Raw genomic sequence first — 248,572 nt, 5'->3', positions numbered from 1 at the left:
TGCAAATGTGTGGAGCACACATCTACACTTAAGAAGGTATAGTCTGAGATTCTGTATTGAACAGGTTCCCCTAGGTGACCCCTAGCAATGGAAACCTGTTGTTCTGGGAGTTACAATTCGAAAAAACCAGTATAAATAGTGTCAGTTTTTTGGGGGATCTTTTTTTTTTTTTTGAGACAGAATTTCATTGTGTGGCCCTGACTTCCTGGAACTCACTCTGTAGACCAGGCTGGCCTCAAACTCACAGATGTCACATGCCTTTGGCCGCCCCCCCCCCCCCCAGTGCTGATGCTGCAATTACAGGTATGTGCCACATCATCCAGCTAATATTATCCATTTTAATCTAAGGGAAAATACCTGAAGTTGGTTGTGAGTCCAGAAGTCAGTAGTCACTGGATGTTGCCAAGTGCACCCTTATTTACTTAGTTTTTAAAAAACAGAATCCCTTCTGTAGCTAGCTCAGGTTAACCTTAAGTACTTCCTCTCTAGGTAGACCTGACAGAGATCAGTGAGACCCTGAGCTTGTGGTGATTGATTCTTCTGCCCCTGCCTCCTGGGAGCTACAATTAGAGCTGTCCTCTATCATGCCCCGCCATGTACCTTTCATTGGATCACAAGGTAACTGTTAGACCCATTTTATGAACAAGGACATTTGCCTTGTTGGCTAGGAAGTGGAATATTCGCCATTTAAAACAGGTTGATGGTTTTACTTTTCACCACAGGCATCTTGGGATCACAGTTTAACTGAAATGTTACTAGAGACACAGCAGTAACTGGGACTATGAAGCATGTCACCCGACAGGCACACTGGTGGGTTGGGTTTTACTAATCATCTCTTCACATTTTCATCTATTCTGAAACTGAGAGAAAGAGGAGGCAGGGCTCTGGTTTGTTGTATTATATTAGAAAGGGCTCATTAGCCAGGCAGTGGTGGTGCACACCTTTAATCCCAGCACTCAGGAGGCAGAGGCAGACAGATCTCTGAGTTAGAGGTCAGCCTATCTACAGAGCTAGTTCCAGAACAGTCTCCAAAGCAATACAGAGAAACCCTGTCTCAAAAAAACAAAACAAACAAACAAAGCGGGGGCTCATTAATTTCTATGGAAACCACATGCAGAGGCCAGAGAGGCAGGGCATCAGAACTGGAGTGACAAATGGTTCTGAGTTGCCATGTGAGTGCTGGGGCTTGAACCCAGGTTCTCTGCAAGAGTACCCAGTATTCTTAAATCACTGAGGCACTTCTCCAGCCCAACTTTTTTGAGATAGGGTTAATAAAGCCCAGGTTATCTTTGAACCCCTTATGTAGCCATGGATATCCTTGAACTCCTAATTCTTTTTCTACCTCCTGAGTCCTGGGATTACAGGAGTATACTACAGTGCCCAGCTCTCTTTGCAGAGTGGAACCTTCCTTCAATCCCTTGTATTTGCTCAAAACCTTCAAGGAACTCAATACCAGACTCCCAGTTAACACAGATTATGAGAAATGCATGCTTTTAAAATTCTGTTTATTTAGTTAGCGTATGTACACATAAAAGAGAAATCACCCTCAGAGCCCACCCAGCAGAAAACATGCACAAACCCAAGGTATATGTGGAAGGGAGGGGCCCCAGCCCCAAGTTAGCAGTGGGATGGTGCAATCCTGTGAATCTCAAGCCCATCATGAGCAGGCTGGACTGAAGTGTCAAACAGGCTGGAACCCCTGCTGCTGGCCCTAAAACAAGCGAGCACCATAGCCAAAGGTCTGTTTGATGCCCTCAAAGTAGTACCGCTGCCAGCCTTGCCGCGTCCGCTCTTCCTCAGGAGCAGGGATGCCACGGCCTTCCATGCACACCTCCGTCTCTCCGTTCTTGTCAATGAAGGTCAAGGTGATGGCTGCAAAGTGCCCTATGGGAAGGGGGTTTTCAGGTCCAGAGTTCCCGGACAGGTTAAACCAGGAAATAGCAGTGTTTGGGGATGATGTCAGCATCATTACTCACCCTCTGGCCATGACTTAAACCTCCACTTCATAGCAATGTGTTTCTCAGGGACCTGCAATGATGAAGGAGCACAGTCTAGTGAGGCACCACAGTGCACCCAACCCCAGCTAGGCAAGCCACCTGCCTCGGTATGACTGTGATACATGCAAGAAAATGCAAATTACAGTACTGTTTTGAGAAGTATCATGGAGGTCCTTACCCGTAAAGATCGAGAAACACCACTTATCTAACTAATGAGGATGACAACCTGGAGAGAGGCAGGAATTACTCACCAGATCAGTAAATTCTCCTGTGACGTTGCCATCGACCATGTGAAACTTCCCTCCTTTGTCTGCTTCTAAGGCCGCAGGAGCATGGGTAAAGGCCTGAACCAGCTGCAGAGAAGCAGGAATTGGGAGACGCATGGCTCTCAATAGGCCGTGGGTACCCGCCAGCTCAACTCCTCCCTGGAGATTTCAATCTGCCCCTGAAGATGTTTTGTCTTCCTCTTTCTGATCCTCTACAGACTAGGCTGGGGCCTCAGGAAGATTCTGAATCCATGATATTATTACTTCAGGTACATACTTTTTCTTTCTTTGTCTTCCTTCCTCCCAGTGCCAGAGATTCAACTTGGGGCCTTGTACACAAGTACTGTGTATCACGGAGCTCCTCTCCTACTCCTCCCCTCCCCACTCTTCTAACAAGAACGCACTGGGTCCTGTTGACATGGCCCCAACTGGTACACTTAGGAAAAAATGTGCGTGTGAAAATGCCCTCAGCCCACCCCTGCTGGTGTCAAGAGGCCTTACAATTCCCCAAATCAGCAGACTCCTGCATGCTGAGGGCCCCAGGAGAGGGGTGGTGGTGGTGTGTGTGTGTGTGTGTGCGTGTGGTGATGGCAAGCTCACTTACCTCCTGGGTGGTAAACACTCTATAGAGCTCCTCTGGGGACGTCAGGAAGGTCTCTCTAAGGGAGATTTTACAAGTGGGGATTTTGACACCAACAGGTTTGGCCTGGCTTTTTGAAGGAGCAGACTTCGCCTAAGAAAGGGGTGAAAGGGTCCCTTTAGAGTTGGTGAAATCTCAATCAACACAGCTGCAGACACTCTCTTTGAAGCCTGCACCTCCAGTGCTAATTACTCAAAGAGGTTAAAGGGAATTTGTGTATGCACATGCTTTACTCATGGGAGAACTCATCCAGAAGCTTCCTTACCGGAGACTTCCATTCTAGGACCTTAAAAAAAAGTGTGCATGGGTGTGACTGTATGTCACATGTGCTACCTACAGAGATCACTAGATTCCCTGGGAGCTGCTGAGCCTGATTCCCTGAACTGCTGAGCCATCTCTCCAGTCCCTAGGAAGTACAAGTCCTTTTGTAACAGACCAAGGATGAGTCAATGTTAGGCACTTCAGAGCTCAGTGTAAATCTCAATCAAGAACCATCCTGAAATAACTGGATCGGGGAGCTGAGCTCAGCAGCAGGAGGGATACTCCACACACAAGGTCCCGGGATTCACTTCCAGTGTAAGAAAAGAACGGAAGGAAAAGAAAGAAAAAAGGGAAATGAGGGGAAAGGAGAAAAAGCAAGCAAGTAAGCTGGATGCAGCTTTCTGGCGTGCTCTTCTCTGTGTTTGTTGACAAAAGGCTGCAGGGCTCTAAACCAAGAGCAGAGTCGGAACTACCGGGATTTAGCTCTAGATAAAACATGCACTTGCTCCACAAGCAGAATGAGATGAATCAGTTTCCTGATGGATAAAGTTAGCAACTTAATCCTGGATGAGATCCATAACAAAGAATGAACTGCCAACTCCCCAGCTAGAAATGATGCTAAGAGCAGCTGACTGGTCCTAAGTGCAAGCAAAAGTCACACTCTGATGTCCCCGACGGCTTCTCCCTGCCGTAGGGGTCCACCATCAACCAATAAAGAACAGGTTAGGGGATCGGAGAGATGGCTCAGTGGTTAAGAACACTTGCTCCCATTGCAAAGGTCTTAGCTTCCATTCTTAGCATGTACACTAGGTGGCTCACAACTGCCTGCAGCTCCAGTTTAAAAAGATTTGACACCCCTTTCTGGCCTTCAAGGGCACTTGAACATATAGATAAAAATACAGAAATAAAAAATAAATCTGTAAGAATGAAACTGTACCAGGTTAGACACTGATAGAAAACTACAATCTACAGTTCCTAAAAAAGCTGTTCTGGCTTTGGGGTCAGGGACACAGAAGAGCTGATGTGGCACATGGAGGCGGCCACTCATCCCCCTCTGCAGATGGCTTACCCCATCACCTGCAGATACCACTTACCTTGCACACCTCAGCTTTTAGAGCTGGCTGACCCACTGGGTCTACAGACTCTCCATTCATTGTGGGCAAGATCATGCCCTGAGTGAACTCTGGAAAGACAAAATCCATATGAATTTCTTAGTAGCCGACCCAGGACACGAGATAAACGCAGTGTCATAACCAGAATTACAGAAAAGCCTGTCTTCTCTCATCTCTATCTTCAGTTTATGCCCAACAGGTTATCTAAGTGTAGAGAAAACAGCAGCATTATCTTAGAAAACTTAAACCCCTGATGAAAATGGAAACATTACAATGTCTTTAGTCCCTATACAAGAGACTCACTAGTCACAACTCCAGAGTCTTGGAAATTACTGAAAAGGATCAACTTCAAGGCTGATCATGATATAAATTCCAACACCAAGATTGGAAGGATGTGGTAAAGGCGGAACCCCCCAATAAATAACCTTTGGCTCTAATCAAGTCAACTGAAGGAGGACCAGTAACAGTCCAGGATTACTCTCCAACAGAACTGTCTGATGGAATGTGTGAGTTTCAAATGTAATTTAAAATGTCCAGTAGCCATATTAACATCTCACTTGGGTTAGTCGCTTTTCTTTCTTTCTCTCATCCTTCTTTCTTTTCTTTTCATTTTTCAAGACAGGGTTTCTCTGTGTAGTCCTGGCTGGCCTTGAACTCACTGAGATCCACCTACCTCCGCCTCCCAAGTGCTGGTTTAAAGACGTGCCCTACCAATGCCCGGCAGGTTAGGCACATCTCAAGAGCTTAACAGTCAGTGCTATTAGTCAACACAGTTCAAGATTCTCCTCTACCTCACAGCTTTCAGAACAACATCACCTCCCCACCATCATTACCCATCTGCCTGGGGAGGGCAGTCCAGGCCCTCAGTCAGGGCCTGGCGGTGGAAGACAGCCTCCTCGGCACAGAGCTCTAAAGGGATACCTGTCTTGAGGGTGCTGATGTAAATCCCCACTGCTTCTCTTAGAAGTTTCACCCCTTCGTCCTTCATTAAGGCCACGAGATTTGTGTCAGGCTCATCTTTGGCAAGGCTCACACTAATCTGAGTGAGAGATCAAAAGTAGGCGATAAATGATTTAAGGGACACCATCATGAAAGCGGGGGCTGAGCAATCAAATGTCTGACATTTCTGAAGAAAAGGTGTAGAGCTGCCACCTTTGTACAGTCCCCAAATATTCCTTCTCAACTCCTCTCTGCCAGGGCAGAGATGGCTAACCTTAGCCCATTTCCCTAGCTAAAGCAAAGATATGGAATATGCATAAGTTGCTCTGGAAGTTTCCAAAGGCATCACATAGCTAGAAGCTCATCTGTAGACTGGGCTTGGCCTGAACTATTAACGGCAAGGGATGGACTGCCTTTCTCATCTGAGACTACAGACAGGGAAGACTCAGACAAGGAGTTGGGAAACAAACCTCCACTTCATCCACACTGTTTTCATCAGACAAATTGGGGATTTCCACATGTCCTTTGTATTGCACTCCTGACTTAGAGGTACCTGTCCAAAAAAAAAAAAGAAAAAGAAATGCAATTCCATTAGCCTCCTCTGCAGGGAAGTTCTTATCAGAACACCATCCACTTAGGCTTCTTTTAACCCTTATTCTAAGCTACCCCTCTATTTTCAGAGAATGCCACATTCCAGAAGAAATCAACAGTACCCCAATGCCTTTTCTCACCCCATTATTGGAGAGATAGGTTTGTTTTTACAGCAAGGCATTAGGAGCTACACATATTGGGCAGCAGGTCAGTTCTCCCAGAGCCTGTCCGGGTAGCCATTAACATCAGTTCTATTAGAATACCCGTTCTAGACGTAAGTATTTATCCCATGTGACCGATACGATAGGGAATAACTTGATTATGAAGTGGACACAGAAAAATAGACCCAGGTGAAGAGATGCAAAGAAATAAACAAAAGCTCGTCTCTCAAAACACCTGTCAGGTAATGTACCATTGGCGTGATGATCCTGCATCAGAAGACCTCTCTTCTATGATCTCACAAGAGCCCTCAAGCTGCAATCCCTGATACCCACAAACACAAGGAATTTCAATCATAACAGTATGCATGTATATCATACTCATCATATGCATAAAATTCTGCTATCAATTCTTAGTTTCTATATTTTTTTTAATTGTGTGTCTGTGCGAATGTATCTGTGCACATGTATGCAAGTGCCCTCAGAGGCCATAGGCACCAGATCGCTTTGAGTGGGAATTATAGGTGGCCGTGCATTGCAGGTCATGGGTGCTGGGAACCGAACCCCAGTCTCTCCACACCAATTTATTATTATTATTATTATTTATTATTATTTTATTTATTTATTTATTTAAAAATGTCCCTTTCCCTCTAGGACTCACACCCCCTTTTTACCTCAGCTTCCCAGCTGCATGGATCACCACATCTGCTAGATATTGTATTGCTTTTTCTTTTTTCGAGACAGGGTTTCTGTGTAGCCCTGATTCTCTCTATAGACCAGACTGGCCTCAAACTCTGAGATCCACCTACCTCTGCATCCTAAGTGCTGGAATTAAAGGTGTGTGCACCACCACTGCCCATCAAGTTCTGTATTTCTAATTCTATCCTTTCTATAAACTTCATGGCTTCTTACTGAATGACTGCTGCATAGTGAACTAACTTTTAGGAACACAAATCAACTATGACAAAACTGACTAGCTCTCTGGGCCTCAGTTTCTCAGTATGCTCTATAAAAAGGAGACTGGACAAGTTATAGTCCTTCCAGGCCTTGATATTTTAGATATACTTTGAAAAAAAAAAAAAAAATCACAGACAGATCTATTTACTCATCCTCTTTACTATTCACTGGGAAAATATTCCACACAGCCTCAACTTTTTTCTAAGGGTATTATAGAAAGGAGATTAAATTAGAAGATGGTAAAACAGTCCCAAGTAATATTTACTTATGAGCTACAAGAGTACAGTGGCCTAACATGTTAAGATTCACACTGGAGTTGGAGTGATTGAAGCTAAAAGAAAAACAATAAGCCCACTCCCTCTTTAAATCATTCATAAGACAAACATTAACTAGCCCAGGGATCTGTCACTTTATGAATCCTAACACACACTTCACCCGTGGGAGCCAATGAAACCCAGAGAGGAAATAAATGCATTTGGTGTCACAGAGTAGCACCCAATAGTGCCTTCCTCCAAAGCAGCACTGTCTCCTCCCTTTAAGAGTTTGTCACTGCTCAAAGCCACCTCTCCAGCAAGTGTAGGAAATGGAGCTAACCTCAACTCTGACGGCCTGACTGATCCTTACCTGTCCAGTTTAGTTTGATGGTCCACTCATAAAAGAAGATCAGTTTGCCTTTCCGGTTGTTAATGGATGCTTCTCCATCAAGCTTGTTCACTTCCGTCACCTCACACTTTCCCTCCTCATTTTCTACTCGAACTGCCAGGAACAGAGTTTTCAGCTTTTCTGTGGACCAATTTGAGGCATCCCTTTCTGTCCTGCAAGACAGAAGGGAAGCTAAGGGCTAGCAGTCAAGGGGACAGCACAAATCACCAAGCAAGGAAATGCAAAACTAAGGGAAGTTTTGCAGAAAAGAACAATAACGACAATAAATCCTCTAAATTCTACCCTAGCATGTCCACAAACAGGCCATTTGGGGAAGCCAATGGGTGAGTGAGTTGTCGGCAAAGGCAGGTGCTATACAAACTAGGGTTAAGTTGTTCTTTCCAGTCTTAGTAGGATGACCCTTGATTATTAACACGGCGCCCCCACCTGGCCAAGAGGCAAGCTGTGACCGTACTGCTGAAGCCAGGATTTCAAAAGACAGCAAGCAACTTGCTAAGAGCCCCAGTAAAACAAAACAAAAACCAATAATGCTAACCTCATTAGCAGCGTTCTAGCCCATCTTATTCAGCTGCTTTCAATACCCCAAACATTCTATGCCCTCTAGACAGTCGGCAAGAGTCGGCAAGAAAAATCAGGTCAGTACTGTGTTAAGGAGTCGGGGTGAGAAAAATGAGAGCGGAAAACAATTCTTTGCCCTTCTATTAAAGCGTTGCAAGCAAATGAAGCCGCAATTAAGTAAAACAAAAATCAGTTTAAGTGAAGTTCAGTTGCGCTCCAAACAACACTACATTCTACGCGATTTCATCAAGATAAGAAAGCTTCTGAGAAGGGATAGGCTGTAAAATCACGACTGCTCGGCAACCTGAAGTTACAACAGAACTTAACAGTTCCGGGTGAGAGGCTGCATCGCGTTCAGCATCCCGCAGCTCCAAACGCCCTGCAGATCACGTTCCAAAGCTTCTCCCGCTGGACTGAGGTAGCAGTCCCCTATGACTTTTACTCTCACTGTAACCCACAAAATAGTAACTACCGCGGCTGGGGTGCGAGACCTCACCAGCAGTCTCCCAACACAATCGGCAGGGGTTTGGAGCTCAAGGACGCCTGCGGCCGGCCACGTGTAGGAAGTATCTCCGGGCTCAGCCTGGATGCAGCAACTAGGGCGTTCTGTTCTATTCGCTCTGAAATCCCTCCTTTGGGACTCAGCAGTCTATGTCGAACCCCTCGCCCCAACCCCGCGATGGTGGCGGGGGATGGAGAGGACCCCTGCTACAGGAAGGACCCACGCCTAACCCCAGGGCAGGGCTCTTTGGGCCCCAGATCTGTACACGCCAAGGTTCCAGGCAACCCCAAACCCTAGTCTGGTAACAGTGCTCCTGCGGCCTGTCTTGCTGGCACTTACCAGTGCCAGTTGTTGACGTTGGTGGCGTCCGCCCGCTCCTCCACGATCCAGCGTGGGTCTCCCTCACCCCACTTGGCCATCAGCTCACTTATCGCACCGCTACCAGCTCCCAAGCAGCCGCAGCCACAGCCTCAGGACCGCTCGGTCCCAGCCGCCCGGCAGCGCCTGGAAACTACTAGAAGCGGCAGCAGCACCTCCTGGCTTGCTTTTCCCTCCACCCCCACCCCCTCCCCGCCTTAACTTCCGGCTCCTCCTCGCTCCTACCGGGTACTTCCGTTCCGGCTCGCCGAAGCGTAGGTTTTGTAACTTCTGGAGTTCCTTCAAACTCTCTGTTTATCTTAAAACTTCTCTGAAGTGTAAGCACTCAAACTACCAACCCTCACCGGTAGGGACACAAAATATTCGTCTCATTGTTTCCTTGGGACCTAAAACGACTCTGCTGAGCCTGATGGGAGTTGTAGTCTTGTTCAACGAACCTTCCGATAACTGCGGAAGGTCACGCTGAAAGTAAAGGAAATGAGCTAGCGCGATGCGCAAGTGTTTTTGGGAATAGTAGTCCAGCAGCCCCGCGGCCCACCGAGAGAACGTAAGAATGACGGAGACCAAAGAACTACAACTTCCAGGATGCTTTGCGGCTATTCCTTTCACCTTCTTCAGCCCCTCTCGCGACTGTCCCCTTCGGCCCCTTCTCTATGTCGTACAGCCTGTTTAGAAAGGCTGGTCCGGTGCCTGAGCCTGACGCCGTCCTGAGAGGGAGGGCTCGGTGTGGAAGAGGTGAGGGTGTCCCTAGCCCTTTCTGGGCTGAGTGTCTAGTCGAACCCACCCTTTCCGCATCCTTATTCTTTCCCTGTCTTCTCGGAGGCATCCCTACACTCTCACTCCCGGTCGGGACTATTCTTGGGAGTCAGCATGCTCGGAGCTGGGGCTTCCAGTGAGCCTCAGCAGCTAGTTGAGAATGCAGCGTCTGGTTCTGAATGAGCATGTCCCCTCCAGGCTCTGTCATTTGCCATGGGTGCGTGGCTTCCTGGATGTTCCTCTTGTAGCCTAGTTTCTCAGGTCACCGTTCCTAAAGATCGCCTTAAAAACCTAGGCTAACTTCTAGTAGTTGCTTTATACAGTGCCCCGAGGCAAGTAGCGCCTTGGTTGTGGGGTTGCTTTTGTATTTTTTAACGGGTCTTGTTTTCTCTCTGTCATGTTCCAGTTCACCTCTCTGGTCTGTCGCCCTACCCCTGTGGGCTCTCAGGAATAGGTGACGATAAGATCAAACCTCGGAAGCATTTTAAATCAAGTTGTGTAGTACCCCTTTTAGTCACTCTGAACATTGGACAGGATTGCTTTATGCCTTCTTAGAGTTAATAACTTGTTATCATTTTACTTGCTAAATAAATCACAGTCTCTTTTGCTGCTGGAAGTACAGATTGATACAAGGTATCCATTGCAGTAGTCTGGTTAATGGTTCTCCACGTTCTCTCGTGTAATATTTTGTTTTGTTAGACACATTCTGTGCTTCTTTTTAGGTACCAACTGTAAAGATCTGCTGTAGTTTTCCCAAAAAGGGCAAGGAGGGTGGGGTGGGTAGAAGGGTCATGAAGAGCAATGTAGAAATAGTCTAGGGGCTAGAAAAACCTGGATTCTAGTTTGTTGTTTTCCTGGTCAGTGGGAATCTCCCAGGCCTACCCTTTAGGATTGCTCTGAGGACAAATGAATGACATTTATGAAATTGCATACTTGCTAGAGACATGTGTATGTTCTATGGGCACCTTCAATGTTTGTGGCGTGGCTTAGAATTTCTTTAATTTTTAGGATTGTTTCTTAAATATTTTGTCAGTTTTTGTTTGAGGCTGGGAATTTAGCTTAGTGGTGGAGTGCTTGACTAAAATATGTGAGGTCCAAAGTTCAATTCCCACCACTGCAAATAAATAAATAAAATTACATATCTCTAGTTTTAGCTGGGCATTCATGATGCACACCTTTAATCCCAGCACTAACGAAGCAGAAACAGGGAGATCTCCGAGTTCAAAGCCAGCCTGGTCTACATAGGGAGCAAGTTCTAGAATAGTCAGGGCTTCACAGAGAAACCCTGTCTTGAAAAACAAAAGCCAAACACCAAGAAAAAACAAATTCCCTAGTTTTATCTAAGGTACTATTTAAGATTAAATAATAAAAGCTAAGGATGAACACATTAGCTTTCTGTCAGACAGTAAGCAATTTGCATGCATTTTCTAGTTAAGTCTTTTTTTTTTTTTTTTTTTTTTTTTTTTGAGACAGGGTTTCTCTGTGTACCAGCTTTGGCTGTACTGGAACTTGCTCTTGTAGACCAACAGGCTTTGAGCACTCAGAAATCCACCTACCTCTCTATCCAGAGTGCTGAGATTAAAGGCCTACTACACCCCACTGCCTGGCTAGTTTAGTCATTCTTATAATACAGGCTACCTGCTATAACCATTTTACATGAGATAAGACATGTCGGTAAGGTATTAACTACCTAAAAGATTGTAAGGTTAAATGTTTATTTCTGCTTGGCATTTTGTTAGGTTTTCTGAATACTATTTATTCTTTCCTATAAGGCAGTAAGGCAAGATAATATTTCTCCAAGGCTTAGAAATAGAGCCATTTACCTTTTGACTCAGAGACCCTGTAGCTGATCAGGTGCTGTGGAAGTTTTGGTATTTATTTAGTTACTGGGTGAAGCCACAGTTTTCATTTTTATCCAGTTTAGTTCAAAAAACTTGTTTTTGCAGAACAATATCTAATTTTAGAGAAGTTATGAGAAGAATTTGGGATTTCTTGGCTAATCTTATATATTTTCTTTCCTTGGTTATGATCCCAAAAATTCATCCCACAGTTGACCAAAATAATCATGAATTGATGATGTAGGCAAGATAATTCTGTTTCTTTTAGTTGTTTTCCCTTTATTTATGGCAGGAACTTAACATACAGGAAGAGAAGGACATTTATTGGCTGTGACCAACTGTAGTATTCCCAGAGCTTAGAAGAGTTTCTCAGAGATAGCACTTGGTAAATATGTTAATAAATGAACTCACTTGTCCCATATGGATTAATCTTTGGCTGATCTTTGTATGTTCCGAAAAATGACGGTAACTCCTTAGAGCGTTTGCCTCTCTTACAGCTTCATCCCCTTTGCTTGGGTACCCTAGCTCTAACATGATCCTTCAGGAGGAAGATTATGTCCTCTACTTTTTATAGTTCTCATAACACTGGGAATATTTGAACACAATAGGGGTTCTAGGAATTAATGTTATTGTCTAATTGGAGTATGTAACATGATCTGACCAGTCGGACTCTACCAGATTCTTTCCTACTTCCCCTTATTTCTGGGAGCAGTTAGTAGTGTAACACTTTCTGAAGAGATCCCTGCCTGTCTTCCTTTCCCTCCAGATGAACCGGACAAAGGGTGATGAGGAGGAATATTGGAACAGCTCCAAGTTCAAGGCTTTCACGTTTGATGATGAAGATGATGAGCTTTCACAGGTAGGTATCCACAAGTGCCAAGAGTCATACCTTATTCCTGATGCCTCTCTAAAATTTCTCCTCATCTCTAGGAGGCTCATAATGCCAGGTAGCTCTTCAGTGTGTTAGTCAGCTTTCTACTCTTCCATGAAAACCCAAGATAATCAACTGATCCAGAGAAAAAGCCTTATTTGGTTCAGTTTTCAAGGCTTTAGGTTATGGTTGGTTAGCTTTATGCTTTGGACCTGGGATAGGCAGCTCATCATGGTGCAATCACATGGAAGAACAAAACTGCTTACGTCATGGCCAGAGAGCAAAGAGAATTAGGATAGCATGGGGTCCCACAGTCCCCTTTGGGAACAGCCTTGCAATGGCCCAAGGGTCTCCTCCTGAGCTCCACCTCTCAGGTTCTGTCTCCTCCTCATAGGGCTCTGAAGACCAAACTACATAGGCCTTTTGGAGACCTTCAAAATCCAAGCTATATAGTGGCCTATGAGATGGCTCAGCCAGTAAAGATGCTTGCCACAAGCCTGCTGGCCTGAGTTCAGTCTCCAGAACCGACTCCTTAAAGTTGCCTTGCTTTTTCTGTTGCTATGACAAAAATAATGGCCAAAAGGAACTTGGGGAGAAAATGGCTTATTTCAGTGTACAACTCATCACGGAGGGAAGTCAGGGCAGGAACCTGGAGACAGAAACTGAGGCAGAGGACTGCTTGCTTATCCTGCTTTCCTGAAGCACCCAGGACCTCCAGCCCAGGGGTGCCACTGGCCACAGGCGAGTCTGGTGGTGGGGGCATCTTCTCAATCGAGGTTCCCTCTTCCCAAGTGCCTCTGACTTGTGTCAAGTTGACATAAAACTAGCCAGCGCCACCTGTTCTTCTTGTGCAGTGGAATGGCACACCTGTACACACACATGATACACACGTGTGCACTTACACTAAAATTAGAAACAGATAAAACAACGGCAACCTTCATGGAGAGAGGACCTTAAAAAGAGCCGGAAAGATTATAGAAGTTAACTTTATCCTTCTTACCCACATATCTTTTATTCATGTGATATAAGTTGTTATTGCTATCCTTTTTTTCTTCCTTTGAACATGTAGCCAAGGCTGGCTTCAAACTTAGTAGACAGTTGATGAAGACCTTGAACTGCTGATTGCTGATCTTCCTGCCTTTGTCTCCTTTTTCACTTTTTTTTTTTTTTTTTTTTTTTTTTTTTTTTTGAGACAGGGTTTTTCTGTGAGATATCTCTGGCTGTCCTGGAACTCTGTAGACCAGGCTGGCCTCAACCTCACAGAGAGATTCACTTGTCTCTGCCTCCCGAGTGCTGGCTCCTTTTTCATTGTTAAAGACTTTTTATTATATGTATTTATGTGTGAGGGTACACATGAGCCACTGTTTGTGTGCTGAGGCCAGAGTACTGCTTATAGGATCCGGTTCTCTCAGATCATCAGGCTGATGGCAAAGCCTTTACCTGCAGAGCTATCTTATAGGTTCCTGTTTTTTTTTTTTTTTTTTTTTTTTTTCAGTTTTTCTTGATTTATCTTTCTTTCACAGTCTTACCATATAACCCTAGCTGACCTCAAACTCACAGAAAGCTGCCAGCCTTTGTCTCTTGAGTGCTGGGATTAAAGATGTGCTGCTAAATCCACCATGCCTAGGATTTTTTTTTTTAACCAATTTTTTTTTTCTTTTATTACAGCTGCCTCCATCTCATGCATACTGGTGTTACAGTCATGTACCACCACACCCAGTTTACATTATTGTTTCTGAGATGAAATCTTGTGTGGTACTTAGACTGATCTCAAATTCTTGGTCTCAAGCCATCTTCCTGCTTTTGTCTTCCTGGAAGTTGGAACTACAGGCACATACCATTGTACCTTGATAACTTGTTTTTGAAAAATGACCTGTTTAGGAATAGTCATTTTTGGAGAAGTGAATGATATTCATCCAGACTTGCAAACAAATCATAGTTAGAATATCATTAGAATTCAAAAGTGACATTGAATATTCCACTGACTGCAATGGTGTTGTCTACAGTGCAGATTGATTTCTGGGTGGGATTTAGACTACAAATAGTTATTGTCAATCACTGAGTCCCAGTTGCTCAGCCTTCTTGGTTATCAGTGAGAGAGGAGGGCTGTGATGACTGCCAGACCACTGCTTTATGTCACTCTACAGTTAAAGGAATCCAAACGGGCAGTGAATAGCCTTCGAGACTTCGTGGATGATGACGATGACGACGACCTGGAGCGAGTCAGCTGGACTGGAGAACCTGTGGGAAGTAAGCTGTGAGGGCTTCTTATCAATAATGACGGCTGTACCTGTCTCTGTCCTGGGTGCTGGTCAGAAATAGCTCTGCTGTTCTCCAGTAATACAACCTGGAAGTTAGCAGCGGGCAGAGCCATGTGGAGAAACACAGCAGTGATGCTTATGTGGCTTTCTGGATCTGTTGCTCTGGAGCGAATGCTTGAATGGCTACTTCAGTATCGAGGGTGCTTGTTAACGTTGCAGATTCCTAGGCCATATGTGGTCATATTTGGGAGCTGTTTATTTAAATAAATGAGCTCTTAAGTCATAACATGTTGGCAGAACTACAGCCCAACACGTTTTAATTATATAATACCACTTAAGTTTCTTCATAGACTCTTTGGGTAGTAAAGCGTGATTTAAAAAACAAAGAAAGGAATTGGCCAGGCATAGTGGTGCATGCCTTAAATCTCAGCACTTGGGAGGTAGAGGTAATTGGATCTCCTTGAGTTTGAGGGTAGCCTGGTCTACAAAGCAAGTTCCAAGACAGCCAGGGCTACCTGTCTCAACAACAACAACAACAAAAAAAAAGTGAACTAGAAAACAAAAAAAAAAAAAAATCCAACACACACCCAATCTGTTAAATTAGTTACTTTAGTAACTGCTCAAGAGGTGCAGAACATCTTCCCATGTATCTGAAGGCTGTTTGGGGCTCCTTTCATTTATTCATCCCTTTGTCAATTTCTGTAATGATCAACCTAATTGACTGTATCTTTTGCCAGGGGACAGGGCCTGTTTTATTGAATGCTGGGTGTCAAGGATGGATCGGTTGAGGCTTTCTTAGTTCTTACCATTCTGCAGGTATCTCATGGTCCATCAAAGAGACTGCTGGGAGTAGCGGCTCAACGTCTGAAGGGCGTGAGCAGCTAAAGGGCCGGAACAGTTTCTACACACAGCTACCCAAACCTACTTCTACTTACTCCCTGAGCAGCTTCTTTAAAGGTAAAGAGTCCCGGGTAAGGGTTAGGGACGTCCTCTGCTTTCATCTGGAAAAATGCTTAGGCTGACGTTTTCATTGACTGGAATTCTCATTTGAGCAGGCAGCTTAGGACTAGGAAAGGGAGGGATGAGACATTCCCAGGCATTAGCCTGGATTTGTAGAACTTGAATGAAATGATCAGCCCTGTGTCAGATACTGAAGAAATTTACCTAGACAGTAGTCCTCCTCAGCTTTTATGCCATCCTCTAGTGAGCCTCTGTGTGTCCCTGATGGGAATGTGCAATTGTACAGCCCCTGTGAAAGTTAGTGTTGCAGTTTCTAAGACAGTTGAACACAGGATTAGCATGTGAACCAGTATTACTTTTAGGAAATCAACAAAAGAACTGAATGCATGCATTTGAGCAGATGTTTGTATGCTAATATTTGAGGAAGCATTATTCACAATAACCAAAAAGATCTAAACATTGTTTATGTCCATTTTGGGCTAGAAGGATAAGCAAAACATGGACTACAGATACATAGACTGTTACTTAAATGGGAATGAAAGATACATGTTATAATAGGGATGGACCTTAGGGAATTATATAGGGTGCAATAAATCACAAAAGAACAAATGCTGTATCACCCCATTCATGTTGATAGACAGTTCATAGAGACAGAAGGTAGAATGGCAGGTTCCTCAGGGCTGGGGTGGAGGGAGTGGAAAGTTAGTGCTTACAGGCTGAGTCTCAGGGATGCTGAAAGTTCTGGAGCTGGATGGTTCTAGTCATTGTAGGACAGCATGAATGTACTTCATGTTAATGAATTCTGCACTTAAAGATGATGGAGTGGTAAATTTTGTGCTTGCTTTGGCAACACATATACTAAAATTGGAATGCTACAGAGAAGATTAGCATGGCCCCTGCGCAAGGATGACGTGCAAATTCGTGAAGTGTTCCATATTTTTACATTTTATAAAACAAACAAATAAACAAGAAGTGGTAAATTTTATGTTATGTATGTTTTATTATACTTAAAATATTTCTCTCTGACCCTTGTTTTACTAGGACTTCATATTTCTGAAGTTGAATAACAGATTTGATTTAATTTATTTTGTTTTGTTTTTTTTCTGTGTGTTTTGCCTGCATGTATGTCTATAAACCATTTGCATGCCTGATGCCCACAGAGGCCAGAAGAAGGTATTGCCTCCCTTCAAACTGGAGTTACAATCCTGTCAGTGCTGGGAATCAGATCCTGGCCCTCTGGAAGGGCAGCCAGTGCTCTTAACTCTAAGCCATCTCTCCATCCCTGAATAAAAGCTTTTTTATCTTTTTTGTTTTTTATTTTTATGTGTATTGGTGTTTTGCTGCGGGTGTCAGGGTCCCTGGAACTGGAATTAGAGACAGTTGTGAGCTGCCATGTGGTTGCTGGGAACTGAACCCAGGTCCTCTGGAAGAGCAGTCAGTGCTCTTAACCACTGAGCCATCTCTCCATCCCTGAATAAAAGCTTTTTAAAGCCTGTTTCTCCATATTGTATAGTAAGGCTCTATGTGCCCCATGTCTTCATGGGCACCAAGTTTGGGTGGTCTGATTTGAACTGTTGACATCTTTCTGCTGTGTCTTTTCCCTCAGGCAGAACTAGACCTGGGAGTTTCCAATCTCTTTCTGATGGTAAGCATTGATCCCTTTTCTTGATTGCTCTGGGAGATGTTGCTGATGTAGGGTACAGCCTGGAGAGTTATGGGGACAGGTGGTAATTGGATGAGTACATTAACTTTCCTCTGAATCTAGAGAAGGTGCTAAGTGAGAGATGGAAGTCACATAGGCTCCATTGCTGGGGGTGGATGGCTGCTAGGGCTGCAGTTCTGCCTTTGGCCATGGAGGTACCCAGGAGACAAAAGGTTGTGTTGTTCTTGTCTGTCTTTTTGTTAAAAAGAGGTTTCATTGGGTAGATAGCACAGTGTGTAGAGAAACTTACATATAGGCTGGTGTCTTAATCACTGTTCTGTTGCTGTGAAGAGACACCGTGATGAAGGTAACGATTGTAAGAGGAAAGCATTTAATTGCAGCTTGCTTACAGTTTTGGAGGTTTAGTCCATTATCATCGTGGCAGGAAACATGACAGCATGCATGACACTGGTCAATATCTGAGAACTATATCCTGATGGGCTTTGAAACCTCAGAGCCTGACCCTAGTGACACACTTCCTCCAACAAGGCTGAACTTGTTATATTTTTGGTTGTGAGCCTAGCCTTTAACAGCTGAGCCATCTCTCCAGCCCAAGGCTATATACATCTTAATCCTTCTATTCCTTTCAAATAATTCCACTTTCTGTTGACTAAGCAGTCAAATATATGAACCTTTGGGGGTCATTCTTATTCAAACCACCATGGCTGGATGACCTGAGTTTGATCTCTGATCTCACACCTGCATGTGTGCTTACATGGACGGACAGACAGACAGACAGACACATAGACACAGACACACACAGACACACACACACACACACACACACACCATGTGGGAAGGAAGCAGGAAAGAAAAGAATCATAAGAAACAGGCTGCAGAGCTTGGTGGTTAAATCTGGCAAAACTCTGTGAGTTCAAGGCCAGCCTGGTCTACAGAGTGAGGTCCAGGGAGGGGAAAAAAAAAAAAAAAACAAAAAACCTAAACTGGTTCCTTTTCAGCTCTGTCAGACACACCTGCCAAAAGTTATGCTCCAGAGCTGGGGAGGCCTAAAGGAGAGTACAGGGTAAGTTACATAATTCTCTTCCTTTTTCCCTCTATTACTTACTTAGCTTTAAAATTACATTTGTGTGTGTGTGTGTGTGTGTGTGTGTGTGTGTGTGTGTGTGTGTGTGTGTTGGCCACATGACGGGTACAGGTGCAGCTCTCAGAGGACAACTTAAGGGGAGTCCGTTCTCCCCCTGGGTCATTAGGTTTGGCATTAAGTGCCTCCATGGCACTAGCCTTCATTTTGTTTTCCTGAAATCCGGTCTCCCTCTGTAGACCAGACTAGAGCCTGGCACTCACCAGTGAGTCCACGCTGGTCTGGAACTTATGGTAATTTTCCTGCCTTAGATAGTAGTTGTGAGCAATCATGTCTAGCTTTATGTTAGTATGACACTTACACTGCATAAAGTACCTTGCTCAGTTTCCCCAACTCTGAGCAGCTGTTACAGTCATGTGTCACTGAATGACAGGGATACATTCTGTGAAATGTGTTGCTGGGTCGTCTCATCTTTGTGCAAATTCATGGTGTGTTCACACAAACCTAGATGCTATAGCCTGTATTCTGTACCTATTACTTTAAGATATGAACTTAGTTGTGCGGTACTGTACCCATGGGATATAATGACTAACGTTTGTGTATGTAAATGTTGAAAAGGTATAATACAAATACTAGGTAAGGGGCTGGAGAGATGGCTCAGTGGGTATGAGTGCTTGCTGCATAAGCATGAGGACCTGTATTTGGATCCTTGGTGTCACATGGAAAGCCAGGCATGATGTGTGTTTCTGTAATCTCAGTGCTGCAGGAGAAAGACAGGAAGATTGCTGGGCTCTGCTGGCTGTCAGCATAGCTTGTCGTATCCATACCTGAGATAGGGAATGTGGATTGAGACCTAAGATAGAGCCGGGAGGGCATCCAGTGATTACTGGGCTCCACCTAATTCTCAAGATATCCAATAACCACACTTTAAATCAATCCTCTTATTATCTGATCTTGAGGATTAAGGCATCTAGTAACCACATCAAGTATTCTATTATCTAGGTAAGACATCCAATGATCACATCTTAGGCCAAACATCCTTCAGTAACCACACCTTATACCTTTAGGTCTTAGGCTTTTAACCTTGAAAGAGCAAGGATAGATTTGAACTCCCTTACCTTAAGTCAGTATGGAACAGAACCACTTCTATGGGCCCTGACACATAGCTGAAAAATAGCAACTTCCAAGTTCAGTGGAGAGTTGATAGAGCAGGACATCCTTCTTAAGCCTCCACATATGTGTGTGGGGGCTCATGCACATACACATGACTATATCACACACACACATACACACACACACACACACACACACACACACACCTAGACAGTAGGAAACTTTCAGCTCCATCTTAATCTATTGGACTGCCATTGTATATGCATTGGCCAAAATATTGCACAGCACATGAATGTATTTCAGCTCCACTTACAGGTGAGAAAACTAGTCTTACAACAGTAGTTCTTTGTTGGGTTCTCTTAGCTAGGAAAGGATAGAACTTGGACTCAAAATCTGAATTTTTCTGACACAGTTCTAGCATGCTTCCTTGTCCTTTCTGCTGCCTTTGAGAGTTTGACTTGAAACTGTGTCATTGCCATTGTAGTCTGGGATGGTGGAGGTCAGATTCTCACAAAGCATACTAAACAAACAAACAGATTGATCCAAAGGGAAGAAAGTATATTCTAAAATCAAAAGGGGGCAGTGTGTCAATTATCTCTCCATCTCTTAGCTCCTGACACTAATGGGTGCCAGATGAGGCTGGTTGCATGTAGAATCTGGAACCCTGAACCAGTAGACAGAAGGTCCTGGGCTGTGTTGTTGGTCTGTCCCTCTTTGGTCCCCTCTTACTGCTTATGTCACTCTTGTTCTAGTTCCTGTGGGAACTCAAAACAGGCCCATTCTAGTTTTGGTTTTTTTTTTCCAGTTTTTTTTTTTTTTTTTTTTATTGATTAATTCTTTCCCACAGAATATTTCTCCCATAGATCAAAGATTGAATTTGATCTGGTACGCTAGTAATTCTGATCCCTTACTGTGTGATTCATGTGTTGCTAATATTCTAGGATTATAGCAATGACTGGAGCCCCAGTGATACAGTGCGACGCCTCCGCCGGGGCAAGGTAAGGCTACCGAGCAGACAACTCTTAGAGGATTCTTTGTGAGTAGTGTGTTCCCACAGGAAGGATTTCTTTTTTGTTTTGTTTTGTTTTGTTTTGTTTTGAAGGGTTTCTCTGTAACCGCCCTAACTGTCCTGGAACTCGCTCTGTAGACCAGGCGGGTCTCAACTCAAAGACATCTCCTGCCTCTGCCTCCAGATTAAAGGCATGTGCACCACTGCCCAGCTACAGGAAGGATTTCTTGACTTCCTCTCCAGTTGCCATTTCTAAACTGGAGTAGTTTTTGGGAGCTAAGCAAATCCACTAAGGGTAGAAGCCAGCTGCAATGCCTTTGACTCTGGGGTTTGGAGTCGTTTTGCCAGCCTGGAGGGAAAACAGTGATGGATGAGCTACCCATGTGTGGTAGAGCGCACCCGTAATCCTAGCACCTAGGAGGCTGGGGCAGGAAAACGGCAAGTGAAAAGCCACCCTGAGATGCATGGCAAGTGTGAGGCCAGCCTGGATGCTTTTACCCCACAAGAAAGAGCCTTACATCGTGAGTTAAGTTTTGTACATGGTGTGGGATAAGTGTTGAGATTATTTTTCTTTTCCTTTTTAATACAGATCCCAATCTTTCTTAGCACTGTTGAAAAGACTTTTTCTCATTGAAATTTGGGATTATATTTTTTGAAAATTGGTTGACTATTTAGTGATAGTCTTTCTTGGGTGAAATTCCAGGAAAGACAAAACTACAGGACTGAGAGCAGAAGAGTGTTTTGGTGGGCTAAGAACAGGAGGGCATTAATGTCAGCTTGGACAGAGGGTCTGTTTAAGGGTGATAGAAATGTGTTCTGTGTTGCTGTTGTAGTGGCTAGTAGCATGTAGACACTTTCAATGCTGAGCTATACACTTGCATAGGGTGAGCTTTATTGTATGAAAATTACACATGAAGAAAAAGCAAGTGATTATCTGTTGGCTTGAAGGCATCAGTGTGTTATACGGCAACACATGGAACTAGGTAGGGTATAGTGGGACCTGCCGGCTCACAGAGCACAGAGACCAGCGTGTGAATGTAGAGGTTCTCTCTGGATACTTCCTTTCCTTGCTATGCAGTGACAAGGGAATGTGGGCAGCGGTCTTCCTTACGTACTCTTTATATGTGTTCTTACTCTGCAGGTCTGCTCACTGGAACGATTCCGCTCCTTGCAGGACAAGCTGCAACTCCTAGAGGAGGCAGTAAGCATGCATGATGGAAATGTCATCACTGCAGTAAGTGTGATGGTTGCTCTCAGTTGTTCAGTAGCTCCTGAAAATTCAGTCAAAACTGGCTTAACAGTGGGTTGTATATCAGAAGCCTGGCTTTCTCTCTGAGGTATCGGGTTCTCAGAAAGCTGTGCTCCTGGTTCATGCATTCTATGTGGAATTGTTAATTGTTACTAAAAAACAGAAGGCTGCCTGCTCTATACTATGCAAAGTATCATGGCAGCAGAACTGTGAGAGTAGTTTCTCAGCAGACAGTAGTGTTTTCTCAGCCAGGGTGGGTACTGTGAGCTTGGCCATTTGGACACCTAGGACACAACTCCATTCCGTCTTTTCCTCCTGTCCCACAGACACGGTGTCCTCTGCCTGCAGTGATTTGTTGGTGGACTTTTTCTGTCCCACTGGTCATCTCTGTCCTGCCAAGCGGCTCCCAAATGACCATCAGAGACTTATTAATTAAAAATGCTTGGCTGATAGCTTAGGCTTGTTACTAACTAGCTCTTACATCTAAAATTAACCCTTCTTTCTTACCTACAATCTACCATGTGGCAGTACCTTTTTTTCAACACAGCATGTTCATCTCCTGCTTCTTTTGCATCTGGCTGGCAACCCCTGTGACTCCTCCCTTCTTCCCAGCATCCTCTCAGTTTGGCTCTCCCACCTTAGCTTCTTCCTGCCTAGCTATTGGCCAGTCAGCTCTTTATTAACAAATGACAGCAAAACATCTTCACAAGTTGCTGGCCTCGTTCCTGGGCCTGAGGTAATCAGGGAAGCCTTTGGATGTGAAAGAATTTACAGTATTTGCCTCTTTCCCTCTAGGTTCTGATCTTCCTGAAGAGAACCCTGAGCAAAGGTGAGCATGGTTTGAAGGAAGTCTCTGTTCAGCAACACCTGTTGCTTTTACATCAGAACTCACCAGGATCAAGTCTGGTTCAGAGACAGCTGGGGTGGCCTGTAACATATATCTCTGAGGGCAGCCTTTAGGGTGGGGGCTGTATTAGCCACATCTCTCTTTGTTGGGAACACATGGGTGTGTGTTTGAGGATGTGAGAAGTATCTGCTATTAGTATTATTGAGAACTCAAAGGCTGACTGAGTGGCTGTGTGCTAAGAGCAGTGGTTCTTAACCTGTGGGTCATATATCAGATATCCTGTATATCAGGAATTTACATTATGATTCATGACAGTAGCAAAATTATGGTTATGAAGTAGCAATGAAATGATTTTATGGTTGGGGTCACAACATAAGGAACTGTATTAAAGGGTTGCGGCATTAGGAACATTCTAGAGCATAGAGGCAGTTGATGATGATGGGTTGAGAAGAAACCATTAGCTTTTTCTGGGCTTTCAGGAGATGCTTCAGATGTGAAGAAGCCAGTCTCAGACTTGAGTGCTATGTAGCTTTACTTTTTTCTCCACTTAACTTCTTACTATGTGCAGAGATCCTTTTCCGAGAGTTGGAGGTACGCCAGGTCGCCCTGAGACATTTCATTCATTTCCTTAAAGAAACAGGGGGCCAGAAGCTGCTTTTAGACCTCTTCAGGTAAGATCTGGGCTTCTGGTCTATGAAATTTATTAGGTGCATTTTCAGAGCACTCGGGGATAGGGAGTGCTGCAAGGAAATTGAAGACACTGTCCTTTTCCAGAAATAGCTAGAAAACAAGCTCTTGACATGTGTTGGGATAGTTACACCACCATACAGTCTGGCAGCATGGCAGGGTGTTAGGGATCAGGGCCCATGTATACCTGGACTGCGTGCGTGCTGTTATGTGTTGTCCTGGTATCTTGAGCAAGTCAGTAGACTTCTTGAGAGTGGGCTTTTCCCCTTGTAAAGTGGAGATGGTGGTGTCTCCCACATTGGTTAACGAAGATTGAAGTGAATCAGTGTTTTCTAAGCGTTTTCTTCTTAAACATTGGATTAAAGGGCCCTCCTCTTGTTCAAGTGATGCCGGTGGGGAGTGAAGAAGGAGCTTGTTTTTCTGTCAGGATCCCCCATGGAAGTCTCATAGGAGCATTAGGATGTGGGTTGCATTGTAAGCTAGGGGAGAGGTGGGCTGTCTGCTTGGTGGCCTTTTCCCGTCTTTTTCCTTTCCTCATTCCACTCAGTGGGATGCGTTCTTGCTCTTGGATTAAACTGTATGCATGTTTTATCCTTTCCTCGGTGTCAGTGAAGGTGTTAGTACCTCATTTACCCTGTGGCCAGAACAATGATGAGCTGTCCCAGAGACTGACATGGGAAAGCACCTTACCTGCTTAGTCAGAAGGAATCTGCCAGAGAAGACAATGTACTCACAGAGGCAGGCTGTTTGCTCTCTGTGGTCTTCCTTTCCAGTCAGGAAGGTCTTGTCAAGCATCACTCCTGTGCCAGGACAATGTTATTAATTATGGTCTGTTCAGAATAAGGAGGAAACAGAGACCAACTAACTACATTATACTCTACATGAATGAAATAAAGAGTTGTGTAGAATGCCTGTTTCCAAGATTGTTTTGACAGAAAACTGTTTTAATTTTGAGTAAAGAAACAAGCACATGGGTGTCCATGGGCTAGGGCAGTGTGTTTAAGCTCTTAGTGCCCTGCTCTGCCTGTTTCATTTAGTTAGAACACAGGGAAAAGTAGATCCATAAGTCACCAAGTGTTTTGAAGGTGGAAAGCTTCAAGAAACTGGAAGAAATATAAGAGTCGGGCTTACCTCATCATGTAGAGATGATGAGTGGAACTGTTTCTTCTAGAGCTTGTCACAAGTGCCACACCTCAGTAGATTAAACTGTCCTGCTTCCTTCTGCTTTCCCCAGGTTCCTAGATAGAACAGAAGAGCTGGCGGTAAGTGTGGCGTGTGTTTCTGTTGGGAGTCTGTTTACCAGGCATCTAAGCTAAAACCCAGCCTAGCCGCCAAGCTCTCCTGCCAATTGAGTTGTTCCCTTTTCCTTGTTGCTTAGATGTAGAAGACAGGTATCCAGGAAATGACACAGCCCACCGTATTCCCCAGCACACACTCGGTCTTCTATAGTCCAGGAGAACTCTCTGAGGGTAAAGGATTGGGGTTTCTTGAGCACAGAAAGTCTACTTCCAAGCTGGGGAGATGGCTCAGTGGTTAAAGTGCTTGCTATGCAAACAGGAGACCCTTAGTTTGGATCCCCAGGGCCCATGTAAAAGTTGGGTGGAGCGGCTATGCGTCTGTAAGCCCAATACTGAGGAGGATCCCAGAGGCTTGCTGGCCTAGGCTTCAGGTGCGATGAGAGACCCTGGCTCAGGACTGAAGAGACAGCTCAGAAGTTAAGAGTGTGTATTGCTCTTGCAGAGGACTGGAATTCTTTCCCAGCACCTGTGTCAGGCAGCTCATAACCACCTGTAACTCCAGCTTCAGGGGAGCTGCTGTCTTCTGCTCCTTAGGCACCTGCACTCAAGCACGCGCGCGCGCGCGCGCGCACACACACACACACACACACACACACACACACACACACTCACACTCACTCACTTAGTACTATCCTTCTCTCCTCTCTCCTTCTTTTTCCCTCCGTGTGTGTGTGTGTGTGTGTGTGTGTGTGTGATTCACACATACATACATACAGACATACATGTATACCCCTCTCTTTGTGCTCATATGTGTTCTTAGATAAGTGCTGTACCTGTGAGTGCTAGCTCAGCTCCCTCTCTTCTAAGCAGACATGATAGCTTAAAATTCTCTTTTTTTTTTTTTTTTTTTTTTTTTATTGTAGCTAACCCATTATCGAGAGCATTTAAGCATTCAGGACCCTGAAAAACGAAAAGAATTTCTTAAGACTTGCATTGGGTAAGTATGGCGAGAAGCAGTTTTATGTAGACGTAGTCAGGAGAAGACAAGAGGGTGGAGTGGGTGGTTCGGAAGGGAAAGGCTAACAGTGAATCGTCCCCCTCAGTGGCTCCCAAGTACTTGTCTGCAGCCAAGATTTCACTCATCAGAGCTGACCTTTCCTAAATCTGCAGGTACAGGATTTGGAAGACTGTCTTTTGTTCTGGAACTTTGTTTCTCACACATCCCCTTCTTTTAGAAATAAAATTGGTGGTAATTTTATTAATGACCTAATGTAATAAAATTAAAAGTGACAACTTTTTGTGGACCTTGTATGTTTTTCATGTCACGGGTCTTGAAGCCCCAAAGTCTTAGGACTGCTGCTCTAGCACAAGCTTTCACCTAAAACACAACCCTTATAAAGAACAAACGAAGCCCCAGATGTCCCTGTTCTTCTGATGGGTGCTCACTGTTCTGGGAAGTGGCTTATTTTATTGCCACTCTGCCTCTGCTATAGGAAAGGCTTTCTTAGGTTAAACTGAAATGTGCTTTTCGGTATCTTTCTATACAGTCTCCCAGAAACCCCTGCTTCTCGAGAGTCAGGGTTCACAGTCATTTCAGCCATTCCTCAAGAAAGGATTTCCAGGGTCACATTTAGAATGTGCTTGTCACCTGGGTGGTGGTGGCACATGGGATTAAACAGCACCCAGGTGGCAGAGGCAGGTGGATCTGAGTTCGAGGCCAGCCTGGTGTACATAGAGAGTTCTAGGACAGCAGGGGCTATACAGAAAAACCATGTCTCAAAAAAAAAAAAAAAAAAAAAAAAAAAATTGGTTTGTTTATGAAATCCCTAATTTATTGTTACCAGATAGTTAGCTGTGGCTCACACCTACCGGGGACAGTAATTGATTTCAAAATCCTTCTGTAGTGATTAGAGCGGCAGGCAGCACTGTCTAAAGCAGTGATTCTCAACCTGTGGGTCACAACCCCCTTGAGGGTTACATATCAGATATGTACATTATAATTTATAACAATAGCAAAATTGCAATTATGAAGTAGCAATGAAATAATTTTATGATTGGGCATTGCCACAACATGAGGGATTGTATTAAAGAGTCACAGCGTTAGGAAGGGTGAGGACCTCTGTTTTAAAGGATAGATTTCTGAACTGAGGGTTAAACGATGTCTTCCACTGTCATGTACCCCAGCCTGGCTTTGAACTTTCTTTTTTTTTTTTTTAAAAAAAAAAAAAAGATTTATTTATTGTGTTTACAATGCTCTGCTTCAACACCAGAAGAGGGCACCAGACCCGATTACAGATGGCTGTGAGCCACCATGTAGTTGCTGGGAATTGAACTCAGGACCTTTGGAAGAGTAACCAGTGCTCTTAACCTCTGAGCCATCTCTCCAGCCCCCTGGCTTTGAACTTTCTATGTAATCAAGAGTGACCTTGAACTCCTGAACCTCCTAGCTCCACCTCACAAGTGCTGGAATTATATATCTGTGCCACCATGTCTGCTAAAGACATAGTTTTGAAGATGGAATCCTTGACATTTCAGTAGATTGGTATAATCTTGGGATATTTGCCAACCTACCACCATGCTATATAATTAAATTTGCTTTTTAATACTCTAAAAATAACATATTGAATAGAGTTCAGCAAGGCAAGTCATAGAGCTTTGTGGGCAGTTGATGATGGGCAGTGTCTGGGTCACTCACCAAATACCTAACTTCCCAGACAAAGCTGATTCTTACTCAGTCCACAGCAACGTCACATAAACTGTATTTTGTGAATTTTCAGGACATCCCTTTTGAGTTTCAAAGTCATAGTCTCTTTTGATATAGCGTATCATGTAGCCCAGGTAGGCCTTTATAATTCCAATTCTCATGTCCATAGCTTGGGAAAGCTCAGATAACAGGTAAATAAATACCACCTCACCTAGTCTGTGCAGTGCTGGGGATTGAACCTGGGGCTTCATGCACGTAGGCCTTGAACCATTCGAGCTACATCCCCAGCTCCAGTTGGCAAACTTCACAGGCAACATCCAGACAGGTCTACTCTGTCTCCTGCTTTTCTGTCTCAGGATGCAGTAAAGGTGCATTGAGATCATCTGTTAAAAACCTCAAGCCTCAGAAGAGTTTAGTGGTCATTTGGTGGTGTTGGGTTTGTTTTCCTTTTCACATAGAAAACAGTACTAACCTTGTTGCCCTTTACCAGTTTGCCATTTTCAGCAGAAGATTCTACGCATATACAAGACCATTACACACTCCTGGAACGCCAGATCATCATTGAGGTTGGACCCCTTGTCTGTGCTTTCTGCACCCAGCATGTAGATCACTCCGTTGCTCTGTACATGTCATTTCTGGCACAGCCTTTTCTTTCCTCTTGAGTTTTCCTTGATTGTCCTTAGGCATTCTTTTTCCTCTTCCCTGCTGCTACCCTAGAAGTATTTCCTTTTCCCTCTTCATTCCAGATTACTCATGTCTTCTCTACTGCTGAAGTTCCTCTCCTCCGTCCTTCCCTCCCTCCCCCCCCTCCCTTCCTTCCTTTCTTACTTTATGTCATTTTTGATTTTGATACAGGATCTCGTAGAGCCCAGCCTGACCTAGAACTTACTATGTAATAAGGCCACAAACACTTGAGCTTCCTGATTCCCCCTCCCAAATGCTGAGATCACAGTCATTGAATACCAAACTGGGTGTTGAAATCTTTTTTTTGTTTTGTTTTGTTTTTTGTTTTTTCAAGACAGGGTTTCTCTGTATTGCTTTAGAGGTTGTCCTGGAACTAGCTCTGTAGACCAGGCTGGACTTGAACTCAGATCCCTTTGCCTCCCAAGTGCTAGGGTTAAAGGCTTGTGCCACCAATGCATGGCTCTTTTTCTTTTTCTTTCTTTCTTTTTTTTTCTGGTTGAACTCTCTTAATTAAACTTAAAATCTATGACCGATTTATGGATTTTAGTCCTCCCTGGGATATCCTAAGCAATTTCTATGTTTTTCTTTTTTGCTTCATTCCTGTGGTGGGAAACACAACTACTGTAGTAGTGTAGATTTTTTTCACTGTCTTTCTCCACGGACATTGTTCCTTTTGTCACTTGGCTCACTCCATCACAGGCAAACGATCGACATCTAGAGTCTGCAGGGCAGACTGAGATCTTCCGAAAGCATCCCCGTAAAGCTTCCATTCTGAACATGCCACTGGTGACGACGCTCTTCTATGCCTGCTTCTATCACTACACAGAGTCCGAGGTATCGCTCAAATCCACTGTTGTGAGGCATTGTCAGTGGGCTTGTGTAGTTTCCAGAAATCACCCAGAGGGCTTGTATGGCTGTATGTGGCTGGCACACTGGCAGAGCACCAGGGGTGTCTGGTACTGGGGGTTCCCTTTGTGGTAGCATAGAGGGTAGTGTCATGGCTATGGACGTCTTTCTTTCTTCCTTCCTTCCTTTCTTTCTTTCTTTCTTCCTTCCTTCCTTTCTTCCTTCCTTCCTTTCTTTCTTTCTTCCTTCCTCTTATTTTTTTTTTTTTAATGTGGATGGGTGGTTTGTTTGCCTGCATGCATGTCTGGGTACCAGTGCATGCCTGGTGCCCACGTTGGCCAAACAGGATATCTGACCCCCTGGGAATGGATTACAGATGGTTGTGAGATGCCATGTGGATGCTGGGAATTGAAGCCAGGTCCTCTGCAGGAACAGCTGGTGTAGAACAAGTTCTAACTGGTCTTATCAGATATTAGAAGGTGAAAGCTGAAAGATCGGAGAAGCAGAGCAGCAGCCACTAGAGTTCTTACCTCTACAAAATCTCCAGACCAAAGAGAGGCTAAGCTCCTGTCTCCTCCTGCCTTATATTTCTCTATCCACCCAGCCATATCACTTCCGATCTGGCTGTCGAGGCCTCCAGACTTCTATGGTTAACTGATAGCTAGCTCCGCCCTCTGACCTTCAGACAAACTTTATTTGTTAGAGTACAAACAAGCTGGTGCTCTTGACCACTGAGCAAGTGTGGACTTTACTTAACCCTCACAAGTATGCTTCTGTCTTCCTTGGATTAGCAGAAAATGGACAGAACACCGTGCTCACCAGTCTCTTCCCAATGTGGTTTCCATTACACCTGATGGAGACTTTCTCACAAACCAATCTCAGTGTATGAATGGTTTACAGTAAGACACAGAGAGTCTGTATAATAGAAAAGAAAATGGGGCATTGGTGATGTCATTGAAGTTTCTTCTCCACTTTCATCCTAGGGAACCTTCAGCAGTCCCATCAACCTGAAGAAGACATTCAAGGTAGCATTGCATTGGCTCCTTTGTAAAATAGTGTCAGAGTATTGCATGGGATGTATGCTGCCTGGTAACCCTGTACATGTGCAGGGTTAATGGTAGAAAGTTAGGAGTTTGAGGGAAGTAACAGAAAACTTTAATGTTACTATGTATAGCAGTGTGGGGCTTGGAATATAGGGGATTTTTGATGACACGTGAAATTCTTTGACTTTAAGGGATAGGATCAATACCAGCCAATATAGACATTTTTTCTAAAATTTTAAAGATTTAATGGATACATTTCTATTTCTTCTTACTTTTTCCTGGTTTCTACTCTTCAGATCCCAGATAAGCAGTATGTGCTGACAGCCTTGGCTGCTCGTGCCAAGCTTCGAGCCTGGAATGATGTCGATGCCCTCTTCACCACAAAGGTGGGTGTCCTGACACTTGTGCTTCTGAGGCCTTTGGAGCGAGAAGGCCTCTCAAGTTCCCGGTGCCAAACAACCTTCTTCCAGCCTTCTGTCTAAAATTTTAAATATAAAGAAAATCTGAAAGAAGAGTCTAGTAGCCACTGTCTCTAGCTACTAATTTATTAACGTATTTAGCGTTTGCTTTTTTTAAATACACTTTTTCCAGAACCATTTAAAAGTAAACTGTTCGTATAACATTTTTTCTTTAATATTCAAGCATTTGTCTCGTAAGTATCACGTCTCAAGAAATTTAATATTAATACAATTATCATAAATATCTGCCATGTATACATCACTTTTAAATTAGTTTATTGTTTTTAGGTTTTTTTTTTTTTTTTTTTAAGTCTTATGTGTGTGGATGTACCATGTGGACAGTGTTACTGATGGTTGTGAACCACAGTGTAGGTGCTGGGAATAGAACCCAAGGCCTCTACAAGATCATTAAGTACTCTGAATCTCTGAGCCATCTCTCCAGCCCCTGTTTTTAGGTTTTGTACTTCTGGGTTGTTAAAATCCAATGACTGTATTCAGTCCTTGGATATGGCTGTAGTCTCTCTCTCTCTTTCTCTCTCTCTCCTCTCTCTCTGTGTGTGTAGTTTTTCTTTTCAGGATTGGTTTGGGAGATCTTTTGTGCTTCTAAACAAATTGGTTTAATATTTAAATATATTTTTTTTATTCTAGTCTTGAGAATTTTCTAGTTTTTCTTCTTATTTATTAATTAGTTTTGTTAATTACTAAAGTAAGACATGCTAATAGAAAAACCCAACACTATACAAAAGTATATAATGAGTCAAGAAGCCTGGGACTGTCCTCAGTGGTATGAAGCCTGGACTCATTTCCCTGCATAAACAAGAAGAGGTTTGTTTTTCATTGTCTAGCTGCTCCTACCTCACTGGGGAAAGTACCGTGGTCAGTACTGCCCAGACCTTACTGTAGTTTACAAATGAACGATTCCTCGTGCATGTGAAGCTGGAAAAGTAGAATTTTTCTGACTCATGGTGTGTATATTATTCACCACTCATTCCATTTAGGAGCGTTCCACCCGCTGCTTTCCTTGACTTTTCTGAACAATCCGTCTCTTGCTGTTTCTCCCCCCTCACTCCGTCTTTCTGTTGTGCTTTTCTCTCTCACTGTTTCTCCATCCTTCATCCCATCTGTCTACATGCTTTTCTGATCCGACCCTGAACCGCAATCAAGACGAGGCCAGTGTGTTGATGATGTCAGGCCCACCTACTGCTGCCCTTTCTTTCAGAACTGGTTGGGTTACACCAAGAAGAGAGCACCCATTGGCTTCCATCGAGTCGTGGAAATTTTGCACAAGAACAGTGCCCCTGTCCAGGTAATGGCTCTGAGGAAGAGTTAGTGATGCGGACCTGAGCTGTTCTCATTTTCTTAATGGCTGTGCTGGGCCTTGAGATAGAAAAGGGCAGGGAGGAACATTGCTTTACAGTACCCTCAGTTCTTCTTTGAGGAGCAGCTACTGTGTTTAGCCATACGGAGAGCTACACACTGTCCCGATGATTCAGAAGGGCTGCTTGTAAGGCAAGCATGCCAAGAGCATTGGGCATGACCAACTCTAGAGCACTGTGGTCTGTGTACCTGGCTGCAGGGTAAGGAGGACTGCTCTTCACTTTTCTTCTGAGGTAGCCGGATCGTGCTGCCTAGCATCACCGTATTTCCCGCTGCAAGCCGTAGTTTATAGTGGCACTCACAGTCACTGGGCATTGAATTCTTCCTCCTTTAGAACTTATTTTTTTTTCTGCCTAGGGAGCCCTGTGTTTTCATCATTAAGTGAGCACTTTCTCCTACAGATATTGCAGGACTACGTCAATCTGGTGGAAGATGTGGACACAAAGCTGAGCTTAGCCACTAAGCTCAAGTGCCATGATGTTGTCATTGATGTGAGTCCCCAAGAAGAGAACCCCGAGTTAGGTCTAGGTGGAGAGTCAGGGATACATTTGCCCCAGATCCCTAAATGCTTCCAGCAGTATTGACTAGGCAATTGAATAGGCAAAACGGTCTGGCAAGAATTAGTTTGGAGACTAACACTCTTGTGTTGTTTTCACAGTCTTCCAACTGAATTCTGTCAGCTTTCAGGTCGAATTTGGACACATTGGCACTGAATGAAGCTGTATGAGCTCTGTGGCCTTCTCTCCAGCATGGGGGTTCTGTAGGCGCTTTACACACACCATCTTGCTGTAATCTGTTGTCCCTTCCCTGAGCCCAGGGAAAGAGTGAGCCCCTCATAGAGAAGGCTGGGTGGGGACTTGCTTGTGTTTCGGTGTACAGACCTGCCGAGACCTGAAGGACCGTCAGCAGTTGCTTGCGTACAGGAGCAAAGTTGATAAAGGATCTGTGGAGGAAGAGAAGATCGATGCCATTCTCAACAGCTCAGTAAGCATCTCCACCTCCCTCCAGTGAGCCTAGGAGACAGTTCCCAAAATAGCGTCAAGTGTGTTCCTAAGACCTAGGCGGGTCCATTTAGCCGAGCCATGTGGATACAAAACTGGCCTGTGGCCTGAAGTAGCTAAAGCCCTGTTTTGCACAGCAGAAGTCACTCTTGAGACATGAAAGGATAGGAGAGGAACCTGAAGACCTCTGTGTAAAGCTTAGCTGTGATGCTGTGAGTGCCAAAAGGAATGAAATAGAATTAGTTACTTGGGAAGTCCAGCTGGTTATCTCTCACAGTATGAAATACTGAGCTTTTCATATTAGCAATTTTGACATTTATGCTTGGTCATTAGTGAATCTCTGCTCTAAGGAGGGCTGAGCCAGATTAATGCTCTAAACCGAAGTCTGTAAAATACACAACAGGTATTTAATCTATCTCTGAATAAATGAACTCCCACATACTAAAAGGAAAAATCTTCTTGGGTCTAGGAAGATCATTTCATTAGTAAAGTGTTTGCCGTGCATACACAGGGATCTGAGTACAGTCCTCAGCACCCACATAGAGGCTAGGCATGATGGGGCATGTGCTTGTAATCCCAGCACTAGGGGAGCACAGCCAGGAGGGTCCCTGGGGCTCACTGGTCGGCCAGCTAGCCTAACCTAATTGACAAGTTGCAGGCTAGTGAGAGATCCTGTCTCAAAAAACAAGATGGATAGCATCTGAGGAATGATACCCAAGCTTGACCTCTGACTTTAACACACATGTGCATAAGAGAGTTAAAAACAGTCTTTGTTGGTACATGTCTACAATCCTGACCCTTGGGAGGCTAAGGCAGGGAAATCAGGAATCTGATGTCAGCCTTGGATCTACACCTAAGTTCCAGGCTAGACTGGGATACATAGAGATACCCTGTCCCAAACAACAAAACTCAACAGCCCCCAATTCAATCCTTGTTTTCATTCCCTCTCTTTCATTGTAGTGGTGTGAAAACTGATCATGCCTTTGTTGTTTGCTTTTGAACAGCAAATTCGATGGAAGAACTAAGTACCATTTGCTGCCCTGAAACCTGCCTCACTTCTTCCTCTTCTGCTTATGAAAATAGAGAGCTCTCTTCTTGGGAGAGTCACAGCATTCAACCACGCAAGCCTGTCATTCACAGGCAGTGCCTGCTGCTTTGGTGACAGAAACCAGCATCTGAGCACATAATCTTCAGGCTGATCTGTCCCAGGGACATTATCCGAAGGCCAGTATCCAAGGCTTTGCCTCATGGTAAAGTTGCTCTGCACTCGGGGCTGAGGAAAGATAGAGCCCATCCAGGGTAAGATGTCGTGGTCAGAGAAGTGACTGCCCCAGAAGGACATGGACTAAGCTACAGGTGTCACAGGGTGGTCGTGACATTCCTTCAGCCATTATGACCCAGGACCTGGTGTTGCACAGTGGCATTTCTGCTCCAAAGGGCCGCAGGAAGGGATACCAGGATTGCTCAGGACTTGCTGGGAACCAGACTCAGATCCTCACACGGGGTCACACATCTTACAACAGATGCTTCCTAGACATTGTGTATCTTCAGCCAGTATCCACCTGCTGTCCCCGTCAACTTTTTGTTCATAGCTTAGGATCCTGCTGTCACCTGCACACTGTCTGGGTGGTGCACCATCTGCCTCACCTTGTCCCTGTTCCCTCCTTCGGTCTCAGATACAGTCCTATGTGGAATCCAGATTCGCCAGTGCAGGGGCACTCTTGTTTTAGGCAAAAATCATTTCACCAGAAGCAGCCACAAGTATCACCTAGGCTAATGTGGCAGCACTTCCCTCAGATACCTCGAAAGAGGTTTTGTTCCTCACTTAGCCTGCTGGGGACCTCAGCAGTGTTGGATTCTGCCCTGTGCCTCCCTGACCTGGATTTCCCTGACATGCCCACACTCTAATAAAACTTGCAGCCTTGGTGCTTCTCTTCCCCATCTGGTGGCTTAGTGCGTGGTGTGACTTGCCTGCATCTGTGACTGTCAGCACATCTCATAGTGTGACAGGAGTCTGTAGTTAATAGCACTAGTCCAAGAGACAGAAGGCATGACTCCTGTCAGCTCTGCTGCTGACAAACCGGGGCCAGGGAGTCCCTTGTTGTGGGGGCTCATCTTCATCTGTAGAAAACAGCGTCGTAGTCTGTGACCGTGGCATCCTACACTGGTGACAAGTGCACCGGTGAAGTGGTAGGAAAATAGGTAACGCACACAGCACACAGCTTGCTGTGGTCTAAAGACAGTGTGCTTCTTAGCCAGAGGCAGTTTGGGCCTGCAGGAAACATTTCGTGATGTCTGGAGGCTCTTTTTATTGCCATACTTAGGGGTATGTTGATAAATATCCTGTTATGGGCAGAAAAGCCTCCCACAGCAAAGAATTACCCTGCTTAAAACATTAGTAACAGCCATGTTAATTGCATCTGCTTTGGGGCTGGAGAGATGGCTCAGTGGGTAAGTGCTGCCATGAGGTCTGAAGAGCTACATTTGATCTTTAGGTCCCACATGGTTTGTGAGAACTGACTCCGATAAGTTGTCTTTTGACCTTCACATGTTTGCACTCACACACATTCATGCAGACAAATGTTAAATAAAAAGATCTGCTTAAAGACTCAGATCCCATCTTCTGCATTTTGCAGTCATCTACAATTCCAAGTAGTCTCATACTTTGTTACTTTCCTGAGAATCTTTTTTTAATCTCGAAGAAGTGGGTTTGATTTGTTAGTATATTAGACATCAGTAGAGAAGCAGAACCACTAGATAAAGATATATCTATCCAACCTCACCACATACTTCATTACAGGGATTTGGCCCAGGTTAGGATGATGGCTAACAGTCTGTATAAAGTGGTTACTTTTGTGTCTGGTGATAAGAGTTTGAATTTCATAGGGAAAGCAGTGAGGGAGGGAAGACGGCTATAAAGTGAGGGACAGGAGGGCTAAGCTAGAACCAAGAGTTACTGTCCTAGCTGTGATGAAACACCGTGATCAGAGTAACTGGGGGAGGAGAACGTTTATTTGGCTCACACTTTCATATCACTGTTCCTCACGGAAATCAGGACAGGAACTCAAGCAGGGCAGGAACCTGGAGTCAGGAGCTGATGCAGAGGCCATGGAGGGTGCGGCTGCCTTCTGGCTTGCTCAGCGGCTTTCCTGTAGTAGGCAGGATCACCAGCTCTCCCTGGTTAATCACTAATTAAGGAAATGCCTTCAGGCTTGCCTGCAGCATGATTTTAGGGAGGCTTTTCTCTATTGAGGTTCCCTCCTTTAAGATAACTCTGGCTTGTGTCAAGTTGATGTGAAACAAGCCAGCACAGTTCCAGAGTAGGATGCGAGCCGGATATGTGCTCCAAACTTGGTAGAGTAAGAGCCTGCAGGAGCAGGTGGTTTTTGTCCCAGTTGAAGATGACCTGGCCCAGGAGTGAGCAGCTAAATGAGGATCCAGGAGCAGGTGGAGCAGTTTCGGGTCTACCTGCTGAACTACACCAAGCCTGCCAGCCAGAGAAGTAATGATATGTCCTTGCAAGCTGGAACAGGAACTGGTTGCATCTCATTTCCACATTCGAGATTCTTCACGAAAACATTCCTTGTGGTTCTCTCTATCCAGAAACACAAAAGGAATGGATTCTGGGAGCATTTCAGTTTAGCCAAGTTGCTATGTCATGAAGCTGTAACCCTGTTTTGGAGAACGTACAAATAAATGCCTAGAATTCATGTCTGCAGGGTGCTGTATTGGTCATGCAGATCTGCCAGGTTCTGAGTTCCTCTTTCCTTTGGGACAGGAAGCATCAATTGCAAGAGTAGGATGTAACATCTACTATTTTTGTAAGAGGGATTGGAGAAGCCAAGCATAAAAAGCGACAAATGATACAATTATTTTTTATGAATTACCTGAAATATGTAAATCATGTTGGAAGCAGATTGGTGGTAACTCCAGGAGGATGGAAGTAGGAAGGAATTGGGAGTAATTACTTATGCAAGTAAGATTTCTTTTTGTGGGGTATAGAAATGTGTTTGAAATAGAGGTAATCACACAACACTCTGAATATAATGCTAAATTGTCCATTTCAGGATGAGTAATTTTATATTACCTGAAATTCACCTGCATTTTGTTTTTAATCAAATGAGGTTTTAATCTCTGACTTCAGCCTCAATGGGTGAAAGATTGGTTATTGAATGCAAAAAGACAGGGTAGTGCTAAGGCTAGAATAGCAGCATGGTTGCTTGCCCAGCAGACATGGGGCTCTGGGTTCAGTCCTAAGCAGCTCTCATTTCCTTTACAGAGTACTATGGTACATCCCTGGAGTCTCAGCTTCACAGTACACTGAATCAGGGATCATACTTAATGAGTCACTGACTCAGAAAGGGACTGGGGGTATTGTCCAGCTTGCACAGGTCCTAGTTCAATGCCAGGTACTGGGGGAAAATCATTAACTATCTGTTTTTTTGCTGGTTTGGGTGTGTGTGTGTGTGTGTGTGTGTAAGAGAGAGAGAGAGAGAGAGAGAGAGAGAGAGAGAGAGAGAGAGAGAGAGAGAGAGAAACACAATTTCTTTCCACCTTCAAGTAGGTTTTGGGAATTGAACCCAGATCACCAGCCTTGAGCATGGTAAGCACATTTACCCACTTAAATCTCACGGATTCTGTCATTCACTTTTTAAAGCAGTGCTAAAATCTATATGATTCTCTAATCGGTAAGAAAAAAATAGAGCCAGGCATTGCACACCTTTAAGCCCAGCACTTGGGAAGCAGAGGGAGGTGGGTCTCTGTGAGTTCAAGGCCAGTCTGGTCTACAGAGAGAATTCTAGGACAGACTCCAGAGCTACACAGAGAAACCCTGTCTCAGAAGGAGGGGGGTAGGGGGTGGGGATTGGAAATCCAGAATCTTCTGTTAGGAAAATTAAGTTCCACCTTGGCCTGGGACAACATTCCTACAAATAGTGAAAGGAACTGTGTCCTCACATTCAGGCCAGGAAAGTTTGTAGATGTCATCCTCCTTTAAGAGCAGAAGATAGAATGAACTGGTTGCTAAGGAGTCATAAAGATGATTCTCTTGGGTGGCTCTCTTCACCCAGACCAGCAGTCCTGAGGGGTAGAAGGCATCTCTGTTGGTTGGTGAGAGATGTATGTAGATGGATTTGGGTATGTGTAGGTTTATTTTCTAAGACTGAAGTGTCCATGCTCTAGCTAAGGAATCAGTGATACCCAGTTTGGGCTCTTTTCTGCCCCACAGGGAACACAGAGTTTACTCAAGGTAGAGTTTTTTTTTGTTTTTGTTTTTTTTTTTTTTTTTTTGTTTTTGTTTTTTGTTTGTTTTTTGAAATCAGGTTCTGTATGATCAGCAATGATTTCCAAAGCCCATGGAATTGAAGGGGAAAGCTCCCAGCTAAGAACACCTCTAAAAGCTATGCTGTGGTAACACTGAAAAATGCACCTGCAGCCAATATGGATAAATATTACTGTGAATTCCTTCTCAGGTTTCATGAATCCAGGATTCATGACCCTTAGTTATTATGAAGCCTCAATGGTCCCACTCAAATAGAGATAGGACCTCCAAGTTCAGAATCTGAAAGGACAGTGGTGCTGAAGCCTATTGCCATGAGGAATCATGACCTAGCTACACGTACCATCATAATTGAGCCCTGTGCCTGAACCCGTTCTCTGGAGTGGGGAGTTATGTTGATTGGTATCTGTCACTGCAGGAGATGGTGGTTTGAAAATGAATATACTAGATGACCTTGAGTCCCTCAAGTTTGAGGAAGGGGTTCCAGAGGAAGAGCGTTACTGGCTGTATTTGCAGGGACGTTATCGGGGACTGATGATCAAAGGCTGTGCCCATGCCGTCTTCTTTTGCAAACTCTTCAGTACTTTGAGGTAAGCTAGTTGAAAAAGAAAGACAAGCATCAGGGCTGGGAACCCAAGGGACTTGCACTTTTTATATTGAAGGCTAAATTTGGCAAGGAAATTGTTTTTCTAACCTTCAATCCACATTCCATCACTTCTGGTCTGGAATAACTAGCAGAATTCATTCAAAGATGTTTGGTGTTTACATAGTAAAGCTTGGATCCGTTGTGATTTCTAGTCAGAGGGTGGCTGATTTATCCCATTCATTTAGTCACGAATGTACTCACCCATACTACCAGCTTGCCTTCCACAGCACTAATGACCCGTCATTCCTTGTCTGTTGCTTCAAATAGAGGCAGTTCTTTCTTCTGAGACAGGAGCAATGGAAGGAAATCAGGAAAAATGCTACATGAACTAGTAAGGAAATTGACAAAGAGGAACCATTAACCAACCAGGTTCTTGAAAACAGTAACTGAAATGAAAGAGTGCAGCAGAGGGATTCAGCATTGGGAATGACCAAGAAGATGGAGTCAGTGAGCTCAAAGATAGGTTATTTGAAAGAATTGTAAGAATAAAAAGAAAAAAGGAAAGTGAAGAGAAACATTATAGTCAAATTGTCAAGTATAAATAATATTGAAATGGGGGGGAGTCAACTCATGCACAGTGTACCTTCCATCATGTTGAAGCAAACACTGATATATCAGATAAGATTTTAAATCAAAAACTCGCAAGGAACTAAGAATGGAATTGTTATGATGATAAAAGATCATCTTCCGTGAAGATGTGTGCCCTAACATCAGAACATCCAGTTATGTGAAGCAAATACTCCTATACTAAAAGATATTCAGGATGAGATATTTCAGCACCTCATTTACAGCCATTGGTGTAGCATCCAGACAGAAGATCAAAGAGGAAACAGCAGACAGAGGCATGCAGGGGACTGATGGGGACAGCACAGACAAAGCAGAACACTACACTCCGAAGCAGGAGCTTTTCATGTAATTTTTCTGTGTTCTACTTTGTTTTGCTTTGTGACAGGGTCTCACCCCACAGCCAGCTTTGAATCTTCCTGCTCTCGATTTCTGAGAGCTGAGATTTCAGAAAACACTCCTCTGTATACCTGGGAACACCTCAGGGATAGGTTGATTACATAGGATCATAAAATAAGCCTTAACACTGGATTATTAGAGTTATTCTTAAAAATATACTAGAATGCAGGCTGGACATGGTAACACACTTTTAATGCCAGCACCCAAGATGCAGAGGCATGCAGATCTCTTGAGTTTGAGGCCAGCCTGGTCTACAGGGCTACACAGAGAAACCTTGTCTCAAAAAAGCAACCCTATCTACAAAAAAGGGAAAAAAAGAAAGAGATGTCAGGTCATCTTAGTTCATTTTCTGTTCAGACCATATAAATTCCTGGAAAGAGGAATAATGTGAGCTACAGGCCAATCACTGAAAGCAAATCCCACAGTAACCCAGTCCTATGCAATGCCTTTACCCCATTTGCAAGAGCAGAGGCTTCATGGATCAGTTCTGTCTCCCAGCATCATCACAGAGACAGATGAGTTTCAGTGAGTTTGGGAGAGGACACATAGTACATCTCTAGGAACCAGAGAAATGTAAGCCCCGAGTTAGCAAACTGAAGGAAGTTAAACATAGAAAAATGAAATGTAGGATAGATCAGCTTTCGAGGGAAAAGCTGCACTAAAAAACTGGGTTTTTAAAAACATCAACAAAACTGACAGATCCTTATATAAACGAAGGAAAAAGGAATCAATAAACAATCAGATATAAAAGAGGAGCTGTGACAGCTGATGACACAGGAAAGGATTGTCAAGAAACTGGGTAACATCCAAGCAACGGGACATCTTAGAACCTGTGAAGACTAATCATGATGCCAAAAAATATGAAGACCTTTAATCACTAAGGAGATTGAATTGGAAATCAAAACCTCCTAACCAAGACAGTCTCAGGACTAGATAGTTTTAAACTTGGGGAATTAAGGATCTTGGACCAAGGAGGTGATTTAGCAGGTAAAATGGTGCTGGGCAAAGTGGAGAATATGCATTCAGATTCCCATCACCCAGGTAAATGTGAAATGCTAGCTATTCCTGGCAGCCTGCCCATTATCTCAGCTTTCAAGAGGCAAACACAGTGCAGTGTTTTGAATAAAAATACCCCCCCCAGAGGTCCATAGGGGGTGGCACTATTAGGTGGCCTTGTGGGAGTAGGTGTGGCTTTGTTGGAGAAAGTGCAGTCACTAGGGGGCGGGCTTTGAGAGTCTCAGATGCTCAAGCCAGGCCCAGTGTGGCAGTCTCTTCCTGATGTCTGCCAGTCTAGATGTAGAACTCTCAGCTACCTCTCCAGCACTGTGTCTGCCTACTTCCCGCCGTGTGGTAATGAATTAAACCTCCAAACTGTAAGCCAGCCCCAATTACATGTCTTCATTTTTAAGTGTTGCTATGGTTAGCTGGGCCGTGGTCTAATGCAAGGATGTTTCAACATGCAAAACTCAGTCAGTGTAATTGACATAAGGAAGGTTGACTGAAGAAAGGTTTCTTTGACCTAGGTCTTTGTTCTCGATGAAATAATTTATAGATGTAGACAGAAGACTAGCAAGCAAAGATTCATTTGGAAGAGGAAATACTTAAGAAAGTGAAAGGGTGAGCAACCTCATTTGTGAGGACCACACTTCAAGTCATTGGTGTGCTGTCCTTTATGGTCTCAAATGCTGATGAGAGGAGAATATGGGATGTTTAGTAGGAATAAATTGACTTGTTTCACCTTTTGGAGTGGGGGGCGTGGTTGAGACAGGGTTTCTCTGTGTAACCACCCTGGCTGTCCTGGAACTCACTCGTTAGATCAGGCTGGCCTCCAAGTCACAGAGATCCATTTGTCTCTGCTTCCCCAGTGAGATTAAAGTTGCCCCACATTTTATGATATTTAATCATGTAATTTTTCCCTGGGCGTACTACTGTCTCCCAGCTTGTCCTTTCCATTACCTACAACACATAAGTTATGCCTAATCTTGGTTGTCAGCCTGACTGTATCTGGAAGTAGCTGGAATCCTAGTTGCTGGGCACTCCTGTGAGGGATTATCTTAATCCATGATTTGAAGCAGGAAGACCGCCTTACATCTGGGCCACACCTGGTGGCAGTGCCAGAAAAGGGCCGGGAAGAAGGAAACTTGCTTTTTGTTTGCTTGTCCTTACTCACACTCCAAAGTTTGCCCTTGTGCTGTGGTCATATAAATCCAACTCCTTCAGGATTCCAGTGTAGACTGAAGACCAGTGGCTCTGCAGGAATCCTTCTCCAGTGCCAGATTTGGACTGTGGGGATATCTAGCCTCATGGGACTTAACAGATATTACATTTTCTGCCTTTCTATTGTGAGACAGCCATTGTTGGAGTACCAAGACCACATTCTGTAGGCTCGTCTAATAAAACACACACACACACACACACACACACACACACACACACACACGCACGCACGCACGCACGCACGCACACACACACATGCATGTTGGCCCGGTTACTTGTTTCTTATCGGCTAGCTCTGCCTTAATTATTAACCCATTTCTGCTGATCTATGTATTTCTCTTACCTGGGAGCCAGCGGCATACTGCTTTCTTCAGACTCTCCATCTTGACTCCTCCTTCCTACTTCCTATTTCCTCCTTGTCTCCTAGTCCCTCCTATCTTCCTTTCCTATTGGCCAACAGTGCTTTATTATTAACCAGTATGAGAAACATATACAGAATGACATCTCCCATCACATGCACACGCACTATCAGTTCTGTTCCTTTAGAGAGAGCCCTGATACAATACATATTAGTGATTTGAGGCCACAGTACTTACACAATGTGTCCAATTTCCTTTAAATTTGCCCTTATTTGTTGAGTACCAACAGCAAGTGGAAGATTGTACCAGTCCCCAGGGGAACTACACATGCTAGGGGCTTTGTTGTTAGCAGTGATTTTAAAAATCTAGGAGAAGTTGAGCAGTGATGGTGTATGCCTTTATTCCCAGCACTTTGGAGGCAGAGGCAAGCAGGTCTCTGAGTTCAAGGCCAGCCTTGTCTACAGATTGAGATGCAAAATAGTCAGAGCTGCCACAGAGAAACCCTTTCTCAAAACAAAGCAAAAGACAAAGCAAAAAATCCGAGAGAACACCAGGGAGGTGAAGTCTCTTTCTTTCTATTTAGATGGCAAGGACTGTTGAGGAGACTCTGGCCAGCTCCATTGTGGTGGGCATAGCTCTGGCAAGCCTTGCCCATCTCTCCCATCCCCTCTGCCTTGCTAAAAACCATTAGCTCATATTCCTGAAGCTAGCCACCAAGGTCTGTTCCCTCATTTGTTCTCTTCCTCCTCCTGAGGCTGACTACAAAGTATCAGCTATTGTAGTATTGAATCCAAAAATCACAAGTCACCTTTGGCTCACCTAATTAACATTCCCAATTAAAATTAAGCATCCCATCCTGACATGCGCATTCCCACTTTGCCTTTATAAATTGGTATTTGCTTGTGAGCCTCATCTGTCTCCTCTCTATGCAGAGGCAGCCCTTTGTCCCTCTGGGACAAATATCCCTGCCCGTTTCCTTTGTCCCTTTCCCCTTCTCCCCCATCCTCTGTCTCCTGTCTTTGTCTTTTAGTCCCTGTTCTCTGTCCCTCTGGGACAAATAAATCTCCTTTGTGCTGAGAACTTGCCTTTGGGGGGTGCTGAGCTGATACTTTTCCTTTCAAGAGTGGTTCGCCTTTGCAAAAACCCTTTGCAAAACCACATTTACCAAAGAAAGATCAAAGTCACATGATTTCAGTCAGTGCAGAAAAGTAGTTGACGAAAGTCAACAAACACATAAAAAAACTTCATGGGGTAACTCCATATTAAAATGCCACAAAAACCTCCTGTCAGTGGTGGCGCACACCTTTAATCCCAGCATTCTGGAGGCAGAGGCAGAAGGATCTCTGTAAATTCAAGGCTAGCCTGGTCTACAGAATGAGTTCCAGGACAGCCAAGGCTACACCTGTCTCAAAAAAAAAAAAAAAAAAAAAAAAAAAAAAACATAAACAAACAAACAAACAAAAGAAACCAGCTGCATTTGTGTACACCAACAATAAACAAGCTGAAAAAGACTTTAACAACAGTGCAGGCCATCTTGGGGTGGATCTCAGTAGTAAAGGCATGAGTCAATAGACATGAGGCTACAAAAACACGGGCAATGGAAGTAAAAATAGACAAATAGGACTGTTTCAAACTTAAAGGCATCAATATATCAAAGAAACAGAGAAAAAACATCTGCAAAGGAGCTGACAGCCAGAAAGGGAGAAAATGTTTGAAAAGCATGTATCTGATGAGGTGTAAATATCCGTCATATGCCTGGGGAGGTAGCTCAGTTGGTAGAGTGCTTGCCCAGCATGCAGAATGCATAGGTTTAATCTCTAGCATTGCATACACCAGATGTGTCATCCCGGTCTCAGGAGAATCAGATGTTCAAGTTCATCTTCAGCTACATACAAGTTCAAGGCCAGCCTAGACTACTTGAGACCCTTCCTTTAAAAAGTAAAAATTGTGGGATATTTGATTGCCCAGTGACACTCCGAGACTGTTAATAAACTTAACCTTGAAGTGGGCAGAGCCAGTGGCTAGAGAAGTGAGAAATTTGGAGAGAGGAGATGAAAAGGAAGGAAAGGGTGAGTCTAAAGCTCAGAGCTTCTTTTGGTTTGGGGATCTAGCAGGTTCTATGATCTAGCAGGTTTTCATCCCTTCATCTAACTTCGTGGTCTTTGTTAGTAAATAGAACGATAGAGACTTAGTTTAAACCCACATATTCTGGCCGCAGGCAATGGCCTGAGTGGCCATCAGGTCACTGACTGAGGGACTGTGGGGCCACAGACAGTAGTTAAAATATCAATAGATTCATGTGCAGCCACTAAGCCGACAGAAAAACATCAAAAATTCCCACTTGGGAGACAGAGGCAGGTGGATCTCTGTGAGTTTGAGGCCAGCCTGGTGTATAGAGCAATTTCCAGGACAGTCAAGGGTACACACAGGAACCATGTCTTGAAAAAATAAATTAAATAAACAAAATAAAAGTCTAGTATAAAGACCTCCTGCAACTCAGCAATAAACTCAACAACCTGATTTTTAACCTAAGATCTCTTCAAAGAATGTATAGAAATCCAACAGATAAACAAAAAGATGCTTAGGAAAATGTAAATCACAACTATAATACAATATTCCTTCATACCTGTTAGAACAACCATATTGAAACAACCATAAATGAACGCATTTTGGTGAGGATGTAGAGGAATTGGACCATTTGTCCAATGTTGGTAAGGGTATAAGACATGTAGTTACCTTGAAAGTAAAACATAAAATTGCATAATATCAAGCAACCCCATTTCTGAGTATACACCCTAAGAAGTCACAGAGATATTCATTTGCCCATGTTCATCACAGCCTCATTTCAGGTATCCATAATGTGGAATCAATTTAAACGTCCACTGATGATGAATGGGTGTGATGGTTAATGTTGTCAACTCAAACAGGACCAAGAATCATCTAGAGTATCTAGATCAGGTCAACTTTGGTGGAAAGACTCAACTGAGTAGCAGTATTTCCATGGACTGGGTCCTAGATTGAATAAAAAGGAGGCAGTGAACTTAGTTCCAGCATTCATCACTGATTACTTACCGTAGATACAATGTGACCTTCTCTGCAAACAAACTCCTGCCACCATAAGTTCTTCACTATGATGAACTTTACCCCCAGCTATGAGAAGAAAATAAGCCCTTGTGGTTTGAATGAGAAGAGTCCCCATAAGCTCCTATGTTTGATATGTGGGTCTCCAGGCGATGGAACTGTTTGAGAAGGATAAGGAGGTGTGGCCTTGTTGGAGGAAACGTGTCAGCCCGGAGTGGGCTCTGAGGTTTCAAAAGACTCAAGCTAGTCCTAGTTAGCTCTCTGCCTCTTACCTGTGGATCAGCATGTAAGCTCTCAGATACTGATCCAGTGTCTGCTCTTCTACTGTTCCCATGTTCCTCACCATGATGGCCATGTATTCAGACTCTCTGGAACCATGAGCCCCAAACTAAATCCTTTCTTTTATATAAGTTGCCTTGGTCATGGCATTTTACCATAGCAATAGAAAAATAGCTAGGACAACTCTTTAAGACACTTTTGTTAGTCATCATAGTAACAAGACAATATAATGAAGTATATAATGGATAAACAAACTATGTTCTATATGTCAAGAGTGGAGGCTCACACCTGTCATCTCTGCACTCAGAAAGCAGAAGCAGGGAAATCAGGGATTTAAGTCTAGCCTGGGCTACATGAGACTCTTTCCAAAACAAAACAAATCACATATATACATATGGTGAAATATTACTGTTCAGCCTCAAGAAGGAAATTTTATAAGCTATGAATTAGATGAGGCTTGAAGACATGATCCTAAGTGCAACATAATAATGCTTCAGGATTCTGCTTCCATGGTATATAGTTAAAGGTTTGGGTTTTTTTTTTTTTCTGGCCAGAGAACAAACAACAAGTAAAATGGTAATTTCCAGATGTGGGGACAGGAAGTGAGCTGTTCAGGAATATAAAGTTTCTGTTTTGCAAGGATGCAAAGGGTCTAGATTTTGGTTGCATAGCAACATGCTTAGATTCAAACATTCTGTGTGCTTAAGATGGTGATGATACATTCTCTTTGACAGCTGTCTGCCCAGAAAATAGACCATAAAGTTAAAAGAATTGGTTCACAGTGTGCTACACATCACCATACAATGTATAAAACTCATAGTGATATTCAAAGTTAATAAAATATGACCTCATGTTCATGGACCCAGGAAAATAAAACAAATAATATTTTGGTTAATAATTATATTCATCCAGTTTCCATCCCTTGGAAAAGTGGTGTGTTTTTGTTTTGTTTTGTTTTGTTTTGTTTTTTCAGGATGAAGGTTTTATTCCCCAGTAAGGCTGTAAAAATGGCCTCCAATTGAAATGTCTTGCTTCTGAAGAATTATGTTAGGCTTCCATGTTATCAACCTTGGAGACTCCCGGGGAAAACGACAGCTTGTACATGTGTCTGTGTGTGTTTATTCATTCTCCAGAGAACTATTACATCAGTGTCGTCGAAAAATACAGCCTCGGGCTGTATCATTTGACGCCGCTGCTGCTGAGGATGAGAAGTTAAAGGTGGGCATCATTGGATGTGGCCACCTTGGGAAGCAGCTGGCTAACGTACTGCTGAGACTTGTGCCCATCCCTGCTGAGAACCTGCAGATCTCCACTCGGAGGCCAGAGTCCCTGGGTGAGGAGCAGTGAGTGATAGACAGTGGTGTGGGGCTGGTAGCATTCACAAATCTGTTTTGAAAGGTCCCTTTAAGGCAGGGCTCTCTGCCTGCTGGCCCTAAACTTTGAACTTTTGATTAAGATCACTTTTCTCCACTTATTTGTATCTCTCTCTCCTCCCAGTGCCATTGGTGCAAATTATCTTTCTGGGCATGAAATACAGGGGAGTTTTCCATATAGTATTCTACTGGGATAGTAGAGCATGGAATAAAGTCAACAAATATTTGTATTTGGCCTTATATTTAAAAAATGACATCTGAGTATAAAAATATGATTCCAGTGTTGATCACTGTGATAGAAATAAGAACAGCGATTGTTTCTGAGGAAATGGACTATAAAAAAGGACCTGTAAGAACTTTCTGGGGAGAAGGAAATGTTTTATATTAGAGCAGCAGTTCTCAACCTGTGGGTCATGACCCTCTAGGCTAACATACTGCTGAGACCTTTCACAGGGGTCACCTAAGACCATTGGAAAACATTTATTTACATTATGATCCATAACTGTAGAAAAATGATAGGTATGAAGTAGCAACAAAAATAATTTCATGGTTGGGGGGGTCACCTCAACATGAGGGACTATTAAATGGTTGCAGAATCAGGAAGGTTGAGAACCACTGGTCTAGAGGGAAATATGGGCTATATAGATTTATGCACTTATCAAAACTGTTCAAACTGTATACTTCAGAATTCTGCATGGTACTATATGTAAATTACATGGCAATAAAATGCAAGTTAACAGTGCAAAGTAGTACGAACATTGTAGGAAAATTACTTTTGAAGGAAGAACAATCACCCATGTTTCTCCCTTCTCTTTGTTTGTTTCCAAGTTGGGTTTCTCTGTGTAATCATGGCTGTCCTGGAACTAGCTCTGTAGACCAGGTTGGCCTTGAACTCACAGAGACCTATCTGCCTCTGCCTCCAGAGTGCTGGAATTAAAGATGTGTGCCACCATGCCTGGCCTCTCCTCTTCCTTTCTAAGTAGTATTATTTCATTGCATGAGTATTACAGCTTTTCTCTTTATTTGTTAATGTAATTTCCCTCCCAATTTTTGGCCTCTGCAAATAAAACCTCTATAAATGCTTGTACACTTCTACTTTGTGGAGATCTACTTTCATTTTTTTCTTGAGCAAATGCTTGGAAGCAAAATGGCTGACTTGTTAAGAAACATCTAATACTTTGTTTTGTTAGACATTTAGTACTTTTGTTTCCCAATTTAACTTAAAGTTCAAGTTTGAATTTTTAGCAGTGTTGCATAAGAACATCCATTTCATTATACCATTTTCTTTTAAAAAAAAAAAAACTTATTTAATTTTATGTATGGGTGCTCTATTTGCAAGTAACATACATGCCAGAAGAGGGAATCCGAGCCTATTATAGGTGGTTGTAGCCTCCATGTTGTTGTTAGGAGTTGGACTCAGGACCCCTGGAAGAGCAGCCAGTGCTCTTAACCCCTGAGTTGTCTCTCCCGCGTTATACCATTTTCAGTGCTGGAAACCATCCTCTATAAAAATTATTTATTTTTATTTTATGCACATGGTGGTTTTGCCTGGGTGTAAATCTTATCTGTGTACCACACACATACATTTCCATTGGAAGCCCAGACCCCCAGAACTGAAGTTGTAGATGGTCGTGAGCTGTCATATGGTGGCTGGGAACTGAACCCAGTTCCTCTGGATGAGCAGCCAGTGCTCTTAAGCCCTGAGCCAGCTCTCTGGCCTGGAACGAATTTTGAATATCATCATTTTAATATGTCTTTCCAATTTTCCCCAATTTTTGAAACCAGACTGGCCTCAAACAGAGATCTGCCTGCCTCTGCTTCCCCAGTGCTGGGATTAAAGGTGTGTGCCACCACTGCCCAGCCCAGCATTACTTTTAACAGTTTTTGGTCATTGGGTTGAGTACTTACCTCTCCCAACATCTTTTGCTTTTTTTTTTTTTTTTTCAGTATCACTTAAAAAGCATACCAGATGGAAGTATACATTTTAAATTCTTACTTTCAGAAATCCATGTTACAGTAAGGTTAATCAAATAATTAAGTACCTGTGTATTTAATGCAAACGTATGAGTTATTATATATGCAGACACTTTCCCTCTACATTTATGAATCTTTGTATCGTCTTACAAAAACCTTTATACCTTCCACAACTTCTCCCAGTTTCTGTTAATTCTCTCACACTTCTACTTTTACCCACAAACTCAAGCTCATGAACTATCTCAGTGAGTCACATAACATCCTCAGTTTGCTCATCTGTAATATGGGAACCATCTTCATTGATCTCAGGTTCCTTGTGAGAGCCGCTTTAAAGAATACACAGAAATGGCCCAGTGGCGGTGATGCACGCCTTTAATCCCAGCACTCCGAGGCAGACACTTCGAGGCAGAGGCAGGCGGATCTCTGTGAGTTCGAGGCCAACCTGGTCTACAAAGCGAGTTACGGGACAAGCTCCAAAGCTACACAGAGAAACCCTGTCTCGAAAAACAAAAAGAATATGCAGAAAGTGCTTTATACATTATCTGGCAAGTGCTAATTCTACAGGAAATAGAAGCAGAATGCCTCTTAGAGATGCTTTTCCTAGCTTAAGTTAAAAAAAGAAAGAAAGAAAGAAAAGAAGAAAGAAAGAAAACACACCTAGCGATTGTTCTTAAATCAATCCTAAAAGGGATCACGGCACAACTGCAAGCTCAGCCACAGTGCATCAGCTTCGCACATGAGGGGGGGAAGGCTGCTTTGCGTAGCTCACAGAGGCATCCAGGAACAGCTTCTGGTTTCTGTGGTAACGCGACTTCGGCTGCTTACTGAGACACAGTTCCCACCATCCTCTCCCCGCAGCTGATGTTCAGGTCAAATATTTCTGCATTGTGCTTTCTCTCCCTTCCTTTCTCCCTCCCAGTTGAGCTCCAGAAACTAGGAGTTCGGTGCTTCTACGACAATGCTACTTTGGCGGGCTGGGCCAAAGTGTTGTTTCTCTGCTGCTTGCCAGCTCAGCTGCCTAATATCTGCTTAGAAATCCAAACCAAACTTGAGAAGACCTGCACCGTGTACAGCTTTGTGTCCGCCATCCCGCTACCCAGGTATCTTGTCAGCGTGAGAACAGAAGGGCATGGTCGCTGTTGTCTCCTCCGGTTCAGGGCCCGCCACCACTGTAGCCCTACCTCCTGGAGTTAATCATCCATCCTCAGCAAGGAGGCAGTAGCTGCACAAAGACCACCATCTTCCCCCTCCGCCCCATTTTTATACAAACAGCACTTAGAAATTGGGATGTTTTTCCTGTTTAAAACGTTAATAGCTGGAATGTAAAAAAATAATTTTGAAAAGTTACGAAAAAGAAGTTAATGGCAGGCATATTGTTCCCCAAGTACTTGCTTCCCACTCTGTGTTAATGAGGAAACAGCGGACAACATGAAAAACTACTAAAAAATACATTAGGCATTATTTTTGTACTCCTGCATTGAGCCAAGAGCTAGGCACTTGATAACATTCAGTATTAGGTGGATAGTTGAACAATGCAATCAATCAGTGCCCTCAGTGTTCACCCCCAGGCTTACATCATGTTACCTGAGCAGCGCTGTGTGTGTGTGTGTGTGTGTGGGGGGGGTTGTTCCGCTCTGATGGCAATGCAGTAGACTGGGTAGTCATTTACTCCAGTCTGGCACTATACTCCCTGTCTTTGTGGCTTCCAGGTTGAAACTTCTACTGAACCACACCAATATCTTGCGGCCCCAATATCAGTTTTCTGAGGATTTTGACAACATTTGGGGAGAGAATAAGGACATCACAACTGCTCTCCAAGACCCAGTGGTTCTTCAGGGTACCTGCCCCTACAGTAGTGTCGGTAAATGCTCAACTGTGTAACTAACTATTTCTGACATTCTTTTAACAATTACCTTACATGACTGGTGTGTGTGTGTGTGTGTGTGTGTGTGTGTGTGTGTGTGCTGGAGAAAGCACCAAGTAGATACATTCTTAGTTATTTGAGTTTGGTATGTGTCTTAGGGTTTCTATTGCTGTGAAGAGACACCGTGACCATGACAACTCGTGTAAAGAAAAAACATTTAATTGGGGTGGCAGATCTTACATTTTCAGAGGTTCAGTCCATTATCATCATGGTGGGACACGGTGCAGGCAGGCACCGTGGTGCTGGAGAGGGGGCTGAGAGCCCAACATCTTGACCCACAGGCAGCAGGAAGTGGTCTGTGTCAACGGGCATACCTCAAGCATAAGAAACCCCAAAGCCTGTCCCCACGGTGACACATTTCCTCCAGGAAGGCCACATCTCCTAATAGTGTGGCTCTCTGTGAGCTTATAGGGGCCAGTTACATTCAAACTACCATAGTATGAAAAGAGCTTGGTAGGCAAAAGCAGCCTTTCTTAAGCAGAGCTGAGAAGCCTAATTTTTGAACCCTTAAGTCTAGACTAGAAATAACCAGGGAAAATAGCTTATGTGAACAAAGAATGAACTGGGCTTGGTGGTACATGCCCATAATCCCAGCCTGGGAGAGCTGGGGACTGGAGAATCAGGGTGTCAAGATTCATTGAGGACTGCTAAAGCTACATGTGAACCTGTCTCGAACAAAAACAAAACCCAAGACAGCAAAAAAAAAAAAAAAAAAAAAAAAAAAAAAAAAAAAAGGGGGGGGTCCTCTAGTCCTGCAGTATTTCCCAGTTCCTGCTTTGGGCAGGGACCATTGTGGAGAGTCTTCTGCCATCAGAAGTGTCTGACTTAGTTCTGTTTTCTCCCCTTTGCTGTGATAAACACATAATGTGTTGTAAAGCCCAAATGGGGCTGATAGCCAGGGAAGGCAGTGTGTTCATCTCCTGGCCATAATGCCAACCAATTTAGAGGAAAGGTAGTAGCCTTGCAGTCCCTCTCTGGGTTTCTTCTGGGTTCCTTGTCACTTACCTTTTGCAGATGCTCATGATTAATTTTCTTCACATCTAGGGGGAGTAATCCTCAATATCAAATGGCTGGAGGGGGTGTTTTATGCAGCCATCAATGTCTGCACATCGAAGAACGTGTTTCACTCACAAGTGCTGCGGATCCTGAACAAACTCTTTCTCTCTGTGCACTTGGAGAGCTGTGAGAAAGACAAAGAATCTTGTCCCAAGTTTCAGCTATCAGACATCATGAACAGAAACTACGTCAGGAACTTGTTTCAAAACAGGTAAGATGGCAAACATCTGGCCATGGGAATCTGTCCCACAGGTTTTTTTGTTTGTTTGTTTGTTTGTTTGTTTGTTTTGTTATTGTTTTGTTTTTTGTCTTAACAGATGCTTTTTAAAAACATTTCTTGGGCTGGGTAGTGGTGGTGCACACCTTTAATCCTAGTACTCTGGAGACAGAGGCAGGTGAATCTCGGTGAGTTTGAGGCCAGGCTGATCTACAGAGTGAGTTCCAGGACAGCCAGAGCTGTTACACAGAGAAACCCTGTCTCGAGAAACAAAACAAAACACCCAACCAACCAACCAAACAACCAAACACATTTTTGGGGGGTAGAGGCTTGGAGAGACCAGAGGGAAACCAGTAGGAGTCAGTTTTCCCCTTCTGCCATGTGGGTGCTGGTATTGAACTCAGATTCTCAGGCTTGGCAGAGAACACCTTTGCAGCAAGCACCTTTACCAGTGAAGCCATTTCTTCTGCTTCACACAAGCTTTTCTTTCTTTCATCCTTTCATGTTCCTCTCCTCATCTCAATAGGCTTTTTTGTTTTTCTGTTTGTGAGAGTCCCCAGGCTGGCTTTGAACCTGTGATCCTTGCCCTTTAATCTTCCAGGTTCCAGGATTCCAAACATGCCCCACCACATGGCCTGACCCTGCCCTCCCTGCCGTTTAAATCCCATTTTATTTCATAGATAGTCATCTCTAATAGACTGTCTTGTCATTTTATCTAGGCATCAACAGATACTTGTCTTTGTATTGTAATAGGTATGCATATCCACTACTACAGTGTTAGACACATGGAGGCAATACCACTCTTGCTTTCTATATCCAGCTAGAACTCTGTGGATGCTGGTGTTGCCTGCTTCACTTAGAAACAGCAGCCACACAGGAAGGCTTTTAGACATGCTGTGCAAGTTACAAGTTGCCATGTCTTCCTGTGATAGAGTGTAATCCCTTCCTCTGCCTCAAATTTTGCCCAATGGGCTACTAGAACTTCCACACACTTACTTTGAATCCTTGGACAAGTGTTTATGCTGGATAAACATATTGATGACTAATTTAGTTAGAGGACACTTACCTACATTATTGCTTAGTAAAACATCGACACCAATACCATATTCGAGTATCATTTCTCTGTAGCGTGGTGACTACAAAGTGACCCTTTCTGGTCTTTGTTAATCCAATATGTCAAGCTTGCTGCTGTCATTTCTAGTGATTTCCCATGTTCCTAGACTCACTGAACTCTTTGAGCTCCTTTTCTTCTTCGATGACTGGATGTGCTTTTTCTTTTTCAAACAGTAGTTCTTGGCTTTTGTGAGCCCCGGTGTTCCTCTCCTCTGGTAGCTTTCCTGCTGTCCTCCCTCAGATCTGAGAGTTCTGAGGGGTCAACACCGGGCACCTCTTTTCTTTCATCTACACTTGTTCCTGGGTGATCCTTTCCAGTTCTGGAATACAACTTGCCATTTTTGCTCTGGCAGCATAAAACTCTCCATCGGGGCTATGCCTAGGCGACCACGTATTCATCATCTCTTCCGAAACCCAATGTGTGTAAGCATCCCTGCTTCTGTGGGGTTCTTACTGCTGCCTCACCAAGTGCTGGAACCCCATGACCCCAGACACAATCGTTGATCCCAGTTTCTCTTCTCCATCCCAGATTCTGGTCATCAATAGATGATACTCTCAGTTTGGAAATTTCCCTCACGTCTGTGTCATTTCCTGAACCTTTTTTAGTTTTTTTTTTTTTTTTTTTTTTTTTTTTTTTATTTTAGTGGCCTATATCTTATAATAACTTCCTGAGTAAAGGGTATATTGGAAGTAATTTTGGAGATCTGTTATGTTTGAAAATGTTTGCGCTCTTACCTACAGCTTTAGCGAGAACATGATTAAGTAGCAGATTCTAGACTGAAAACATTTTCCTGGAGTGTGTGTGAGCTCTGTTCCACTGTCCTTAACTTTTAGAGTTGCTGTTGGGAGCTATAGGGCTTTCTAACTCATATTGTTAGATTTTTGCTTTTTGGAGTCAATGTCTCATCTAGGCCAGGCTGCTCTTGGGGCTACTACTGATCCTTTGGCCAAATCCCAATAGCTGGGTCATTTTACCCTTTACATATTTTTTGTTTTATCACAGTGTCTCACTGTGTATCCTTGCCTGTCCTGAAACTTGCTACCTAAATCAGACTGGCCTTGAACTCACAGCAATTTACCAGCCTTTGCCTCCTGAGTGCTAGGATTAAAGGCATGTGCCAGCCTGCCTGGCTAGGGGTTGTCATTCTTGAGTGGCAAGCACTTAATTGATGGAACAATTTCCCCCGCAGGCTCCACCCCTCACCAACACAGTTAATTTTTAAACATATATTGTGAAATATAACACATGTACAGAAGGAAGTTCATATTCTGTTTGTAAATATACAACTTATGAATTATTCTGATGCAAATGACCCGCCCGGCCCGTCACCCCACCCTGGGGAAGCAACGTGTTCAGCTGGACTTTGCCGCCTGAGTCCTCCAGGCTTCTTTGATTATGACTCTGCAGTTCCTACTGGCTCCCTTCTTTCCTGTTACTCTTTTTTCTTTCCTTTCTAGACCCCTTAGATGGGCCTTTCGGTTTCATGCTTCCTATTCTTGACATCCTTGACTGCCCACCCACACGTCTGCTTTCTTTCAATGCCTGTTTTTGCTAGCATACTTTAGTAGCACATTTTCCTGTCTACTGAATTTTGAATTTGAAAGCTTTGAAAATGTCTGAGTGTCCCTTTTGATGCCGCCCCCTACTGTTATTTCCTTACACAATGATCTTATTCTTTTGAGACCATAAAATGTTGCGCTGTTTTTCTCCTCTAATTGGTTTATTTCTTCCAAATTGCTTTAAAAAATATTTTAAAGTTGATTTTCACACATATGTTTGTTTTGCCTGTATGTATATCTATGCACTGCGTGTGCGTGTTTATGGCAGCTTCAGGCTTAATGAACAAAACTTGAGAATAACCATGAGACAGACAGATCTCTGTGAGTTTTTGAGGCTAGCCTGGTCTACAGAGTGAGTGCCAGGACAGCCAGGGCTACATAGAAAAACCCTGTCTGGAAAAACAAAAATAACAAATAAACGAACAGTCTGGTAAGGACTTTTGCCCATATAATTGGTTTATTCATCTTCCTGTTTAGTCTTCAGAATCAGTTCTGTATTTTACATAATAGTCTGCTTAGTTTTCGAGACAGAGATCACAGAGATTCACCTGCCTCTGCCACCAGAGGCTGGGATCAAAGGCATGCGCCACCACTGCCAGGCAGATCATCGAATGTGTCCTTTTCAGACAGTTTCCAATCTGTGATCTGAATTTTCATTCTTTTGACAGTGTTTGTCACAAGACAGACTTTGTCTTTGTTTTCTTTTTTGTTTTTGTTTGTTTGTTTAATTTTTTTTTAATTGAGACAGAATGTCAAGTCTGTGGCCCTATCTGGTCCAGAACTCAGGAGGTTCAGGCTGACCTTGAACCTAAAACCTTTCATCTCTACCTCCCTATGCTAGGGTTACAGGCATGTACCACCATACCAGATCTGTAACAGAGCTCACTCTTTCTCTCATGGATCATGCCTTTCATGTCTGGATGGGTAATCTTGACTGTCAGCCTGATTGGTTGGATTACATCGCTCTTAGGACGGTAGTGTACTCTTTCAAGTGTGACTGTGAAGGTGTTTCCATGGAGGGTAAATAAACCTCATAAAATGGACCAAAATGCTGACATATAGGAAGAAGATTTGAGTTTTGTATATTGACCTTATAACCAACAACCTTGTACTATATATTTACAACTAATCCAAGTCAATTCTAGATAACCCCATACCTCTTCACAGATAGTATGTTTTAGAATATCAGAATAATTTGAATTCCTCCTCATGTGTGCTTACATCATTGGCATAATTTGAATCATACAAACGTGATATATATGCATAAATACTTGAGTATTTTTTTTATAATGTTCTCATGATCCCAGCCTCCATCTCTGAGCACTATGGCTACAGGAATATGCCAACACACCAAGTTTGTGTGGTGCTGTGGATTAAAACCAGGGCTCTGCCATGCTGGGCAAACATTCCAGCAAGGGAGCTACATCCCCATCACTTTGAACACACTGCTGTCTGTTTGGTCTCTGCAGATGAAGGAGAATGACTTCTTCGCCTATTTTTCTTTAACACTCTTCCCTCCTTTATGTGGGTCCTAGGGTCTAATGTTTGTTTTCCTCCTTTCTGAAGAACTGATATACTGTAAGACTTATATACTGACAACAATCCCTTCAACTTTGGTTTGATAAAGCTTTTATTTCTTCACTTTGGAAGGATAATTCTACAAAACACACATTTCTGGGGGAGGGAGGGATGACTCAAAGGTTAAGAGCACTTGCTGTTCTTGCAAGGACTTGAGTGTGGTCCCTAGCACCCACAGGTAACTCCGTCATCTGGACCAGGAAATCTGATGCCTCCTCTGACCTCTTTTGGCACAAGGAACAGGTATGGTGCACATGCATACATGCAAGCAAAACAAATCTAAAAAAAAGATTCACAGCTCTGGGTTGATGGTTTGAATATTTCATTCCATTGCCTTCCAGTTTGCATGGCTTCTGAGAAATCAGTTCTTACCACTATAAGACCCTTCTATAATGAAGTAATTGTCCTCTGGCTTTTCTTAGGATTTTGGCTTTCTCTTGTAATTTTCTATAATTTGAGACTATGTTGGGGTATAATTTTGTCATTTTATTGTTGGCATTGGTGTTCTTAGCTTGCCTGGACCTATGGCTTGCTATATGACATTAATTTAGGAAAATTTTCAGTCATTATTATTTCAAGTATTCTGTTCCTTTCTCCCCTCCCCTTCTAGTATTATCTGTCTGCCTGATGTATACATACATACATACATACATACATATTGTGTATGTGTGTTTCATAGTTCTTGCATATGCTAACCCATATAGCTCAGTCATGGATATTTGCTTTCTATCTTTTTTTTTTAAAATTATTTGTTTATTTGCACTTTTTCTGGCTGGAAATTTCTATAGTGATATAGTCAAGTTCGGAAGTCTTCCTTTAGTGTGGTGTTTCACACCCAAGTTATATGTATTAAACAAATGGAAAGAAAGTAATGCTATCTTTGTCTCCCGGCAGGCCTTTCCCCTGGTTTGATCTGACTACTGTGCAACTCAAGGAGACGCCCTTCAGCCAGCATCTCTCAAAAACTCCCATCCTCCAGGAACACCTTACTCTTCTATACCGTAAATCATTTGGCATCTTGCTAGTCAACGAAGAACCACCACAGGCTGCCACAGGTTCTCCACCCCAAGGGATTGGAACTGACAGAAAGCCATGCACTGTGCCTGAGAACTGTACTAATGAATGACCTGAGCACAGAGTAAAATAAGAGGTTCGCATACATCAATATACTCGGGTGTATCTCACTTTTTTTTATTTATTTTATATAACCAAGTCCATTTAAATGAAAACAAACATTTAAATGAAAACAAACACCGGTTGTGGTGGCACACACCGGTAGGATTTGCTAAAGGAGGCAGAGGAGGAGGATCATGAGTTCAAGGCCAGCCTGGGGTGTATCTCACTTTTTGACACAACCTAGTACATTGCTCCTCCCCCAGAAAGCCTTTTTAACACAAATTATTTCTCTTCTAAATGCTAAATCCAAGTGATTTTGTCATAATCAGATAATCAGACAATCAAACAGGAAACCTTCTTTTCCTGTGGTAATATAAAGCTAGAAAATGATAAAGCTTGGTTCTCCTACTTTTTTGGGGTAGAGAAATAAGTGTTGGGTGAGCAATCTTAGTAGGAGTATGATTAATTCTTGCTTGTTTTAGTTATATTTGACTATTCTAGGATGGCTATTTAAAGCTATTCCCATTTGAACCACTTAAATCCACAAAGCCATAAAGACATTCCTGCTAAAGATGCAGCTCAGCTGGTGGGTTGTTAGCCTAGGATGTACAGAACTGTGTGTTCAGTCATAAGCACCCCATGAATTTGGTGAGGTGGCACCTGCTTGCAATCCCAGCTCTTAGGAAGTGGAGGCAGGAGGATCAGACATTGAAGGTTGTCCTTGGCTACATAGTGAATTTGAGGTCAGCTGTGATATAGGAGAACATGTCTCCTTCAACTGCCCCCCCCAGCCCCAAACCACCAACCAGCACCAGTACCACCACCACTAACAATAAAAAACAAACAAAAAAAGCCAGGTGGTGGTGGTGCATGCCTTTAATCCCTGAACTCAAGAGGCAGAGGTGAGTTCAAGGCCAGCATGGCTCCAAAATAGTGAGTTCCAGGACAGCTAGGGCTCTTGCACAGAGAAACAATGTCTCAGAAAGCCCTAAACAATAAAAAAAAAAAAAAAAAAAAAAAAAACCCAAACATAAAGTGATGTGGAGTGATGGCACATATCTATAATCCTAGTACCAGGAGTCTGCAGCAGGAAGTTGGCCAGTCTTGGGCCATGGGCAAGACCCTGCCTTAAAACAAACAAAAAAGCACACTCAAATCTGGCACTTATATTAAATCCTTGAAAATGTTTTGTAAAATATTGATCTTACTCCTATGGTGTACACTTGCTTCATGCTTTACAATTTGTTTTTGTCAATTACAATAGAGCTGAAAACAAAACCAGTGGCCTCACCAAGGTGAGAAATGTTCTCAGCTTTGCTACTGGGTAGAACCATGCTTCGCGAATGCTCGGGAACTTTTGCGCAAAACCACACACAATACATGGAAATCACCATGGTCTTATAGTGACCATTTACATTTTGTTATTTTGCATAGTCATGCACTAAGTAAATTCGATGGTTCCAGAATGCTTTGTTTTAATTTGCTTATTTACTTATTTATTTAGGATGGTTTCTGATAAAACTTCCTCCTCCAATTTTGGGGAAAAGTTGTTTTGTTTGTTCCATTCAGGTATGTAGTTAGACAAGGTCCACCATTGCCCACAGTGCTCTATCAGCACCACAGTGGGCTTTAGGATTAATCAGGGAGTGAGACCAAGACACTGAGGAGAGGCCTCAGTGGATAAAGTGCTTGCTACCCAGAAAAACATGGCCAGAGTTTGGGTCCTCAGAACCCCAGTCAAACTGAGAGGGGAGGTGGAGATAGCAAATCCCTCATGGGGCAAGCTGGCTGCCCAGACTAGCCAAGTCAATGAGCTCTGCGAGTCCCTGCCTCTGTAATGTGACAGTGATGACACCATGGCACCAACTTCTGATCTCCAAATGCACCCACACGTGTGTCCCCCACTAACAGGCATGAACACGCACACGCACATGAAGAATGAATACACAAAGAACATACACATAAAACACACACACACACATACATGTATAGAACACACACACAACATGGTAGTTTGCAATCCTTTTTAATTCCAGTTTCAGAGAATCCGATGCCCTCTTCTGGACTCACTGGGAGTCCAGTGCCTATGCAGAGCACAGGCACACACAGGCCAATTTAGTAACTCAGGATTTGGAGCCTTGGGGCCGTCGTCTGAAGTGTGAGCAATGAGTTAGGTGGTGTTCCCCTTTCTGTAGGACGTGTTTCTCAATCTATGGGTTATGACTCCTGGAGGGGAGGGGTCAGATGACCCTTTCATAGGGGTTGCCTATGAGCATCAGTGAACACACATCTCTACATTAAAATTCATAACTAGCAAGGTTACAGTTCTGAAGCGGCAATGAAAATAATTTTATGGTTGGGATCACCACAACATGTGGAACTGTATTAAAGGGTTGCAGCATTAGGAAGGGTGAGGACCGCTGGCCTGGGGGCTTGGTGCCAATTAACTTCTTTTCATCAAGAACTTTCCTTCTACTTAATTAAAAAAATAATTATTACTCTATTTGGATTCAGATACTTCACCTGTATGTAAAAGACTGTGTCTGCCTATTTGAAAGTGGGGTCTCTGTCTTTGCAAGCCCTTTATTGGACCATCTGCACTGTGCTGCCCGCTTCATGCTCGCCCAAGAATAAAATAGCTCTTCTTTAGTGAACTAATGAAGTGTAATTAGGATTACTTGCAAAAGCATGGGCGAGGGGCTCATTAGTGGCTATACTCCTAAAGGAACTGCCCCTCCTTCCCCAATATATATTAACGCCTGTGGACCCTCGTGGAGGGGTGGGGTTGTCAGAGCAGCACCCCCCAACAATCATATAGGCTTATGAGTCCTCAGAGAGTGGTAGGCCTCCTGAGCTCTTCCCATGCCTGCACGATGGAATGCTTGCTGGCAGACATCTGCTCCTTTAAAGATGAATTTCAGCTTTCATGGCCAGGCTCTGTGTAACACGTTACTACGTTGCCATAGCTTTGTCTTGCTGTCCTCAATCTGCCATCTAGACACATTTCTGATATTCTGTCACCATGTGGAGGCTAGCTGACACTTTCCAATTCAGGCTTCCTGTGTTTGTAGTTATTATAAGCACTGCACATACCTGTGATGGCTTCTGGCGCAAGGACTCCCTCCATTGGTTTTGTTTCTTGGTTAAGTGTAGAAATGCTGTCTTTTTCCCTTCAGTCATGTGGTTTCTTTCCTTCCAAGACGTAGGTATGTCTTAAACAAACTTCCATGTGGTAGCATTTTGGTTCCCATTGTTTTTCTTCTCTCTCTCTCTCTCTCTCTCTCTCTCTCTCTCTCTCTCTCTCTCTCTTTCTCTCTCTCTCATGAGCATTGGTGTCTTGCCATGGATGTGTGTTGGGTCCCCTGGAACTGGAATTACAGTTGTGAGCTGCCATGTTGGTGCTGGGAATTGAACCAGGGTCTTCTGAACTGCTGAACCATCTCTCCAGCCCCCTATTGTTTCTCATTTACTGATCAAATGCTTGTGCATCTTTCGACTGTATCTGCTTCTTGTTACTCTTATTTTTTATCTTTATTATGGAAATTCCCTTCGACTATGTTTAAAGCATTGGTCACTTTCTGTTTTGTGATTTTCTAAGCCTAAATTATTTTCTTTTAAACAAACCTTAGAAGATGAATGGCACACGTCTTCCCAGAACCATGAGCTTTCCTGGAAGATACTTTCAAAACTGGGTTCTTTTCCAGACAGACACTGCATGGTGCATGGGCATCTTTCTCCTCACTTGTCAACTACTACTTGTCAAATAAGGAGGCATTAAAAAAAAAAAGAAAGAAAGATGTGTGGCCAGGTGCTGGTTTTGGCCCACATCATTAATCCCAGCACTCAGAAGGCAGAGGCCAGCCTGGTCTACAGAGAGAGTTCCAGGACAGTTACAGCTATTACACAGACAAACCCTGTCTCTAAAAACAAAACCTTGTATATGTGTGTTGTGTGCTAGCATATGCCACATGTATGCAGGTACCTGTGGAGGCCAGAAGAGCATCAGATCCCTTGGAGATGGAATTGTTCTGAGTGAGCCGTCTCTCCAGATCCAGAAGGTACTTTTTTTTTTTTAACATGAATTTTTAAAAATATATGTGATTTGCCTGTATGTGCACATGTTTCTGGTGCCAAAGGCAGACAGAAGAGGGGTCAGGTTCACTGGAGCTGGAGTTGGAGGTGGTTGTGAGCCACCGTGTGGGTGCTGGGACCTGAACCAGGGCCCTCTGAGGAGCAGCTACTAACCATCTCTACAGCTCTGGAAGGTACTTGCTCTAGAGTGCTCTTTGGGGTTTTTTTGGAGAATTTTTGGAGAATTTCTGACAGGTTTATTATGTTTAACATTTCCTCATGCATTTGCGAAAACAGATGCCCTGAATGAATGCATCTTTTCTCTCAAATATTTTTTTTTTAAATTAGTGTGTGTGAGTGTGCCTGTGTCTGATATGTATGTAGGTGCAACATACACATAGATGTCAGTGCTAACTTTGGGGACTTGGCTCTCCTGCTGTGGGATCTAGGGATTTGACTGGGGTCTTTAGGCTTACACAGCGGGAGCTTTTGCCCACTAACCCTTACTGACAAGCTTTTATGTGCCTTCTCTATCACATCTCTATTCATTGCTGGTTCTTCGGTCGTTTCTTACAGATGTGAAAGTGGAGGATTAATTCTCCTAGTCAAGGCTCAGTTGCCTTTTCTGTCAGAGTGTATGATTTAAACCTTTTGGATTTTTCCTGTCTATTCTAAACCTGGCTCGGCTAATTTGAGTGTTTGCACATCCTAGATTCTTTCCACCCAGTCTGGAAAGGACTCTCTCCAAGCAAGGCTGCAATGAAGATGTTTCTCAGGCTCTTCTGCCGTCTGCCCATTTACTTGTCATCAACTCCAGTGTAAGCAAATGGGAGACGGCAGAGGAACTCAGAACCCTGTGGTCATTCTATTCTTCTTTCCCACTCTGAATATGCAGGGCTTCCCCAGCCCTGGCTCTGTTCTCCCTTCCTGAAGCTGCTTGTGTTCACTGTCATCAAGTCATCCGTTCTTTCGTTCTTTCGCTCGCGTCACTAGTTACCTGGCTCATGTTTGAGGCTCCCTTGCTTCTCCTTCGGGTCAGATGGTAAACTGATATTTGGGGACTGTTTTAAGCTCCATTTTAAATAAAAAAAGTCTAGGTAGGCAGTGGTGGTGCACTCCTTTGATCCCAGCACTCAGGAGACAGAAGCAGGTGGATCTCTGAGTTCGAGGTCAGCCTGGTCTACAGAGTGAGTTCCAGGACAGCCAGGGCTACACAGAGAAACCCTGTCTGAATTAAATAAATAAATAAATAAATAAGCAAATAAATAAATACATATCCTGTTTACTGTGTAAGCATGCTCGCCTGGATGAGTCTGTGAGCACATTTTTCAGATGCTCATGGACACCAGAAATTGGCCTTGAGTCCCCGGGCAGTGGAGTTCCGGGTGGCTGTAAGCAGGTGCCAGCAACTACACCAGGGTCCTTCCACAGGCACAGTCAGCACTCTGATGGCTGGGCCGGCTCTCCAGCCCCTCTATGTTAATTTTTATTCTCAGAATTACTGTAATCAGACTAAGACATATCACAGTTTCTATCTTAGAATCAGGATTACAGTCATTGCCATCAGCTGCTCAACATACAGGAGTGTGGGTGACCCCAAGCCAGCATCACTGCAGAGCTCCACCCCGATTATAAGCAGCATCACAGAATCCCTGCAAGAGATTTCCAAAACCATTTTATTGATGTGGCTTCCTGAGACCTGTTATATCTCAGGCTGGCCTCAAGATTCACGATCCCCCTGTCTTCAGGCCATGTTCAAGGATTGGAGATATGCACTATGCCTTGCTGAGACTTTTTCCAATCACAATTTCCCTAATAAATCATAGTACCAGGTATCAACACAAATTCTGAAAATTCTGTTGGAAGATAACTATTGCTGGCCTTAACAGAGACAAGATGCTGTGAGTCAGGAAGACTTAAGACTGGAGCCAGCACTCCTAACTTCCACCCTTCTTGAAAAGGAGAAAACGGAAAATGACCGTGCCTCTTGCCCCAACTAATTTCCTTTGATCTTTTGAGCGAGTGAGAGCTTGTGCAGCACACCTCACTCTTTCTCGAAGCAGATGTCCTGCAGCAATGGCTTGTTTTCTTCCTGGCTGCCGTCTAGCAGTGAGGACTCATGCACTCCCATGGCGTCTATCTCCAGACCATACTCCTCCAATCCTGCTTCTTTAACAAATTCAGACAAGGTCAGGGAGGCAGACTTGACTCCACTGTGACCCTTCTGCTCTAAGAACAAACCGATATTGTCCCTGTAGGGAAGGCTGATGCTGCGGTTGAACAGTGGTTCTTCAATTCCTAGAAGTTCTCGAGTATGATGAGATATTGTCTGAAATGAAAGGGTAATATTTTTAGTGAGACTAACTTGAAAATACAAGGAAATCAAACCTGTATTCTGTGTTTCCATGTCTCTTGAATGCTAATTTCTTAAATTATTTCAGTGACAGAATGGAGTGATGAAAAACATAGGCTTACTAAACTGGCCCAATAAAACGTCCCCCTCCCCAGCCCCTTGTCCCAAGACTTGTCCTATACTCGATCTGTAGACCAGGCTGCTCTCAAACTCAGAGATCCACCTGCTTCAGCCTCCCAAGTGCTGGGATTAAAGTTGTGTCCCACCATGCCCAATTAAAACTAAGTTCTTAAGTGCTGAATCCTCTGAGTGCTGTGGCTGCATGTGTGAGTCATGCCCAGCTTTCCATTTATGCAGTGTTTTGGAAAAGACAAAATTAACAGGGACAAATAGATGATTGCCAAGAGTCAGAATCTAAGGATGGCTGTCAGAGACAGGGACTCAAAAGAAGTTTGAATTTAAGGGAACTGTTTTATGTGGTTCTCTAGGTGTTTAACATTCACAGACTTACACACAACAAAGAGTGACTACTTTACTGTCTGACTCTTTGAAAAGTCCAGTGTTGGGTGAATAGGATGGAATATAGATGAGGACAGTTACAAACTTAAGGTATAATAAATGGGTAGGAAGGAAAGAGGCTAACGTAAGTTACTATATATATATATATATATATATATACATACATACATATCTTTATAAGAAGAGAGAATCAGATCCGGCTATAGATCATTGTGAGCCATCATGTGCTGCTGTGAATTGAACTCAGGACTGAAGGCATGGGTGTAAAGATTTCAGTAGACCCAAGATAAATGATAAATGGGTATTTATTGGGGACCACTTACACAGTTAAATGCAAAGAACCAAGGGAACACTTCTCTGCGCTTCCTAATAGATCAGCTGACCCAAGAGAAAAGACTGTGAAAAAAAAGAAGCCACACCTCCTCAAGTTTCCCTCTTTCTGCTTCTGTCCACCTGAAGCCATGCCCAAAGGGGTGTGGCCACCATAATAGGTTCACCAGCAAGACTGCTACACAGGACCTCTGGAAAAGTAGCCTGTGCTCTTAACTACTGAGCCATCTCTCCAGCCCAATACTGTTAAGTCTTAAAGACAAAAACAAGTGAACACAAACATTGTACTTTATATGGTAAAAATTGTCTCAAAGTGACACATGCTTGAACTGGCTTTTTGGAGCCTATTACCTATTGAGGGATACCTTTCTCAGCTTTGATACAGCAGGGAGGGGCTTGGTTCTGTCTGATCTTGATATGTCAGACTTTGTTGACTCCCCATGGGAGGCTTTACTCTTTCTGAGGAGTGGGATGGGGTGTGTTAGATGGGGAAAGGAGGGGAGTAGGAGGAGGGGAGGATGAACTATGGTTGGCATGTGAAATGTAAAAGAACTTTTAAATAAAAAAACCCAAAACCAAAAACAGTGACACATGCTTATATATGGAAAGAGCCAAGTTTCTCCCTATCATAAAAAGTTATAAAATAAGTAACAGGGTTTGGAACTATGAAGACTGGAAAGGCTAGAACAAACCTATGCTGTAAAGAGTCAGAGGGGCCAGTATGTGTGTATATTATCTCAAACAAAGGTAGATATCAATCAAAATAGACATTTGTGTAATGGGTCTGAGACTACTTGGGAGATGACCCTTCAGTAGCAACATGTAGAACCAGCCAGTGCCCACACTAAATATTCTCTGATAAAAACAACCAGGGCTTTGTGGAGACATGGTTAATTCTAGAGCTGCAAGAAGGAAAACACAAAACGAGCCTGAAGCTTCCTGTAGTTCCAGAAAGAGGAGACACTTAATGGGAAGGAGAGAACATGTCAAAAGGAGACAAGACTCAATCTAAACATGTACCCAATTATCAAAGATGGGAGTTTTTGAGTAACAAAGCAAATAACGATAGTACTGGGTTGTAATCCAAACAATAATTGACCATGAATCCAAACTGATGTAGATGATGAAATGGATTTTTTAAGTGAGGGAAAAAGAACTTTCCCTTGGAAGAATCCAACCAAACACAGAAGGAATGAAGGAAAAAAAAATCATTATAAAGTAACATGGTAGTAACTACAGGCAGCATCTCATGATAAATACAAAACCCAGTGGACAAAGTTCTAAGGAGGAGCAGGACATTTACACAGCTTCAAATCAAAATATCTTACCGGGTGGTGGTGGGAACGCCTTTATTCCTAGTACTTGGGAGGCAGAGGCAGGTGGATCTCTGTGAGTTTGAGGCCAGCCTGGTCTACAAAGTGAGTTTCAGGACAGCCAGGGATGTTACACAGAGAAAACTTTTCTCAAAAAACAAAAACCAAATTTTTGCCAACATATTTGTCATGGTTGTAGTTTTACTATGAGTCTATACATTTTCAATATTCCTCTAGGAGGTGGAGCTTAATTTTCTTCCCCAGGAATGCAAGCTAGACTTAGTACTTCATTTCTCAAGAAGGAAAACCACAACTCTAAACCACCGAGCCATCTCTCCAGCCCTTAGTACTTCGTTTCTAAAAGCAGAGTATACAAGGGAACAGTGGAGAAAGCCTGGCTGACACCACCTTCAAGTGGTGTTTTCATGTTTCTAATAACAAATCCCTGACACCATGTCCCCAAATCTGATAAAGACTCATGGCCGATGTGATAGCCCCTTCCCACCCACAACTGTAGTCACATGTGTGAGAGAGAGAGAGAGAGAGAGAGAGAGTGGAGTAACTAAAATAGAAGGGAATTTGCAAAGTGCCTGATCACTAACCTTCAAAAGCTTCAAGGTTATGAAAAATAGATCAGAAAAATATCCCATACTGGATGCAACTACAGTACATCACAATGGCCAAGATTAGATCTTAAAAGAGAATTATCAGTGTAAGCAACTTCAGAATCTCAATAAGATCAGCTATTTAATAAACACACATTATAATTGCATGGGATGTTGGCATTAGAAGCTGGTTTAAGTGTATGTGGGGCTGGAGAGATGTGTCAGCAGTTACAGAATCAGAGCTGGGTTCCCAGTGGCCACACCAGAGGCTCATGGCAGCCTGTAACTTTAGCTCCAACAGGACCTGAAGCCTCTGGCCTCTAAGGGTTCTACACTCATGTGCACACATAAGGATTGTAAATAAAACAAAATCCTTTTAAGGATGAGTAGAAGAAAGGGTTGGAGAGAAGAGTCGGTGGCCTTGCTCAGCACCCATGTTGGGTGGCTCACAGTACCTGTAATTCCAGCTCCAGGGGATCTGATGCTTTCTTCTGACCTTCACAGGCATGCGCATGCACACGCACGAGTGCGTGTGCACACACACACAATTATTAAACTCTTGTGAAATCAAGTGTGTAGATTAAAAATTCTTTTAAGTGAAAATGAAAAACTGTCTTTGCTTAGTGGCAATTACTGATATGAAGCTGTGAGTCTGTGCTACTTAGTTTGCAGTAAGGCAAATGTACCAAAACTGCTGAGACAGTATGAAGTTTATAAGGGAGGCTGTGTTTTGATTGATTGATTGATTGATTGATTGATTGATTGTAATGACACAGGGTCTCACCATAAGAGTCAGTTTAACTTTAAACTCTATGTATCCCAGGCTAGCCTTCATCTCATCAACATCCTGCCTTAGACTCCCTAGTGCTGGAATTTCAAGCATAAACCACCACGTTTGATTACAGCCATTCACAGTTCCTGGTTCAAGGCTATACTTCAGAATAATTAATAAGTCACTCTAAATAAGCAATTCACTTACATTATTCCCCAAATAATTGTCACCCAATTCTAATATTTTGAGATCCTTTGTCTTATTGTTCATTCAGCACTGGAGACCGAATCCAGGACTTCACAGACATTCTATATTGTGTACCTTCCTTTTAATTTTGTTTTGAGACAAAAAAAAAAAAAATAAAGTCACCCAGGCTTCCTTTGAGCGTGTGATGCCCCTGCTGCGGCCTTCTGAGTAGCTGAGCAGTACCACCACATCTTTCTTGGGGAATTGTTTTCCAAGAGAGAGGACAGAAGCAAGTGCACCATTCTTTCGTCTAACCTATCCTCAGAATAAACAAGACTGATGTAAGTGCCCTTCTGGGGGAAACTGTGGATGGATTAGCTGCTGTAATCACAGCAGAGAATTAAAAGTGCTTCATATTGGGGCTGGAAATGTAGGTTGCAGTAGGGTGATTGTTTGGCATGCTCAAGTCCTTGAGTTCAGAGTCCCAGCACTGCAAAACCAAATCAAGCAAGCAAGAAACAAATAGGTCTGTCTGTTAATGAGGAGGTTGGCTATAGCTGACCGTTCTTACCAGCTATGGTAGGTAAGGCTTAGAATCCTAGCACTCGTGAAAGTAAGGCAGAAAGATTACCATGAGCTACAGACTAGCCTGGGCTACACAGTGACTCCTAAGCCAGCCCAGACATTGTCTCAGAAAAGAAAAACCCTTCAAAAATTAAAAAAAAAATAATGTATGGTTTCTAGGAAATTAATGTATGTCTTAGTCTAAGGTTATTCCCACAAGTCAAGTAAACCTTATGCAACTACTGAATGACTTGAGTTTTATGTTAAGCTAGTGACCTCAAGGAGAAGCCACATTTTCCTGATGACTTATACAAACATGCCAAAGTTTGCTTATTAAAACTTTTTGAGGGGCTGAAGAGATGGCTCAGTGGTTAAGAGCACTGGCTGCCCTTCCAAAGGACCTGAGTTCAATTTCTAGCACCAACATGGCAGCTCACAACTGTCTGTAACTCCAGTTCCAGGAGACCCTATATGCACAGATATACATGCATGTAAAACACCAACACATCTACAAACCAAACCAAAACAAAAAATTCTTGCCCGGTGGTGGTGGGGCACACCTTTTGATCCCAGCACTTGGGAGGAGAGACAGGCAGATCTCTGTGAGTTTGAGACCAGCCTGGTCTACAAGAGCTAGTTCCAGGTCAGTCTTCAAAGCCACAAAGAAGCCCTGTCTCAAAAAACAAACAAATAAACAAACAACAAAAACTTTTCTTGAGATCTAAGGATGTCGGTAGGCTCATCATTTACAGTAGAGTATTTCATTAGATTTTTAAAACCTCTTCTTTCTTGCACAGCAGAAAAACCAACCATGATCAGGATTTTGACTACAGCCCATGGATATTATTCCTTTGGAATTAGAATGTCAAGTGAGCAAGGTGACTTTGGTGGACTCTTAAAAATGTTTTCTTATGATGAAGAGCTGAAAGTCTTGGTACTTAAATGTTTCAGGGATACTAGTAAAGACTCAGGAGTCAGATGCTGGGGAGAAAGCCTGCTAGCTCAGAGGGCAGCTCCTCCCTTGCTCCTCCCTCGATGTCTGGAAAGAGGGCTTTCTCCTACACGGCCTCAAAGAGAATTCAAGCTGAATGTCCCTCTCTTCCACTTCCCGGGCGTCTCTCTGTCTTTTTGATTCCCTCTTCCTCTCTATGTTTTTTTTTTTTTTTCCTGTCAACTGGTTGCTTTTTTAAAAGTCCTGTTTATATTATGATTGACTTTATTTAATCCTGATTACATTATTCAAGCAGAGAGCTCTTAGATTAAGGGTGTGTGCCAGGGCTGAGCCACACCACAACTAGAAACAGATTGTTCCAGTAAATTATGCAATCTGAGGGTTCACAGCATGATCAAATACCCTGCAACAGAATTCAGTATACTTTAAGTAGATGTTGGAGTCATAAAGGCAAATGGTATCATTCTTTTAACATAAAAAGAATAGAGTTTGACCTTGCAGCCCTTGGAGGCCATGTGAAAGCATGGTTGGAAATGCCATATGGTAAGAGGGCTTGTCTATGCTATGTACTTGGAAGTTTGTGGCAATTAGAATAGTGGTTAAGAGCACTGGATGTTCTTCCAGAGGCCCTGAGTTCAAATCCCAGCACCCACATGGTGGCTCACAACCATCTGTGATGAGATCTGGTATCCTCTTTTGGTCTGCAGGGATACATGTAAGCGGAACACTGTATACATAACAAATAAAAGTCTTTACAAAAAGGATATTCATTTATCAAGGCTGAACATGAGCCCCAGAAAGCATTTACATTCTTATCTTAAGCCTATGTGAACAGCCTTTTGCAAGCTGCTCCATCTTTGTGGGACTCAACTTTCTCTTCTGAGGATTAGGTAGATCCATATAGCGTTTACCACATAGTAAGTCCTCAGCAAAGCATGCCAATTAGTTGAACAAATGAGTTGAATATTCAGTCAGGACTCCGAGCTTTAATTGTTTAAAGACTCTCTAATTGTCAGTAGAAAGACTGACAATTATTTCTTTTCTGAGTCATATGGTTTACAGAATAATATGGTTCTAAGACTTGATAAAGAGCTGCAGGGAACATATTCCAGATTCTTTCATTTTAACTAATTAAATAATTTGGAGAACTGTCTTAGTCACTGTTCTATTCTTGTGAAGAGACACCATGATCACAGTAACTTTTCTTTTTCTTTTTCTTTAAGACAGGGTTTCTCTGTGTAGCTTGGGAGCCTGTCCTGGACCCAGATCTGTAGACCAGGCTGGCCTTTAACTCACAGAGATCTGCCTGCCTCTGCCTTCGGAGTGCTGGGGTTAAAGGCATGCTCCACCACTGTATGGTGACCACAGCAACTCTTACAAAATAAAACATTCAGCCTGGCAGTGGTTGGACACATCTTTAGTCCCAGCACTTGGGAAGCAGAGACAGGCAGATCTCTGAGTTTGAGGTCTATAAAGTGAGTTACAGGACAAGCCAGGGCTACACAGATAAACCCTGTTTCAAAAAACAAAAACAAAGCAAAACGAAAAGAAAGCATTTAATTGGGGGCTTGCATACAGTTAAGAGGTTTAGTCTATTATGGCCATGGTGGGAAGCATGGCAGCTTTCAGAAAGAGGTAGCTTTGGAGAGGCTGCTGAGAGTTCTATACCCAGATCTATAGGCATCAGGCAGAGGAGAGACACTACACTGGGCTTGGCTTGAGTTTTGAAATTTCAAAGCCCATTTCCAGTGACATACTTCCTCTTACAATACCACACCACCTAATCCTTCTCAAATAGTGCAACTTCCTGATGATTAAGCATTCAAATAAATAAGCCATATAATAGTGGAGAATAGGAATCTATCTTTTAAAAAATTGAATCTGAGCTGTGATGGGAGATATCATTCTGTAAATATGTTTCTCTTATTGGTTAATGAATAAAGCACTGTTGGCCAATAGGAAAGGAAGATAGGAGGGACTAGGAGACAAGGAGGAAAGAGGAGGTAGTAGGGAGGAGTCAGCATGGAGAGACTGGAGAGAGCAGAACGCAAACCCTCTCTCCAGTAAGATGAGACCACGTGGAAATACTTAGATTAATAGAAATGGGTTAATAATTAAGACAGAGCTAGCCTGTAAGAAACTAGTAACTGGCCAACAGCATTTATATTAAATACAGTGTCTCTGTGTGTTATTTGGGGCTGGCATGGTGGTGGGACCAGATCGGCGGGGAAAACCTTACTAGTAACAGAGCTGGGTGGTGGTGGCTCACACCTTTAATCCCAGCACTTGGATGACTGAGGCAGATGGACCTCTGAAGTTCGAGGACAGGCTGAGCTACAGAGCAAGTTCCAGGACAGCCAGGGCTACACAGAGAAATTCTGTCTCGAAAAACAAAAAACAAAACAAAACACACACACACACACACACACACACACACAAAAAAAAAAAAAAAAAAAAAAAAAAAAAAAGAAAGAAAGCAAAAAAAGAAAAGAAAAAAGAAAAGAAAGAAAAAGAACAAACAAAAAAATTAGAAACATATGAAACCCAAGAAATTACTCTATTCCAAACAGTCTTCATTTCAAAAGACCCTTTAAAAAAGACCAAACCTAATTCTGAAGACCATGTTTAGAAGCTACTGCAGAAGAACATGTATAGGCTTCTGATACCAAACAGACCCTGTCGTGTTTGGGGGAAGTGCTACAAGAAAGGTTACAAAGGAGTTATGTATGCTGTGCTTTGTGAAGCTATGAAACACTACAAAAGGAAGGAATGCTTAAGCCAAGAAGAGTGGGCATGGACTAGTCAGTGCTTGATAGATGAGGGCTATGTAACTTGTCTGAAAGCCAGGCTGCAGAGTAGGTAAAGTACAGATGATGCTCCGTAAGTACCAAATGGGTATCAAAGACTTGAGATGTTATGGAGAGCTCTGGAAGAGAGATTACTATAGGACAGCAAGGTCAAGGACAGCTTCTTAGGAGACTAGGAGGAACTGGTTCTAAGGGACAATCACGTTCATGTCCATAACACAAGGGAACTGAGCAAAGACACAGAAGGGGACATGCACTAGCAGGCAGGAGGCTGTGAGTGGGACCTGGCAGTCAGGAGAAGACTCATGCCGCAAGTAACAACAGCCTGGAGAGATGGGAGCTGGAGCAAACTTACGAAGGACTTGGAACCCTAAACCAAGAGTTGGGACTATTTCGCACCAAGAGAGGACTTCTTAACAGTGTGTAATTTGTGGGAAACCAAGCACCTAAAAACCTAGAGCCCCTTGAGTCCAGCAGGCTCCCCAAGAAAGGCTAAAAGTGGGAAGGCAGGAAGCCATTGCGGTGTTCTAGGTACAGGCAGTGAAAGTCTGGGGAGCAGCAATGGAGAAAACCAGACAGTGTCAGTGACACGGGAGGAAGTGACAGTTCTTACCTTTGTCAAAACAGAGGGAGGAAGCAACCACTGTAAGTCTGAGGGATGAGAGTATGATGACACCGTGGACCAAAACAGGGTAACAAGGATGGTTCGGGACAGCTACCCTAACGCACAGCTCACCTTCATGTCTTCAAAATCGGTTATCCCCATCTGAGGCAGGTTGCAGCAGTTTACATAGATGAGTTTTTGACCACTGATGAAGTTTTCAGTAAAACACTCCTGTCGGTACAAGAACAGCACTGACATGTGCGTTACTGCAATGGGGAGAAAAGAGGAGCAAAACCCTCTTATTTATTTCTTAAATAATGAAAGTGTGGGGTTAAATTTAACGCCTTGGCTTCCACCTGCTTTTGCATGCTGTGACTAATTTTTCTTCCTGTGACTTTTTTTTTGGGGGGGGTGAGGGGACAAAACTAAGGAAAGGGGTCACTCTTTAGCTCAGGCTGAACTGGAATTCAGTGTGTAACTCAGTCTGGCCTCCAACCCATGGTGATCCGCCTGTCTCCTGTCTCCTTAGTGCCAGGGTTAAGGACTTGAGCCACCATGCTCAGACTCAAGGGCATTTTTAAGTACAAACGGTTTCCGATCTTGTGCTTTGTGGCAACCTAATGCCATAGTTGGCATCAATAAATTAAGAAGAGCATACTGTTTTTGATAAAGGCAATTTAGGTTGACAGATTAACATGCATTAGTACTCAAGTGCTCATGATACATGTGACATATTTGGGCAGACAGGTAAGGTTAATGGTACAAATCCAGGCTAAGAGAGTTGCCACTGAGACATCTTGACAAAAGTGCAGGAAGGCCTGATTTTGCCTAAATGTATTAAAAATATAGATTTCTACAAAAAGAGGACTTCACACACCTTTTTACCTTTATGCAAGGAATGAAGAGAATGATAATTGTGATGAATAGGAAAATCAAATATAACATTTTCTTCTAAAATACAATACATATGTGTGTATGTATATATATATGTACACATATATATCAGTTATAGGCTAAACATGTATGTTTAATATGTGCTAATGTATTGAGTTCAGTCTTCACCACCACACACACAAGATAGAAAAACACACATTTACTTCCCCCACAGCCCAGGAAGTCTCTATTTCAAATGAAAAAGAGGCAAGAGAGCATGTCAGTAGAGAGGAGAAAATGGGGTTGGAGGCTGTGACTTCAAAGAAACATTGTTTTCATATACCTTGTATTGAGGGAAGCCTAGCTCGCCAATCCACTCTGCAACCTTTTCTGGGCTCCACTGAAGGTGTTCAAATCGTGGTCTAACACTTTTGATGATCTTGGATTCTTTATGCTCCATCTTCTCCAACCCCTGGGGTAAAAGTACGACTTTCTTTTCACTAACTGAATCTCTCAATTCCATCCCAGACTCTGAACTAGGAAAGATTGTAAATTCTTCACAGATATCGACTTGATTCTCTTTGAGGAGTTCCTGAGATTCATCATCTGTAGCAGTCGACTCAACACTTTCTCTGGGAGACCCTACCATAAACTCATTTTTAGTCTTGCTAGTTTCTTTTTCTGGCATCTTTTTGTGGTATCCAGGGAATACCATCTCATCATTGTCCACAGGATACTTAAACTTGCTTGGTTCTGGCCTGTGTTCCTTGGGAAGTTCTGTAGCTGTCTCGCTTGGTGTGGGTTCATCTGATAGCTCCAGCTCCGAGGTTGGGTCTGGCTGTGACTTCTCTTGAACTTCTGGTTTGGTTATGTGTGGTGGCATTTGACCTGTTTCTTCATTAGATTTTTTTAGTTTCTTCTTAGGCCATTCTGCTTCAGCCTGTCCTTGGAGCACTGCACCCTTTTCCTTTCCGGGCTCCACTAGCATTCCCTTTGATTTAGACTTCTCACTTGATTTTCTCGGCTTTTCTTTTTGACCTGTTGGTTTCCTGTCCTCTGATGGTTCTGGAACTTTCTCCTCAACTGGTTTTTCTTGTGTCTTCCCTTGAACATCTGGTTTTATCTCTTTTTGTAGTCCCAGAGAAGCCTCTCCCAGTTTCTCTGGGATCTTTTCCTTAACAGAGCTTTTTTGTGTTTCCTTTGACACCTTTTCTGATAGCTCTAGACTTGCTTTTTCCGTTTGTTTTCTTGATTCTTCCTCAGAAAGCTCCAGTTTGAGTTCTTCCAGTGGCGCTGGAACTTTCTTTTCAATCGGCTGTCTTGGTTTCTTGTCTGGGGATTCTGGCATAGCCTGCTGAGGTTGCTCAGTGGGCTTTACTCGAACCCCTTCTGGAGGCTTAGTAGCTGCTTCCTCAGTAGATTTTCTTAGCATCTGGCCTGGAAACTCTGGCTTAGTCACCTTAGATGGCTCTTTGGTTGACTCTCCTTGTGTCTTCTCTGTAATTTCTAACTCGGTCATGTTTGATGGGGCTGGATTTTCCTCTTCAACCGATTTTTGTGGCTTGCCACTTAGAAAATCTGGTGTGTTTTGCTCTGGACCGGTTTCTGTATCTCCCTCCTGCTCTGGAACCTTCTTTTCTGGTAGCTCTGTTATTGTCTTAATTCGCGTTGCCTCTGGAGCCTTGCTTTCTGTTGATAGCTGTGTGTTTGTGTCTGGAGGTGTTTCTGTAAGAACATCTACTGAAATGTCTGGTAGTTGTAGGTCTGGCTCATGTTTTTCATCCCCCGTAACCTCCAAATCCTCTCCCCCTGCTGCGGCAGATGTCTCTAACGTCAACGCGTGCGTTATCTCTGCTTCAGCTTGACTGGGTAGGTTCTTGTGGGTCTCCCTGGGAATTCCTTTGGGCGTCCTGGCTGGCTCTAGCAGTATGTTTTCTGCACTCCCTGGCTTCCCCTCTTCAAAGACATCTTCCTTAGCCTTTAGTTCCTCTGGCTCTTGGTTAATCTTTGGTTGCTGCTCAGGGGTTACCTCTGCCACGGTGTCTGATTTAGCATTACGCAATTCTTGAGACCTAAGAGAATCAGTTGTGTTAGGCTCCAGCTTCTCATTTTCATCTGGGTCAGAATCATAATCTTCTGGGACTTCAGCCATTACGCAGTCAGTTGTCGCGCCCAAGGCCTCCTAGCAACCTCAACTTCCGACAGCGTCTCTATGGATACCACGATTTCCGGCGATGTCTTGCTGACTCTTCCCGAGATTTTGGTCGAGCCTTGCAAGTGCCGACCGTAAAATCAGGCGATCAAAAGCACATAGTAACCCCCCTTCCCTCCCCGCCCCCGCGCGCGTCCACGTCGCCAGCTTCCACTGGCCAGAGCTCCGGCAGCTCCCCCCACGCTGTCTCGCCGCTCCTTCCGGCCCTGGGCTCTGCTCGGCTCCGCTCGGCTCTCGGCTGCCGCGCTCGCTTCTCCTTCGGCTGTTTCCGGAGCCGCAAGCAGCTAGCTGCGGAGGAGCTCCCCGCGCGGGCTGCAGATGTCCGACCGGCAGGCGGCTGAGGGGCCGGCCTTCTGGAGCCCCGCGGCTCTTCGAGGGTCGGCGGGCGGCGTCGGGGACCGACAGGGAGTGGAGGGGAATCAGGCGGCCGTCTCAGGTACGCAGAGACCGGGGTGCTGGTGGTGGGTGCCGCTCGGCTCGCGGCCGCGTAACTCGGACGACCCGTATCCCTACCACCACCGGGACCACGGCTGTGCTCGAGGTCATTTTCTACTCCGTTTCGAAACGTCCTGGTTCCCGCCCCGCTTCCTTTCTCAGATCAGACGGGTTGGCAGTCCCGCTCCTTCCGCCGCACCTCTTTGGTGTCAGTCGGGGTCCATGTCCCACCTCAGCTGGCCCCGGGCTACCCGCGCGATCCCGCCTCTGTCCCCCAGGCTCGCTCGCCTCTTGGCGCGCTCCTGCCGGCGTCTTCCTGGGCGTCCGCCTTCCTCTGTACGAGCCCCGCGTTGTCCTAGCCTCTGCCCGTAGGCCCCCGCGCCCAGCCGCGGTCCCCTGCATCCTTCAGAGTGGCAGCGATGGAGAGCAGACAGAATTGGGAGGCTTTGAGGTCTTGAAGGAGCATCGTAGTCGGAGCAAAGGCAGGAACCAGAGGCTGCAGTAGAAATTTTTGGAGATCTCTCTCCTCTGACACCCAGCCTCCTGTTGGGCCAGTGTCTGAATTTCAGGCCACACAAGTTCCTTCGTGTGAATTTACTCAAGTGTCCAAAAACATTAGGGACAGTCTACCAAGCTGTCACCTTTCAGCTTTGTGATCATCGCAGGGGCGTGCAACTAAAAGGATACTCTAGAGGGGAAGAGCTCGGGCTACACTAAGTAACAAGTACCTGGTTTTCCAGATCTGAAAGTATACATCATCATACTGTACTAGTGACTGAGGCACCGCTGTGGATCCTAGGTGCTTGGTTGGAGTGTGGGTTCTCAATCTTAGTGACCTTGGACAAGTGGCTTAACTTTAAACATGTCTGAGTTTTCCTCTTTTGTAAGATGTGGTCACTGAAAGTACCTGTGTCTCACAGCACTGCTGCGAGGATTGTGTGAGCCACTGTGACTAAAGTACTTGATTGATACGAAGCCCAAGATGCCCTCTGTACAAAGCAGCTGTCTAGGATGAGATTAAAATATGGTTTTGCTCAGCTAAATTACCAGAGCTGCTGCAGAGGCATTCCTGAACGTACCTTTCAACCTAGTGGCTTTTCTACAGGTATCCTAAGTATCTCCCATTGCATGGTGCTGCTACTAGCCCACATTGGTTTTTGTTTGTTTGTTTTGATATTATGGTAATATATTTGATATTTTGGTAATAGAAATTCTAATAGGGGTAGGCTGTAGCTCAGTGGTGGAGTCGATATGTGAGGTCTGGGTTAGACCCTAGCATCACCAAAAAAGAAAAGGGAAAAAAATTCTAAGCATACTTTCTGAAAGATTATAAAGGTTAAGCAAATAAGCCCTTATAGAGGTATGAGATACATATATCATAAACACCTGTCCCCTGTATATACCAATATTTGTAAGTTCAACCAGGATCAATTTGATATCCCAGGAGACATCTGGCAATATCTGGGAACAATTTGGTTTTCAGAACTGGAGGCAATGGTCACAATGACAACGGTACATAGTACATGCTGCTAAAATGTCCTACAGTGCACAGACTAGCCCTTGCCATGAATGTCTGCTTTGGATGTCAGAAATGCTGCCTTTGAGAGAAACTCCGGCCTGGACTCAAGCCGTGGCTGCAAAGCTCAGTGAGAATGCTGCTTGGACCAGAGTTTTATAGACTTGGGAGTAATAGAAAATTAGCTGAATTAGCAGTAGAGATTCTAAGAAAGGATGAAAGGGAAAGATGTTTTTTTATCATCTCTTAGAAAACAGCAGGGAAAATGAACAGCTATTCATTTGTTATTGAATTGAGGGTTTGAGTATTTCAGTGTACCGTATTCTTCAGGAGTTTGTCAGCATCCAGACTAACTAACAAGAACTTGTTTTTTAACATGTAGCTTTTGTATTCATTGCTGAAGTTATGGTAAAAGGAAGGGTTTATGTTTGTGTAAGCGAAAGTCTCTAGTGGTTGTGGTGTTCTTAGTGTCTTAGGGACTGTGATTGTTTTTAATAGTTTTTTTTTTTTTTTTTTTTTTTTTTTTTAATATGGGGCACCTGGGTTCTTCAGTCCCCGGAGGAGAGAGAAATCATTTCTTATATCATGAAACTCTCTAAGGAATACATATTTCATCACATAAAGGCAGGTCTTTTTTTTTTTTTTTTTTTTTTTCTTAAGTCTACAGAGCTCTGGGGGAAAATCAAGGGCAGTGTTTATTATGTTCTCAGCAGGAACTTAGCTTGATGTATATATTATGATCAAGCATTTGATGTTGAGGACTGGAAATAGGTGTGCTTGTTTACAGTTCTAATGTAGGTCTAAGAGCAGCACAGTATGTTCCTGTGCCATGATGGAAGTGGTCAGTATCTGTGATTGTTTCATGTTAAGTTTATTAGGATTTGAAATTTGGTAACTCCCTGTTGGATGGTACAGAGTGGTGGAAGTTAATGCTAAAAAGACTTTTCATGTTTAATTTTTAAGTTTTAAGTTCTTATCCTGATATCAACATGCTAGTAATTTGTTTGACTGTGGCTTTTAAAATGTGGTTTTTAATGTTGATAGCTGGTTATCATGTCATACTTGAGTTCATACAGCATAATACACAAATATTGTGTTTTTAGAATGTTGGTAGTTGGCCATCATGTCTTATATTAGTTCATGCAGCATAATACATGTGTGTATTCTGAAAGATGGTTGAGGAGCCACTCAGTCCCACTCTTAAATGCTGAAGAGAAATTGGACTTTATGGTCGCTGATTTGATTGAAACATAACTGAGTTACTGTGCTTTCCTTTAAGCCTCTCAAGTGTAACCACATCACCTACTTTTGGATCCCCTGCTCTGGAAAAAAAGAAAGCTTAGATAATTATTTCTGTAGCTGTTTAGTGAAGGGGAAGTCTTAATGAGTTCTAAAGAAACCTTGACCTAATACTCACATACTTTGGGGAAAACCTGCTTTCTGGCTTTCTTGTAAAGAAAACACCAAAACACCATAACAGTAAGCTCAAATGTGTAGCTTGATCAGAATGTCTGAGCCACACTCAGTAACCCGAGAAGAAAATCATATTTTGAAAATAGTCAAGAGCCATATGTGGTGGCTCACACCTTTAATCTTAGTGTTCAGGAGGCAGAGGCAGGTGGATCTCTTGTGATTCAAGACCAGCCTGGTCTACAGAGTGAGTTCCAGGACAGCCAAGGCTACACAGAGAAACCTTGTCTTGAAAAACAAAACAAAACAAAACAAAGAAATAAAAAATTGGTCAAATGTAAATTATTTGAAGAAGGCTTCTGTTTTGTGCCTTGCTTTGCTCTCAAGGTCATTAATTATACATTATTACTCTGGAGTTTCCAGTTCTTCTCATCCATGTATTGTTTCCAAGATTTTGGCCAGTTAGGAACCATGGCAATAATCTTGTCACATTGAAGAATACCTTATTTCATTATTATCTGATTACTATTTACATTTTTTATTTCAGTCTTAATGTTATACATGATATTTCTAGTCTGATAGATTAAATTTTTATGACCATACAAAGATAAATATGTATTCATTAGAAGAAAATACTGCTTTCCCTACTGTCATCTAATTTGTAAAACCTGTACTGTTTTCTCTAGAAATACTTGGAGAATTAGCTTATATTTGACTGGCCAATTGAAGTCTGCATTATTGAAAAATGGGCTTTTCCTTCTTCATAGTGGTTTAAAGTTGAGAAACCTAAAGGGATATGTTTATATTTGTTTTTTCCTGTTTCTCTCTCAAACAGCATTCCATCTTCCCACACTATACTTCTGGAAATAAACTTATGTTTTTCTTTGCTCTTTTTACTTCCTGCCTATCTGAATCCAGTTGGAAGTTGTTTTACCAGCAGTTCTTGCATTTTAAACTTAAAAAATGAAATAAAAATATCTTCTCATTTTTTCCCCTGTGTACATCAAGCTACTTGAAAAAAAGATGCTATGAGCAGTGATTCTTAATATATGAAATTTGCACAGCTTGACTGATAAAGAGAAATGGAAATGAGTCACTGTGTTGGTACAGGTGCACAGAGCACATCTATGCCTCACTCTACAGCACTGGTTCTCAACCGTCCTCATGCTGCAACTTTAATACAGTTCCTCATGTTCATGTTATTTTGTTGCTATTTCATAGCTATAATTTTGCTACTGTTAGGGATCGTAATGTAAATATCTGAGACACAGGACATCTGGTATGCAATCTTTATGAAGGGGTCATTCATCCCCGAAGGGGTCATGACCCACAGGTTAAGAACCATTGCTCTGCTCATGTCCATCAGAATTAGAACATATTTTTTATTGGCCCATTTCTTTGCACAGTCTGTTCTATAGGTTTATTCCTGTTTAAGAATGTAGACACAGCTGGATGGTGGTGGCAGCCTGCACACCTTTAGTCTCAGCACTTGGGAGGCAGAGGCAGGATTTCAGTGAGTTGGAGGCCACTCTGGTTTACAAATTAAGTTCCAGGATAGCCAAGACTGTCCCACAGAGAATCCCTGTTTCAAAAAATAAAACAACAACAACAACAACAAATGTAGACACAGGTTATTATAGCATCCTTTGGAGTGATAAAAGATGAAAAAAAAAGATGTTTATCTATAGAGAACTTGTAAATTAAAGACTTGATTTTTACTCAAATGGAATATTTGCTATAGAGAAGAATGAGAAGGATTTTTGTGTATAGCTGTGGAAGGTATCTGAGATGTGACTGGAAAAAATGAAATGTGCAGTAGTGTGTCTAATGTCCTGGTTCGTGTAGGAAATGTGAAATTCTCGTGAAGGATATATGTGTGTTATATCCTTCACTGTACTCACACAAATATTCACATTACCTTTATGTGCATAGAGTCTCTCTGTTAAGACTACAGAAAACCCAATATTATCACTCTCTGGAGATGGTATAACACACAAAAAATAAAAAGACCCAGGAACTGATATTGGGGTTCAAGCTTCAAGTTGAATATCAGAAAGGCAAAGCAGCAGATCACTAGCTTCTTACCTCTACCTCAGTCTAAGTGGGCTGATCCTCACAAACTCTCACCAAGCCTCAGGCTGGAACCTCTCCTCAGTGTGGCTGGAGAACAAATGCCTGCCTGAGACCTTGCTTCTGTCTTATATACATCCCTAATGTTGGGATTAAAGGAATCTTTTAGACGGTTTCACTCTTGTATAGACATGGGTGGGCTTGGACTCACAGAGATCCATCTATCTCTTAATCCTGAGGCCTAGAGTTAAAGTTGTGGATCACCACCTCCTAGCTTCTGGCTGCTGGGATTAAAGGTGTGTGCCTGGCTTCTAAGGCTTGTGGCTGACTTTGCTTTCTGAATCCTCAGGCAAGATTTAATAAATCATAAATAATATGTTACTACAAGATAGGACTAACAAAGAAGGGGGCTTCCACGGTATACTTTTACCACCTTTGAATTTTGATTAACAAAATATCTCACCTATTCAGGAAAAAAAACCATATACAAACGTGCTTGAAAGTTCTTCTTTTCTAAAACTGGAGGCTTTTTGCATATCAAGGACAAATCTTTTTTAAAAATTCAGATTTTTTTATGAAATAGCGATTATCAGTAGCTTTAAGTATTAACTTTATTAATATTAACAATGTTATTTATAGCTTACATTTTATTGTTTAAAACCAATTAATTACTAATTAAAATATATTGGGATTTTTTTTGTTTGTTTGGTTTTGGTTTTTTTCAAGATAGGGTCTCACTATGTAGCTTTGACTGTTCTAGAACTCACTGGACTTGAGCTCCACCTGCCTCTGCCTCCTGAGTGCTCAGATTAAAGGCATTTGCCATTATGCCCAGCTAGGATATTTTTAATATAATTTTTTTATTTAATAATTTTTTCTTATTTTACATATCGATCCCAATTCCCTCTCCACCCCTATCCCATCCCCCCATCCACTCCCCAGGTAGTGGATCCCATGAGGGATCATCAAAATCTGTCAAGTCATTTGGGATAGGGTCTAGGCCCTCCCTGGATTTTTTTTTCTGGAATTTTTTTTAAAAATGAAATGACCAGTTACCTTTCTTAATGTACCATTGCTAACAAAATCATTCCACTAGTAATTATTTTGATAGTACACTTAATGATTTAATTAATTTAATTTTGAGATAGAGTCTCACTATGTAGCCCTGGCTGGTGTGGAACTTGCTACATAGACCAGGCTGACCTCAAATTCACTGCCTCTGCCTCCCAAGTGCTGGGAGTAAAGGTGTGTGCCACCACTGCCTGGCTTGTTTTTATTTTTAATTATGTGTAGGTGTGAATTTGTACATTTGTCTGCCTGCCGAGGTGAAGAGTGTGTGAGGTGCCCTAGAAGTGGAGTTATAGGCAGTTTTGAACCCCTCACCCCAACGTGGGAACCCAGGTCTTCTGTGAGAGCAGTATGTTCTCTTAACTGTTGAACTGTCTCTCTTTAGCAGCTTATACTTTCATAATTTTTATTTATTAATTTTTAAATGGGTCTTGTGAGTGCCTGCATGTATGTCTGTGCACACATGTGGGCACCAGCCAGGGCTGGAGTCACAGATGGTGAGGTAGTGTGGGCCCTTAGAAGGACGGTGAGTGCTCTTGACTGGTAGGCCATCTCTCCAGCTCCATGTGTTCTTTATTAATGACTTTTATTAATTTGAGAGTACTTTACTCATATTTGCTCTGTACTCTTCATCATCGCTCTTCTCTCTCTCTCTTGCTGCTCTCTTTCTCCCTCCAAAATAATTCTGTTCATGCGTGAGTATGTGTGCATGTACAGATATGGATTCCATATAGAGAAAGTGTGATATTCTGTCTTTCTCACCCCTCACTACTCTCTGTACCCTCCCCCTCCCTGTAGACTACTTCCTCTTCTCCCATAGTTCCTCTTTCATGTCATATGGATTTGTGTACCCATGCACATACGAGCACCATATGCATACAAAACAACAGCCGAAACCTGCCAGGTGCATGGCTGGGATGTCTGTGGGTTGAGTTTGTACACCTTTGTCTTTCCTGCAGTGTTTGTGGTGTTGGGCCTGTACTACAGTGTCTGATGTCTGTGATGGCTGACTTCACTTGAGCCTCACTTTCTTGGGGCCTGGGAACCTCTGCTGGTTACTTTTGGCTTCAGTAGCTTGTGGGACAGGCAGGTTCTGTCACCCTCCTGAGAATCCCGCTCGATGTGCCCTCCAGTGGCTACTGTTCCAGGCAGGATTTCCTCCCATGTGTGTTAGTTAGCACACACAGTATGGAGATCTTTATAAGAGGACTAGTCTCTCTACTTCCTAAACCCACTAAGCTTTATCACCATGTTGGAGGGATGTGGCTGTCAGTTTCTCATAGTCCACCGGAGCCCTAGAATTCGTATCTCTATAGCAGCGAACCTCATAGCAAATGTTTGGCATCAGAGTTTGACATCCCCTACCCCCAAACGCAGGCTCAAGGTTGTCCAACTCTGATGTCTTTTTCAGGTGATGAGGGTAGCCCCTAGCCACTGCCTTTAGACTGCCCCCCTCCCTTATGTAACTGTGCAGTTGGTCGGAGCCTCCCGCAGCTTGTTGGTTTTATCTTGTGAGCATCTGGCCCTCGCTGCTGCTCTCCAGGACTGCCTCCCTCGGTTGTCTCTTAGTCTCTTCCTGACTGGTTATTGTTCCCAGTACCCTCAGGGTGGCTGAGGGTTAAATAATAGGTTTCCTCTCTGATCACACCCAGCCATAGCACACTGAGGCACAGTAAGGGACAAAAAGGAAGTCCTTTCTACTTACTGCTGACCCATCCCAGCAGAGGAGGCACGGGGTCTCCCAAGCCCACAGCTGGGTTGGAAGCGTGTGAGAGCTGTCAGCTGCTTCTGTGGGCGGGACTGCCTGCCTTTACCAGGGCTGCCTTGCTTATCTTTTGGATGAGGCTCTGCTTCCCTTTCCCAACTTCTGGCTGTGTGCACCTTCTTCCGTTTCGCTGTTTTTCTGCACTCTTCAGTGCTTCTGTCATTCTCTCTGTGGACTAGAAGTTGCCTCCATGTTATGTGGTAAAGAAAAGAAAACATAACAAAACCCAAAGCACATCCTCCCCAAGTCTAAGGCCCTCCCTCTAGGCTCCACCTCTTAGAAGTCCATTCATTTTCCAGTGTCTTCACCCTGGAGCACAAGTTCCTTATGCATGAACCTTTACACAGACATAAACCATATTCAGACCACAGAGTGACTGGCTCGGACACCTAAACAAAGCCTTACATAGATTGTATGTATTATTGAGAGAAAATAAAGGGTGTCTAAATAAATAAAGGCCTTGGCTATCTAGTGAGTTTGAGGCCAGCCTGGCTAGATGAGTCAGTCTCTCTTGCTCTCTCATGTATCAAAACGTAAATGGAAGCACGTGCCATGTTTGTAGAGTGGAAAGCTAAGGTGATAAAGATATCATTTATTTCCAGGTTGATTCGGTATAGAATGCAATGTCCGGAGTAGTCCGGGGGGAGTTTTGGTGTTCCCTTTGGGGGATGGGGGGATTCTAGAGTGTACATATAAATGAAAGGCTGAAAGGCGCTAAAATGTGTTAAGCATAGAAAGGTTTGTTTTGCAGAACAGCTGGGTCCTAAACAATAAGAAAAAGCTTATCTTATTATGTTCCACTTTTTTCCACTTCACAGATAATAGCATCTTTTACGAATCAAAATCTTGATCATCCTATGCTGAGCAAATATGTCCATAAAGTATGTTTTTCTAATAGTGTGTTCCCCTTGTGGTTATATTCTGATAATTCTCACAATATTTCAAGCATTCATTGTTATATATGTTGGTGGTGATGTGTGATCGTTGGTCATTGATGTTAATATGGAACTTGTTTTGGGGGCACCACAGATGGCTCTCATTTAATTTGGCAGCCTTATTAACAGAGGTCTAAATGAGATCAGGAGTGGTTGGTGTCTGCAAGTGGCTTAGCAAGCAGCAACAGTTATCATTTTTTTCTAGAACAATAAGGACGCTCAGAATGAGGACAAGACACTGGATGCTTTTAAGTTTCAATCCAGAACACAGTCAAATGCTATGTAGGGGTTTTTGTCAGGTTTCTTGTGTCAAGCACCAGAGACTAATTCTAATTGCCTTAAGCAGAAAGAGGATTTATTAGAGGGATAAGGAGGGTTCACTGGATCCATATAAAGCGAGAGTGAGACTCCAGAGGCCAAACAACAGCAGTGTGAGTTCTCTAGCTGCTGTTAGAATTCTGCTCATATGCCAATCCTATTTCAGGTCCCAGACAGGGACATTAGATTATGTGCTTGTCCCATTGTAACACAAATAATAAAAACCCAGAGGCAGATATTGGGGTTCAAGCTGAAAGATCAGAGAAGCAAAGTAGCCAAGCCCTAGAGATTTCTCACCTCTACCAATGCTCAGACCAAAGGGGCAATTGTGTCCTGTGATTGCATCTCCAAACTGCTCTGCTCTCCACCAAGTCTCAGACTACAGTCCTAAACTGCTGCCTCTCCTCAATGTGACCAGACTAATTAATTGCCTAAGACTGATATATACCTTATATACCTCTCTCCGCCCAGCCATATCACTACTGATCCTATCTCTGTAGTGCTGGAATTAAAGGCGTGTGATCGCAAGTGCTCAGGTCACCTTTGTATGAGCTGTTTCTCTTTTTGACTGAATCAATTTTGTGTAGCTCACTGTGGTCTTGAACTAACAGAGACCCATGCCTCTGTCTCCTGAGTCCTGGGATTAAAGGTGTGGCCACCACTGCCTGGCTCTATGGCTGTGGCTAGCTTTGCGTTCTGAACCCTCAGGCAAGCTTTATTAAATCATAAATAATATATCACCATATCCTCTGACTTTCTAGGACTGGGAATTGAAGGACTTTCATTTCATTCTCTACTGTGTATGAAACAGCAGGGAGATGGCTGGGTATTTAAAAGTCAGCAGGTTGCCAAATGACTACTGCATCTGCAGTCCTGAGGGACCTGCAGATACAATTTATATTACCACTGAGGGCTGTTCAGGGTCAGAAGTAGACAAACCTACCAGTTATTCTACAAGGGAAGACAGTGGACTTCAGATCTATACCATTAAACTGGATATACATTCTTAGCAAAGCTCTAGGGTATGTCACAGGTAGGTGACAGCATTGTATACCGAAACTAAATTTGGCCACAAAATTGTACCCAAATATACAAATTTGGCTACTCTTTAGGAATTCAGAAAGAATTGAGTTAAATTATTGAAATATTTTTTTTCAAGTTTTCTTGAGGAATGGGTAGATAGTTGGGGGTTGAACCAGGGCCTGATATATGCTAGGCAAATGCTCTGCCAGAGTTTTATCCCCAATCCTGTGTCTCAGTTACCTGTTTGTACATTTGCTATGGCTCTCAGCCACACTAAACTGCAGTGATAGTGACTGTGTGTGTACCTGCCTGCGTGCGTGTGTGTGTGTGTGTGTGTGTGTGTGTGTACAAATTTTCACTTACTCAGTTTCCTTTGCCTGCAGTGACCTTTCCATCTGATGTGGCTGGGTCCTACGTACTCATTAAGACGTGTAGTTATCATCTCTTTCAGGAAGCCTTTGCTACCTGCCCACTTTGTAACGTGCTTCTGCGATAGTTCAGCTAATAATTCTATCAAATGGTATCATGTATTTACCGATTTACAGTCACCTGCTTTCTGGTTTACTTTCTCCAGTAGACTGAGTCTTTGAAAATACACATTTAGCTCTTGTGTTCATAGCGTGGAAACACAGTACCTGGCATGTAGCCTGTAAAGGTCTGTTGAGCTGAGGTTGTTAACTCAGAGTTGGTTTTGTTTTTTTCCTCTTCTTTTTAAAATTTGATATTTTGTGACTCCTGTGTCACACAAACTGGCAGAGTGGTATCTGAAGGACAGACTCCGAGCTGTGTTCTAAGTGGGTAAAAGATCAGGGCTAGGGAGATCACTTAGTAAAGAGCTTGCTGAGTTCAGATCCCATGTAAAAAGCCAAGCGTGGCAACATGCAGCTGGAATCCCAGTGCTGAGGAAACAGAGGTAGGAGAATCCCCAGGGTTGCTGGCCAGCCAGTCAAACCAGTTAGTACACTCTAATGAGATCCTAGCTCAAAAAGTAAGGTAGAAGCCAGAGAGATGGCTCAGTGGGTAAAATCACACATTGCATACACCTCATGTCTGAATCCCCAGAACTCATGTAAAAAGCTGGGTGTGCTGGTACACATCTGATATCCCAGCACTTCTCTGGTGGTAGAGATGGCGGAATTGCTCAGGTGCCAGCTAACCCAGAGTACACAGTCCAGCAGCAAGAAATAGCAAGAGAGATCATGCCTTAAAACAAGGTAGAGGGCAAGAACTAACTCCCAAAAGATTTCCTCTGACTTCTGTGGCATACATGTCTGTACTCAGACATCACACACATATACATATACACAGAGATGTACACATAAAGTAAAAAAAAAAAAAAAAAAAAACCTGTGTGTGTGTGTGAATAGAGGGCTGAGTGTGGTGGACATCTTTAATCACAGTACTCTGCAGGCAGAGGCAGGCAGACCTCTGTGAATTCAAGACCACTCTGGTCTACACAGCAAGCTCCAGGCCAACCAGTAGTGCTTAGTGAGACCCTATCTCTAAATAAATACATACATACATACATAAAAAGGCAGAGTAATCGACACTTAAGGTTGGCTTCTGTCCTCCACACATACGTACACATGTACCTACACACATCCATTTGCACACATTTGTACACCTTCACACATAATGCACCTATACACAAAAGGGTCATTACTGAGTGAAAATGTAGGCTAATGGTGAACATGGTACGAGCTCATATTTTTTTCATTCCCCCTTTTTTAAAATTAATTTATTTTTTACATTACAATCCCAGTTCCCCCTCCCTCCTCCCCTCCCCCTCCCCTCCCCCTCCCACCTGATGAGCTCATTTTTTAAAGAAAAAAAGGGAAATTATTTTATGTGCGTTTGGGTTTTTGTTTGTTTGTGTCTTAGGGTTTCTGTTGCTGTGAAGAGACACCATGACCACACCACATCAATTCTTATAAAGGAAAACATTTAATTGGGGTGGCTTACAGTTTCAGAGGTTTAGTCTGTTATCATCATGGCAGGACATGGAGGTGTGCAGGCAGACGAGCTGCTGGAGAAGGAGCTGAGGGTCCCACATCTTGAACCACAAACAATAGTAAGTAAACTGAATTAGGTGTAGCTTGAGCATAGGAGACCTCAAAGCCTGCCCTCATAGTGATACACTTCTTCCAACAAGGCCACACCTAATTCAACAAGGCCAAATTTCCTAATAGTGCTGCTCCCTATGAACTTATAGGAGCCAGTTACATTCAGACTACCACAGTGTTTTGTTTGCTTGTTTGTTTTTTGTTTTTTGAGACAGGGTTTCTCCGTGTATCCCTGGCTGTCCTGTAACTCACTTATAGACCAGTCTGACCTCTATCCACCTGCTTCTGCCTCTTGAGTGCTGGAATTAAAGGTATGTACCACCACCACTCTGCTAAGGGTTTGTTTTGATGGTAAATTATCTACAGATTTTAAGTTAAAACAGTAGTGTGTTGTCATGATCTGCCTAGCAGATTGGTATAGATTATGTTCATGCATGGGGCCATTCTCATTCAAATCACTATGGGGAGGAAGTTACGGTGGCAGGGGCTTGAGGGGCCAGCCAAGTGGTCAAGCTGCATCCAGAGTCAGGAAATAGGATGATGAGTGCTCAGCTAGCATCCTCTTTTTTATGCAGTCTGTGACTCAAGCCCAGGGGATGGTGCTGCCAGTATTTAGAGTAGGTCTTCTCACTCCAGTTAACACAGGATAGTCTTTCCCAGGCAAGCCCAGATAACCTAACCTATGTAATTCCTCATTGGCATGCACAAAATCTTGTGTCCCAAGTGGTTCTAGCTCACTTCTATCTGATCTAAATATGTCAACTTATAAAGTTGGCATTAACTATCACAGATATCAAGTAGGGTATGATGGTAAACCTAGGCAGTCCCAGCAATTCAGGTCAAATGAATACTTGAGCCCAGAAGTTCGAGACTAGCCTGGGCAACATAGTGAGAACCTGCCTCAGAGAAAGGAAAATTGGGGACACTTGTCACATGTTGAATTTTGTCAGTTTCCTCAGTGGCCCACAAATTTCACTCTTGATGTTGAATTGTGGAAAAACAGGCTATCACTTATTGCTGCTATAAAATCAAGATAATGGGCAGTCCCTGCCAAATATGTGACATACACACATCATAACACAATTTGTAATGCTAATAGAATGAAAAGCTAGAAAAAACACTGATGCCCATCATTAGGGATGACAGTATGGCATGCATGCCTATAGCCAACCATTTCATGCGTGTCTATTTGGCTGATTTTTAGTTTTGTAGGTGTTGTAATCCAGGCACAGCTGGCCCCGCCCATTGGGCACCTGGCAGAGTGCCCACCCCTGCAGGTATTGGCAGGCAGTACCTTGGCTCTGTATGCAGGGGCAAAGAGGGTCTTTTTGAGACAGGCTCTTGCTGTTGTGACCCAAGCTGTTGTTGAATTTACAATAGTTCTCAGCTCCCAAATTTGGGATTACAGGAGTGCATCACCATGTCCAGCTTGAACCTATTTTGTCTGATACAAGTATAGTTAGATATCTGTGTTCTTTCAATTACCATTTCTCACCCTTTTACCTTCAGCCTATGTAGTCCATACATCTGAGGTGCAGCTCTTATAAACAGCATGATGTGTATGTCTTCATGTATATCTTATTCAGTTTTTGCTGCTGTAATACGACTGAAAAATTTATACTCTTTTTTTTCCTCATTCAAAATTTAATCTAGTTCAAGTTTATGAGGCAATGAATGGACCAGTGAGCTGTATCCTTTACACACGCACACGCACACATGCACACACGCATGCACGCGCGCGCCTCCCCACCTGCCCCTGCCCCTGCCCCTGCATGCTAGGGCTGAATCTGGGGCCTCATTCATGCTCAGCAAACATTCTGCTTTCCTGGTCCTGAGATTAGATACTTTATAGCAAACAAAGCTCTATTCCTTGTAGTTCTAGAGGCTGGGAAATCCAAGGTCACATCCAGCAAGGGCCTTCTTGCTAAAGGGCAAAAGAACAGACGGTACCTCAGTTGGGGAAGGGGACCGAATTCATTCTTCGATGGCAGTATACTCCTGTGTGGATGCAGTTCTCCCACCCCTGAGCATCCCATGGAGAAGAACTGGCGCTCCTTAGAGCGCGCTCCTTAGAGTAGTGGCCGGCTCTGGGTCTGAGCAGGGCATTGATGCCATGAGCCCAGAACTTAAGTGGTAAGCACAATCTCTGGGTCCTACTGAAGGGGACACAGGACCCAACTCTAAGGAGCTATCAGGACAAGGGTAGGAAATGTGAAACAGAAATACGTTAAAATATGTTCCTTAACCATACTTAATAATCATTGTTCACCTATGTTTCTAATTGTTTTGCCAATTGGAATAGAAGTAACCCTTGTCCTGCTTTTGATTTTTGCCCTTTCTCTCTCCCTTTGGTTATTTTTACCTTTGTTTCTGAGACAGGGTCTCTCTGTGTAGCCCAGGCTGGCCTTCAGTTCAGCAACCTTAGCCTACTGGATATGTCAGCACACCTAGCTCTGCCTTCTTTTTACGAGGCTCCTAAGGTAGCTATGTATGCATGGGGGGGGGGAGAGAAATCTTTTTCTGGTAGAAGAATTCCCATTGCATACACATACAAAGTGTTGAATTGGAAAAAGCATTTTCTGCTTCTAATGGAATTGGACACTTTCAGACACTGGTCATGAATACTTGCCAAAGCCACTTGATAAAAGATACATCCATTTAAAACAATGATATATTCCCCTCCCCCCCCCTTTTTTTTGTTCCTTTTGGTTTTGCGAAACAGGGTTTCTCTGTGTAACAGCTCTGGCTGTCCTGGAACTTGGCTTAGTAGATCAGGCTGTCCTTGAACTCACAAGAGATCTGCCTGAGTCTGAGTGCTATATCCTTTTATTTTTTTTTAAAATCAACTGCAAAACAAGTTTATGAACAATGTTCATTAACATTTGATGCATGCCTTTTAGATACATAATGGATATATATATATATATATATATATATATATACACACATATATATATATATATGTGGAGAGAGAAAGAATTGCTTATTTGTGTGAACACATTTCTGAAATGATATGCATCAAATAGTTAACAGTAGTTGTCTTGGTTTCGTAGACTTATGCTTAATTTGTGTTGCTTAGTGGTTATTTTGCTTATCTGTATGTTTCAGCTTTTCTAAAGTATATTACAAAGTTTTAAAGAAAAACTGTATAAAGGTGCATGGATTTTTTAGTCTTTATTTATTCTATAGTAAACAAAGAGTTAAGAGTGCAATTTTAAAAAGTTAATTTAGAATAATAATATGGATGTGTAAAGTCTGGATTTAAGTTTAAAATTCTATTATTTTCCAAAAGTCTGTCTCAAAAATAGAGAATAGGAGAGAGTAGGCTTAGAAAAAGTTTGTATTTAGAAGTCGGGGAAACCTGATTGATGTATTTAGACCAACAGGGTAAATTTGCAGTTAAAGAAAATGTAGTGTCTGGATAGTGTTATTCTCAGAAGTGTGCCTTTCGTGTCCTCCACAAAGATTGGGAGACACGGGGGGGGGGGTTTAAGCTCCTTCCCCCCCCATTTTTGATAATATTTGTCTATTTAAATTTGAAATAAGCTCTACATGTCAATCCCAGTTCCCTCACCCTCCCCTCCTCCTCTGTCTCCTTCCCAATCCCCCATCACCAGGGAGGGTGAGGGGTCTTTCATGGGGAGTCTTCAAAGTCTGTCATTTGGATCAGGGCCTAGGCCCTCCCCAATGTGTTTAGGCTGAGAGAGCATCCCTCTATGTGGAATGGGCTCCCAAAGTCCATTCGAATACTAGGGATAAATACTGATCCACTACCAGAGACCCCATAGACTGGGGTCCGTGAGCTTCCCTTTATTCAGATCAGCTGTTTCTGTGGGATTCTCCAGCCTGGTCCTGACCCCTTTGCTCATCACTCCTCCCTCTCTGTAACTGGATTCCAGGAGTCAGACTAAGTGTTTAGGTGTGGGTGTCTGCTTCTGCTTCTATCAGCTACTGGATGAAGGCTCTAGGATGGCATATAAGGTAGTCATCAATCTTATTATAGGGGAAGGGGATTTAAGGTAGTCTCTCCACTGTTGCATAGATTGTTAATTGGGGTCATACTTGTAGATCTCTGGGCATCTCCCTAGTGCCAGATTTCTCTAAATCTATAATGGCTCCTTCTATTATGGTGTCTCTTTTCTTGCTCTCCTCTATTCTTCCCCTGACTCAGTCTTCCTGCTCCCTTAAGTCCTCCTCTCTTCTCCTCTTCTCCCCTTCTCTTTCTCCTAACTCCCTCTCTCCTCCCCCCATGCTCCCAATTTGCTAGGGAGATCTTGTCCCTTTCCCCTTCTCCGGGGAACCATGTATGTCTCTCTTAGGGTCTTCCTTGTTTTTTAGCTTTTCTGGCAGTGTGGATTGTAGGCTGGTAATCCTTTGCTCTATGTCTAAAATCCATATATTAGTGAGTATATACTGTGTTTGCCTTTTTGTGACTGGGTTACCTCACTCAGGATGGTTTCTTCTAGTTCAATCCGTTTGCCTGCTAATTTCAAGATTCCATTGTTGTTTTTGTTCCCCCCCCCCACAACTGAGTAGTACTCCATTGTGTAAATGTACCACATTTTCTCCATCCATTCTTCAGTTGAGGGGCATTTAGGTTGCTTCCAGGTTCTGGCTATTACAAATAATAGCTCCTTCCTTTGAGTGAAACAGTGGGAAACCAGACCCACATGGTCAGAGGCCACCTGAGGTAGAGGTGGTAGCTGGGGGAAGGACTGAGGGACAGTGGAGATACTGTGACAAAAGCAGGACTCATTAGGAAGCAGCCTCTAAGTCACCCCAGGGGAGAACTGCCTAAGCATGCTATGTCTCAGTGGAGGGGCCTCTGCACAGCGCTGCAAATGGGAGCAGCAGGAGAGGTCTTACATCATCAGTCCCTTTCTTGGGAGGAAGGCTGGGTGACACAAGCCCTACAGTCTTTCCACAGATGAGATTGCCAGTCAGCATGAAAAACAACAGGTCTGCAGGACATGGTTAGTGTTTCCTCTCAAATAACACTCTTTCCATGATTTTCCAGAGAAAGAAGATCTGGAAAACACCAAGGCCAGCTCTCCACTGGCTTCCGCCTCTGATCCAGAGCCCCAGCCCTCACCCTACAGGTAGGGACAAACAACTGCTTTGGATAAATGCCTCTGGTTCCAGTTTTGTCTCCTGGGAATAAAGGAACCAGTGAGCAAAATAGGCAGTGACTTTAAGGGGGTAAAACAAATTGCAGTTTTTATGTGATTTTTTTTTTTCAGATTAAACCATGATAATTGCCTTTGGGTTGTCCTGCTTTTTTCTATATTATCTACTTTTTTATGTGTATGTGTGAGTGCCTTCATGTGTGTATGTGTAACATGTGCATGTTCAGTGGCCATAGGGGTTGGAAGAGGGACTCACATCCCCTGGAGCTAGAGTTGTAGGTAGTTGTGAGCTACCTGACCTGGGTACTGGTGCCCAGACTGAGTTCCTACGAAAGAATTACAAATGCTCTTAACGGCTGGACCATCTCTTCAGCCCCTAGGCTGTCATTCTGAATTTTCTTCTCTATTTCATAACTATCACTGATGTACCTGTGTGTGTGTATGTATGTATGTATGTATGTATGTATGTATATGCATGTATAGCAGAAAGGAAGGATTATACTGAGTCTTAGTGTGAAAGGAAGGCATGAATCACTAATAGAACACATAAGTCTGCCTTCAATATCATACTCTAGTTACACAGTTACTATACTGCACTGTCTGGTAGAACCTGTGGTCTCCATGCCTCATGCAAAACATGGCTGGGAATAAAAAAGGTTTTTGTTTTTTTTAACATCTCATACTTGTTGAGCTGTATTCAGTTCTTTCTTCTTTTGCATATGAAATAATTTATAATGTAGTTGGTAATATAATAAATAACCATGCTTTATTTGACTGTTTCTCAATGATAGACAAAATGTTTTATTAAATAGTTCTGTTTGCTAAATACTGTGGTGTAAAGTGTATCCTGATAACCCTAATGAAATAAGTACCCTTCCCTGCTGGTAAAAGTGAAATAGAGCCGGGGCGGTGGTGGTGGCCTTTAATCCCAGCACTCGGGAGGGAGAGGCAGGAGGATCTCTGTGAATTCGAGGCCAGCCTGGTCTACAGAGCTAATTCCAGGACAGGCTCCAAAGCTACAGAGAAACCCTGTCTCAAAAAAACAAAAAAGAAACAAAAATCCCCCAAAACAACAAAAAGTGAAATAGTAAAGTCTATGCAGGTCCCCATGGCTGTAGCTTGTTATCATAACTGATAATAGAGGGGTTGAGTTCTGCGTGTAGGCTATGTTATATATAGAAGTCTTCCTTAAGGTTTTCCCCTTTTATGTATATGAATGTTTGCCTGCATGTATGTCTGTGCACAATAAGCATGCCTGATGCCCACAAAGGCAAGAAGGGGGACTGGAGCCCCTGGGACTGGAGTTACAGACAGGTGTGAACCACCATGTGAGTTCTGGGGCTCAAGCCTGGGTCTTCTGTGAGAGCAGCCAGTGCTCTTAACCTCTGAGCCACCGCAAGGTTTTCATGACAATAATTCATGCTCTTGACGTTCCCTAAGGTGAGGGACTTTTCATCTTTCTGTCGCCGTCTCTGTCTTTAAAGGATGGATCTATATAGCACAGAACTTTCTTAGACAAAATGATTTAATTTCAAAGTTGTGTTTATGAATTTAGTGAGTAAAGACTCTCCAGTGCACATGATCCCAGAAGCCTAGCATTAGCTTTGTGTCTGTTGGAAACTGAACAACACAGCTTTCCACTAGAAAGTGAGGCTGGCTGGCTGTTTGGCCTGGTTTTCCCATCCTTCAGACTAGTGTCCCTGCTCTGGGGCAGTGTGAGCCAGAATTCTTAATTGACTTACAAGGTTTTTTTGTTTGTTTATTTTGACATGGCCTACCACTGGCATCAACTGATTGGCCACTTCTCTTTCCAAAAATACCTTTTGCTAATTCTGTAGAGCATGATATGCTGATATGGATAATTAAATTCATGTGGTTATTACAAGCCTCATTTAAAATATTTTCTCATTGGTATAGAAAGATGACTCAGTGGTTCAGAGCACTTGCTTGCTCTATAATCAAGAGGACCACAGTTTAGATCCCAGTACTCATGTAACAGCCCGGGCATTTCTGCAAATACCTGTAACACTGGCTTCCTGCCTAGTTGAAGTGTGAGTCCCAGCTTCAGGGAGAGACTCCGCTTCAAAGGAATAGAGAGTGTGATGGGGGAGGCCATCTGACACTCTCTGGCCTTTGCACACACACACAAGTATGTCCATCTGCAAAGCACATGCATGTGTTCTTACATAGACACATATAAGTAAACGCAGACATACATAAAACAAAAGTTTAAAATATTTTACATGCAAAACTGTATCTGTTCCAAGTAGCATACACAAGGCAGAGAAGAGGCTTGCTGATTTTAGATGTCACATATAGTAACATTGGGTTAGTAATTCTGATGACCTCTGATAGTCTCAGCTTTCCCAATATTACAAGTGATAGTGTGATCTAAATGACTGTTGTTTTCAAATAGGAACTAGTATGTCTTTTAATAGTTCAACAAGTAACATGGCATAGTATTTATTCATCTAATAGACATTGTTGAACATCTGTTATACCTGGGATACTTCTAGGTACCAAAAATGCTGAAGAATAACACAGTAGTCCAGGGTACTGTTGTAACGGGTCTTATACCCTGGTGATGATGGCAGGCAGGAAACAAGTGTATAACATGTTTCATAAGTGGCCTTCATCTGTGAAAACTCTTATTATTATTAATACAGGCAGAGGCTACAGTGAGCACAAAGCTCTCAAACAGGAGTGGCGCTTGAGGTTAAGTGGAAATCCAGGAGATAAGGTCAGAGTTTTCCATATTCAGGGTTGGTTTAAGGTGCCAGGCACACTGAGGGAGTAAGACCCAGTTCCCAGCATACAGCTTGCCTCCTACCTAGTGAAGGGACAGCAAGAAACCAAAGGGGACTGAAGTTTCTGGCTTTGTAACCATGTACACTGGATGATTTCTGCAAACCTGATGGCAATGGACTCATTGCCATTCTCAGAGGTGGTCTGGCATGACTTAGGTATTCTAAAAGATGGTTATCTCTATTTGAAGAAGAGATAATCTATAAATTAAAAATGAATTTTCTTATTTTATGCTGCCAAGGAAAACAATAGTACAGATAACCTAAAAGCAGGGGCTTTCAGATGTTTATGCTTTCAATAATTAGTGAAGCCCCCAAAGAATTTTTTGTTCACTACATTAGAGCTGAGTGTGGTGGCTCACACCTGCTACCCCAGCATTCAGGAGGCTGAGGCAGTAGGAACGCTACAGGTTTAAGGTCAGTGTGGGCTACAGCATAAAACATTGTCCTAAAAGACTCCATTTTTTTAAAATTTTTTTTTAAAATTGATTTTTATTTAAATTAAAAACAATCTTAGTATACATACCAATCCCAGTTTTCTCTCCCTCCTGTCCTTCTAGCCCCCCCATCCCATCCCCCATCTACTCCTCAGGGAGGGTGAGGCATCCCATGGGGGATCATCAAAGTCTGTCACATCATTGGGGCAGGACCTAGGCCTTCCCCCTTGTATCTAAGCTGAGAGAGTATTAACACAAAGTATCCAAAGTTTTAAAATCATAAATCATATTAAAACTTAAGGCTTAAAATTATAATGTAGTTATTTTACTCATTTGAAAACAACAATCAACTTACTGCATATTACTATAAATAATGTCTTTAATGGAAAAACAATAAACTTCTAAAGCAAAGATAACACAGTAAGAGAATAAATCCCTTTAATGTCTGGTTTAATAAAAGACAACTAAATTTCTACCTCTGCTTCTTGATTCACTCTACAATATTGTCACATGTCATTGAGCCTCTGGGAAATTCCACTGCCTACTTCAGAAAATGCAGAAAAGAAAATGTTAATTTAGTAGTAGTCTGAAAAGATTTTACAGTGTCGGACACCCCTGAAGTGTCCTAAGTCCTACAGGGGTCCCCAGACCGTATGCTTATAACTCCTGCTTTAAAAATAAAACTCACATGGGGTGTTTGTGGCGCACACCTTTAATCCCAGCACTCTGGAGGCAGAGGCAGGTGGATCTCTGTGAGTTTGAGGCCAGCCTGCTCTACAGAGCTAGTTCCAGGACAGGCTCCAAGCAATACAGAGAAACCCTTGTCTTGAAAATCCAAATAATAATAATAAAACTCACATCACCTTTTATTGGCAGTAGATTCTCAGAAGGTCTGGAAGATTGTGCTTCTGCCCTGGCTCTTTGCTCATTTTCTAGTCTCTCTGAAGCCAGGGGATGTGGGAGGCAGTGTAACTCATCCCCTGTTCCATGAACTTTTCCTAGGGAGACATGAGCAAACTCAGCTACTCACCCCAGGTAGGACACCAAGGACACACTCAGTTCTATCCAAGTGTAGCTTGGTGAGCCATCTAGTTAAATTGGAACATGGAGCATGGGCAATTTATGGATGGCTGCATCACTGGAGAAAAAGTCTCACCCTTTCCCAGCGCTGTTAATTACCTGTATATCCTTGTGATTAATCAGCAGACACTTTCTGTTCAGTGGCCAGTCTCTGGCTTAGGCAACCTTATCAATGTGTGACTTGTGTAGAACCAGCTGGGGGTCCAAACCGTTTATTGAAATTCTGGTTGGAACAAATAGTGAGAGAGAATAAAGTGAAAGAGAGCAGCCAGGCTGCAGAGATGGCTCAGTGGTTAAACGTGCTTGTGTACAGTCATGGAGACTGGAGTTTGGTTCCCAGTACTGTTGTAACAAGACAGGCGTCCTGCAGTTGCTTTAATTTCTGCTTCCCTACCTCACTGTGCGTCTTCTGTTCATTTCACAGTGTCTACATCTATCACAGCATCAGACTGTAGACCACAGACATGCACATTTTAGATTTGTCAATTAAATAAGTAAAACATAGCAACAAAGAAGACCAGACCCTGAGTCCATCTGATGGCTGAGCTGTGTTTCCTGTGGCTCATGAGCCTGGGGTCTGGCTTTGTCTGTTGCTGGGCTGTGAGCTTTGTTTGTTCCTGTGCCCTTACTGTGAGCCAGTCAGCTCTGGGCAGTGGTCAGCTGAAGTGACATGGACCTAAATACAGAAATCAGGGGGAGTGGGGTGTCTTTTGAATATTGTTTTATTTCAGTTACTCTGGAATGATTCTGCTTCTTCAGACTCCTTGAACTGACACACACACACACACACATATATATATATATATATATATATATATATATATATATATATATATATATATTTATTTATTTTTTTTTTCCGAGAGGCCACAGATGGTATCTCCAGTGAGTAAGGATACCACGGAAGATCTACAGAAAGCAGCTGGTGCATCAGAGGGCCAGGCTCCCGGCGAGCAGGAGTTGCTGCCAGCACGCCAGGCTCAGGTGCACAGTGAGGTAGGGGAGTATTCAGGCTCTCTTAGGAAAACAGGAGCTTCTGGTACCCAACTTAGGCACATCGCGGATGGGTTGGAAATAGCAGTGCTGCATTGGTAGCTCTCAGAATTCTCTGTCACTCCAAGCAGGCATGTCATCTATAAAGTTCACATTTGAGAACTGCATTATTGAGTTACAGAGATTTTTTTTTTTTTTATTGAAACCTCAATGTTTTAAGTTACTTTGGGCTTCATGCATTCCAGGGGACATGAGTTAGACACCCCTGTGAGGCATCTCAGTTTGAATTGTTTGGAGAATTAATCATCCGTCTCTCTCACACAGCCTGTCATTGTGTTAGCATGCAAAAAATGAGGTGCTCAAATGGGTGTTCCATGTTCTCTAAACTTTTGATGAGAGCAGCCTGAGTCGTTGACTGTTCTAGCTGGACTGTTCTTATGAAGGTGTATTCTGCATTTATGTAAAGAGCCTATAGGAGTGGTGTTAGTATCCAGTAATATTCCTTTGACACAGAGGCAGGGCAGGTTGGGATGGTTTGTGTTACTATTTTCATTGGTGATGATGTAATAATTAGAATCGGTGTCAATAAAGACAGTAAGCATTTTACCTGTTGCATAATGCTTGGTCGTTTATACAAATTTTTATCTACAAACTTCATTTGCTGTTGCTCACACTCAAGTGAGATAAATACCACTCTGTCCCCATTTAGCAGCTGTGGAAACTAAGGCTAAAAGCTTTACTAAGACTGTGCCGCTAAATAAGTTGCAAATTAAATCCACAACGTAAAAGGAAGGATATCCTGTAAACATGATAACCAAGGTCTGGTTTGATTTTCTTAGCTGTGTGGATAAGAATGGGAGGGCTTGGCCTCGAAACAGGTCTTGTAAGAACACAGCCTGGGAGGGTTACAGACTTGATTTACTTGTACAAGTACAATTCCAACCTCTTAACTGGCCTGCTGACTCATTAATGTGAGTCAGCAAGTAGGGACAGATTCCTTGTTGAGTTGCCTACCAGCTGGGGAAGAGGCAGGCAATGAAGGTATAAGGACTGTTGGTTAGCACATTAACTTTTGGTATGAGGGAAGAGCGGGGTACCCTTGCATTTGGAAAGAGGCTGATCAGAATTGAGTCCTATAACCAGAATTCTGTTGTGCAGATGGCCAAGTACCAAGCTCCACAACGGCCGGGAGACATGGTTATGATCCAGTCTGAGCACACTGGAGCTATAGATGTCCTGTCAGCGGATTTGGAATCTGCAGATCTTCTCGGGGACCACAGGAAAGGTGAGACCTTTGCAAACATAGAAGAGAGCTTGTTCATTTCCAGTAGATGCTTGAAGGACAGCTGAAGTAGATGCTGAAGACAGACGGAAGGACAGACAAAGTTGTGAAAGGAAGTGACGAAGCCGTTAGAAAGAATTGTGTATGTTAACTTTCCTAGCAAAGCACCAGGCCCAGGAGCGTTTCCCCGCTTCTCAGTAGTAAGCTATCTGTCCTTTCAGTCTCTCCGCCTCTGATGGCTCCTCCATGCATCTGGACCTTTGCCAAAGTGAAGGAATTCAAAAGCAAGCTGGGCAAAGAGAAGAACAGCCGCCTGGTGGTGAAGCGGGGTGAAGTAGTCACTATCCGGGTCCCCACCCATCCTGAGGGAAAGCGCGTCTGCTGGGAATTCGCAACGGATGACTATGATATTGGTTTTGGAGTTTATTTTGACTGGACCCCAGTGACCAGCACTGATATAACCGTGCAGGTCAGTGATTCTAGCGAGGATGAGGATGATGAAGAGGAAGAGGAGGAGGAGCTAGAAGGTAAATTTAATTTTAATTCCATTTACTCAAACTAATTGCTAGTGGCTGCTTTGTGGATTGTAGCATTTCTCCTCCCCATCAGAAACCCAGCATTGCAAGCTGATGGGGTTGCTACTGATGCTCTGATGGGAAGCACCCCCTCCCTTCCCTCCTTCTTTCTCCCTTTTAACAAGTACAGTTATTTCCCCGTGCTCCGTGTGTGTATGGGCAGCAGCATTTTTCAGGTCATGTTGGAACCTGAGATTATGTTTTTGCTCTCTTTGTGTTGGAATATTTATTCTTGATTTGGAGCCACCCTCAGTGGGTATAATAAGCTACAGGTACCCAGCCTCTCTTTCTTCCATACTGCCATTGCTGGCAGAATATAAATTCTTTGCTTCATGTTATAAGTAGTGTTCTCTGTTCCATTCTTTCTAAAAATTTTTGGTTTTGTTTTTTCTTTTGGTTTTTCGAGACAGGGTTTCTCTGTGGTTTTAGAGGCTGTCCTGGAACTAGCTCTTGTAGACCAGGCTGGTCTCGAACTCACAGAGATCCACCTGCCTCTGCCTCCCAAATGCTGGGATTAAAGGTGTGCACCACCAATGCCTGGATTTAAATTTTTTATTATCATATTTTATGTGCATGTTTTGCCTGCTTGTATGTCTGTGAACCATGTATGTGCCTCAGGCCCGTAAAGGCCAGAAGAGGGTAGTCGGATTTCCTGGAACTGGAGTTACAGATGTTTGTGAACCAAGATGTGGGTGCTGGGAATCAAACCTGGATCCTCTGGGAGAGCAGCCAGTGCTCTTAACCACTGAGCCATTGCTCCAACCCCTCCCTGCTCTGCTCTTATTATCTGTTGTTTCTACTTATGATGGGACACATAGAGAAGAATCTAGTTCTAAGCATGTAATATCCCATGGCTTTATGTATGACACAAATCATTCTTTTCACTTGCTTTTTCATGTCAACCAGGAAATCTATGTGTATTTAGGGAAGTGGGGGGACCGTTTATCTTATTTGCTATTGCTCAGGATGCCAAGGGGAAGCTTTAGAGTCACCCCGTACAGTGTGTTTATCTATGTTTTCTATTTTTGTTAGTTGTTCCTTTCATGTACTGTAAAGATTTCCAGGTTTTGCTCTCTAAGTATTTTTCCCCTTTGGAAACCAGGTACGTCTAAGGTTATCAAGTCGGATCATGGCTTCTCAGAGGAAGCACTGCTGCTTACTGACTCTTCCATTCTGGGCTGCTGATGCCGATTTCATTCTCCTGTCATGTTGATGCCCAGGAGGATGCATGGACTTTTCGTAGTGCCTCAGGGAGGACAATAGAATCCCCATTTGAGGAGCACACTCTCACATTCAGGCAGGATGTATTCAGGCTACAAAATCCTATCTAAACTCTGCCCTTTCCCTCCTGCAGAACCTGTCCCTGTGGGGGATGTGGAGAGAGGCTCCAGAAGTTCTCTACGGGGTCGCTATGGGGAGGTCATGCCTGTGTACCGGAGGGACAGCCACCGAGATGTGCAAGCTGGCAGCCATGACTACCCTGGGGAGGGCATCTACTTGCTCAAGTTCGACAACTCGTACTCCCTGCTCCGCAACAAGACTCTGTACTTCCACATCTACTACACTAGCTGAAGGATGCTAGGCTGGGGCAGGCCGTGTTTGCTGGCTAAAGCGGGCTGCCAGCTGGTGCCTCTTGTCTGTGAGCAAGGGCCTAAAGTTCTGTGTGAGGCCCCTAAGCCTCGTGCCCTGCCTGGCATGCCTGACTATTGACCCCATGTAGCTTTTCCCCTTTCTTGGCTTCTGCAGGTGGTGGTGTAGTGCTCCTGTCCTGTGGTCCCTGACTCACACTCTTGTTGTTTCAGACTCCAGCAAAAACCCTCTCAGAAGGCCGCTATGAGGCAAAAGCCTAAAATGAAGTAGAGGATGTCTTTTATTGATTCATGCTGGTAGAGCTTGTCATTCGGGTTGCCGCTCACTCTTCTCCCGAGCCTGTAATGCTGATGCTCTTAGCAGCGCCTACCCTCTTCCATTTCCAGGTGCCAGAAGAGGGAAAAGCACATTGTCTGTGAAAGAGCCCAATACTTTGGATGGAGAATGCTCCATCCAGCCTCTCAGCACTGCCATATTCCTGCCTGCTGGGTATTCTGTCTCTAGCTCAGGCTGGGAGCCCTCACTGCCTTGGATGGATATTATTATCCCTGATGAGTAGACCTTCCTCCTTTCTCTGTATCAAGTCTCTGTTTCTGCCATGTAGCAAGAACTTCCAAGCAATGGCAAGCTGTGATCAGTGTCCTAAGATCTACTGGGACAAAAGTGGCCTCCATTACTTCCTGTCTCCAGAGCTGTCTCCCTTACTAAGGGTGCTGGGAGTTGATGAAGAAAGGGTAGAGGTAGCCACTGAATTATCTCAGAAGCTGCCCATTTGGAAGTCAGTACCATTCGTCATCCCCAGGTGCGCCTCCTACCCCCTTTTAGGCCAGGGGTATTACATAGAACATTTGCTTTGGAACCAAATACAGTGAAACCCAGTCAGCTGTGCAGTGATTCTGGGTTCGTGTTTTTTACATTGAGGATGTAAACGTTGGGCGTTCCCAGTCCTTGGGGAAAGTAATCATGGAATGTTGATGTTGCTGCTGACTGTGTGTGCTTCTTACCTGACCAAAGCCTGAGGGACAGCCCCTCACACTCTGTTCACCCTGAGGCTCTGGAGCCACACTATGTAGCTGTGTTGCAGTGGGTGGTCACAGAGCACTGGGTGCTCGGGCTTCAGGTGGAGAGGGCAGAGGATGAGGCATGGACCTCTGCAGTCATCTGCGCCTCTTCGTTTCTTACTCCGTGTTGTCTGTCATTCTTCTGAATTTGGAATAATTAGGTTTATTTATTGCTTTATTTATGTTTTTTTTTTTAAAGCACATTTTGGTTTGCCTTTGAAGAAGCTCCCATCTGTTTCCCTATGAAGCTTTCTGTCTCCTCTGAGCCATTCAGGCCACCTCTTTTATGGTGTTAAAGATGGTTTTAGGGCTTGGAAAATGATTGTGTGTGTCCTTCCTGCATGCCAGCCCTGTGATGCCTTGGGAAGAGTCTGCCCTTTCAGAGAAGGCTAGTCCATGTGTAGGTCCATCTCAGAACTCCCAGAGAGGAAGGGGTGTGATGGATGCCCCTGCCTTGGAGATTGACTTAAGGAACTGACTCGTGAGTCAGTGATAGCCGAGTATCTGATGTCAAAGTCCTTTTCCTCCTCTGACACATTTCTTTATTGTGTGGTTGCCTTGCACCAAGCCCTCTATCTCACAGAAGTGATCACTCCAAGAGCAGGGTCTTGCCAGTAGGTCTGTGGTCAGGAACAAAGGGAATGCATCCTGCACCTTGGTAACCCTGAAAGCTTAAGTGCAGGAATATGGACTACCATAGCCTCTCGGCCGGCCACCAATCAGCACCACACCTCCATTATTTCAACATTGCAGTTGTGTTTTCTAGGCGAATATGTTGGCAAAATCCACATACAAGAACTTAGTAATGCATTTGGGTAGTGAAACAAACTTGCTGATCATCATGGCATCAGACAGATGAGTTGAAGTAGAATCATGCTTTCCTTGGTTGAGTTTAATCATTGTAGAAAAACTATTGATTATCTTCAAGTCAGCGGCAGTCCCACTTACTTTCCCTGTTTTCCTGTTACCAGCACTCAGAACGGCACTGTCAGGCCCCAGTAGCAAGGCCACAGGGCTCCCCACAGTATTTAGGCTTTGCTCTGTCTTGCCCTTTTCAAATCTTGAGGTCATGGCAGCTTATTTTCTTGGCGTTCCAGTTCTCTTGTACCAGGGCAGTCTGTGGGCTTCTCAACCCTCTAATGTGCTTGTCACTGGCTGATCATTCTGCAACAGTTACTTCTTACTGGGTTTTCCTCAGGGGGGTTTCTTTGTCTCATGGACATAAAATAGCTAAAAGAAGACATGTCCACTGTATGATGGATTCACTATTTACACTAAATTTTTGCAGTGAGAACTTGAGGGACAAAGTATTGTTTCCTGAACACACAGGTAATTACGGAGAACACATACCTCACAGGCTCTAAGAAGTGCCACTTCCTTGGTCACTCCCTGTTCATGTTGCAACAACCAAACAATGAGATAAATTGTCTGCTTTTATCCTCACCCTGCTTTCTAAAGCACAAATAAAACTATTGGGTGAAAGAAAGGATTTTGTAAGAGGGCAGGTTGAGATTCTTTACACAAAAGTGGCTGGGTTCTTAAAGTCCTTCAGTGTGTCTAATTTTGCTACTTTGTTAAGAGACAAGACTTTTAATATGCTATTTCTCCCATCATCTTATTTAAAAAAAATTTCCGCAAACAAAAAAGCATACACTTAAATCCCACATGTATTCTTAAATTACAAACTGCCAGTTTTTAAACAGAGTGTACTGTCTAGTTCCCTTGACACAGGCTGCCTAAGAGGTCTTCACAGAGGTTGGCCTCCATCTTTCAGACAGCTAGCTAAAGTCCCTTACTTCTGACTGAACCTCAGTGGCTTTCTTCTCTAAGTGTCAGTGTGAAGGTGACTATGTAGCTGCATCAAAAGCCTCCCCTCTCATCTGTCGCTTGCTGACACACCCTCAGGACGCTCACATGCAAATGCACTCTTCAGATGACACATGGAAATAGGTGGCAGCTTGAAAGTAGACTCTTCCTAGTTATTTTCCTTGTGGATGGATTCATGCACTTTAAAAATATTTTATTTGGTATCTAGGAAAAATAGACCTTTAAAGACGTGTATATTGTCCCATTATATGAATACAAACAAGTTAATCTGTAACTGTTTTATATTCATGGGATTAGGTATTATTGTGGAGTTTATAATATATACATTTTGATTTTGATGAGTCTTACTCAGTTCCTTCTTTGAAAGAACTGGGCAAAATCCAAATGCTAAAGCTTGTGATTGTATTCTTCTGTTTAAGGAGCATTCTGCCAGAGGTGTTCCTTCAACATCAGAGTCTGTGCTTCTGAGATGTGGGATTGAATGACCCTATTATTTATGTAGAAGATTATTTTAGTAGACAGAGGCACAAATTAAAGAGCTTTGTGCTGCTTCAGAACTGCCTTTAAATGGACAGCAAATGGTGAAAAACAGGATAGAACAGAGGAGGGGGGAGTGAACACAATATCGGGTATGTCCCAGAATTCATTTAGTGCTTTGGTGGCCCTTTGCTCATTGGAACTGTTTTGTAAGCCAGAAGCCTTACTGGTTCTCCTTGTGCTCAGTGGAGAATCCTCCAGCCCACTTTGCCATCCATCAACAGGGTCATCTAGCTGCAGTCTCCTCTGCTAACTGTAACTATGACCTGAGGATTGGTTTCCTGTCTCCATCCTTTGAGGCTTAAGAGAGACAGGATGAGAGAAGGCCAAGAGTCTATTGCACTTGTGGCGCTGAAGCCACAGTCGTGGATGTGTCCCCAGAGGCATAATTCAGATGCACTTTGTCCACCACCACAAAGTCTACAGCCATGTGAGCAAGCAGGCCTCCTGCGGGCTGACAGCATCACCACCTCGAACCACACTTCTCTATTAGGGCTTCTATTTGGAGCATCCACATTGACCTCTGTCCCTACTTTTTCCATGAGCAGAAGTGTAGAATGCCTACACTTTGGGAAAAGGGCAGTATGGGTCCCCTCAGAGTCTTACTGTTTGAAAAGGTAAGCTTTCGTCTGAGGAAGGAAATTGGTGTCCCTGCTGTTGTGTGGGTCCTTGGTTAAGAGATGTATTCTGTAAAAAGCAAGTCACGGTAGCCACTGTGTGCATGTGCTCAGGGAGCTATCACAGTCCTTTGGGGAATAGAAAATGAGCATCAGAACAGTCCTAAGCTGGGTATCTGGTTTCCACTCTTTGTTCTTGGTGGTATTTGGGTGTTGGGGGGGCACTCATGCAAGAACGTCTTGGATCTGACGCTGGTCACTGACAGCCTTTTGCTTTGTATATAACTTGTATAGTACCTGTGGGAATTCCCAGAGAACATCCAGTTATCTAGGGTGAACTGTGATCCAAAATCATAAGCATCACTGTCCCCTCTAGACGCACCATTGCCTTCCTGGATCAAGAGGGTCAACCAGAGCCTCTGTTTGAACCATGGTCTCAACGCTAAGGAAATACAATCAATGCTAACAAGCCTGATAGGGTATTGATAATTTGGCTCACTTACAAATAGTCATTCCTCATGAACAAAGTATAGACAGGACACTGGCTGTGGAATCGTAGGGCTGGTCCCTGGTTTGAACCCATGATCCGATTGTTAGCATTTGGAACACAGGCATGGCTCTCCATTCTAAGCTACAATAAAAATGGTGCCCCAGAGACCTAGAAATACACACCGCTTTATGCAAGTTCAGTTTCTTGTCATTTTAATCGAGTAGCTTTTTGACTTATGTGGGGGTAAAATTGTGTATGTGAAATGGCTCATGGAAACAGAGTATATTTTCTGAAGTTCTGACAGAGGATTATGAAGGGTTCTGAAGTTTGGAGTTGCAATGGTGTATTATAGTATTACAGAAGAACCCTTAATTCACTGTCAGTTAAGGGGGTCCTCCTAAACTCACCATCACTCAGGGTTGAAATGCCTAGTCTGTAATGTCTCCTTGCTGTTGTCATTGTTCATTCTTAGGTTCAGGCCAGGACTCATCTAGGAAACATTATCTTAATTCCTTCTCTCATATCCTAAGCAGTTCATTTTATTAAGACGTTTTATGTTACAAGTACATCTTGTGTCCGGTTCTGAGATTATTGTCCCATAAGTGAATTAGGTTTCATTTAATTAGTCTGGGTTATTTCCATTTAGCCATGTTAAAGAACAATCCAGTCTGGAAAAAGCAATCCCATGATGAATGACTTTGGTATATCCATGTTCCTTTAATAATGGGAAGTGTTCTGAAACTCACGGAAGAAATGCTTGATGCTTTGTAATGAAGAAGCATTTGCAAATGCTCTGTAAGAGAGTGATCGCCTCTGGAGAGCAGAGTGGATAAGTGTAATGGGAATCCAGGAGGTGCTTGGAGATTTCCTAACCATGATCCATTTGCTTATGTGTCCAAAGGGCCACTTTGGAGCCATCATCCAGATCCATCAGTGGTTTAAAGGTGATTGTGTTTTCTTTCCTTGCTGCTGCGTATCATATGCTGCTGCCGTGGTCACCAAAGGCCTGGGAGGGAAACTATATCACAGTCTTGCTAGTCTTATTTTCTTCAAAAAAAAAAAAAAGAAAGAAAGAAAGAAAGAAAATCCAAACTAATCAGCTATTATAGTCAACTTGTTTTACGTGTTACCCTGTCACGAGAAATGCTGTCATCATGTGTGATTTCTACATTAAGAACTCTGTACCAATTGTGACTTAGTTCTTCATTCTACTGAGTGGTTTTTCTTTTGTCAGTCTGTATATTTTCACCTCATGGCACTGAATGTGTTGCTGTGATAAATGGGTGGATCCTGAGCCAAGGTTAAACAGCTGAGTTCTGGTGTTTTTATATTATGTGACAGTTCTGTGAAATGCTTTTTTGCATTTTTTGTCTTCTTTTCCAAGATTTGAAACCTGTCATAAATAAACTTTTTCACTGTGCACCTAACATTTTGAGTTCTCTCTTAATAAGCCTGACTGATAATCATCTGAAACTTCATCTTTTCTCTTCAGCTTAAGAAAACCCCTTGTGAGTTCATCCATAATCTACTAAGATTATAAATTTTTTTTAAAAATTGAGACTAAGATGAATGAATGATGTAAATTATTGTCAGGGGGGGTGATGGAAAGATGGTTCAGGCATCAAGAGTACTTGCTGCTCTTGTAGAGGATCATGTTCAGTTCCCAGGACCCCATGGTGGTTCACCACCATCTATAACTCCAGTTCCAGAAGACATATTCTTTTTGGCCTCCAGTGGTATTGTATACACACAGTACCCAGACATACATGTAACAAAAACACCCATGCACACAAAATAATAATAAAATTTGCGATCTTTGGGCTGGGAGAGACATGCAAGTGATTGAGCACTAGTTGGTCTTGTGGATCACCTGGGTTCAGTTTCTGGCACAGCATGCTATTCCTGCCCGGAAGGATCCATGTCTTCCTCTGACCTCTTAAAGCACCGGGCATGCACATGGTGCACATGCATATGTGCAGACAAAACACTCATACATATGAATTTTTCAAAATGTTAAAATTCATTCATGGCAGAGCATCACGAAATGGGAGCTAGGTTTGGGGAAATTAGGTTTATAGCTTCAAGTTTAAAATTATTTTAACTTTTAAAATAGTTCACACCTGTCATATGGCAGCTCACGAATTGCAGCTTTTGGCATCTTAAGAGTATTACGAATCAGAATGGTGCCTGATCTTGGAACCAAGAGCTAGGTGAGTGTTATATTGGAATATAATGATTATCTTATAAGTGTGTATCCACCTGTTTACTCAGTACATTTACCTCTTCCTATAATGGCTATATAAATTTTTGGGGGGGAATTTTGTATTTTTTTTCATGTTCCATGTCCAGTACTGGGGACTGGGCTATTATTTGGTTTATTTTCAAACTTTTCCTGCTTGCTTTACTCCTCCTGAAATATTTGCTGAGACTCATTGCTCCCATGGGATTGGAACACCTTCCTCACATGATCCAGTGTTGGACCTCTCAGATAATGTGTTCCTCTACTGTGGCTGTATGGGGCCCTTCTGTGGCCCCAGGAGCTGTATGGGGCCCTTCTGTGGTCCCAGGCACACCAGAACCAAGTGTCTGCTGTTTTCACAAATCTGACTAATGAGATGGAAATGAAGGACTAAAACCATGTGGTATTTTGAGAGAAGCCCCTCTTGAGAAATGCCCCTTACAAATGTGATGGTCATTGATGTGATTTTAATGTTTGTGACAACTCCAAAATTCACAGAGAGATGTAATCTCCAGTCAATCATTTTAAGAGGTGAGGCCTTTAGGAGATGACTAGACATTAAAAGGCTCTGCCTTAGTAAATAGGGTTTAGTATTTTATAAAGCAAATAGGAAGGAACGACTTTGGATCTTTTTTGTTCCTCTCTGCCGGGGATATGGCATCAAACGGCATTGTCTTGCAATCAGTAGCCTTCACCTGATAGAGAACCACCTTCATCTTGGATTTCCTGTCCTCCAGAATTGAGAGAAAATAAATTTCTAATCTTTATAAATTATCCAGTCTCAGGTATGCTGTTATAGAGGTACAAACACAAAGATAGTCTTGTGTTGTTGATAGATATCACCCTTGAATGTAAGAATTTATTTGATGAGTTGGAAGAGAGGTAGTTTAAAAAAAAAACTGTTTAAAACATAATTATCACTAAGCATTGTAGCCATCTGGCCTGTCTGCTGGAGAAAGTATACACATCTAGGGGAAACATTTGCACTTTTACGATCTTCTAGGACCTCCAAAGATGAATTACAGGGCAAAGGGGAAGGACCTGTTCCAACTTAGCATACATGTATGGTTCATGGCTTGATTGAGAATGAGCAGTCCAGGGGCTGGATTGATAGTTTAGCAGTTAAGAGCACTGGCTGTTCTTCCAGAGGACCAGGGTTCAATGCCAAGCACCCACAAGGTCACTCACAACTGTCTGTAATTCCAGTTCCAGGGGATCCAACATTCACATATAGACATACATGCTGACAAAATACTAGTGCACATAAAAAAAAATAAGTTATTTTTAAAAATGAGTGACCCATGTTTCTGGTTTAGATTAGTGCTTGGCTATTCAAGTTTCTTATGGAGAGACCAAGTAGGTCTTACTCATTCACATCTAGAACAATTTAGGAAAAGGTTCCACATGGCAGAATAATCTCCCTCATTGCCATATCTACCTTCCTTTACTTCTCTCTGGCTTTGTTGAGACAAATGCTGTCTTGGGAGAAAGAATGGTCATCCCGGAGCTCAGAGCCCATGGAATCTAAGAGGAGAGGCCACAAAGGGGGAACAGAATGAGGAAGGGAGTACCCTGGAAATTGAGAACAATTGCTTCTACTCAGACAAGACACACAGACCTCAGTTCCCTGTTTAACCTCAGCAGTGCAGAAGTTAAATAGCAGGTTTGGATCACAAAAGGTCATTTTGATTGCCACTGCAGTCGACACAGCGATGCTTTGCTCTGGGAACTCAGCTGGTCACTAGACACTCTTGGTGCTAGTTAACTCTTCCCTCCCTGGATCTAGTCCAGTTCTGTCCAGCAGGCTGTGTTTACTTCTCTTCCTTGCCTTTGGTGTCAGGAGCCAAGCTTGCCATAGGAAGAACAAAAGGCCAACAAGACTCTAACTACAGTGTCCAGACATGGTTTCCGGTGAGTGGGAAAGTTCATCTTCTGGGACCCGGCTCAGTCCTATGGGATGCACTGGAGGCCTGCCTTCAACTAATGACTAAACTCTGTGTAAATGCTTTCTGGAGTCACGTTTAATAAGAGCAGATAAGGAGGAGTTCAGGCTTCCCTGTGGCACCTAGGTAAATCTGCCAGGCATTTTAAACCGGCATCTTTATGTCATCTTCATGGCTGCCCTACCACAGACAGCAGGGGTCTTGGTTTCTTCTCTGTTGCTGTGATAAAATACCCTGACAAACGCGGCATAAAGGACAAAAGGTTTTATTTTCACTCATAGTTCCAGGTTACAATCCACAATGGCAGGGAAGTCACAGCATCAGTGGGAGTGGCTGATCACACTGCATCCAGTCAGGAGAAAGCAGCAACGGATATATACGCAACAGTGCTCAGCTCTTTCTCTGCTTTTACAGGCTCTGGAATCTTCTACCTAGGGGATCCTCCGCCATCCCAGGGGATCCTCCACCATCCCAGGGGATCCTCCACCATCCCAGGGTTCCACTATCACTCATGATGGTCTCCCAATATAACCCCCCACAGACATTCCTAAAGGCCCTTCATCCAGGTGACTAGGTTTTTTTCAAGCTGACAGCATTAGCCATTATAGCAGTCATGTGTCTGCCCACGCTCAATCCTAACATGGCAGATGAGAGGATTAAGGCAAGATGAAGTTGATGGGAGATATATCCTACTAATTTCATTTCTCTAGAGAAAACTAATCCTGGGGGCCTCAAAAGAATGTCACGGACTTCCAAGAGTTTCTGCTACTTCCTGTGGGAAAGGGTCAAGTTTAAGTCCTCTGCTACAATTCACTCATTTCTGAGCCTGTCCAGCTTACCCAGTATCTGAGCCCGATTCCCTTCCCTGTACCAATGGGGCATGGTTTGGGAGCTATGCCCTCAGCTCGGCAGGTGTATCTGGCTGTCGACAGGGGTGAGACACTTGGAAAGCCTCTAAGGCCAGCAGGGTTTTGTTGATGTGACTGATGGTAGGGTAGTGGCTGAGGTCCACCTTGAACCTGTGGCAGAGAAACATTTGTAAGCCAAGGTTTTCAAAGACACTGCCATGGGCAGTGGGGGAAGCAGAGGCAGGACTGGATGTGGTTCAGAGGTTGCCATGCAAGGCTAGAAAGCAGCCCTGCCGCCTGGGGTGCCTAATTCTCTAGGAAGCTTTGGGTGGGTGTGGAGTGCCATCGTCTGCCATCATTCACCTTCTGTTCTTCTCTAAGCAAAGACTGCTGTCAACCCCAGGGTTAGGCATTTGTGTAGACTGTCCTGTCACCCACGTTACTAGCTTCGTAGTGGAGGGAATGCACTGCACATGTCTGTATCCTAAATAGCAAGGATGACGCTGCCCAGCAGGCCGATGGAGGGAACTCACAGAGCTCACTTCTAAGCAGACACTCCACATTTGGGTACAGGGAGCAGGTATTCTTAGGGGTGTTTCCCTTAGATAAGCCACCTCCTCCCTGGAGCAAGGGCTGTCTATAAAGGACCACTCAGGCTACAGTGGGCATGGTAGAGACATTTCGGTGATCCTTCTGCCATGTCTATGCTAAGCCAGAGCACCTGGTGTGGCCTGGTACAGTGGCTCCCTGGCAGCTAAAGAAGGGTTCACATGAGATGTTATCTCCGTAGTGGATGTGGAGGCCCTGACGGGAGGGGGACATGAAGGAAGGTGGCAGTGCTTTGTCTTACCTTTCAGCATTTGCCACCTGGGGCACTAAGCACACATCAGCCATGGATACCTGAAAGAAGGCCAGGGCAGTTGGTGCAAGGATAATCACCCCAGGCTCTCAGGCAAGACTAGCTGTGTCCCCTGCTGGTGCAAGGATAATCACCCCAGGCTCTCAGGCAAGACTAGCTGTATCCCCTGCTGGTGCAAGGATAATCACCCCAGGCTCTCAGGCAAGACTAGCTGTGTCCCCTGCTGGTGCAAGGATAATCACCCCAGGCTCTCAGGCAAGACTAGCTGTGTCCCCTGCTGACCAAACCAGGGTTACCAATCCAACTTCTTGTCTGCTTCCATTTTTTCCCAACGTCCTTATCATGCCCTCGCTGTCTCCTCTGGAGCTGTCCCTGTCCCCTGGAGCTGTAGCATTTCTCCCATGCCATGCTCTGGTTTCCCTGACAACCAACCCTGTGGTAGCTAGAGGAGGCCTGACTGCGTTGGTGGTGGTCAGCACTCGCTGAAGCTGCCACCACTAGAGACTTAGTGAGGACTCCTAGCAGAGAAGGAAGCATGGAACCAGACTACCACAGGCCCAGTGCCTTAGTCTGCAGTTGCCAAGGGCTCCTTAATCCTACAGTCTCCTGGTTGCAAAGGAAGGGAGGCCTTTAGTCTAACCCAGCTGATGCCTGGACCACTTCACGGACTCAGGAGTGTGCTCTTCTGGCCTGGATACCTCACATTACCTCTAGTGCAATGGTTCTCAACCTTCTTCATGCTCCGCCTCTTTAACACAGTTCCTCATGTCGTGGCGACCCCAACCATAACATTATTCCATTGCTACTTCAGATCTGTAATGTTGCTACTGTTCAGAATCGTGAAGGATATCTGACACGTGAACTTGTGAAAGGGTTAACTGACCCCCCAAAGGGTTCACTACCCACAGGTTGAGAACCAGTGCTCTAGAGGCAGTATAGGAGTGAGCTGAGGTGTTTCCACACTCGACCTGCCTAGAGCAGAGGTTTGTACCAAGAGGCTGGTCCCAGGTCTCCCTTCAGGTATCTCCTTAGGATAAGGAGATGACTGAGTCTAAGTGGGAGAATGACAGCCTGAAGTCAGCATGAAGGCCACAGTGGGCAGGTCTGAGGACACTTACCTCATCCCCTACACAGTACTTCCCTGCTGTGCTTTGCAGAATCTGCTCCAGAGCTGTGGGGAGGTCATATGGGTAATAGTTATATCCTCTCCAGGGTTACACTGCGGCCTCTCCATAGCTATGAAATAGATGGACATTTCAGCGATAGGCTGGGGTCTAGGGCAGAGTCTGGTGTAGGGAATGACAGCCAGGACTAAGAATAATGTTTCCCATGGCTTCTCAGTCTATTCTCAGAATAGATAAGACGTGCAGCTGGCCAAGGCAACAGCTCTCACAGACAGCCTAGCATTCTGAAGACAGGCAGTCAGTGAAATAGAGGTTGGGCCACCAACAAACACTGTGGGACCATCGGCCCCTAGGTCTGGGGTTCACAGAAGTTCTGGAACTTAAAGCCATCCTTGGGGACCTGCCCAGTCCACTACCTTCCTGCCCATGGTCCTCTCAGACATCCCACTCTCAAGACCAGAGCAGCCTCCGAAGCTGGTTCACATGCCCAGAGCCACCTGTGTGAGGGTCATTTCTCTGAGAGCAGGGACTCACCATTAAAGCCAGAAGTAATGGCCCCCTGTGCCCAAGGCAGCTGGTTCTCCTGTCCCACTTGCTTCAGGACAGACAGGTTCTGCACAGCTCAAGAGAAAAAAAAGAAATGATTGCTCTGGAAGCCAGCTTGAGTCTGTCCCCTTGAGGCTTGTCCCTCTGTCAAGCCTCTGCATGGAAGCTCGGTGTCCATCTGTTCTAGCTGTTTACCTGTCCCACTCGCCTCTGGGCTATTCAGAACCTTCCTTCCATCAGGTCTCTGAAGTTATAAGTAGCCACCTTCTTAGGCTACCTCAGTTGTCCCAAGTATCCTGAAAGCCACGTGACTTTTGGTAGCAATGTACAAGAACAGGGGCATAGGATGATGGCATGGCTGACGTGGCCACAAGCCAAGGCCTATGTCTCTCACACCGAACACTCTCCCCTACTTGGTCTCCTCAAAAGAGGCTGTGTGGTACTGGGGATGAGGGCTGGGGCATGGGCAGACAGACGGATAGACAGACGGATAGACAGATGGACAGGGACAGGACAGACCCGAGGGATATGGCAACTTTGGAGTGGGGTGAGGCAGGTGTGTGGGCGTGTTGGACTGGCTTCCAGGGATTATGACTAAGGTGCAATCCCCATTGTTAGCAACAGCAAGGTGTCACAGGAGTGGTGGCACAGGTCTAAGCTTGGTCCCTGCTGATACTACTTAGCTGTGTCGCCCTGAAAAGTGACTGCTCCTTTTTTTTTTTTAAGAGCCATTATCTTACGAAGAGAAGCTGGCACGGATAAATGGTTTTAATACTTGCCTTTCTGTTTTACAGGTGAAAACTTACTTTAAAAACAAAATTAAAACCTTTTAAGAATCCCAATATTGGCATATTGTGGAATTGGGGATTTAGGTCTAGACTAAGGGAAACAGCAGGTATAGCAATAAAGCAATTTACACAGACTTTCATGGTTTCTCAGTGGTTATGAAAAGTGCTGTTTACATTGTGCTGATCTACTGAATATATAGAGTCACTATGTCTGAAAACGGATGTATCTTAATTTTAAAATAATTTATTACTAATGATGAAAAATCACTAGAAAAATGACGCCGACAGACCTGCTTAATGAAGGGCTGCATAACCCTTCAATTTGTAACAAGCAAAGGAAAACCTAAAATGCAGTTATCTAGGAAGCACGGTAAAGCAGGGTATAATGGCACAGACAAGATGAGCGGGCGCTTCCCAGCACGGAGCTGGAGGCTGTACCCAGGCCTGCCGCCCTGCCTCTTTCCCCACCTCACACGTCTCTGCTCCTAGGCGTGGGGGCAGACTCCTGGGATTCCTGCCCACGCCTGCCTCCCTCACCCACCTCACCGTGGCCCAATCACAGTGAATATGAAGGGATGAGTGAGGGGTGGACAAGAGTGCAGATGTAGTAGTGCCTAACCTGAAGGGGCTGGATGCCACTAGCGATGAGGTCAGAAATCATGCGCACAATGGCTTTTTTCTTTGGGTCTTGAGGCAGGAGACGTGGGGTGGGCCGAGTCTCTTCCAGGTACTCCACAATGGCCAGCTGTCCAGAGGGAACATGAGGCAGGGAGAGGGCTTGGGATCCTTGGACCCCAACAGGGCAGAGGCCAGCAAATGACCTTTTCCCAATGGTACCGCTATCTCCTTCGCCATAACTGAAGCACGGTAAAGGTCCTTTGGGGACCTTGCTGAACTTGGTTCTCCACATGCTCAGCCTTCCTCTCTTTCCCTCTACCATATACGCACTGAGACCCTATTATGCTTGCAGTTTATTCACTTGTGGGTTAGGAAGAGATGTCAGGTCCTCTCATTCACAGCCCTGCCACTCCCGAGCTCTCTCTACTCACTGATTGGCCAATGGTGATTCCATCAATCTTCAGGGTTGGCACTTGCTTCATGGGATTCAGGGTCTGAAATTCCTCAGAGAACTGTGGAGACAAAGCCTTGGTGGTCTAGGTGTCCTAGCTTGACTTGCCTAAAGCAGGACTGAGCAAGTAGGAACACCGTAGGCCTACATCAATCCATACTTCTCATCCTTGGAGAAGAACGTGGCTCCTAAGGCCAGCCTAATCTCCGGGGATCCACCTGTCAAGCCCCCACCCCCTCCTTGAGATAGGGTTTTTCTGTGTAACCCTGCCTATCCTGGAACTCAGAGATCTAGCTGCCTCGGCCTCCCGAGTACTGTAAAGAAATGTGCCACCACCGCCCACTTTCTTCCTGTACCCTTTAATGTGCCTACAACGTCAGGTCCTACCGCAGTCATCCATTGAGAAGGCCTAGTACAGGGAAAGGTCCCTTTATCACCTATCCTCATAAAGTCAGGCACTGATCTCAATATCCTGAGCCCTTCCTGTGGCTCCCACTGCTGCCCAGGAGAACCAGCAGCAGCCTCCTAGGTTACAGGAACCACGAAATACAGGTTTCCCTCCAGGACGCAGCCAGTGTTCCATCTGATACCTCTTCAAGGTTCAATTCTCATACTGTGGGCCTGGGATAGCTTCCGTACCTGTTGCCCCCCATCCTTTACGAGGTTGATGGGGATTGTCTCATAGTCAATGCCTTTCAGTGCCAGAGCTAGGAGAGACCAGAGCGGAGTTAGGGGATGACTTCTGGCCAGACTCTCAAAGACATCCCTCCCAGGGCAACGCCAGGAGCCTCCTCCCTGCTGGTCAGCTCTACTTTGGAGTGAAATCAATTTAGTCTGAGAGAGGCTCTACAAAGACAGCACTCATCCTGCTTTGGCTCAGCCATGGTAGAGTCTCTGGAATCCGGGACTGTGGATTGGTGACAGTCACCGATGATGGCTCTGCAGTTAGGGCAAGACTGGAGACCCAGCTGCCTGGGTGCAGATCCTACCACATTCGATGGTCAAGTATATGGCCTTGGGCAAGTAATGAGTTTCTCTGCCTCAGTTTCGCAAGTGAGCACTCCAAGCAGCACTGTAGTAGCTGCAAGTGTGGGATAGGGCTAAGGGTCTCACTTCCTGGAAGGGTGAGAGCTTAGCGTGGTCAAGGCTCTTTGTTCCATTGCTGGTGCCAAATGAAAGCAAGTGAGCATGGCCTTGAGCCAGACTACGGTGCTCCTCTTAGCGGCTGCAGGACTGAGGGCGAGTGACTTAACCTTTGTGTCTTGTCTCATTTGCACAATGGGGACACTAACAGTCCCTCTCTCCTATGACCATCGAGGAGGAATCAAGCGCACAAAAGCGCTGGGCACAGAGTTTTTTACACAGTGCTACGACAGTGACCTTTGCCAACAGTTGTGCTCACTGGAGGAGTGAGGGGTCAGACGGAGCCTAAGGCCGAGCGAGAGCTCTAGTTCCTGCTCTCCTGAAGTCTGTGGTGAACTCCAAACAGTTCTGTTTGATTAGCCAGATCAAATAAGAACAGAGGGAGGCCAGCTGCTCCGCTGCCGGTTACCAGGGACCTCTCGATGTTGCAAACCTACTCTGGGCATGGTTGCTAAGGGGCCTTGGAGTGCAGTGGGACAGAGGGAGCATCATGGAGGGGAAAAACACCCCCTTCTTCCCACTGTCTTCTTGTTGGACTCTCCGTGTGAAAGTGCCGTGCAGAGATAGAGACCACAGGAGAACAGGGACGCTGGTTGGCGGGAGGTGTATGTGTGTGGGTGAAGCCCTCGGTCCCACCCCTCCCCCACCCCTCCAGAAGCTAAGCTCTTACCTATTCGAACTCTCCATGAACAGGAGCTTCGGAAATAGGAATAGAGGACAGGCTGAGGAGAGAGAGGATGAGGGTGGACATTAACTTAGGCTTGGGTTTCCGGCCATAGGGGCCTGCTGGAAGCTGGCACCAGTCTCCACGCGAAAGGCCCAAACCCCATTTCTGCTCCATTTCCTCCCATCCTACCGGGGCTCCTTACTCGGGCACGCATCTTGACAGCTCAGGCTGTCAAGGTCTTAGTGCTGCCCTGAGTTCCTGAGGTACAAGTGTGGCTCTAGAGGAAGCAGCTTTCAAGTGCTAGCCTTACCTTGTCAGTCATAGTGCTGTTGTCTCCCAAGGGAAAGTCTCTCAGAGAGCTGCAAGGCAGGGGGAGGAACCCAAAGGGGTGGGTCCCAGCAGCCAATGGGAAAGCGGGCTAAACAGGCACCAGAGGATCCTGGACTCTGGTCAGGAGTCCTTTTCACCTTGTGGGAGGGTCCTTTTATTCTTGGTTGGGGCAAGTTTGACACTCGGGCATAGAGTATAGAGTGGCTCTGACATAAAGTCTCTGGTGAAATGGGCTCAAAGTGGGCAGACCTGGTTCAGGAAGCAGTGAGCCGGATCCCTGCTTTCTCTGTTCTTTAGCTCCTCTGCTTATAAAACAAAAGGCTGCCCTAAAACGATGACAGCAGCTCCTTTCATCCCCGGCAGGGAGCAGCTTCTTATTTATTGATGCTTTGCTACCACCTCGGAGCTCTCCACTTCCAGATGGCTTCATAAGAATAGGTGGCAGGAGCTGGGCGGTGCCAGGAGCTGGGCACTGGCGAACGCCTTTAATTCGAGGACTTGGGAGACAGAGGCAGATCCAAGCGGATCTCTGTGAGTTCAAGACCAGCCTGATCTGTAAGAGCTAGTTCCAGGACAGGCTCCAAATATAGCAGATATGCCCATTTGCCACAAAGGTGAGGTTGCAAAATGGTGATTCACAAGGGCCCTGTCTGGGTTTCACAGTACCAATGGCCCTGCAAAGATGATTAGTGGCAAACATGTTATATACCGACTGCACCAAGGGTGACCGAAGTCAGGGTCGTTGCTACTATTCTCCTTATGGCTCTTAAGGAGGAAACCAAATCTCTTAGGTAATTTTTGTTCTTATCTAGTGGTAACTATATGGCATAGCCTTATATTGCAGGTTATACCTTCAAAGACTGCCAGGGGATGCCTGAAACCGTGTACTACCCAAATCCTGTGTCTATTTTTTTCTTATACATTACCTTATATGTTTCTTTTCCTGTTGCTATGATAAAATACCATGAAAAAAGGTAGCCTAAAGAAAAACGGCTTATTTTGGTTTATAATTCAAGATACAGTCCATCATGGGGGGGGTAGATGAATTAAGACAGTAGCCTGAAACAGCTGGTACCACCCTAGTCACAGCTGGAAACAGAACAATGAATGTGTGATGTTGCTCAGCTAACTTCCCCTTTCTATAGGCCCAGATCCAACCCAGTGTGTCACCTTCCCGTATCAATTAATCTGATAAAGATAACCCTTTACAGATATGACCAGAGGTTAGCCTAACTTAGAAACTCTCTCCCAAGTGTGTCTGAAGGCTGGTCTCCTATGTCTAGATCCTGTCAAACTGATACCAACCATTACATACACACAAACATACATACCTAAGGTTTGATTGAAAAAAAAATAGACACCATAAAAGATTACCAATAAAAACGAAATGGAATTTTAATAATTTACAACAACTTCTATCATAAAATCGCTGAGATCACTACTCCTGAGCTTTGAGGTCAATGGTATGTAAAACAAGGGTTACTCACACAAGCACTGTACTATCTAACCACTAACATATCTACTAAGTGGCTAATAGGTGGGTAGTGTAGATAGCATGGATATACTAGATAAAGGAACAATTCACTGCCTACTGCTGTGTGAGATTTCATCATACTACTGGGAAAGGCTTGCCATTTAAAACTTTGACTCTGAACTTTTCCAGGTAACCGAGGTTTCCTTTGAACCAAGGTTGATCACAGATAAGGAGACCATGGGAAGAGAAATAACAGCTAAGCACCATCCAGTAATATTTGCTCTTGCACAGTTACATTTTACTACCAAGTAGAAGGTCCATTTAATCAGTGCGCCTAGAAGAATTGTTTCCAACTCAAAAACGCATTCTGATTATTCTGGCAATTTTAACTTTACTTGCAGTTTTGCAGTTGTGGGAGATTCAGGCCATGCTAGGCGCTACTTCAGAGCCACATTACCTCCCCAGCTGTTTTTGTTTGATTGGTTTTTGTTTGTTTGTTTGTTTGTTTTTTGAGGCAGGGTTTCTCTGTATTGTTTTGGAGCCTATCCTAGAACTCGCTCTGTAGACCAGGCTGGCCTCAAACTCACAGAGATCTGCCAGATGTTTCTATACCATTTCTTTTATGATAAAAATTCAGAAAAATCACATCTGTATGTGGGAAATCTATACAACATTAGCCTGATTAAGTGCCAGTTTGTACCATCTTCCCACACAACGGGCCTCAAACTTTAAGCATGAGAGACTCACTATAAACAGATTCTCAGCCCTGTCCCACCAATGGCTTAAATACAGTGGTCTAGGGTGGACGATTTAAACCAGGGAAGCTGTAGTAGTGACTTGAAAGGCAGGAGAGTCTAGACCTCAAAGCCAGGTGGACTATATAGCAAGACTTCGTTTCTTAAAACCAAACCAACAAAACAAAGACAAAATTAAAAAACCTGGGAAGCCACGACAAGTGATTGTTAAAGGACGAAAAGTGTCACATCTTCCCCTTGGTGCATGCCTGGACCAACAGGCAGGCTGAGAGGTGCACCAAGGGAATTGCAAACGTTTGAAAGTTGTGCCCAGGTCACGAAGGTCCCCAAAGACAGACCCACCAGTGCAAATGCACAAGGTTATTGATTGCTCTATCCTTCCTCGGGAGGGACCTCGTCTAGCAAGTTCCAGAGGGAGTGTCCGCTTAGTCTATTGCTATGTTTTTTAAAGGAAAAAGTGCAGGGTTACATCAGCGGAGGTGGGGGGGGGGGAGGGAGGGAGCAGGTGGGCTCCTGATTGATTGACATTTGGGGAGAAATCAAGAAATTTTTCAAAGTCATGTTTATTCTCATAGGTCGGTGCTGGGAAGGAACATTCTGTGGTTTCTATGGTTTGCAGGTGGCCTACTGTACCAATATTCTCCAGAATTGAATTTCCTAGAGACTATAGGGGAGTTTCTTTTGCGGTTAAACAGTCCCCAGGAACCAAGTATCTAGGAGGCTAGGGGTTCTGGAGTTCCTTTTTGTTCAGCTTTAGCCCTAGGCATGCTGCACACAAACAACACAGTGTCTAGGAGCTAAGGCTGGGGGGGGGGTTGATCTGGGGTTTTCAGCTCTTCAGTATATACGCAGCAGGCAAGGTTGCTGCTCCTGGACGCCACCCAGAACGCCAAGCCCCTTAGCGTTCTCAACTCTGTACCAGACAGACTCCTCAGCGTTCGGCGGCCAGTGCGCAGGTGCACAGTGACCCGGCGCACAGCACGCCGGGAGTCGTTGTGGAGCCGGGCGAAGGGGCGCGCCCTCAGGACCCTCCCGTCACCCCCAGCTGTTCTCCCTATTTCTAAGTAGTGACCCTCAACCCCGGAGGTGCGGCACAGACCTTCCCGGCTTGCATCTCGCACGTCGGCCAGCCAAGAAAGTCAGCTCTCGGGCCCAGAAGATGACAGGCCTAGCGGGGTCCAGAGAGCGAGGGTCGGACTAGATGGGCTGCCCTCCGTCGTGTTGGCCCCGCCCCGCCTCCCGTGCTGCCGGGAGTTGTAGTTCATGAGCCGTCCCGGGTCTCTCCGCCCTTAACGTCCCTCCGCCTCCCGCAATGCTCTACGCCTCAGGCCGCTTCCTAGCGGCCCGGGCGGCCACCACACTTCCCGCCCCGCCCAGAGCCCGGGGCCCGGCGCTCCGCGGCAAGCGGAGGGAACTACAAATCCCAGGGCACCTCGAGACGCCCTCCTATGACTCCTTGACGGGACTGCGGACGAGACCCAGCGCGCCTCCCGCCCGGAGGGTAATCCTCAGGAAGGGGAGGATGCCGCCGGCTATAGGCGGCGGCCTAGCGGGTTCAGAGCTGCGGCCCCGGAGGGGCCGCTGCGCGCCGCAGGCTGCCAGGGCCGTGGGCCGGGACACGGTCCCCCAGGTTGCAGCACGGAGCCTTAAACGGCCTGCTTGGAGCTCGTGGCGCTTCGAGACGGCAGGGCGGTGGGCCACGCTGGCTGTGGTGACGCTGCTGTCCTTCGTCACCCGCTTTCACCGGCTAGATCAGCCGGCGCACGTCTGGTAGGTGGCAGAAGGGAACTTGGCGGGCACCATGGCAACTGAGAGGGAGGGACGCCTCCCTCTGATTGGCCTGAGGGCACGAAGGGGGCGGGATTCACCGGAGGCGCGATAAGTCTGTGGTGGGAACTGAGGGTTTTTGCTGTTGTTTTAGGGGAGGCTTGGGGTTGCGTCTCTGTAAATCAGGTCTCTGAGAAGAATAAGTTTGCTCTGATAGGGGCTAGTAGGTCTCAGGGTTTGCAGAAGAGGTTCTCACGTCTTTTAGACTACTTGACTTTCAAATGGGGCCACTCAGAAAATAAGTACATTCCTAAGAAAATAGTAAATTCATAGTACATAATTTCCCAAGGCCTGCTTTTCAAAGAAAGTAAAACCCTAAAAGGGTCTTTGATCCTATAGAGTAAAGACAATTTGGGTATCAAGGGATGGTGGCAGAGATTCCGGGCAACAGGTCTGGTGTGGTCCTGTGAGAATAGAATTAATTTCTAGAAGGCTTTATTTTGTATGATATAGATGCTGGCTTGAGGCTGGGTTAAGTTTCATTTTCTAGCCCACAGAGTAACTTGATCGTTAGCTGGAAGTCATGTTTATTTTCTCTATCTCACCAAACAAACTTAGTATAGAAGGTATCACAAATGGAATTTACTGACCAAAAAGAAAGCAAGCAAGCACACTCTCGGGGCCACTCTTCTAGAAAAGTAATAGATCAGCTGTGAAACACTGCTGTTTCATGACTGCTGGGAAATGTAACTGCTGGGTTAGACTCAGAGGACTTCATCACGGGAAGCAGAATGGATATCTGCATCTTTGGAGTTAGGTTCCCTCACCTCCTGCCAAGTCCCACTGGATGATATCGCATGCCTAAAGAGATAACTGCACCTGCAGTGGGTTGCATAAGGAACAAAGAATGTCAAGTTTGGGAACTCTGTTTTATCACAAGCAGTAAGTCACCATGTTCTAGTGGGAGACATTGCCATATCTCTCAGGTTTGCTTGTTGCAATCACAGCCCTGAGAAATGGCCCAGGTAAAATGCTGTCAGGGCATTCTAGGAACATTCTTGGCCCATGTATGAATGTGCAAGACATTGATGGAGGACTTCTCTCCCAACAGGCTTTATCACCCCTCAGTCTCGTACTGCCTGGGCTTCTAACAGATGTTTCATGTTAGTTAATATCCTGGTTAGCTACCCTGGCTAGCATGGCTGACAGAGGCAGAGACCAAATCAGTTCAGTTTGTTTCATACAGTATTTAATTATGCCTATTGTCAATTAGACTCCAAGCAGCGAGATAATACCAGCCTTTGGTATTTACCTCAGCTAGGTCCTTCCAGGTCCTGGATTCAGCCTCCTATGAGTAAGCTCTGGCAAGGGACCAGCAAGTCTTATTTCAGACAGCATGAATGTAGTCTAAGTGTAATAAGCCATCCATTAAGACCTGTGCATAGCAGTTTAGATCGATTCTTTGGCATCATTGCCAATAATTACAACACTTCATTAAAACGGTGCACCTCCCATGTCTAATGGAGAGACATTCAGTGGCCTAGTCCCTATATACTAACATCTTACCTAAAGAGATTCATTTGGTTCAGTTTTATTTGGATCATCATTTGATTAGATGTAGGCCTCCACTGCATTGGTTTGGTTAAACCCTATAAGCAGTATCATTGAGTAGTTGAAGCCTCAGTGACTATATGGGCATAACTAAGGTCCCTAGTACTTTAGAGAAGAGTATATGATACACCCTATAGAGTGAGATAAACAGAAAGTTGTGCCATCTGTGCATTAGCACACATACTAGGAACTAGGAGTTGGTACCAATGTCATCAGCCACATCAGAGTAGCTCAAGACTGTCCATTCCTATTCACATGAGATTTTCTGTTTCCAGCTACAGGTTGGGGTACTGTCATCAGCTGCCACTTAATGTAGGTGACCCATCTGAATGTTGCCAATTTCTGTTTGCCTTTTCTCCCATCATACCCTATTTTTTTCCAGACGTTTTTTACCACAGGCATTGGTTGAAAACTCACAGAGACCTATTATGTCTTCTCTCTGACACAGGTGGGCATTGTGGAGAGACTTGAACTCAGCTAAGTGTCATTGTGTTTATGTTTTAGGCTGTTTGGCTCCAGTAAGACAATCCAGGTGACGAAATGAGAATTAGAATTAGAGTATTGTCACCTTTCCTTATCCTTCTCTGCTGATCTAGAGTGTCTCTAAGAAGAAGGGCATACCATGGGCATGGAGACCTCAGCTTTCCTAAGCAGCTTTGTGTAGCTCTACTCCTTTTTTTTTTTTTCCTGATAATTACCCAGTTGGTAGTCAAGAGGAGATGAATTTTTGTGGGGATGAGCCCATAAGGACCAGACTGTTTTTAAGTGTGTAGGCCAGGAGAAAGCAGTGGGGACAGTCAGAACCCTTTCTAGTTGGTTTCTGAGGAAACTGTCCAGTGCTTGACAGTATCAGTTGTTTATGGATGATGAGAGCATGGGTTGTTTGTTTATTACCTTGACGGTTGCCTCATTGTTTGATGGCCATTGTGACAAAAAGGGGCACCACTGTCAGACTAGATGTTTTGGAAAGCTGGTGAAATGACATTAATTGTAAGGACCACAGTGACTTATCCAGAGTCATTGAGCCAGAGCTGCAGCCCTTCTGGAACTTGAGACGGTATCAGCAGCAGTGAGGCACTGATGAGGACATCAGTGGAGTCCTGACACACTTAGTGTCTTAGGGGCAGGCAGCCAGTGCCCTCTGCAGTGCGGATAACTCCAGTGCCCTCTGCAGTGCGGATAACTCCAGTGCCCTCTGCAGTGTGGATAGCTCCAGTGCCCTCTGCAGTGCGGATAACTCCAGTGCCCTCTGCAGTGCGGATAACTCCAGTGCCCTCTGCAGTGCGGATAACTCCAGTGCCCTCTGCAGTGTGGATAACTCCAGTGCCCTCTGCAGTGTGGATAACTCCAGTGCCCTCTGCAGTGCGGATAACTCCAGTGCCCTCTGCAGTGTGGATAACTCCAGTGCCCTCTGCAGTGCGGATAACTCCAGTGCCCTCTGCAGTGTGGATAGCTCCAGTGCCCTCTGCAGTGCGGATAACTCCAGTGCCCTCTGCAGTGCGGATAACTCCAGTGCCCTCTGCAGTGCGGATAACTCCAGTGCCCTCTGCAGTGTGGATAGCTCCAGTGCCCTCTGCAGTGCGGATAACTCCAGTGCCCTCTGCAGTGCGGATAACTCCAGTGCCCTCTGCAGTGCGGATAACTCCAGTGCCCTCTGCAGTGCGGATAACTCCAGTGCCCTCTGCAGTGCGGATAACTCCAGTGCCCTCTGCAGTGCGGATAACTCCAGTGCCCTCTGCAGTGCGGATAACTCCAGTGCCCTCTGCAGTGCGGATAACTCCAGTGCCCTCTGCAGTGCGGATAACTCCAGTGCCCTCTGCAGTGCGGATAACTCCAGTGCCCTCTGCAGTGTGGATAACTCCAGTGCCCTCTGCAGTGTGGATAACTCCAGTGCCCTCTGCAGTGTGGATAACTCCAGTGCCCTCTGCAGTGCGGATAACTCCAGTGCCCTCTGCAGTGTGGATAACTCCAGTGCCCTCTGCAGTGTGGATAACTCCAGTGCCCTCTGCAGTGTGGATAACTCCAGTGCCCTCTGCAGTGCGGATAACTCCAGTGCCCTCTGCAGTGCGGATAACTCCAGTGCCCTCTGCAGTGTGGATAACTCCAGTGCCCTCTGCAGTGCGGATAACTCCAGTGCCCTCTGCAGTGCGGATAACTCCAGTGCCCTCTGCAGTGCGGATAACTCCAGTGCCCTCTGCAGTGTGGATAACTCCAGTGCCCTCTGCAGTGTGGATAACTCCAGTGCCCTCTGCAGTGCGGATAACTCCAGTGCCCTCTGCAGTGCGGATAACTCCAGTGCCCTCTGCAGTGCGGATAACTCCAGTGCCCTCTGCAGTGCGGATAACTCCAGTGCCCTCTGCAGTGCGGATAACTCCAGTGCCCTCTGCAGTGCGGATAACTCCAGTGCCCTCTGCAGTGTGGATAACTCCAGTGCCCTCTGCAGTGTGGATAACTCCAGTGCCCTCTGCAGTGCGGATAACTCCAGTGCCCTCTGCAGTGTGGATAACTCCAGTGCCCTCTGCAGTGCGGATAACTCCAGTGCCCTCTGCAGTGCGGATAACTCCAGTGCCCTCTGCAGTGTGGATAACTCCAGTGCCCTCTGCAGTGTGGATAACTCCAGTGCCCTCTGCAGTGCGGATAACTCCAGTGCCCTCTGCAGTGCGGATAACTCCAGTGCCCTCTGCAGTGTGGATAACTCCAGTGCCCTCTGCAGTGTGGATAACTCCAGTGCCCTCTGCAGTGCGGATAACTCCAGTGCCCTCTGCAGTGCGGATAACTCCAGTGCCCTCTGCAGTGTGGATAACTCCAGTGCCCTCTGCAGTGCGGATAACTCCAGTGCCCTCTGCAGTGCGGATAACTCCAGTGCCCTCTGCAGTGTGGATAGCTCCAGTGCCCTCTGCAGTGTGGATAGCTCCAGTGCCCTCTGCAGTGTGGATAGCTCCAGTGCCCTCTGCAGTGTGGATAACTCCAGTGCCCTCTGCAGTGTGGATAACTCACTACTCAAAGCGAGTAGGCCAGCTTTTGGCAGGAGCCTGGTGTAGCAAGCTTTCTTGTTAGACTATCTTTGGACTGCCAGCCCACATAATGGCCTGAAAATTTATTATTAATTATGAAAGCTTAGCCTTACCTTAGGCTTTTCCCAAACTAGCTCTTATAACTTAATTAACCCATACTTTTAAAATCTACATTCTGTCACCTGGCTTGGTTACCTCTTCTTAGTATGGCATATCCAACTTGCTATAGATCTGCTGGTGAAATCTCATGCCTAGACTCCTCTCCCAGCCCCCCCACCCCCGCCTTCAGACATCCCACCTATTCTCTCCTGCCTAGCTATTGGCCATTTAGCTCTTTATTAAACCAATCAGACGGTGCCTTAGGCAGAGGCATATCTTTACAGTGTAAACAAATATTCTGTAGCAGCCAGGGATACCATGGTGGCTTCTGCTTCAGAGACCTATGGGCTCAGTTAGCTCATGATATTACATATATTTTCACACCCAGTGCTTTACAGGCAGGGCTTGAGTGTAGTTATATCAGGCTATATCCTGTATGATGTATGGGTATCTTGAGTAAGCAGGACTACTCCATCAGTGGGCAGACAGTTTCTAGTTCCCTGGAGAGTGTCTGGAGTCTCTTATACAGTCTTCTGTGCTATGTCAGACCCTCCAGCTCTGCAGCTCTGATTGCAATCAGGCAGCCAGAGTTGTTATCTTAGTCAGGGTTATTGTTGCTGTGATGAAAGTGATGAAACATCACAACCACCTAACTTGGGGAAGAAATGGTTTATTTGGCTCACACTTTCATTTCACTGTTCATCATCAAAGGAAGTCAGGACAGGAACTCAAGCAGGGCAGGAACCTGGAGACAGGAGCTGATGCAGAGGGCATGGAGGGAGCTGCTTACTAGCTTGCTCCATATGGCTTGCTCCTTCTTTATGGTTTGCTCAGCAGCTTTCTTATAGAACCCAGGACCACCAGCCCAGGGATGGCTCCATCCACAGTGGGCCTAGTCCTCCCTCATCAATCAATCACTAGTTAAGAAATATCCTATAGGCTGGCCTGGAGCCTGATCTGATGGTGACATTGTCTCAACTGAGACTCCCTCCTCTCAGATGACTAGCTTGTGCCAAGTTGACGTAAAACTGTTGAGCACAGCTGTCCTTAGCTCAGAATGGCTGCTGCCATCCAGTGGGTACCAGCTGTTTACTTAGCCTAACCCTCAGAGGGCCAGGGATGGGCAGTGTAAAGCAGGACTCTTCGAGTCCTGGGCCCACTGAAGTAGTGACCGTGCTTCAGAGTGGAGTAGGAAGTAGTTTCTCCCAAAGGGGGCACCCGCTGCTTTATGTGGAACTGAGCAGCCTCCTGGTTGACTGTCTTCTTGACTACTCCCACTTGTTGAATCTTTTTTAATTATAAACTCCAAGGCAACCTATTCTGAAGTGGAAATGGAGGGCCAGAGAGCCCTGAGGCTTTTGGGGCTTAGGTGCCCTTTCAACAAGAGGTTACTAACTGCCTTTTAGAAGACTGTACTTAGTACCTGTGTTCAGCAGGTGGCACTGTTATGCTGGTGACTAGTTTCATGGTCTTCTAGCAGTTCTTACTGGGTGTGTGTGCACCTGTGCATTTGTGTGTATGTCTGGGGCGGGGGTGACTGTGTCCTTGCATGTATGTGTACGTGTGTGTGTGTGTGCAGTGTGCATAGAAGTTGAAACTGTTTTCCTTTGTCCCCACCTTGTTTTTGCTTTTGCTTTTGTTTTAAAGAGAGGGGCGGGCTCTCTGTGCATTGGGACTGGCTGGCCATGGGCTCCAGGTGTCCTCCTATCTCTGCCTACTCAGTCCTGAGATAATGAGCACTCTACCACACCTGGTTTTTTTTTCTTTTTTTACATGGTTTCTGGGAATCCAAGCTCAGGTCCTCCTGTTCACAAAACTCTTTACCATCTCCATAGCTTTCTCTTTAAAGCTGAATTCCCTTTCCTTTTTCTGGGATTTGTTTCCCCTGGGCCACTGAGAGGGAACAGGGCTACTTCTGCACACATCAGTCCTTTGAAGGAGACACTCTCCTTTGACACTTTCTGACATCAATCCAATCTGTACATTCAGCAGTGGGTACCCAACAAAAGTACACTGAAATGGCCCCATGATTCCAACCCACAAGGTACTTTAATTACCGAAAACTTGGCTCAAACCTAGTCAGTTAAACTTGGCTTCTTTCCCCCTTCAACTAATGAGCTTAATATATCTGGTACCACCCAGAGAACATGTCATTTTATGGGGTGTGGGAAATACTGACTAGAGAGGTAGAAAACTTCCCTCACCTCCTCACTGACTTGGCACCACTCCTTCCCCAGGGTTCTTTTTTCTGTCCAGTGAGCCCCTAGGCTTAGAGGCCCCTTGTCTTTTAGCTCTATACATACTGCAATCCTTAGTGCCTTCAGTAATTCCTGTATTCCCCCTCCGCCTGGTCCCTTGAGACTGGGTAGGAGGAGCCAGGGTCTCTACGCACGAGAGCTCTGAGTGTAGGTCCCTTTCCTTCCTGGAGTTACCTAGCATACTAAGAGGAATGTGTATGGTCTTCAGTGTGCTTGGGGACATGTGGCCTTCCTCTTTGAAGTAGCTGAAGATAATGATGGAGAGGGATCAGGCATTAGTGCTCTGAGCCAGTGAACACGGCACAGCTTACCCAACCATCTTTCAGTGGCTTTTATTTATTTTGTTTTGTTTTGCTTTTTGAGGCAAGGTCTTGCTGTGTAGACCAGACTAGCCTCAAAGTTTTTAGCTACCCTTCTCTCTCAGCCACCTGAATGCTGATCTTAACAATGTAGTAATTAATTTCTTCAATGTTGTGACCTAATACCTGAGAGGAGCCACATCAGGGAAGAGGTTTATTGGGCTCATAGTTTCAGAGGATACATGCAAACCATCATGATGATTAGAGTGCCTTGTTCCATAGTGGTGGGAGGCTAAGGCCAAAGTACCTTACATCTTGGTGGGCCAGGGAGCAGAGTGCTAAACCAAAAAGCAGAAACAGCTACCAGCTGTGCCCCATGTCCCAGAGCTTCCATAATCTCCCAAACAGCACTTCCAGTTGTTCAAACACATGGGTCTATGAGGGGCATTTCACATTTAGCTCTCATTTTAATCGGTGGGCTATGTTGAATAACAGGGTAGTGATGGGCTGGAGGTGTAGGTTAATGGGAAATCACTTGTTTGGTGTGCACAGGCCCAAGGTTTGCTCTCATAACAATGCAGGGGTTGTGGGGATAAAGGAAGGAATAACAGAATAGGGTCCTTACTGCTGCCCTATTTCTTTATTAAGCTTGTTTAGTAAGAGGAACATTGCAGACAGTGCTGTTCTTGTTGCCCACTGCTTCACTTGGGTAAGAACATTCACCACCAGGTCCCAGCAAGTCTTCTCTTGTATCTACTGAGCTTCTGAGGGCCCTTATCCCTTATTGTTCAGAAAGCTAAGTATACCATCAGCCTATGCCTGTGCCCCATGTTGACAAGGTCTTGGATGTTTTAGCGTGTTTGCAAACTAAGGATTTAACCTGCTGCCAGTAGAAGAAAAGTCCTAAATCAGTGACAAATGAAATTATTTCTCATGGCACAGCAAAGAGAATTGCCTGATTATAGATGAGTCAGGTCCTTGTATTCTTGGCATACTCTACAAGGGCTGTAAGAGCCTGAGAGAGCCATGGAGAACTGCCTTTCCTAACACAAGTAGTAAAATCCAAAGGGAAATGTATATGATACTACTGATTTTATTGGAGAAACTTCTGAAATTAAAATCCCATGTCCTTCTGTTAGTCTGTCTCCAAATAGACTTCAAGACTAACAGAAAATGTAGTGTCCAGTATGTGTGATAGAATTCTAAGTCTACACAGTTCCTGTTCTTGTGTTATCTGAAGTGAACCCTAATACCCCCTGGGAGGGACATGAAGAGCATGGTTTTGTCATGTTGTGACATTAGTAGCTGATGGACTGGGAATAGCTGGCCTTCCTGTGGTCTGATTTACTCTACCCTGAAGTTAATTCTCTCTTTAACATCAACATCTTACTGTCAGTACCTCATTGCATCCTTGGTTGATGCAGTAGCTTTAGTCTTCTGTCCATCTACTGGGCCCAGTGAACTCAAAATAACAGATGAGACCTGAACATTCTTTGGAAAAAGCACGAGTATGTGATCGGGAAGTGATGACTGTTCATGGAGGCAGAGTCACTGGAAAGCCAGCCTTTTGAGCTATAGAATGAAAATATCAAACAGCCAGGCTCTGCTGGATGGTGTGGCTGCCTTGTAAACCCTTCATGTAGGGCATGAAAAGGCTGATGTAGTTATGGCAGAAGAAGACTTCACATTGTGTTGGAAAGTTAAGTGTTAGATTCACATATGTACTTGGAAAATAACAGGCTAGGCATGGAGTTTAGAAATACTCTTAGTGAGGAAATTTGGCCTCTGTAGACAGCTGATCATTATAACAGGTCAGGCAGATCTGAGTCAGCAGGTTGATGGACAGTTGGCTCTGCTGTAATACTCTTGTATTAAAGGCTCTCGAACCAGGAGCCTGGGGGTGTAGCAATGGGCATTCTAAGACCCAATGGCCTCAGAGTGAGAAGTTAGCAGACTGGGAAGACATGGCCTAACAAACCCCTTCCCATGTAACTAGAAAACACTGCTGCTTTCAGATAAGTTGATAGGAACTCAAGATATAGAAGACAACTATATTTCATTTAAATTTGTGGTAACTGCTGGGTAATATTTGTTAACTTTTTTTCATTATCGAGATCTAGGTTGATAGCCAGCTTTAAAGATTTTCCTTAAATCACAATGTCCAAAGTTTTGTTTTTAAGCCAATCTGCATATTACATGCTTGAAACTCATGAACTTTGGTGTTAATTGTAACTTTAACTATGGTTTGTTAAATTTTTATGTTTTCCCTTTAGTTGGGATGAGACTCACTTTGGAAAAATGGGAAGTTACTATATCAACCACACCTTTTTCTTTGATGTACACCCACCTCTGGGAAAGGTAAGTGTGTGGTAATTAACAGTCTCTTACCTGGGCAGATGGCTTCTAAGAACTGGAGCCAAGTGTTAAGTATGGACTTAGTTCTTAGACTTCAGAAGTTCCTCAGAATTCTATGACCAGGTACTTTGATAGAAAATCTTTGGTGTTTTTAGGGGTTCTCTGGGTTCAGAAATGGAGAAGAGCGTCCATCAGCTGATGGATGGATAAACAAATGCAGATCCTTTCAGCAGAATAGTATTCGCCCACATAGAAAAAGAATGTTCTGATGTAAGGAGGTTTCTTCTCAGGATGATGAAATAGTCTAGAATGGCATAGTGATGATTATACAACCTTATAGATGTATTTAAAACTACTTTTAAAGTTATTGATTTATGCCATGTGAACTTTTTTCAATTTTATAAAGGAAAGTAGAAGTATAATATACTACATAAAGGAACTATAACTTAGTGGAGCTTAATCTATAAAAACTTTTTCCTTGATTCCCAGTATACATATTGACCTGGTCCCCTAGCATTTTACAGTTAGAAATTCTACCAATTAAAGTTGGTTTTACTCTTTTAAAAACAACTTTCCCTGAGAAGACAAAATGGATTAGTTTTAGTATTCACAAAAGCCTTTCTTCCTAACTGTAGACTCAGATCTTCAGGTCTTGGGGCAGGGAGAATTAAGGATAGCAGTCTGTCAGGTTGACCCAAGGAAGCATGACTGCCTAGGCTGCGGAATGGGGACAGAACCCCTCCAGGGAGGGTGTGTAGAGAGGTAGGACATGCAGCCCAATTTACAGTTAGTTCTGTAATAGTTCTGCCTAGGACAGGGTAGAAAAGCCTTGCTTCTTCCTGTCTGCTTTTTAACAATAGAGACAAGCAGTTGTGTCTGGACCTGTGGAGCTCAGAGCAGCTGGGTTGCTCTCTCCTTTCTTCCCTTCTTCCCTCCCTCCCTGCCTCCCCGGAGAAATGCCTCTCTCTGTTTTTGCATTCTCTTTCTTATTTCTGTCCCTTATTCCTCATGTGTAGCTCCTTGGCTACTTTCCTCCCTCTTCATTGTGATTTGGAGCCTCTTCTTTTGGTAGAAGCCCAGTCTCCCAGGAGTGAGAATAAATGCCCAGGACCTTCCCAGAGCACTGACATGTTTCATTGCATAACAAATGAAGGAAAGAAAGCTTCATGTATGAGCCCCTCACTGACCCCACCCTTCAAATTATGGAGTGTTTTCCTCCCTAAATGACCAGTCTGCACTATTCCCAAGAATTTAGCTGTGGCACAAGAGAGGGTTTGTTTCAAGCAGCAAGCTCTTTAGACAAAAGACTTTTTACTCTACAGCAGCTGCAGGACAAAATGTCTCACTGGCATTTCTATGGCCAGTTGTCAAGGGAAACTGAAGGCTGTGCATGCAGCTGGAGAGAACAAGGGACAGAGGAATCTCTTTTCTGAACATTTTATCTTTTTGTTAATTCCTCTCTCTTCAGATGCTGATTGGTCTTGCTGGCTACCTGAGTGGATATGATGGTACCTTTTTGTTCCAGAAGCCTGGGGACAGTTACCAGCACCACAACTACATGGGAATGAGAGGGGTAAGGCTTACTGCTTTACATAGACTGACTAATCCCTGGGGCCACACCTACTCAGAGATGTTACAGTTGGAAGCAGCAAGTGTAGATGAAGAGACTTTGCGGAGTGGGGAGAGGAGAATGATTGAGCCCACCGCTAACGTAGAAATCTGGAAGTGAGTTGGGAAGGAAAGAAAGAAAGAAAGGCCTCAAATAGCACAGAGGTTGCTTATGAGCCGTGCACACTGCAGCCTGTCAGTTCATGCTTGGGTTGTGTCTCTGCCAACCTTCCCTTCAGATTATGGCATCTTCACATTGTCTCCAGGTTGCTATTTCCCTCCTCACAAAGGAAGTAGGGCATTTACAAGTGTCACTCTCAGGGAGACTGCATGCCTACTCCAATCCCTCTGCATCCTGATTCCCAGCATCAGCTTAATGGAACGTGGCAGAGCCTAACACTCAACTCCCTGGGAGTGACCTAATGAGACCTGTGGAAGCTGGCCTCCAGCCTGAGTTCTCCAAGCACTTTACTCTCACAAGTTAAATTAGGTGACTGTGTGTTTCCTGAGGCTAATCGCTGTAGATGGTCTCTACAATCCTGTATGCCACATTAAACAAAGGGTGCCCTGCCTCTAAGTTCACACTTCTAAGTAACATTTTTGTTTGTTTGTTTCTTTTTCTTTTATTTTTTTAGACCAGGCTGGCCTCAAACTTACAGAGATCTGTCTGCTTCTGCCTCTGGAGTGTTAGCATCAAAGGCTTATGCCACCACACCCAGATCTCTCAAGAAATTCTCTTCTTCCTAATAACCCTTGAACACCACAGAGTATGCACAATACTTACCATAGACTTGCTGTGGAAGTTGGAAAGGAGAAGTAGTTTCATGCATTCTCTTCACACTAGGTCAATTACTTCCTGTTTATATAAGTGATGGCCCAAAGGGAAGTTTTTCCCATTACCCTGGCCTTGTCTGGTCACTGCTGATGGGCAGACAAAGGAAATAGAAGAATCAAACCCGCAAATCCTCCACCTATTGAAGTGTCAATCAGTCATTTTTCCCAAATCAAAATGCACTCTGTAGATTAAGAGTGGTTTCTGGTATCCCCAAAGCAAAGAACCAGGGAAACATTACAAGAATATCAGTAGAAGTCTCAAAAATATTAAGATGCCTTAAAGAGGTCTGCCCAATTATACCCATAGCTTTTATGCTAGACACTCATGTTGGTGAAGTATTTTGCGTGTTAGTAAGCCTTGAATTCATGTACTCCTCAGCCTGAGCCTGTGAGGTAGGAGCTCTGACTTTTCCCATTGCAATGATGGTAGGCTGAGACAGGAGACAGCTGGCTATGATGGGCAGCCATGCCTCTTCCTGTAATTAATTTCATGCCAGGACACGTGCCAAGGTTCCGAGGGGCATACCCACAGCTTTATGTGGTTCTTTCCTATGACACTCCCCTGCGTACTCCATGCAATTTCAAATCACCCACACCACGCCTCTTCTGTTAGGTTCTTGGTCTTAGGCACTGGTATACCAGGTCAGCTGATTATTTGACAGCTTCTGTCTTCTTCCATAGTTCTGTGCTTTCCTGGGTTCCTGGCTGATCCCCTTTGCCTACCTCACAGTACTGGATCTGTCCAAGTCCTTCCCAGCGGCACTGCTCACCGCCGCCCTTCTCACCTTTGGTAAGTTGTCTTAACCTGTGTGTCTTGGGAAATGGGCTGTCACACCATGTGGGTGGTTGGAAATCAGTACATTCAAGTGTCACATCTGTGCAGTCAGGTGGTAGTGTTCTGTTTTCTGGTTTTTGAGAGAGGGTTTCTCCATGTTGCTCTGGATGTTCTGGTACTTGCTCTGTGAACTAGCCTGGCCTGGAACTCTTTAGAGATCTTCCTGCCTCTGCCTCCTGAGTGATGGGATTAAAGCCCTGCACCACCACTGTCCTACTAATTCTTAATTAACTAGGATTGGGTAAAATTTATCGTTACTAGTAACACGTAAGTGTATAATTACATCTGTGAGACAATGTGTGTCAGGGGGTGTTCATGAGTGTGTGTATATTTGCACATGTGTGGATGTTTGTGGTGTGTGTGTGTTTGAAGCATGAAGTTGATTGTTGTCTTCCTCAATTGCTTTCTACTTTACTGAGGCAGAACCAGAACTTACCAATTCCAGTGAGTCTTGTTAACCACCTTTCCCTGAGGATCCATCTCTACCTCCTGTGTGCTGGGATTACATGTGGCTGCCATGCCTGCCCAGCTTTTACATGGGTTCTGGGGATCCAACCTCCAGTCTTCATGCTTGCATGGCAAGTGTTTTTCCAATGAGCCAGTCCCTTTTATAGTCTTCTTTGGGGCATGGGTAATCCTCAACATCAGTTTTCTTTAAGTTACATACATTTGCATGTTTGTATGTGTCTATGTTTATTGGGTTAATTTTGTTTCTCTTAGGTTAACATTGTTATTAGTTTTCATCCCCTAAATTTATTACAACTTATGAAAAGGCAGATGCCCAGAAATAGCAGTGAAGCAGAAAATAACAATAGAACTTAAGTATTTTCTCTGGATCCTCACCTGGTAAACAAGGGCTAACTGCAGAAGTAGTCCTGGTTCTAACTGTATTCTTCTTAAAGTGAATCCATGGCCTTGTGTGCTTTATATGTAAATAAGTCCAGACCAATATAGGTGAGTGTATTAGGGGCTATTCAGACAGGTGTGTAGCTCTGTTTCATGGATATATGACAAGGTTATAGGAGTCCCTGTGTGAACTAGTGGGTTTTTCCTTGTATGTATTTTTTATGTAGTTATTCATAGTCAGTCATTTTTTTCATTTTTCCATTTGATACCTGTTTCCTAGGCACCTACCCTATACCTGGCCACCTTTTGAGGCCTCAGAAAATACAGTGATGAGATGCTATCCTCAAAGAGTATACCCTATAGAAGGGCAGACAAATAGGCCAGTACATTGTTAACATGTGATAAAGCATGCTACTTTTCTTTTAATATTTAAATTTATTACTTTGTGTGTGATGGGGAAGGCACGTGCACACTTTTCATGGCACACCTGTGGGAGTCAGAGGATGACTTATGGGAATTGATCTTCTCCTTCCACCAAGTAGGTCCAAGGGATCACACTCAGGTCATTAGGTATAGTGGCAAACCTTGTAATAGAGCATCTGAAGCAATTAGTGCCAGGTTAGACACAAAGCAGAGTGGGGATCAATACTCTTTTAGATAGGGTAAGCAAGAAAGAGCTCCCCAGAAAGATAGTGTCTAGCAGAAGCCTGAGTGAAACAGGATCAGCTCCCAGAGTTCCGAGGGAAGACTATTAAGGCAGAGAGAAGAGCCTATATAGTAATCCTCGTACAGTGCTTAATATAGTTGAGTAACAAGAAGAGGCTGGCACAGTGAGGGTGTAGTGGGTAGAGAATGTTGAAGAATGTTAGGGTTGAGTTTAGACAGATATGGAGGCCATATAGGATTTGGGAACTGTCCTGAGAAATTTTTAGCCTAAGTGAGATGAGACGACATTAGAGGGCTTAAGCGGGAATATGATATAACTTAAGCATTTTTTTTTAATTGGTCTGGTACCTATGTAGGGAGTCAGCTGTCAATAAAAGTGTCATATAAAATAAAACTCCTTTACCTTTGTAATTTTCAACTGTATCAGCATGTGGATTCTTTTTATGGTAGAAATGAGGAAGTGGCTTCAGGGCTGCTCTGAGTGGGTGACATGAGCCTCTGGGACACAGGACCTACAGGTAGCATTGGTACTGCTTCTTGTCACTGGGCTGTGCTGTGCCCCAAGCTGAATCCTTGATGCTGATAATCCTGTGGAAATCAATGGCCGTCGAGTCATGATTGCCTGATGCTTACTTGCAGTGCAGAGAGAGTGACTGTTTCCTGCTGTTAGTGTGCTTGGTTTTCAGAGATCTCTCTCTTCACTCCACATTCTGAGCAGCAAGCCCCTGTTTTTCAGACACAGGATGCCTCACTCTGTCCCAGTACATCCTCCTTGACCCCATCCTGATGTTCTTCATCATGGCTGCCATGCTGAGCATGGTCAAGTACAACTCCTGCGCTGACAGGTCAGAGATACCATCTCGGGTAGGGTGGGCCAGAGGCAGGAACCATGGCAGCCCAGGAGTTTGATTGGGGCAGGGCCGGGTGGGTGCTTACAAGGCTTGCATTCAAGCTTAGTTTAAGAGGAGCATACTTTCCATTTGTCTTTTAAGATAATGTCTAAATGTTTCCTCTGATAAATGTTTTTAGTTTTGCTTTTTACAAAATGAGAAATTGTTAATTGCCAAGCGTGTTAATATTTAGTCAGTATGCAACTGGGGAGGGGCTTGTAGGTGTTATGGAGGAGTCCTGATGCTGCCTCCTCACTATGCCTTATGAACTGTCCCTCAGCACCATTGCGGCTTCAAGGAGCTGTGGGACATGTCATCCTTCACGTCCTCCATCCTGGAGGGGAGACACCAGTGTAGATGCTGCCTCAGAGGTGCTAGTCTCCCAGCCTCAAGGCTTGCATCCAATCTGACCTAATGATGGATTTTCCATACAAATCAGTCAGTTCTAAAGCTTATCTGGATTTTGGTCTACTTCCAGAATTCTTCTATTTTTCTGGATCCTTCTCCTACCTCCAAGGGAATAGAGTAGGTCATTCCATGTATTCAAACACGGTGTTCACAGTTCAAAAGAGCTGGTATATCCTAGGCTGTCCCCAAAAGCAATGTGTTTTACCCATATAATGCTAGTCCACCCCTCCCCAGATAGTGACTACCAGCCTACTCTGGGTTTGGATTATCTTCTGCTTCTTCCACATCCATTTCCATCTTAGCCCCCCCCCAACCCTGTTTTTAAGGAAAAAGTAGTGGTATCAAAGATTGAGCCCAGGGCTTTATATATTTGGCAAGCCCCATCAGCGAGCTGTACCTACCTCCCATTTCTTGAATACATGACATGTGCCAGGTACCATGCCAGGTACCATACCAGAAGAGAGAGGCAGAGGAACAAAGATGTTGCCTTTAAGGCATAGTCATTCTGGCAGGGGAAATGCCAGATCATTAGAAAATCAGCTGTAGTGTATTCGGTGCTGCTAGGACAACACCGATAACGAGCATCAATGTTATAGCTGATTGTCTGGCTTGAACTGCCCTCCAGCACTTGCTAGCTACATTGCTTGGCCTATCTGTGCTTCAGTTCCTTATGTGTAAACAGAGGATAATGAGCTCTAGCTTAAGGGGTTTGATGAGGATTAGAATGATAGGATTCAACACCTGGAACGGTGCCTGACATGTAACGAACAGTTAATAAATGCTGGCTTTGGCAGGCTCAGAGGTGACACAAAGGATAAGTCTGGCTTGAGTCCAGAGAACTTTTCTGGGATTTTCCTTTTATGTCTACCTGACTTGTCACTAGTGAAGAGTAAGTTTCTGTGTAAGATGCCCTATGCCTAGCCAGGAACATCATGGAGCCTCCCCAGAACAACATGCTACTTTGTTTCATACCAACTTGCCCGTAGTTTGAGGGCTTTCACAGAGCACAGCCTGCTTGGATCCCTGCCTTGGTTCCCTGTGGTTTAGAACCCTGGAGGCTTAGGGTACAGCATAGCTGTCTGGGTACTGTCCTGCTGCTGCTCTTGATTTCCCATTTGGTTCTAGACTGAACTATATCTTATTGATTTCCAGGCCTTTCTCTGCCCCCTGGTGGTTCTGGCTGAGCCTGACTGGCATTAGTCTCGCTGGTGCTTTAGGGGTCAAGTTTGTTGGCCTCTTTATCATCCTGCAAGTGGGACTGAACACCATCTCAGACCTTTGGCACCTGTTTGGAGACCTCAGTCTTTCTCTGGTGAGAACTCAAGTCCTTGTGAGTGTCTTTGTTCCACAGTGCTCTTCCCATTGGCCTTTCTCTGCTTCTGCTGTGGGTGGAGGAAGTGGCTGTGTGCTATGCTCTGTGTATTGGGCCATGACCAGACTGGACAGGCAAAGCTTTCTTTCCTTTGTAGACACCAGGATATCCGGGAGTGGGTCTGACTGAGGGGCTGGAGCGGTATAAGAGAGTAAATGGAGTCACTGCCTTGCAAGCCTCTTATTGTTGCCTCCCCCTACCTCCCTTAATTTCTTTTAAATCACCCAGCCAGAGGATTCTGTCCAGCTGAGCTCTAAATTCACAAGGGCTTAAGAGCTTAGGTCAAATGAGTAAGATGACTCTAAACTTCTGAATTCACAATTTTCCTGACCCACGGTTTCCATATTTGGAAGCTAGTCAACAATATTTTTTCCCCTTCTTCCTTCTTTCCTTCTTACTTCCTTCCCTCCTTCCCTCCCTCCCTCCCTCTCTTTCTTCCTTTTTTAATGACTTTAGTAATCAAAGGCTGATTCAGTGCCAAGCACTGTACAAAATGGTTTGCTTTCATTATCTCATTAAAATCCTGTGTAGTGGGTGGTTATTACCACTCACTGATTTTACAAATGAAAAATGTGAAACCTAGAGAGATAACTTCCCAAGGCACTACAGGTATTAGAGGTAGTAAGAGGGCAATCTATGACTCTGGCTTGGGTTAGGCCGGTTCCAGAGCTCAACTACCAAATTTCCAACAGGTTTATTCATTCGGAAAATATAGAGAGAGCATTTACTAAATGCAGAATGTTGGGAATGTACTAGTGACTACAACATGATCCTCTGGAACCTGGGGGGTTGGGGTGGGGATATTATAGTCCTGCTTTGGCAGCAGAGGGGAGGTGCACCAGGGAGGCCTGTGAGGAAGCTGAGGCTTGAGGTTAAGGCCAGCAACAGTTGGCCATGTGACAAGGAGCTGGGACAGTCAGTGCAGGGAGCCTTGGGAAACTTCAGGGAGTTCAGTGAGCTGGAGGCCACTGTTGAACAACAGTGTCACCTTTGCAGTGGTCATGGGTACAGTGCCTGGAAGGGCACCAGACAGTGACCCATGTTATGCTGAGTGTGTGTGTGTGTGTGTGTGTGTGTGTGTGTGTGAGTGAGTGAGTGAGTGTGTGAGATGGAGAATAATATAGAAAGGCCTGGGTTTTTCACCCATTATCCCTTCCAATGTGGCTCATACTATACGTACAGTGACGTTTCCTGTGACCACCACCTGTGGTGCCGTCTGTTTGCAGGTGACTGTGGGGAAGCACCTGACTGCTCGAATCCTGTGCCTCATAGTGCTGCCTTTGGTGCTCTATGTGACCATTTTTGCTCTTCACATCATGGTGCTGAATAAAAGGTACCACCAGGGAGGAACTCTCCTCTGCCCCCTTGTGTTTTCGTCTGCACATTCCAAGGCTCGGAACACCCAGCCTTGAAGGAGGCAGAGAGTTCCCTAAGAGCCTAAATGCCCCTGTCTCCATCCGAGGCCTTTCACTCTAGTGAGGATCGATGCCAGGTTTGCAGTGGGACTAGACATACTGATAACCAGGAAAGGCACCCACAGCAATATCTCATTTCACAAATAGCTACTAAGTGCCGAGAACTGGGTTTAGCATTATGCATAATCTCATTTAGCTATCATTATTGGTGAGTTCATTGGGCTTTTAAAAAATCTCCTATTTATAAATGAAGAACCAAGGCTAAAAAGGTTAGGGATATTGCCCAAGTCACCCAGATAGTTAGTGGCGGAAATGAAATTGAAATTGGACTGCATTTTCTCCAATTCCATTATTCATGTTTGTTTCATGAAACCACCCTGCCTTTCAGATTTTCAAGTCTCCTTCTAAATCAACTGAAGGTCTCTGGGAAATGGCAGTTTCTACTGTCTCAGCTTGCTTGACTCTCTTCTGCTTCTCCTTTCCCCACAGTGGTCCTGGTGATGGTTTCTTCAGTTCTGCCTTTCAAGCCCGGCTTTCAGGGAACAGCCTTCACAATGCTTCTATCCCTGAGCGTGAGTGCTTGACAGAGGGGTTTTCCCTGGGAGTTGACTTGGAAAAAGCAAGTCTGAAGTTTGGGTTTTTTAGCCTCTATATAGCAGACTTGGAGAAAACCCAGTGTTACAGTACAAATACTCAAGAGTCAGTTACCATAGTCCTCAAAATAACTTCTCCATTGTAGCTTTCAAAGCTAGCGCTGTAAGAATGCCATCTCAAGAGAATCTGGTCCCAGAGCAAGGCCTCTAGGGGCAGTTGTAGGCTATCACAGTGTTCTGATAGTCTTATGCATATATTTATTCTCAGGTAGTAATTAGCAGGTATTCACCCTCCAGAGACAGTCTGATGTGAAGGACGTCCATTCGTGTATTTAATACATAAAGGGAAATACAGAACAAGGTAAAGTGGCACACACCTTTTATCCCAGCAGAAGCAAGCCTACCTCTGTGAGTTTGAGGCCGGGCTGGTTTACAGAGTTCCAGGATAGCAGAGCTACATAGACCCTGTCTCCAAAAGGAAAAGAAAAAAGGGATGGAATACAGTACTGGGGATCAAAGCACATGCTGAATCAGAGTTAGGAGACAGTTCAAGGGATCCCATACACATGCATATAAAGGTGTGCCTTGGAGTTGGACCTGGAAGGGTGAGTAGAGGTCAGTAGGTACTGAAGAGTGCAGGTCACATTGGGCAATAAGGGATGGCAGGTTCAAAGCTAAGGGCCGGGTAAAACTCAAGGCATGGGTTATTATATTCAGAATTTGGAATCTTAAGTTAGAAAAGAGGGCAGGGACCTAGATGATGAGATTTGAGATTCTTGAGTAAGCTATTGGAGACCGCATGGAGGTTTCTGAGCAGGCAGGCAGCTAGGAATGCTGTGCATTGTAGAGTAAGCATGGCTGGAAGGACGTATAACACGTCTAGGAAGGTAGGGGCATCCACTGGGAAGTCATTGCAGGGCTGTACCCAAGGATCCCTCAGGATCCGGGACAGCCAAGAACATACCCAAGGAGGACCAGACAAGGGAGGGCAAAAGGAGGCCCTGAGTGCAGGGTTGCCATTTTGCTCTTTTACTGTATCTAGTGCCAGGAACACAGCGGGCTCCACAGACTGAAAGGAATGGGAACTTGGAAAGCAAGAGAAAGCAGTGGTTTGGAGGAGCAGTAATGTGGAGTTGGTCCTTAGAGAGGGAGTTTTGGACTGAAACTTGTTAAGTGGAGCTTAGGAGACATTTTGGGGGTAAGATATTGATGCTGTGGTAGTGACTGCATGAGAACTGGGAAGAGAATGAAACAGGTTATTAGAGAAGGAAGGCAAGAGAAAGGAATGAGAAGCGCTGTGGAGGAGCAGTCTGAGGGAGTGTGGATCGGAAGTGAAAGTGGCAGTGGTCGGCAGGAGGGATCTCTCTCTTGAGTTGCTTCTGTTGGAGTGGGAAGGCAGCAGGGACTCCAGCTTTAGGCAGGCCTGGGCCCCCTGACCTCTAAGAGGATCTTTGGGGCTTGTGGCTTGCAGCCATGCCCCACCCACCCACAAGGCAGGGGCAGCCTGTCATCTGTCTGATGCCTCTTTTCCTCCAGACCTGGCATACGGCTCTGTAATCACTGTGAAGAATCTCCGCATGGCCATTGGCTACCTGCACTCCCATAGGCATCTCTACCCTGAGGGCATTGGTGCTCTCCAGCAGCAGGTGGGTAAGCTTTTGTGTGCTTGGCTATAGCCACACCCAACTGTTCTCTGTGACTGAACCTGCCATTCCCTTTCTATCACTTTCTAGCTTAGCCTCATTAATTCACCTGTTTCCTCTTGACTGCAGTATTCTTCTTGCTCTTTCTCTTCCTTCCTTTGGCTGACCTTAGCTTCGTTAGGTTTCAGCTCAGAGGTTCCCCTCTGTCTATCTCATGATCCCCCCCCCACACACAATTGGTACCCCTCCACTCTTTACCAGAGGCTTTCTTGGCATTCTGCACAAGACCCACAGGACCTTGACATCTGTGAACAAGTCTCAGGTAGATAGACTGGATCTAGCTTTGTTTCATCAGTATGAGCCAAAAAACACACAAAACTCAAATATAGCCATAGTACATGTAGAATGATTTTTTCCCCATAATGCTAGTTCTAACTTATTTTTGCAAGTAAATTAGTCATGTTGTGTCCAATTGAAGTGATAAAAACTCAGAAGAAATACATGTATTTTTGTTGTTTCTTTGTGTTTTTACATGCCTAGCAAAGATGTATATTTTTAGTCTGTTCTCTCCTTGCTCCGCAAACCATAAGCTGTGTCATCTTGAGCAAATAACCTAGGCTATCCTTTTGTACTATTGTGGGGGAATAGCACCTACAGCACTGAACTCTGACACTGACTGAGCAGGCTGAGACTTGCCTGGTGGTCAGAATAGTGCTTGGTGATGCACAGTAGCCACTGTGAGTGGGAGCATCTCATGAGCCTTTTTGCATACTGCTTAAAAAAATGTTCCACAATGTTTTTACTGGTGTTTAATATTCTCTCATGTGTACAGTATCAAGACACTGTTTCTCTGTGTAGCCCTGGCTGTCCTGGAACTCACTCTCTAGACCAGGCTGGCCTCTAACTCAGAGATCCACTTGCCTCCGCTTCCCAAGCACTGGCATCAAAGGTGGGCGCCACCACCGCCCAGTTTATCTTAGAGTTTTAACCCATAGCCATAAACTGATGTTTTACAAATTGTGTGTGCACTCATGTGAATCTCTATAATGCAGTGACTGGTCTAAGAGTAAGAATCTAGACACAGTATGAACATCTAGGATAAGATGTTTATGGAGCATTTTAGTGTCATTTACCCACATATTAAGAAAAAATAATAGCCTTTTTTGTAAATGTGCATGGATGTTGGTACACAGATGTGCATGTGTATGTAGAGGCCAGAGATCAACGTCAGGTGCCTCCCATAATCACTTTCCACCTTACTTTTTGAGAAAGTCTCTCTCACTTAACTTGGACTCACTGGTTTAGTTAAACTGGCTGTCCAGCAAGGCCCAGGTGTTGTCCTATCTCCTCTTCCCCATAATAGGATTCTGAGAACACCAGCCTTTTCTTACATTCATTCTGGGATCAAATATGAGGATGTCTGTCCAGCAAGCACCTTACCAATTGAGCTGTATCCTCAGCCCAGACCATGGCTTTTTTTTTCTTTCTTCTTTTTATGTGCATAGATGTTTTGTCTGCATGTGTATCTGTGTAAGGAAGGGTGTTGGATCCTCTGGAACTGGACAGTTTTTGAGCTGCCTTGAGGGTGCAGGGAATTGGACCCAGGTTTTCTGGAAGAACACCCAGTGCTCTTAACCACTGAGCCCCCAGGCATTGTTTTAATCACTTATAAATATGCTAAATCTACTGCTTCTGGCTGGAGACTGTTTACACACAGTATAATGGTCTTCCTTCAAGACAGCTGAAATTTTATTGACAAGATACAAAAAGAAAGAAAGATAAAAAGTTCTTGAGCAGTAGGACCTCTAAATTCTGAAAAATGGAGAAAATCTCATCCAGGAGTGCTTCTTCTGAACTCCACTGGGATAAAAAGTTCTTGAGCAGTAGGACCTCTAAATTCTGAAAAATGGAGAAAATCTCATCCAGGAGTGCTTCTTCTGAACTCCACTGGGAAATCTGACCTCCTGAGTTGGTGGCTGGGGACCCTGGAAAATGTTGAAGTGGTGTCAGTTTGTTGGGGATTGTGCTTGGCCAGCTGTGCTGATCGTAATGCCCCCCTTTTGCCCCCTCTGCTTAGGTTACCACCTATTTGCATAAGGACTACAACAACCTGTGGATTATCAAGAAACATAATACAAACTCAGGTAATGTGGCAGAGACCGGGATTCTGTGCTGTTGTTCACTGAGTCCCCTTCACTTTTCTCATGACACTGGGCTCCTTCCTGAACACCTTTGACATCTTTTCTGATCTCAGGTGTCCTTTTGAACACTGTTGAGCTCCTGCTGTGTTCCAAAGACAGAAAGCATAGAGGATGAGCAGTGAGTGAAACAGAGCAGAGCCAGGGCTCAGTTTTCATCCAGGAAGAGGTTATGTAAGCCCACTCCAGAGGCTGCTGGGTAGCCCTATCCTAGGTTACCTAGGAGTTGCTTTCATTTCCAAACCCTACATATCCCAGCTGCTGTACTGATGTGATAGAGTGCGTTCCTTTTTTGTCTCTGGGCTGGCTGAGTTACTTGATAATCCAAGCCACTGCCAGCCCTGTTCCTGGGCTTAGCTAATGTTTTGTTGTAACAAAACAAATATGCGCGCGCACGCACACACACACACACACACACACACACACACACACACACACACACACACGCTGGGCTCTCTGGTTTTAGGACTAAGTGAGAGGTACTTTGTGGTTTTCCTTTCCTTGGAAGGTAACCTGTGGACAGCTTTCTGTTGTAGCTGTAGTAGGGTCATTATTATCTGAGCCCATTCTCACTGGTGATACCTGAACCCCAGGCATTTTCTGTGACTGCTCAGCAAATACCACCTGCCTGAACTGGCAGTAGCCAGCTGCTCCTATCTGGAAAAGGGACTCCCTTTATTTTTCCTTGCCATCTCCTCACATTGCTGCTTTAGGCTAGAACCAGACACACAACAGCTTTCTCTCCGGCTGCCTTTTTTTGCATGTTCAGTAATGTAAATTAACCCCCTGAGAGAGTCTGTGGTGTTGCTATTGATTGCACTTTTGACACAATAGGCCAAAGTAAGTGGTCTGTCATAATGGAGTTTGAGGGAAACTGGGTGTACTTCCAGTCATTTGAACTTGCCTGGTTTCCACTGTGGCTTCTAAGCTAAGATAGTTGCATTTTACCTAAGCAGCTAAGGGTTTTCTGGAAACTTGGTAGTCTAAGATCTTACTTAGTATTCTTGTTGGCTGTAAAGCCCCTCACCCTAATCCATACCAAGTCAAACTTCCTTCCCTGTTTATAAGGCAGCATAGCAACAGCTGTCTATATAAGTGAATCTCACAGCCAGTAATTTGCATTAGCAAATTTAGCTTTCCTGACCTTTATTGTCTGTAGAGTCTTGGCATCTCAGTATTGGTGACAGACTTTTACAAGGGTGCCTTCTGCCTTGCTGTGACGGCTGCCAGCTGCTTTTCTATGCCGCTACCTTTGTAGATCATGACCAGCTTTGACTTTTAGATGCGTAGGAAGGGGTCCTTTTCTCTCATTGTTGTTTTCATCTCATGCTTAGGAAGTCTATTAACAGAGATAAAATTTGATTTTGAAAAGATCTGGGCAATTGCATGGAGGTAATTTTGTAAAGACTGTATTACTCACTAAGGAGATTTTCACTGTTTGGCCTCCCACCTGAAGTTCCAGTGGAGGCTTCAGGACTTGTCGGACAAAGATCATGTTGCCAGCCATGCACAGTGACCGGTCTAGCTCCACTTGTTCACTCTGTCCTTTGTCCTACTTCTTTATGTCACAGACTCTTTGCTGCTCAGTTTATTCTGTGTGGTTCTTTTGTATCTGTTCCTTTATCCTGCCTGTTCACTTGACAGGATTCCCTACTCCTTGAGAATCTCCAAGCACTACTGCTGGGATGCCCTTTGCTCATCCTCTGAGGTGACTGGAGACCCAAGCCTTTGGTACTGTCAGCACACATCACACAACACTGTAACTGTTTCCAGCAGTTGTCTCGAGCTTAGTATGCGAGTGATTCACTTGATAGCCACATTTGTTCCTTTTTGGCAGATCCCCTAGATCCTTCATTCCCAGTGGAGTTTGTCAGACATGGAGACATCGTTCGACTAGAACACAAAGAGTAAGTGAACCTGCTATTGTTGAAATTGAATGGTAGAGCAGAGGGCTGAGGCTCAGGCAATGAAACCAGGTTTCTGTGTGGAGTAAGAAATCTGTGCATGATATAAGGATGAGTGGTGAGCTAGCCTTTGCCTGCTGCTTTTGGCTTTGAGGAGCCATGGTCTTTAAGGATACCTTTCAGTGTTCCTCCTCCTGTTAATCCCATTGGGTGAGAGTATGATCTCTACCACGATTTTTGAGCCAAATTTGAAGCAAGATTTATTAAATACTGGCCAGAATGGTGGACAGTGGCCAGTTCCGTACCTGGGATTCCCAGAGATGTCCTTGAAGTATGTTAGTCTGGTACTTATAAAGGCAAAACTCACAGGCTGTGTACTTCCTGCCTTTGTTCAATCCAGGGCAAGCATACATCCTGCTTATGTACCTCCCACATATGGTGATCAAACATATGCTGAGCAGTTGGGGCAACCAACCTTCTTTGCTGAAGTGAAAACATGTGGCTTATTATCTTACATGAACAACAGCCCCTAGCATTTCAGAAAATTATCTTTCCTTGGGAAAGTGGGACTTATAGGTTAGAGACATTCTTGTTTTATAGATCTCTTTAAAGCACAGTGATTTAAACTTAAAACTTAACTTTAGCCCTCACCGCCTCCCCCCCCCCCCATCAAGGAAAGGATGGTTTGATAGCCCAAAGCTGCATTTTAGGTAGATACTTTTAGGACATGTAAGCATCTATTTCTGAGACTGGCACACCAGTATGTCTTACTGTATATTCATTGGAATGAATGGAAACACCAGTATGATTTAAAAAAAAAACTGCTTAAAAATATGAAATAGCTGGCAAGATATTAGAATTACTAGACCAAAATCCAAGAGAAAGAAGGAATTCAAAGAATAGTGAAGCATTGAGGCTACATTTCCCCTTGTCCTGTTATAGAAATACTATGCCTTGCCAGTGAAAAGTCACTCCACATATCTAGAAATTGATGAAGGAAAAGCTCTTTAATAGCATCTGTCTGGCTCTGGCTCATGTTCAAAGAGGAGCCGGCCTTGAATAGAAGATTTTACTTACACACACACACACACACACACACATATATATATATATATATATATCTCCTAGGCATATGCATTCCAAATACACTGTCACTCTTAAATCTGTTAGGTTTTAACCCCAGGTTAAACTTTGAACAATTAATTTAAACAGAGATAAAAGTCAATTTCACTACTTCTAGTTTCTTCTGTTTATTTTGTTTGTTTGTTTGTTTTGGGGGTTTTGTTGTTTTGATTTTAGCTTTTTTTGAGACAGGGTCTCTTGTGTGATGCTGGCTGTCCTGAACTTACTCTACACCAGGCTGGCCTTGAACTCAGAGATCTACCTGACTCAGCTTCCCAAGTTCTGGGATTAAAGGCATGTGCCACCACTTTCAGGCATTGAGTTTTGGTGTTTTGTTTTGAATACTTCTTGAAAGAAGGTTCTTTTTAAAAAATTACATGTATTCCTTTTTTGTTTTGTGTGTGTATACATGAGCCACAGTGTGTGTGGAGGTCAGAGGACAATGTGCAGGAGCCAGTTCTCTCCTTCAACCTTGCAAGTGAGCCCCAGGCATCAACTTTAGGCTCTCAGGCTTGGCAGTGGATGCCTTTAGTGAATAAGCCACCTTACTGCTCCAAGAGGAGGTTTTAAGTCAAAATATTAAGTGCTCCTTCTCCAAGACTTAGACCCCAGAAGATTTGAGGTTAAGTGTGTATGCGTTCCACTCGCTCTACCCCAGGGAATGTGGCTTTGTAGGAGTAGATTGTTGGCAGTTGTGTCGGGAACCCTGGTGAAGGAATTTCCAATTGATCCTCACCTAGGTCTGCAACTCACATTCATGTCACCTAAGTGGACTCCGCATCTTTAAGTCATGATTTAAATAAACATGAGAGTAGATTGGCACTAACTCCTATGTGCCTGCCTAGAAGCAAGGGTTAAACCTAACTTTGGAAAGACACTGGAATCCATTCCCGTAAACTGTATTTCAACAACAGCGAATAATGCACAAAGGTGTATTACTCAAGAAAAAGACACAATGACCAAAACCAGACAAAAGCAATCATTAGCAGAAATAGCCTCAAAATATTTACATACTGTAATTATAAGATAAAAGGTTTTGAAATACCAGGAGAAAGAAAGAAAGAGGGGGGGGGAGAGAATGTGTGTGTGTAGAACTGGTATGTTTTTCTTGTTAATTGGATTTTAGATACTTTAGATTCCTACAACTAAATAAATCTGACTTTGTCCCTAACAAATTAGTAGAATCATATTTAATTTTTATAAATACCCCATAATTGTGTCATAAACATTTATTACTCATGATTAAAAGCAAGAGTTGTTATAAAAAGCTAAGTATATCAAAACTAAATTAAATCCCCTCTTCATTCTTTGTAAATCCCCATTTAAAAAAAAAAAAAAAGTTGTTGAGAATAGAAAGTAAATGGGAATGGAGAAGTTTGCCTGACTTAAGCATATCCATTTTTATTGCTTGTTTCTTCTCCCCGGGCCTGCCTCCTTAGTCAGGAAAAGATAAAGCTTCAAAGCAGCTAAACTTGTGAAGGCTGTGTGATGCTCCACCTTGGGCCTTCCTGCCACATAGCACTGTGCACACTACTCCCCCCTCTGTCTTTCTTTCTCACCCCAAGCTCCTCTCTTAACTAGTCCTCAGAATAGTCCATATAAGTGAGTAAATACATTTCCTGGTATGTTGGGATTGATAGTTCTAGCCCTAACAGATGACTGAATGTTCTTAGTGAAAGAAGCAGCACACACATTTCTTCTCTTCAGATAATGAATGGCTCTTGTTTCCCCCAACTTCTAGAACAACTCGGAACCTGCACAGTCACTATCATGAGGCCCCCCTGACCCGGAAGCATTATCAGGTCACTGGCTATGGCATAGTAAGTAAGAAACTGGGGTGTGAGCAGGGTGTATATAAAAAGTTGTGAGTTTTGGTCCAGGGCCATGTAGTAGGACACATCTTCCCTAGAGTTTTAGAATGTTCTAAGAATTTGGAGGCTGCACAGAGATGAGTCTCTTTTTGTTGTTATGTTGTTTTGAGACATGTAGGCTTGGCTGGCATGGGAATTGTTGTGTAGACCCGGCTGGCCTCAAAACTCACAGATCCATCTGCTTCTGCCTCCCAAGTGTTGGATTAAAGCTGTCCAGCACCATAGACTTCTTTAACATGCTATAACTGTTTAGCTCAGTTTGCTATGAGACAGGCAGCCTATGAATTCTATTTTGCCTCTATCCCTCTCCTTGCAAAGTAGCTATATACTTTATATAGTCTAATACCTAATACATATCAGATAGGAATACTGTGTAGATCTCTTAAGTATCACACTGACAAGATGGCTCAATGGGTAAAGACACTTGCCATGAAAGCATGGTGACCTAACTCCAACTCCTGGAACCCACATAAAGGTGGAATTAAAGAACTAACTCCACAAGATTGCCCTTGATGTCCACATGGTATGCTCCTCCTCTCTCTGGTTATGCACGCATACACACAACCATAATACACTGAAAAAAGAAAGAAAGAAAGCCAATGACCTAAGAGAACTTCCCTTTTTGCAGATTCCAAATTCTTAATGGTTTTGTTTTACAGGTTTCTTCGCTGCCAAACAGAGAGCTATTGCCAACATGGCTTTGTATTTTGCTATCTCAGGAACACACACTTAATAGATTAAGTGCTCTGTAAGGGCTTGTGTCCTGAGAGTAACTGAAGCAAAGCAGCTGGTGGAAACTGTTGATGTACTCATCACTCTGTCTTCTAAGGCCTTTGGGGCTTTGCTAAAGTGTGAATTCCATAAAGTGAATTCCTTCAACCTCTTTGTATTTCCTGAGCCCACTTTATACTAAAGCCAAGACTCTGAAGTCCTCATCTGTTTTCCCGTGGGCCTCTCCTGAGGCCCACTTTAATTTCCAAGGCACAGTATTTAGGTCAGACCCATCTGGCTTGGGTGAGAGTTTCCAGATGTCTAAAATAATGGACACAAATGGCCCAGATCTTATTGGCTTATTAGAGTGAGGTTTTGAGTATGATTTATGGGCAAAATCAGCTGTCTAGAACTTAACACTCTGATCCTATTAAGTTAGCATTTATACTTCTCACCTCCAGATTCATACCTTGATTATGTATTATATATGTGTGTGTACATATACACACATATATTTATATGTATTTATATATATATTTATATATGTGTATATGCACACACACATACATGTATTTGAACTTCTTGTATAAAATCATTTGATTTCAAATAAACATTTAATGAAAAAACAAATTTCTTTTAAATTGATTGATTTTTTTTTTACATCTATTGTACCATTCAAATGCTTTATCATCTTTTATGATTTCTTAAAATCTGTTATCAAGAGTACATATAGAAAGGCTTTGTTTTAAATAAATAGAAATAAAGGGATTTTTCAGCTTTGTTATACAGTGATATAAAAAATTTACTCAACAGAACTAATTTCACTACTTTCTGGGAGATAGTAATTTTTCTTTGTATAAACAAATGCATTAAGTGCATAACTTCTTAAGAAATGACAAAAGCAATAATTCTATGGCTACATCTTCCCTAAAATAATCTATCTTTTTACATATGTGCATAGCTTTAGCAAAATAAAGCCCAAGAGAAATGCTCAGAGCCCACTACCCTGAGACCAAATGAGAGAGATTCCCAGCTAGGACGTTAGCAGTTCCCTCTTCCCTGTGTTTTTAACACAAAAACCAGTAACTAAGAACTTAATACTGGATGACAAGTCACACGCACAATATTTAGTCATAAGGACCAGCCAAATCAGTGTTTACATTTATAAATCTCTGAAGACATCATGAGAAAGCTTGTGCCCCTTCAGTAAACAAATAGGGAACTGCTTCTGACGGTGATGGGATGAAGTTACAACCTTAAAATCCCTGCATTTACAGCCTCATCCATCCCTTACAAAAAAGAACATGAAAATAGAGTATCTTTAAAGAATAATAAAAAATGAGATGATGTTATTCAACCACAGTGCTTGGAATTGGAATAAAAACCTATTGGTGAAAAACAAAACAAAACAACCTATTGGTGCTTATTAATTAACAGCTTTCCCTTGGAGACAATCCAACTGTAATATGTGCATAAAACACATAACACAGAGGAACTTGCTCAAAATAATTCAAGTCAGCTTATCTGTGGTATACTAATCACAAAGGAACAAGGTGTAACATCTTCTGGTTCATTTTAGAAGACACCCCTTTGTGCTACCACAAAGGGGTATCTTCTAAAATCTCCATATGTTTCTCTTGTTCTACAATCCTAATGAAAAGATGTGCACAGGAGAATTTTCCATGAGATTACCTAACTGAAAAATAAAAACTAAAAACATGTTCAAGTCAAAAAATATACTGGGTAAGTGAGCACTAAAATTATCCACTTGAAAACAAATGTTAAGTTCATCAATGCACATAATATTGCATGGCCTACCTGGACAGTTAACATCTCTGACAGGCAGATGATAGGTACCGCTCTAAAATTGCAACTTTCCATTCCAGATGTATAATTATTATATACATATTGTATATAATTAGTATATACATATGTATATATAATGATTTCAGAATCAAGAGTCAATGTTTAGGGGAAGTGGCAATGTAACAATTTCACAAAAAAAATCCTCCATCTCTAAGGGATGGACATCCTAACCTCCCCTTCCCAGAAAATGTCTCATAATTACAAAGCAGGAAAACATCCAGTCAAAAATGCAAAAGGCATTATAATTTAGGTGTGAAATTTCTAGATTGATCAATATATTTCATAATATGACTTGCAGTGAAAAAAAAACCCTTGAAGTACTACTTCTCATGCTCAAACCGAATTGTGAGGCCATCACTAACCCTGACAGACACGTGAGGGGGATGAAGTGCAGTGGGCCCAGGAGCCTCTAGCTGAAATACTGACTTCATCCAACACTGCCTATTCCGAATCCATGATTACAAGCCAAACAGCCTAAAACCACAGCCTTTCTAGAGGCTGAATTACCTAGAAGCAGTTTCAGTTTGTCCACAACATGGGTTAATTTCAGAGTCTTTGTTTCTTGCTCTGTTTTGAACCCCTGAGATACCATCTGTTCCCAAAGTTTCTTCTCTTTTGAAGAAGTTAGTTTCCCTGAATCCATTTGCTATCCCGTTTTGATCCTCAGTTATTTTCTTCATTTTCAGGGGTTGCAGAGTCTCCTTTTTCTAGTTTTTGCTGCATTTCCCAGAGCTTGGTGACAACTTTATCTATTGACTCTAATAAGATTCAAGTCATGCATGCTTACTAGATAAAGCAGGAAGTTTCAACATAAATTCTTAATTATTTTCTGCCCATAATTTCCTACAAACAGCATACAGGCACGATTCATTTGGTTGGCAGCAATAAATCCATGCTTCGTGACCTGGAGATTCCACAGTTTCATCATTTCTTTCTCTCCTTCATTCACATCATACCCTGACTTTTTGTAATAGGGAGTTCCCAGGCAGTGTCACTCTCTTGGGATACTTCTTGGTCTTCTCATTCCCTTTCCTATGGGGGCATTTGAAAGGGTGACCATTTCCCTTTTTAACACTTTGTCTCTAACATCATCTGACTTTTTTTTTTTTTTCTTGGTTTATGTGACAGAATGGGACAGGGGATTCAAATGATTTCTGGCGGATTGAAGTTGTAAACAGAAAATTTGGGAACAGGATCAAGGTACTGAGAAGTCGAATTCGTTTCATCCATTTGGTCACAGGTTGTGTTCTGGGATCTTCAGGAAAGATTCTGCCCAAGTGGTAAGTCTCAGGGTCCTATATTCTAATCTAGCTTGTCCATTCCTTTTCATACTACAAGGGGTATACCAGAAGCTTCAATCACCCTGTGGTTAGTGCTCACTTCGCATTTATTTATTTATTTATTGATTGATTGCTTGCTTGCTTGATTGATTGTAGTAGATGGAAGGAGAGAAAACATCAGGGATGTTATGGTGCAGAGAACTCCAGCATAGCTTTGTATTTTATGTGCTTTGATAGTTGGACATCTGTATGCCTGCCTTGAGGTTAAAACTCTAGGCCTATGTCTCTTTGTAAAGTAGAAACAATGTATGTGAAGTGTACTGTTAGGATAGTTGTGGATAATGAAAATGTGAGGTTGAAAGACTCAGGGCCACTGAATTGTAAACAGAGAAGTTCCACAGCTGTAAGAACAGTAGGCCCTGCTACACCTTGGGGCATTCCAAGTCTTCTGGGACGTTTGTGACTATTTTTCTGGCAGGGGCTGGGAGCAGTTGGAAGTTACTTGCACTCCGTACCTAAAAGAAACTGCTAACTCCATCTGGAACATAGAAGACCATATCAATCCCAAACGTGAGTTGAGGACCTGACTGGCTCTGAAGGAGGAAGCACACTGAATTCTTTGCTCAGGAGCACAAACCTTCATAGACTCTATGATTCCATTTTATTGTTGTCAGTTTTGCTTTCTTCCCCCATTGCTGTCTTCATAAGTTGTCTCTGTGTACACATAGCTCCTTGTCTGTTTCCTCTTTAAAGCTCTTATTCTGAAGTGACCAGTGACCTCCTCTAAGACCATTTCAGGCCCCAGACTTCTTTCTGTTCCTGCACCATGGAGACTCCAGGCCTCCAATGCTTGTTGCAAATTGGTCCAGTTGCCCTGTGTCAATCACCTCCTCTCCCTACAACCAACCAGATCCTTCACAGAAGGCCACAGCCATATTGATCACTTTTGACATTCCCACTGCAGTGTTAGCTTCAACTCAAAAAGCCTTTGGGTTCGTTTTCCCTCATCCCACTCCAGCTTGTTCTTGATTTCTCCATACTTGCTATTCCATTCTCCTTAGTATCTGATCTAAACAAACAGTGGATTAACTAGTTGAATAATTCTTTATTAAGCATGTCAGGAACCACATGGGTCTTGTGGATATATTGGGTGAATGAGACAAATTTGGCTCCTAGTCTCATACAAACGGGCCAGCTTCTGGGCCAGTGCCACAATGATGGGTGATGGGGTCCAGAGTTGTCAGAACACGAAGAGAAGGCCTTGTCTGTGTCCTCCCAAGTCCCTAGATTACCTCATGAGTGCTTAACGTAAGTGACCCTCTGCACTGCCCTCTGTCTCAGCTTACTAGGGACACTGACTGCACTTGGGCTCTGGCAAGGGTGTGGGTACTGAGGACAGACTGTGAGGACAATGTGTGACAAAGCTTTTCTCTTGTTATTTCCCCCTAGTGCCAAACATCAGCCTGGATGTCTTGCAGCCCAGTTTCTCTGAGATCTTTCTGGAGTCCCACATGGTTATGATCCGGGTACTGTGAGCCCTTCTTATTCCTTCTAAATCTAAAGCTCTTAGACACCCACAGATTTAGAGCATAGAGAAATAGCCATGGTATAGATCCCTGCCCGCTTGTGGAAGATGTTGAAATGTTTCCCTTACTGGTTTACTAGACCTTCATAGGCATTTCTGGTATCACAGGATGAGGCGGTGATTTGATGAGCATAATGACAGCGATTCCTGTCATTGTAGTTTTGTTTCTACTACTGTGACAAACACCCTGATAAAACTTCTGTCTTAATTAGGGTTTTATTGATGCAAAGAGACTCCATGACCATAGCAACTCTTATAAAGGAAAACATTTCATTGTTTTCCTGGCTTACAGGTTCAGAGGGTTAGTTCATTAGCATCGTGGTGGGAAGCATGGCAGCATGCAGGCAGACATGGCGCTAGAGTAGAAGCCAAGAGTTCTACATCTGGATTGACAGACAGCAGGAAGAATGAGCGACACTAGGCCTGGCTGAAACCTCAAAGCACTCCCAGTGACACACTTCCTCCAGCAAGGCACACCTCCTAATACTGCCACTTCCTATGAGCCTAAGGAGGCCATTTTCATCCCAGCCATCATAAGCAACTTAGGGAGGGGAAGAGTTATTTGGCTTACAGTTCCTTAGCTTACAGTCCATCACTGAGGGAAGTGAAGGGGCAGGAACTTGAAAGGCAGACCTGTGTGCTGTTTCACACAGCATTACTTCTGACCATGGAGTGCACTTCACAGCCAGAGTACAGGAGGAACCATAGAGCCTCGCTGGTTCACAGGCCAGCGTATACTCAGCTGGCTTTCTTAGTTAAGGATGACTTGCCTAGGAATGGGCAACTGAGCCCTCCTATATCAGTTAATCAAAATAATCTCTTACAGACATACCCACAGACCAACAAGGCTCTCTCCCAAGGTGATTTTGGGCTATAGCAAGTTGACATTGAAACTAATCATCACACCAGTGAACGTTTATGCAGCTCTCACTACTCTGAGCACTGTATGTATATTAACTATTTAATATTCATTACAATCCTGTGAAGATTATTGTCATTGCCACTTTACAGGAAAGGAACTGAAGCACAGAGATATTAAGGGCACAAAGCTATATGTAAAGTAGATCCAGGCTTCAAAGGTAGGCTAGTGGTTTTCAGGGTCAGTTTCAGTCACCATGTCACTCCCACTCGATGGCAGTGCCCCTGAAAGCCACACATTACATTTCATGGAATTTCATGAAATTAGAGCCAGCTAGAATGAGAAGCTGCTTTGGGTGTGTTTATATGCACCATACAACCTTAACCATGAGCCCTTAACCATTCCTATTCTTGGGCTAAAGCTATTTAGCATGGCTGATTCTTGTTTAATGATTCCCAAGACTCAGTTTGCCCCTGTTATTGTTAGTAGCTAGAGAGAGGAAATCTTTAAATGGGGAAGGTTTTTGCCCATGGATGGAATTGCCTGCATAAATGGGAGAGACATTGCTACAGCTGATGTCTGGTGAAGACCCCCTTGCTCTTGAGGTGGGAACCTGAGTCCTGGAGGAGTGATGTTCAGAACCACAGTGTCTCAGGCCACAGAGGTAGCTGTCAGGAGCTGTGGCTTTGTTACTGTTCTTTCTGAGCCACCGTCAAGTAGACTACCTGGAAGTAATTATATAAGCAGTCCTTAGAAAACATAGTTGGCTTATTCTATCAGATTAAACTTTTAAAATCCAGATTTTTTTTTTGTCAGTTTTGCACATTGCTAGGTGATAAGTTGACATGAAACAATCTTTGGGTCACTTCTTCTCTGACTCTGTGCTTGTAGCTGTCACTGTGGCCCAGTGACATAGCTCTTTTGAATATGTGTCTGTCACTCAGAGTATCAGTCTGGGTCTAAGTAGAATTTTAAGATTGAAATAACTGTAGAATGTCATTCCTTGTTTCACTAAGAGAGACAAAGAAAAGGGTGTGTAAGAGGTCTCAGTCTTCCAGAATTAGAGAGAAGAGTGAGACAGTGGATGAAGACTGTAGACATGCAGTTATTGGTGTGTATGTGGTGTCTGTTGTTGTCTGTGAGTCGAGACTCGGTGGATCAAGCTTATGGCCTGGCAAAGTGAGGTGGGATGAACCATCTAGACTGAGCTTACACACACATCCTGTTGGATAAGGACCTGCTTCCTTTCATCTTTTGCATTCTAGAGATGCTGGATTTCTCTAAGTTGGGTATAGTGAATAGGATTCCTGTGACCTGCTAAGGCCTGATTTTGAACTAAATCGGACTTGTTTTAAGGGATTGTTTTCCCTCATTAATTACTCCCAGGACCAGAATAGTTCATTCTTTATTCTAAGGACGTTTGGATAGCTATGGTGATTGTAGTGGTTTGGATAAGAGTGGCCCCCATAAGCACATATATTTGAATGCTTAGTCACCAGAGAGTGACACTATTTGAAAAGATTAGGAGGTATGACTTTGTTGGAAGAAACATGTACTGGGGTTAGATTTTAAGGCTTGCTTTATTTATTTATTTATTTGTTTGTTTGTTTGTTTGTTTGTTTTCAAGGCAGAGTCTCTGCATAGCTCTGGCTGTCCTAAAACTCAGTCTGTAGACCAAGCTGGTTCCAAACTCAGTGATCCATCTGCCTCTGCCTCATGAGTGCTGGGATTAAAGGCATTACCACCACCGTCCTGCTTAAGGATTTTGAAGTTTTACAAAAGCCCATGGCAGGCCCAGGTGTGCTCCTTCCCTCCCTTTCTTTCTGTGCATCTGTCCGTCCGTCCGTCCGTCCCTCTCTCTCTCTCTGCCTATGGATCAGGATGTAGCTCTGTGCTAGTGCTCCAGCACCATGCATGCTGCCATGCTTCCCACCATGATAACTGAGTAAGTCCCTGAAATATATAAGCAAGCCCAATTAAATGCTTTCTTTTGTAAGAGTTGCCTTGGTCATAGTATCTTTTCACAGCAATAGAACATTGACTAAGATACAAGTTGGTACCAAGGACTGGGGTTTTACTGTAACAAGCCTGACCATACTGCTTGTTGGTGGAATGTGGACTTTAGGACTTTGGATTAGGAAAGCAGTTGAACCCTTAAGTGGGACTTAATGTGCCATACTAGTAGGAGAATGGAAGACAGTGATGCTAAGAGCAATGTAAATTATAACAGCCCAACTCAAGAGATTTCAGAGGGGAAAAATATTAATAAGTGTCCTAGAGACCATTCTTGAGATATTTTGGCAAAGAATGTGTCTGCTTTTTGCATTTGTCCTAAAAATATGCCTAAGGATAAATTAAAGAGTTTTGGATTAGCTTTGGAAGAGATATTAAGACAGCCTAGTATTGACTCTGTCGTATAGTTATTAGTAGCCACTCTTGTGCAGCGCTATAATGAAAGGAAGGAGCAAGCTGGACAAAAAGAAACACAAAATGTAGTTTGAAGAGAAAAGGAGCACCAGAGAGTCAGTGTTCAAGGAGATAGAAAGTTTAAAGAAAAGCCTATTGCTAAATAGAATAAAGGGGGTGGTGACCTCCGAATAGAATCCCACCTAGCTAAACTTCCTACTTGCTCAAACAGTGAAGAAAACCAACAACAACAGAAAGCTGATGCAAATGTAATTAAACAAGGGGCCAAATTCCAGCCCCCAGCAAACAGAATTTGGAAGCTTCTGCCATGTGGTTCTGGCTTTAGAGTCAAGGATATGAAAAGGAGATGTGGACAGTTCCTTCATGGCTAAGGGAAGCCACTGAAGCCAGACATGTGTCAGGGGTGTTCCAGCATATAGGCATGGAACCAAGAAGAGAGAGAGAGAGAGAGAGAGAGAGAGAGAGAGAGAGAGAGAGAGAGAGGAGAAGGAGGAGAGAGAGAAGTGTTTTGAGGTCAACTATTGGTTGTTTTTACTCTTTACTTTTGGCTTTTTAACTCCGTATCTTGCTGGGTGGCTGGCCTGTGGTCATCTTTTCCTTGTTCTTTTGCTTTCCCTTTACCTCATTTCTGCGTTTTATTTATACTCTGTCTGACAGCTCCGCCTATCCTTGCTCCTGCCTCACTATTGGCTGCTCAGCTCTTTATTAGACCATCAGGTGTTTTACACAAAGAATCACAGCTTCACGGAGTTAAACAAATGCAGCATAAACGAAAGTCACACACCTAAAAATAATATTCTTCCACATCAACAAATCTGAAAGGCATTGGAGACCTTTAACAGTAGACATAGTGCAGAATTTGAAGTTTACCGTGTCAGGTTTAAGACTTGCTTTGCTCTGGTACTTCCTCACTATGCCCATTTCCTCCCTTTTGGAATGGTAATGTATGTTATGTGCCATTGTATGTTGAAGTATGTGGTCTACTGTTTGATTTTGAGTCTACAGAAGGTTACGGTTAAGAAATTGCTGATTGCCATGAGTTTCATAAGAGACTTTTAACTTTTAAAGTATTGAGATTGTGATAGACTAGGGGGACTTTTGAAGTTGGACTGAATGCATTTTTGCATTATGGTATGTCTACAAGCCTATGGGGGCTGGAGAGTAGAATGTGGTGGTTAGAATAAGAATGGCCTCATAGGCTCATATATTTGAGTACTTAGTCACTAGGGAATGGCACGATTTGAAAGGATTAGGAGTTGTGGCCTTGTTTGAGGAAGTGTGTTAATGAGGGTGGCTTTGAGGTTTCAGAACCCCATTCCAGGCTTAGGTGGGCTCCCACTGCTCTCCCCAATCCCCCCAATACCTCTCAGCCTACAGATCAGGCCACGCTTCCTGCCATGACAGTAATGGCTAAGTCTCTGAAACAGTCAGCAAGCTCCTAGTTAAATGTTTTCTTTTGTAAGAGTTGCTGTGGTCATAATGCCCTTTCACAGCAGTAGGACAGTGACTAGGACAGTTATTCAGGGGATATGCAGCTGATCCTTTTGGGACACCCACATACACATACCAATGGCACTTTCTGAGAGCAACCCATTGCCGTACTGAAACAAACTAAACTATGTTCAAGTTCTCTCTTCACAATATGACCTTCTAGATCTTTCTTGGATAAACAAATAGCTCTCAGTTGAGGGAAGTTTTGCCTCTCTGGTGATATATAGTAATATCTGAAGACATTTTTAGCTAGCAGAGCTGATGCATAGGGTATGAGGGCTCTACTGGCCTTCTAATGAGTAGATACCCAGTGCTAAACACAGGACAGCCCGACAACAAAGCTGACTCCTTCCTAGTTTGTGCTAACAATGAGGATGGCTCAGGCGTGGCAGCTAGTGTCCAGGATCCTAGCTCCATTCCTTCCTGTTTTAGCTAAGGCCTGGGTTTGCCATGTGAGACAAGTCACAAGATGTGCTTAGCTGGGTTCAAGTCCTTCAGATTAAATTGAGTACTGAAAATGATTTCTCTCTCCAAAGAGATATATTCTTGGAGGGAAAAAAAAAAAATCTTAACCTCTCACAGGTATTTGTATAGTCCATAGACAGCTATATAATGTGGATATTCTGTTAAAATATTACAGAGGGCACTTAGAAAAATGATACTCTGAAAGGCTCCTCCTGGTGAAGGGCAGTAAAGGAAAGCCATTGAGACACTAAGCTGAGGTAACCTTTTCTGAGTCTCGGTTCTGTTTGAAATCAAATACCGATTTTATCCTCCTCCACACTGGTTTTAGCCTTGTGGAACACTGTCTGAGCACTGGCTTTAGTCGTGTGGGCTGCGGCTGATAGGAGCCAAGGCTTGTTTGTCTGAGGAATTAATTGGACAGTGGCTGCAAATGGGAACCTGACTGCTCTGTGCTGGGGATGGGGAATCATTGGGGTTTCTTTTGACCCTTGGCTGGATATTAGGTCATTATGCCTCATGTCTGTATTAAAGTTAGATCTCTTTCTTGACTAGCCTTTCTTTGCTGGCTTCTTACAGGGAAACAATGGCCTCAAACCCAAGGATAATGAGCTCACATCCAAACCCTGGCACTGGCCTATCAATTATCAGGTAAGGCCCAAGACTTGAGCTCCTCCAGGAAATAGAACCAAGAAAAAGACCATTGAATCTGTGGAGCTGGAGTATTTGTGGCAAGGGGAAGCCTCATCTTGGGGACTGGCTGGGAAAGGCTCTGTTTGCTACCTGATTCTGACTCCCCCTTCCTAGAGAGTTCATTTAGAATGAGCATTCTGAACCTCCTGTCCAGGATGCTTGTCTATGAAAGATGTGATGCATACATACATACATACATACATACATACATACATACATACATACATACATACATACATATCTTCCCTCCCCTTGAATGGGGTAGCTAGGGATGATCTAAGCCTTGGATTAGCAGGGTGTTCTTTTTTTCCACAGGGCTTGCGCTTCTCAGGGGCCAATGACACAGATTTAAGAGTCTATCTGCTTGGCAACCCTGTGAGTATTCCAGTTCTGAATGCTTAGCTCCAAGCATCTGCCTTTAGAATCTGGTGTCTACTCATCCTCAGCTCTTCTTCTATACAGGTGGTCTGGTGGCTGAATCTGGTGAGCATTGTCCTCTACCTCCTCTCGGGGAGCATCATTGCCATCGTTCTACAGAGAGGTGTACAGTTGCCAGCAGAGTTGGAAGGTCAGGGTCTCTGGGCTTTTCCTGCTCTGTCTTTTCAGCTGGCTTGGGCCTGCACTCTGGGGAGAGTGTGCCTGCTCTGGGGCTCCCTTACCTCCCCCACATAACACACTACCTCTTCTTCACTTTGAAAGCCCATAGTCAAGTGGTACCTTACACTGGGCTCAACATTTTGCATCTTCCCAGTATGTCGTAGCAGAGTGTCATCAGCCTACTGTGTATTAGGAAACAAGACAAAGAGCTTGTCACAGGACACATAGCCAGTGGTGATGGCACTGAGGCTTATAGCCCAGCAAACTGCCTTCAGATCCTTCACTTTCTACTGTAGCCAGAGAAGTCCCTCTTTCCTCCTCCACTCCCTTCGTCCCATGGTCCTGTCCTCTGGTGGGGATAGAGAGGTGGCTCCAGGCCATTGCAGTGCTTGCCCTCTTGGTTACTTTGCTGCTGGGCATGGATGATATCTAGACATCCCACATACCCTTCTGTCCTCTCCCGCTCCCTGACTGGACAGCCCCGGCTCCAGACTCTCCCCCACTGACCTCGCTGTGGGGAGTGGGGAGTGTCTCTGAAACCAAAGGTGGGAAGTGGAGGCAGGGAAGACAGCTGTGTGTGTGTGGGGGGTGTCTCCTGCCAGATGCTCACATCAGGCCCCTGTGGGCATCCCTGCCAGACCGGGTGCTGACCAGAGACTCTGGAGACCTACTGGCCTTTCTCTTTCTAGTTGCCAGGGAATTTGGGTAGTCCGTGTGAGGAAAGGAAGGCCTAGTGAGACAGTGTGACGTATTCAGGGTCACACACCAAGACAGGGTAGAGCTGGGCTGGAGCCCAGGCCCTGTTCCACTGCCACCTCACTGGGCTGTGCTGTTGGGCTGCTCAGGGCTGTCCAGGGTGCTGCTTCGAGGAGGTGGCCAGCTCCTGCTAGGCTGGATGCTCCATTACTTCCCCTTCTTCCTGATGGGCCGGATCCTGTACTTCCACCACTACTTCCCAGCCATGCTCTTCTCTACCATGTTGACAGGTCAGCATCCCCCACCCCACCCCCCACCGCCCACCCCAGCCCTGGGGAGACAAGGAGTGGGAGGCCACCCTGAGAAACCGAGGGCAGACCTGCTGTGGGCCTCCCTCCTGTGCTGTCCCCAGGGTTGTCCTCGCAGGCTGGTACAGGTCTCCTGCTCTCCACAGGTATCCTGTGGGATACCCTCCTGCGGCTCTGTGCCTGGGGCTTGGCCTCTTCTCCCCTGGGTAGCAGAATACATGTGATGGGAATCCTAAGCCTGCTTCTGGCAACTGCCTACAGGTGTGTATCCCCTTTCATTACCCTTCAGTGTGAGCTCTGGCTACATTTGAGAACCCCTGCGGTGCTTTTCAGGTCTTCCTGTGGCTGGGCCACGTCCCTGGGGCTTATGAATCTCTTGGGCCCAAGTGGTCCTAATGTGTATTGGGCAGGAACAGCAAGGGCCTCGCTCTACTTTCTCCTTGCTAGTAGTTCCTAACTTTGACATCACCCAGCATAACTAGAAGGGTACCCCTTTCTCGTCACAGTGGCTCCTTGCTGAAACATCAGATGGTGGATGAGAAGGAGTTGGGAAGCACAGGGCTGGGGATGTAGGGGTATGACTCAAAATCTCTGTAAAGAGGCCGGTATCTGTAAAGTTTACCTCTCTCTGCCTTCTGGAAAGTCTCAGAGCCCCTGTCAAGAGTCCTTAGCCATTGTAGTGGGGCCTGTGACCCATGAGCACATGCCTGCTGGCAAAGTTAAATGTACATGTTGGCAAGCACTCTGAGCCACACATGCCATGGCCAGACCCCTAAAAGGTTACCTCTGTTAGGCCTGTTGGGGAAAGCCCTTTCTTTCCTGGTCATTCAGCCAGTATTGTCACAGAGTACTTGGATGGTCTTTGGTGGCTGGACGGACGGACGGACAGACAGACAGACGGACAGCCTGGGTTATGTTGTGTGATGGGCCCCAGCAGGGGAAGTTGTAGTTAGAGCTTCTTGGTGACATTCTGGGATGCTGACTACCTTTCTCTGATTGTCATAGCTTCTACCTCTTCCACCCTCTGGCTTATGGGATGATTGGTCCCTTAGCCCAGGAACCTGAGAGTCCAATGGCAGGACTAAGGTGGCTGGAATCATGGGACTTTTGAGGCCACTGCCAGGACCCCAGCCTGGATCCAGGGACACTCAGCTATGGAGCCAGATCCTGGACCCTTCCACGTCCAGGGGAACTGCCTGAGGAGCCCCCAGGACCAAACTCTGGGAAACAGACCCGGATTTAACTCAACACTAAAAGGAGCCACAGCCCTGTCTGCAGCACCTACCCTGGGCACTTTACCTACAGCACCACCTGGTGCCGGTTCCCTCCTGTGCAACACAAGGAAAGTGGGTGTGAGTGTGGGAGGGTACATATGTTCAATCCCCTTGGAGTGTAGAACACCTAACTGGAGTCAAGTATCTTAAATTCCAAGAAATGGTCCAAGGTTAACAGGATATTCTCTGGCATCTTTTTACATTGATTTTGGTTTTGTTGGGGTTTGTAAGGTCCGTAAGAAAGTATTTGTCCTCCCTGAGGGCTAAGAGTGCTGTTCCCCGCCCCCACAGTGTTAACAAAGGCACAGCAGGTGGGACCATCAAAACTCTCCTGCCCTACCCCTGTGCTTCCAGTGAGGCTAGCCAAGCACCCCACACTGGGGGCTGGCCCCCTGCTACTGCCACCAGCGTCTTCTGTGGATACAGTGCTGCCTGTAGCGTGTGCAGAGCACAAGCTGGCAGAGAAGTTGCCAGACTATAGTTGGCCTTCCTTAGATTTTTGGTTCCCTATTCTCTGAGCTGGGTGGGTGGAACCCACATCTTGTCTGCTCTGTGCCCAGAGTCTGTTTCTCGCTGACCATCCCCTTTTCTCTGCAGCTGCCTGGCTCTGAGGACTAAGCCCTGTGGGCTGAAAGAGCCAACAGCTGAGTCAGAGCAGAGATTGTGGGACTGAGCATCTGATGGGATGCGGGGATAAGGGACACTCGGCCTGTCTGGGCTGATGTTCCTGCATGGCATTCCTGTTTCCACACTCCCAGCCCTCCCTGACAATGTCTTTCTTCTGTTCTGACACTGCCGTATCAAGTCTTTTGCCTAAAGACCCAGAGCACCTGAAAAACAGCTTCTAGTGCCCACCACTTTCAGCTCAGAGCTGTTCTTCCATTTCCTTGTCCAAAGGGAGTAAGAAAATCTGGTCAGAACTAAACCACCTCAAGACCAGCCCTTTAGTCTGCCTTCTCCCTTTCAGTTCAGAATGAAGTAATTATTTGATCCCAGAAGATTTTGAAATTTCAAGGTTTAATGATGAATTTGCCACACTCCATTTTCTCAACTCTGACAGGGTCAGAGCTCTTTAAAGCATCTTCAGGAGGTGGTTGCCACGGAGACTGGAAATTGGTCTCAGGGACAGGCTGTGCTACTTGCAGAGTGGTAGAAAGGAAAGCTTCTGGGCCCTGCTTGGACATTCAGCTGGAGCATCATTAATGTTAATAGAGGAAGTTCAGCCCTATCAAGAGCAAGGCAAGGTAGCTAATTAGATCTGAGGCCCACTGACCATTTTCTCCAATAGCTGCACCCTTTCGACTCCCCTCCTCCCCCCCCCACCCCCAGCAGCAAGTTCACCTTCTGTGAGGAGTCTGAGCTGTCTGCTTAATAGCTTTTCTGGCAGAGACTGTGGAGCTCTGCTCCCATTACCCTCCCCAACCTTTGCCTGCAGCACCAAACAGAGCTTGTTCTGAGCCCGATGGGTGCCATCTGGGTAGATTTTCCTCAGGGGATGCAGGAATCTGACTCTTAACAGGGAGGCCCATGGGGGTATCTAACAGGTGGCTGGATTTTCTTGTGCCTTATTTCTGGAGGCACTTGTTAGAGGGAAGGAACCCTGAAGTAACCAGGTAGTGGCCTTTGAGAGCCAGAGTAGGTAGGAGAGTTCAGTGGGCTCTGACATGCCCCTCCCAGTGTCACGGAAGGGGTCTCTTGTTTCCAAGTATGGGAAGAAGGATGCTCCCCATCTTCTCCCTCTTCCATACCCAAACTGGCAGATACTTCTATGGGAAAAAGTCCTCTTGGTGACATCACTAAATACTTGGGCTCTATTTGGAGGACGGAGGGGCAGTGGGCTCTAGGATGCTGCTTTGCATATGGGCTGCAGCCCTCAGGAACTGGCAGAGATGAGGCACATCTCAGAGTGCTGTCAAGGAAGAAGATGTGCCACGCAGCGTAACCCAGCCAACGTCTTAACCAACCACACTTTTTTTTCTTTTTTAAGTTTCCAGAGATAATCAGAGACCATTACTTTTGTAATAAATAGCTCTTGTTTTTAACACTACATTGTTCTTGTGCTTAATCGGATCTGACTTGTTCTTGAAAAAAATGTTTAGATGGCAAGAACCAACATGATATCTCAAGGCTGGGGCCATTCTCATTCCAGCCGAAGCTCTGGCGTAATGCCAGGAGAATGTGGGCCTTTCTGAGTACTTGCTTACTTGAGAGACAGTGGCTGTTGTTTCCATTCCTTACACTAAAACCAGTAAGAAGCTGAGCCTAGTTTTTCTTGTTTAACTTCCCCAGGCAGTACAGAAAGAAACAAGGCAACCATTTCCCCTCTAATTCTGAGAAAACTATACGGCCCAGTGTGATGGCAAATTCCTATTCCAATCAACAGAGGGCCCCATCCTGACAAGGTCTTCTATTGAGAATGCCCTGTCCTTCATCATGGGATGATGCAGAAATGAAGAAATAACAGATATGCATACAGAAAAGCTGGGCCTCGTGAGTTATGGTAGAGGTGCACAGCATGGGGAGGAGTTAGCTAGTCTCAGTCAGAGGTCTCTGTAAGGGGCAGTCTTTGCCTGCTGGAAGAGACATTCCTGAAGGAAGAATCTGGGGCCCAGCCTTGTGTACACTCTGTTGACATTCCCACAGGCACCAGAGGAAGGCTTTGCCAATCACCACAGGTCTGAGGCATGGGGGTTCTTTTCAATAATACAAATTCACTCAGGACTTTGCCTGCACTTTACATTCATTCATTCAGGGCTTCCTCCATTCCCCACAGACTATACAGAAGGTGACAGCTGACAGCATTAAAGGTCTAATGCCTCTATGAGATTGGATGCCTTCTGGACAACCTTGCAGTCACCCTAAGGACCGTAAAGCAGGCTGGGGAGAAAGAGAACTCATTTCCATCACTTGGGATCTGGAAGATGCCAGAGATGGGCAAATCAGAAAGGGACTGCTTTGAGGAGCAATAGCTTAGCAAACATCTGGCTTTGTTTTTTGTTTTGTTTTTCGAGGCAGGGTTTCTCTTTGCAGCCCTGATTGTCCTGGAACTTGACCTATAGACCAGGCTGACCTGTATTTTAAGAGGTCGGCCTGCCTCAGCTTCCCAAGCACTGGGATTAAAGGCATGTGCCAACCGAGAGCCAGTTAACATCATTTTGATACATGCGATTTGGTCTTCCCAGAGGCTCAGGGAAGCACTGTACCCATGAGAGGTTATATTACTTACCTAATGACCCACAGTTGGAATATCACAAGGTAGGAGTTGGTGCAAGGGTGGTCTTTGGAGCTTCTCCAGCCCCAGCCAGTTCTGGACTGAAAGCTCCTGCCTAGAGCACCTCATGGCCCTGGACACCGGGATGAGGCCAGGCACAGCTGGGGTTGGGTGTAGGTTAGCCTTAGATTTTGTACATTCTGCATAATGTACAGCTGAGACCCAGGGTTATTGGGTTCTCCCAGGGGTACCCAGACCAATGGAGGTAAATATTTTATAACAGATTTCCTGTGGGGGCAAAACTAAGCCCTAGTTTATAGCATTTGCCATTTCCTGTGGTGCAAACACTTCCTCTGTGGCCGATCCAAGGTACTGACTTGATGTCAGAGACTGAGGAGCTGGGAAGAGGTGCACAGTCAGCTCTAAGGCAGTGTGAGCTAACACAGCACACTCTGACTCAGACCCAGTAACCATGGCTCCATCTGAATTATGGACACGGCTCTTGGTTGTGGTCTGTTAATTCGAGGGAGGCATTGGGGAGAGTGAGCCAGACAGTCAGAGCTGAGGTCAAACTCTGGCCCTTCCACTTTGTTAACTGCGCCTGGGCCAGCTAACTTCCTTGCCTCCCATTTCCTTAACTGTAAGGTGCTATGATAACAGCATCTCCTTCACAGGGAGGTTAGGAGGATACAGTTAAATGGGCACAGTGTCTACACATGCCCGGTCTGCTGGCTCTTTAAGGACATTAATGACACATTGACAGCCCTGACTAGAGAACACTTGAACTGTCCTAGATTGTGACCTGGATATTCCCTCTCAAAGCAGAATTCAGACCATCTGTGGTGGGGATACCTCTCCCTGATTGCTTAGGCTACACCAGATCTTGGGCCTCTCTCCCCAAAGGGAGCAGAGATTAGAGCACGCTTAGTCCTCTGTCACCTCTGACTCCAGAGTGACAAAGAAGAGCTGTGTGTTTGGGTGTTGGTTCCTCCCATGAACTCTTCAGATGCCGTGAAAGAAGAGGCAACAAGGGTCCTGAGGAGAACTTCCACTGGCCTCAAACTCTGAGATCCACATGATTCTGCCTCCCCAGTGCTGGGATTAAAACCATGCATCATCACTCTTGGATTTTTGTTTGTTTTTAATTTGAGTGCTGGAGTTCAAATCCATATTCGAAAGGCAGGGATGCCCACTGAACCATCTCCTAGTTTCTTTGTTTTGGAGGGTTTTTTTTTTGGGGGGGGTGTTGGTTTTTTTTTTTTTTTTTTTTTTTTTTTTGTCATGATTTTCAGGTGCATTTCCAGGTATTTCTGAGAGGGGTTCCATCCTGATCCAGGGGGCCTGAGGTTGAAGCCCACACTTGGCTTAAGATAGCTATGGCTTGGCTCTGTCCCTTAAACTGAGAGCCTCTGTAGCCCAAAGTTGTGCAGGTGCCCCAGTCAGATCCAGGGCTTGAGTAGAAGACAGCAGACAGACCAATTTGGTGACCTGGGTCCAGCCAGCTGAACTCAAGGGAAGACAGCAGTCAGAAATTGTGAGCAAAGACCATGAGCCCAGGAGATGGCAAGCCCAAGAGTTTTCCAGTGGGGAGGTGGAACTCACCTTGAACCCTGGGCTTCCAGGCTCTCCCTAAAAAACAGGATTATTTATTACTGAAGGGGAGTGAGACAATCTATGTAGCCCAGGCTGCCTTCACCCTCTCCATCTTCCTGCTCAGGTCTCTCAATGCTGAGGTTACATGCACGTGCCTCTAGGCCAGCCCAGATAAGTAGTAGCATTGCTAGTTTTCAAGAGTGAAACAAGCCCAGAGACTGAGCAATTTCTGTTAGGCTCTGAAGCCTGGACATTTCCCAGGCCTCTGGTCGTCCCTGCCTAAGGCAGAGAGAGCGCACAAGCCTCCCTAAGCCGGAGTGGGTGGGAACCACCGTAGCTTTAAAGGGCGGTTCTCTGGGAGCTTGGGGCACAGGGCGCAGCTGCCCGAGCGGGGTCCCCCGGAAGCGCCAGTGGGTGCGCATCCTCTGGGCTGGACCAGTAAAGGCGCGGTTGTTGGGCCCCTCCCGACCAAGACACTGGGCCTGAAACTCCCCGCCATCGCCGCGGAGATGGCGCTGCACGTGAGGTGACTGCGCCCAAGCCCCTAGGGTCCCATCCCTACATCCCGCATCTCTCCAGGGAGAAAGAAGCATGGAGCTCTCAGAGCCCGAGCTGATCCGGCAGAGCTGGCGGGCGGTGAACAGCAGCCCTCTGGAACATGGCACTGTCCTGTTCTCCAGGTGAGTGCTGATGGGGGCCCGGCATGCATGCGACTGGAGGGGTACCTGGCAGCAGTGGGCTTGAGATTACTGGGCTTATCACCAGAGGAAGAGAAACGGGCCGGCTTGCAGTGATGCTCCCGAGAGAGAGAGGGGTGTGTGTGCCGCGACAGGTGGTGCTGTCCCATCTGCTCTTCCCAGATAGCGGCTCCCACCTGAACTGACTGAGTGCTGGTGGGGTTCCTTACCCGCATCCAGCGAGCAGGCAGGTAGATACAGTAGCCCCTGCGATATCTTAATGAGTAGTGACGGTAGGGCCTGCCCACAAGGGCCGGGCCGGTAGGAGGAGATGAGCCCCCAGTGTACAGGCACCTAGATCGGTGTGATGGGCTCCCGTGCCCACCCATCCACCTTCAAGGCCACGTTGTCCCCGCCCAGGAGAGCTCATGCCCAGCCCAGCCACGAGCAAGATGAACCCTTCGGAGGACACCAGGCTTAGAACTAGAGATGCTCCAGGAGAGGGGCAACAGGCGTCCAGTCTCACCACGGGAAAGAGAGAGAAGGAGTAGGCCCTCTAGGAGGAGGACAGCTGTTTTTAAGCCTCCCCTCAGGCTCTGCCATCACCAAAGAGCCGTCTCATCGCAGACCCCTAGGCCAGTCCAAAACTTCGGAGCAAGACTTTTGTGCAAAACCTCTCCCAGATGGAAGGGGAATAAATTCAGTTACACGCAAAAGTGCAAGCTTTCCCCAGTGAGGCTGACATTTTCTGGTTGGGCCAACTGTACTTTTTTCAAACTCCCCCTACCCCCACCTTGTCCCCCTCCAATTCCCCCCCCCCAAGCACATACTCTGATGCCCACCGAGGCTTTACTTAGGCAGCTTGCTTAGCTTCTGTTTTCTCTTCTGAACCCACTGCTTAAAAGTATGAGGGACACACAGCCACAGTTAACTAATAAATGCTTAGTGCTCACTAGTACAAGGAGAGTGTTGATGTCATCACTCATATAAGCCTCAGATCTGAGGACATTGGGGAGTTTTGATCCAGAAGGGAAACTTCCGCCTAGATTTTGAGATCCCTGCCTGTCACAAACTCAGCCTCTCAGTCGTTTAGGGGGAAGCTATGGTCTGCCAGGTAATGTGAGAGGCTGAGGACACAGTGTCCTCTGGAGAACGCCCAGAAAAGGGATGAGGGGATGTTGACTAAGCTGGCAGAGCCCCGTTAGGAACTGTACTGTGGCTCTCTTCTGAGCAGCCAGGGTCTTCTGGGTTGCTGCTCACTGCTGATGACCGCTGCTCCCAACCCACAGGCTCTTCACCCTGGAACCCAGCCTGCTGCCTCTTTTCCAGTACAATGGCCAACAGTTCTCCAGCCCTGAGGACTGTCTCTCCTCCCCAGAATTCCTGGACCACATTAGGAAGGTGAGGGAGGCAGAGCCATGAGGTCTCAGATCTTCAGAACATGTGTTGGTCGCGAAGAAGGGACTTGGATATGGAAAGCAGCACACACACACACACACACACACACACACACACACACACACACTATTCCCGCTTCTCTGGGTTGCACCCAGCCTCCTCCCCACCCTGTCCTAAAGCCAGTTGGACCCAGCCTGGTACATTTCTCTCAGTCCTCTGCCTCCAGTGGCTTGTGTGGGTGGGTCTGGGCCACTTCGAGCCACCTGCCCTTGAAAACGAGGCTGGGTTCATGATCTTCACAACACTCCAGTTTACCCTTATCCCATGTAGACAGTATTGTTCCACAGGTATGTCACAGGTTTTGAGATCCCCGAAAGAGAAGGGCTTCATGGGTGGAATTTCAGCAGTCAAACCACCACATACTGAGTGCCTACTGTATACAGACATTGGCTGCCTACCCCCTTTGATCCTGAACAACGGCATTCTACGAGTCTCCTTGGTTGAGAAGTCTGGGTTCTAGGCTGTGGTGGTAAGCAGGATTGTGTTGGACCATGTGTGTCCTTGACAGGTAATGCTGGTAATTGATGCTGCAGTGACCAACGCGGAGGACCTGTCTTCTCTGGAGGAGTACCTGGCTGGCTTGGGCAGGAAGCACCGGGCTGTGGGAGTGAGGCTCAGCTCCTTCTCGGTGGGTAGTGGGGTACTTCCTTGCTCCAGAGCTGCGGCCACCACTCTCTTCCAGCTGACCCCCCACCTCAGATGACCAGAAATAATGGCCTGCTCTAGTTACTTGCCTGTACATGACTAACCCTGACCTGACCTCTCAGAGCCTCCGAGTTCTCTTTAATATGGCTTAAGAACCATTAAGGCTCAGTGGCCCTTGGCATCAATTGATTTGATGGCCTTTCTATAGGTGTCAAACCACCTTGAAAGTCCTCCCTTAAAGCAATTTCTGAGTTCTTATGGCTAGACTTGATTCTTTCCCTGGAATTTGGTTGGAGTTGTCTATGTATGGAGTCCACTGGGGTTAGGATGTCTAAAGCTACCTGTGAGCTTTTAAGCCTTCCTCATGCTAGTTAAGTCTCAGCAAAGAAGGACCGCCACCAGGAGACCAAAGCTCAGTGGGAAAGGCTTAAAAAAAAACCTCTTCTGGCACTACTGTCACTAATGTCCCACTGGCCAGAACCGGTCACAAGGGCTGGCCTCAATTGCCTCTCCATCTGAGCATTTTCCCAGTTCCTGGTTGTTTGGGGATACTCAATAATACATGATGGATCAATAAACCTCATTTCACTTGATGAATAGTAAGGCATACTGTGTGCAGCTGCTAAGAGCTTTTAACAGAACCTGGATTTTTGTCTTGCATTTTACTCAGCTGAGGCTCAGAGGGTAGGGTAGACTGTTCTGGGTCATCTAGGCCAGGACTGTTGACCAGAATCTGAACTCACACCTACCTGGCTGCACAGTATAGGCTTCTTAATCTCACTGCTACCTTGAAGGTAGAGAAACTTCGATCTGCAGGAACTGACTTGGTTGGGTCTGAGCGGACAGTTTCGGGGCAATACATAGGCCCCTCTCATGTGGTGGTTGCGAAGATAGGAATGAGATGAAATGCTTTGTTCACTGTGCATCCTCACTTTTAGAGGGAAAGGTAGGCACGGGGTGATGCTCAAGGTTAGACTCAGGGCCTGCTTAGGAAAAGAGAAGAAAAGCCTGCACACCCTTACTGGCCCAGGGCTCAGCTTTCTCACCTGGAGATGGAGTGATGCTTTCCTTCCTTCCATCAGATGACTAAGTACTGCTTGCTTCTGCAGACAGTGGGTGAGTCCCTGCTCTACATGCTGGAGAAGTGCCTGGGTCCTGACTTCACACCAGCCACAAAGGCCGCCTGGAGCCAACTCTACGGAGCTGTGGTGCAAGCCATGAGCCGAGGCTGGGATGAGGAGTAAAGGAAGGGCCAGTGCCCTCTCCTATCTCTCTGTCTGTCTATCGATCTGTCTGTAGTAGCCTCAGCCTCTCCCCCACGGCTGCCCTGCACCTTGGCCCTCATGCCCTTGGCCATCCTAGAGAGGTGTTGGGAAAGGGCTCTGTCTCAGATCCCGGTCAACTGCAGAGAGGTGGTTTTTCTTTCCAGAAGAGACTTTGGGCTCCCCTCGTCCCCATAGATGCACCCTGCATGCCTGATTAGCTCTCCCCATGAAGAAAATAGTTTGGGTAGTGAGGTGGCATGGGGTTTCTTATCAGAGAAGCCTCAGCCAAGATGAGGGTGAAGTGACTAGGCTTCTAGAACCTGCCATCTCATCTGCTCAGTCTCTGAGTTTTCCTGCCAGACTGTTTACTTTTCAAAACTGAAGGCGCAGCTTTCGTGTGCCTGGGGACCTCAGGCAATGGGAGCAGGGAAGATGATGTTCTTCAGTGGCAATGGGTGCCCTGAGTCTCAGCAGCTCAGACGCTCCATACAAAACTCCCTATGGTCTTGGTTCAGCATTTCTGGTAGAAGCACCCCAGTAGTCTTTTGGGCCGGGGAAACGAAGCTGGCCAGCCAGAATGGAGAGGCTAGTAGGGCAAGGAGGAGTGGCCTCCTCCCACATGGCCCTGAGTTCCAGGGCTCTCCCTGCCACCCTAGTCCGTCAGGGCCGCATCGCCTCTCCTGCCCTCCGCTGCTCACTCACCACCCTGCAGCTGCCAACTCCTAACTCTGTGTTCAACCCTTGAGGTGGACCTGTGCCTGGGCAGATGAGTGGGGGATGACACAATGGGAAGGCCCTTGCTCCCGTCCCCAGCCACCCACACTTTCTTGCTCTGTGTTGCAGCTCTATAAGCTCTCAAGAAATAAACATGTTCTGTGTGCTGACCCGCCAAGGCTGGTCTTTGTGTGGGGTTAGCAGGGCCAAGGCTGGTCTTTGTGTGGGTGGAAAAGGAAGAGGTCTGGGAGGGAAGCCAGAGGCAATGGCGGTGAAGGAGAAACTGTGGGTCTTGGGTCCAGATTGGTTGTGAGGCCACCAAATCCAGTGCTTTCCTCTGGGCACACATTTGGACCAGCTTCCCTGGAGCAGGTAGGGCAAGGGACAGTTCTAACAGTAGCCTGTGTGGATATTGGGAGCACATGCCACGCCCATCTCCAGATGTGCACATGTTCCCCATGCTCAGTCATTCACCAGCCTAAGGCAGAGTTCACAGTGACCTTGACAGTCATGTGCTAAACACAAGAGTGAAAAGAGCTGTCCCTCAGTTGCTGCTTAGAGAAGGCACTCCGCCACCACCATTACCCATTTAGAACTTAATTTGACAGTGATGTAACCTCTTGTATTTGTGCTTGGGGGTAGTCAGTGCTGTGGTTTGAATCTGAGAGGGGTAGTTCAGAAGGCTTGTTGTCTCAATTATTTTGCAGGCTGTGGGACATTTACAAGGTGGGATCTGGTTGGTCAAAGTGGGCACTAGCACTGAGGGAGCTTTGAAGGTGGGTCCCTGGTCCCTGGTTCTGATCCCACCCTTTCTGGTCTGCCAGGGTATAAAGAAGCACCACTGCTCACTGCCATGAACTCTGCCATGTCCTCCTGCCGTGATGGTCTGAGATCCTCTAAAGTCATGAGATAGAATACATATTTCCTCCTATGCTGCTTCTGTGAAGCATTTTGTCAGAGTAACACAACGATACGTAATAGTCACAGAGGACACACAGCACACTTATTCCATGGGTCCAGGGTGTGGGACCCCACACATGGGCAAGTGGCTATAATGGCAGCTTGGACCATGAATGAAGAGCAGAACGTGAAAAGGGCCATCATCCGAGCAGGTCAATTAGTTCCCCCCAGAACTCAGGAATGGGCCTGCAGCTGGCCTGGGAACAGAAACTGTCTTGGGGATTCTTCTTTTCAGTAGAGATAGGGGGCAGCTGGTGCCAGTGGGGTTTGCGTGCTGTCAGTTGGGCAGTCTCTTCTGTTCAGCCCAGATGGCAGGGCTTGGGGCCAGTGGAACTACAGACACTGATCGGTACTGATCAGTAGCTGGAAATGCTGTCCCTACCACTGCACGGAAAGCATTTCCTCCAGCCCAGCAGGCTGCAGTGGGGCAGGATCTTGTCCCCTCCTAACCTGCCTTTCCCCATGTGACCTAATGACAGTTATGACTCAGTTCTCTATGCCAGCCTAATGTTCCCAAGTATTGATGCCCACTCAGGTGACTGGGATGACCCGGCTTAGGGAAAGTCAAAACCGTTCTCTGTTGCGGGATGTTTGATCACACTGTGGAACTCTGAGACTGTGTTAATAAAATTAACCTTGGAGCAGGGGACAGAGCCAGCTTCTAGTAGACAGGAATTAGCCATGGAGAGGACAGAGGAGCCAGGAATATGGATAGGGAGATGCACAGGAAGGAGTAGGGAGAGAGATTCAAGGTCTTTTTGCTTTGGGATGAGTGGAGAGGTGTTCCTCCTGTTGTGTCTCCAGGCAGAGAAGCGCCAGCTGGTTACTTCTTGACCCCTCTGAGCTGGCAGGTTTTCACCCCAGCATCTGATTCCCAAGTCTTTATTGATGAATAGAAACCTACATTTGGTGGCCATGGCCGAGCTGGTGCCAGTGAGACTAGAAACCCTGCCAAGCTTTGGTCTGGGTGTCGGGGCACTGGCTGCGGAGCCAGGGAGCACAGGTGGTAGTTAAAACATCAGTAGATTCAGGTGTAGTCACTAAGCTGATAGAAAAGCACTTCTCTGACCTGTGTCTTGAGCCATCATCCACGGTGCTTGATCTCAACTGTACTACCATTCCCTGCGTTTATATCTGTGAACGGACTATGCCTCCCCCTCCTTCAGCTACCACCCTTGAGTTCTTTGGTTAGCAAAATTCTTCAAGAGAGTAGCCTTTCCAAACTTTATAAGAGAATGGGAGCCTATCACAGTCAGGTTTTGTCTCTACTCCTTGCTTTGATTGGCGCCACCAAGGACTTCTGTTTTGCCCAATTCAGGAGCCATGTCTTAGTCCTTCGCTGGCTGTTCTGCTCAGCAGCACTTAGAGTTGATCCCTCTTTAATGTTTAACCTTATAGAAAAGAGCTACCAGCAGCAAAAGCTAAGAGAGTACCGAGTCCACATGTACACCTCATCTGGCATCATGTCAAGGTTGACCCGTCCCTGCTCTCTCTTTGCTAAGAGTTTTGTTTTGGTTTGGTTTTCTCAATATTACAGTCCTGGATGTCCTGGAACTCACTCTGTAGACCATGCTGGCCTCAAACTCTCAGAGATCTGCCTGCCTCTACCTCCTGAGCGCTGGGATCAAAGGCGTGCACCACCAGCTGCTAAAGAGTTTCTAGGCAAGGCTCCATGTTCTTTGCCTGCTGGACTTCCTTGTGTGTGTGTGTTTCTAGATACCCTCTTCATACTTGAGCTCATGGGTACCACAGCATCACTGTGTCCTTTAGCTCATAGATTCCACAGCATCACTGCATCCTTGAGTTCATGGGTTCCACAGCATCACTGTGTCCTTAAGCTCATGGATTCCACAGCATCACTTCATCACTCTCTGGATTCCAGCTCCCCTAATATCTCAGAATCATCTTTTTGCATCTGGTCCATGCTTTGCATTTGGTTAAGTCTTTCAAGTCTTTCCATCTACACCAGCTCCTTCCCCTCCCCCTCTTCCTTTGCTGATAGTATGACCTCTGGTCGGCTGGTGTTTCGTGGTTCTCTGTCATAGTTCCGTCACAGCCCCGAGGCTCCCTCCTCCCTCCCTGAACCTCTCCTGGTTCTTCAGGTCCTCACTGTAGAACCCTCTATTGTTGCCTTGCAGATTCTTCTCCGCTCCTTGTGTTGGCTCGACCTCCAGGCTTTGTCCTCACCTGTGTTTGCTCCCTTCCAAGCCTTGGCCAGTGCCTTGCCTAAACATCATCCTAACTGACCCTGGGGTTAAAGGGCCCCAGCCTAACTTCCTTATCCAGCCAGTCATGTCTCCAACACGGTGTGACCAGATGCAACAGGCCCCAGGCATCCCCTTCCCAGCCTTCTTTGCCTCCTGTGTTAGTATTGCTGGGTTATTCTGGCTAAGATCTTAGAGCTGTCCTGGCTTCTGGATTTCTCTCTGGCCCACTTCTCCCCACACAGGGCTCTTCGTCCCTTGTGATGGCATATTACACATCACTGTTGTCTTCATTCCATGCCACAGAGTCCCAGAGGGAATGTCTGCTCCTGCTCGCCTCAGCATATGAGGGTGTTCTCCGTTCCTGGGGACTTGGAGAGGGAAGGAGGAAGGGATATTCAATGGGTACAGAGGTCCCCAACTTGGGAGGTGGAAAGTTATGGAGGTGGCTAGGAGTGATGAGTGTAAATCATAACAAATATTTAACAGTGCGTAACTGTATACTTAAAAATGATTAAGATAGCAGGATATGGTGGCACACACCTAAAACTCCTAGAGCTCGGAAGACTGAAGAGTTTGTGAAACCCACCTGGGCTATAGAGCCACTCAATTAAAAAAAAAATGTGAATATCTTATAATGTGAAAAAAATGAAAATTACATAAGAGAATCATGTCATCCATCTGCTAGGACTCCCCTGGTAGCTCCCCGCATCACCAGAGGAAAGTCTGGGGTCCTAATGGGGTCCCACCAGGCCCTGCGGCTGTCTCAGAACTCGCCATGGCCCTCCCCTCACCCACTCTGCTTTGACCATGATGCCTCTGCACACATCCCTGCGGACTCTCCACTCTTCCCGAAGCTCGTCCCCAGGAGCTCATCCTGGATCGTGCACAGCACAAGTGCCCTCCTGTCTCCAGTCAGTCCCTTCTCTCGTCGTGTTCTGTTCTTTCTTCAAAGCACTTATCCCTGCCTGGCATCCCATTATGTAACGGGTTTGTTTATTGCGCTTGGAACCTTCTATTGCCTAGGAATGGGCAGGCTGTCATGAAAACCACTCTGGGCTATGTTTAGAGAAGAGAGAAGAGGCAATTCCTTAAACAGTTGCTGAAGTTGACAAAGTAGAAGGGACCCTGAGGCCCAGGATGTGGCTCTGGGAACCAAATAACAGTCATATTTATTGTAGAGTAAGGTCCGTATGACAGAGTTTGTGACCATCGTTCGTTCTAGCCTGGGCTGATGAGAGTAAGCGCTGCAAGAATGTTTGGGGTCTGAGGAGGGAATCATTCTCCTCTGTGCCTGCCAGGCTCAGCTGGGCATTTCTGTAACAGAGGTGACCACCCCCAGAGACTTCGGTCCATCGAGGAGACTCCCACTCGGCACTGGACCAGAGCTTGTCAAGGCTGAGGGGCTGGCAGATGTTCAGAGTCAGTTTCTGCTGGGCAGAGCTGGGAGCTTGTCTTCTTGGAAGCCCAGCAGCCTCAAGTTGCAAGGCCCCCCACAGAGCGACCTAGAAGCCTGCCACTGGGTCAGCAAGGCTACTCCTCAGGACAGTCCTAAGCTGTCCCCGGAGACAGAGCAGTAGTAGGGGCCAAGAGCTTCCTCTACCTGTTCTGTGTTTGAAGGCCTCCACGCAGAGTTCCAAGGAGCCTCGGGCCTTCCTTCTCCTCCCAGGCTGGCCGTGCCCAGTATGGCATTTGGTTGGGTGTTGTGTTACCCTGTGAACACAGCCCTGTGGCTGGCATTCTAGGCGTTCCTGGCACCGAGCCTCACTCTTGCCTGTTCTTAGTCCCACTCCCAGTCAGGTATAGCAACCTCGTAGGTCCCCAGTCCCCCTTGCCTGCTAAGTAAGGGGATCCACTCCACCCCACCCTGCCCAGGCTTCTGAGTATGCGCCCACCCTGGGCTACAGAGCATTGACCTCCAGCCTTTCTTCTGGTTGTGTGTGTGTGTGTGTGTGTGTGTGTGTGTGTCCATCTGACCAATATCCCCTGAAAGGGTGGTAGAGTCAAGGAATGGCCCAATTTTTGCAAGCTGGAAGCTTGTTGTCCCCAAGAAGAGACCCCTGAGAGGTGTCTGGCATAACAGTTCATGGGTTGTAGGCCCCTCTCTTGTAGCAGCTCAAGCCTGCTAAGCAGTCAGCAGACCCTGCCCTTTTGCCCTTCTCAACACCCCTCTCTCCTGAAGCAGCCTTGTAAACCATGGAAGCACCTGTTTTGAGGGGAGAGGGGACAGGAGGAGGAGGGGGCCTGGTCTCATTTCTTGACTCATGCTGCAGTAGGGCAGATCAAGAGCTTAAGGAGATGACTCTGTAAGGGTGGTGACAGTGGACAGCTAGCCCAAGATGGTGTTCTCTGTCCCCACAGGAAGCTGAGGGATGGAGGCCTTCTCTCCCAGCCTAGCCTACCCTCCACCACCTGTCAGTTCTGCTCTACACAGCGTATCAAACTCAGGTCTTCTCTTCCTCTGGGGATGAAGTGACAGCCCAGTGTCAGCCCCATGGACAAAGAAGACCAGAACTCAAGTCTCCTAGCCCAGAGGCATATCATCTGGCAGGGAACGGTTTTCTCCTCCTCGCCACAAGTGCAGGAGCTTCACTAAGGCCACTTCTTGTCCTGCCCAGGCCTACCTGACTGTCCTCAACTCTTCCTGAAATTCACTGTCTCTGTGGCTTACCTCTTTCCTCTATCCCCAGGTACAAGCCGGAGCCCTGTCTGTGGTTCTGCCTGGGGGTGTCCACCTGAAATCTACCCTGGCCTCTGTCCTGGGACAGGACACCCACCCATAGGCTCAGCGCTCAGCCATGGTTGCTATTGCTTCGATGGTCTCTGGGGTGGCACCCTCATTCTGCACAGGAAGGAGGCAGAGTTGCTTCCTGCCTCTCCAACCAACTGGCAACAGTTATCAGGCCTTCCCTTCCTTCTATTCTTTCCCCATTAGAGCTGGGGCCAGGGGAGGCCTTGGGGAGAAGAGGCAGCAATGGGCCCAAGAGTCATGCAGTGAAGTATGGTGCCCCAGCCTGGGGTCTGGGGTCATCCCTCAACAGCTCTGGAGAAGGCCCTGTTGGCCCAGAGGCAGAGAGGCACAGGCCAGCACTGATTAGGAGGACGTGTTTATTCAAGGCACAGTCATACATTAATAACAGGAAGGTTCAGCATTCTGGCACATTCCTTTAGTTAATAGTGGCCATGGTTAGTCCACACCCCGCCAGGGCCCCCAGAGGATGCAATGCTACTGAGAGGCACTTTGCTTCCAGAGGGTCCAGTAAGGGTCACCTCTGAAAGTCTCTGTGTCATCTGGGTCCCCTGGGAGGCATCTCTCTCCAGAAGAGATTAAAGCAGATGGGCTGAGGGTGGGTTAGGTTGGCATGATGAACAATGGGCTGGTACAGCAGGTGCTGAGGAGGACTTGGAAGTTGTCTGCCTGTGCTAGATGAAGGGACCTGGGCCCTGGTGGCCTTGCAAAGTCAAGGTCCAGCCAGGTGGACAGCTCCCAGAAGAGCAGAGTAGAATCTACCACTTGCCCAACACTTGTATCAAAACCAGGCTGCGTTTGACCCAAATTCAGAGGACGGAGCCCTCCAGCCATCCTGCCCTGTCGTCTGTAGAACCCTTGTACCTGAAGCATCAATGGGTTGCAGTGGGTGGGGGTAGGAGGGAGGGCCAGCAAGAACAGACAGGACTGTAGGGATCTAGGGCATGCGCCAGCAAGCGATGCCCAGAGAAAAAGCCCTGGTCTTGGTTCTGGTTGCCCTCCATACCAAAGACACACTGTTGGGTTTGGACTGCCACTCCTCACTTTGGGCAGAGCTGGATGTTGGACTTGACCACTCTGCTATGAGAAAGTTCTTTCCCTGTTTGATGAAACCCCGGAGGTGAGGGCCTTGAGGTACTGGAGTGTATAAGGGCCTGGCTGTATATAATTCCCCCGTTATTCCAAGCTCCACAAGGAATGGAGGTAGCCTCTCCCAGCTGACTCAAGCTCTCAACAAAGACCGCCAAGCTAATGTTTGGGTCCAAGTCCTGGAGTGTGACATTACTTGTCCCTTGACCAATTGTTTCTGTCCTGGAGTGAAGCTTGGAACTGTTGGGCTAGGGGATCAGGTGGTAACAGAGGTGGAGCAGAGGCAGGGCCAAGTGATCTGTGTTCCAGGCAGCCACGTCCCCAGGTAGAGACACTGAGGTGGAATGAGGATGCACCCACCTTCAGTGAATGCGCAGCAAAGAGGGACCCAGATGTTTGGGGAGGAGCTTCAGACGCTCACGGGGCTAGAGACCCCTTGGTTCAGGTGGTTCAGCCTTCATGGCAGCCCTGATAACGCCCTGTCCTAAGAGGCAGAAAGAAGCTGGACACCTCGGAAAGAGGCAGAGGTGCTGCGTCGCCAGCATTGCAGAGGGTTGTTGCTCCTCCAATTGGAGGTGGATCTGGGAAAACAGCTTGCCCACCAGTAGGGTCTTTTCTGTGGGGAGGGGGTGCTCCCATCGCTCCTCTCCCTAAGGCTGGCAGGACTGATGGTGGCAGCACTGTGTGAAGCATCCGTGACATCCTAGCTAATGCCACACTGGAGGCCAGGCAGGACGGCTTGAGAGAGGAGGAAGGGCCCTTGTGAGGGCAGGGGGTGGCCAGTGCCTTCAGTTTGTGGCCTGAGCTGTCACTAGTCTTGGCTCTGCCGGGGCACAGCACAACGCTCACACACATGGGACAGGGGATGTTCTTGGCGGCTGCCTTTAGGCTTTAGGGATCTTTTCATTTGTCTCTGGGGCTTAGAGAGGTGTGTCTGATCTCCATGGCCTAGTTTTGGAGAGAAGGCCTTGTTCCTGAACTCTGTGCCCTCCTACAGACACACACACACACACACACACACACACACACACACACACACACACCCTTAAATCAACCAGCAAGGATTAGCCATGGTTTCCTTCACCACATGCATGTAGGTCCCCTTTAATGAGCTTGAGTCACTGTCCCAGTCACTACCTTTGTAAGTGGATAGCAGAACAGAGGGACAGGGAAGGCCCCAGTCTCTTGCCAGGGTTGTCCCAGCTGCCCTTGGCACAGGGGGTGAGGTACAGTTCTAGATGCTCTGCAGGGAAACCTGTGATGAGGCAGCCACCTGGACCTTGTCCGCAGGGCCCAGTTTACATACCTTTGTCTGCTCAGACTGCAATGGAGGATCAGGGTCTGGAGTGACAATCCTTGGTGGGCAGCTGGAGAGGGGGTGCAGAAGCCCCCAGAAAGCCTTCAGTGGGCTTCTCCCTACGTCTTCCCCTATGCATATTTGCACCAGCCAGACCCCAGCAAGACACACGGCATCCAGTCTCTTGTGTCCCGGACTTCAGCCACCGCTCTTAGAAATGTGATGTATGTATGCCTCCTCCACCCCATCCTGGGGTCCTCAAGATTGCCCAGCATCCTGCCCTTTCCAGCAGGCCCGGCTCTTCACGTGACCACAGGGTGGCAGATGTCTCCATCAGGAACTTCTCAAAGTCTACGGAAGGGAGCTCCTTCCTGTCTGCCCCCATCAGGCTCTCCCCGGCCCCCTGACAGGAGTCCTAATCAGTGGCTCTGGCCCTCCAGTTCCAGCCCTTCCTGGAACCGAGCTGAGTCCAGCTCCCTCGAAAAGCCCCTCAGACCGCTCTCTTCTTCTCCCTCTTCTGGCTGGCTGTTCATGGTGCCATAGGTGTGGCGGGCTGGGGAGGAGGCAGGGGTCAGGTTCAACTCCGGCTCCTGTAGCACGGTGGCCACGTACAGCTGCTCGGGACAGAGAGGGGAAGATGAGGCAAGGTCATATTGGAGCAAGGTCTAGAGTATACCCTCTCTCCCACCCAGTCACCTCCGCCCCTCCAAGTTCTGGGCCCTCTCTGCCCCACTCTCCAGAGGCTCCGTCCTTCCTCTTGGTCCTTGTCACTCAGTGAGCTCTTAGAGACGAAGCCTGTTGACTACCTTGGAGTTGCCCGGGGTTAGTTTAGTGGCAGGGTCCCTAATGCCTCATCTACAGGCTGTGTTCTATATATCATCTGTTCCCACTGAGGCTGAATCCAGGGGCAGAGGGGCCTGGGATCCCCCTGAACTGGAGAGACCTTCATATGCCAGCTAGTATGCTTCACTGCAGTGTGTCAGGGATTAGAAACTGACAGTGGTAGCTGGCTCCTGTCAGCTGAGGGCTGGTTTCAGGAATGCCCAGGGAGGGGGCAGATTAGAGACACGGGAAGTACTAGGGGAAAGGGAAACCTGTCGCCTCTTGCAGTGGCTTTCAATCTACTCTCTACTTTGTGAGTAATTATGGGATAGAAAGAAACCGTTCTATCCGCCAGTATAAGCAAACAGCCTCAGTTGATGAGGGAACAGTCCTGTAAAATATCTAGACACATGCATATTACCAAAGCGCATGACATAGACGTTTTGACTATAAAAAAGGAAATGGCAACTGAACAGTGGAAAAACCTGCCATCATAACCAATGGTGCCATTAGCACCACTAACAGGCGTGAATGGGATCTTACAGGTCTCCAAGGTGAAGCACTGTGCTACATTCTAGCCCCTTCCTTGGACTTGAGCCCCATTTCAGGGAATGGGGAAGGGAGGGGAACCTGTTGGAGGACGTCAGGAAGATGAGCCAGAGAGATCCAGAAGGTGGAGGCAATCTGTAGCATGGGCTTGGTCTTTTCAAGTACCAGTCTGGCATAGATCTAACTCAACTGGGTCTGGGTTTGAACCAGTTATAAGAGACAGTAATAGAGACTATTTGAATATGGGTAGGCAAAGAGGTCAAAATTCGTCTATGCAGCAACATACTGACAGTTACATAGGTTATAAAACTATATGTACAGTAGAATCTCATTTTATCAAAAGACCGTATATAGTTATAGAATTCTACATGTACATATAGGCATAAGATAACTTGGAAGAGATGCACACATCCACAGATACTCTGAAGAATGTACACTAGTATCTCAGTGACCATCCCTGGGTGGTGGGAATATGAACTTTTTATTTCCTTATTCTTGCTCCTCTGGTTTTCATTCCCACAGTTGCCTACCATATTCATATACCACTGTCATAAACGTAAAGGATTTTTAAGAGCTTAAGCCAGGCACGGCGGCACGCGCCTGTGTAGTCCCTGCTACTCTGGAAGCTGAAGAGGGAGAGTCACTCAAACCTGAAGGTCGAGGCCAGGCTGCCCACATGGAAACCCTGTCTCAAAAAATAAATACATGCATACATAATAAGTTCTATTCATTCCTTTTTTTTTTAAGCACAGATTTTTATAGTCATATGGACCTGGTTCAAACTGTTTGGCCACATCCTTGCTCAGCACACTAGGGCAGATAAGTGGATCTTATGGGTGGGTGGGAGCACACCTAAGCAGGATAATTAAGTTTGGGGGATTAAAATCCCTGACCATGGGCATTTATTATTCCAGAGAGAAAACAGCAAGGCTTCGAGCTCTTTATAGTTTCCCCTGCCAACAGCGAGAATGCTCCTATTGGCCAGAGAAAGTTGCCCCTGATTGGTCCTTGGTCTCTTCACTGCCTCCTCTCAAGAGACAGTTTGTCACTGGCTGTCGGGTTTGATTTGGTTTTTCCTTTCAGGTCAGGCCAACCAGGGATCTGACACATCTCTTGTCTGTGCGCACAGGTCAGGTGGGTCTGCCAGTGTTAATAGACTTTCACCCAACTCTGCCACCACTTGGAGAAAAAAAAAAAAAAAAAAGCCTCCCGTGGGCCCTGCCCACAGGCAAGCTCTGTTTATCAATGTTGAACATTGTCTTCTGTTTTCCCCACAGGCTCCAGATGTCTCTTCTGGCTTTTGCCCAGGTTCTTCCTCTTCCTCCAATGTTCTTCTCACACCCTGCTTCACCTGGCAACCTTTCCTCCCATTCCTCCAAGTTGTATGACATGGTCCCTTCTCGGGGAAGCTTCCCCCAAGTGCCCAGGCCTGCTGGCACCCTTCTTCAGTGCTCGTTGGAGACACCTAACACTGAGGTATGAAGGACCTTGTGCCCAGCTCCAAACTTGCACAGATGACGCATAAACACATGTGGTAGGGATGAGGGTGAGGGCTCCTGCCACTCAGGCAAGCCAAAAGGCATGGGCGCCTCTGCCCAGTCCATTGATCAGACTCAGTCCAGCCTCGGCTCTTGGCAGGCTGGCGGGCTCATCGGTCGGGTGCTGCCCCTGCCTTACCATTCACTGGGTCCGTCAATAGCTCCCTGCAGCTCTGTCTGCACGGCTCTGGCCAACGCCTGTGCCCTGGAGGCAGCCTTGGGTCCTGAGGCTGAGCCCCAGCATGCCCCTGCTTCTACACGATTGAGGTGTCTGAGAGTTGGGTCTCCCTGATCGAGTCCGAGTCCGTCCTCTCTGGCTCTCTCCTCTCAGGGTGACTTCTATTGACTGCCAAGCCAGAGCTGGATCTTCTCACCCCGCTGCTCTTCAGCCAGGGCCACGGAAGCATTTGGACCTGGGCCAAGTCCTGCTGCGTCAGAAGAGGGAGCCCGGGGGTCCCGGCTCCTCCCCAGTACCCAGGGTAGGTACTAAACACTGGTGCCCCCACGTCATTAATATGAGCCACCCTTGCCAGGCCCCGCCCTCCTGGCTTGTCCCCAGGGTGGAAGCAGAAACTCACAAGGGAGGTGGGTGTGGAGGTCGTGCTGCTTGGTTCCACATCAAACACAGTCTCAGCTTCTTCCTCAGGCTGCAGTGGATAAAAGGGCGGGGCATTACAGGATGGGGGCTGAACCTTGTCCCTCCCTCTCTCTAGCCACAGCTGGGCCTCTGGCTTGCCACCTTGCGCCTCAACTTTTCCTTCCTTCCTCCCTCCCTCCCTCCCTCCCTCCCTCCCTTCCTTCCAGCTTTCCTTTCTGTCTCCTGTGTGAGTGTGTGACTGTGTGTGTGAGTGTGTGTGTGAGAGGGAGAGAGAGTGTGTGTGAGTGTGTGTATGACTGTGTGTGTGAGAGAGAGTGTGTGAGTGTGTGTATGACTGTGTGTGTGAGAGTGTGTGTGAGAGGGAGAGAGAGTGTGTGTGAGTGTGTGTATGACTGTGTGTGTGAGTGTGTGTGTTGTAGGAAAATTCATTATGGCCCTACTCTAGCCTGGTACTCCGGTTAGCAATAGTGGTAGGTGCTTGTGCTCTGAAAGATAGAGAAGAAACACTTCCAGAAGGCTCCATCTGCAGGGTTCTGTGCTTCAGCTCAGTTTCCTTAATTAATATACATCGTTCAGAAAGGAAACTTTCCACTGTTATAAACAACCAGTTACTGTAAGCAGAAAGTCAATTGGAAGTATGTAATCACGAAGAGCAAGAATTATGTTTCATCTGTTGGAAATCATCCCAGTGTTCCAGCATTGATGTTCACTCTGGAAAATGCTGACGCAGATACTCAGCATTGCTGGCAGGGCTCTGAGATGGTGTGGATGCACTCTTATCTCCAGGGCCTAACAATTAGACTTGGTACCTTTGTCAAAGTGCCAGGGTACCACTAGGGACACCTCTAAACAGACAGCCTCCAGTGCCTCATAGCCTGGGCTCCATTCACCACCATTCCCTGTGTCTCTCATTTCTCTTTCCTTCCTCTCTCTGGGCCCTTGCAATGGTGCTCACAGTGTTTTGACCAGACTCATGGTGGGACAGCCAGGCCAGCAACAACAGCCTGTTATTTGGAAGATGTGTTATTTGGAAGAGGCGGTGTCTTTGGATGGCCACCCTGAGCTAGTGCACATGAACCCAGAAACCTTGACCTAAGGGAAAGGCCCACCCACCCTCTTGTCCTATTGTGCCTGGGTGCCTTGACCAGGGTATCTGAGAGCCATGTCCTCAGGATCAGAAGAATCAGTGATGTGAAGGGCAAGCTGACAACTTACCTCATACTGATGGACAATCCGGAGCTTCCCCAGAAAAATCCCTGAAAAGGCGATTATCACGCAGATGATGAGGGACGACAAAGAGAAGAAAGTGATGGAGTGGATAGTGCCTGCCAGGGAGAAGAAAGAACATGGGCATGGAGCTTAGCACTGGAATCAGGGTGGGGGCAACAGAAGTGTTTCACAGATGCCTGGGACCACCTGCATCAAAACCTGCACAGGACCACTGAGCTAGAGGCAGAGAAACCCTGCACAATGCTCCCTCCGAGAAGTGGGGTCAGTGAAAAGGTCACCCCTCTGTTCTATTTGGCCAATTTAGAATGTGGCTTATTGTGGACTCTATGGAGAATAGAACTTGGATGAACTCAGATTATCCCACACAAGTCTGTCTTGATCTTCCAACTACCTGCTTCCATGGTTCCTCCAAAGTATATCTGAGTTACCAGTTCTGCCACTGCCCCCAGTCTCTGACCCTCCCTTGTCCCTGCAGGCCCAGTGCTGTCCAGCATTCAAAAGCCACTTACATACTTCATGTGTGAATATTTGACCTCCTTAATGGCAACAGAGTTTTAACAAGGTCAGTATGAAAAGTCAACTCTCCAGTCTCGGGTGATTGCCAAATGGAGCTTACTGGTGCATGGCTATGCAAAGGCAGAAAGCGGTAAACAACCTCAACACCCAGCCACAGGGGGATAACAAAGGCTGTAGCCTTGAATGCAGCTGGCACAAGGCTATGTTCAAGCAGAATCTCACTACGTGAAGCCATTTGGAATATAATGTGCGGATGAAAACGTTAGATCACAAGGGATAATGTGGATGGTCACGATTTTAGAAATAACAGTAAACTAACACACACCCTCATTTTGCTCCCTCCTCTGGGCAAATGCCTAGACAGAGTCTGGGAATAAGAAAAACTAGGCTCTAGAAGGGATTGTGGGTAACAGATTTTGGTCTTTGTATTTTTTTAAAACTAGTTTTGATAATTAGAGAAAGGCATTGATGGAAAACAAATGCCTGCCAGGAGGCAGGACAAACCACACAGGATAGGAAATGGATGTTAACAAATGTGCCATGAGTGTAATCAAGGGTGTCATTCTAACAGACAGTAAGAGGACACACCACAGTAGGTTGTCACAGGAGGCAAGGTCAGTGGAATCGAGGACAGCCTAGTGACATGGGTGACCCAGATGGGAGGAAGCTGAGAAACTCCCAGTCTGTGGCCCCTGGGATTTCTGTGAATGTGCCTCTGGGACCCCCAAGGTAGGAGAAGCATCTTTGTGTAGCCAAAGGGCAAGGAGAGGCTAGGCATCACTGTGGAGTCTGATTCCCTTTCCAGGATCTGGCAAGCCCATGACGGCAGGTACTTTACAGGTAGCCAGAGGAAATATCATGGGAACAGAGTCCCAAAAGCTGTTATTCTATTTTCTATTAATCTACATTTAAAATGAAGGAACGTGGCACTGTTTCTTACTCAAAGCCTAATCTGTACCATTTGGACTTTGTCTCAAAGTCCTGCCAAGACTAAAGAACGCATTGCGGCCCAGAGCTTTCACTGGACGTGGCCAAGTCCCACAAGCAATGTTCCGCTCACCCTGGGCTCCCTTCTTCTACCAGAGATGGTCTCAAGGGACTCACAGGGCAAAGATCAGGCAGAGGTGGGACCACAGAACAGGCTGCTCACCCACCTACTCGCAGGATGGAGAAGAACAACATCCAGAAGAGCCCCAAGAGTGGTGCGAAAATGGCCTGGTAGACCGCGGCCATGTGGATCTGCTCATTCAGTTTGGTGGGCGCATAGGAGTAGTACATGTTGTAGCGGTCTGTGAGGTGCTTCATGCACAGATACAGCAGCCCTAGGGACCGGAAGACAGACACATTCACTGGCTGCTCTAGCAAACAGGGCACATCTGTGTTGCCCATGGATCTGAAAGGCCAGACTCGGGGCTGACAGGACAGTGAGAGTCAAGGGTGGGCTGTGGGGGACATACTGAGATGACTTCTGTGGCCTCTAGACCTGATCCTGCTAGTTTGGTGATGTCATTCATTCACACATGCATCCAACCAACACCCCTTGCTAGCAGCCATCCAATCAGTTCCATGGCCTAGTCCTGTCCCTGCCACCTCCCTGCCACAGGCTGTCCCAGATCTCCTCATGTACCCTGATGTCCTTGGGCTTGGTTCCTCCTCCCATTTCAGAGTGTGTAGCTCTGGGGTTACCTTGTAGTGACTCACCAAAAGGGACAATTATAGGGCAAGTGATGCTATATGCCATCACCACGCTGAAGACGTTCAACATCCACGCATATTCTCGCCCAAACTGGAAGTCCATGGCCTGGTTCTACGGCAGAAGGCAGGGGTCACCCAGGGGTTGCCCAGCTAGCTCCCTTGTCATGGATGCTTCTAGGACTCCTCTAGGAAGCTGCCTGGCAGCTCAGTCCCAGAGGCTCAGTCCCAAGAAACAGCTACTCATGGCCACAGCCTTTCATCATGGGTCTCAGTGCCCCTTAGCAGACCCCGTCATCTTTTCCCTCCCAGAAGTTGAGGGTTGTGCTCAGAGCAGGGCTGGCCCTTACCTTTCTGATGTGGACTCTCTCTGGCTCTGATTTGGAAAAGAAGAGGCGGGTACAATACATGCAGAGTGACCCCAGGCGCATCAGCTCCATGCCCGTGCCTAGCAGAGCAGCTGTGATCACATAGTTGACAAAGAAAGCCCCGTTGTCTGGAAGGAACACGCACCTGGGCAGTAGGGGAAGGAGGGAGGTAGAGGAACGACAGGGTAATGGAAGAGATGTTGGGGGAGGAAAAGAGAGAAACAGTAGAGAGAGAATGGAGAACACAGAGAAGAATGAAAATCCATAAACAGCCGCTCTGCATAACGGCATTTTTATCAATGACTGTAAGGCCACCTGCACCAGTGAAGTGGCAGGCATTTTATTCTGTGCAGGCACACCTAGAGGTGCAGTTCTCCCGTGCATATATAAATGTAAACACATAGATGCCAGAAACCCAATTTAACAAGCAGCTCCTTTATGCAGACACATGGGTGGACTACATAAAATATGGCTTAGGATGGACCTGTTAGGTGTCTGGCTCCCGACAGACTGAATTTTGAAGATATGTGGCCTTAGAGGAGAAGAGATGACACCTTTTAATTTTATTTATTTATTTATTTGTTTGTTTATTTATTTATTTATTGAGACTGGTTTTCTGTGTAACAGCCCTGGCTGTCCTGGAACTAGCTTTGTAAATCAGGCTGGCCTCAAACTCACAGAAATCTGCCTGCCTCTGCCTCCCGAGTTCTGGGTTTAAAGGCATGTGCTTCAAATTTTTTAAAAGATTTATTTTTGTTATTTTTTAATTACGTATATATGTCTGTGTATGGATATGTGCACATGAGTGCAGTTGTCCACAGAGGCCATCGTTATCGGATACCCCTGGAGCTGGAGTTACAGGAACTTGTGAGCCACCTGGAATAGGTGATGGGAACCAAACTCAGGTCCTTTGCAAGAGCAGTACATGGTCTTCACAGCTGAGTCATCACTGCTGACATCTTTTTATGTCACTTATGCAAAAATGATAGTTGGTGTTAAATACACTGAAAGTTAAATACAGTGAGTAAAATTCTGTTGTCTACAGAAATGTACTTGAACCAGGCAGTGGTGGTGCACACTTTTAATCCCAGCATTTGGGAGGCAGAGGCAAACGGATCTCTGTGAGTTCAAGGCCAGTTTGGTGAATTCCAGGACAGCCAGGGCTACACGGAGAAACCCTGCTTCTGAAAAACCAAACCAAACCAAACTAAACCCTGAAATGGACTTGACATGGCTAGCTAGCTTCTACTGGGAGCCAATCAGTTGCTGTGTCTTTAGTGCACAAAACACATGGGTTGCAAAGAACACAGTTACATTGAAATAGAGAATCTATATTTTAAAGGCTTGAAGATAGCTAATCAGTAGAGTGCTTGCTATGCAAGCTAAACATCTAAGTTGGGTATCTATCATCTACAAAACAAACAAACAAAAAGGTGTGGGGCATGGCTTGCAATCCCAGATCCCTGGCCAGTCAACCTAATCAGTGACCTCCAGGTCTCGGTGAGAGACCCTGCTAGGAAAAAATGTTGGCAGCTCCAGGGTCATGACACCCAAGGTTGACTCTGGCCTTCACATGCAAGCGCACACACATGCACCCCCTTACACACACTTTTTTTGTGGGGGGGCCTTAAACATGTCTGGCATTTCTCAGAGTCTCCATCAACACAATCATATTAATGTTCTTGGTGTGAGAACTGTGAGCCTCTGGCCGCATTTCAGAGCTCCTTTAAAAGCTACCTACAAGGGCTGAAGCTAGCTCAGGGGTGAAGCATTTGCCTAGCAAGCACAAGGCCCTAGGTGTGATTCCCGTAGGAAGCTGAGGCAGGAGAATCTTGAGTTGGGTAGGATCCATGTCTGAAAACAACACTATCCATGTTCCTTCTTCGCAGTATTGAAGTTGACTCACAAGCTCTGTTTTGTTTTAAGTGAAGTGTCCTGAGGATATACTCCACACCAAAGATGAACCCATTCGCCTTAGAAAAGATAACGTTCTGTAATTTCAATGTCAGTTTAATTGTAGAAAACTTGGACGATTCTGGTCCTTGCCTCAATGATCAAGTAAAGGTCATTTGCATTGTGTCTTTGAAAACTGGGGTTTTCAAATATTGTAACCAAGGAAGACATCCGTGATAGGCCAGATTTTCAACATAATGCACGTTAGAGATCCTGTCTCCCCCAGTCTTAATGTTCTTATTGCAAGTAATTAATCAGCCTTCACAATGATGTCTGTAACATAAGCAAAAAAATGTAACTCCACATTGTTTCTACTTAAAAAGTATTATCTTATTGGTGGGTTAATGAAGATTGCCACAAAACTGTAAAACATTTTGATAACTGTATTTATTATTTTATTTAATATTGAAATGGTGGATATATGTGTGCTGTGGGATATTAGTTTAAGGTGTGTTACTTTTGTTTATGCTGTGGGACATTTGTTTAATGATGCAAAGATGTGCTGCATTCTTCTACGTCTCATTTGTTTAACTCTGTGAAGCTGTCATACTTTGCTGTCTAAAACACCCGATTGGTCTAATAAAGTGCTGAACAGCCAATAGCTAGGCAGGAGAAAGGATAGGTGGGGTTGGCAGGCAGAGATAATAAATAGAAGAAAAAGAGATTGAAGAAAGAGAAAGAGGAGAAGAGGAAGACTCCAGGGGCCAGTCACCAAGCTACACAGCAAGCCACAGAGAAATAAGTAAGGAAAGATATTCAGAAATAGAGAAAGATAAAAGCCCAGAGGAAAAAGGGTAAACTGGTTAATTTAAGAAAAAGTAGCTAGAAACAAGCCAAGATAAGAACAGACACTCTTAAGTAAGGATAAGACTTTGTGTGTGATTTATTTGGGAGCTGGGTGCCTGGCTCCCCAAAGAACGAAGAACCAAAAAAAGTAAAATAAAACAACCAACAACAGTGCATGCCCAGACGGGGCGCTGAACTCCCTAGAGTTGGGGTGACAGGCAGCTTTGAGCCACCTCGTGGGTGCTGGGAATTGAACTCTCGTCCTTGTTTTAGAACGCTGTTCACTTTTAATCACTGAGCGATCTCCCTTGCCTCTGATAACAGTGAGATCCATGTATTTTACACACTTGCATACAACGCCCAGCGTGGATGAAAACTGGAGATCAGCCTTGTGTACTGCACCAACCTGAGGTTCCTGGGTCTTTTGTATATCACACTATATCCATGAAAATGTTGTCAGTGAGGAGGAAACTGTGAGGACGCATGGGACCCCCGTCTTGTACGCCTTTGTGGTAACTTCTTACGAGACTCCAATGATTCCAAGAAGAGGCCCCTGGGCTTTACCAGATTGCCAAAGGGTACCACAGCACAGGACAGTCCTCTAGGGATGCTTCTGCCTGCACCTGTCTACTCCTGGGAAGGGTTCACATATCTACCCCAGTGCAGACACAGGAAACCCCGTGTATACCCCAGGATACTCACTGGAACCTGATGGTTGCATGTTCAAGATAGTAGATGTCAAAGAGCCAGCGCAAAAACACATTCAAACTAGAGAGAAGAACAAAAAGAGGGCCTCCAGTCACAGGGTTCATGTGCTAGAGCCTAGGGCTCAGTTCTTCGCCTGACTTCTTCCTCCTTTCCATTCTCCCTCACAAGTCCCCTGAGTCCCCGGCTTAATGCTTGCTGGCCAGTCATCCTGCCTCTTTTAACACCAGGTCATCCACGTCAGGTCATTGCTAGTGACCATCCAGTTCAAGGCCACTTTCTGCAACAGATCTTTGTCAACTGTCTCTGTCTTTCTCTCTTTCCCTCTCTCTCTCCTTCCCTCCCTCTCCCTCCCTCCCTCAACTTCTCATTTATGTTGGCCACATTCTCTCCCCTCTGACTGTCAGTCCATCGACAGGGATGCCTTGTCTTCCAGGCCGAGGCAGAGTTCAGAGCCGACACTTTACAGTTTGCATGATACCTGTCTCAAGCTATGCTTGTGACAGACATGGGACTGTCATTTGAAGAGACTTTCGGCAACCATGGGAGGCCTACACTATGTGAAAGGAGGTTTCGGCTCTATGCTGAGCCTGGCTGAGTCGGGGGTGATACCTGAGAGTAAGGTACCTGGTCAGCCCCATGGAGGGCAGAATGACCACCATAAACACCAGGAAGATGTAGCATTTGTGCATTATGATGATATTCTGACTTGACCTACAAGGCAACGAAGAGAAACACTTATCAGTGGGCGAGACAGAAAAATATCAAAGATCTGACCTGGGTGTGGTGGCACACGTCTTTAATCCTAGCATTGGAAGGCAGAGGCTGGTGGCTCTCAGAGTTCAAGGCCAGCCTGGTCTTCAGAGCAAGCTCCAGTACAGCCAGGGCTATCTATGGAGACAAACCCTGCCTCAACAAAACCAAACAAAGCAGACAAATACAAGAATCAAAGACCTAACTACATATGATAGTGAGCAAGAGAGGGAGAGGAAAACGAGCTGACTGGACAGGGAAATTGCCCTGCAGTTCAGCCCAGTGATCTTTTCACAGAGCACTGTGAGCTGTACTGTATCTGGGAACAGTAAGAATGGACAGTGCGATCAGCTAGTAATGTCTGTCCTGGGCACAGGAAGGAGACAAAAGGCATGACATATATTCGACATCTCTGTATCAAAGACACATTACCAATGATACCCAAATCTTTGAAGAATTTCAGCAATTTATATGAGCCTTGTCCTTGACTATACGACAAGCCAGTATGGATTTCTATTAAGGAACCCATAGCTTACCACCTGAGAGAGTGGCAGGAATTTGGGATGTAGAAAGTCACTTTTGAGATCCATTGCAGACATTAAGCCCTTTACTCAGCATATAGCTAATATAATATACCCAGTTACCTACCACCACGTAAGTATTACCATTAATAAGTGGGAAAACATCCCTTGAATTTGGAAACATTGGTTCTGTGTGAGCTACGATGCTCAATGTCATTGACTGCCTGGACTTGTACTGTGGCTTGGCTGCTTACCCAAGGCTCTATGGCTGGGCCTACTGAATCACGGCATTGGGGCCTACAGCTAGAGGCAGAAAGGACAGCCTCCGAAGGGCTTGGTTTGGGCCTCCCTCCCCTTAGATAGTAACCGTAATCAATAGATCCAAGGCCAGAGGTCAGGAGACAACCCAAGTGTTACCTCTGGTCTTCTGAGATGGTTTCAAATAGCAAAACCATCACTTGACAGTTTCCAGCCTTAGGCTAGATGAAAGGCCCAAGTGCCAGGCTGGTAGGAAAGAGGAAGAGTCTAGGGGTAAGAGCCACGGGGGGAAGGAGAGGAGCCCCCAGCTCACCTGGTCCAGTGGGCCTCTAGGAAGGCGGAGAAGTAGACCATCAGAGGCATGATCACCGTGAAGGCCCACAGCAATACAGACGGAAAGAACTGCGTCACAACTGGGCTCTGGAGGGGGAGCAGGGGGGGGCAGGGAGGCGTCAGCACAAGAAGCTCCTTCCCCTCGCAGGCTGCCCTGTTCTCCCCAGCCATACCTCTCCACCTTCAGCCCCATCAAGGGGCTGTGCTTTCTCTGAGGCTATAGAATAGGTCTGACCTTTCTTAAGCGCTTTCCTGGCCAGAAGTGCACCTTCTGGAGGAGGCTCTCACCTCAAGGTCAAGAAAGTCCACAAGGGGCTTCTGTGCTCGGGCCATGGGAGAGACAGCCTGAGGTTTCTTCAGTGACTTTACCCTACTGCTAGGGCCAGCTGTTGGGACTCATGCTTCACGACTCAGGGATAACACTGCATGAACTATGGTGTGTGAGTATGGCAGAAGCATGGCAAGAGGCAGGAAGGAGGAAGGCCTAGGGAGCAGAGAGGTACGCAGCATGCATATGGCCTGTGCCTCTTACGGATCTGAGACATGCGAAAGTGGTATGGCCACACTTGTGTGTGTTCATGTGTGCATGTGTGCACGTGAGCATGTGTGTGTGTATGTGTGTCTCTCTATATGTCTGTGTATTTGTGTGCATGTGAGTGGCTATACATGTGTTTCTTTGTGTTTGTGTGCATATGTGTGGCTCTATATATGTCTGTGTATGTGCACTTATGTACATGTATGTGTGTGTGGTGGGGTGGGCGTGTTTTACTGGGAATGAGAAGGGGTGTTATGAACGGAGAAGCTTCCTGGCTAATTATAACAGCATGAAGGACACAGGATTTGAAGAACTGGACCAATGTTCCCTGACGCTGCCTTCTAAGTGAAGGCATCCTCTAATGTGCGGAAGTGCTTTGACAGGGCCAAGGCTACACGTACTAGTAGGGGAAGGAGACAGACGTAATGTTAAGGTCCTGCTTTCTTTCCAAAGGCTGTGTTTGGACTCATCTTACTCTTCCTAACCCTCTACTCTTACCAGAAGCCAAGAGAGCCTGCTGAGAACAGAGCTGCTAATGCCTGCTGCACCCTCCAGACCCCCAGCTGCCTTAGTGACCTGATCCATCACTGGACCATTCACTGGACCACCTATCCTCTGACTCACCCCAGGACCCTACAGCTCCTCTACTCTCCTTTCCTCTCCTGCCTGTCCCCGAGAGGGGCAATGGCCCACATCTATCCTATTTAGAACTCAGGACGCTCTACCCTACCTGTGACACCACTCGACCTCCACCATGCTGCTGCTATAAAAGTTCTAGAACCCTGTCCCAGAGACCCCAGGCCTAGCCTGAGCAGAGGAGGCACCTTCAAATTCTCGATGGGGCGGGTGACGTTGTACATGTCGATGGTGTTGATGATGATGGCGGGCGTGGTGAGGAAGAAGAAGAGGATGAAGAGGAAGGTGTTGATTGCAATAAATCGAGTCCACCAATTGAAACGGCGGATGGACAGGTGTTTCCTGGAAAGGGAGGGAGAAGAAGAGAGACACACTTAGGCTAAGGTCTCAATTCACAGAGAGAGAGATGGAAAGAGAGAGAAAGAGGGAGAGAGAGAGATCAACAACACTTTTTCTGTATGCCAGCTGTGGGACTGGTCATACGTGCAGTGATCACTGGGATTTCTCCTTCGGGACACCATTTTTAAAGACCCAGAATATGTCTCAAAGGGTTAGTGAGAAGCTACAGTGGAAACTTTCCCCAAGGTTGGTCCCTTCCATGGTAAAGGTAGGCGTGTGGTAGGCAGGGGCTGTGATGCTCAAGGAAGCAGAGTCCAGCATGAGCAGGGTTTGGACAGTTCTGAGTCTGGTCCCAGACTCTCTATTGGGTAATAAAGCAGAGAGAACAGGCCCTGCCCCATAGCCATATTCAATCTCAGATACAGAGAGAGGGACCCAGAGGAGGCTTACCAGATGATGTCTTTGGGGTGAGGGGCATGAGCGACCCTCCAGTAGTAGTTTTTGACGATGGTCGTTACTGAGGACTGCTTGGGGTGCATACCACAATGGATGTACTTGTAGTCTTCATGGATGCTGCAGAGATGGAGCAAAGAGGAGACATAGGTCCTGGGTAGGGAGAAGAACACTGCAGAGAATCATATCCCAGGGTCCTGGAGCCACCATGACAGTCCCACCGATGGGGTTACGCCACTTCTTGGGAATTCTCAAAGCCTTCATTAAGTCTCCTAGGACCTTAGAAACTGACAGCTTTTAATCCACAGCAGCTTTGGGGGAGAGGGTACTGATGGTGTCTACACCACCCAGGAAGAGGAAAAGGCCCCGGGGTCCTCAGCTCCTGCCTCTCTCAGCAGCAGTAGCAATGCACAGATAAGCTCGTCCTTTGAGGTTATAGAAAGGAGCTAGCTTCAGCTCAGGTCAGCATCAGTGACCTCAGGCTCCAGAGGTTTTCCTGTAGCCCTGGATCTATGCTTGCTGGTAAGGAGCAGAATCTCGGTTGCACAGATTTCTAAATTGAGATGCAGCTGGAGAGGGCATACGCTGGTGCTAAAGCCTGGCCTTTGACCTTCTGACATTCTGCTGTAATGAAGGCTCAGATCTCTGCCAACTGGTGATGTTTTAAGAAACGAACAATCTTTCCTTATCTAGGGGCATTGTTTTATCCAAAATGCAAATACAATACACACAAATAATAATATCAATAATAATAACAAAATAATAATAATAAAGAATCTATATGTCCCTTGCCAACTCACTGGGGAATGAACAGAGCAGAAATCAGCAACCAAACTAGACATATAAGAAGTGGCCAGGAGTGGTGGTACCTTTTATATCAGCATTCAGGAGGCAGAGACAAGTAGATCCCTGATTTCAAAGCAAGCCTAGTCTACAGAGGGAGTTCCAGGACAGCCAGGGATACACAGAAAAACTTTGTCTCAAAAATCCAAAACAACAAAAAAGAAAAAGAAAGAAAAAGGGAAGGGAGGAGGAGAAGAAGAAGAAGAAATTGTTGTTGTTTAAGGGGAGGGAGAGATGCCAGTGATTAAGAACACTGGATGTTCTTCCAGAGGACTTGGGTTCAATTCCCAGCACCCACATGGCTGCTCACAACCTTCTGTGACTCCAGTCACAGAAGATCTGATGCCCTCTGAGTTCCAGGCATGCAACTGGTGTTCAGACATACATGCAGGCAAAACACTTATACACATAATATAAGGCAAAACCTTTTGAAGAAGAAGTTTGAGGATTTAAGTGACTTAGAAAATTGTGCACTATTGTCTGTGATTAACATCTAGGCTGTCTGCTCCTTTGTAGGGTTGTGTGGAACAAGGCACTCCACATAGAGCCCAAGCATTGTAAGGTTCACACCAGGGGGAAGAGGGCCTCACAATCCTTTTGAGACCAGTTCCGGAGCTAAAAATCCTCCTAGAACATTCTAAATTGAATGGAATTAATTCCTCCTCTAAAGGAGATTATTGAAGTCTGGGACCAAAGAAAGAGCCTCTGGGCAAGCCTAAAGCAGAAAGGAAGAAAGGCCAAAATAACCTCTCTCTTGGCTTTCCCACTAGTAGTGGTGGGGTGATATGTATGGAATGGGAGGAAATGGCTCCCATTCTTGGCAAGAGATCACAGCTTATGCTGATGGCAGGAAGCATTCCCATAAAGCAGTTGAGGTCCACCAGAGAACTGGCACAGCCATGGGATGACCACAGAAAGGGGCGGACGCCACAGCTGAGGGAGGCTTGATCTCCTGCCCCTTAGGCTGGGTTGGGGATAAGAGTGTGGCATCTGAGAAGCAAAGGCCCTAGGGATGGGAGGCTCAGAGCCGTCTGCGCTTCCTGCCACGTGTGCCATCCGCACTATCTGAACTTGAACTCTGGTCATCTGAGACCCATGACATCCAGCACCCACCGTCTCACTGTCCTGGCATCCTGGAAGGTGACAAAGATCAGGTCAAGCCGCTTCAGCCGGACGCGATTAAGCTCTGCATTGAATTCATCAGTCAGCTGCTCCTCCAGCTCACTGTAATACTGCTCCGCATCTACCTGGGGCAAGAGGAGGCCCTCAGAGCTGGAGAGGCCAGGACCGGGGCACCTGGCGTGGCCTCAGGGCTCTCGCATGCAGCCAGCAGCCGGCAGCCAGCCCTTCACCCCTGGAACAGCTACACACCGACTGTTCAATTCACCCCTTGCCCTTGGGTCTGGGGACATTGAGGCACAGTGTGGTTAGTGGATGCTCAGACCCGGGTGAACTTCAGAAAGACAAGAGAATGTGCAGTTGTGTCAGGGGCTGGGCGTTCTTCTTTTGATCTAACTGACATAGGGGTCCAAGTGCCTGAAAACCCTCTAGCCATAGAGGTCAGGGGACAAGGTGGATTCTGCTTTTCCAACTGTTTCTGCCCTGGTGGCTTTGGAAGCCTGAGGCTTGTCCACCTACCGCAGGCTTCCATGTTCTCTCTGGTCTATCTGTCTAGGATCAGAAAGCAGACAAGAGCAAGCCTCCATGGTTGCCCTGGAAGGGAACCCAAGAAAGGTTTTTGCTCCTCTTTCTATCTGCAAGGGTACAGGGCTTAGGCAAGAAAGAGTCGGGAGCCAGGTACTGGACCACCAGGCTAGACCTGCATGGGCCCTGGAGATGGGGACTCAGGCAAAGAACCATCCTGGAGCCCAGCCTCCCACCCTTGCCCTGATGGGCTCAACACCCGGGGCAGTTACCTCCTTGAAGCAGGTCCAGCACTTGCAGAAACACAGGCGGGAGCAGGGGTGAATCTTGATCATCACCTTCCCCGTCTTCTTAGCCTTGGCTGTGTAGTAGAGCCTGCCCCGCATGGCATGGCGCCTGGCAGCGGTGGCAGTGGATGGAAATCTCTGGTCAGTGACCAACAGAGAAGGTGCCATCCTTTCCTTGCACACCCCCTACCCCAGATGCCAGCAGGCCCCTTGGTGATCTTACCTTTGATCATCCAAGTCAATGAGGTTCCTGACATCATAGCAGAAATGGACTCTGGTCACCACGCACCCAGGATAGGCCTCACTGCAGTCACAAACACGGATGCTGAACCGGCCTGTGGGCCTGGGTTGAGCCACCTCACTCCCTGGTTAGTGTCACAGCCCACGGGGATGGGAGGCGGTTCTGCCTCTCCGAATGACATCCATCATTGCCCCTAAGGCTGAACTACCTTTGGGGTTTAGACCCAGGCATCTGAGACTCAAAGCATCCTTTTCAGATGATTCAGAACAGGGTGTAGCCGTGCTCCAAACACCAGGGGGTTTTGAGAGATAAGGAGCAGCGTCTCTGGGGCCAGAGTGTGGGGACTGAGATTGTTGGGAAGCAGGGTCTGTCTGGGATGAGTAGTTGAAGTCACAACAAAAAGTTAAGTGGCCCCTTTGCCTCTCACCTATGTGACGCAAGGTCCTCTAGAGCCCTGCTATAGCATTGGTGGCCCCCTCCATTCTGAATAGTTGATTCTGGGTTAAGTCCAGAGAGGGCCACCACCAGGAATGTTTCTAGCCCCAGAATTTTGTGCCAACTCACATTCCTATGAGAACCCAGGAGGAGATACTGGGAGGAGGGGATGCTCGACACAGCCCACGTTCCCACTTACTGGAAGTGCTTGCTGATGATCTCTGGATCCTGGATTTCAGTGGGTACGTAGGTGATCATCAGTGTCCTTGTGATCTGGGGTTGGGGGAGAGGAGGCTATGCTTCTGCAAGAATGCTGCATATATGGGTCCTCAGTGGCCCAGAGCCCCGGGAGAGCAAGCCTTCTGCCTTCTCTAGGCCGCCTGCTTCCTAGAGCCTCCCTGCTAAGCGAGCTGCTGGCCAGCATCCTGTAACCCCCCCCCCCCGAAATCATCAAATCAGGCTGTGGTTAGTCTCTGTGCTCCAGCTGGGAACCCCTGCCAGACAGCTGAGGTCAGGAAGGGAGAACCAGAGCCAAGGTGAAGGACCACATCTCCCCTACTAGGAGTGGTCATTTGTGTCCGCTTGCGGCTGGTGCAACCCCACAAGTGACTTTCAGTCTCACCAAACTGCCTACATTTCTAGTGCAACACCTTGGGTTGCTGGAGCAATCCCTAGTATTCTAAGGGCCTGGATCTGGGAGCAAGCATGATGGTCTCAATCTGGGATACTGGGCCAGGGGAAGTAGAGGGAAGGGCATGCAGGGGAAGGGCAAACCAGGGCTTGCTCCTGCTGGAGGGAGACCCCCTCCCTCAGGCAGAGCCAAGATGGCACTTTGTGAAGCTGGGGAGAGGATCCTTCACATACTCACCTTGAGGTTCTTCTTGGGCACAAATCCCAAGCAGTGATGGCCCATAAGGGCAAAGTTGATGATGAAGTACAAGAAAGCGAAGATGCTATGCACCCACAGGAACTTACTCCTGCGGGTGGGGGCGAGAGGTGGAGCACAAAATTCATACCGCTGCAGGCCTTTGGAGCCCCACAGTGTCGCTAGACCCCTGTCACACCACCGGCAACCCCAGACATCCCTCCTGCCACTACAAACAGGCTTCCAATGGACCAGACCCGGGGGGGGGGGACTGAACTCTTTCATCAAACCCTCATCAGACCCTCACAGTAGTATTACCCTGACCCATCTCTCATTTATATAGGGAAAGGCGGGCCAGAACAGTGGCTAGCCTGCCTAAGGTCTCTGGGAAGAGTCATAGCTACCCATGTGTGTGGATACCTATCCCTCACCTCACAGATGCCAGGCAAGCTGAGGGAGGAGTTACTGGGTCATATGCAGGGAGAGGAAGGCCAGGCAATCTCAGTTTCTGGAGTAGAGGGCCGGTGGCCACTGGGCTCTGCTTCCGCCCTCCTTACAGATCACAGGAAGCTGCATCAAGCTTGAGTGGCGTGGCTTGAGGACAGCAAGCCAGGTCTACTCTTTCCAACTCAGGGCCTGACCTGCCACAGGCCTCTGCCCACCTACATAGATGCCTAGCCACTCAGATTCTATATTGGGGCAAGGGCGGGCTCTTTAAGGAATATTTTGGCACTGTGCGGTGTGGGGTCACATACACTGAAGGTCCCCTGCTGCTCTATGGGAGGGACAGACACCTCAGAATGGCTGGCTCAGGGGACGCTGATGGCTCTGCTCCTGCTGGCAACATTAGGGTGGGCAGAGCTGGCTGGTGGAGGACAGGAGAGGGTGCCGCAGCTCCATTCTGTTCACCAGAGAGCTTTAGCAATGCCAGTCTACTCTGAGGCCTGTGGCATGCACGGGGTATGGGTGTAAAGCAGCTAGGGGTGAGATGGAATGGGTCTCACTCACACCTCAGGAAACTGCACCTGCAGTTTGATCAGGAAGCTGGGTATTTCCCAAGCTTAAGGAACAAGGATTTCCCCAGATGCAGAGCCAGTGGATGGCCAGTAGATGGCGGTAGTGAGGCCTGATCCTAGCATCTGAGTCTCCTGTTGTGGACATCAGAAGCGCATACTGGAGGGCCAGTGAGTCACTCCATTATTTGAGGGATGACTGAGGTTGTCAAGGAGATTACATGTTGAGCATTCCCTACCCCCGCCCTGCTACAGGGTCTTCTCAGGAGCAGATACACTAAGTGTGCTAAGTTTTATGTCAACTCGACATAAGCTAGAGTCATCTGAGATGAGGGAAACTCAATTGAGAAAATGCCTCCATAAGATCCAGCAATAGGGCATTTTCTTAATTAATGGTTAATGAGGGACGGTCCAGCCCATGGTAGGTGGTACCATCCATGGACTGGTGATCCTGGGTTCCATAAGAAAGCAGGCTGGGCAACCATGAGGAGTAAGCCAGTAAACAGCTCCCCTCCATGGCCTCTGCATCAGCTTCTGCCTCTGAGTTCCTGCCCTGGTTTCCTTCAGTGATGGACTACAGTGTGGAGGTATAAGCCAAATAAGCTCTCCCCACCTTGCTGTTTTGGTCATGGTGTTTCCTCACAGCAATAGTAGCCCTAACTAACACACCATACAATAGGATCATTCTCTAGTCCTCAGGAATGGCCAGTGTGAGGAGTTCCACTCATGAAAGATAAGGAAACCAAGGCATTAAGAGTCCTACTCTACCAGGAGAATACAACTTCTGGCATCCCACTCAGGACCTGGATTCCAAATAAACCAGGCCTGCCTCAGCAGCACAGAACTGGGTACCAACACGTCAGCCTGTCTTACCCACCGGCACCCAAACAGTAGAATGGGAGTGAAGATCAGGTACCTACTCTGTGGAGACATTGACAATGGTGGTCCGACCAAAGTGGCTGCTCCAGTCTGAAAGAGAGAAGAAAGGGCCAACCCTGATCCTAGTCTCTACACCTCTGGGGACAATGGTGGGGACAGAACTCAAGGTTCCTGAACAAATGCCAAGGATCTGGGGATGCTTGCCTACATCTGCTTTTCCTTCCGGTACCATGACTTGTCCCCAGCTTCTAGCAAACTCATCGTCCTCCTGGGTGGCACTGACTTGGGCTCTATTCTGTGAGACCAAGTGTCTATGGGGAATCCCCAGTGCATGACTGGCATTTAACAGACACCCAGCAAACTAGTTTCGAGGGAACCAGGTGGCTGTCTGGCCACCATCAGACCAATGACATTAACAATGCTGACCACAATCCTAAACTCCAGAAAATGGGACATTGTCTCTTTGGAAGCAGGTAGATCCTTCTGGCCATGTGTATTCATCTGTCTGCTCAGACAGCTCCAGGCTTCATAGAAACTCTAAAACTCCTGCATTATCCTTGCCACATGCTAGCACTTGGAATGAGAATCTGGGATGTCAGGCATATTCCCTCTGGTGCTGAGATGTGGTGCACATGCAATATGCTACCATGGATTCATTCAGAGCTACTTTTGGCTGAGGAGAAACAGGGAAAACCTGGGAATAAGGTAAAACTGGCTGCTAACTGGGCATCGAAGAAACCACTGGACACCAGGCTTGCTGCAGCTCTGACCCTCCCACAATTCCAAGGAAGACACAGTTGCTGTCCTCTGAGCTCCTACAGAGTATCAAGTACTTGACATATGTCTCTCCCTGTGTCTAAATAGTGGAGGGAACAGATCTAGAAGGTAAAATTCTTAGTCAGCTTTGGAGAAGACCCTTTTTTTTTCAATAGATGTGGGCAAAAGCTGTGGAGTCAGGATCTTTCTTTCTTAGGAGCCAAGCTCTCACTCACAATGCTGCCCTGTTACAGTGGGTGTGGTCAGAAGTCCTAATGGACAAATTCTGCATGAACAGAGCTGTGTCCATCCAGATATGTGTCAGGAGAAGCAGAGGTCAGAAGCCTCTCCAGTGAGCCACACATCCTCCAACAGCATGAGACATTTCTAGGCTGAACTATGAGCTTGTCCTGTTCCAGACCCTAGATCAAACAAGTCTATATCGTCTCTGGTCTGCACATGAGGGAACTTCAGTAGTTTGCCTGAGGATTCATGACAACTGCCTTCCGAAGTCAGGACTAAAAGCCACATTTCTAGATCCCCAAGGTCCAAGTTTTCTCCAACCTTCTAAGCTCCCAGTGATTCAGGGCCAACAGCCCACAGAGTGTTGCTTACCCAGAACAGTTCCAATGTAGTTAATAGGCAAAATGATGCCCAGGGAGGGGATGCAGAGGATGAGCACATAAATGATGAGGTGATACTGGAACATGATGTAGATTCGCGCATCATCCCCACACTTGCTGATCAGGTCCTGGTCCCTGCAAGAGACATAAACAAGAGCATTCCTTGGGTACCAGGGAGACCACTGCTTGCATGGGGGTAGGTAGAGGAAACAGTAGGAAGAGGATCACCTTACTTAATCTTGGGGAAAATACTGCCTTCTCAGTGCCTCAAGTGTGCCTAGAGAGCATGTCAGCGAACGCAGATGCATCAGAGAGAGGCTCTACTGTGGGCACACAGTTAATCCAGAGTCCTGTGAACTCACCAGTCAGCCTTTTAGTCCTCCTGCAAACATTCCGGGCGTGTGCTGGTGGCAATGGACAAATCACTACTGATAACTCAGATGTGTCCCTTCAAGAAAGTTCTTTATTTTTTCAGTGCCTTCAACTCAAAGGCAATGCTCCACACTGCCAGGCTGGCCAAAGCCGGAGAGCAGGGAATGGTGAGGGCAATGATGTTGGGAGCTTTCTTCCATGGAAACTGAGTCCATGCACTGGCCAGACACACTGGAGAACAGCTGGCCTCAGCTACGGCATGCATACTCTGTGATCTAGCAATTTCACTCCTAGATGATATTTGACACACATCAAGAGATATGGGTAGGAATCTATAGGTGTATGATTTATCACTTACCCTGCCTGTCTCGATATGATGCTGGTGCCAGTCAAAGTCTGCCGCAGTGAGAGATATTCTCTTGTCATCTCAGTAATTAGTAGGTAGAGGCAGGATTAAGGGTTCAAGGTTACCCTAAGCTACATAGTGAGTTAGAGGCCAGACTGGGCTACATGAGACCCTGTCTCAAAAATAAACAGCAAAGGCTAGAGAGATGGTTCAGCAGGTAAGAGTTCTGGCAGGTCTTCTAAAGGACCCAGAGTCAATTCCCAGCACCCACATGGCAGCTCACAACTGTCTGTAACTCCAGTTCTAGGGGATCTGGCATTCTCACACAGACATACACAGAGGCAAAAACACCACATAAAAATAAATATTTTTAAAAGCAAAAGGATAAAAGTGATACATCCTTCTAGAAAAATTGGAAACTAAATAGGAAAATAATTCTCCTATAATCTCATCGAACCTAAGATGATTTTTAAAGATTTATTTTTATTTATGTGTGTGTATACCTACTATATGGATTTATGCATAGCATGTGTGTGCAGGTACCTTTGGAGGCCAGAGTGTTGGATTTCGCCTAAAATTAGAGTTTGATGTAGGTGCTAGGAACTAATCCAGGTTTTCTGATGTTTAGTAAAGCATTCTGAGTAATTTTATCTTGTTTCTTGTGCAGGTTTTTCTTAGTGACAGTTTAGCTTTGAAGATGGTTTGCCCCTCAAAAGCTGTAACGGAGTTTGGTGCCCACCATGAGGTATGAAGAGGGTGGAAAGTTATTAATAGATTAGAAGTGGGGCCTTCAGAGCAGATGAGGGCTTAGGTGTATAAAACTAACCCTGAAAGCTCACAAGACACGCACGTGTGGGTAGATGTGGGCTCCAGCCCTCACATACATGCACATGTCACATACATGCACATGTGCTCAGCCATGTGGTCTCCTCATTCACAGTTTTTTTTCACACCAGCCTTCTAGGTAGGTCCATTGCTTATGTTCAGCTTCAAATATCTACTGCAGGATTCAAAATTTTCAAATATTATGACAAAAAAGCACATCTTAGAACTTTTCAACAACTCAATTTAGAGACTTATTCACAGCTCCTGATTTTCTGCCTGTGGGTCATTAAAGCTTGTCTAGACTTGAGAATTAAGTCCCAAGGGTGGGGTCTTTGCAAATTGATGGGAGAATGCCTCTGGGGGAATGGGGACATGTCTTGCTGCAGGCTTGGGATGTCAGACCTGATCCTGTGAAAGAAAGGCATGCCTGGGATGTGTATACAGAGGGAGAGGGGACTCCAGAGACCCTTCAAACAGAAAGGGTAAGGGCTGGATTGGCCAGGGCTAACGGGATTCCTGGATCAGGAATCCCACCTCCAGCTTAGCATCCCTCTTTCACTATTCTTTATATTACTTCTCAGGATGCCTCCCATGCACAGTCAATTCTGTCCACTTGCATTTCCTCCCTCCCTTCCTTCCATTTTCCTTGAAGACTTACTGTTTCTACTATCCTCCTCTTCAAACATTCGCTTCTCTCTCCATCCACCCACACCTTCCCCTTTAAACTCTAACCAGGCCCACGCGTGTGGAGGTTGCTGTAAAGTAAACCAGGCAGCTCCTCAAGCAGCACGCCCCACACATCCTGTTTTCCCTCAAGTCTCTCTCATATCTTACTTTCCTTCTCCGGCACATCCCTTGGAAAGTAAGGTCTATTCTGTTTCCACACCTTGAACATCTGTTTACCCTAGAAATGCCTCCTCAAGATGGACGAAAATCACCAAGACGGGTCTCTTCCAGTCATGCCTGCATGGACTTGTGTGATCCCAGACCCTGGAAGAAGCCCCTTCCTTTTCCTCTCTCTGTGAGGCCTCCCTGAACCTTTGCTGATCCTGCCCCCTTAGGTGACCCATCTGTTCCTGTCACTTCAACTTCAGTCTCTAGGCACCGGTCTGGAATGTCTAAACCCTCTGCTCTGACCAGTCTCCTAAGTTTTAATGCTGCTGTTTCAACAGCTGGCTGGTCGCCTCTCATGCTTGCCTGAGTCACGTGTCATCACTTTGTGTTTCTTCTCCACACTCTGCCTTTATTATTCTGCACAGAATCAAGACCTCTCCACAGGGGCCCGGAGAGATGGCTCAGTGCTTAAGGGCACTGCTCTTCCAGAGGAACTGGGTTTGATTCCCAGCACCCACATGGCAGCTCACATCTGTCTGTAATTCATACATGTGGTACACAGATATATATGCCAGCAAAAAACATTATAATATAATAAATAAGTTTTAAAACCTGGCATTTTAAGATGGGTGTGGTGCTTCATGTCTTTAATCACAGCACTTGGGAGGCAGAGGCAGGAAGATCTCTGTACGTTTGAGGCCAGCCTGGTCTAAAGAGTGAGTTCTCTACAGTTATGTAGAGAAACCCTGCTTCAAATAGACAGATGATGATAGATGATACATAGATAGATAGATAGATAGATAGATAGATAGATAGATGGATGGATGGATGGATGGATGGATGGATGGATGGATATAGGTAGATAGATGATGGAAAGATAATGATGGAAAGAGATGATAGATAGATGATAGAAAGATGGATAGGTAGGTAGGTAAGTAGGTAGACAGACAGATAGATAAAATTAAACCAGGCCATGGCCTATTTATTGACTGTTGCCCCGTGATCCCCTGCCGCTATTGCCTTGACCCCTTCTCTAGTTCCGGTCACAGCCTCTTGTCCCTGGACCACTACAGTAGCCTCTTTAACCACTCACCTTGACTGTGGACTTAGTCAGCTGCTGTTCACCCTCACATTCCCGCCTGAGGGTCAATTGGCACTGTTTTCCACCTTCTCACTTTCCCGTGTAGCCCTGCTTCTAGATACTCCAGAAGATTCGCCAGTTCTGACGGTCTCGCCTCATCTCTGCTCCCAACCTTGCTCACATAGTCCTCTCCTTCTGACATGTCCTTTATGTTTACTCCCTGAACCACCTGGTGAGAGCTCCTTCTCTTTTCCCCAAATGCCTGGCAGATTGTAGCCCACCCATTAAGAAGGGATGCATAGACTCTTTCTGGCTGTTGTTTCTCTGAGTAGATTGCACACAGGGACTCTGGCTGAGCTGGCCACAGCAGTGCTTTGTAGTAGATGTCATACAAAGTCCCACTTTGCTGCCTTCCTTGACGGTGTGGTTCCCACAGAGAACCCTCTTGACAGGAGCCTTGGTAGGGTGGGGGTGGAAGTCAAAAGTAACACGGGTACACACAAAGCTTGTACACTGACCTTCTCACTGGCCCGCCGGTTCAGGCATTCACACACCCAATGCTACACACAGGGACGCGTAACAACACAGTGACCTGAATCTTCTGCACTCACTGACCCCACAGAGACACCTCCCAGGTGAAGTCCCATTGTTTTTTTGTTTGTTTGTTTGGTTGGTTGGTTTTTACCAGTACTCCATTGGTATTATGCGATGGTCAGTTTTAGTTGTCAATTTGTCACAATCTAGATTCACCCAGAAAGAAGCCTCAGTGAGGGACTGCCTGGATCAGGTTTGCCCGGGAGCATGTCTGAAGGAGATTATCTCAGTTACACTGATTAGTGAGGGAAGGCATGCCTGCTGTGGGTCGCGTCATTCCCTGGGCAGAGGATCCTGAACTGTATCAGAGTGGATAAAGCAAGTGGAGCATTAGCATGCAGCGTTCATTCATTTACTGCTTTCTGCTCTTGATTATGGGTGCAATATGACTAAGTCGCTTCAAGTTCCTGCTGCCTCGACTTCCCCAAAATGACAAGCTGTGGCCTGGAACTGTGAGCTAAATAAGCCAGTCCTCCCTCACGTTGCTTTTATCAGGGTATCTCAGCATGGCAATTTACATGCCAGCGATGAAGAAAATTCAGAGGATCAGCTTCAAACCCCCTCTGGGGTTCCCTTTTTCCACACATGAGGATGTGGTCAGTTGAGTGTCCCAATTTATCCCAACTCTCTTTCCCTTGTTCTCATACAAAGGGATGAAAAAAAATGCCCCACCCCGCTTCTGCCTGTGAATTTGCCAGTGCACGAACCTTTAGCTGGTGCATGCTGCTTCCTGGGGGAACGAATGTTCAGACATGAGCTATGGCTTGAATGTGGCTTGCACTCCTGAGGGTTCCTATGTCACATGCCTGGTCTCCACTATGTTAAGAAGTTAATACGGAGACCATTGCCTCCAGAAAGTCACTCTTGTGGGAACCTGTAAGTTATTTCTCACAAAAGCTTCTCTCTGGGACTGGTGGGGCTCCGTGGTAGAATTCATGCTGCACAAGGCTCTGGGCTGGATCCCAAAAGTATAAAAAGAAATTAAGTTTGCACCCGACTCCTGACTTGTGGTCTGGCTTCCTGCCTTAAGACAAGATCTTGGAAGAAAAGAAAAAAAAGACATACTCTTGTTGCAAGAACTATGGTGATCTTTGATCACAGCACTCAGGAGGCAGAGGAAGGCAGATCTCTGTGAATTTGAGGCCAGCCTGGTCTACAGAGCTAGTTCCAGGACAGACTCCAAAGCTACACAGAGAAACCCTGTCTAGAAAAAAAAAGTCATGATCTTGCCTATAATATATGTAACACCATCCACCCAGGGGCCACACCAGCTGAGCTGATGCCTACACCATGCCTTTGACTCTTTACAATTTCTAATAGGCTTCTCTTTTTCTTTGTAAAGTTAGTTACCTGGTATTTCTTGAAATACCTTGAGTATTTCAATATGGTAACAAGAAACATACTGATAAACATTATTGATTAAAATACAAAAGTGAGCTCGGCCTGATAGTGCAAAGCTGTAATCCCAGCATTTAGGAGACTGAGACAGGAGATCATAAGTTGAAAGCCAGCTTGGACTACACAGTGAGGCTTTGTCTCAAAAGACAAAAATAAGTATAATAATGTGTCTGTGTACAAATGTCGGTGGACTTTAATTGTTCAATAATGAAAGCATGCGTGTTCTGGCTTATGTGTGTTTAATAAACAAAGCATGTAAAACCAGAGTGAAGACATCTAAAAGACTACCCTCAACTGGTCCATATGTGGCTCAGCACAGAGAAGCTGACACTTGCCCCCCACAAAACAACAGCTGCTTCACTTCCTGGGGACTGTGGTGAGGGAGGGGACAGTGGAGGCCAAGGCCATTCTGAGCCCCCAGTGGAAGGCACAGTCCTAGGCACAATTCAGGATTTCCATGGCCCAGCACGACTTCCCTGGGACTGTGTGGGTTCCCAGATGGGAAAGAGAGGTGCCCCGATGGCTCCTGGGGGTGTGTCTCAGAAAGGCCTAACTAGGAACGGTGCGTGTGGAGAAGCATGGAGTCCAGCAGTCTTTGTAGAGGGAAGCAGGGTAGCAGGGCCACCCGGGACAGTACATGGTCTCTGTGATGGCTGTTCGTGGTTGCCAACGTGACTACGACTACATCTGGAATTAACTAAGACCCAAATGGCAGGGTATGACTGTCAGGGACTTTTTCCTCAATTAAATCATTTGAAAGGGAAGATCCACCTTTATTCTGGGCCACACCTTCTGCTGGCCGTCTATATGAAGGTCACAGGAGGAGGACATGCTCTCTCTGCCTGCTCGCTCTGGCTCTCACTGGCAAGTCCATTCCTTCACTGGCATTAGAGCCCACTTCTTCAGGATTCCAGTGTATACTGAAGACCCGCTGGGACATCCAGCCTCATGGACTGAACAGCTACTGGATTCTTGAAACTTCCATTCATAGGCAGCTATTGCTGGATTAGCTGGACCACAGCCTGTACGCCATTCTAATAAATCCTCTTTCTCCATGTATAGAGAGATTCCCCCTGTAAGTTCCTTTAGAGAACTCAGACTAAAACAGTCCCTAAGGAATAGTGAGGCTATACCCTATAGAGCAGGTGTCACCAGGCAAGAAAAGACTCTGGAAAAGGGACAGGAGATAGATAAAATTCAGGGGGAGTCCAGAATTATATGTGATTCTGAGCACAGCCAAGGAAAAGCTGTGTACGTGTGTGTGTGTGTGTGTGTGTGTGTACATGCTTGCATGTGTGAGTATACATGCCTGTTGAGAGGTGATGAGTGTGCATGCCTCTGAACATGATTGTACATGCTTGTACACATGAGCATGCATGTCTCTGCACTGAGGATGTAGCCAAGGCTCACTCTAATATATGTCTGTTCAAATGAAGTATCAGGGGTGTTGTGGGAATTCATGCTGCCAATAAATGTAGTGAGATATTCACTTTGTCCACACCTGTGGCACTGACCACGCCCTCTGGGGGTGGGGACAGGGGCAGACATTACCTGGAGGAACTAGGTCTGGCTAAGCCCCCCCAGCTCTGCTGCTTGCAGCACTGGGACAGAAGAGCATCAGGAGGCATCCTTGGAACCAGGAACCTACTGGTGTTCATCTGTCTCTGTTGTAAGTTATTTCTCCCTGAATAAACATCTTTTCAACCTATTTGTTTTTCCTGATCCTTATTAAACCACAATAAATAGACTTGGGACACCAGCCTTAGGGTGTGACCTCTTGTCTGCTGACATGATGTATTATAAGGGGGGGTGCCGATCTCTCTCTCTCTCTCTCTCTCTCTCTCTCTCTCTCTCTCTCTCCCTCTCTCCCTCTCTCTCTCAGGAAGTCAGAGCAGAAGCAAGCCTTGTGGTTGTTCACATCTGCCCTGGGCAGAACAGCAGGACACAGCAGCAGCTTCCACCTTGTCCTGTATCCCTGTATCCGAGAGTCTGTATTTCCCACTGAATCCCCACAGTGAAAACTTCTGTAAATTCTCACATCATCTGGGGCCCCCATGTTGGGTACCATCTGAACTGAGAACCCACAAAAGAATAATGACCAATTTATTCGGTGGTGCAATTAAAGGCAAACTCATAGATACAGCGCAAAGCAGATGCTACCGCTGATCCCACTGCCTTGGCCCCGGGGTCAAGAGCGCCAATCTTGTTGCCGCCACTTGATCTCTGACCAGGTCAAGCCAAAGTGATAGAGCAAGAGACGAGCAAGAGAGCCAGAGAGACCCTTCCCCCCAAGCTTATCGGTTGTCCGGTAGCAGACAAGACCACGCCCTAGGGCTGGTTCCCCAAGGCTGCAGGTGGAATGAGTTCCCACAATAGTGGGGAAATGAGAGAGAGCAAGTGTCTTGGGATCTAGCCGAACAGAAATCCAGAAGGTGAGGTGGGCAAGAATCACAAGGCTGTGCCTTTGCTATCCAGGCTCAGAGAAGGGACGTCTGTCCTTCTGCTCCAGTTAATTGATCCTCCTCGACCAATGTGAACACAGAAACCCAACAGCCAGCATGCAGACTGCTTTTCCTGGAGTGGAGTCCACTGGCTTGCTTCTGCACTCGTGGAAAGAATAACTCCACTCTCACCTGGGGGTCCCTCCCCGAGGGCTAAGAAGGGCAGAGTGCTGTGTTGTAGCTCCCACTCACCAGTTACAGCCTGGGAAGGGCTCTCTGCCTACAGAGAGCCTGGGTGGGGCTGGAAGTAGGGTAGGGTTCAGCACTCAGGCCTGTCTGCTGATCTCTGCAGCCCCTTCTGGTCTCACCTCACCCGGGGGCTGCACAAACAGAATTCCGGAGAGTGGCACTTACTTCATGGCTAGGCTGTTGAAGAACCAGGAGCAGAAGCCCTGGGGAGAGAAAGGAGAGAATAGTGAGGAAAGCCAGCCTGGCTTATTTTGCCTGGCTAAGGGGACACAGACAGCAAAGGGTTATTTATGTTGGGGGTCTCCTTTCATAGAGGAAACTTTCTGGAATGGGTAAGTATTGAGGGAAATGTCTCCCTGAAAGAAAGTAGACATCCTTGCCATCCTGGTCAGGGAATGGGGCTTGGAAGGAGGGCCAGAGGGACTCCTGGCTGGATGAATGCTGCTCCTCTCCGTCTCTTGTTGCTTTCCTTCTGAGAAATCCCCATCCCCCACATCCATGTGGTCTAGTGCTGTCCATCAAATGCTGAGTTTACCTTCAATGATTAGCTGGCCAATGGGGAAAATGACCCAAAAGTAGCTAATTAAAATTCTCTTAAGAAGATGAATATGGGTGTTGGGAGTCTCTCTCTCCTTCCGTGTGCCTAAGTGCCACAGACTCTGCAGCGTCTTGGTGGCATCTCTGATGCCACATGCAGACAGCTTGAGAACAAACAGCTCAAAACTGAGAAGACCCGAGAGGGACCCTATGGGCAGTGATGGACTTACGGTGTCTGGCTGTGCCTGAAGCAGCTGTTTGTCTTGAATTTCCCCCAAATTTGAGAATTAAATGACCATTTTGTGATAAAAATCAGTTTGAGGGAGCCTTGGCCCTTTGCCGCTCAGTGTCTTGCTGTCTTGGAGTTTCTAGGTAGCAGAAGAGGCAGCCTCAGCCATGGGAAAGTTGTGGGGTCAGCTTGTGAGGGCCCTCAGCTGCCAGAGCTGGCAGCCAGTTAAGTGCCCTTAGGTGTTTACTTCGCTCCAAGGTCCAAGAAGGGTATCAAGAGCTTGGACAAGGCTGCATCTCTGGATTAGCCCCATCCTGTGTGCATCTCTTCTGTGAACTAAGAGAGCCCACAAGACTAACAGACCTCTAGAACAAGGGGAGCTGAAGAAAGGTCTTCTCTAAAAGGAAGTAGCAAGGGCCGGCAAAAGAAAATCAATTGTTCCCTTGGCACAACGCCCACCTTCCAAGTTTGGGTACAAAGTGACACCTCCTCTCTCATAAAGGCTCGTGTGTTGAAGGCTTGGTTCCAGCTGGTGTCACTACAAAGATGTGAGTGTGCTAGCATCATTCATGAGTCAGTCACTGATGGTCATAGGTGAATGGGCTCTGGGGGAAAAGTAGGCCAGTGGGACACACTTTTGAAGAATATATCTTGTTCCCATCTCTCTGTCTCCCTCTCCCTGTCCATAGAAGGGTCAGCTGGGCATGGATTGAGCCCTCCGAATCGGACTGAGCCTAAACAAACCTTCCCTCTGTAGGTCATTAAGTTGTGACTAACATGATGTCCTTGAAGCCAGAGTTCCTCAGAAAAGTCAGTAACTGAAAGGCAGCTGGGAGGCTCTCTCTCTCCTCTCTCTCTCTCTCTCTCTCTCTCTCTCTCTCTCTCTCTCTCTCTCTCTCTCTCCACTTAGCCCACCCCACAGGGAATGACCACCAGCCTCCAGTAGGTGGCTCTGCTGAGGAGAATGAATGACAGCGTTGGCACAGTGGATGTTTCTGTGGGCATCCTCCAGACCCTCACTATATAAGGATAATAACAAATGCCTGACTTACCGGAGCACCCTGGTGGGACCTACTTGGCTGAGAGTGACACTGTAGTAGAGGTTACCTCCCTGCACTTGCTCCCCTCGTCTCATAACGATTTGCCTTCTGAGTTTTTCTTTTTCTTTTCTTTCTTTTTTTTTTTTTTTTTTTTTTTGTGTGTGTGTGTTTGGTTTTTTGTTTTTGGCTTTTAAGACAAAGTCATGCTATATCCTAGGCTGACTTAGAACTTACTATGGTGTCTAGGCTGATGACAGGCTTCTTAATTTTTAAGAAAGAAAATATTTTATTATTGTAAAACACAGGCACAGGGCAGTGTGTCTGAAAATAAGCCCACTATCTTCCTTGAGCCAGCATGACTCCCTGAGGCTTTGTATATTGGATGAGGCACAGCCTGACAAGAGGTCTTTTGAAGACAGGCTAGTCGTTTGAAGGGGTAGCCACAGAAGGAACATGCTTCCACTTACCACATACAACAGATCTGCATTGTGTTAATTACAGCATGGGCTGGACTGGGTACTCAGACACAGGATGCTCGTCATGCAGATATGGATGTTAACGGAAAGGAATGCTTCCTCCGTGAGCAAGAAACACAAGCCCGGGATCCAGCGGGTTGGTTAGGGTCCCAGGGTGAGAAGACTCAAAAAAATAGGGCCACTGGGGAAGGAGGGGCAAATAGGTGGAAGGCTCTGAGCTGGGAAAGAGGCAAATCCACTGTTGAGATACAGATTGGGTATGGGGCAAGGGAGCAAGCCGACAGGCCATGGAAGATGTCTGCAACGGGTTGGAGAAGCGTTAGGAAGAAAGCAAGCATAGAGAACCATTGTCTTGGGTCACAGGGATGACTCTGGATGCAGACGGACGCTGGATGGGGTGGGACATGGGAGGCCTCAGGAGATCACTTAGAGCTGCTGGGGCCTGAGCAGGGCTGACTGGGAAGGAACAAGATGTGAAGGTGAAAGCATCACAACTTGGAAAAGGAATTGGCCATGCTGGGTACCTGGCTAAGAGCGAGATGGGAACAAGAAAGGGCTGCAATCGGAGGTTTGAAGTGGGTGGAGGGTGTCACGGGTGTTTTAGACATACTGAATTCCTTTATAGTATTCCTGCAGAGCTATTTTGAAGGCCACTGGATAAGAGAGGTTGGGGGCCTTCGGGGCTAGCAGGAAGGACATGTTCAGAGGTAAATGGTAGTGACGACAGCTGAGGTTGTGAGAATGGATGTCATGACTCAGAGACAGAGAGTATGGAGGCAGAGGGAGTGGGCTTGGGATAGTAAGGGGACTTTAACAATGGAGGACTCTGCAAAGGGATCAGAGGTGTAGGGGGCAAATCCCGACTGAATGTATCTATTGAAGGCAGAGAGATGCCAGCAAGTGTGTCAAACTTTTTTGACATTGCGATAGATATAACATCGTCATCTACAAACAAGTTGGACCACATTCATAGCTATCCTGGGACATGTGGCCCTCAGCCAACAGTTGGGATATGCCTCTCTGTCTGAGAGACAGACTAAGATGAGGACTGGACTTGGAGGCAGTGGCAGAGGGCCAGGGATGGCTTTGGGACTCTGGTGGAGTCGGGGGGCCGAGGACGTAACTGAGGAAGTTGGGAAGGGGTGAGAGCTGAGAGCTGAGAAAAAAGACCACAGCCTAGTCCGCTGATGAGGCAGGTGTAAACAGCAGTGTGGTACTCGCGAGGAACACGGACAGTCGCTCTGTTTCCTCCCCTCTCCACTCGGGTCTCTGCCCAGCTCAGTGCTCACGTGACCACTGCCCACAGTGCTGCTCCCAACCTTGACCATTGTAAGCCTTTCTTTCCCCCCCCCCTTTCCCGTCACGCACTCATCTTATTCTGAATGCATCGATCTGCTTGTTTCCCAGCCCTGGAAGAAAGTGCCACGAGGCAGGACTTGGTTCGTGGTCTCCATTATCCAAAGGCAGAATTCCACAGCAAAGGGAAAGCAGAACACAGGGCATGTGTGGGGCATGGCTGGACAAGGTTGAGAAGCCCCGCACGATGAAAGGAAGACACTCTAGGATCTAGGGATGCTAAATACTTCCATCTTTCTGGTGGGAAAACTGAATCTGGGGGAGCTGAAGAGGCAGTTGCTGCTCTGTGCACCATAACTGCCCCCACTCGGGGTTGGGGGGTCCCTCGGGGTCCAGACCGCTCCCAGCACTCACCTTGTCCCTGCGTTCCACCTCCAAGGAAATCTCTGAGGGAGATGACTTCTCACTTTGCTCCCCATAGATCAGCGAGGTCAGGCTGCCCGCCAGGATGAGTGGCAGGGAGGCGGAAGAGGAGAAATCAGGCCTCAGATGGCTGCATTGCTCCCTCTCGGATCCCTAGCTGGGGGACACTGGCTGCTCTTTCCTGGAGCTGGGAGCGGCAGGCCTCAGCTGCCAGCTGGACACACAGCTCTAGGTATAGACAGAACCACCCCTGCTCCAGGTGCATAATGCACTTTGGGAGTCCAGCATGGGTCCTGTCCCTTCAGTGAGGTCAGTGCAGGGGCAGAGGCAAGGGAGAGGGTGCCACTAGCCAATGAGACACTTCCTGAAGCTTTGGTGCCAGGCAGTGACTCCTGAGGGAGTAAGGTGCTCACCATCCTGCCCCCCCCCCTTACCTGTCATTGTGTATCAGCAGAGCCAGGCGCCCGTAGTCCCACGCAGCTTTCCGGAGGAAGGAATAAAGCAGGAGAACCAACTGCAGACCCAGAAAAGCAGTGTGGAGCAGGAGACGTCTCGTGCCTGCACCAGTCTCCTGCATCCCCACGGCGGGGGCACCCTATCCCTGAAGTCTACAGAGTACCCCCCACCCACCAGATGACAAGTTCCGCCTTGGGAGGAGCTATCCCTTTGAACTGGACATTTCAGATGGTCAGTTTGTGGAATGGAGGAGTTGAGGGTGCGATTACAGAGATTAAACAAGAATAGTCCATGACAACATCAGCAAGGGGACAGAGAAGGAAGGTCCAAAGGCTCTGGATAAACGAACTTTCCCTTGGTGATGTCGAGAGAATCCCAGAAATACTGCCTCTCTCTCCAACCCCAAAGCATTCCCACATGAGCCACCTAGGCTGGACCATCACTGTAGCTGGTGTCCTTTGGATAACCACTGCATTCCTTTGTCATTCACATCCTATCCTGGCTAAGACCTCCCTGTGTCCCTCCCAAAGCACCCAAGACTTACCAGCCATAAGATAAGGTTGAGTATGAGCACAGTAGGGATCCCCCCAAAGGGCTGCCCCTGGAGGACAGTGCTCCGGGACTGGAAACACTCATTCACCGTCATGTTGCGAAACTTTGGACCCTCTGAAGAGGAAGACATCCTGGGCACACTCAGGTTCCCAGCCTGGTGGAGGGTCTCAGTCAGACTCTGGAAATGTTCCCCACTCTGCAAAACACAGAAAGATGCTAGGGGGTGTGTGGGCTATGCATCAAGGACAGCAATCAGCTAGGCTGGGGGACACAAGAGACTCAGGGGCAAATGATGGGTTTGGAATTATGACATCAAGGGAGAAGAGCTGGCCTATTTGAGCTACAAGGTTATAACCCCATAGCTATGCAGACAGAGTAGCTCCAACTCCCTGAGTGATTATTTTATACTGCTTGGCCATTTTTTAAAAGTTGCAAAGACTGGACAGTGATGGCACACACCTTTAATCCCAGCACTCAGGAGACAGAGGCAGGTGGATTCTGAGATCAAGGCCAGCCTGGTCCATAGAGTGAGTTCTGGGACAGCCAAGGTTCACAGAAAAACTTGTCTCAAAAAACAAAAAAAAAAAAAAAAAAAAAAAAAAAAAAACCACAAAACTTTTTAAGGGGTGGTGGTGGCGCAGGCCTTTAGTTCCAGCACTTGGGAGGCAGAGGCAGGTGGAGCTCAGTGAGTTCAACACCAGCCTTGTCTACAAAGTGAGTTCCTGGACAGCCAGGACTGTTACACAGATAAACCCTGTCTCAAAACAAACAAACAAAAAACATTTTAAATTGCAAAATACGAATGTAAATGCATCTTCCTGTTGCCCTCATATATATGTAAGAAAAATATATATTTCTTATATAGAAATAGGCAAATCTCACAAAGGGAAGCTAGATCCCAGAGTAGAAAAGTTCAGACTGGCAGATGGAGTCATTGTGTTCATGAGACAGCCATGTGGACGGGGCTCTCGGCCATTCTCTCTACATTCCATGACCCTCCAGGAAAGATAAGCTCTCCAAGGATGCAAGATGCCTAGCGCAGAGGAGTGACCCAAGAAACTCCTTGTCTAATGTAATTTATAGTGGTGTCTATGTGTGTGCACCTGTGCATGTATGTACTTGTGTGTAAGCATGTGGAGGCCAGAAGACAACCTTAGGTGTCATTCTCAGGAATGCTTTCCATCTCCTTTGAGACAGAGTCTCTCATTGGCTTAGAGCTCACCAACTGGACTAGCCTGGCTATCCAGCACATCCCAGGGATTTCCTGTTTCTGCCTCTCCGGTGCTGGGATGCCAACCACACCTGAAGCTTTCATGTAGGTTCTGAGGGCTAAATGTGGGTCCCCATGCTTTTGAAGCAAGCACTTCACTGACTGAGTGGTCTCCCTAGCTGTAAACTCCCTGTCTTACCTCGTCTTGGAACCAAGCAGACCAGCACCTACCCAGGCCCGCACCCACTCAGTGTTGCCGAGCCCCAGATGCAAAGTGTTTAGCCCAAGAGATTGAAATAAATAAATGAAATGGATCTTCTGTCACTGGAAAGGTAAGAAGAGAAAGGAGTACAATGGTTTGGTTAGGCATGGTAAGGAGCTGTGGGTGTGGGCCCAGAAGTCAGGCTGGAGACATCAGCAGGAGACAAAAGGCACCGGCATAAGCAGCTCTGGGGGAGGGGGGCACCAGATCACTGAAGTAGGGTACAGAGAAAGAAGAAAGGACAGAGAAGGTCCAAGAGAAGCCAGCAACTGGGGGACGGCTGATAACTGCCTAACGGAGAGGCATCACGACCCAGACAGAGCTTCAGAGGGGACAGAGAAGAGCATGGGAGTTAAGAGGAAGAGAGAGAAACATGGCTCTCCTCCACCACAGGACAGTGTTGGGGAGAAACAGCTGCTCTAAGGGGCTGCTGCAGGATCCCCGGTACCCAGGAGGTAAGGGAGGCTGAGGAGTTGGGGTGCATGCACTGTTGTGGGTTTTGTGACACCAGAGCTCAGCTCTGACAATTACCCCATGTTGAATAAGGAAGGTATTAGAGGTCTCCATGCCTAGGTTTCCTCAGCTGTCAAAGGAAGACGGTGACAGCAACTGACACATTTCACAGGGCTGTTGGGAGATGAGACAGTTGAGATTTGTGGGTCCTCCAAAGCAAAGCCTAGGACTTGTGAAGCATCGCATAAACTCTGTAATAGGAGAAGCGGATGTGAAGTCCTGCGGGGCTGGGAAGGATGGGAGAGGGGATGTAGGGGGAAAGAGAGCGGAGATGAGGTGATCCAAGGACTGGGTTAACTAGCAAAAGTGGCGGTGGGTCATGAGTTAATGGTGCTCTCAACCTTCAGGCTTCTCTTTGCTGTGGGCAGCAGGCAGTGAGTGTAGTCTCTTACAGCTGTCCAGTGTGCTGATAATAAGTGACTGCTGATCGCTGAGCCCTAAATGGGGCATTTATATCAACCCACTCAAGGTGCAGGGAACATTGCAGAAGATGGGATGGGAAAAGCTAAGAGCCAGAGGATGGAGAGCGGTGTCTTCTGCACATGACATGACCAAAGTACTCGTCAACACACAGCAGCTATGGCTGCTTGCATAATACTCGAATAAGATCAAGCTAATCCACATTCCAGCATGACGGGACTCACGCCTAACTGAAGAGCTATTGGCAACTGATGGCTGCTGGAAGAGAGGATGTCATCTTTCCTCAGAGGTGTGGCTGCTGGTAGGCTGCCCATGCACTATCCCACATCCATGCATATGCAGAAAGCACTGATCAGATATCAGACTTGGTTTTTAAAAAGGGGGGTTCAATTTCCAGCACCTACATGGCAGCTCATAACTGTCATTTCAGTTCCAGGGGACCTGACACCCATAGCAAAACACCAATGCACACAAAGTAAGAATAAATAAATTTGAGAAGGGGAGATATCAAGGCAAAGAAGGAAGATTTTAAGGGTCTCAGAGGGAGTGGGAAAGGGGATTTGGGATGTAAATGATTAAGATACAGTGTATACAAATTTTCAAAGAATAAATAAAAAAAGTATCATTTGAAAATACTCTTTTAGTGAGGGCTGAGGACACCATGAGATTCACCTTGAGAATAAAAGGAAAACAAAAGTTCACATTCTACCCTAGTTTCTAGTGAGAGCCCACACTGCTCTCCTCTCAATTCTACTGAGGTGTCTACTCAAGGTCACTGACTAACCTGTCATAGTTGACACTGAACACAATGCACTTCTGTCATAAGCCTGAACGTCAAAGTGACAGCATGGCATCCCCCAGGGTAAGAGGAGCAGCCATGTGAACCATCCACTTCTGTAGGAAGCTACAAGTTCTGATGATGGCCACTTGGGGGAGCCCATGCTAAAGCAGAAGGTACTGGAAGGGGACCCTCCCACACACACAAATACATACATCTCCCCCACCCCATGATCTCACACACACACACACACACACACACACACACACACACACACACACACACACGAAGAGACACTTCCCACCTGGGGCAGTTCTGCAAGGAAGGTCCACTTAGCTACAGGTTTGCTTTGAAAGAACAGATGTGGTGGAGAGGTCATCTTACGGGCTCAGACAAACAGCCTTTATCTGGGGTGTTTTGCATCACTCTATCGCTTGCCTTTTCATCTCTTGGTGCCTTTTACTTATTCATTTTTAAAGATTTCTCTTTTAGTTATGGGAGACATTAATTACGGAGAGCATAATGTGCATATGAGTGCCGGCACCCATAGAAAACATCAGATCCCCTGAAGTGGGAGTTACAGGCCATGTGAACCACCTCGAGACATCTCTGTAGATCCTTGCTGATGCCTTTTTGTTGTTGTTGTGTTTGCTTTTTGTTTTTCAAGACTGGGTTTCTCTGTGTAGCTTTGGAACCTGTCCTAGAACTAGCTCTGTAGACCAGGCTGGCCTCGAACTCACAGAGATCCACCTTTTTCTACCTCCTGAGTGCTGGGATTAAAGTTATGCACCACTACCACCCAGCGCTGGTGTCTTTAAAGTGGAAATGCTTTGACTTTTGACAAGGTGGCCTCCAAGCTGAGGTGTGAAGGTGTAGGAGTTAGCACTGTAGGAAGGGTGGGCAGAGGGAGCTATATTGGCAAAGACCCATGGAGGAGAGTGAATGTAGCATTTTTGAAGTTCAAATAAACTGATAGCTAGAATGTGGAATGGATCACTTGGTTGCTCATCAATCCATCCAACAAGATGGGTCTGGGGCTGAAGAGATGATTCAGGGGTTGAGAAGACTTGTTATTCCCCCAGAGGATCCACACAGAAGCTCACAAGCATCTATAACTCCAGTTTCAGGGGTTGGTCAGCCTTTCTTCTGGTCCCCATGAGCATCAGACACACGTGTTGCATTGACATACAATACAAACATAGCACTCATACACAGAAAATTAAAGTAAAAAACCACACAAAACAAATCTATTTCATCAAACATCTACTCTTGCCAGGCCCCATGCAGACCCTGGAGGTACAAACATGGCATCCTCCTGAGGGAGTTCACAGCCTTTAGGAGTTGGAGAGAGGATTACTATTGGCCTAGGCATGTCAGTTCCATCTGGCTGGCCTGCAGGGCAGGTGAGGGAAGGAAAGAGAGAAGAATAGTTTACCTCTCCCACCTTGTCACCCAGGCTCCCAGGCAGCAGGCAGAGGCAGTGAGGAGGCTGTTGCCATGGAAACCTAAAGCAGCACCCAGCCTTTCTCCATACGGTGCTCCATCCTAGACTTCATCTTTATAATAACCCCAAAAGGCAATGCCCCATCATCCCCTTATCCAGGTGGCTCTTGGCTGTGAAGGAGGGGTGAAGAAAGCTAAAGGGTTAGCTCTTTGGAGATCCAAGCATGAGCCATTCATTAAGAATGGAGCTTGAAACCTGAGGGTTCTAGAGATACAGATGGCTGGGGCACTAACCTGGCGCATGCCTAGAGTAGCAGGTATTGGGGACCATGACTCTTTGGGAAATAATTTCTTTTTTTATTATTTTTTTCTTATTTTATATATCGATCCCAGTTCCCTCTTCCTCCTTCCCTCCCTCTCATGACCCCCACCCCCTCCCACCCCTCCCCCCCACTCCACAGGGAGGGTGATACCTTCCAGGAGGGGTGAACAAAATCTGTCAAGTCATTTGGAGTAGGGTCCCTCCTGTCTCTAGGTTAAGGGAGTATCCCTCCATGGGGAATGGGCTCCCAAAGTCCTTTCGTGCACCAGGGATACATCCTGGTTTCACTGTCAGAGGTCCCTTAGACTGCCCAGCCCTTCTAACTGAGACCCATGTTCAGGGGGTATGATGGACAATAATTTCATAGCAGAAGACAAGCAGAACAGAAGAACTGTTCAAGGGAGTGGAGAGAACGTGGCTACCTGAAGCCAAGACATTGCATTTAAACTCTGCATCTACCCTAGCGACCATCCCTTACTCTCTGAGCCTGATTCAGCACCTGGAAGGTTGGCCTAAGGGCAGCACCGTGTCACAGGGTTATTGTGATGATGGAGGATGATGGTTCATACATTCCCTTGTACAATGTTGAGAGCTACATCATCCCTCAGGACTATCCAGGGCCACCTTCATGTCATCGGCTTCCTGAGATGGTACTGAGGAGCCCTACTGGGCCATCCATAGGCTCCTTCCTGCCACTCATTCTATTTGGGGACAGGACAGTCATTGGGCAGCCATTGTCTCTGCTCTTTCCATGAACAAAAACCAAATTACACTCTTGATTTGAGCTGGGGTGGGAGGTGGGGAAGAGACCGGATAAGAATGCTGGTCTGTGTGGCAGGTCCCCTCCATGGTGGCACACCTTGTCTCAATAGAGAGGGACTAGCTCCTTCCTGTCCATGCTTTACTATCTTCCCATCCATTGTCAAAAGCAGGATGTTCTGCTGTGTTGGGTCTTCTAATCCTGAGCCAGCATCAGCAACTCAGGGGCAGTGTCAAAAGAATTAGCTTTACCTTTGACTCTGCCCTCCATTCCTCCCTTCCTCCCAGGCATCCAGACTTTCTGCTGTCCTAATAAGCCATGCTGGCTCTCTGTTCTTGGTTCCAGATGATCCAGACAGACAGTAGAAGGCCAAGTCCAGGAGTGATCCCAGGAAAGAGATGGTCTGGGGGAGGAAGGGAAGCTGGAGAGGTGGCTCGGGGTTAAGAACATTGGCTGCCCTTCTAGAGAACTAGAGTTCAAATCCCAGAATCCATGTTGGGCACCTCACAACACCATCCATCACCCTCTTCTAACCTCTATGGGCCTTTGAACTCATGTGCACATACAGAAGCACACACAAGTACATATGATTAGAAATAAAGTCAATCTTTTATTTTGAAAAGATGGTCTAAGGAGTTCTGTGGAGGGGCCAACTTATTGGTTGCTAACATTTACTGAGAATTAGCTCTGGGCCAATCATTTCCATTACAGCAAAACTTCATTTAACACTCACAAGCACCCTAGAGCACCAGAAGCAGCCATCCCAGGAAGAAAAGTATCAAAGCCTAGTGAACTTAAACAGGTCAGCCAAGGTCACAGGCCTAGTGAGAGGCAGAGCTGGTCCTCAAGACCAGCGGTTTCATTACCCTCGACCGGGCTGGCAGTTCTGACAGAGATGGCAGAAGAGGAAGACCTTGTCCAAGTCCCACTCCAAGGACTGAGCTTTCCCAGACTTTCAAGGTGATTCAGTGTAAGCATGGTGGGCAGAGCCAGGGGTGTAAGCTGGGCCCCACCACCATCCAGCTGTGCTACCCAGCACTGCTCAGAGTCCAGCCACTGTCACCTTCCCCTTACCCAGTGAATCAGCAGGAATGTGCCCATAAGGGAAGCGGGTAGGCTTACATGAGAATCACTGTAGTCACAAGTCAGGAGAAATGGGCAGCCAACACACACACACACACACACACACACACACACACACACACAGGCACACACACACACACACACACACACACAGGCACAGACACACACATACACATACACATACATGCACACACACATGCACACAGACACACATGTACACACACAGACATGCACATGTATACACACAGAGACACACACACACAGACATGCACATGTATACACACAGAGACACACACACACAGACATGCACATGCACACACACACAACACACTTGCACCACTACCACCAGGGTGCACAAAGCCCCAGCTCCTGCCTGCCCAGCACCACATCCTGGTCTTCTCTGCCTTTTCCATAATGATCACCTTTTTTCCCCCCTAACAGCAGGAAAGATTATCTCCCCTGGTTCAAGACGTAAACAAACAAGTTTCTGAGTTTCCAGTTCCAGCCATGTGAATCCCTCTAGCCCTTGGATTTCCTCTTCTCTCCCATCACCTTTCCAGGCAGCCAGCTTGGTAGCGTCAGCTCACTCCCATTGCCTGTAGGAGCAGAGCAGGTAGGGGAATTACAGGGACTAGGGGCTCTGCTCCATAGCCCTCCACTCCTGCCTTGTCAGCTGGCCATGAATCTTATCCTGAGCTGAGCCTGTCCCTGCTCCAAACTGTCCTCCATCTCCTAGCGCTTTAGGGTCAAGGTCAGTGCGCTCAGTGTTCAGTGTGACGAAGCTGAGTCCCACAGGTTCAGATGTGCGCCTACGCCTGGAAATGGGAGGATATGTGGTGAGAACCTGGTTTCCTGGTACCCTATTTTAGACTCTCAGTGGCCTCACAGCCTTGTGGAGCAGGTAAGGGTCTTTGCACCATCTGAAAGGGGTTTGGAGAACATAAACATTCCTGGCCTTACTGAGAGCCAGCTTCTGTGTGCAGAACAGATGAAGGGCCACTGCAAGAGTCCTAGAGTTGCCTGCATATAGCTAAGGGATTGTGGATACATTTCCTGACTCACCCTAAATGAGAGTTGAGATTCATAGATTTGGTGATGGTAACCCTGTGACCTTTAAATCTTGTTGGGGGCGGGTATCTCAGGACACAGGTCCTTTTATATTCCCATGTTCCGTTTCTGCTCCATCCCGCTGGCTCTGACAGCTGATAGGGTAGAGGTTTGCATCTCTTCCTGAGATCTCCAAGCTCTGACATTTCCCCATAATCTCAGAGGCTTCTCACCTCTGACTTCCTCATAGGGTATCACACCTGCCTTCTGCTCCCCACCACATGTCCTAGAGCTGTCTGCCCCACTCTACAAAACATCTACTTCTGGCTGAGTGAGGAGCTTCATGTCATTATAACATACTGTGCCTAGGTCTAGCTCCCAAACCGCTGTCTCGAGCCTTAATTCAGATGCCAGGCCTTGTCTGTACTCTCTACACAAGTGGCTTTTCCTACTGTTACCTAATGCAGACCTCTCTTTCTTCCATGAACACAAGCAGCTAGTTGTTTTGTTTGTTTGTTTGTTTTTAATATATCTATGAGAGTTCAAATAGCAGGAGCCATTTTCCCCCTTGGGCTTTCCCAACTGTCCCTACAATGACCAGCATGTAGAAGATTCAATGAAAGATGATCTTTCACCCTAAACCATACTCAGAGATAGAAAACATAACTATAAACAGTTTGCACTTTTATGCAGGCTGCATCTGAGTCCTGTGTTCTTACCTGCCCAGTCATGTTGTTGGTTCCCAAGTCTCCTTCCCAACTTATAGTATGGAGTAGGGGGATAACATAGTTCTGAATCAAGAGGTTGGATGTGATTCTGACTCCATTATTTACTAATTGCCATCTAACCTCTTTGTTGTTGTTGGTGGTGGTTTTCCAAGACAGGTTTTCTCTCTGTGTGTAGCTCTGTAGACTAGGCTGGTCTCAAACTCACAAAGATCTGCCTGCCTCTTGCCTCCTGAGTTCTGGGATTAAAGGCATGTGCCACCACCACCTAGCACTATCTAACCTCTTAATAGTCAGACCTCCTACGAAATGGAATTCACTGTCTGTCCTGACAGGTCTAAGGTGATTACAAAGGCTAGTTAAGAAGAGAGTGCACAGTTTTCATAAACCGTGGGAGCCACCAATGTTAGCTTCCCTCTTTGCTATCCTATTCTAAAGATGAAGCCGGCCTTCTTGCGGAGGCTTCTAAGTGTAGGGTGAATGCACCTGGCAGTTCCAGTTTGCTAAGAGGTGTGTGAGCAGCTGGCCAAAGCTGAGAGCATCAGTAGATCTCAGAACCATGGACAGTGCCAGGCAGCCTGGCAGGTTCTGTGGCAGCTTCCCTCTGCCTCTGCCGGAGCTTATGAGAGGTTCAAACGTGTAGTCACTTGTGTCCCTTGTACCATGGTAGGAATGTCAGTTGGTGTTTAGTGAGGAAGTTCTACATGCTGCTCATGGTGTCAGGTCTTTTAATGAATCGTCTAGATTAGCATACCTATTAGATTGAGTGTTGCATGCTGTAGGTGGCCCTCGGCCTCCATACGTGGCTCCCTCCTGGGTGCTTTTCTATGGTGAAGAGGCTGGAAAGCTTGGTTAAAAAACAAAAACTAAATGAGCATGCCTTACTGTAGGCACTATTTCGAAGGGAAGCCTTGCTTTTTCTAGGCACAGGCATTGCTGGCTTTCCTTCACCAAACCCCTTGCTGTCCCTCAGGTACTCTGACAGTTTTAACTGCAATTTGTCAATGGGGAAGGGGTCTGTGTGCGGGCCCTGGTGGCTCTGGTCAGCTGTCCACTCAGGAAGATCAAGTCTGATCAAGCCACCTTTCTTACTTCCGCCAGGAGCCCCTCTTAACATGCTTTGGGTCTCACAGATGGCTGACCCCCGCTCTCAAAGGCTTTGGAGGCTCCTATGTCCACTCTACCCCTACAACAACCACTCGTCCCTGAGTTCTGCCCCCATATAATGCTAAGAAAAGTCAAGCATGTTCTTTCCCTTCCCAAGCTCATTCCAGGAGAGTCTTGAGACAGATCTTGCTAAGTGGCAGTTACAGCGTGGGAGAAGTCTGCCACAGTACACAGCTTGCAGACAAGGGCCACTGAGCTCAATCTGGAGTGTTTAGGAGTTTTCCCGAATAAGGTGGTGAGGGAACCCTGTATAAAGACATTTGGTTGCTTTCCTTATTCTGGTCAACAAGTGTCTGCTATGGATGGCTCTGCCTGACACTCTGGCTTTCGTTTAGCTGAACTCCCTTCAATCCATTGTCTCCCAGGTTCTCCTCAAATGTATAATTGTGGATCCCCTACCCCAGCCCCAGAGCCTTGGCCCAGATGTTCCCTTCTCCCATCTAACTCATTTTGCTACAAAACTCAGTTCAACATTTACTTCCCTGGGGGTGGGCAGAATCAGGTGATGCACTATGCCTATAGCCCTACCCCAGGGCACCTTAGGGGGCAGATACCGTGCAGCATGTAATTGTGGGCCCCTAGGGTTGGCTTCCTTGGGTCCAACCTCTGCTATGTATTAGCCCCATGATTTTAAGTAGGTTTATTAACTGCTCTGTGCCTCAGTTTCCTAACCTACAAAATGGATGCATTAATATCACATTCCCCATTGGGCAGCCGTGAAGACTAAAAGAACCAACTGAGCCACCTACACCCTGTCCAGCACATTCAGTGATGTGCGGTTTACTGTGTTAGGACCTAGTATATATACTGTATGATTACTTACAAGTTGACCTTTCACATGGCTGGCCACCCCAGGGAACAGCAGATTCCTTAAGGACACAGCCTGAGCCCCTGTTGCTCATCACTGTCTCTACTGTCTGGGGAGGGCTGGGTGCTTTGCAAATATTTGTTGAAGTCAGGAAACGCAGCAGAGGGACTTGCTGGGCCTTGTGATGTCCAACCTAGAGCATGTGGCCTGGAAGGGACCTTACAAACATCTAAGCTGCTTCTTTGACAGCTGCTGGCCTGTATTGCCATAGACTTTCCATCTCAGGCTAGACAGCCCCTGCCTACCCTGTCCCTTGGGGCTTTCCTGGAACCTGTTCACGGAGGTTTCTGTCTCGATTATGTGGTACGGTACACCTCCCGTCTGAGGGTAGTAGAACAAATGCATTCACAACTGGGTGAAGCTGAGCCTCCAGCACGACACTGTGTTATCCCTGTGATTCTCGTCTCCATAGCAACAAGTCTGGGCTACACTTTCAGTCAGCAATGAGACTGGGCAGCTGCTCCATTCCTTATCAACAGGGGTATGGTTCTCTCCTCGGCGTCTAACTCATTAATGCTTCAGCATGAGTCTAGGGGGTGGGAAGGGCATAGAAATGAGAGGGAATCACGCAATGCAGTGGAGTAGGGCCTGATCCTAGAATCAGCCCCTGCTCCAGAAGGATAAAGGCTGCCCACAGAGAGGTGCCCAAAGCAACCAAGTAAGGAGTCAGATGGGATGTTCCTGACCCCACTCCATCACCATCTGCAGCCAGGATGAGCTCTGACCATCCAAGGTTCTGTAGCCAAAGGCTGCACCCTAGTCCCACGCAGACTCAACCAGCTTTTTACAGCTCCCTGCAGTCCACATGGAACTTGCCTTATCAAACACCCGATCTGTGCCACAATAAGCACTGAATTGAGGGGCAAAGGCCAGCCATGTGTGGAAGGACCGTTAGTAAGCATACCAAGTCAAGTTAGGGGAGTCTGAACCCCATAAGTAGGCTTCCAGGTTTAAGAGTAATAGCTGTATGGTCTAGGGGGGCAAAACATAATCCAGACAGCATATAGAGAATGCTATGCCCTGTATGTACCTCTCTGGGGTGCACTCCCCATTTTCTCTTGGAGAGTACACAAGAAACTGCTGGCAGTTTGCCTTCAGGGAGGGGAGGTGGGTGGCCACAGAAGCAGCACAAGGGACTCACTGGTCAGTTTTCTCCTTGTCATTGTTTGAATATATGATGAGGTATACATTGAACCACTACTGGTTCTGGGATGGCAGATCTTGGAGGCAGTATCTCTTAACAAGCCCCAAATGATGCCAATACCACTGGACCATGCTTTAAATTTTGCCCTATGGAGGTCAAGTCCACGGAAGGAGGAGGAAGGTCCCCCTGAGGCCCGCCCCCTTGTCTAAGCATAGACATTGAAGTAGGTAGTATGGTCATCAGTCTGGTTCTCCTAGCCATGGTATCTCTCTCCCAGCTGCACAGCTTGCACTCATAGAAGCACCAGTTCAGGGGGCTGGAGAGGTGGTCAGCAGGTAAGAGCACTGGCTGCTCTTCCAGAGGACCTGAGTTCGATTCCCAGCACCCACATGGTGGCTCATGACTGTCTGTAATTCCAGTTCCAGGGCATCCAATGCCCTTAAACAAATGCACCAATGCAAATAAATAAACCATTTAAAAAAAAAAAAAAAGAATCACCAATTCAGCCCTGACCTGGCTCCTGAACTTAAGAACCTATAGTCCAAGCATGCAGTTCCCTAAAAGGACATGGGACAAAGGGGGCTTCAAGGTGTGGAGCCACAGAGAGAAAGATTTGATTCTCCCTAGTATCCAGAAAGGATGCATGGAGGCTGGGCTGGCCAAAGGTGACCCTAAAGATAGACAGTTTAGTACCCATGAGTTGACAGCTTGCTAGCTGCCAGGAACTCTGCTCAGACTCTACAAGCACAGGAATTTTAAACCACCCCCAACAATTCAAGACAGTATCTCCCGCTGCCATGTGATCTCTGAATCAATAGGGCAGCCACATACCCTTAGCCACATACCCTTAAGGGCATAAAAGCATCCAACCATGGTATGACATTCCAAGAGCAGACCACTGAATGCACAAAAGCTGAGAGGGAGGCAGGGGAGGAAGGCAGTTGTGGGTCCAGATTGTGTTCAAGCTCCCTGGGGAGTTCAGGTCCCTAGATGGAAATGTGCCACCCTCAGATGAGATGAAGGCCAGGGTGAAGCCCATGCCTGGGCTCTGGCTCCATCTGTCTAAATAGGCCAGAAGCCATGCTGACTGCCTCAGGGGTGCTCCAAGAGCAGCTGCCTGCTAAGAGCAAGCTGCTCCAGCGATGGGTGGTGGAAGCCAGATGGCTGAAGATGCTGGTCTGGTTTGTACGGCGTCACGGGGCCCATGGAGCATCAGACAGCAGGAATTCACGAGGGTCATGAGAATCACACGCACGGTACTGGGGCCTCTCTGCCTACAGACCTAGTGATAGAACCTCCAGGAATTGTGGTCGTACCCACACCTTAGTCCTCCTGTTCCCATATGACTCTGGCAAAGGTCAGGGACCTCAGCTAGAAGCAAGCCCCAGCTCAGGGGCCAGACTCCTGATTTGCCTTTCCTTGGCTTGAGGGTCAGAAAACCTGCTCAAACCCGAAGATGGAACCAGAGAAAACACACACTGCCTAAAGCTAGAGGCATTCTAATTAAACCCAGAGAAATACCATCCTGGATTGCTGAAGGGAGTAGTAGCTATTTCTGGAGAAGAGAGTCCCAGCTTCCTGCCTGCGACTTCTAAGTAAGAGATTTTTTTTCCTCTTCCGTCTCCATTTCCCTTCCTGTTTTCTGTTCACATTTCTCTCCTGCCTTTGGCATTCAAGACTGCAAGCTCACCTTGCTTGTCCTGCTGTCATGGGGACCTTTAAGCATGGACACAGATCAGCCAGCATTTACTGAGCCAACACCTGCTGGAGATGGAAGAGCCCAGGCCAAGGCCTCAACATGTACCAGGCAGCAGATCAGACAGAACGTCTAAGCCAAACCCAGGACTAAGCAAGAAAAATGCTGAAGCTATAGTCTCAGGGACCACGGGGCAGAAAGGGCTTCTAAAGCAGCACAGAGAAGAACAAATGTGGAGAGGAGGAGGAAGGTGGAGAATAAATTACTCAAAAAAAAAGACAGGCTTGTCTACAGGCATAGAGAGAAAGAGGTCTGCTGAACCAAAGGCAAACTGGACAAACCATGACGTCCAAGACAGCCTGGCTGGCTCATGCTTCATGGTGTAAGTCATGGGGAGCCATGGAAATATTGGAGCAAATGCACAGCATTGTCTGGGCTGGGTTTAGAGGGGTTTCTAGATCTTGCCCTAAGTTCTCTTGATTCTGAGTCCTGAGACCCACCAGGGACTCCCAAGGTGAGTAGTTTGGGTCTCAAGTGGTAAAGTTTTGGTAAGATCAGCCTTGCGGATCCTATTTTTTTAAATGATGTTTTAATTTTAAGTTTTTTAAGTTTTAAAAGTATGTAAAGGTGAGTGTGTACACATGAGTACAGATGTCTGTGGAGGCCAAAGGCATCAGATCCCCTGGAGCTGGAGTGACAGGTGGCTGTAAGCCACCTCGCATGAGTTCTGGAAACTAAACTCAGGTCCTCTTCAGCCCTCTGGAAGCCTTACTTAATGACACAGCTCTGAGGCATTTTTTCTCTGGGTTTTTATTTGTTTGTTTGTTTGTTTGTTTCCATATTACATTTTTCTCCCGCTAACATATTTTATCTAGAATTTACACTGCTTTGCCAGGCCTCATGGTATACTCCTCTAATCCTGGCACTTGGGAAGCTAAGGCAGGAACATTGACACAGGTTTGAGGCTAGCCTGGGCTACTTAGTGAGACTCTGTCTCTAAAAGAGTAAGAATAAACAATGCAAAAATCAGTAAAGATTGGCTGCTTGCTGGATGTCCTGCCCTTCTCCAGCAGAAATATGGCCTAGGAAGACAGAATCATGTCCGGTTTACATGCTTCTGGCCTCAGTGCCCAGCCTACAGCCCATAACTCAAGCACATGCATACTGTTGTTGAGTTCATTAAGGAGGGAAGCCTGCCCTGCGGGGGCCAGCGCAACTTGGTCTGCTCCCTCCCTGGCACCACAGCCTTGCTTCCTGGAGCCTGGAGCTTGGCAGTGCCTGAGGCTCCTGGTGGAAAAATCTCACAGAAAATCAGACAGAACTGTGTCACTTCCCTCCTTGCCTCTCACCCTGCCAGGAATCTTGGAAGCTTTGGACTGATCCTCCTTCGCCCCCGTCTAAATCTCCACGGTCGTCTGTCATCTTGGAATGGAGCCCGTACCCTGCAAGACACATTGCACCTAGGGAAAGTGAGCAGGCTGCAGGACATAGAGCAGGCTGCAGAACAGCTTTGTCTAAGGATCCAATTGAAATGAAGCTAGTCCTGTGCAAGGGTACTGGCTGGCTGCCCCTCCTGTGGCCTCTACTCTCTGCAAGGTGAATTATTCTTTCCATTTTACAGATGGGCAAATAGAGACTTAGAGAAGTTCATGGTCATGGCTAACCAACACCTCTGCACTTGAAAAAGAACTTGCTTTTAAATGCAGGCCTGTCCTACCCCCTACAACACCAAGCCTCCCTGGTGCGCAGCCTCTCCTCCATTGGGATGCACGGTAAACGGTGCAGCATGCAAAGGTGCAGTGTGCTCTGTCCAGGGTGCTGATCCTGTACACTCTAGGCCAACCTCCAGCAGCCCAGAGCTATTGGAGCCAAGGACAATGACTTCATGTCTGCTAGCTGGCCTGAATTTGAAAGAGTGTTGCAGTCCTTGCCTGCTTTGGGCAGTGGCCAGCTGACCTCTCCTCACTCTGATGTGCTCAGGGCTGGAGTCTAGAATAGGGCTACTGCACTTGCAGTTCCACAGACCCATATGAAACCAGAGCCAACCACCCTTATCCAGTGGAGCCTGCAGCCCACAGCCAGCTGTGCTCACATTAGGGCTGTGTTCTAGAGGAAGAGCTTGAATTAAACCTTCAAGACGGGGTAGGGACTTGCTACACTTCTACTCCTTGGGAATTCAGTACACTCCTCCCCACTTGAGAGTAAAAATGCTGTCTCAATAGTCATTATTACTATTTCCTCATAGTGTACAATGTAAATATGATACGGCCGGTTTCTGCTTTCAAGACCCTTCAAGGGCAGGTTAGGGCACAGGCCAAAGGGAGCCATGGATGATTGTATACCCTAGGAGAAGATGGCTACTCGGTGCTTTTGTGAAGTTAATCAAGCATCTGAATAGGATTGGTACAGAAGAGGCACTGATGATGAGCACAGCTGTGAAATCCACTTACTGAATGCTAGACCCCGCTCCAATTAATACTCTACAGGTATTAATCTACTTAGTCCTCGGTGACCTTAGAGTTCTACTGTTCCCCCGCCCTGCCATTTTACAGGTAGAGACTGAGGCACACAAAGATGGTAAGGCTGGCAGGTGGCCACAGAGCCCAGAGCATTCAACAACAGTCACATTTGCTTTCCAACTAGATAGATGTAAGGAAGCAGGGTGGTATGGTGACGCCTGAAAGGGGACAGAAGTAAGTGCTGCCTGCAGCCAAGGCCACCTGGCCTGGAGGGCTCTCCTGGGAAATGAAGAGGAAGTCATAAGGGCTACAGGCGCACTGAGCACTTTGCACAGAAAAGGAACTAGATCTAAGATGACCTTAATAGACAACAAACAATAAACGCAGTATTCTTAGCCAACAGCCCATACAAGGTAGCCTTTTCCTTCGTGAAAGAGAGGCCTTAGATGCTCTCAGAAGAGAGAGCTTACCCCATTACAGTTTCCCTGCCTGCTTCCAGGGCTGCGTCATCCTTTCTCCAAGTTTCGATCTGCATTTTCACCTCTTAAAATGGGGGGGGGGTACTGCCCTGAATGCTCACCTGCTTCTTAACACATTCTACCGGACAAAGGAGATTGAGTTGGTTGAGATGACCATAGGGTAGAGAAGAGGAAAGGTACCCAGGACAGAGGCTGGGCTGAGGCCAGCAAGAAGGAGGTAGCTGAAACAGAGAGCTCCCATGTGGTTTTGACGAGATTACACCTGATTCCTCTGAGATACTCAATGCCAGCATCTGGATTCACTGTTGATACTAATTGATGCTCGAGAAGTAAAGAGGGATTGAGTTGGATTAGCTCAGTAAGATCCCTTCCAGCTCCAGCAGTCTGAAGATACTATCTTCTTTAATCCTTTCCAGGGGAAAGAGTTCTCAGAGTCAGGGAGAGCTCGGAAGAGCATTGCCTGGGCCTATCTTGAGTCTGCTTCCCATACCAGAGCAGCTGGGCAAGACCCTCCACACAGCAGTCCCAGCCAGGAGCTCAGCCTAGGGCACTGCCAATGATTAGAGGACAAGCCACCCACAGCTCTCAACTTTCCCTCCAGCCTCAGGAGCCTGAGCCCTGTGCAGAGGGGTCAGGTGCCCACGGCCCTCTCCAGTCAGGCTATGGTTAAAGACATCTACGAAGGACCTTTCCCAAGTGCTATGAGACAACCATAGGGCCACACTTCCCAAAGTTGATTGGGGAGGGGGGCCGGTGCTAGGGCTGTGGCATGATGGCAAGGGCACCTACCTGGGGCAGAAGGTGTTGGTGAGAGCTCAGGCTGAAAGGCTACGTTCCCAGGCCTTCCTATTCTCGACCAGTTCCCGGGAAGAGGTGCTTCCAGGTGACCCTGCAGTGTCTTGCCATTCCTGACCACCAAAAACTGTTCCTTCCAAGCTCTGTGGCAAAGGGACAATAGAACACTCTCAGGATAGACAGGCAGGGATCCCAGTCCTCTGTGAACAGCTCCTCCCCAAGCCCTAGCTGGCCAGGTCCCTCCTAGACCCATTGTGCTTGTTATCATCTTCCCACTGGGCCACTGGGGAGAGCTCTCCCAGGGCAAAGACCACCCCAGAGGCCAATGGGCGCTCAACACATGACCTCAGTGAGCCATCCAAGCTGAGCCGGGGTAGACGGCAGGAAGGAAGACAGATATGGAACCCTATCCTGGAGTCCCAAGCCATTCTGGTTCTATTCCTTGTCCACTGGTGAGCTGAAGCGCCCTGCTTCCCCTCATTGAGATGGGAGCTACAGCCTGGATACAGGGTAAAGCCAGAAGTGCTGCGGTAAAGGGAGGTCACACAGGGATCTCTTCCTTCAGAGTCATCTGAGAAGACGTTACTGAAATGCCTATTGAAGGGCCCCTTGCCTGGCCCATGAAGAACAAATGTCCAGGAAGGTGCCTGGGGACCCACATGTTCACATCGTGACCACATAGATAAATAAAACTCAATGCATACAATGGCAGAGGATAAACAAACCCAAGGATAAGGCTTTTGAGATTTGCACAGCATCCTCAGTCCCTTCCCTAAAACAACAGCAGGAGAGCCCGGCGTCTGAAGAGATTAGCCAGGGACTCTGGGGCACTTAGCGTGGCACATCTCTAGGTTTTGTTTACTTGGGGGCAAAATAAAAGGAGGGATAATCTCTTTTGGACCCTTCCAGACGTGACATTGCCAATGAAAGACAAGACGAGCTCACAGAAAAGGGGAATTTAAAGTGGAAGTTCAGGGCCAGGACTTCATTTGGTGGCAGAGAGCTTGACCGGAATACATAAGGTCCAGGGTCTGAACCCGGGCACTTCAAAAAATAAGAAGGAAGCTCAGGGTGAGGCATTTTAAAGTTTTCTCCCTTCACAAGTGATTTCTTCTAAAACATTCTTTTTAAATTCTGAAAACAACATGTTGTGGAAAGAGACCACGGAAGATAATTACACAATGGAAACAGAATTGGGCATGCTGCCCTGGCCTTCCCAGGGCTCCGCTGCGTTTCTGAACACAAAGATAGTTAATGTCCCTGCTGCAGTTTTCTCTAAGTTCCCCCAAATATGGATGGATGTGCCCTTACCCCTACACCTTCGCGTTCCTGCCATTTCTTTGCTTTGTTCGTTAACACGTGCCATACATCTCTACAGCCAACTTCTTCAGTTTTCAGTAGTGTCCCACTAAATCAAGCCCTGCATGTTACAGGATTCCAACCTTGTTGCTGGATACTTAGGTGGTCCCTCCATCCCTTTCTGTGACTTTAACTGGCCTTGAACTTGCTGTGTGGGCCCACAAGTACTAAGATTATAGGTCTGCATGCATCTACGCCTGGTTTGTTTCCCTATGTTGATGTAAGAAGCTGCAATAAACACTTCTTGGATTGGCTCTAGAAAACCCTGGGTTGAAGGTTATGCAGCCCTTATGTGCTAATATATATGGCCAAATGTCCCTGAAGCAGTTTGCAAATTATTTTGTTATATGTAATTTTACTATGTTAATGTTAAAGTGTTTCTTTTTATTTAGACAGAAAATAAGAGATGATGAGGGATGTTCTTCTGCATGTTTCTCTTGTTGGTTGATGAATAAAACATTGATTGGCTAGTAGCCAGTCATAAAGTATAGGCAGGGCTACCAGATGAGGAGAATGCTGGATAGAGGAACAAACAGGGAAGCTGAGAGAGAGAGAGAGAGAGAGAGAAAGAGAGAGAGAGAGAGAGAGAGAGAGAGAGAGAGCATGTAGCTGTTGGGAAAATAGGATGTCAGAAGTTCTCTGGTAAGATAAAGCCATGTAGAAATACATAGATTAGTAGTTGTGGGCTACTAATTAAGGGGAGTTAGCCAGTAAGAAGCCCGAGCCACCGGCCAATGTTTTATAATTAATAGAAGCCTCTGCGTGTTCATTTTGGGCTATACTGTGGGGCCAGGTGGGAAAGAAACTCCATCCATAACAGACAGTTGCCAGTTTCTCTGCATCTTCAACAGCATGGCACACATTCACCTTTTAACAATGTTTTTCAGCATACCTTATTATAATGTGTTTCATGATGACACTTTTAGACACACCACTGTATCTAGCTCATTTCTGTCCCCTGTCCATTATTAAACTCTTCAGTTTCAGGAATATGAGTTGAAAATTATTCTCTTCTCAATTCAGAACTCGCCGTTGCCATCAGGTCAGATATTTCTTTCTCTCTCCCTTCCCTCCTTTTCTCCCTCCATGCTCTCTTCTCTCTCTCTCTCTCCTCTCTCTCTCTCTCTCTCTCTCTCTCTCTCTCTGTGTGTGTGTGTGTGTGCGTATGTTTTCTCTCTCTCTTTTTCTCTCTCTCTCTCTCCCTCACCCAGCAGCTCTAAGACTCCCAGACACACATGTCTCAAACACAAACACTTGTGTAACATTCCCCAGCACAGATTATATAATGTGTGAGGTAAAGGATGTAGAACAATGTTGACTGTAACACACACACACACACACACACCACAAATTAAAAGCCAAAGACATATATCAATATTTATCAAATGCTCTTTAGGCCCTGTTCTGGGTATGGTGGCGTGTGTTGATAATCCCAGCACTCAAGAGGTAGAAGCAGGAAGATCTGAGGTTCAGGATTATCATGAGATGTGTAGTGAGTTAGCCTGGGCTACATGAAATCCTGTCTTAAAAGATCAAGAATAGGGGCTAGAGAAACAGCTCTTGGGTTAAGCACACATGTTGCTCTTGTAGAGGACCTGAGTTTGGTTTCCAGCACTCACCTGGTGATTCACAACCATCTATAACTCAAGTCTTGGGCATTCCCTCTCTTAATCTCCATGGGTACCAGGTATGCAGATGATGAGGACACAGACAAGCAGGCAAAACACTCAGATATATAAGATAACACAAATCTTAAAAACATTAATCAAGAAGGTGCTGTAGAGATGGCTCAGTGGTTAAGAGCACTGACTGCTCTTCCAAAGGTCCTGAGTTCAATTCCTAGCACCCACATTGTGGCTCACAACCATCTACAATGGGATCTGCTGCCCTCTTCTGGTGGCACTCATATAAAATATAAATAAATAACATTTTAAACATTTAATCAATAGTAAGTAAATAAAGTACAGTATTCCACGCCTCTATTTATTATTTAGCTTACATGTTTTATACCAGTGTTCACAGATGAGCATTGATTTTGCTATTATGAATGGGTGACACATGCCAGCTGTCCTGAGCTTTATCATCAGTGTGGCACTAACTTCACAGAATGGTCTGGAACCTCTCCTTCCCTAAGACCTGGTATGGCTAGTGGTACTTCAATAACATTCCCATTATCTGGTCCTTGAAGGGTCAACAGACACTGTCTCAACTTGGCTGCTTTAGGGGTTTTTGAGGACTTGGTTCCTCCCATAATTATCAGTTTGTTTGGGTTTCTAGCTCTTCTGAATCAAACTGATTATTTACATTTTCCCAGTAAACTATTGTTTCAGTTAGTTTTTAAATGGATTTGCACATGGCTGAACTCAGTATTCTTGGGGATTCTATTTTCTCTGTATCGATGGCTATTTCCTCATTTTAGTGTGGGACTCCTTCTGTTTCCCTTACTGCTTCCCCAAGCCTCATTAGGCTGGCTGGGCTTTGAAAGGTATCACATTAGGGATGGAGATATTGATGGCTCAGTGACTAAGAGCTCTCCCAAAGGACCAGAGTTCGGTTTCCAGCACACATTGGGTGGCTCACAACTCCCTATAACTCTAGCTCCAGAGAATCTGATGTTTTTGGAGTTTACAGACACTGTATGCATATGCATGAATATATATGACCCCCAAGCCAGACAACACACATGATTAAGATTAAATCTTTAAAATAAATAAAAGCCACAAAATTACACAAGGAAGTTTTTTCCCAGGACCCTGCTTACTGTGCACACAGCCCAAATACAGAAATGCTGGAATCATAGAGGATGGGAAGGTGCTGCAGAAAGGGCACTTGATAAACACAAGTCATTCATCATACATTTCAACGCCGCCTGGGAAACTCCACACTCCCTTCCCCCAGCTCCCTGCACTGGGTAAACCTGCCATCACCCACTCACTCTTCCTTCAGCATTCAGTGGTCACCTCCTCCAGGACCCTGCCCTGCCTTGCAGGGAGGAGTTGGTGCCTTTACTGGGAGGGGAGGTCAATTTAAACACTGAAAAAAATAAATGAATAAGACAACCTAATTAAAAATGTTAACACCCTGTAATTCCCCTTCAGATGTTGTGTGAGTGCATGGGTGTGCATGCTTTGCGCATACTTGTTCCACAAACCAGAAATCATTGCCCAGAAGCCTCATCTCAGCTCCATTTCCCAAAGATCATCACAGGTGCTGGAACTTGTTCATCTCTATTAATCATATGATCTTGGTTTATAATTTTATTGACGTTACGGCCAATGATGGTATTGCTCTGCAATCTCCTTTTGCAGTTATTTTTAGATTTATCCCATGGCGATACAGAATATATACACACCGTACATATGTGTGGCCATATCAGTCTTATCCAAGTAGAATTTACAGAAAATAAAATTCCATGCTGGTTGTGGTGGCACACACCTGTAATCTTGGCATTTGGGAGATGGAGGCAGAAGAATCAGGTGTTCAAAGACATCTGCTTCCGCCTAATGAGCTTGAGACCAGCCTAGGCTACGTGAGACCCTGTCTCACAACAAAACAAAGCAAAAACTTCAGACACGAGTAAGTGATGTACATGTTTGTAAACCCAGCACTCAAGAAGCCGAGGCAGGAGGATTGTTGCAAACCAACCAGAATGACATAGCAAGACCTTGTGTCCAAAAGTCAAACTAGAAGATAAATAGCCCTCCATTCCGCTTATATTAACCTGCAGACATCACAGCTTGGTTGTCTCTTCCATTACCCTCAGTATCAAAGCGACGGTGGCCAAGACCTATTTTTTACATTTCAGGTGTTGCTGCCCTAGATATCCCAGAGACTGTTGCCTTCTGCACAGGCATGAGTGTCTCCAGGTCATTGCACACCCGGACGTGAAACCAGCGGTCATAAAGCAAATGCAAGTGCATCTCCACGTATCCTCATCAGAATAGCCCATCTCCAGCATTCTACATGGCCGTTGTAATGGAATGTAATTATCATTCTTAGTTTCTCTGCCCACCCCATGGGTTACTGAGGGACATATGTGTGTGTGTGACTTGGGACTAGGTGAGTAAAGCAATGAGATCCCTCTATAGCAAAAGAAAGGTTCAACCACGCAAGGCTTTTAGACCTCTTCTAACTGAGATCTATGGAGGGCTTCCTAGAGGAGGTGGCAGGTGCCCTGCATTTTAAAAGGACAGGAAAATAAACAAATGAGAATGGAGACAGGTCAGGGGTAGTCTGGGGGCATGGGTCAGAGAGTCATCTCTTCATTCTGGACTCCACTTTGCCAAAGTCATACTAGGAGCGGGGTATCCTGGATAAATAAGAATCTGGGAAACAATAGGCTGGTGGGTGTTTATTTGGAGAGAAATCACTTAAACCAGAAACAGATGACTGCCACAGGTTCCCATCCCGAGGATGCCTCCAGATGCTCTCTGTCTCCGACCAAGAAGCTAGAGAGCAAGCTGGGATCCAGGACCCCAGACCTAGTCCCCCAGGTCACGCCTGCACCTGTCCCCATGCCCCAATGGGCATGGTCAGTACCACAGGTGAGGGTGGGGTGGATATCTCACTACGGTAGGGACAAGAAAATCTGGGGGTGTTAGCCACCATGGCACATGCACCCTTATCCCCAGTCCTTGGGAGGCAGAGACAGGCAGGATCACTGTGAATTCCGGGACAGCCAGTTCTACACAGTAAGTTCTTGCCTCAAAACAGAAGGAAGAGGAAGAAAAGGAGGAGATGAGGAGGAAAAGCTGGGGGTGGTGGTGGAAACTTCCAGGTGACCGGTCATCTCTTCTCATACATGGAAGGTGTCCCTCTGAGCCTGAATGAGGACACGGTGCATGAGGAGTGGGTCTGACTCCTGACAAGTGCTCAGTGGAAGGCTTTGGAGCCAAGAGGAAGGCCCAGGATGGAGGTAGGTTCAAAAATTACTCATACAGTACGAAAGCACTGTCCCTGGGGCGCCTTATCTTACCAACCCTGGCCTAAAAGCCTGCTTTCCCCAACATGGAAAAGACCAGGGCCACTCTGGCCTGGCTTCTTTGCCCAGACTCACTGGAGGGCTCCCCTGATCTGCCCATCTCAGACCAGGGCTGCTATCTACAGGGCCTAGAAGAGCTGCTGTAGGTAGAAGCAAAGTCTGTGTCTCCATCTCTGCATACACGGGAGTGAGGAAAGAATCCTATCCTTCCGTTTCCTTTGCTCTTGTGACAGCAACTGTCCTTCAGCTGCCCCAGCTCTGGGCACCCTGCCCAGAGTGGAGGGGAAGGGGACAAACCAGCAACCTTCACTTCCAAGTGCTTGGGTCTTAAGCAGTTTCAGCAAAACCAACAACAGTGCAACGGAGGTAAGTGCTGGATGCAACTACATGCTGGAGACAGAGCCCTGTGTGCTGGAGTCAGACCCCTGTGTTCTGGAGACAGAGCCCTGTGTGCTGGAGTCAGACCCCTGTGTGCTGGAGGCAGACAGACCCCTGCAGCCACATACGCAAGGCAGTGGCTCCCACTGCCTCCCACGGGCTCTGTTTTCTCCTCTATGAAAGTTCACTGAATCTGTTTCTTCCCTAGAGTATAACCAGACACATGAAACCATGGAACACAAAGACCTCAGGAGATGATCCCTGACCCGAGGTCTTCAGTCTTCCCAGGCCTGGTCTTGTTCACACCAGGACACGCACTGCCTGCCACCCACCTGCCTTCTGGCTGCTGGATGACTCCCTTCTCCCAGACCTTCAGGAACCTAAGGCTCTTCCGAAGGGACATCTGATGATGTCTTGAGTAATTTACATGTCTGGCCAGTCACTGCTAGACATTTAGTGGTGCCACCAAAGTGTGGCCTGTCATCCCAAAGGTCCCTTGAGAGTTGGTGGCTCAGAAATAAAAATGGAAAGGGGACTTAGTGACCAAGCACCACCAAGTCACTTCTTTGTACCTCCCCCACCCCCACCTTCCCAAGGACTCTATACAGAGCAGGCAGTTTCCTAGAACTGCAAACGAACACTCATCTTATAGAAATGGAGTGAGTGGGTCATGATGTGGGTGGAAGCCCAGCCCCCAGCAACCTCTGAATACTGTGTCCCATGTGGCAGCTCCTCCATGCTCAGGTCCTACCGCACACACACATAACCGGTCACCCCACAGGGCTTTGAGTACATATCCAGCTATTCTTTGCAGCATTCTGAGGCCATGGCCAACTGTCGCTTGGACATCCGAGGTGATAATGGCCCCATGATCATTTACCCAACCACTTCTTGGTTGACCACAGGACTGTACTGCTCCCCGGGATCTCCAAAGACCTTAGGAGTCCTCTGCTCTTGAGGCCGGGGCGTGGCCTGAGGCCAGTGCTCATCTGTCTGGGCACAATCCTGAGAAGACTCAGTCAGTGTCCAGGCTTCTATCTCCAGGGCCACCTCCCTGGAGGTGAGAAGGGGACAGCTTGGCTTCCCACTAGAAGCTGGCATGGTCTTCCTGTCTCTGACCCTCTAAGGACACGGAAGGCCCTGACTCGGCAGGAATGCAGGCTCAGAGCCATGCCTGACACTTGGTCCAGTGTCTAACCTCCTGAAAGGCCTGGTAGAAGAGAGTGCGCAGAAGGATGGGGGCAATATAAGCCAGGGTCCTAGGACACCTGGTCCAAGTCCTGGTTTTCTAGGTGGGCCTGCACTTTTGTTTCCCTGACAGCATCACTGATGACCAGAAGGAAGCAGAGGCGATGACGGGGAGCCCCTCCCCTCTTTCCTGGCTCAGCATGTCTCAGCCCCAGCCTTAGGAACACTGACAAGGAACGTGGAAGCTTGGATGCATAACCTGCTCTAGGAACACAGCTCGTGAAGTTCTAGCCTCAGGATGTTCCTAAGAGCTGCTCTCAGCCCTGAGCAATCTGGATTGCTCCAGAACAGGAACTCATCTTCCATGCAGTGGCCACACATTCATCTCAGTGACCCCAGGCCCACTCATCTTAGCTCTCACAGTGGCCCTGCCAACACATGGGCAAGAAAGTAAAGTCCTGAGTACATGCGCATGCTGGTGGGTAAATCAGCTGTTCAAACCCAAGCTCTCTCAAGAGAGGGGGAGGAGAGAGTACTGGGCCCCAATCAGACAAGACCAGCACTAAAAGCCATTGATCTCACTCTGTTGCTCAGCTCTTCCCCTAAGCTTTTTCATTATAGCCCTTCTCAGTGGAAGCCTGCCCTCGGCCTGAATGCCACATGGATTCCCATAGCCTGGCCATTGCAAAGAGCTCTCAGAACTTTTCAACCATTATCTCTATGGTTCTTCAACCATTTGCCTCCCAGAAAGGACCAGAGTAGACAGTTTGTGGGTCTGGCATGCTGGGGTACAGGCTTGTGGGGAAGCCCAGTGGGCCCCTAGACATCAGCATCTCTGGGTGGTAAGCCTGTTAAATATGTTAATGTTAGTCAGCTAAGTGGGGGACGGAGAAGTCCTCAAAGGCCAGAGTATAATTGGAAATGGGCTTGGAGGCCCTTTCTAAGACTGAAGAGACCTTTGGCTGGCCACGGTGAAAGGGGACACCCTACACATAGGGAATGGCCCTAGTTCTCCCATCAAAGAAGGAAACAGATGCCTTCCATGTAGGCCAGAGTTTCCCGGAATAACACTTCCTTTCTGTAATAGTACTGGACTCATTTTCAAAGCCCTCCCAGCCATCTGGAGAAGGTGTGTTCATGCCTAGCTGTCAGGCAGGGTAACTCAGGGCAGAGTTCTTGGTTCAGAACAGGCCCTCGGTTCTATAAAACTGATTCTCCTTCCATGGGAGTAAGACGCCCCAGGGGTAAGATGGGGACTTTTTGGAGCCTGACCTTTCATGGCTAGGCTGAGAGAGATATACCACCAGCTTCCTGGACTGTGAACAATGGCCTTCCTCCTGGGGAAGGGTCCCAGTGGATGTGGTAAGTGGGTAGGTCCTCCTCTCTGGCACTATATGACTACTCCATAAGCAGTTGACTCCAATATAGTTTCTAGAGAGTTCTACCTTTCCTACAGATCACCCCCAGAGAACCCACCTAGCAGCCCAAGGCATGCTCCCTTCTCTGGAGACCAGCTTCAGGAACTCTATACTCCGAGGGGGTCTCTGGAACACAGCCAGGCACATAGTAACACCCTTCACTTGGCATATGGACTGATCAGAATATCTTACCTTGTTGGGCTCTCAGAGAGACAGCAGGTCCCTTGTTTACAGTTCACAGCTGTATTCATGCTCACAGCTGCCCCTGTGCCTCCCCCCAGACAGGAGAGACACCCGACTTTGGCTCTAATGGATCCACAAGACCTGTGCAGCCTGTGGGGATGTGCCAGCAAGGTAACCAAGTGACTTTCTGTCTCCCTCCTTCAAGTTGCTTCCTTACCAAGTAACTAGCCAACATTCCTTGAGGGAGGAGAATGTGTTTGAGCTGCTCGAGTCAGCCCTACCTGCCAGGGGAGGTTCACACCCTCACCTCCCGGGGCTGGGGCAGTGGGTGAGGAGGAGAAGCAAGAGTCAGTCCCCTTCAGTCTGCTGTGAGCTGCCCAGGTGAGAGGTATGGAGAAAGAAGCCCACAGTTCCCACTGTGCCTCCGTGCCCAAGGGCGGCGGCTGATGTTGGTTCTAAAACACCACTCCCTGCTTGTGCCTTGCCTCAGTTACCTTCCAAGAAAAAGGCATTTGTCCTGGGGAGAAAGAGGACAAGATGGCTTGAGAAGTTCAATTAGGATGGCAGCAGATCCAGTGGGGAGTCCACTTTTTCCCTGGGACACCAGTCAGAGAGGACAAGAATAAGACCAGAAGCTAAGAAAAGGCACCCCCCCCCAAAAGACACCACCACCCTTCTAGGACAAGCGCCATAGGCTCTGAAAGAAAGAGCCCATCTTCTTGTTCCCCTTAGCACCATCTCGCCCCTCCCCCCAGGCACTCTCGGACCTCCATCAAGGCCGGCACGTGGGGAACACTGGGGAACTTCCTTTGGGACTAAAAGCCATTTCTTACTGTTTTCCTGAACCCACAGGTACCCATCACCCTTCCTACAGCCAATGAGCAGTTTTTAGCAGTTTCTTCCTGTCCAATTCCAACCCCTGCGGATATCCGAGCCTGCTGAAGCTGTAACTCCTGTACCCTCGGGGGTAAGGAGAGGGGGACACTGGGTGGGGATCCAGCCCAGAGGGGACTAGGGATCTAGATCAGAGGGGGTTAGAGTATGGCTGGAAGGCCAGCTCTGTGGACCTACAGAGTGATTCGGTAAGACAAATTACCCCGGGACCTGTTTCCCCAGAATCTTCATCCAAACCCAAAGTTTCTTTCTTTCAAGTTGAGATTAGAGGCATATCCTGTCTTTGAAAACACATACAGAAAGGAGGCATCCTTCACCCCCAGAACCCTGACATCTTGAAACTCAGGCTGCCTAGCCTGGAAACGAACCCCCACACAGCCAGTCGATCAGTGATGGCTGTGGTTACAGAAACGGTGGAGTAAACCGCCTCCTCCCAGCCCAGCCCAGCCCAGTGCGTGGGCAGCAGCAGAGCCCTGGGGAGTCCCTGGGTGGATGGGGTGGAGTGCCCTGAGAGGAATTCCCACCTACTCAGACAAGAGCAGGGACCCCCAGGCAAGCATCCCGCCCACCCCCATCCCGGCATCCCATGAAGACAGGTCTCCAAGTCAAGGCCCTTCCTGAAAGACCACCCTGCCTTAGATACACGCCGAGGAAGAGCCAAAGAGCGCCGCAAGTGGGCATGTGGCTCAGTCTCCCCTACTCCCATCCCTCCAGGCCAGTCAGTCCCAGGTCGCCGAAAGCTCTCATCAATCCATCCCTCCCCGCCCCCTCCCTGGCTGAGGACCCGGATTCTCATCCCTTTTCCCAGCAGCGACAGTCCCCAAGCTCACCGTATCTGAGCCCTTACAGCCACCGCCGGCCCCAGGCGAGAAAGCTCGAGCTACCAGGATCAGTGACAGCCAACACTCTACCTGAGAGGAGACTGCCAGCGGGTCCTCCTCCTCCCTTTTCGCGGCCTGGTGAAGCCTGCTCCACCTGGCAAGGGACTGTCAGCAAATTCCCCTCTGCATCACCGCGGGAGCGGCATCCCGGCTCCTCCCAGTAGGAGTCAACCTTGGCCCCGCCCCACGCTGCTCTGACCTGTGGGGGAACCCGGGCTAGATTATCATAAGCAGAGACCGAGGCTCTGCCCTGGAAATCCTGTAGCTATCAGAAACGATAACCATCGCGAATGCACAAGGCTGCCACTCCCTGGCTGCGGTTTGCAGTGACTGAAGCTCTGGGCCTTGGCAGCTGCCTTGCCCACCCACCCTCTCCCACGCCTCAAATCTCCTCTGAGGCCTCCTAGCCCAGCTGTCCAGAAGCAAGGAAAGACACTCAACCTCGCTAAGGTAGTGCTCTGCCACACCCTAGGGCCACATCCGGGCAAGGGTCAGTTCTGACTCCTTCAGCAAATGAAAGATCTATAAATTGATCTTTGGGATAAGTGAGGTCCATTTTTGCCAGGACCACACTCCTCAAGTGGGTCTTAAGTTTCTCAAGTTTCACCAAAGATCTGCCTACCTTGCTGAAGAGACCTTTTCCTTGAACTGGGAGGGGAGTGGAGGGGGGGTGATGCCATTTGTTTGCCCCTGTTGTCCCAAGACTACTATGCAAAGTAAGGATTGTAGGCATCTCTCTCTGTCTCTCTTTGTCTCTCTGTATCTCTCTCTCTCTCTCTCTCTGTGTGTGTCTCTCTGTCACAGCCTGGGTTCATTTTATTACAGAGGTTCTTGGTACAGTAGCGAATGAGTTAGGAGCCACTACTGGATAATGTTTTATAACAGTGAGACATTGTCACGAGCTGTTAGCAATATAAAAAAGCCTCTGGGGAAGCAGTGTGAGAGTGTCAGGAGACACTGGAGAAGGGGGCAGAAAGTAAATAAGTCTCCCTGGGTTTTTATAGCCAGCAGAACTAGCACCCTTGCCAGCCTGGGCTAGGTCTCCCCATGCTATGCACCTATCCGCTCACCTTCCACCCTCTGGCTGTTCTGACCTAACCACCCCCAGGGGCTCACCCCAAGGCTGAGCCACTGGACAGGCTCTGTCAAGGTATCTCTGTATCACTCATTATGTATTTACTTATTCATGGCACAGGAAGGCTTTTGACCATCCATGAGCCTATCGATGCTGAGTTCTGAGTTCTAATCCTGACTTCGCTGTCATCCTGCTGTGCTGTCCTCAGTAACTCACTCCGTTTTCATTTTTCCCTCTGCGGAGGGACTGGGCCAGTTGAGGCCTAAGTCCCTCTGCTCTAACACTCTCTCTGGGCTTCTCAGTCTAAGCATCTTATAAAAGATTCTTAGGCCGTGTGTGGTGGCTCACACCTTTAATCCCAACACTCGGGAGGCAGAGGAGGTGGATCTCTATACGTTTGAGGCCAGTCTGGTCTACATAGTGAGTTCCAGGACAGCAAGGGCTATATGGAGAGACACTGTCTCAAAAGAAAAGAAACATCCTCAGTGTCTGCGTCCAGGACTCAGCTAGGTCACCTAAACAGGGGGCTTGATATTTCTGAGATGCATTGTTTGCTTTGGGATATTATTTTAAGATGTGTTACATTCATTTATGCTGTGGAATATTTGTTTAATAATGCAAAGATGTGCTGCATTCTTTTATGTTGCATTTTTTAACTCTGTGAAACTGCGTTACTTTGCTTGCCTAAAACCAACTGATTGGTCTAATAAAGAGCTGAGCTGCCAATAGCTAGGCAGGAGAGGGATAGTTGGGGCTGCCAGGCAGATGGAATAAATTGGAGAAGAGCAGAGAAGCAAGAAAAAGAGGAGAGAGGATGCCAGAGATCAGCCACCCAGCCACACTACCAGCCACAGAGTAAGAAGGAAAGAAAAGTATACAGAATAGAGGAAGGTAAAAGCCAGAGGCAAAAGATAAATAGGGTAATTTAAGTTAAGAAAGACTGGCTAGAAATAAGCCAAGCTGAGTCCAGGTATTCATAAGAATGAGACTCCGAGTATTTATTTGGAATCTAGGTGGTGGGCCCCCAAAAGAGAAAGAGGGGAAAAAAACCTACAATTATTTGCACATGTAAAATGGAGTAAACGATATCGACCTAAAGGGCTGGCTGTGAGAATGAACTGTGCGCCCTGAGAACGGTGGCTGTTGTTGTTAAGTTGGAGAACAGTGGAAAGCTGACAGGAGCAGTTGCTCTCTTCTCTGCTCCCACATCGTAGAGCCTGCTACTGCTGGGCCACACCCAAACCCCAAAGCCCGGGGCTTCGAGACCTGCTAAATGTGAAACCCATGGCATTGGGGATCATTCAGAGAGAACAGAAAGAGACCCACACAAATGCCAAGCAGACACAGTGACAGAGAGGTGACTGGGGTATCCCAACCACACCATTCAGGTGGGGGTCAGGCTTGTACAAGTTCTCGATGAAGATATATGGACGTGAATAACAGGGGGTTTGGCGCTTGCATTCAGTGCCTGTGTGCTGAAGATACATATGCTCTCACTCGAGCAGATCAGGGTGTGCTGTCATTTAGAACCACTACTCATGCTATTGTCTTCATATGTGTGTTGTTAAAATCCAGGGTTTTGCAAGGAGCATAAT

At 46.0% G+C, this 248,572-nt stretch overlaps 9 protein-coding genes and 1 non-coding gene across 12 annotated transcripts; 6 read left to right on the top strand and 4 right to left on the bottom strand.

The window, feature by feature from the left end:
* Nucleotides 1-1,488: 1,488 nt before the first annotated feature.
* On the bottom strand, nucleotides 1,489-9,224 carry Ahsa1 (activator of HSP90 ATPase activity 1). The gene is made up of 9 exons (XM_051196110.1): nucleotides 8,984-9,224; nucleotides 7,546-7,736; nucleotides 5,686-5,768; nucleotides 5,198-5,315; nucleotides 4,259-4,347; nucleotides 2,868-2,996; nucleotides 2,249-2,350; nucleotides 1,977-2,028; nucleotides 1,489-1,884 (listed from the first exon to the last, which is right to left on the bottom strand). The coding sequence occupies exons 1-9, from the start codon at nucleotides 9,061-9,063 to the stop codon at nucleotides 1,712-1,714; spliced, it is 1,017 nt and encodes a 338-aa protein (XP_051052067.1). The 5' UTR covers nucleotides 9,064-9,224; the 3' UTR covers nucleotides 1,489-1,711.
* Nucleotides 9,225-9,587: 363 nt separating this feature from the next.
* Nucleotides 9,588-34,641, top strand: Vipas39 (VPS33B interacting protein, apical-basolateral polarity regulator, spe-39 homolog). The gene is made up of 20 exons (XM_051196109.1): nucleotides 9,588-9,757; nucleotides 12,383-12,475; nucleotides 14,635-14,737; nucleotides 15,565-15,705; nucleotides 17,315-17,353; nucleotides 18,370-18,434; nucleotides 20,507-20,563; nucleotides 21,716-21,808; nucleotides 22,619-22,652; nucleotides 23,239-23,341; nucleotides 24,592-24,619; nucleotides 25,519-25,592; nucleotides 27,790-27,865; nucleotides 28,683-28,817; nucleotides 29,813-29,854; nucleotides 30,169-30,258; nucleotides 31,550-31,636; nucleotides 32,109-32,198; nucleotides 32,587-32,691; nucleotides 33,713-34,641. Exons 2-20 carry the CDS (start codon nucleotides 12,383-12,385, stop codon nucleotides 33,731-33,733), a joined length of 1,476 nt encoding a protein of 491 aa, XP_051052066.1. The 5' UTR covers nucleotides 9,588-9,757; the 3' UTR covers nucleotides 33,734-34,641.
* LOC127231009 (U6 spliceosomal RNA) lies at nucleotides 16,543-16,649 on the top strand. The gene has a single exon (XR_007835249.1). It is a non-coding gene; the product is annotated as a U6 spliceosomal RNA (small nuclear RNA).
* A 3,129-nt stretch (nucleotides 34,642-37,770) lies between the features above and the next one.
* On the top strand, nucleotides 37,771-57,452 carry Noxred1 (NADP dependent oxidoreductase domain containing 1). Its single transcript, XM_051196164.1, has 7 exons — nucleotides 37,771-37,817; nucleotides 38,405-38,576; nucleotides 46,665-46,864; nucleotides 49,798-49,978; nucleotides 50,588-50,739; nucleotides 51,847-52,069; nucleotides 57,221-57,452. Exons 2-7 carry the CDS (start codon nucleotides 38,422-38,424, stop codon nucleotides 57,450-57,452), a joined length of 1,143 nt encoding a protein of 380 aa, XP_051052121.1. The 5' UTR covers nucleotides 37,771-37,817; nucleotides 38,405-38,421.
* A 6,105-nt stretch (nucleotides 57,453-63,557) lies between these two features.
* Samd15 (sterile alpha motif domain containing 15) lies at nucleotides 63,558-75,543 on the bottom strand. The gene is made up of 3 exons (XM_051196163.1): nucleotides 73,735-75,543; nucleotides 72,651-72,749; nucleotides 63,558-63,842 (listed from the first exon to the last, which is right to left on the bottom strand). The coding sequence occupies exons 1-3, from the start codon at nucleotides 75,541-75,543 to the stop codon at nucleotides 63,558-63,560; spliced, it is 2,193 nt and encodes a 730-aa protein (XP_051052120.1).
* Nucleotides 75,544-75,780: 237 nt separating this feature from the next.
* Tmed8 (transmembrane p24 trafficking protein family member 8) lies at nucleotides 75,781-102,987 on the top strand. The gene is made up of 6 exons (XM_051196108.1): nucleotides 75,781-76,039; nucleotides 93,224-93,305; nucleotides 98,520-98,649; nucleotides 99,805-99,931; nucleotides 100,150-100,455; nucleotides 101,858-102,987. The coding sequence occupies exons 1-6, from the start codon at nucleotides 75,922-75,924 to the stop codon at nucleotides 102,073-102,075; spliced, it is 981 nt and encodes a 326-aa protein (XP_051052065.1). The 5' UTR covers nucleotides 75,781-75,921; the 3' UTR covers nucleotides 102,076-102,987.
* Nucleotides 102,988-111,056: 8,069 nt separating this feature from the next.
* Nucleotides 111,057-121,645, bottom strand: Gstz1 (glutathione S-transferase zeta 1). 2 transcript variants are annotated; one of them, XM_051196106.1, is made up of 9 exons: nucleotides 121,510-121,645; nucleotides 117,855-117,906; nucleotides 116,681-116,748; nucleotides 116,022-116,102; nucleotides 115,592-115,717; nucleotides 114,173-114,251; nucleotides 113,633-113,685; nucleotides 112,506-112,555; nucleotides 111,057-111,826 (listed from the first exon to the last, which is right to left on the bottom strand). In XM_051196106.1, the coding sequence occupies exons 1-9, from the start codon at nucleotides 121,522-121,524 to the stop codon at nucleotides 111,700-111,702; spliced, it is 651 nt and encodes a 216-aa protein (XP_051052063.1). In that variant the 5' UTR covers nucleotides 121,525-121,645; the 3' UTR covers nucleotides 111,057-111,699. The 2 variants fall into 2 exon arrangements, with proteins under 2 accessions (XP_051052063.1, XP_051052064.1); XM_051196107.1 differs by lacking the exon at nucleotides 121,510-121,645 and adding an exon at nucleotides 118,162-118,305.
* Pomt2 (protein O-mannosyltransferase 2) lies at nucleotides 121,642-166,314 on the top strand. The gene is made up of 21 exons (XM_051196105.1): nucleotides 121,642-122,180; nucleotides 131,732-131,816; nucleotides 133,282-133,386; nucleotides 134,937-135,045; nucleotides 137,339-137,447; nucleotides 139,053-139,212; nucleotides 140,499-140,605; nucleotides 141,177-141,259; nucleotides 142,817-142,926; nucleotides 145,001-145,067; nucleotides 146,959-147,028; nucleotides 149,889-149,967; nucleotides 153,724-153,875; nucleotides 154,354-154,445; nucleotides 155,325-155,401; nucleotides 161,279-161,350; nucleotides 161,708-161,767; nucleotides 161,855-161,960; nucleotides 162,835-162,975; nucleotides 163,140-163,254; nucleotides 163,999-166,314. The coding sequence occupies exons 1-21, from the start codon at nucleotides 121,723-121,725 to the stop codon at nucleotides 164,102-164,104; spliced, it is 2,463 nt and encodes an 820-aa protein (XP_051052062.1). The 5' UTR covers nucleotides 121,642-121,722; the 3' UTR covers nucleotides 164,105-166,314.
* A 3,314-nt stretch (nucleotides 166,315-169,628) lies between these two features.
* Ngb (neuroglobin) lies at nucleotides 169,629-173,378 on the top strand. 2 transcript variants are annotated; one of them, XM_051196104.1, is made up of 4 exons: nucleotides 169,629-169,751; nucleotides 171,038-171,149; nucleotides 171,715-171,834; nucleotides 172,965-173,378. In XM_051196104.1, exons 1-4 carry the CDS (start codon nucleotides 169,663-169,665, stop codon nucleotides 173,070-173,072), a joined length of 429 nt encoding a protein of 142 aa, XP_051052061.1. In that variant the 5' UTR covers nucleotides 169,629-169,662; the 3' UTR covers nucleotides 173,073-173,378. The 2 variants fall into 2 exon arrangements, with proteins under 2 accessions (XP_051052061.1, XP_051052060.1); XM_051196103.1 differs by having other exon boundaries at nucleotides 172,961-173,323.
* A 9,018-nt stretch (nucleotides 173,379-182,396) lies between these two features.
* Nucleotides 182,397-234,766, bottom strand: Tmem63c (transmembrane protein 63C). Its single transcript, XM_051196102.1, has 23 exons — nucleotides 234,615-234,766; nucleotides 217,442-217,645; nucleotides 216,876-216,955; nucleotides 216,433-216,514; nucleotides 212,606-212,643; nucleotides 204,293-204,435; nucleotides 202,963-203,011; nucleotides 201,033-201,141; nucleotides 200,364-200,437; nucleotides 199,712-199,792; nucleotides 199,474-199,597; nucleotides 198,671-198,804; nucleotides 196,712-196,834; nucleotides 196,111-196,264; nucleotides 194,732-194,838; nucleotides 193,514-193,600; nucleotides 192,884-192,949; nucleotides 189,425-189,587; nucleotides 189,084-189,189; nucleotides 188,537-188,704; nucleotides 186,852-186,961; nucleotides 185,617-185,685; nucleotides 182,397-182,743 (listed from the first exon to the last, which is right to left on the bottom strand). Exons 2-23 carry the CDS (start codon nucleotides 217,577-217,579, stop codon nucleotides 182,549-182,551), a joined length of 2,400 nt encoding a protein of 799 aa, XP_051052059.1. The 5' UTR covers nucleotides 217,580-217,645; nucleotides 234,615-234,766; the 3' UTR covers nucleotides 182,397-182,548.
* Between the last annotated feature and the right edge of the window lie 13,806 nt (nucleotides 234,767-248,572).

This window comes from Phodopus roborovskii, unplaced genomic scaffold (genome assembly GCF_943737965.1).
Source record: "Phodopus roborovskii unplaced genomic scaffold, PHOROB, whole genome shotgun sequence".
Lineage (NCBI taxonomy): Eukaryota > Metazoa > Chordata > Mammalia > Rodentia > Cricetidae > Phodopus > Phodopus roborovskii.
The sequence above is the reverse complement of the archived record's forward strand: the minus strand, read 5'-3'. Positions and strand labels throughout refer to the sequence as shown.

Coding starts and splice junctions, on each gene's coding strand:
- Noxred1 (XM_051196164.1), top strand. CDS start 38,422: ATGAATATACTAGATGACCTTGAGTCCCTCAAGTTTGAGGAAGGGGTT. Junction 49,979..50,587: donor TCCGCCATCCCGCTACCCAG/GTATCTTGTCAG, acceptor TGTGGCTTCCAG/GTTGAAACTTCTACTGAACC. Junction 52,070..57,220: donor AGGAACTTGTTTCAAAACAG/GTAAGATGGCAA, acceptor GTCTCCCGGCAG/GCCTTTCCCCTGGTTTGATC.
- Gstz1 (XM_051196106.1), bottom strand. Junction 114,252..115,591: donor GTGGCATCCAGCCCCTTCAG/GTTAGGCACTAC, acceptor TGAGCTGTGCAG/AACCTGTCTGTCCTGAAGCA. Junction 113,686..114,172: donor CATTACTTCTGGCTTTAATG/GTGAGTCCCTGC, acceptor ACCTCCCCACAG/CTCTGGAGCAGATTCTGCAA.
- Vipas39 (XM_051196109.1), top strand. CDS start 12,383: ATGAACCGGACAAAGGGTGATGAGGAGGAATATTGGAACAGCTCCAAG. Junction 12,476..14,634: donor AAGATGATGAGCTTTCACAG/GTAGGTATCCAC, acceptor GTCACTCTACAG/TTAAAGGAATCCAAACGGGC. Junction 24,620..25,518: donor ATAGAACAGAAGAGCTGGCG/GTAAGTGTGGCG, acceptor TTTTTATTGTAG/CTAACCCATTATCGAGAGCA.
- Pomt2 (XM_051196105.1), top strand. CDS start 121,723: ATGCTCTACGCCTCAGGCCGCTTCCTAGCGGCCCGGGCGGCCACCACA. Junction 149,968..153,723: donor AGGTCACTGGCTATGGCATA/GTAAGTAAGAAA, acceptor TTTATGTGACAG/AATGGGACAGGGGATTCAAA. Junction 162,976..163,139: donor CTTCTCTACCATGTTGACAG/GTCAGCATCCCC, acceptor TGCTCTCCACAG/GTATCCTGTGGGATACCCTC.
- Ngb (XM_051196103.1), top strand. CDS start 169,663: ATGGAGCTCTCAGAGCCCGAGCTGATCCGGCAGAGCTGGCGGGCGGTG. Junction 171,150..171,714: donor TCCTGGACCACATTAGGAAG/GTGAGGGAGGCA, acceptor TGTCCTTGACAG/GTAATGCTGGTAATTGATGC. Junction 171,835..172,960: donor TGAGGCTCAGCTCCTTCTCG/GTGGGTAGTGGG, acceptor TTGCTTCTGCAG/ACAGTGGGTGAGTCCCTGCT.
- Samd15 (XM_051196163.1), bottom strand. CDS start 75,543: ATGGCTGAAGTCCCAGAAGATTATGATTCTGACCCAGATGAAAATGAG. Junction 72,750..73,734: donor TAGGCTTCCCTCAATACAAG/GTATATGAAAAC, acceptor TTGTACCGACAG/GAGTGTTTTACTGAAAACTT. Junction 63,843..72,650: donor CCGATTTTGAAGACATGAAG/GTGAGCTGTGCG, acceptor CTTTCATTTCAG/ACAATATCTCATCATACTCG.
- Tmed8 (XM_051196108.1), top strand. CDS start 75,922: ATGTCCGACCGGCAGGCGGCTGAGGGGCCGGCCTTCTGGAGCCCCGCG. Junction 76,040..93,223: donor GAATCAGGCGGCCGTCTCAG/GTACGCAGAGAC, acceptor ATGATTTTCCAG/AGAAAGAAGATCTGGAAAAC. Junction 99,932..100,149: donor TCTCGGGGACCACAGGAAAG/GTGAGACCTTTG, acceptor CTGTCCTTTCAG/TCTCTCCGCCTCTGATGGCT.
- Tmem63c (XM_051196102.1), bottom strand. CDS start 217,579: ATGTCTTCCTCTTCAGAGGGTCCAAAGTTTCGCAACATGACGGTGAAT. Junction 212,644..216,432: donor AGGTGGAACGCAGGGACAAG/GTGAGTGCTGGG, acceptor TTCTCTCCCCAG/GGCTTCTGCTCCTGGTTCTT. Junction 188,705..189,083: donor CCCTATAATTGTCCCTTTTG/GTGAGTCACTAC, acceptor TCCGGTCCCTAG/GGCTGCTGTATCTGTGCATG.
- Ahsa1 (XM_051196110.1), bottom strand. CDS start 9,063: ATGGCCAAGTGGGGTGAGGGAGACCCACGCTGGATCGTGGAGGAGCGG. Junction 4,348..5,197: donor CATCAGCACCCTCAAGACAG/GTATCCCTTTAG, acceptor TTGTCTTTCCAG/AGTTCACTCAGGGCATGATC. Junction 1,885..1,976: donor GTTTAAGTCATGGCCAGAGG/GTGAGTAATGAT, acceptor CCCTTCCCATAG/GGCACTTTGCAGCCATCACC.